We start from the raw sequence: 288,358 nt of genomic DNA, 5'->3' as shown, positions 1-288,358 counted from the left end.
ACATACTAAACTGAAATAGTTAAGTCAGGTACAAAAACTGCATGTGGACCAGGCCTAAGTCCATGTGATACAAAGGGGCATTGGTCATGGGCAAATTTTACTACTAACGCTCTAAAATATTATTACTATATCTATGAAGTAATTATTTTCACTTGTGTATGATCAGAAATGAAATCTCACCATTTCTTTAACCTGTAAGCATCAATCCTCTGTGAAGACAGCATTGTTAAGATGTGGTGGATTCACAAAGACTTGCATCACAGGAACTCCTTATTCTTTCCCTTCCTCTTTGCATCAATCGTTTTCTTCCTGTTGGTTTCTTCTCCTCTGCAGGATGTTTCCCTTCTCCCAGGTCAATCCTCTCTCATCCTTATTTTGACCTCTATTGCCCCACCTCTTTGCTCCCCTTATTCTCAAAGAGTACATCTACACTGCAATAAAAAACCTGGGGCACAGAGTATCAGAGTCTGTGTCAATTGACTCGGCCTCGTGGCCAAGTCAATTGACACAGACTTGGCCTGCAAGGCTAAAAATTTCAGTGTGGACATTCAAACTAGGGCTAGAGCCTGGGCTCTGAGACTTGCCCCTTCCCCCCCCCCCACCCCTGTGGGGTTTCAGAGCACTGGCTCCAGTCCAAGCCCGAATGTCTACGCTACAATTTTTAGCCCAATAACCTGAACCTCACAAGTTCAAGCCAGCTGACCCAGGTCAGCTGTGGCCATGCTGCGGGTCTTTTATCGCAGTGTAGACACATGCAAAGCTTATTGAGCAGGCTACCTAGTCCCCCTAACAGAAAAAATTGCAGGTCTTCACCCTTAGATTTTTCTTTTAAAAGCTTCTTTTTACAGTCTTTTTCCAGAAAAAAAACCCCACAACAATTTGAAACAATTAAAAAGTGTCACAATTGAAACCAACTAGCAAAATTCTAAAATTACTCTTTATCATGATAAAAATATACATATTGGGTTTTTTTGACATTTTCTAAACTTTGAAATGCAGATAAGCAGTAAGAGATATTTTCAAAAAGAGGCCCCAGATATGCATGCAAAAATGCACATGCAGTACTCACCTGATATACTGGATGTTCATGAATAAGTTTACTTAGGGCACATTAAGGCCAAATCCAACACTACTATAAATCAACAAAGCTCCACTGAAGACCAGTCCTGCTCCCAATGACATCAATGGGAATTTTGACATCAATTTCATCATTAGCAGCACTGAACATTTTCTCATAGGTACAAGCCAATGTGATTGTCACACACTGTATCCTTTCTGGGTATACACCTATACCTCAGTTTCCCCTTGAACTCCTTGAAGTACTCACCTCTCACACAACTGCGGTTTCAACTAAAGACAAACTTTCCAGGGTCTGATTTGTTAATAGGTCAGAAGAAACTATCATGGTCATCTAGCACTTTGCAGGCCACAGAACCTCGCCCACCCACTCCCGTAATAGACCCATAACCTCTGGCTGAGTTACTGAAGTCCTCAAATCATGGTTTAAAGACTTGATGTTACAGAGAATTCACCACTTACACTAGTTTAAAACTGAAAGCGACCACGCTGCAGAGGAAAGTGAAATCCCCCCAGAATCTTTGCCAATCTGACCTAGAGGAAAATTCCTTACCAACCCCAAATATGGCAGTCACTTAGACCCTGAGCATGTGGGCAAGACCACCAGGCAGATAGCTGGGAAAGAATTCCCCATAGTAACTCAGAGCCTTCCCCATCTAGTGTTCCATCTCTGGCCACTGGGGATTTTTGCTATGGGCCACATGCCACTGTAGGCAGTCCTATCATACCATCCCCTCCATAAATTTATCAAGCTCAATCCTTAAGCCAGTTAGGTTTTTGCCCCCACTGCTCCCCTTGGAAGGCTGTCGCAGAACTTCACTCCTCTGATGGTTAGAAACCTTCATCTAATTTTGAGCCTAAACTTGTTGATGGCAGTTTATATTCATTTGTTTTTGTGTCCACATTGGTACTTAACATAAATAGCTCCTCTCCATCCCTGGTATTTATCCCTCTGATGCATGTATAGAGAGCAATCATATCTCCCCTCAGCCTTCTTTCGGTTAGGCTAAACAAGCCAAGCTCTTTGAGTCTCCTCTCATAAGGTAGATTTTCCATTCCTCAGATCATCCTCGTAGCCCTTCTCTGCACCTGTTCCAGTTTGAATTCATCCTTCTTAAACACGGAAGACCAGAATTGCACACAGCATTTCAGATGAGGTCTCACCAGTGCCTTGTATAAGGATACTAACACTTCTGTCTCTAGTGGAAATACGTTGCCTGATGAATGCTAGGACTGCATTAGCCTTTTTCACAGCTGCATCACATTGGCTGTTCATAGTCATCCTGTGATCAACCAATACACCCAGGTCTTTCTCCTCCTCCTGTCGCTTCCAACTGATAAATCCCCAGTTTATAACAATAATTCTTGTTTGTAGTCCTTAAATGCCTGGCCTTGCACTTTGCACTATTAAATTTCATCCCATTTCTATTACTTCAGTTTACAAAGTCCTCTAGATCTTCTTGTATGATTTCCAGTCCTCCTCCGTATTGGTAATACTACTCAGCTTTGTGTCACCCATAGATTTTATTAGCAACTCTCACTTCTTGTGCCAACGTCAGTAATAAAAATGTTAAATAAGATTGGTCCCAAGACCAGTACCTGAGGAACTCCACTAATAACCTCCCTCCAGCCTGACATTTCACCTTTCAGTTTGATCTGTTGTAGTCTCCTCTTTAACCAGTTCCTTATCCGCCTTTCAATTCTCATATTAATCCCCATCTTTTCTAATTTAACAAATAATTTCCCATGTAGAACTATATCAAATGCCTTACTGAAATCCAGGTAAATTTGATCTACTGCATTTCCTTTGTCTAAAAAAATCAGTTATCTTCTCAAAGAAGGAGATCAGGTTGGTCTGGCATGATCTACCTTTTGTAAAACCATGTTGTATTGTATCCTAATTGCCTTTCACTTCCAGGTCCTTAACTGCTTTCTCTTTCAAAATGTGTTCCAAGACCCTGCATACAAGTGAGGTCAAACTAACAGGCCTGTAGATTCCTGGATCATTTTTTCCCTTTCTTAAAAATAGGAACTATATTAGCAATTCTCCAGTCATACGGTACGACCCCCAAGTTTACAAATTCATTAAAAATCTTTGCTGTTGGACTCGCAATTTCATGTGCTAGTTCCTTTAATATTCTTGAATAGAGATTATCCAGGCCCCATGATTTAGTCACTGTAAACAGTCAGCACTGTGAGTAGCAAAGAATCAGAGTTTATTACAAGAGGGTTTCTCTCCATTATGGAAATCCATATTGACTTAGCTGCAGAGCTGGAACCAAAATGAAGCCAAACACAGCTTAAGTATGACTTCCATCCATAAATAAGACAGGGGGCTACTGATACAAGTCACTTCTTACTTGCTCTGCTAACTCTGGAAGGCAAGCAACTTAAGGTCACTGTTGCAACAATATGACTAAGGTTGTGTTAACATGTTCAATATAATGTTTAAGATTGGAGAAAATATTTACAACAAACCACACAATGGTCAAAATCTGAGCTTTTTTGGTATCATATTGGATGCAAATTGGTCCCCATTTTCACACCCAGTAGGCCCATTTATCACAATTATTTTCACTAATAAAACCTGAGAGCTTTTCACATGTCCAAAACAGTTTTAAAAATTATAATGAAACTGTGACACCTTGGGGTGTGGAAAAAAGGACAAATTTGCATGGTAAAAATGTTGTTAAAAATGTAAAAAAAAATGTGTACGCTCTCACACAGCCCTTAACGTTTCATAATACCTCCCCCCGCCACAAATTGTTCCTTGTTACTCAGAGATCTGATCTTCCAAACATGCATATGAGTAACTTTGCTCCCGTGAGTAGTTCTATTGAAGCCATATTAGTGTTTGCAATATTGTGCCTAATGTTTGTTTTGTAATTGTACATACACACAGTGGTTTCCGACGAGTTCATTTAATAAATCAAATAAATCATACTAGAGCTAGAAGATCTGTCCTGGTTTGGGCATAATGCCATTAAATGTGAAGTGAGGAAGAGACTTTATGCAATATCATCCCCAAATGTCATACCTAGAGAGGCTAACACCATTATATCTTTCTGAAAATACTATTCTCAAATTAACGTTTTGCTATATAAGATCTCCAGACTGGTAACCTAACATGACTGGACAGAAGAAAGGAGCTGCACAAGAAAATCAAGGGTATATAATCCCTTCACAGAGAGAATATAATCTGATAAACATTAAATGTGTCTCATTCCATTCTCATTTACTTCTATGCAAGTCAAAATGGAGGTAATTATATCCTTATGCTCACAGTATACATAACAAATTATTACTAAAACTGAAGGCTGGAGGATACACAATAATTATCGATCAATGACTCAGTTCAATCAGTACTGTGTACTGCACTTTCCAACAATAAACCTGTAAAAAGTCTTTTACAAAAATTGGTGTAGTTAGTCTGCCTAATGGAATAGATTTTCAGTGTCCTCAAGCATTCTTATGCCCTCAACTTGAAATCAGATAAGTGCATTGATCTCAAAGTGGCACTACAAAGGCTTCAGGTCTGAGCTACCAGATCTGACTATAGCATCAAGGTCTAGTTCTGAACCAACAACTACAGCTGCCTCTATCTGCCTAGTAGCCCAAGTTGTAGCTGCAAACCTTGTTTGCTCATCCCAAATTGTGGGTATGGTGCTGGAGACTATTTTTGAAAATTTGCTCCCAAAAATCTTCAGCCCAAGAACAAACATTTTAAGCACAATGAGAAAATGATCAATTTAACTATTTTTAAATTGCGGGAACATAATAGCGTGTCACAAACTCTCAGCTAAGTATTTATAAGGCACCTTTCACATTGGTATTTGGGGTTTGTTTGTTTAATTTGAATAAATGACTTCATGAAATTTAAAATAATGCAATAAAAGCATACCTATGAATAACAATCCATTGGCAAGTGACAAAACATCAGCATTTTCCAAAATCCTGAACTGCTATGCCACTTTGTCCCATTTCTAGGGATCTCACATAACTCTCACTTGCACATCAATATTTTCCTTTGAAAAAGGAAGATATTCTTCCCAGAACACGTGAAATTCTTCATCTGTCATTCATCTTATAAACCTGATGTGCAAATGAAGCACTTTCAGTTATGTCAACATACCAAGCCCATCTCTGAAAACAAAGGAAAAATTGTCAGCTAGTGTATCTGGATAATTTTAAATTAAAAAAATAACCATTTTAATTCATTTAGAAATGTAGCTACTGTTCATGTTCATTAATTCTTTTTGACAAAATGTCATGTTTTTAGTATAGTAGTTTAAGGTGAAGTGTAGGTTATTTTGCATAGCAAGAACAAAATATGATATACTATGCAGTGTGTATGAAATGAAGCCCCAAACAAATAACAGAATACATCCACCACAAAGTTGCTATTTGATCAGAATCAGTTGGGTTTAACATTTGCAGATTCAAGATTTCAATGAGCCCTGGAACACCATAAACCATTATATAGGAGGCCTTTAATTTTAATTTAAATGGGAGGTACTAAAAGTGTCATTAATTTACATCGAATCAATATTTTCTCTTTCTCTCTGTGTGTGTATATAGATATGTATCATATATTTGAGTGTATATCCTGCCACTCCATTCTATATGCACAGAGCCCTGACTGCAGTAGAATCAATATCATTCTGCAGTGAAGTGAGGGTAGAAGGATTTGGGAAGCCCAAATGGGGAGAGGTGGGGGTGGATGTAATGTCCCTGGCAAACTCAGCATGTCATACACCACCGTTCTGTAATGTCCCTAGATTGCAGCAGGGGCCAATTGATTTGCAGTAGTGCCAGCCCAACATCTATTCCCCTCCTGGAAAAAGGGGCGTAACAGTTGCTGAGGCTGCAGTAGTGGTCCCACGAAGGCTATACTATTGCTGTTTAGCATGGTGTCAGAGGATTTCCTCCCACAGCTCCATCAGATCTCCCTAGGGCACAGTTCTTATTTGGGTGTTGGGACTGGATTTTCCCCAGAACGCATATTTATTTATATTTCAACATATGAAATATTGTATTGGCTCAAATCATGTTCGCTGTTACTTACGTCAATGAATGGGTCACCACCTCACCACCTCCCTATTTGTTTTGGAAGCCAGAACTTCAAAAGAGGAGAAATTAAATGCAAAAAGCTTGTTAAATTTAAATTGTGAGTGTGTGATAAACTGATCAAAGCACGGAAGTACTGGCTGCTGCATCATTATTGAACCCAGGTTGTGTGAGGTGCTACACTTACTATCTAACATGTTGCACGAAGACCACTGCACCTAAGCACAACAAAGAAGGCCAAGAGAAGAGCATTAATAATTATTAGAAACATGATGATTCTTACTGCAGTGAGAGACTACAAAAATGGCTTACTTAACCTTGCTAAGAGAAAGAAAAGGCCATGACTGACTAAAGTAAAATCAGGAAGGGTATAGTAGAAAACTGATCAGCTACTTCTTTTTGCTCTCTCTCACAGTGCAAGTCCACAAAGGTAATCTAAATGAAAAAGAAAGGTGGCAAATGTAAAACAAATAAAATGAAATCTTCTTTGTGCAATGTATTACAGTCAAACTGTGAAATCACAACATATTACAGTCAAACAGTGAGAGGTCATCACAAAAATAATTCAACAGGATTTTTCAAAGGACTGGATAATTTTATAATCTTTTAACATTTGCTCTTATGCAGGTGAAGAGAATGATACAAGGGAAATCAGACCAAATGTGTCAGGCAATAAGCTGATTGCCTGCAGGTGTTAGGCAGGAATTTTATCCCCATATCATTACTCAGCTGGCAAGATGCATTATGGTGGGTGTGGTACAGCATTTCTCCAAGGCATCAGGTATTATGTCCGCTGCTGGAGACAGGATACTACACTTAGCAGACCAAGAAACAATTAGCTTCATGATTTTAATGTTACTTAGTTTTGCGATATAGTCTTTCTGAAGAGATAATATGAGCATACCCCAGCTCAGAACTTAACTGGACTGCATGACATCCTCAAGCTCTTTCAGTGACATGTTTAAATACAAAGAATGGAACACACCTCTCTAAGATAGTTCTGAGCAAAGTAAAGCCATAGTACAGCTACCAACTGAAGAATACATCACAGATACCACTTTAAAACCTAATTTCATTGACTTGAGGACAACTGGGGTAAAATTAGTCAAACCCGATGAGGGAATCACTACAGAGATGTGTTTATCTTTCCAGTATGATACTGTCTGTATTTGAAATACCTCAGCTCTCAGAGCATGCCTACTGTCAGAGTCTATTGACAACACCCTTAATCACCAGGTTCCCTGCATTTCTGTGCTTCACTCCCTCTCTCTGGTATTTTTAATATATTTTGCTTCTGCTTTCAACTCACCCACAAAGCTGTCAATTTTCTGAAATGTTCCTCTCTCTCTCTGTATGTCTACATTTTGGATGATATCTAGATAACTCAAATGAAAGGTATAGCATCCTATTGTAAAATTGAGAATATTCAGCTTAGCCAGCCCATTTTTATACATTTTAAAGTAGTTTTTAAAAGTTAATTTATCTGTGTACTGTGCTACAATTAACATCTCTGGATAGTGAATGACAACACTAATGGCTTTGGGAAGCAATCAAGAGTCTTTCTGGAGCACTGGTCTTCTAGTCTGGATCCTGAATTTTTGGTATTTCATTAAACAGGATTTTTAACCTCCTTTGCACTTCGCCTACCTTTTTTTTTTTAAACATTTCCACTATCTGTAGTTCTTAACGTATTGCCAGAAATGTAACCCATGATTTTTGGGATAAGTGTATATATAGGCTGTAGATGAATGACAGTGGATTAAAACTTTACCCCTGGCAGGTTCTTTGCTGAAAGGATGTTGCAAGTCTATCCCACAGCCTGCAGCAAAGTTGAATGCCTGTAAAAGGCAGAGGGACTACCTGAGTTGTAGACAGTATGGTACAAAGACCATCAAAAAGATTAATTTTTTTTCTCCAGCCAGGCACACTATGTTTCACCTGCTTTTTCTATTAGGTGGGGTGATACCTGCTGGTAGGCCTTCTCCATGGAGATTTCCATTAGTTAAACACAAGCCCCCAAGAGAATCTGCAGGTGTCAGCTCACTTCCAGTCCCTGATGATTAGCATTCAAGCTTCAGTTTGTAAACCTCTTTGTTAAGTGAACACTGCAGTGAGCAGAGCCCCCATAGAGAGGCTGAGTAGTTCTTTCATATATGACATTGTAAACCAGGCTGGGTGCACAACACTTTCTGCAAATAAGGACCCTTCGACATGTGTCAAACTGGGCACCCAAAACTGAGACATCTTGAATCAGTAATCAGTTCTGAAAATGTAGGCCCATATGTTTTCCCCTGTTTATTTCCCCCTCCATTTAGAGACATGTACATGGAAAGATCATATCAATTTTTAAGCGTTCACCAGCACCTATTTATTATTCTCCTCTTTGTCTCAATGCCTTTGTTTGGGAGATCACAATTGGCTACTGTTGAAATTATTGTAATGTCACAAAGGGCATATTATGATTTCAGGTGGGGAATACAGAGAGTGCATACATTAACACTCGAGAATCAAAGATCAACTTTCCATACAGCTGGCTCTAGTAATTTAGAGTTGAATTCTGAAAGGTGCTGACTTCAGTTTCAAGTGGTCATTCACCACCTCTCAGAATTTAGTCCATAATGAGGAAATAAATATACCAAGTAAAGGCAGAAATATTTCTCAAAGTTACCCATGAAGCCTCATCTGTTCTTTAAAGAATTACACTGGATAATTAAGAGTATCAAGGGAAGGACAGATTTTTTTATTAAAACCATTGGAAATCTGAAGAAAATTTTGGCAAACTCTGCATCATATTGTGTAGCAATTTTTTGAATATCTGTAGGAAAATCTGCAGAATTATTTTAAAGTGAATGCATTCAGACAGCTATGAAAACACTAGCAAATTATTTAGTACAGATTTGTATCCATACTTAATAGCTTTACATAAAGTTGACGTGTCACACTTTTGTGTGTATGTGTGTATATATATATATATATATATATATATATATATATATATATATAAAATCTCCTTCCACATCTCCATGAAATCTTTCATTTCCCCCCTAGAAATCTACATTTCCCGCCCCGGCCCTTGCAAAGATCTTCCAGGCCATTTAGAATCATCTTTTTTAGTTCTTCTCCCTACTGGATTATGTGGAAGAAACAAACTCTAATCTTTCAGAGAGCATTCAGTTACATGTATCTTTTTAATGTCCAATGCTAAGTGCATGGAATGACTTTTCAAATGAACACAATGAATAAAGCATTAGGGGTTTCTATTAGGGAGAGCAGCTGTGAAATAGTTAATGTTGACATTTAAAATTGTCATTTTTTCAGCTTTCAGAGTTAGTGCCTCAGCAAGGTGACTAGCGGGAGGTTCATGCCTCGCTGAGAGATATTGTTTCATTTTGTTTGTCTCTGTAGCTGGGAACAGAGCATTGCATTCATTCACTATCAGAGGGATAAAATCTCAATTTGTATCAGTAGAAATTATTTTTCCTAACTGAACTTTAGATTATTCAAAACACACTGGAATCCACAGAGAAACTTAAATTCATGGTGAGATGGGAATTTTGGTAATATGTGTTTCCAGTGGCCCTATTTATCTGTTGCACACCGAAGAAAGAGATTGGCAGAAACTGTACCGTACCCCTTTTCAATTATACAAAATATGTGTGTACCAGTAATGTGATACTATATATAAAGTGCCTGTGAAGGGTCTCTCATATTGACATATACCTCATTTTCTTAAAGAGGGTGCCATATAAGTACTGAGATAGACAGATTAGATAGATTTATATGGCTACAAGAAGAATTGTTAATTATGTGATTTAAATGTCTCCACATTTATTCATTGCATGCCCCATCATGTCATATACTCTGTAATCATGTAAAGGCATATTAGACTACATTTTGAAAGTACTGTGGGGGTAATTACATGCACAAATCCCAGAAATAATGAAATTTATTAAAAGCTTGCCTCACGGCTTTGAAAATATACCACATTATGCCATACACATCAAGGGGCTACTGCTTTAATTTCTCAGTGACTTTATCCTCCTTCCCATGCAAAATCAGATTCCCTCTAGGGCACTTTTTCTGTGAATAAATACAATGCTGTGTGGTACTCGTGGAGTTTGCTATGTGATCAGTAGATTTCTATCCTTTATGGAGCTTGAAATCTGGGTGTTCATGAGGGAGAGAGAGTCTCTAGGTTTTGGACTGTTTATTGCTCAGTGAGGATGACTTAGTTTCACACACATGCTTACCACAGAGCTCTGCTGACCTCAGTATATGTATCTGTATTAGGGCCCAACCCTGCTGCTATTGAAGTGAATTTTGTCAAGTGAGTTTTGTCTGCACTTGAGTCTAGAATCAGGGCCTTCATAATGATCTATTAAGGGATAAGTCTCTGCTCTGTATTAGAGATGTTACCATGTTGCACTAAACAAATTACAGATTATAGCACAACTGCAAAAAACGACTCATAAAATCCTATACTGAAATAATTATAATTACCATTTGTCGAGCACTTCACATCTTCGAAGTGATGCACAAACATTAATTAATTAATTACTCATAACCCCCAGTGAGGGTCACTTCTGGTGCTGTGTAATAAACAATAAGGCGATTCCCTCCAACTGGGAAACCCATGAAAAGGTCTTTGGGTAGAGGAAATCTCAGTGAATAACCCCTCACAGAAATCCCCTTCCTTGTAAATCACCCTCACAGACTGATACATCCCATTTGGGAAACACCACTGGCTTCCCCTCAGATCTGGTGGTTCCCTAGGGATCTGCAGGACACCCACATTCATCCACATTATCCACATTATCTGAGGGTCCCCAGCAGTCCCAGCTACCTGGCAGCATGGCTTCATAGAAGCTGAACTACCATACCTCCCCCACAGCTTCAGCTGCCCCTCAGAACCTCTGTGGTAGTCTACATATGAAAGTTATATACAGCCTGAAGCTGTATGATCTTAAATTTCCATAGGACTGGAGGAAGATGATGTGCAACCCATCGTGCCACCCACTTTTCTTCCCAGTCTCCTCCCCCATCATGGGCTTCACACAATATGGGGAAGAATTTGCAGTGGCTAGGGGATAGGGAAAAGTGCTGTGAGGGCAGCTGAGCCCCTGTTCCATGGGGAATGAGGGGTAAATATTAGCACACGGAGAGCCCGCACTGTGTATGGATCTAGAAGATGCAATCTGGCCCAAATGTACGTAAGTATAATTTTCCCCATTGCACACACAAGGAAAACAGATACAAGGAGTTGAAATGACATGTCCAAAACCTCACAACTAGCTCTTGGCCAGGCCAGGAATAAAACTCTGGATTTCCTAAATTCAAATTCCTCTAGATCACAGCCTCCTAGATTTACAAAGGTATGTCAATATTTGGTCACGTGGAGAAATAAAAATATGATTCAAATAAATGTTTTAAATGCCCTGTGAAAATGAAAAGACAATTTCCCTAGTTTTTTTAAGCAGGTTATGTAAATGACCAATAATTGTATACCCTTTCTAGGTTTAAAGTGCTCTGCTGTCTCTTCTCTCTCTTTTTCCATGGCAAAAACCATGCTTATTCCACAAATGTAGCAATCTATATCTTTTGTTCTTCAGAATCATGTCAATACACACTTCAAATATATTTGAATACATCCTGCTCTCCTCCTGAGAAGAAAAGCTCCAAAAAAATGTGAGCTGTTGATATTTAGAGAAAAAGTAATTCTATAGGGCTGATCAGCCATGCAATTCTGGATATACTAACAACTCATTCATTATGTTAGAATGTTTCCCTCCATTATAGCTATTTTTCTATTGCTAATAATCTGTCATTTCATTCTATATACTGATTATCAGCAGTTTGCTGCAAAATATCTTCAAAAGTACCACGATTTTGGATGTTGTCAGAAGAAAACAGAAAATTTTGCACAAGATTAAATGGATACAAATACATTAAAGCAGGCAGTATAAAGTAACGTGTAAGTGGTTGGAAAAAATGCTTGGTAAGTGTCAGTGGGTTGAATTTGTTTTGGAACTCATAAAGAGTAAAATACACCCAAGCTGCACATATTATAAGGCTATATGTTATCTCAAGGGCTCTAGGACATGTCCAAAGTAACTACACGATATTTGCTTTTTGTCACTAGAAATGCTAGAAAAATGTAAGGGTTGATTACCCTCTCACTTTCACCAGTGTAAATCAGGAGTAATTCCACTGAGGTCAAAGGAATTAAACTGGTACAAAGTCAGTGTGAATGAGGGGAGAATCAGGCTTCTATGTTTATATTTATTGCTTTATGCTGAGCCATTATTTTCTTTTTAGGGACCAATCCTAAAATCCTCAGACAGGCACAGTTCAACTCAATGGGAGCTGTGCCTGGCCAAAGGTTATCCATGGGGTTATGCCCTTTTTTGCTTCTTTAAAATTTGTAAATAAAGCCTGAAGCTTTGTTTGTTCCCTCCCTTGCTCAATCACACCTTTTTTTTTTTACATCAGCAGTCCAAACCTTATCGACTCCTTTCCTCTTATATGATTCTATGGTCATTTGGAGAACTAGCAGGAGGAATAGGCCACCCCAGATACCAACCTAGCAAAAGCTGAGATGGGAGCAGTTTCTATTCAGACTGTTTAAAACTCTTTTCTGTTTTTGTTAATACCTGTTTAACTAAAATGCTACCTAAACAGTAGGAAGAAAACATGTTTGTTAATGAGCCAGCTCCCTGACAAATTAAGTACTGAGAGAGGTCACAGTATACACTGAAACCTTCAACCATAACTGTTAAAGACATTTCTCAAGAATTCTTTTCATGAAAAAAATATTCTGTCAGAGGCATGAGGGCTGGCATTCATTCATCTCTGTTCCCTAGTATAAAAGGACTGGGCCTAAAGAGAAAAGGCCTTATTCATGCCAGGAATACACTGTAAGTTTAGCTCTCTCTCACCCTTTTTTTCCATTTTGGAATTTTGTGATTATATTTCAAAGCACCACAGAAAACCCTTACACTGTTTGCAAGCATGTGGTAGACAGTTATATTTTAGATGATAAAATTACCCAACATGGAAGGGTAAGGGCTACCTTCTGCTGCACTGGTGTTCAAGGTGGGGGAAGAGAGGTTAAAGAGACTCTTCCTCCAGAACAAGTATGCCAAATCAAATAACTCCATAAAGTAAAGATCAATACTGGATCTCAGGGCTGGCTAACTCATCAGCCAACCAAACATGCCCCCACTGGGGTATTTGTTATTCTGCAGGAAGGGATGTGTTTATCCCCCATGCTTAGTCAGCCAGTGTAAAAGCTGCCATCAGCAGCAACCATTAAGCAGCAAAGTTTGGATGTGCACATTGGTTGTGCTCACAGATACATCAAAGTATGTCCCATAAGGCATTGCCAGACCTCCTTGTGGGCACCTCCCTCCTCTCTTTTCCAGATTATGCACCAGGTAGTGTCTTTCATTCTTTGTGCTGTGTTGAGGGCAGGGTCTGGCCCCTCTTTTGCCTCTATAAATATGAAAATCAAGGGCCCAACCCTAGAGACTTACACAGTCAAAGCTCTTATTGAGGTCTACAAGAATTTTGCCTGACTAAGGACTGAAGGAGTTCATACAATAGGATGACTCATAGGAGAGAAATACTTCAATCAAGATGTTATTGAGTTATTTTTTTTTCTTTTTTATTAATAAAGGCTGACATTTAACAGATACTTCACACAAATACAAAGTATACAAGTACATCCTGTATACAACATTTATTAATCTGGCTCTCCTTTATAGAGTTTCTTTTATCAATATTCCAGTTCTAGTACCACCATATTCTTTTATTGAAATGTACTAAACCTACAATCTCTATTTAGTGCATTAAAGATTGCTTGGTGTTTATTATAGCTGTAAACATTTAATGGTTGATGATTAAATGCACAGTGATCTTCTTAAATCCTGCAAGATTTAATTAAACATACTTGGCAAGAGATGGAAAATTAAAATTAGTTTTAATAATTCTGCATAATATGCAATATTTCTTGAATAGGTGCTTCTAATCCTAAAAAAGATTTTCTATTTGCTCCTATTTTTACATTTCAAGATTTCTCCCAAATACACCTCACTCTCACCTAACACATCATGAGCTGATTTAAGGGGAAAAGGTGGAACAAACTGACAGATCAAATAATAAATCATGCTGTTGGTATGGAGTGCTCCCCGTCATATAGCCTCAAAATATTTCTTTAAAGAAATAGCAACAGTATTTGAATTAAGAAATAACATTACCCCAAATAAGTAAGTTAATATCCAAACTACCTAAGTAATTTTTGCCTTTTTCTTTGCTCCTACAAGTTTTGTCTTGCATTGGATTCATAGGCATGGTTGCTACCAGAATTAGAAACACTGTTCTTTATTCAGTTTCAATATCAATATCATATAATTTGAGATATGAAGAAACATATCAGCTTCACGTCCTCTGCATCACATTACGTATGTTACACTGAGTCAATGTAATGTGTACGTTTTTAATTTAGTATAGTTAAAATCATTCATTTAAAATTTAGAGGTTCTGTGTATAGCTTGAAGCCACATATAATCCAGTATTTTCTCCTATCCTATATGTTACATTTCATATAGTTTAATGTGAGATACATTGATTACACATACCATTTCACATGACTTTTATATCAGCTGTTATCATGCATTATGTTTCTGTTTTATTCTTTTTTTGGATTACAGCTTTTTAAAATACTTCAATATGTTCAATTCTGCTTTAGATTCTGACCATCCCCAGGTCCATCTGTAAGGTTTCTGGATCAGAACCATTTGTAACAAGCGTTAGCTGTGATTCTCATATCCTGAAGTGACTAACAAAGGCTGTCCTAAAGGCATATAATTCACCTCAAATGAGGATAAAGAATAAGTAGAGATGCTATTTATTTGTACCAAATTAAATAAGGAAACTATCCTCTGCTCTCTAAATTCATTGTCCTGGTTAGTCCTTTATTAATTCTCTCCTGTCTCCTCTCCTTAGCGAATGAAAAGGTCTCTCCCCCGTCCTCTTTTAAATGTAATTTTAGGCAGAGTAAAAAAAATACTATAGATAACTTATTCAGTGAGTAATTCTTTTTTTTTTTCCAGATCATATCACTACTGAAAGAGAAGATCGTGATGGTGAGAGATCTACAGTACTGCAGTGGAATTGCGCAGACTTCAGGAGCACATTCCATATACATGCAATGGTTTCTTATTTACATGTTGCTTGTGTTGATGCAAGTTAAAGACAAATACAGAGACTGCTGCTTTCTCCAGGAATCACAGATACCGGTCAGGGCTACAAATGGCAGACACAATCAAGCTTGTAATTTATTTTTCATGAAAAGCTAGGCATACGAATGGGTGGGGGGGGGGGGGAATCTCTGCAATTTGTTTTGAAAAGCTAGCACACATTTTTCAAAAAACAAATACTGTATATTCAATTCAGCTTTAGTTGCTTTCATGCTATAGGAATTCTGCTGGTGATGAAAACATTGTACAGCCAATCAAGCTGCGGTATTATAGAGCCATCTGAAGTAGAAGCCTAGTGTTTAAAACAACCCTTATGAATTATTCATTAAGAGTAGATGTTTATGCAAATTACAGAAGCATGTGCCCACCTGACCACCATGGGTTAATAATAATAATAATAATAATAATAATAAAAACACACACACACGAAAACCAAAAGGAAAACTACCAAGCTTTAAGCATTCTCCAGAACCTATATAATCAAATGATAATGCTCTTTCATTAAATGCATCAAAGAATTACATCCTTACCTGGTTAGCTTTGTAGGGCCCTCAGATTTTCTGGATGAAATAACTGACTGTGCGTGCAACCAATAAAACTGAACTGAAAAGCTGATTAAGGGCACTTACTTAATGCAAAGCCACTCACTGAATATTCATATGATGCCTGTGTTTATGCAAATTAAAGCAAAAGAAAGCCCAAGAGGATTGGTTGCCATAGCCCACAAACACGGTGTACAGCAGAAAAATAGAGAATAGTGACAAATAAATCATGAAATTCATAGCTTGGAAACAGCAAAGAGGAGCATAGTAAAATATTAAAAGTCTTACGTGAATTACAGTTTTAAAAGCTTCATCTAATCATATCATTTTAGGCCTATCAGGTATTTTTCTACCATGTAGTAATCTGTAATTATCATCTTTCCAAGAGATATTGTCACTAGTGTTTGTCAGCTTTATTTATCCTGTAACTATTTATGTAAGCAGAGTCCCTCAGCATATCAAGTAGGAGAAAAAAAATAATTACAACAAAAATTATAGTGTAATACGTTAGGAACAAAACCCATAGGCTTGTGCTACACTTTATTAGGTGTTTCATGTGATTCTGTCTTCATGAGCAAAATGATGGTGAAGAGGAGAGTGAGTCAGTGAGAGTCTGCTAGAAATGGAATTTAGCTCTTTGGTTTCTTAATTTTGATACATAACTGCTTCATTTCAGATGTCTCCATGTTTTATATGACATAGCTAATCTTATTTGTTGCATAGACATATTTTATTTTCCAGATCTAAAATGGTTTTAAAAAGAATGAGCATTTATATTATTAAAAACCAAATGTATGTGAAATGTATATACAATATGCTGTCTCATAATCATGACAAAGTGTACTCATGAGGGTTCTTAATACAGTCATTAGTATTATTAATAATGTTTTTACTGAGATATATTTTAAAATCAGAATGATTCAGTATATCAGCATTGTCATTTTTCTGATAAGCAAGAAATGTATAAAGATAGAACTCATTCCCCACTCATATTTAATTTCTTAGAGTTTAGCCTTATCCATCTATTTCAATCCACAACAGATTACATTTTCAATAGTAGCTCCCTTTTGTAGATAACTAATTATTAATAATGTCATTGTTATTGAAGGTTTCAGACGTGTCTCAGAACTCAGTTTTGATTGTTTTTCATCAAGGACCTGGAACTGAGGTTCGATAAGTACACACAGCTTTTAAGTCTCATACAATTTCTATGGATATCTACTGGCTGATGCTAACACTTATCAGGTTTTTACATATTTTATTTTTTATTGATTGATTGATTCAGCAAAGATACAAATAAACACTGTTCACTGGTTTGTTTGTACCATCTGCTGGCCTTTTTTATTGTTTAGACTGGTTGTGATGAAATGCATATGTTCACGTAGAGTGAAATCCTGGCCCCACTAAAGTCAACAGGAGTTTTGCCATTGACTTCATGGGGGTCAGGATTTCACATCTTTTTTGTCTAAGAGCATAGTGCTAATTCCATGGGTTTCAACTTGTCTTAAATAAGGCATTTACACCTCTCCCCTGTTGCACTATCCCATATGAGAATATGTATACTGACAAACTCAAAAATAACTTTACACAGGAACACTTGCTGGAAATCACAAGTCAGGAATTTAACACTTTTCTCAAACTCCAGATGCCTAGAGGAAAATTCTACCTCCATCACTTGGAATTATTCTATCTGCTTTTGTTTTTTTTGTAGAAATACCGACAACTAAATAATTTTTTTTCAACAGTGAGGGTTATTAACCATTGGAACAATTTAACAAGGGTCATGGCTGAATTCTCCATCACTTGAAATTTTTAAATCAAGAGTGGGTATTTGTCTAAAAGATCTGCTCTAGGAATGATTTTGGAGAAGGTCTATGGCCTGTGTTATACAGGAGGTCAGACTAGATGATCACAATGATCCCTTCTGGCCTTAGAATCTATGAATCTATGAGTATGTTTACACTACAAAATTAGGTCGATTTTATAGAAGTCGATTTTTAGAAACTGATTTTATACAGTCGATTGTGTATGTTCACACTAAGCACATTAAGTCAGCAGAGTGCGCCCTCACTACCGTGACTAGCATTGACTTACAGAGCGGTGCACTGTGGGTAGCTATCCCACAGTTCCTGCAGTCTCCGCTACCCTTTGGGATTCTGGGTAAAGCTCCCAATGCAAAAACATTGTAGTGGGTGGTTTTGAGTACATGTCATCATGGCCCCCTCCCTTCTTCCCTCCATGAAAGCAACAGCATACAATCGTTTCATGCCTTTTTTCCTGGGTTACCTGTGCAGATGCCATACCATGGCAAGCATGGAGCCCGCTCAGCTCACCATCACTGTACGTCTCCTGGGTGCTGCTGGCAGATGCGGTACAACATTGCTACACAGCAGCAGCTCCTTGCCTTCGTGGCAGATGGTGCAGTAGGACTGATAGCCATTGTATGTCCCCTGGGTGCTCCTGGCAGACCTCAATTAGGTCGATCAGGGCGCCTGGACAGATATGGCTATCCTCCTCTTGGAGCACCGAATGGGAACCAGAAACTCCAGGTCATTCTCTTCTTTAAGTTTGTCTCATGGAGATTCAGTCCTGCCTGGAATATCATGCGAGCTGGAGGCTTCTGCCTCAAGCTGCTCTCTCAGCCGGCAGCACCGCGCGGTTCCACCTACCCTAACCTACCCCTTGCTCCCATGGCTCATGAAGCCTGGACAGTAGTAAGGAGCAGTTCAACTATAGGCTGAGCAAGGGCAGAATGGTGGTAGAATGTGCCTTTGGACGTTTAATAGCTCGCTGGTGATGTTTGCTGACTAGGTCAGACCTCAGCGCAACCAACATGCCCATTGTTATTGCTGCTTGCTGTGTACTCCATAATATCTGTGAGAGTAAGGAAGAGACATTTATTGGGGGTGGGAGGTTGAGGCAAATCGCCTGGTGTCCGATTTTGAGCAGCCAGACACCAGGGCGATTAAAAGAGCACAGCAAGGCGCGCTGCGCATTAGAGAGGCTTTGAAAACCAGTTTCATGACTGGCCAGGCTTCGGTGTGACAGTTGTGTGTGTTTCTATTTGATGCAAACCCACCCCCTTTGTTGATTTTAATTCCCTGTGAGCCATCCACCCTCCCCCGTTCGAAATAAAGTAACTATTGTTTTGAAACCATGCATTATTTCTTTATTAATTAAAAAAATGAGATATCAGACAAGGTAGCCCAGGTAGAGTCGGGGAGGAGGGAAGGACAAGGCCACATTGCTTATTGTAGCCACACAAAAAAAATTAAACTTTTTGAATGACAGCCTTCTGTTGCTTTGGCCATCCTCTGGAGTAGAGTGGCTGAGTGCCCGGAGCCTCCCCTCCCGCCTTGTGTTCTTAGGCATCTGGGTGAGGAGGGTAGGCGGGTACACAGTGGATGCAGCAGGGGGTCTGTGCTCTTGTTGGAGTTCCTGCAGCTCCAACAGATGCTTCAGCATGTCTGTTTGCTCCCCCATTAGCCTCAGCATCGTGTCCTGCCTCCGCTCTTCGCACTCACTTAATTCTTTCCTGGCCTCTGCCACTGAATGCCTCCATGCATTAAGCTGTGCCCTATCAGTGCGGGTGGACTGCATGAGCTTGGAAAACATGTCATCGCGAGTACGTTTTTCTCAACTTCTAATCTGTGATAACCTCAGGGATGGAGATGATGGGGGGAACATAGAAACATTCTATGCTCTACAATTCTGAGGGGACTGCATGGTCACCTGTGCTGCTGAGTTTGTCATGCTGACCAAACAGGAAATGAAATTCAAAAGTTCCTGGAGCTTTTCCTGTGTATCTGGTTAGTGTATCGGAGTTAAAAGTGCTGTCCAGAGCAGTAACAATGGAGCACTCTGGGATAGCTCCTGGAGGCCAATACCATCGATTTGCGTTCACACTACCCCAAATTTGACCCAGCAAGGTCGATTTTAGCACTACTTCCCTCGCCAGGAAGGAATACAGAAGTCGATTTTAAGAGCCCTTTAAGTCGACGGAATGGGGTTGTGTGGATGCATTCATATTAAAATCGACATAATACGGCTAAATTCGACCTAACCCCGTAGTGTAGACCGGCTTAACATAGTTCTTTTGCCTGTGTAGTTAAACCATTTCCCTGAACAACATAAGGACTCTTTTGCTGGTATGGGTGGGGGGAAGCGGGGTTGCTGACATAGCTATGTCAGCTATATGGTATGATTTTTTCCACACTCCTAAATGGCATAGCTATGCTGGCAAAACCTGTAGTGTAGTCCTGGCCTTAAAAGCTGGATTTTTTCCCCTTAGGGAATTTAAATTTAAATACATGTGTAGGCTGGCAAAGTCTTACCTTTTCAACCCCAGCTTTAGCAGAGATGTCTGTGCATGACCTGATTCTGTGAAATGATATTTCTGCACTGCAATCCTGTCAATCCCTCACCTTTCAAGAACACTAAACCAATAAAGTAAATTATTATAAAGAATAAAGAAACAGAGAAAATCGGATCCATAAATTGAATTCTTTGTTCTGCCAATTGACTAAATGACACTTAAGTCATCTCTAAGTGCCTGGAAAAAGTAAAAGGCATTTCTTTTGTGACGCTGATGAACAATTAGGCAATTGTAAAGCATGCAATGGCAAAGTGGAAAATGCATAGTAATAATGTTTTCCACTTTCTTCTGCCCCCATCTATTTTTATTTTTGCAACAAAATACTACAAGTGGAACAACATGGAATTTCACTCTTCCTCTAGCCTCTGGATTAATAGAATGCTAAGCATTTACTTTGGGTGGATTTGCAGCCCCCTGACAATGTACTCTCCATGGCCAATATTCCAATGCTGCTTCATCATTCCGCTGAAAAGGGATAATTATGTTGGCTTACTCAAGTAAGTAAAGTCAATACCATTTATTCATGTCTGAAAACTGTCCGCATCAAAGCAGAACTTTCAGAAGCCTTCTCAATCTATTGTTAACTTCACACATTCAGCAGCTGAACTCCCAGTGATCTGCTGCACATCATCTACCCATCTTCTTGATGGTCATCACCTACTAGAGTGATTCACCACTATTCCTTTCATAATAATTTTTGTGGCTATTTATATCTCAATGCATGATAACCAAAGTACGTAAGTTTCTCCCTGTTGATTTTCACCCACGAAAGCTCATGCTCCAAAACGTCTGTTAGTCTATAAGGTGCCACAAGACTCTTTGCTGCTTCTCTCCAATACTGTTTCTAACATAAGCATCCACCTTCTTTACCATCCGGGAGATACGCAAGAGTCTTTGCCAGCACCACCTCTCAAAGGCTTCCATTTTTCCTATTGTCAGCAGCATCAGTTTCCCAGGATTCACATCTATAAATTGCAATTGAAAAAAATTAAGATTTTCACCAAATATTTGTACACTTTTTCCACACTTTTGTAACTGAGTCCATGGCTGAGTAAGCCATCCCTAGTCTTCTTCTGATTTCTTTGGAGCAGCCTCCTTTGTTGGATATTTATAATTCCAGATAATTAAACTAATCTACTGTCTTTACAATTTGACTGTTAATTGTGAAGTCCACTTGCATCCTGTTATTATTGATCATGTCATAGTACATGAATTTTATTTTTGCCACATTCAGGGATAATCCGTATTCCTCACTAACTGTTGTTACAGACTCCAACATTGCATTGTATTGATGGTTGCAGCACGGAGTGTTGTATCATCAGTATATCTGAAGTTGGTTGCCACAAAAGGCAATCCCAGCATTTTCCACTTTATCAAAACCTTCTGGGGCTTGTCTGGCTCTGTGTTGACAGAATGCACCCTTGTTTCGCACCCTGCCCAGTGGAAAACCACTCTCTGTCAGCTGCTGCTGTTCACACCATGGTCTGTTGTTGACAATAGAGACTTGATGAGTCCAAGGAGATGCTTTGGAATCCTCAAGTCTGCCAGTAACTTCCAGAGATGGTCATGATGGACAGTATCAAACACTTTGGAGTAGTCAATGAAACACATAATCAGTGGGTGATTATACTCCCTGATTTTTTTTATTATATGACGGATATTCACAATTTGATCTTGGGTGCCTTGTATCTGTCTGAAACCAGCTTGTTGTGGGGGTAGTTCTGCATGTGTCATTTGCTTCATGTGACACTGTATTATGTAGAGCAGCATTTAATCATGGGAGATACCAGGGGGATGGTATGATAGTTACTGCACTCTGTTATAGCCCCCTTTTTTGGTAAGGAAAGAAAGAGTCCCTTCATCCAGTTATTCGGTCAATTTCTAGTCATTCATACATCACTGCAAATTTTCCACATGAGATCAATACTGCACACACCAATTGCTTTAGCAATTCTGCTGGTACATTATCTACTCGGTGGTTTCCCAGGCTTCATTTTCATAATAGCAAACACCACTTGGATGGCTCCCATTCCATACTCTCTTTTCTGTTGTGCTCTTTTGTAAGTGGCTTTCATGAGGCACACAGATTGGCAGAGTAATCTCTCCACCTATGTTTGATCATTATCTTGAGTAAAACTCTGTCATCATGATCTTTTATTATGTTCAGTCATGGGGAAAAAATTTTAGTAAGAAGTCTGACCACTGTGAACATACCTTTTATAGTATTACTTTCTTCATAATTCTTAAGTTCCTTGCATTTAGTCCTGATATATTTGTTTCTGTCTCGTCTAGTATGCCTTTGAATCTGTCTGCTCAGTTCCTTCTATTCTCACCTACATTCTTCAGTCTCCAAGCCACACTTTTTCACTCTGCTCCATTTTTCTCCAGCTCAAATACCTTCTCCATGGTGCAATCCAATGCCAACTTTTCAGAATGTGTGCTTTTGCAGCTTCGAGCATGATTATTTTCATTTTATTCCAAAGTTCATTGAGGTTGTTCTCCTCTTGCAACTCTGACAATGCCTCATACCTGTTTTGGACAGAAGTCATGTAGTTTTTGTTGATTCTGGACAAGTCCAGACTCAGGGGACCTGAACAGTGTCTTATCTTTAAAGTTTTAATTTTATGTTTGATTCTATTGTCTGTGAGATACGCTGGTATGCTGTCTCCCAGAGGGTTTATTTTTTTTCTTTCTTTTACCTTTCTTTTCTTTAATTAAAAGCCTTCTTTTTAAGAACCTGATTGATTTTTTCCCTGTTTTTTAGATCCAAGGGAATTGGATCTGGACTCACCAGGGACTGGGGGGGGAGGGAGGGGGAAGGAGTAATTCTTCCTTGTTTTTGAGATCCAAGGGAATTGGATCTGGACTCACCAGGGAATTGGTGGAGGAGTCTCTCAAGGCTACCCAGGGAGGGGAAGGTTTTGGGGGGAAAGCGAGTGATCCAGGTACTCAGAAATTCTGGATGGTGGCAGCGAGACCAGATCTAAGCTGGTAATTAAGCTTAGAAGTGTCCATGCAGGTCCCCACATCTGTACTCTAAAGTTCAGAGTGGGGTGAGACCTATGACAGCCACAGTTAGAACTTGGGAAAGTCTTTGTCCATTAGACACTCAATCTCCAGCATCCCTGTATCATTATTTAGTCAACATAGTTCTTTGTCGTCCTGTCAGCATCTAGAATGTTGGGTGAAGATCATGTTTGTAATGATCAGATGACTAGAGCAATAGAATTAGACTAAACACCTTCCTCTTGCACTTTGTAAACCCAGACCATTGTTTCTCATTACTTCTTTATGAAAACATACAGCTCCAACTTTCACATTCAGATCTCCAATTACAAGGGTGATGTCTTTGCTTGGTGTTTTAATGAGTGGCTCTTCAGACCGTTCATAGGATTCATCAATCACAGCGGCATCAGCTGCTGTTGTAGGGGCATAAACCTATATGATCATCCTGTTAGCTGGTTTCACTGAAAGGTGAATTGTAATGATTCTGTTGCTGACTGGATTATATCCAAGCACACACCTTGATGTCTACTTAGATAAGATAAATGCAACTCCATATTCTCTCACTTTATCAGACCTGATTAGTACACTGTATATCCATCCATCATCATGAAATGATCCCTATTATTCCATTGCAGCTCTGAGATTCCACATACATCTATCATACATCTATCGTACATCTTTCCAATTCTTTGATCACAATGTTGAGTTTCATACACCTCATATTCCATGATGATTCTATTATGATGCTTCAGGTCATTCTTTTCCTTGAGGCAAACATCAGAAACTTGTATGGATACAAAATTAAAGAAGTTCAGCATTTTTTCTATTACTCTTCTAATAGCAGGTAGTCTTCAGCTCTGTTGCCTAAGGATGAATGACCTAGTAGTTAGGGCCTGGGAAATTGGTAAAGAGTTTCCCAAGGATTTGTATTGTTCCTGCAGATAAGGAGCAAAAGATAGTTTCTGTTGTGATGTTCATTCTCAGAGTGCCTGACAGAATGCCAAAAAACAGTTATTGCTTAAAATTAACAACTCCTGAAGACTCTTCACCCTGTGCCCATCAAATGACTGTAAGTCTTATATAGCAATAGGGGTCAAAAACTTGCTGCCTACCTGTCTTCCACATCTGAAAAGTTAGGCTTCTGAACTCAAAATCGAATACAAAGAAATCAGTGAACACTCACAATATAAAATTGGCAGGATGTGCAGATACTGGAAAATTTCATCCATCTTTTTTTCTTTATAGGGATGCCAACAAAGTTTACAAATTCACAGAAGAGCAGGCAAGGTATGTAATAGAAGCAAGTACCAAATGGAAAGTTTGGGTTGTGGCATGAGTATTTGCACACTCTGATATGTTCATACTACAGATGATCTTTTTTTTATAAAATAGCACAGTGGTGACACATAGCATGTTCTTTCCTACTAAGACATGACATGTAAAAAACAAATGTGATATAATGTGCTTGGTAGTAGTAAGCATAAGCCATTCTTTTCAGCAGAAATAAGAGCACCTCTGGGAACAGTCAGTCTTATGCCGTCATGTTTTTCATTGCTTTGTGATAATGTGAACCCAACAATGTATCTGCTATACACCATACTCAAGGGCTTCCTTTATACTAAGTAAAAGAAAGATAGATTGGTTGGTTGTTCATCAGCTCATGGACACAAAAGTCACTTTGAAATACAGTAACAAACAACGAACCAGAGCAACTAATTCCTAATATTTCAGATTTGCTAGTTTGTGTTTTTATTCTTTAATGTATGCAAGAAATATTCTCAGAAGCTTATTTAATGTAATACATTTTAATAAGAAAAATGAAATGATATTTTAGAGTTATTTAGAATACTTTAGAATAAGGTAGGAAAAAGCAGCCAGTGGCCATAGTGGGAAGGAGGCTGTCCAAGAAGCAGAATTTAGAAGCTCAGATGGCAAAGGTCCCTGTTTGTATCCTGCAAGGGAAGAACTTTATTTGGGGACCTAGAGGAGAGCTATGGAGGTGCAGCATGTGGGCCGGCAAAAGCCCACACTGTGACACACCCTAATATTTTGATTTTGCACCATAGCACAGATAATGGTATAGTTAATGCATCACACTACACTATTTCAGTTTGAATACATTTTTATAAATATGGATAATAATGTACCATATTCAAAGGCTAGCAATTATTACTTAAAAAGGTCTTACAAAACAGAAATAGGCTGTCTAATGCTTAGCAATTAACATGCTTTTGATGACAGTACAATGGAATTTCAGGCATGTGAGACAGTAGAAAAACCATAAAAGAATTTTTTATGTCTCAAAGGGCTGAGAAAAAGTAATATCTCAAAAGAGATCTAACATGGTATTTGTAAACAGAGGTGGTCTTTTCCACACCTCACTGTGTAACAAGTGCTGTTCACTTGTAGTATGTTGTTTAAATAGACTATCCTTGACCAATGTTTGAAAATCTTGTTGCTAATAGAAACCATAACCTGACTGGGTGGCTATGAAGGTCTTTTAAACTCTGGGTCCCAGTAACCAGGCACTCGGCACCCCAGGAGGTTATAGGCAGCATTTAATAAGTATCTTGTTTTTATTGCCTTAGTGTAAAGAACAAAAGTGTGACTTTCCCATGAACACACAGTGGCAAATTTTTCAATAAGCAAACAAAGGTTCAACAGAAGAATAGGCACCAACATCCAAAGAACATGGTGGCCTGAGTTTGCGGATGTGCTAAGCAATGGCAATTCCCATTGACATCTGCAGATATATGTTCAGCATCTCTGAGAAAATTCAGGCTAAGTATAATTACCATATCTCAGAACTCAATCATAAAATTGTAAGTTCTTCAGCATCTTTCTTATTGATGAGTGAATTTATTATCCTTAATTTTGAACTTTGTGAGTTTGAAATTTGTATTTGAATGTTATTTTTTTTCTCACTTTGCTTAAGAAAAACTAAGAGAAAAGAGCAGAGAGTATTAAATACACAAAGGGTGTCTTTTAATAGAAAAAAAAGAGCATATGCCACAATTTACCAACTTGGGTCCTATTCCTTTCTAATTATTTTGCGTGGGTAGACCCCTTTGTCTTTGCAGAACTTCTGTGCTTGTCCAGAATAACTTGCAGGATCAGGCTTTAGGATGCTTAAAGCAAGACATCTAAATCCACATATAAGCATCTAATAAGAGGACAGATTTGTAGGGCTGCTGAGTACTCATAGCTCCTGTTAAAGTTTAGCCACCCAGGTTTGAAAATTTTGGCCATAGAATTCAAATGAATCTGACTTGTTGGGTGGAGTCAAAAAACATGAGCCTTATTCTGGTGTTGCACTACTGCAAATAAGAAGTAACTCCATTGTAGCAAGGACCATGTGTTTGTATAGTGTCTAGAGCCAGGGCCCCCCAGTCCTAAATAAGGCCCCTGGGTACTTCTACTATATAAATAGTAAATAGCAATATAAAAGAAAAAGATTATTAAGAAAGCAGTTTTAAACATAGTGTAGCAAGAAATTCTGTCCATGCTGATCAGCCTTTGTTATCATGCTATCTTGCTATCATGACTCAGCTTTGCTATCATGCTATCTTGCTATCATGACTCAGCTTGCAAAAATAATTTTTATCTTTTTTTTTTAAAACGCTGCTTGATAAAATGGCAAAAGTATTCTTTTTACTGGTCCAGTCTCATTCATCTCTGCAAAGACACATTTTTGCTGTGAAACTAGTGGCATTAGAGCCAGTTGAAAATTTTTTGATGGAACAGTTTGATGCCAGAAAATGCTGATTTGAAGAAATCAAAATGTTTCGTGAGATCATATCGATTTTATTGAAATTTTCAATGAAAAATTATCAAAATGTCTCATTTTGATAAGGTGGAAGCACTTCATTTTGACTTTGTCATTTTGACTATTATTATATAATAATTATAGGATAGAGTAGAATAGATAAGTCAAATAAAAGTGTTTTGACTTTACTGAAATGAAATACTTTGATATTTCTGAAATTCAATTGTTTAAAATTTTCATTTTGTGGAAAATTTTGAAATTTCAATTTTTCAGCCTGATTTGGAACTTAGGGAAATTTCAAAATGGTGGAATTTTGAAATGGAAATTCCAAATTTTAACCAGCTCTAGAAATCCTGAGATCCAGAAAAGTTCCATGGAAGGGTCAGAATGCAGCAGGGATTGAAGGGGAAAAGGGTGAGATGGGAGTGGGCAAGGTGCACGGCCAGTGGTTTCTGGAAGCTGTTGAGATCCAGTGAAGTACAAAGATATATATGGAGGGAGAAGCAGCCTATAGCCTTTCCTTCTGCCCAGACTTTGCAGTACTAGTTTTACAGCAAGAGACCCTATTGCGGCACATTGCCAGTTTTTTAGTTTGCTTTGATTTAGTCTTCTCTGAAACTGGAGTAGATTAAAGCCAACCAATGAACTGTTAATGCACAGCAGTTGGTCAAAGTGAATTAACAAACTGTTAATACATGACAACAGGATCTAGATAAATAGCAAAGTTCACAGTTCTTTGATAGTGCTGAGCTTTCACAGTTGAGCTGAAATAACTAGGAAAACTCATAGGTTTGGTAACAGTGGTGGCCATTGATGAGTAATTGTATGCTTACTCATGATTTTTGAACATTTGGGATTGGCAATACTGCTACTGCAGCCGTGATCTGGCCTCATTCTTCAGTTGAACATGCATATGACTGCTTTCACTGTTTATTTGAAATGTACACTCTTCCCGAGAATGTCATCCTTTAAGGTGGCATCACACTGCAAAGAAGAAAAAGTCAAAGGTTGAATTATACTTACAGTGACACTTGATTAACCACATGATAAGTAGCATGACTCATGTGGACATACATCACTCAGGAGAAGAGAAAAAAACTTAGTTAAAATCTTTTGAGAAGCAGCAAAAATAGAGGGCATCATATCATCTTCCTTTATTGAACTATGGAAAATCAAAAGGTTCAAAGGAGAAATGGCATTGCCAAAGGGGATCAGCAACAGCAAGAGGCACTGAAGCTCAGGCAAGGGTTTCAACTAATTTTGCAGAGGCCACAGAATTGGAGGCAGCATTAATTTTCTTCCTTTCTCTGCCTTCACTGGAAGACACAGTTCCTTAAAAAGAGCAGCAGCAGAAGCAGCCACATCAAAAATGGATTCTCTTTTATTCTGAAGAGCGGGTACTGTAGTTCTGTTTACCCGAAGGGAGTAAAGAATCATGTCCATACAGCTGAGTATTCATCTTCACCTTTATGGGCTCAGTACTGTAAGGTGCTGTGCAGCCTCAACTCCCATTCACTTCACTGGGAGCTAAGGTTGCTCAGCACTTTGCATCAGGAAATAAGAACCCAACCTTCAGAGTTAATGAGACTACTAATTTGAGTATAGCTTCACAGGAACTGATCGTAAGAGGCTGCCAGCTGGGGAGGAAGAGATCTTTGCACTAAAACATTTATCCCTGTGATCCCCTATAAACAGGGCTTTACCCTCCCCACAAAACTGATTCTGCACTAATTCCACACATACACACAAAAAGGGGATATTTTTGAATGTTCCCAAGCGGGAACAAGATTGGGTAACATATATTCTTTTTTATATGTATATGTAAACATGTCCGATATCAAACTGGAGATACTTACCTCTGTATATGCTCCATGCACAAGACTAATATGCACATAAAATTCCAGGGCCCCAAGCAAGTTCCTCAGACCAGCATGGGGCGGGATGCTGGGAGGCCCTGACTCAACCCATGTTCTCTCAGCTACAGCTGATGATGGCTGTTTTGGAGAAGATAGAGACTTCCCTCATCGACTTCACTCAATCCACCAGCCCCAAAGATGTTGCCTGGAGCCCAGCTGGAGAACAACCATAACAGCTGGGAGGAGCTTGTAGGGGTCATACTATGAAAGTTTCAAGACCTTTGGTATTTCTTCCTCAAAACAGTCAGCACCAGCTAGCTGCTACAGCTGAGGGCACAGGGGTAAATTTGGGCCTTCCAGCCTCCCTGCTCCAATAGACCCAGATTATATTATTTATTTATTTATTATTGATTTGCATTACTTCAGTGCCTAGAAGCCCCAGTCACAGATCAGGATCCCATTGTGCTAGGTGCTGTACAAACACAGAAGAAAGACAGTCCCTGGCCCAAAAAGCTTACAATCTAAGTATAAGATGAAAGACAACAGGAGAATAGAGACAGACAGACCAGGGACACAAGGAAACCTGGGCAGTGGTCACAGCACACCAGCTGCTTAACCAGTGTCAAGTTTTTTGTAGGCTCACTGCAGACCCAGAAGGATCTAGCCAGGGCACTGAGCCCAGCAGCCTCTCCTCACCACTCCTCATGGAGAACGGCAACCACATCGGGCAAGAGAAGCTTCAGATCAATCATCAGCTCTGAATCTTGGTCTTGCTGTCCTTGCTGTTTTCCCATTGGTTGTTAGTCCCCATCATCCCACCTCTCTTCTATCACCACAACCCTTCAGCTACCCAACCTTACTCTCCATGCCCATCGTGTTTTCATCATCTCTTTCCCTCTTTTCTTTCCCTTTTTTATCTCCCTCTGTGTCTTCCTCGGTTCAAGATAAGATTCTTATCACATTACCTTCAAGCAAGATAACTGACCATGGTAGAGGGGGTTGGCCTGGGCAAACCCTGAGATAAGGCCTCCCCTCCCCCCACTCCTTACTGAGGCATGCCCCAGGCACAGTGAGTGCTCTCAGCAACTGAAGTCTGAGTCTGCCTCCATGTTTCAGAGGAGCACTACTGAATTCCGCCACTGTGGGCACTGGTGTTTTCAAAAGCAACAGACAGCTTCATAGATGCCAATATGACCCAAGGCCTGGGTATTCTGGTACAACCAAAGACTGTCCCTGATGTAGTGGAAACTATAAATAGCTCACACCTATCATCGGGGGTCAGTGGGGACCACCACCAGAGTTGATTTCAGCACTGCTGCCACAGTACAGCGACTACCATTATGTCTTCACAAAGAAGAATGCTGATACCCTACCACCACCACCACAGGATTATGACTGCCTGATTGAGCTGCAACCAGAGACCAAGGTGTCATTTGGCTGCATTTACTCGATGTCAGCTGCCCTGCATGCCTATCTGTCAGAGAATCTGTCCAAAGGTTTCATACAGTCATCTCTCTCTCCTTGCTGGGGCTCCGTTTTTTGTAGTTAAAAAGAAAGGCTGCCCCTATGCATGGATTACCGAGCCCTCAGTCAGATTACCATCAGGAATCAATACACTTTCCACTTATCCTGGAATTACTGGATCAAGTGCAATCAGGCCAGGTATTCACTAAACTCAACCTGCAAGGGGCTTACAACGTGCTTCAGATCCATGCTGGGGATGATGGAAGACAGCTTTTCTAATTCAGTACAGCCACTATGAATACCTGTTTGGCCTCAGAAATGCCCTTGCAACGTTCCAGCACTTTGTGAACAAGGTCTTCCTTGACATCCTAGATCAGTACATCATGATCCACCAAGGTATCCTCTTTGGAAGGCTTCCATTACAGCTGCTATGCTTTTCATAGCAGAACAAGTCTTCTGTTCCCATCTCCTGTGGGTGACTTTGCTCAGCCTCCCCAGGTTTATGGGTAAATCTATCAAAAATTGCAATATTGAGTGAATGATTGTCTTCAATAGTGGGGAAGAATCAGCAAGTAACTATCTGGCCTGTTCATTATTTTTCCCAACACTTCTTGAAGTACCATAAAGGTAGTTAACAGTTACAGAAACTATAGACTTGTCCAGAGGATCAAGAAATCATCTCTCCCCACTGCTTTCTTTCATGGGAATTTCAAGAATTCTGAGATTTTCAGATTCATCTATGGTGTGCCCCAATAGGGAAAGAGAATATCTCTAGAATCAGCGTAGTTTGTCTCTATGGACAAGGAATCAGCTTTCACATTCTCTGTCATAAAATTAAATTGGTGGTCATCAGACTGATCATTTATTCTGATCTCACTTCTCCCAGTTTGCTCAATATCTCTGCATTTAAGGCATCTATCATCATAGATTTTAAGGTCAGAAGGGAAAACTACGATCATTTAGTCTGACCACCTCCACAGTATGTGGCATTAAACACATAAGAACCATTTGTCAGTCCTTGTACATGGGTGTCGATTGCTTAGGGGTCTCCAGCCTGCAAGAACTCTACTTTCCTTATACCAAGAATGACGACAAGCTCCATAAGAACTCTTTAGACAAAGGCAATGACACATCTAATTTTGGGGTATCTGTGTCTAGGATTTCTCAAGTGGGTAAATCTAGATAGGAGTCAGAGTGATAGCCATGTTAGTCTGTATCAATAAAAAGAATGAGGAGTACTTGTGGCACCTTAGAGACTAACAAATTTGTTTGGGCATAAGCTTTTGTGGGCTAAAACCCACTTCATCGGATGCATGCAGTAGAAAATACAGTAGGAAGATAAATATATACACAGAGAACATGAAAAAAATGGGTGTTGCCATACCAACTCTAATGAGACTAACCAATTAAGGTGGGCTATTATCAGCAGGAGAAAAAAAACCTTTTGTAGTGATAATCAGGATGGCTCATTTCAAATAGTTGACAAGAAGATGCGAGTAACAGTAGAGGAAAAATTAGCATGGGGAAATAGTTTTTACTTTGTGTAATGTCCCATCCACTCCCAGTCTTTATTCAAGCCTAATTTAATGGTGTCCAGTTTGCAAATTAATTCCAGTTCTGCATTTTCTTGTGGGAATCTGTTTTAGATAGGAGTGAGGCTGGAACAGGTGCATGTTCTGCGTCCTAAATGGGATCCTTTTCCCTTTCATCTAGCAAACATTTCTGTGTGCCTCTAACAGAGCCTGATTTAGTCTTAGTAAGTACTTCTAAATGACAGAGGGAGTTAGTGTCAGTTCCTGACATATGTGATGAACTCCTAGTTGGACCAAAGACTGTTAGAGTTAGAATCCAAGAATCCCCCCCAAATGATGGATTAGTATGGTTTATTTTCTATAAGCTTGAAAGCCTGATTCTACAGCTCTCTGTACTCATAGTCTCTTTATTCTCTCTTCCATGCGCATTGTGCACGAAGCAGCTGGAGAGTTGGCTCCTTTAGGTAGAGAGGCCTCAAACTGAAATAAATGGGAGTTAGGCACCTAACTGGCTTATGTACTTTTGAAAATCCCTATCTGTGTCTGTAGGCACCTAAAGGCCTCCGAAAATGTGGCCCTGAGTTCACCCAACTCTACTGGAGAAGTTGGAACTAGATACCTAATTCTGCTGCTGACAGGGTGAAGACTGGATTAATTATTCTCATGAAGTAATTTATTCTTTTTTAACAGGAGATTTTGCATCAGAGAGCAGTACTCCTCCCACTGTCCCTTTTTCCTCTAGTTTTGGTTTATTACCTGGTACTATAAAGTCCAGTGAGCAGGCAGGCTGTGCAGGACAAATGGTAACGTTAAACTGTAGTAGAAGTGTCAAAAGGGGGGCAAATAAAATTTCAAGGATCATTGCTTTGAATTATTTTAACCCACTTTAAAAGGTAATAAATAGGCCTATTCATCCATATCCCCTAGGGACAGTATTCTTCTATAATGATGAAAGTTAGGATATAGGCCAGAGCTGCTAATGTTGTTATGATAACCCTATGTACTTCAGTGGTTGTTTGCACTTAACTGTGGCATAGAATAAAATACTTTTTAGTGATCAAGTACCCAGAGATCACTGTGATAATATGCTTTGTCTCAAGATTTTTATTTTACAAAGAAGCTAAGCATTTTCTATAGAGCTACAGAAAAGGACCTTCAAATAACCATTTTCCCAAAAAATCTGTTTCATGCCACAAACTTAATCTACACTGTGTATCTCTTAAGCAAGTTGTCATATTAATTCAGGGTTTGTTTTTTAGAATCTATTTGCTCTTTAAATGTTCCCCATTAAAAGAAAAGGCTTTGTAGCCAAAATTACAGTTCACCTTGGTCCACTTTGCAAACGCTTAACATACGACAGCATTGTTCTCAGGCAACTAATCTACAAACAGTCTAATGGAGTACATTTATGGAGCTGTTTCTAAAGAACTGACAGTACTCTAGTACTGCCAGCTGTTAAAATGATGGATAAGATACTTTATTTTAAGGCTGCAGTATACTCATCACAGTGGGGCAATGCATGTGAATGCACTTACGTTGCTCTGGCTGTGTTCAGAGGCGGCATCACTTGATGCAGCACAGCAGCAAGACGAGGATAGATACATGGATGGATTTTAAGTGACTGGCTGCAAATTTTATTACATTTAAATACAGAAGAGGGGCACTACCTGCCCATCACCCATACTCTCCTATACAGGCATTTAATTAGTTCCAGTGTGGGGATTATAGGGTTCTTACCATATCACCTATAACTTAGAGTGGGGTCTCCTCAGTCTACCTCCCAGGACTCTGCTCATTTTCATTCCTGTTATCCAGGGTTTTCTGAACCCCAAACTGTGGTAACTAGTCTCTGTTTTCCCATCATTTCAGGGCATAAATCAATGGGGACACAGCTCCTCCATCTGATAAATGATTGGCACACACAAAAGTGCTTAAAATCAAAAATCCTTGTTTTTATTGAGTCTAAAGCACACATCTAAAATAACAATAGTTTGTAGCACCCCGGATATAGTTACCCAAAGTCTGAGATGGTGCTGAGTGGTCAGCAAGAGGTTTCTGGTGGCCAGCCTGCCGCCTAGCCAAGCTGTATATCAGATTCTAGCTTGTCAAATGCCTCTTCAAACTTCTCCAAATCTAACTAATCTCTTTTATAGGTTGCTCAAAACAAAGCACATAACTCACAGTAACCTCTAATGGGCTGACATTTTCCCTAGCAACAGCAGAAAACTCATAATTTCTACTTATCAGCAAAGGAACTCCCAGCAAAAAAAAAACCAAACTTATAATTACAGACATCCAGATCCAAGGTCAGCTCTTCACACTCTCTCCCATTCTCATGAATCTGTCATTTTATCTATCCTTATTAGCAACACTGATGCTGTGCAGCTGTTTTGTCTGCTTAAGCAAAGGCCAAATTATCCCTGACTACGTGGTGTCTTTGCTTCCAATTAATGGTGGCTTCTTCTTCTTAAATGCTTAGCTGAACGGTTGGCCATAGCGATTGCCATTTGGTCTGTTCCTGTGAGACTGCAAGGGTTTGACAGCCCGAGAGTGCAAATTTGGAACAGACTCGATGAACCCATGTGATGGGGGGGTCTGCCTCCTGGCTGCCTCCACCCCTCAGTTTGTGGAATTTTATCCTGGATGTTACAAGCCACCCGGAGAACAACGTTCACTGGAACATCTTGTGACATTCTCAAGACATGTCCGAAAAGCATAGGATGCTGTCTGCAGACAATGGCCCTGGTAGTCTGTAGACTGTACTGGCTGTAAACATCTGCATTACAAATGAAGTAATTCCACTTTATGCCAATTTATACAACATTAGCATTTTGTGGCATAGTGTCCATATTTCGCAATAGTAGAACAGTACAGGGAGAATACAGCTGAAATAGAACTTGAACTTAGTTGTCATGATGAGATGATGTTGATTCCATAGTCATTGTAAATGACCCATGGCAGATGCTGTGATGCCAATCCAATGGAGAACCTCCGTGTGAGAGTTGGAGGAATTGGTGAATATAGAACCCAAATAGCAAAAGCTGGAGTCTACTTTGACAGTTTCATTATTCATTATTTCATTATTCATAGAGATTGGAGACACTGATGGTCCTAGATTTTGCAGCATTGTCTTTGACCATGAAACGTGGAGGCCAACCTTAGCCGACTCCTCCTCCATTTGCTGGAGTGCCTCACGAAACTTGTCAGGGACTTGTAGTAGAAGAACAGCATCATCTGCATAATTAAGGTCTGAGAGCCTATGGACCTGACGGAATGCTGCATTATGAAATCCATTGCCCGACAAAAGAGTGCAGGGGCCCTGCCTGATATCAGATACTGAATAAAAAGGTGCCAACCTCTGATTCCCCAGACATACATGGGCAGTGGTTCCATTATTCAGCTCTCTAATAAAGTCCAGCAGAGTGGTAGGGACACCTGTGCCCTTTAAGGCCTCTCGTAGCCTTAATGGTGGCTGAGTACACAAAAATGGCTGCAGTTATGTCAAGATGAGTTTTCTCATAATACTCCCCTCCTTGAAGGTCTCATAACATTAAGACCTTCACTTATAACAAATTCAGTGGGTTACTAGTGAAGCCCAGCATAGGCTCAAGGCTCTCAACTGAGACTGAGCAAAGACCTTCTCACTGCCGCCCTCAGCTGTCACTCCTCATCTTGCCTCATTAACAGCCAGACTGTATATAATCTCCATCGGGAAAGGCCCATGGTCTATAAAAGCACAAGCCTTGCAATCGGTTGATTTTCTTTACTACTCAGCACATTAGGGCCAGGAATAAAACAACTAACACCACCTGGAACATCAGAATCACCACAAATTTAAGATCCCCATTGCTGTGGGGGACCATCCTAGCAAAGACTCCCACCATTTGTGTTCCAAAACTTTGTAACCTCCTTGATTAATTGTTTAATCTCATGAGTGGAGTGATGGACAGTGACCATGACTGTGTGTGCTTCTTGTTTAGCTGCATATAAATAATTCCTATGGTTATGTCAAGCCTAGTTCTCTCATAACATTGCCACTCCCCAAGCCTCCACCCCTAGTGAGGCTAGACAGTGGGTGCAGAAGTATGGCGACTTTGGCCTGGGATGGCCATAAAATCTGACCTTGGTCCATAAGAACCCACACTGTCTCACCCTATCTCATGAGCATAAGGCCCCTCAGCAAAATTCCAGGTCTCTTACCTCTGGGAACTGTTCATTTTATCCTTTTAACTGCACTGGGAACTCGCTGCAAGTTGCAACAAAGTGCATTCCTACCTAACTTACTGTGGCTCAAAGTATCAGAGGGGTAGCCGTGTTAGTCTGGATATGTAAAAGCAGCAAAGAGTCTTGGGGCACCTTATAGACTAACAGACGTTTTGGAGCATGAGCTTTCGTGGGTGAATACCCACTTCGTCGGATGCATGTAGTGGAAATTTCCAGGGGCAGGTATATGTAAGCAAGCAAGAAGCAGGCTAGAGATAACGAGGTTAGTTCAATCAGGGAGGATGAGGCCCTCTTCTAGCAGCTGAGGTGTGAAAACCAAGAGAGGAGAAACTGGTTCTGTAGTTGGCAAGCCATTCACAGTCTTTGTTTAATCTTTGTGGCTCAAAGGTACTGCAAGGAAGGCAAAAAAAACTCCCCAGTTCTCTGCCAATTGACCCCGGGGAGAAAAAAATTCCTTCCTGACTCCCAAACGGGTGATCAGCTAGACCTAGTCCTGTCAGGCCCGATTCCCCTTATTAGTTCAGGGTGGGTATGGTGGGGCTGCTGGAACAGAGCCCGAAGAGGCCCCAAATGGCTCCTGCTCCAGGTTAAGTCCTAGAAGCCAGAGAATGCTGGGCAATCTGTGCTCCTCCCTATAACTGGCCAACAGGCATCAGAGACTCCAAAGGTGAGAGACGAACGGACTGATGTCCCTCAGCAAGTGTCTTCTTCTGTTACTCCTGAGACTATACCCCTTTCACCACTGTCCCCATCAAGTTTCCCCCACCCATTGAGAAAGGTGGATGGCATTTGATGTGGACAGCAGCAAAATGAGGACAAGACACATGGATGGATTTTAAGCAGCAAGTCGCAACTTTTATTACATTTAAATACAGGGAAGGGGCACTACCTCCCAATCACCAATACTCTCATATATCAGGCATTTAATTGGTTCCAGTGCAGGGATTGCAGGGCTCCTGCCATATAACCCGTAGCTCAGGGTAGGCTCTGCTCGGCCTACCCTCTAGTACTCAGCTTGTTCTGAGACCTTTCTCCCATGAGGGGGACAGAGGGTGCAGAAGGGTGGTGACCTCTTCCCCCGAGAGCCACAAGGTCTAACCCTATCTCATGAGTTCAAGACCACTCAGCAAAATCCCAGGTTTTTTACCTATGGAAACCATTCATTTTAACCTTTTAACTATACTGGAAACCGGCCACAGGATGTGCCAATGGTTAACTTGGTCATACATCCCCAAATAGCCTCCTGGTATCACAACTCCTGCCTATTTCATTTCAACACATGCCATCACCGTAGGTCAGCACCTCCACCCAACAAATGCACTCCACCATCCCTGAAATAATTCAGGCTGGTTGCATTGGGTGGGACTAGGAAGAGAGTTCCTCTGCTCAGCTAAAATCTGTCTATAGCTTCACACTGAAAACAAGGCTAATGTTATTCATTAGCAACTTGAAATGTAAAGAGAGGGAAGGGAGACTGCTATGTATGCTGTATATCGCTATTTATTGGAGGATGAGAAATCAAAGTTTTTAGCTAGAGGAACAAAACTGGCCAAAGGCAGAGGAAGAGATGCATCTGCACTGCAGTCGAAAGCATTAATGTGCTTTGAGCTTGATCTGTGACAAATCAGCATTATTCACATTTCAAAGTCAAACCTAATATTTTTTTCTGGACTAGATCATAGTGGTCCTGAGGATAATTAAATTAGTTGTAGAGATTGTGGTCTCAACATGTAATTTCAAGTGTCTCTCTGTGAAAATTACCTGCAGGTCATGATTTTAGCTACCACTGAGGACCCTTTGGGTACAGTGGTGTTGCCTATGTTTAATGATCCTGTAGTTATGTTCATGTAATTTTTGGTTCGCCTACTCTGTGACAGAGCTGACAGGATTTTATCGTGCATCAGCACTGAAGCATGACACCATTAATCTCACAGATGTGCCAGCATCACTCAGCCCACTTTGCTAACAAATACTGTAAAAATATCTCCATGTGAGTATTTTAACCCACTCATGAGCTCCAAAAATTTTGGCCAGTTGGCTGTTTGGTTACATACTATCCATATTAAAGCATATTAGGTATGGTATGATATCATCTGCTGTGGCATGATTAGATTAAGACATCCATAGCAGCTACTGCACTACCACAGCAGGTAACAAATACACCAGCATTGAGTTATTCAAAACAGTCTAGGCAATTTTGTATGGTTAGATTCCCTAAAAGTGTTTGGAAAATTTCAGCTTACGTATTTTGGGTCTGGGACAGGAGGGAAGGGTGAGTGAGGTTGTAGAGATCATACATTCAAATAATAAACAGAAATGCATGTGCTCCCCATGTTCAAATGTCTGTGAGTCAACATATTTCAGTGGCTGGTTGGCTTGAAAGAGTGGCTAACCAAGTGCACCACAAAGAGTAAGAGCACTGGATCATGGCACAAAGGGCTGTCTATGCCCAGGGATGAAAATGGCAGAAGAAAGCCATGACAAAGTATATAAGAGGTGTATTAAATTATTGTCATAATTATACTGTTAATAATGATGTATAGAGACAATGGGCTAATGCCAGTCTAAATTTAGCCTGGGGCCAGCGATGTCCTCTCACCCCCTACACGTATGTAGACTAATTAACTGTAGAAATGTAGGACCTGTTTCTGACCTCACATATACAGATATAAATCAAGAGTTACTCCCTATAAGTAAACTGACTCACACAAATGTACACTGATGAAAGGTCAGAATCAGGACTTAGAAAATAAAAATTACTTTTTAATGTTTCTCTCTTTTTATCTCAATAATTTTAAATAAACAAGAAAGAACATGAAAATTAATTCCACCCTTCTTCCCTCCAAACACACATAAAAGCAAAATGTTTGAAATGCAAAAGCATACATTAGTCCTCTAAAGTGGTGCAAAGGGGCCAGAATTTGGCCAAAGTAGCCCTGCTGAGAACTTCCCCTGTGATAGAGAACTGTAAAAGGATATAAAGCTGGCAGAGCTGGCTCCTCCACCAACTGCCTTCCCAGTTCCAGCATAGGGGTTACATTGCATGGGAAGAGGTATGGTAGAGGAGGCAGGGGTGGGGATAACTAAAGCTTTGATCTGCAAATTCCCAGCTGCATAGGGTCCTCCTCAGGACCTCAGTGAGCTGGCATAAGTTAGAGCAGCCTAGCTGGATGCTCTGATTTATACTAGGGCCAAAATTGCTGGATTTGAGAACTGAGTCATGGTTTCCTGTTCCCTCTCTCCTGCACCCAGTAAATCTCAGCAGAGTAGAGAAGGTAGCCCATAAACTACAATCCTACTCCCAGTGAAGTCAACAGGATTTTCGCAGTTAACTTAAATGGGGTCAGGTCCATATACAATTAAAAACATAATAGGCTGTTATAACTATGAAAACATAATAATAATAAACAACTCTATACTTCAGAATATATTATAAAACAATGCACATGACTCTATGTTCATATTTTTCTTCATATATTTAAAGTGTATGCTCATCTCTACAAAAGCACCGCTAGTTTTTCCTGATTTCATAGAATTTGCCATATGAAGGTTAGAAAAGGGTCTCATATCATGTTAAAATCATACAGCTCTATGTTGGAAAGTGGGGATTTTATCATTTCACTCTGGTGTTTGCACAAGATCAGGATTTGCTAGGGATCTAATTGCAATCCTTGTCATATTGAATAAAACATGTTAAGCCAGCCACTCAAAGGGAAAATTGTATCAGTATAGAAGACATCACAAAGCTCCGTCCATTTCAGTGTATTCAAATATGACACCTAGCTGCAATGCTCAAAGTAAAACTAACCTTATACTTACAGTTACACACACTGAGGCTTGTGTCTTGTTTAGTAGCGTTATCAAGGGCTTTATTTCACAAATTTATTGTTCACAAACTTCTATCATTGGGATACCTGAGAGGGAAAGGATTAAACAATGTATTAAAATTTACTAATTGTTTCACCCATTTTTACTGTTCAATCACACAGTGTTCTGTGCTCAATTGCTGTTGTATTTATATGATCTACACTTGCTCCCTCAGATACTGAAACAAAACATTTACACTGATTTCATGTGACTGAATGGTTCCTATTGCAAGATCTCAACTCACAAAATGTAGATCATTATTCACTGTACATTCTGTAATTACAAAATGGTTCTCCTTCTATGGGCCCAGCTGTATTTCTTGAATTGCTTGATTGCTGTTGGAATGCACATGGGAGTTATATATGTATCTCACTGTCAGAAAAGACCCCCCAAAAGCCTGGAAAATAATGCTGCTTTTAATTGCTTATGACACAAAAATATCTGAACCTCTACAGTTCACTTTTTTGCCCCACTCTAGTCATAAACAACATTTACATCAAGTTGAGTACATGACATTTATTTTAAAATAATGTTGGCTTGTTAACAAGTTTCAATCTGAAGAGGACATTAACAGTCCAGTGAGATCTGTCAAAAGGGGCGTGGGGAGGGGCGGGGAGGAAATCTATAATAAAACGATGACATACCTGCAACAACAAGGCGCTGTTTTGGGCATACCAGAATAAATGTACTGTGACTGTTCCACAGAACACTGCCAGTATACACCAAGAAGTTCTCTTTACAAAAATAAGAATAGATGTATTGGAAAGAAAGAAAGAAAGAAAGAAAGAAAGAAGTCTTGAATACATCATAGTTTCAAGTCAAGCAAGCAAAAAAGCTCAAAGATTATTAAACTAGTCAGCTTCCTGGGAGTTCTTCTGATGTTTCATTTCTGATGCCTCAGGCACCCAGCTGATCCCTAAAAAGACAGACAAATGCCCACCCATACAATACCCTTTACAGTAGCAAGTCCTTTAATAAAAGAATCCTAACTAAGAAAGTATGACAAAGAAATGCAGGAAATAAGAACTACTAACTGATCGCATTTTTTGATGCTTCTGTGCTGAGAATTTTGTGAGAGACTTGTTGAGAATGGGTCAGACTTTGACTGACTCAATTGGTCATGCATGCTGCTCTTTTCCTTGTCTGGTGGCTCATGTTTCTTTGTCATTGTGTTTTTCTGCCCCTTCTGTTGCCATATCCAACACATTAAACCTCTTTTTAAAGAAACTCTGCTTTAGATTCCTTTGAAAAGAATTAGGCTTTTCCACCAGCCAACTGACTAGAGATAGAAAAAGAATTGGACAACTTCATTCTTTTTGCTTTTCAGTTGGTTGAATTTGGTGTTTCTGACAGACAGCATTGGCTAGAGCTGGGAATAGTACAGGCACTTGCTGCACAGTGTGTAAGCTTTCCCCCAACTCTGCCAAATGTGCATCAATTTTCACTTACACAAAAAACTGAAATTCCAGTCTCATACATCTCAAGCACAAATATTACCGGTCAGGTCAAATTGTTCCAGTTTACAGTTTATAGGGATATAGGGCTGGATTCTGTACTCAGTGCACTTTAGAAGGCACAGAGATGCTGGAAAAACTGGCATCAACTGGCCAGCAAAGAATTCCTCTGCAGAAGGGGAACTCCCTACTGGCACAGATGTGCTAGATCAGGACCATGAGCCTCCAAGCCCTACACATCTCTCTGCAAAGGGTGAATGCCAGAACTCTGCTCTGCCACAACCATCCTAGACTAGCTTAGGTTCTTTTAAAGTCCACAGCAGCATACAGATCCACCACAGTGGAGAGTCCCGCCAATATTTTTAGACTGTTTCTTTATTTCCTTTGAGAGCACACAAATATTCTGAGGATTTTACTACCCATTACCACCAATTGCATTCCGCTACATTGCCAGGTATTTGGTGTAAAAACCCTGAAACACCTTGGAGGGGTTTGGCTTAAGTAAGTTGGTGCCAGATTTGTTTAGGCTCACAGTGTGAGGGTTTGCGTGGTAAGAATAATTTGTATAAACCAGGACATGTAGTTGAAAAATGTCACTGAGCTCAGTATCTGATCTTTCATTTGTGTAAATCTGGAGTAACATCACTGGATTCAACAGAACTTCTTCCAATTTACCTTGGTGTCCTTGAGAGCAGAACTAGGTGCAAACCATTTAGTAATATTGGTGCCCAGTTTAAGAGACTGCAAATAAACTTCCGGCCTGTTTTATATGGATTTACCACCACAAGAAATTTAATGTTATATATTTTACACAATGAAATTTTCTTCCTGATAAGCCAAAAGTTGACATCATAGTCTCTATAACCTGACTGGAATATGGCTTGCTGCACTTCATTTGAATTTTACCAATACAGAAAGATATACATAACAAAAAAGAAGAAAAAAGGAAAGTTATAATTTTTATTATTTATTGAGATCCCCAACATGGAATAAAACAAAGGAAGAACTTTTTGCGTCTCAAAGAGTTTACAATCTAAATCAGGCTGACGCTATATTCCAGATACATGGTTCATTTGGAAAGCCATTCACAGGTGTTTTAAAAAATGTTTGTTTTAAATACACACTTCTTAAACATATTGATTATTACAGAAAGAACTTCTTGGTAGAGTGCGTTTTAAGAAGTAATCTGACTATTTTTTTCAAAGCATAAAGAGTGGGGAGGAATACCCTGCATGAGTATGGCGAGGAAGAAAGTCTAGAGTTGTGAAATGGGAGCTAAGAAAAATAGATTATTTTCTTTTTTGATGCTATGAAGCATTTATTTAATGTACTATAAATGTATATATTTTTCTGTACATGGTCCTGAAGATCTTACAATCTACTAACAGAGACAACACAGGATTTCTGCCTCTTTGGGCTTGGTTCAGAGAGGTATTTAAGCACATGACTAACTCTACACACATATGAGTAGCCTCACTGAAGTTAATCTGAACCTTCAGGAACCTCTCACCCATGAAGGATCAGCTGCAGAGAAGCCCTGTTCTACCCCATCATGTCCTCTTCCCCAACCTGATTCCTAGAATACCCTTTCCTCCCCTCCCTTTACACCAGAAGTCATGGGAGCAACTGCTGGAGAAGGTGGCTATATCAACTCTACCAGTTATATGTCAACTAAGAGTTTGTGTGGCCATCTCTAGCTACCTGCTCTGCTTACAATTCTGCAGCAAAAAGCGGACTTAGTGAATCCAGGCCATTGACTTCAGTGGGACTATGGATTTAAAGTTAGGCATGTGCTAAATCAAGGCTCTACTTATGGCAATCTCATTTTCAGATTGCCTAGCACCTCTCTTGTTCAAATTATCTCCTCATCATTTTCTGTGATGGAATCAATGTGGAAAAGGGTTTGTAGCATCATCAGCCTTGCAAACTCATTTTGCATAAGAAACGTTACCAAAGTTCTCTAGCATTTCAACAATAAGTCCTGGCAATACTAGGACAAGATCTTTCTTTATCTCATGCTTCCCCAAAAGCATAGTGCCTTCAATCATCCAGGGAATATTAGTTAGCACAGAACACAATACAGAAATACATACATTGTAAACAATTCTTTATGGGAAGACAAAGGTCAAGGTTTTCAAATATCTAATGATTTTGAGTGCTTAAAATGTGCACTGGCAAAACAAATCTCTCTCTTCATAAGATCTGTGACTAGCGTTTGCTGAGTTTCAATAATCTCCAATACTTTTTCATTGTTACATGACCTATCCATGATATTTTCAGAATTCTTCTAACACCATAAATCAAAGGATTGTTGTTTCTTTATTATCATTTGTTTGAATGTCCATGTTTCACAGCCATAGTTAACACAGACCAAAAGTTAGTTTTTAAGTCTCAGGTCCTTGAAAAAGGACTGCAATTATTTTTACTGTTTTTCAATGCCTTTCCCAAAATTAAACCAAGAAAATAGTTCCTATTGAAACACTAGCTGATAATAGTTTCTATCCAATGGGCATTATTAATTATAATTACAGTTAAAGACAGAGGATAATAAATAGTTATATAATCCATAATTTATTCATCCCCAAATGCAACTGTGCTGTAACTGGAACAGTTTGGTAAGGCGTGGATAGAAGAAACAAACTCCATAGAATGTAATTAAATAGTTTGCACACACACACACAAGTTACTAAAACTTCATTGCAAGTATACTCAGTTAAAGTGATTGATAACAAATACCCATTTTGATGAGAAAGAATGAGTATGGTCATATTTCACAGTTTACTGCATTCTTTTAAAAAATTAAATGTAAGTACCTGAATATGTAAATCCACACAATAAATGATAGTCTGTCATTGCAGTCTCCATTCTTGAAAATTCCCCCTAAGCTGTTTTGCACCTGACTAGTTGCATGAGTTTAGCCCCACTGAAATAGGGCTGACACTTCAGCACAAAACAAATTGTGCCTGAAATTGGAACTATTAAAATTCTATAGTGCCATCAGGAAATCAACAGTGATACTGCAGAAGACCCGTAAAGAACAAAAAATAAAAACACATGAAATGTGATGCTCCATTCATTGTGGCATAGCTAACATTTTTAAGCTCCAGGAATCTGGTTTGTCAGGTTATAACTTATAAGGCAAGGTTGGAGCAAACTTGTTTCACAGCACTCATAAAGATTTCTTAGGAAGTGGAATTTTCCAGTGACAAATATAACCCTATTCTTTTCAACTTTAGGGGCATTACCAAACAAGTTAGTCAGATGAAAGATAAACATTCCTTTTCTCTAAAAGATATAATCAGTTTGCTAAAAGTGATCTACAATCGATAAGTATGTTTCATCAAGCATATTTCATGTGAATCACTGATTTGAAACAGAGGGAATACTACTAGCCTTTTCCTCTGGTACCCAAAGAAAGTGAAATGTCAGGCCAATGCAGATTCTCAGAGAAAGGTAAAGAAGGTTAGAATTCTGTGCCCTTCTACACCATCCTTGTCTCACTGCAATAGTGTGTGCACTCTCATTAATAATGCTTCATAGTAGGAATAAAGCAGTCCCTAAACATTTCATATGATTCATAGTCCATTGGAAAATCAGGGCCTATTTGTGGATACTGAGCTGTTTTGAAAAATCTGACCCTTATGGGCTTCCTAGAGCAGCCAAAGAAAAAAGGTTGGTTGCATTTGATAGGTTTCCACTCCCCACATCCTGGATAGAATGTACCATATGTCAAGTGGTAATCTGAATGTAACAATATCTATATTAAGCCAATAATATTTTTGAAAGCCTTTTTCCCTATAGTGAAATTCCATCCTAAAGATTTCCATAAGGGAACCAGTGTTGCTAGTGCACTGAAGTAGGACTCAGGAGACCTGATTCCAATCCTGTCTTTGTCACTGGCCTGCCGCATGACTTTGGGCAAGCCACTTCTTAGCTCTGTGCCTCCATTTCCACGCCTGTAAAAAATAAGCAGAATGATACTGACCTCCATTGTAAAGCACTTTGATATTTATTGGTGCCACATATGAGCTAGGTAGTATTATTATTATAATTAACTGTTTAAGGACACACAAAAACCAGATCAAAGCAGAATACATGGGTAGACTACTTTTCTCTATCACAGTCATATATGTGGGTCTGGTTCCTCTGCTTATAAGATGATTCAGCTCAGTTGTGGCTCAAGCAGAATTCCATTTAATAATCAAGGGCAAAATCTGTAATAACTTTAATGGCCCAGAACTGAGCCTATAATCAATGGGTCCAGATTCCTTTTGAGTTGGAGAGTAGGAATGCAAGTGTGGCAGCATTTCAGAGCTAAGTTTTGTAGACTTGGGAATTGCTCTCCTTGGCAGAACAAAACAGTTATCCTGGGGCAATAAGACCAGATTCTATAGCAGCACATCATGCTGAGTCAGATATAAGAACTGGCAGGCAGAGTTGTTTGGGAAGCATATAATTGCTCATCCTTCTCAGCAAGTACTGCTCCATGATACCCCTGAGATCTACATTCCAGGCTGTTGGTGAAGGTAGGGGGGAAAAGTGCACAAACAGTACATATTTGAAAAGCTGCATCTTTTTGTATTACAAAACCTAGTTCTTTTACTATCATAAACTGGAAAAAGAAATACTTGTGCTCAAAAGATACTACAACAGCAGGCACCTTTTAGGCATCAGAACCCTTGGTTTTACTTAAACTGGGAAACATTTTCTGCATTCAAACAAAATCCAATTCAAGATGACATAGCTGTGCTTGCAAACTGCATTGTGATTCCTTATGTTTTACAAGTCTACTAGATTTATGTATATTATATATGCATCTCCTGTACTTTAAAGTATCTTTTGTCTACACATTATGCAGAGCTTATGCGATTGCTTATACCATGCTATAGTATCCTCAAGAGGCTATTTGTTGCAATATATTTCTGAATTAATGTTATAAAATATTCCTTTCTACTTTGCAGGGCTTATTATTGCCATGTCCAACAACTTCCACAATTCTGGAGGTCTGCAGAAATAAGCCGCCAATTAATTGAGTCATATAGACTTTCAAACCTTTCCTGTGGTAAACTTATTGCAAATACAACACACAATAGTCCAGTTAGAAGTTTTCTAAACTGCATAATTAAATGTAATTAATAGGAATGCCCATCCATTTTACAACACAGACTTCTGAATGTACATGCATCAGAAACACAAAAAACTGAGTCAAAACAATATTCTCTTCAGTGATATAAAAATAGTAAATATAAGCCACAGCAACAGCTTCAGGGTTCAGAGAAAAGAACTGTTCTGCAGATTATTTGTCATCATACTATATAGTTAATTCAACAGAAATGCCAACAAAATCAGATTACTTTCATATTTAATGTGATTTAATGTTTCTAAATTATAGTGATTGCAAAGCCCCTGCTATTCTTAATTCATCATTTCAAACAAAACAAAGCCTAAGTAGTTTCATTTTATGACATCAAAAAAACAGGGTCAACCAATTCATAGATTTTAAGCCCAGAAGGACATTGTGATAATCTAATCTGACCTCCTGCATAACACAGGCTAGACAAACTCACCTAGTAATTTCTTCATTAAGCTATAACGTCAGGTTAAGCTATAACAGATCTGTTAGAAAGATAACCAGTTTTGATTTAAAGATTTCAAGCTATGGAGAATTCACCACATCCTTAGGTTTTTCCTCTGGTTAATTATGCTCACTGTTAAATATGTGTGCCTTATTTCTAATTTGTATTTGTCTAGCTTCAGCTTCCAACCGTTGGTCTCTCATTATGGCTTTTTTTTCCTGCTAGATGAAAGATCAGAGAGCAGTTTGATGTAGCCCATGATGATGGCTCTATCTCTAGTAATTATTTATCTTTCTGTCTTTCCTGAGTTACACTGAACATAAATTTGTGATTAAATAAACAAACATCCTATATTGTAAAGTGATTAATTGGTGTACAATTAATAATTACAGCTACTTCTAGGAGTGATTGCCAAGTTGTACTTAAAAAGCTTCAATAAATAAACTGCTTTCAAGTACAGTATACAGCATTTTTTTTTCTGAATCTTGCCATCTCTATCTACCTTCCAATTACAAACACAGGGGAGTAATAAGGATTCCAGAAGGCTTCTAACTGTTGGGAAGATTAAGGAGTGACATGATGGTCTCCAAAGGGAATACCATCTAATTCTTCACAACCAAAAACCTTATAGATCTACAGGAGATGTCTGCATAGCAATTGATGGTGATTGCAGCATGGGTTGGCATACCCGCACTAGCTTTAATTTAGCTAGTTTGGCTAAAAGTAGCAGGGAAAACACAATGACATGCTTTCCTTGCCCACACTTGGGTCTGTGTCACTGTGTCTTCACTGCTGTTTTTAGCCAGGGTAGCTAGTTTAAGCATGCCTATATGAGCTGCACTCAGACTGCCTGTTGCAGCGCAGAGATACATACAGAGTGGTAAGACAGACTCAGAGCCTCAGTTTTTCAGTAGATACCTTTCTCTCCTCTGACAAGATGTTGAATCAATGTCCTGGAATGTAATTAAATGGTACTTCCACCAGCACAGTGATCATTTCAGATAAGATGTAAAACTAAGTCCTGATTACTTTGATCATTAAAGTTCTTATAGATCCTTTCACATGAACAGAAGTGTTAACCCCAGTACCTTGCCTAGGTTCAAACTTGGGTAAATTGGGTTTCCTACCTCAGAATTCCCCTTATAGTTTCAGATGGATATACAATAGTATTTTTCCCCACTTCCACTCGTAAATATGTGTAGTGTCATTGTGCACTGTTAAACAGCTGATGTATTTCACCAAACAGCTAAGTACATTTCTGTGGTAGGTGAAGCCATGCTTTTGTTTTAATCTTTCAGGGGGTTAAATAAATTTGTCAGTTCTTTGTTATTTCCAACAATAATTGACACTGCAGCAGGTGTTCTGTAACTTGCACACACATTTTTTTAGTGGAGAATTCTATAACTTACATGAACCTTTCAGTTCATCACATAGTTTATATTTAACATATCTGGAGTCACATTAAGACTTGCATCCAAAGAAGTGGGTATTCACCCACGAAAGCTCATGCTGCAAAAGTCTGTTAGTCTATAAGGTGCCACAGGATTCTTTGCTGCTTCTACAGAACCAGACTAACACGGCTACCCCTCTGATACTTAGTTATAGATATTTCCATGGCTGATTTATCTCTTTATTATATACCACTTGCAGCTGTCCAAATGCCAGGAAAACAATATTAATTCATAAAGTGTCTGAATTCCAAAATCCCTGTCTGGATCTAATCATCCTTTCTACCATCCATTTTAATCTCAGGATTAATCCACATGGACAATTTGCAGCATTTATATGCTGCACATTTAGAAGTTCAATTTGGAGACTCAAAGTTTCCTTGTGCATAGAAAAAACTGCCAGTGAGGGTATCCACTGTCATTGAAGACTGAACTGAAAGCAAAGTTGATGGGTAGTAGTTGGAGACATTTAGATCAAAAATTTCAGACTTGGGGGACTTAAGACTGGGCACATAAATAAATATGGCCAGTTTTTCAGAGCTGCTGAGTAGTACCCACAACTTCCACTGATGTCTAAAGGGAATTGCAAGTGTCAGCACTTCAGAAAAATCAGGCCACATTTATTTAGATGCCTTTAGGTCTAAATATGGCCTTTAGGTTTCTAACTTTAAGCCCCTTCTCCCATTGTAAGTGTTGGTCTGGTTCTACAGCTAGAAGTTTTACAGTTTGGTCTGACTGTGCACACTATTTAGTGCTAGGTCATAATATTATCACTCCATATTTGGATCTCTTCATCCATTGTGTTTTAAGAGTTTGCTTTTGGGATACTAAAAGGCCTAGTCTTTTCTTTTGATCTCACATAAAGTTCTGAAATGATTTATTTAATGTTGTAAAATATATTTATGACTGTTGAGAAATGAATTTAGAATATAGCAGACTTTAGCATATTAATTCCTTTTTGCAATATAAATTTTGCCTGCAATGCTGAGAGCAAGATTGTCCAATTTTCCAACTTTTTCACTTAAAATAGAATTATGAGATTTTCTGCAAAGCTAAGGTTGCAGCCAGTTTTCTTATGTTTTGTTCATTCTTTTTTCTCCCTCACTCTCTCTTAAATAATACCGCCTAGCAATATAGGTTTGGGCTGAAAGTTTTCACATTAACTCTGAGGGCTAAAGAGATAGCTATAGATATATTTGTGAAGTTTAAAGGATGTTAATCAAACTGTGTTGGGATCACAGGTCATTAAAAATTGTATTTGTATTTAAAGTTTTCGTGTCTGAGCCCACACTGTCCCCATATTCAAATAGCACATCAAACACTCCAATAGTTCACTTTTATCTATAGTAAATGTGTTCATGTTGCTGAGGTCAGAGTTAAGTATTTCTGTTACAGTAATCTCACATGCATCTTTATATGTTAGAATTGCAAGTGAGAGATCTTGTCTTCACTAGAAAACCAGGTCATGTTAGAACATGAACTTCAGAAGCATTAACTAACATGATGCTAAACACAACTTTGGCATCAATATAGACAAGGACTGCAGTGTTCAACATCAGGTCAGATCATGGGTAAACCCTACTGGAAACACTACCTACAAAGTCATGTTTAATATCATTCTAGCTAGCATGATTCTTCAAGGTCACGTTCTAACCTCGCCTAATTTTCCAGAGGAGACAAGTCCTGAACACAGTCAATGTGAAGTACTGATTAAGGAAGATAATTCTTTAGCTCAATATTTTCTTGGTTTTTAGGGTTTGCATGGGTGGATTTGGAACTTAAGCAACATTAAATGGTTTTTAACTCTAACTATCCCCCACAAAAATACATAGGACCAAACTTTAAAGTGAATGTGATCGTGATGATGTTTCATTCTTTCTGTCTTTCTTTTTCTTTTCACTTGTGATGGTGTTTAAATTCATTCTCACTATGGACCATATCACAGTATCATAAGATAAAACCCGAGGTGAACTTTGTGGAGTTTCCAGCAAGTTCTCCCTTCAAGAAGATGGGACTGGATGGGGAAAGGATTGCAGAGGAGGTAGGACAAATAGCCTTCAGACCCCATATAGCTTTGAGAGAAAGACACTCCAATGCTGATTTGCCAGCCTTTCTGCAAGGCTGCCCAACCCTGCTTCCAGGTTTCTCAGCTCCCTTTGGAGCCAGGGTGTCATTAATGTCTCTGCTCTGACCTGCCCAATATTTTCCATTCTAAAGATGATGATGGCATGCAGAAAATATTAATGATGATAGCAGTAATATACACTTCAGTATGAATATCTAGTTGGTGCTGAGGAAAGCATACCACTGAGAGTGGCTGATTTCCTGTCCTGTCTGCAACACACACCCTGAAGCTTCACGGAGCCCTGACTTTATTCCTATGAACAGGTTTCTGCTGGCTTGGGGATAGGAGGGAAGACATTCCAGTTTGGCTTTGCTTCCTCCTTTGTTTGATTTTTGGGCTTTTACACAAAATCACACTTTTATTTACTCCTCCCACATCAGAGGTATGCATAGGGCCCTACTCCTGACCTAATCTAGATACTTCTACCCTTCTAGGACCCATTTGAAAAATGGCAGTTTGTGAAATGGTCTCCAAAGCAACCTCTGGTAATAAGTAGTACCTCACTCTCACCAAATGATCACAAAATTAAAAAGTTAACCAACTGGTTAAGTCATGGAAAGAACCTTGGGAATGGTCCTATCCATGCATTCAGCTATGTGGTCCTGATTTTCCTCTCACTTCCACTTGTGTGAATTGGACTAGTTCATTTGAAGTCAATAGAGCTATGCAGGTGTAAATGAGAGGAGAATCAGGCCCAGCATATTTACTTTTAAGTCACAGGTTTATGCATGTTCCAAAGCATAGAGACTCAGTCACTCTGCATGAGAGCAATAGTTTTAGTGACTTTGGAATTAAGCCATCTAATCAGAAACTGATTGAGAATTTATATAAATTGTTTTCCCCAACTCCTTTTACCCCTCCATTCCTCGATAAACATCTTATTGTAACACACAGTTCTTAATATTATGGCGCTGACATGTGTAGGTCTCCATTTTTAATCACAGTGACTAGGTCTGTGTACTAGCTTCAAAAAGTGTGAAATGGATCAGACCAAGTATTTATATAATAACGTTAGAATCATTTTAATGGGAAATCATGCATTCCTCTGAGCAAATTAAGATATTCCCACTCTGGACTTTGAAGTTGGAGCTTCAAAAATAAGTTTTCTGTTTTACAACACAGTGGGCACTCTGTGGTATAGTAATCACTGTCAACCTGCACACAAGCAAGGTTCAAACACAGGTGCAAAACATCCCTGGGAACGTATAAAACGCAAATATACTTTTAAAAAAATGAACAGCGGTTTCACAACACTTCATACAAAACTTTTAGAACAACTTAGTAAACTGCTGTGCACAAATAAATTTGTGCGCTTGAATAAACATGCATTGCACCTCCCAAGTACCTAGTATTTTATTGTTCCACATTAATAAATTTATAAGTTTCAATCCTGGAATCCCAAATATTAGGCTACTTTACTCTGAATTTAGTTTGGAGGGTTTTAGGGCTGATCCAAAGCCTCTTGAACTACTTTAGTTAATTTAAAAAAAAAATTGGATCTGATCCTGCAAACGCACTTGGTCTATTCCCATGAATGAGTTAGGCATGTGTGTTAGCATTGTAAGATTGTAATTTTCTCTTAGAAAGTTACAAACACTTGGATATTTCATCACCAAATTTGAACACAGTTAAACATGTTTTTTCTTTGCAACTCAAAAAAACCCAACAACACAATTACAGTTAGATATACATTAACTGGAATGTTATAGACAACAAGTAATATAATTTCTGTCATAAAATATCATTTAACAAATTAATTTGGAGTAAGACCCCAGGAGCTCACCTGCATAACAGGAAGATTCAGGCATGAGTGAAAACTCTCCTCAAATTTCCCTTGGGATATCTGGTCTTAAACATGCAGTTCCCCCTTTTTCCTTCCCCAGGTAGAAACAAGCAGTTTGGATGCCTGAAATACAACCTGTTTTGGGGATAAAGATAGTAAATAGAGTTGGTTCATTTAAAAAAAAAGGGGGGGGCATTTAAAAAGTTTAAATTATATTTTGAAGTTTGACATTTCAAAATTTGAAATTAAAAAATTCAACCAGCTCTGGAAGTGGTTGAAAAAATGGGGCAAATTTTTAAAGAAAATTTTGTGACAAAATTTCCTATTTTTTCTAATTTCAAAATTCACTTTTTAAAAACTAGCTTTAGTGGTTAACATTTTTTTTGCGGGGGGGAAGGGGGTTAGCCTTACACCTTTAATAGTAAACAATTAAATCACTTTCCTAAGGGTTAGAAGTAGAGAAAACTAAGGTCTAATTTTATTCCTGATGTGACTCCATGGAGTTACACCAGAAATAAATCTGGATCATTGCATTTATTTTTCATTGCATGTCTTATATCTCATGTTATGGAACACCTCCTGAAGAAAAATACATGAAATGCAACTTAGGGACAAACCTGTTTTAGTTATTCTGAACCAACTTCAACTTTTTCAGTTTGGAATTCACATTTAGAAAGTTGAATAGTATCAGATTTGTGTTATCCATAAGAGAGTATTCAAGTTATACAGTTCTGTGAGCTGAGCAAAATATTTATCAAAAATATGAACACACAAAATGCATCCTTTGGAATTCATGATGCTTCTGAAAAAAATGCAAAGTTTTGTGGGGAAAAAAATTTCAGGCAAGCAAAGTTATTGTTGAACTTGAAAGTTATTGTTGAATTATTACCACTATCTGGATACTTGCAGAAATGTTGTGGCAGCTTTTCAGGTAATATTGAGCTTGTTTGGTTGTGACTGATCACATCATTACTGTCATGTGGCATGGCTCTGATTGTCTGAGCATGTGCTCAAGAGGGATGGCAGAAGATATTTTGACTCTCTCTGATGGAAAGATAGTAGTTGAGATGCTTATTGTGAGCTAGTCAGAAAAAAACATCATGCCAGTGCTCTTTTCCCTAGTCACACTAATACATGCTAGAAAATGTTATTAGTAGTAGTATGCCTGGGAAATTATTCAAGTTGGAGAAGCCAGAAAATTCCCACTGATATTGATTATTTACAGTTTGACAAAGGGAACACAGGCAGTCAAGCCACAGAGGAACATCAGAGACCTGCACTTCTCAAGGCTATTTTGCATTTTTAAACCCCTCCTGTCTATATACCCAGAGCATTGTTGCATTTTCCTCTACTTAATATTATTTGAGATTTTATATTTGTTTATCCTATAATAGCAGACTGTCATGTTGTACAGGCAGCCGGCCTCTGAAAATCAGTTTTGTTGTACCTGTGCCACTATAATAGACTTAGGGGCTTGATTCTCATCCCATTCCTGCTGGTATGAATCAGAAGTAACTCCTTTGCAACGAATGGAACTGGTGTAAAAAGGAGAATCAAGCCCCTAGTTTCTATGTTGCATGTAGAGTCGTGTGAAGAAGTACATAGCTTTTTAATTACTTTCTATGTAGCCATTCATACAAACAGGTGAATAAAAAGTTTTCAGCAAGAAATTTTACCAAGTTGGATATCACATTTTCTTCTCTCTGGATGACTGGCATAGCAGATATTCAAACTGAGCTGGTTTGGTTGGCTGTGGTTGGTCACATTATTCATATGGAATTGATCCTTGTTCCTTGACTGCCTCAGCTGATCTCCTTTTTAGCTAAATTCTGCCTTGTCTTTAGGTGTGTTCACAAAGGGGTGGGCTGGAGGAAGGAGAATAAGGTGCCTCCTCACTTTGATGGTCTGTGGAAAAGTCAAATTGCAGTCACTGTGTTCAAAGGGCACACGGACTGCTCCCTAGTTACTTGCCAGGAATCCAAAGGGTGAGAGGAGAACAAGTGAGTAGTTGGTGCCTTTGTCCACCACCACTTTGCCGCACACTTTCTAAACACCAACCAGCAGAGCTGGTAAGCTGCACTGAGGGAAACATGTTTAAAGAGGTATTGCAGGGAGCTATAGGAGGCACAGGCAGGGTTGTGCCTACAAAACAAAATCTAGCTCATAGTGAGCAGGATTATATAACCCATTGTAACTGGGTTTCTCTGAGGGAGATACTGTGGTTCATGGGCCCTCTGTGAAATAGACAGGAAAGTGATTTTCTGTGCTCTTTCTTTGCTCTCTTTCTGAAAGCAGAAGTAGTATCAGATTTTTATTTTGTTCCATTCTGAGGCCACATCTAGACTACGGGAACTGTAGCGACATAACTGTAGGGTAGATGCAGCCTCCAGCAATGGAAGGAATTTTTCTGTCACTGTAGGAACACCACCTCCTAAGCAACAGTAGCTTGGTTGATTGAAGCATTCTTCCATTGATCTAGCTGCGTCTACACTACGGGTTAGGTCAGCATAGCTAAAGTGCTCGTGATGAAGTTTTTTCACCACTCAACACTGTAGTTATGTCAAACTAAACATTTAATTGAAGACCAGGCTTGAGGCACAATGCCTCCTGGTTCAGTGTGTCTATGCACTGCCCTTACTATGGGCAGCATACAAATAGCATAAACTCATCTGACCCTATATCATTGGTAAGCTCATTTTGAATAGTGTCTTCATTTCTGCTCATTTCCCTCGAGAAAAGAATGGCAGAAATAGGGGGTTCAAAGATGGGCAACAGGGGTTCAAAGATGGGCAACAAAAATGATTAGTGGCAGAAGGAGAGATTGCTTAGTTTAGTGAGAAGATATGATACAGGGACATACAATAATGAATGGTATAGAGAAAGTAAATAGGAGCATTCTATGTACTCTCTCATTACACAATAACAATGAGACATTGGGTGAAGTTAAAAGACAATAAATTTAAATGTGATAAAGGGAAATATAATTTTACACATTGAATAATTAGCTGGTGAATTTATTGCCACAAGACATAATTAAAGCCAAAAACTTAGTAGGCTTCAAAGGTAGATTAAACAATTATATGGATATTGAGAATATCCATACCCATAAAGCTTTATAAGGGATATAAACCCTCAGGTTTCATGGCATAAGCAAATAACTATCTCCTGAGGTTTGGAAGAAACTTCCTATGTGGAAGTAATTACATAATTGTCCATAATGGCATTCCTTGTACATTCCCTCAAAGCATCTGTTTTATTCAAACACCACTCCATCATTCTAGGTAGCACTGTAGGAGGTCCATGTCAACCTTCTTTTAAAAGGTTCTTGGGATGTAAATCATGGGCCAGTGGTCTAACCTAAACACAAGACTACCTTGCTCTACTGTCCAAGGGCCACCTTCCCAAACAACCTTTTCCCAGGCAGTCCTTCCCTGTCTTCCTCTCTGCAAGGTGTATCAGCCTGCATGGAATTTGGAGTGAAGAGTACAGGTTGCAGGAGGGAAGAGTTTAGAAGAGGCACCAGGAAATCAGTCTGTATGCACATGGCTAGAATACTAGTTGCAGCATTTTTGTAAATGGTTCTCTTAATAAAGAGTGCAGTTAGTTTTACAAGCATGGAGCCCTTTCATCTTAATACCCAGCATGAGGTACATGAAACATGGTGGCAGTAGTCAATCTACCCACAGCAAGGAAGAAAGTGTGACTAAATGGCAAGCAAACCAACACCTTAATAAAAAAAAAAGAGCAAGCAGGAAGTATAGAGGGATATGTTCCACCAGGAATGCTGGATTTGCAGACAAAAAACCTTGTACAAACATGGAACCAATGGGGGGAAAAATTGATTCTGAATATGGAAATGGCCATGAGGGATAAAGATAAAAATATGAAGTTAAAGCTTTTATACCAGGGGTTCTCAAACTGGGGGTCGGGACCCCTCAGGGAATTGTGAGGTTATTATGTGGGGGGTCGTGAGCTGTCAGCCTCCACCCCAGCCCTGCTTTGCCTCCAGCATTTATAATGGTGTTAAATATATAAAAAAGTGTTTTTAATTTATAAGGGGGGGTCACACTCAGTGGCTTGCTATGTGAAAGGGGTCCCCAGTACAAAAGTTTGAGAATCACTGTTTTATACTATCTCATTGGGGGGTAAGGATGAGAAGCAAGTGAGACATTGTTCCAAGGAATAATGCCCAATACTTTTATCAGCTGTTCAAGTGTATTTGACGAGTAATGTGACCCCCAAACAAAATGAGACTGTAGAGAGATACTGTTTTATTTTACTTGAAACAAAAAGCAGAATAGGGAATAGATACCAACATCACAGAGCTGAGAATTCTAGCAGCCATATATAACTTTGGGATATTAAAATTCTCTAATTCAGACAGGAGTGTTTGTGGGCCATATGAATTCCATTTTATGGGGGAGATTGTTGAGAAAAACATATCTAATCCTAAGGAAATGCCTCTAAATAGCAAGGATAGCTGAATTGTCTGGGAGAAGATTAAAACAATGCTAGAGATTAGTTCAAAACAAGAGTACAGGCTCAAGCTAAAGGAACACGGGAAGCAGGACAGAGACAGACTGTAAACACAGGCATATATACCGCAGAAAGCAACACAAAGGACAGAAAGAAAGAAAAATCCAGCCAATGGGCTACACTATAAGGCTGTGAAAAACAGAACCATTTTATCTCCAGTGTCACTGATACCCAGGAAGAAAAAGGCAGCAGTACATGCAGTGACTGAGGATTTAACCTCTTCTTCATTGAAAGTCTATAGCTGCACTGTGATTTTAGCAGATCCAAAAAATCTTAATATAAACATATTGAAGAAGGCTGCCAGCCATTCGACTGCCATATTTGCAACTATACTATTAGAACAATGACCAATTCAATTCCAGTTGGATTGTAGAGCCACCTGCGATGTAATCCCAGCAACGCTGATAAATAGCTCCGTTAGACTGGAGAAAGGTGACCAAGTGCTAGTCATGTACAATGAAACCATTCTGAGGCCAGAGGACACATGCAAGCTGTTGATAAGAAACCCACAAAACAAGAGACATTACTGCTTTGAGTTTATAGCAGTTGACATAGCAGTACTATCCATTGCTAGGAAGCAGGGCAGTGCAAGCCATGGATTTGGTTGTGCAGTACACACCAGAATGCCTCAGCATGAGAGATGAGGCAGAACAGTCACTGTCCGGTATTCTACAAGAATATAAGGGCATTTTCAAGGAGATGGATATCTAGAGGGCAAACTGAAGTTAAAAATAGACCCCTATACGCACCCCATATGCTGCCCAGGAGACGACTGAAATGCAGAGTATTAGTAGCCCTGGTGGAACCACTGAAGAAGGAACTGGGAAACCCCACAAAGAAGAGATATCACTACACCTGTTGAAACTAGCAAAGAGTAGATCAGCAGCCTATTGAGGTGAGAAACTTAGGATCTGCATTGATCCAAAGCACTTAAGAGGACATTGAAAAGAAATCACTACCCATTACCAATGACTGATGACATACTGCCTGATTTATCCAGGGAAAAAGTGTTCACTGTTAACGATATCAAGGATGGGTTCCAGCATATTGTGTTAGATGAGCCATCCAGCCACCTGACCACCTTTGCAACACTTTTTGGCATGTTCCACTGGGTACCAATGCTTCTGGGCATCAGCCTGGCCCTAGAGGTGTTCACTGTAAACTGAATCAGGTACTAGAGGAACTCCTAGGCATCAAGACTGTAGATGATGACGACATTTTTATTGTAAAAGATGGAGAGGTCAGGGAAGAGGCAATCCAGGACTATGATACCAAACTATGACAACTCTTCAACAAGTGCCAGGAGTGGAATATTAGGCTGAATACAGAAAAGCTGAAGCTGAGGAGAGCTGCTGACTTCTGAAGGACTCTGGCTGGATCTGGCTGGATCCTGAGAAACTGAGAGCCATTAGAGAAATCCTCAGACCACTAGGATGTGAAGGGAATCACGTGATTTAAAGATATTGCCAACTATCTTTCCAGATTTTGTACACTATTGGAAGCCTGTTATGGTTCTGTTAGTTACCTAACAGGAGACTGTTAACAGATGATAATGCAGTCTGGTCAGAGACCCAGGAACACACATTTGAAAGAGTAAAAAAATAAAATAAATCATAAGCAATGTACCAGTCCTAAAGTACTACAATCCTGCAAAGCAGCTAGAGCTACAGTGTGATGCCTCAGAAGGAAGTCTGTGAGTAGCAGGACCAAGCAGTATTCCCAGCAGATCTAATAGTTTATATCCTGAGATGGATAAATGCTTCACACTTGTGCATATAGGCATGCCTGAGATGAGCCAGAAAGTCTACCCTACTGGCCAGCTGAGGAAGCACGTCCTTAGCTTCAAAGACTTCCCAGTTGAAATCCCGGATGAGCCCCCATTTGTAACACCAACAGACCCCCAGTCGTTGGCGGGCGAGATCGAACCTGGGGCTTAAAGCATGAGCATGTATCTTCTCCTCGAGACCCACAAAGCAGTAATGCAGAGCTCGCCATGATGTCAGCGAAGAGACAGATAAAGACAAAGACAAAATAGACTGGAAGTAATTTTCTACCTGGCAATATTGGACCATTGCAATACACTCTCCCAGAACCTAGATAGTAGCCCAGCATAGAGACTGGTGGGTCAGAGAACCAAGATTCTGCTTCCCATGAGGGCTAGTATACTGAAGCCCAACAAAGGAACAATGGACAGAGTGCAGAAGCAGTTGAGAGAACACAAACCTAAGCAGGCAGCTCGCTATAACAAAGGAACCTTAAGACTAGAGACCACTACTCCCAAGAGAACAGGTCTGGGTCCAACCATCAAATAGCCACAAAAAGAAATGGCAAAAGGCAACAGTCCAGGTTGCAGTTGGACACAGATTTATGAGGTAGCTACAGGCTCAGGACAGTGGGGGAAGATGAAACTGAAGAATTGTGGAGTAGTGACAGACAGACAGCATACATGGATAGAGAGGGCCAAGGCCAGGACTTAGAAAGACCCTCAGCCATCAGCTGGCCTGACATTAAAGGTATATGAGCAATACAGAGGACTAACAGGATGTTATCCAACAGGGTGGAAGCAAATCCCCCACCAAAAATGATAACATAACCACGGAGTGGAAAGCTGATTCAAAGACCAGTACACTTGAAGGACTATGAGGCCAACAGGCCACAATGGGCTGCTGATAAAGGCCATATCCATAGGATTATTTCACTAGGAGGGTGGTGAAGCACTGGAATGGGTTACCTAGGGAGGTGGTGGAATCGCCATCCTTAGAGGTTTTTAAGGCTCATCTTGACAAAGCCCTGGCTGGGATAATCTAGTTGGGGTTGGACTAGATGACCTCCTGAGATCTCTTCCAACCCTAATCTTCTATGATTCTATGATTCTGTGATGAGCTATGCACTTGCAACCTCCACCTAACCTCCACCCCCGTCAACAAATGCCTGCATAAAAGACACAATAGTGACTAACAATTGTTAAAAGGAAAGATATACCAACCTGCATGGCGCTTGGAAGAAGGAGCACAGGTTGCAGAAGGAAGGAGTTTGGAGGAAGCACCAGGAAGTCAGTCTGAGACGGCACATGGTTTGAATGCTATCTCTGTGAATAGCTCTTACTCAAGAGCCCAATTATTTTTACAGTCAGAATCTTTTCATGTTGTTACCCAGGTCATGAAATATGAAACAAAGGAATTCACTGCTGATCACTCAGGAACCTCCTCAGCAAGCTGCTATTCTCCACCAGCTTCTTCTCAGCAGAGAACTACCACCAGTCCTTCCTCAGTTACCAGAGAGCCTCCCAGTAGACTGCTTCTCCTTAGGGTGACCAGATATCTCAATTTTATTGGGACAGTTCCGATTTTTGGGTCTTTTTCCTATATAGGCTCCTATTACCCACCACCCCATGTCCTGATTTTTCATATTTGTTGTCTGGTCACTCTACTTCTCCTGCCAGCTCCCACTCTTACCAAGCATCAGGGCCTATCTTTTATCCTACTCCCTCCTTCCCAGCAGGCCTAGCTGTAGCCTATTGTCACCTGATCTGGGAGGAAAACCAAGCATAGGTGGGGGTTGGGCCTGAACTTCTCAATAAGGCTCAAGTCACCCCATTAAAACTCCTTTCCTGAAGACTGCTCTTGGGGAGAGAATTGGAGATTGTGCAAGATCTGAGGTGGGCAAAAGCAGGTGCACAAGGTAATGTATGAGCAAATCCTAAAAGCTTGAATCCAACCCCACATATTTGGGATCTAAGTTAGATCCAAAACCTAGAGGATGCATCTGAATCTAGAGATCTGGATCAAAACACTTTCCAAATTTGGAGTGTTCAGATTTTAAATGTAGAGCCTTTTTCTAGTGCTGATAGTAAATAGCCTTTACAATACTGGACCAAAATCTACTCTCAGAATTGGACCTCAGTGATCATACATAGGTAGGAGACAGTTTAGTTCATGGTCTACTAGTTCAAAGCTGAAAATGTGCCCCTGTCAACAGATGCTGATGACAGGGTTTTCAGTAGAAGAAAAATCAACGGACCTTTGCTGTTGTTATTTATAATTTAAGTGGTTTTCTGATTGTCTCTCAGACAACTTTAAAAATGGTGTTTGTAATTCTCTCTTATCTCACTCTTCCCCTAGATCTGTATAATTCAGGGCCTAAAGGACTGGGTTCCCGCCATTATTCATTCAAATTCTTTTAACATCTTCCCAGTCCAGCACAATGGTTAATGTTTTTCAGGCAACCATTGAAAAGTTTCTACAGAGAATTGGATACTATATTATTCACCTAACATAGTTTATTTACTTGAATGGAGACAGATGCCTATAATGCCTTCATGTTGACCCTGGCTAAATTGAGAATATTGTTCTTTGTGGCAGCTTACAACTTATGAAAATTTCAAAGGCATTATATGGCTTGATCAAAAGCCCACTGAAGTCAACAGGAAGACAATCAATCCGTGTACTCTGGATCAGGCCTATGTACAACACGACAAACGTATTGCATAGAAATAAGCACACTGGGTATATTTTATCTTAATTTTATTAAAAGGAGATTTGCTTAAAAGGATTGTCTATTTTTCCCTCTATTTCAACAGGTAATTTATTTAATCATGAGTCTTGTAATAGTAAACAGTTGTAATCTTTTGGAACATTTCCCTAGATTAACTGAACTCTTCTGGATTTTTAACAGCATGGGAACTCTCAGTTATCGAATAAAAGCAACAAGATACAAAGTAGATAAATGCTACGGGGCTAGCAAAAGCACAATAACGTGGACTGAAATAAGATTTTAATAAGCATGGGTGAAATGTACTGTAGCTTCTGGGCAGGAGGTTTTATTCTTACCCTGTTAATCAGAAATCCTGAAACCAAGAAAAGCAATTGTATTCCTTTAAAGTCCATTACACAAAGTTTGAAATGGAATTTGTTGCATTTATTGCAATTGTAAATATACAGGGCCTGATTCTCTACTGCCCTGCATCCTGTGCAATCTTTTCCAGTGTATAAAATACTAACAGATCAGAATGACAGAGTTTTACATGCACTTTGCACAGCTGGAAATAATTACATAAAGTGCAGAAGAATTAAACCTCTTTTCTTTCTTTCTCATTTCTTAAACCTCTTTTCTTTCTCCTACTTTATCTCCCACTCATTATTTTGGTGTTCATTATTATTGCAGCATGGACAGTATTATCTACCACACAGCTTGAGCTTGTAAGCTGCTGAGCACCATTAATTCCCATTGCCCTTGATGGGACTGAGGGCATGCAGTACCTCACACAGGAGTGCTCATCACTTTGAATGTCTGAGACCCTACTGAACAATACATAATGTTAGGTATCTTCAATACAGAGCTGGAAAATCATAAACTCTTAGGGTCAGATTCAAAAAATTTTACACAGTTTTTACTCAGGCAAATTCCCATTGACAAAAACTGATTAAAGACCTCAAGGCTTGGCCCATATAAATGAGAGGTGTAGCTCTCTCACAATGCAGAGATCACCAACAGTATATTTTGTAGTGTTCTGTCCAGACTTATTGAAAAGATCTTAAGTAATGTCTCAGGACTATGCCACAGCTTAATAAATCTCACTGTCAAAAATTTCTCCCCCTATATTTTCTCTTACGTACTTTCATTCCATTCAAAAATACCACCCTAAACAATTCTTCGCTGTCCTTGGTGTTTGCATCCTTCTAACTTCTGTCAACTTCTCTCTAGCCAAGCTATTCATATTTAGTTCTTTTCTTCTTTACTCAGGCCTGGTCTACACTTTAATGTTTTGTTTGTCATAGCTATGTTGGTTAGGAGTTGTTTTAAAAAAATCACATTCTAACCAATGTAGTCATGCCAACAAAAGCCATAGAGTAGATGCAGTTATGCCAGCAAAAAAAAGTTATTTTATTTTTTTCAGAAACTGATATAAGCTAAACCAGTGAAAGAACGCTTGTGCCAGTGAAAGAACGCTGCATGTCCACTAGGAGGGCTTGCCAATATAGCTATACAGGTAGAACTTTACCGGCAAGCCCTTTCTCAAGTAACCAAGGCCTCTGAAATCAATCCCACCAGCCTTCCAAGCAAGTTTGTTCTTCCTTCCTCTCTCTCTCTCTGGAATCTTGTTCTACTTTTGCCCACAACTGAAAGCAATAGCACAGGTGCACTTGTATTTCTGTGAGGGACCATGGACACTTACACAATGGAAGTAGTGTTCAGGATGGTGGAGCCAGCAACCAACCTATTTACATCTATTGGTAGAGCATCTGGTGCTCTCAGACAATAGAGCTATCTTTATCATCTAGTTACTTATGCCTGTTACAAATATACTATTGCACAAGTCTCACCTGTTCACACCCAAAATCCTAACCTTTATAGTCTCAGAGTAAATCTTCTATAATACAGAATGAGTAGAATCCACCAGTGAATCTTGGCATGTCATCCAGAAATGGAGGAGAGCTTAAAAATATATTTTTTTCACTCCAAATCTTCTTCCTTCTAATTTATCTCAACATTATTTATGGGGAGAGGTAAAAGCAAAGAAAAAAGGGACATTACCATGGAGAGAGGGGGAAAATCACCTTTCATACAGTGAAAGATGGAGGCTACATTAGTGAGCAGGATCCTGAGATTTAAGGGGAAGTAATGGCTTTTGAATAAAAGAGTTAAAAGTAAGACTCCTCTAGGACAGGCCTTAGTGAGGGGAGAGCTCATTGGTCTTGCCTGGTGAACAGGAAGAGCAGTTATTCGATGTGTAGGACACCTGCTACGAAAAGATAAAATGAAAAGAAAACACATTCCCCTTCTCATTCCTATACAAAGCGTGGGAAAATAAGATACAAATATTGGAAAGTGCAGTACAGGCCAACACAGATTTAACATATAATCTTTTGGTTTTCTGCTTGGATGATGCTATTAAAGGCCTTCATAATCAACAAATTTCACTTTTGCTGAGGAAAAAGAGGGAGCCTGAACACATCAGCAGTTTCTTTAGAAACTGCAACCGGCAAACAAATTAATGATTCATTAACTAGATGGTTCTGCCATTTTCTAGGGGCTCTTTCTAAAGTTTGCCACCTTCTGCTTAGGAAAGCAGGACTGCAGTAGTGCTCATGATGAGAGTCTATGTTTTGCATTTTTTAACAGGATCAGACGTAGTTTGTTTATATCCCAAAGTTCTGGTATTATATTGGACATAACCTGCAGCAACACAGCAGGTGACAAGCTTTGCACATCTTAATCCCACTTCATGCTCTTTGCTAATCTCTGGCTGGAAACTCTGAACTGTCAGATTTATCTGCTGAGATTTCCAGTGGCCCAGAGCAACTGTAAAACTTCATTTCAAACTCTTTTTACCTTTTGCTGCAGATTAGTTGCTGGGTTTTTTTTTTTTAAATATGTAAAATCTGCAATCACTTCTTTGTAACCAGGCTTCTTTTCCCACAGCACTTCCAGCCAACAAGGGCACTGTCTGAAAACTAATAGGCTAAATAATAACCAAAGTGGCTGCAGCTTTCAGTTTATCATATGAATAGAAGCAGCACTGGTCACAGTAGGCGGAGCCTCAAAAAGGGAGGCAATAAGAATATCAATACACACTGCATTGTGCTAGTGTGCTACAAGCCATGCAGGAACAGAATGGGAATAATTATATCTGCCTTGGCCAAAACAAGAGCTAGCAGGTAATGATGAGGATTACTCAAAGGTTCCCAGCCACGGCTGCAGGGGAAATGTAGAGGAGATACATAAACATCCATGTTTGTAAGGAAATGTTCTTTCAGAGATGCATAGATTTTAAAGCAAAAGGGCCTTTTATGATCATTTCTTCTTTGTGGTAGGCCATGTTTAGACATAGATGTAGTGGTTACATATAACTGCACAACCTCACCCTAACATACACTATCATCTTCAGAGGGGAACACTCCTATGGCTACCTGAATAAAAATCCTTAGCACTTATAACGTGCTTTGCATCTTCAGTGTGTTTTCAGAATATCAACAAAGGGCCAGATTATGGCCTCTCCTGTGCACCCACAGAGGAGAGTAAGGTGCTCAGTGAGCCAGTGAGGGGAACATTCTGCCCAGAGCTGCCATCTCCTGCGTAGGTAGGTTGGGTTGGGAAATGGTAAGAACCATGGCTCCGCCCCCAATGTGATGGACAGCGCAGCTACAGGTGTGCTGAAGGACATGTTGCACCGGTTACAGGGCTGACAAAGCGTATGTTCCCCTATAGCAGGGAGACACAAGGAGATAGATTGTGACTCTCTCGGTCACAGTCTGCTTCCTGGCCTGGTCCTGGAGCACTGCAACAACGTGCTGCTCTATGCATAGTGCTTGTGGCAACTAAGAAAGGATGCAAATAACCTGGAGGCCACTACAAACTCCATACGTACTCAGGAAAGAAGCACAATTTAATTTATAATGCAAAAGAGTTTGGAGGCTGGGGAGCTGTTTTGATTTTAAACTCTTTCAATAGTGTATTTTGTCACCCATTGCCCCCAGATAAACTACAACAACAATATTAATGTTTAGACTTATAGACTTTACGGCCAGAAGGTACCATCATGATCATCTAGTTTGACCTCCTGCATATCACAGGCCACAGAAGCTCAGCCACTCCTCCTGTAATAGGCCCACAAACTCTGAGTTACTCAAGTCCTCAAATCTTTATTTAAAATTTCAAGTTACAGAGAATCTGCCATTTACTCTAGTTCAAACCAGCAAGTAACCCATGGACCACACTGCAGAGGAAGGTGAAAAACTCCTAGGATCTCTGCCAAACTGACTGGGGAGGCAGAAATTCCTTCTCTATCCCAAATGTGGCACTCAGTTGGACCCTGAGCTATGGCATGTTTAGAGTCTGTTTTCTTCATACATATTTTTATTTGAATTAAACACAACTAGAAACATAAAGACATTTTACATTTACTGAATATAAAATCATGTTAGTATATTAAAATGTTTTAAACATTTTTTAAAAAATTAACTAAAATAAATAAACTAAGTGAAATCATAAGAGAAAAAAACAAGGAGAGAAAAAGGTCCCAGGAAGGAAATGAAAATGGATTGCCTAATGTGAGTAACCTGGATTTCTTTATATGAGATGACAGGTAGACATGTGCAAAAGTAATAGGAAGGATCTTGTTATTTTGAATCAGGTCCCTTTCGCAATGAAAATTTTGTGACCACAAATAAATACAGCCCCAGTTTTGCACCTTGTGTTATGGTTATATCCAGATGCCTGATGTACAGATGCAATTTAATACTTAGGTATCCCACATGGCCTTACCATTCCTACAAATAATTGAGAGGACAAAATTGCACTTGCAAATTGTGGGGTTCACCCCACATTGGCAAGGAAGGGGGTTAAAAGCAGCCTGGGAAGGCTGTGCAGGGGCCAGCCAATTGGAGAAAGGCTGCACAGAACAACCAATCAGAGCCCAGCGGGCTCACTTAAAAGGGAGCTGCAGGGCAGAACAGGGTCAGTTGTTGCAGGGAGCCCAAGGAGAGAAGACTGTGTTCCTAATGGGCTGCAGGGAGGTAGCACTTTGGACAGAGAAGTTGCTGACTGGGGGTGAAAGAGGGAGTTCATGTCTGGCTGCTGGGACTTGCTGGCTGGAGGCCCTAAGAGGAGGGCGAAGAAGGTGCTGGGGTTGCGGGGAAGTGACCCAGGGAACTTAAATAGCACTGGTGGAGAAGTTAAGGAGAGGCAGCAAGAGGCTGCTATCTACAGGGTCCCAGGACTGGGACCCAGAGTAGTGGGTGGGCCCAGGTTCCCCCCACTCCCATGCACTTGCCACTGGGGAAGTGGCTGTACTGTAGAATGGGAGATAGTTCCCCTTAAGGAAGGGGGAAAACACAGATGGTGGCACAGCCAAAGGGCTGAGTTATAGAGACGATGCTGCAGGACTCAGACTGAGGTCGGTCTGCAGGTAGAGATGCCAATGGGAGAGGCACCACCAGGAGAGGGTGCACTGGCTGAGAGAGCTAATGCCTGAGATGGCCAGCAGGAGGTGCTGCTCTGATGAGTGAACCCCATCACAGTACAAAAAGGCAGGTCATATTTTAAAAATTTGGCCCTATATTTCTTGAATGGCACAAGTTTTGGCCCATTTTGTGGATCTGAACACTAATCAAAAAAATGAGTTAAGAGTATTTAGGTTGCACATCCCTGACACCTTCTCCTTTGACTCTGGGACACCCCTGTATATTTCATGTCTCCTGGGAATGGGGTTCTGAAACCTTCACTCCCTTCCCATGCAATCTATTCTGCTAGGTGGCCTCCTCCTGGACCCTTTAGGGGTTTTGTTACTTTCTTCAGCGAGTGGCTTGTCAAGGCCATGCATACTCCTTAAATCTTAAGGAAAGTCTTCAGGGACATGGGGACTTCATCCACACCACCATTCCGCAGCATCTGGGGCAGGAAATAGTATAGCTTCTGGAATTACCTCACTGGTTCTTGGACTGAGAGATAACTCATGATGCATCACTAGGGCTACATATCATAGTGATGATGTAGCCAGGAAAATACGGGCCCTTTGTTGGGATGATAAAAGGATCCATGAGGTGTATCTTATTCCTAGAGCCAATGAGGTAGTATTAGCAACATAAGCAAGACTCTTATTTGCTCTCCCTGCTGCAGGCTATTGGGCAATTCCCCAGAAAGCTATCAAATGGACAATGGAGGGAGTCCCAAGGCTTATGGGAGAGGAAGCTGCTGTGGTCCAGACAGGCAGTCCCTAAGAGGACCGGGGTATAGACAAAGTAATATTTACACTTGTATTTGGATATTGAACAGACAAGCCCTTAAGAATAAAGCGTCTTCTGGAGGCAAATATAACTTTGTATGAAGTAAGAGTTTAGTCAGCTGAAACATGCCTATGTATTTCACCAGAACTATAACCTGTGCAAGCCATCATAAACCATATAAAGCCATATACAATAGTATGTTTGTCCACAGTTTCTCTAGTATGAAAAACTCAAGCACCTGTTTTCAAGACTCCTTTTCAGCCACCTATGTTCTTTGGGGAGTTCTCGTCCGATGTTAGGACTCATTTGTCTGCAGGAATCACCAAAGCAGAACTTTAAGATACCCCCTCTTTCCAAAAGAATGCTTCAGTACATCACCAGAAATGTTTTCTACCCTCCTGATAAATTTAGGGCCAAATCCTTAGCTGGTGGAAGACAGTGTAGCTCCATAGAAGTCACACGAGAAGAGGATGTGACCCAAGAGTTTGAAATGAAATAATGAAGTTCTCCAACATTTCAGTAAAATACAATACACAGAGTAATCAACAAGTATATAAAAACTGAGTCTTTCCCTATAGTGTAAGAATACAGCTATCCTACTCCATATTGAAAATTATTATGATAACCATTCCTGCACTCCCTAATCGGCAAATCACCATATGACTTCAATGAGCATTTTTAACTCACTAAGGATTGAGTAAGGACTTAGGGACTTGTCTCTGGAAAACTAGTGATAGGAATTATTTTCAAAACATGAAAGATATGCTTCACTTCTAGTAAATAAAGGAACTGATACAGATTATAATAAGCAAGAGGTCAGCACTTTCAAAGTTGCAAGAGTGGGAAAGACTCAGATGGCTAGAGTGGCTACTGCTCTGTACATAAAGCTGTGCTCCCCTTAAACCTTAATTCAGAAATAAAAAGAGTAGAAGAGGAGGTGGAGAGATAGATTAAGAGAACATCAATGTGGCCAAATAGTTTGATTTACTCAGACATCTCAGAATCTTTCATTAAGATTTACATTGTGATGCTGACCCCAGTGGCAAAGCAATTTTTTCATAGCAGAAGAAAGAAGCTAATGCTCTCCAGTTGGATCAGGTAACCTTTCTCTTGCTCACAGCAAGTAATGGAGTCTTCCTCATGTGAATAAGACTGACCAGCTGACATGTATTCTTGTGTTGCTCTGGAGTGTTTTTCCATGTAATAAATGTGTCTGCTTATTAAGGTAAATAAACATTTTCTCAATGCTCCTTAAGAGAAAAACAAGAATTAAAATACTAATAACAACAAAGTTTAAAAGCTGGGTTCATGATGAAATTAATACTTTCAGTGTGAACTTCAAAGACCCCTGGAAAAATGATAGCACAATGCCTCAGTAGCTGAGCTCCTACTTAAAATAAAATATTTATTTTAAAACTATAAATATTCAACAGTGGCTGATCCATGGCATCAAACTATGGTTTCATTACTGGCCTGAGAGAACTGGCCCATACTCATATATAGTTTGATTCTAAAGCTGTGAATGGACATATGTGTGCATGTATTATAATGTGATCAGCATCAGTACTGTTGAAACTGGAATTTTTAATGAACACTGGATGTAGCAATGACCCATATTAACTAGAGATTGGACTGAAGCAAAACCTGGATCTGAAGAACTCCAAACTTTGGGCACAGGTGTGGGTTTACAAATTTTAACCTGCATCAAAATTTCAATTATCTCATCCATCTATCTAAATTAGGGTTTTATACTGCAATCTATCACCATACTATCTTAGTGCCTTCCATGTAAAATTGATAGTAATAGCAAAGTCCCTAGTTGACTTGCTAGAGTCTCTGGCACTTCTCTCTCTTCCAGGTAAAAACTCTACTGGGGGTAGGGTTTTTGGTTTTAACCTTTTTGGATTCTGTTACCTTCCTTTTTTTGTTGTTGGTAGGGGCTTATTGGGTAGAAGGGGGTGACAGTCTAATGGTAGAAAGGCCTTTTCAAAGAGGAAGGTTTTGCAGCATTTCCTAAAGATGTTCAGACTCTGTATTTGCTTGATCCTTTGTCCCCAGCTCTAATACACTTCATCCACACCCCTGACTCCAAATACTATGGAAATTGGAGATGCTCAAAATTCAGATCTGATCCAGATCCAAGTTTTGTGACCCTGGCCCATCTTTAAAGCGAATGATGCCACAACACCTTTGACATCAGAGCAATACACCATCAATGGAAATAACTGCACAGTTGCTAAACATCTGGAGGGAAATTGGCCTCAGGAGAGAGTATTTTTTATTATTAGAAAAAAGTGTATTTTAGGTATCAAACATCAAAATGAAATATTTTCTGTTTCCATAGAGTCACTGATTTAATCTTGAATGGATGAAACACAGACACAACAGATCAGTATCGTACATCGTGTAACTGAATGTGATTGTGATGTAGTTAAGACCTGATTGTAAGAAAAGCTGTTCCATGTTTCCAAGGTGCTGAGCACCATGTAAATCAATGGGAATTGAAAGCAGTCAGCACTTATTGATGCTTTGGACCTCCCAAGATTGGGCTCTTCACAAGAAAATCTGCCTAACTAGGTTGTTTGCAGATACTATAGTGATTGGTACTTTAAAAATACCTAGACAGATTAGATAGATAAGGTGGGGAATCAATTTAAATTCAGTACTTACTATCAATGATCACTTCTCAGTAGTGACAATTCCTCTTATTGGGAACACCTTCTTTGGCATGTAGGACCTTTCTGTGTTTCAATGCCATGATGGTTCTCTCTCTTTGCTTTAATTCCTTCCCTGGTTTTGATACTTGCAGAAAAAATATGAAGTCCATTCCTGGATTTTGGTTGTTCCTTCCATGCCAGTTCACACCATAGAGAAATAAGGCAGGTGAGGTAATATATCTTTTATTGGACCAATTTATGTTGGTGAGAGAGACAAGATTTTGAGCAACACTGTGCACCCACATTTTTTTCTCTAATATCCTGGGACTGCTACAACTACACTCCATACAGCTCACACCAAAGTTTGTTATGAGGAGTGTTTCACAACTACCCTTGCTGCATTTGGTAAATAGCAAATTCAGTCAGTATCCCAGTGCAGATAATCCCTCTCCTCAAATTCATGGCTTAGCTACTCCTCTGGTGTAAATCTGTGCAACTCTACTGGCTTCAGTGCAGCTATTCCAACTTACACCAGCTGAGGAACTAGTACCATGATTCTGTCCAGTAGCATGATACCCACCATAGCTTCCTGAAGAACATTGTTAGTATTATTCAAGCAGTGTTTTAGTTGATCAAATATTCCTCTTAATGGAGATAAAAGGCCATCTGCCATGGCATCCTGATTAGGAAGTTCCACTTTATTACATTTATAATAGTTGTGTTAAGATTAAAGCTGAGCAAAACTCTGCAGATGCATTCCCACCCATAACTGAAAGCTATTAAAATTCAACCAAACTTTCCACATTTCAGCTAGTTTAATAGCAAGACCATACAAAAAAGCAGTCATCAGTTTCTCAGGAAAATTATATTTTGTTCCAGGTTCACTAGGAAGCGGGCCCAGGTTTGTGAATCTTAGAGAATATGGTCTGAATTTTGAGTTTATAATGAACCCTGCAACCTGGCATCTTCCACAGCACTTAAGGTTTCATTCCAGACCTTTGCACTGCTCTGTCAAAATGTTTCTGTTTTATGATGATCTGCAATCTGAAAAGTATTTGTATCTTGGTGCCTGGGCAAACCATATTAAACCAATTATCATGAACAGTGGTGCTTGTTTGTGAAAGAACTGTTGCTTATTTTGGACAATTTGGAGACAATGTGAGGAGGGTTAGATTTTATTATGTGGAATTCAAGTGAATGCCTCAAGGGATGAATGGCAACCTATATGAAATACTGAGGAGCTAAAAAGGAAATGGAAAAGAAGAATGTAATTAAAGGATACAATAAAAATAAAGACTGAAGTTCAAATATTGTAACCAAATACATTTTTGAACTTTAAAATAATATATTTTAAATACGGCTGTCAAGCAACTAAAAAAATTAATTGTGATTAATTGCACGATTAATCGCACCATTAAACAATAACAGAATACCATTTATTTAAATATTTTTGGATGTTTTCTACATTTATTTTTATTACAAATATTTGCACTGTAAAAAAACAAAAGAAATAGTATTTTTCAATTCCCCTATTGCAAGTACCATAGTGCAATCTCTTTATCATGAAAGTTGAATTTACAAATGTAGACTTATGTAAAAAAACCTGCACTCAAAAACAAAACAATGTAAAACTTTAGAGCCTACAAGTCCACTCAGTCCTACTTCTTGTTCAGCCAATCACTCAAACAAGTTTGTTTACATTTGCAGGAGATAATGCTGCCCGCTTCTTGTTTACAATATCACCTGAAAGTGAAACCAGAGCTTCATATGGCACTGTTGTAGCCAGCATCACAAGATATTTACATGGCAAATGCCATAAAGATTCATATGTCACTTCATACTTCAACCACCATTCTAGGGGTCATGCGTCCATGCTGATGACAGGTTCTGCTCAATAACAGTCCAAACCAGTATGGACTGACACATGTTCATTTTCATCATCAGTCAGAAGGTTGATTTTCTTTTTTGGTGGTTTGGGTTTTGTTGTTGGCAGAGGCTTATTGGGTAGAAGGGGGTGACAGTCTAATGGTGGAAAGGCCTTGTCAAAGAGGAAGGTTTTGCAGCATTTCCTAAAGATGATCAGACTCTGTGGGTGAGAAAGGCCATCTTCAACAAAGCCATCAACCAAAACTTGCTAGATTAAGTTTTAGACTCTTAGATGTGTTTTTCCCTTTTATTTGTTTGTAACCATTTCCAACTTATCTCCTATACTTTAATTCACTTAAAATCCAACCTTCTTTTGTTTTGTTTTATTTTTAATCTAAACCAATCCCATGCTGTGTTTAAACGGAATGGTTTGGCAACTCCAGTTAAATTATCAAACTGTTGAATAGTGACTCTTTACAGAGGCATCAAACCTTAATATCTCAATTGTCCAAGAGAGGGCTGAACAGTCCAGAACACATTTTTGGGAAAATCTGGGACTGGGAGCGTGTTAGGGTCACCAAGGCTGATGGAAGCCAGAGCATCACTGGTGTGTTACTGGCAAGCTTCTGGGGTCAGAACTGCTTGACCAAAGCTGCAGCTGTTCACAGATGGTCAGGGTGTTACTTGCATCCTGGTAGGCTGGTTGTGAGCAGCCCAGGTGAGGAGCTATGGCACTGTGAGGCACCTAGGGTTACAGGGCAGGTGGTGACACAACCCCTGACTGGTCTGTGTTGCACACTAGAATGTGATGCATACCCCAATGGAATGTTTCCATATTAAATGTCAAACATCCACCTGTGTACAGAAATACCTGACTTGCCTGTGCAGTAACTGCATCCTCAAATTATTCACACAATTTCTGTCAGAGGACCTGTGTGACATTCCCCAGGGTACAATCTGGACTGTTGGACCACGGTATCCCCTCAGTTCTCCAGCCTAGGATGCATTTTAGACTCTTCATTGTGAGAACAACCACTCCTGGCCTGCTCACACACAGCCTCCAGCATGTAAATTACCCCCAGCTATGCTGCAGGAGTGCTTCAGCCAGCCAGCCTGCAGAGCAACACCAGCAAATTCCCAGTCTCAGACTTTCTCCCAGAATGTGCGTCTTTTATTGCGCAGTACCTTCCTGCACAGCACAAGCTGATATAAAGTCAGTAACTTCGTTAATAGAAAATGCTGTGTACAAACCTTATTATCTCAAATGGAGTTCTGCAAACACTACAATCCAAATACACACGGGTTTAGATGAAACAATAAAACAAGTTTATTAACTACAGAAAGCTAGATTTTAAATGATTACAAGTAATGAGGCATAAAAGTCAGAATTGGTTACCAAGAAATAAAAGGTAAAACTCAAACTAATACCTAACTTAACAAGCTAAGGGAATTCAAAGCAAAATGTCTCACACCCCACATGATTTTGGAGTCTTATTGGCTGGATGCATTTCAGTCAGAACCCTGCCCCCCACATCAATGCTCCTTTCCTTGTCCTTCAGCCGGCCCAGCGCCCAGCAGGCGGCGCTTGGGGCGGCGCTCGGGCGGGCATTTTTGCCCGCTGCTCGCGCCCGGCATGCCTGGCAGTAGGTCCACCGCCGGGAGCGGAGCCGGAGCGGTGGCAGCGGCCGCGCGCGGCGGGTCCCGCTCGGCTCAGCGTTGCAGCCGCTCCGGCGGCGCCGCGGGCCGGCCGCCCTCCGTCCGGCCCGGTGGGACCTGCGCATGCATGCCGGCAGCTCAACAAGCCGCTGGAAGAGGGGGACCGACCCGGGGGGGGGGAAGGCGGGCGGCGCGCCGCCGCTGCTTGGGGCAGCCTACTTTCTAGAGCCGTCCCTGTCCTTCAGACATTGTGGATGTCATGGATAGAGAGAAAGGGAGGAGAGATGATTTGTGTCCTCTTTTCTCATTTCTTATAGTCCTCTTTAAAAATCATCTTCAGCTGAGGTTCAGGAGACAGAGTCTGTTTGCATGGGAATTGCCAGCTGTTTCATTGCCAAGATGTAAATTTCTCACTCATACTATTCTTCCCACCAAAGAATGGCCTCTTAGTCAGGTGATAGTCCATTTGATTTTGTTGACACCTGTCTGAGGCATCAGTTTGCCTTTTGTCTTTGAGGAATGGGTTTGTGCCTGCTTTTCTAAATTTGGAGCATGTCTCAGTAAAGTCACACAGTAGAATCTTACTTTACACACAATATTGCCACACATATTTTATCAGGATATTAATGACCAGCACAGTATGAGTCTTCAAATGATACCTCACAAGGCATACTTTCTACAAAATTTATCATAGTTTTGTAAAAAGGATGAGCATAAGATACAGACAGACACAACCTGGCTCACAGAAACTGCTACCACACCTTTTAAGTACAGCTTGACATAGATAGCAAATATGTAGGTGGGAAACAGCAATGGTCTCACCTCCTTCCCACTTTTCTCTATCCACTTTAGGCTGCCTTATACCCCTAGAGGAATATAGGAAAAGTAACTCCTGTGCTCCATAGAGCACTCGGCCTGAATTCTGCCTAGCCCTAATGTGGGCTGTGTAAGGTGGGGGAGGATCCCTTCTAGTCCACACCTACATAAAGCTCTCTCTCTCGCTGCAAAACCACATCTTAGTTTTTGGGGGTTGTGTGTATATGTGTTTTCCTGAGCTTGAGCTTTCTGATCATATTAGCCCTTTCTGATTATATTAACCAATCAGGTATATGAAAAATACCACATGACTCTAACCATATGACTTGTTCAAGTGACCTGTCCCAACTAATCACGCTTTTCTTGAAATACACAAAAAGTAACAGCCTGATTAAGTTGCACATATCCAACTTAAAAAAAAAAACATGCCATGTTTTAGTTCTGGGTAATGTTTTTGTGTACTTAGACATCTGGAAGGCAGCAGCTGCAGCTCAGATGTAATTCAGCCAGAGAAAGATTAAGACAAGAAGCAGATTTTTCCTGGTGATATACTCAGCTTCTAAAAAGAATTTTACCTCAGCTAACAATAAGTATTTCTACATAGTCTATTTACCTATACAGTCAGTTAAATAGAACTTGTTCAAGTGACCTATCCCAACTAACCAGGCTATTAGAACTATTTGCAATAATGACCTGCACTAATTTCCAATACTATTGTATATTGAAAAGCAGTTCACAAAAAGTTTTGTCAGATTATTCACAGGCACAAATGTTCTAACAAGTCTTTGCTTGTTTGTGAGTATGGATCAAACTTAAGCCAAGTTTGCTCTGAAGTAATTTTATAAAATGAGATCAGGGTTAGATCAGATATACTGTGCAGCTTTAAATCACAAATTTATAAACCCCATCACCACATGCTCACCATGGCTAACCAACAAAGTAAAAGAGTTGATTAGAGGCAAAAAGGCATCCTTTAAAAATTGGAAGTCAAATCCTAGTGATGAAAATAGAAAGGAGCAAAAAATCTGGTAAGTCAAATGTAAACGTATAATTAGGTAGGCCAAAAAAGACTTTAAAGAGTAACTAGCAAAAGACTCTAACAGCAATTTTTTAAAGTACATCAGAAGAAGGAATCTTGACAAACAATTAATGGGGCCACTGAATGATCAAGGTCCTAAAGGAACACTCAAGGAAGATAAGGCCATTGCGGAGACGCATAATGAATTCTTTGTATCAATCTTCACTGCAGAGGATAGAAGGAAGATTCCAACACTTGAGCTATTCTTATTAGGTAACAAATCTGAGGAACTGTCCCAGATTGAGGTGTCAGTAGAGGACGCTTTGGATCAAATTGATAAATTAAAGAGTACTAAGTCACCAGGACTAGATGATATTCACCTAAGAGGTATGAAGAAAGTCAAACACAAAATTGCAGAACTACTAACTGTGGTATGTAACCTATCACTTAAATCAGTTTCTGTACCAGATGACTGGAGGATAGCTAATCTGACACCAATTTTTTAAAAAGGCTCCAGAGATGATCCTGGCAATTACAGCCTGGTAAGCTTAATTTCAGTACCAGGCAAATTGGTTGAAACTATAGTAAAGAACAGAATTATCAGACACATAGATAAACACAATTTTTACGGGGAGGGTCAACACAGCTTTTGCAAAGGGAAATCATGCCTCACCAATCTATTAGAATTTTTTTAGGATATAAAGAAACATGTGGATGAAGGTTGCCAGGGGCTATAGAGTACTTGGACTTTCAGAAAGCCTTTGATAAGATCCCTCACCAAAGGCTGTAAGCAAACTAAACAGTGATGGGATAAGAGGGAAGATCTTCTCATGGACCAATAACTGGTTAAAAGATAGGAAACAAAGGGTAGGAATAAATGGTCAGTTTTCAGAATGGAGAGAGGTAAACAATGGTGTCCCCTTGGGATCTGTACTGGGACCAGTGCTGTTTAACATATTCATAAATTATCTGGAAAAAGTGGGACACGGTGTTGGTGGCAAAGTTTGCACATGATACAAAATTACTCAAGATAGTTAAGTCCCAGGCAGACTGCGAAGAGCCAAAAAGGGATCTCTCAAAACTGGGTCACTGGGCAACAAAATGGCAGATGAAATTCAATGTTGATAAATGCAAAGTAATGCACATTTGAAAACATAATCCTAACTATGTATACAAGATGATGGAGTCTCAATTAGCTGTTACCACTCAAGAAAGATGTGGGAGTCATAGTTCTCTGAAAACATCTGCTCAATGTGAAGCAGCAGTAAAAAAAAAAAAGCTAACAGAATGGGAAAGGGATAGATACTAAACTGAAAATATCATTATGCCATTATATAAATCCATAGTATGCCCAAACCTTGAATACTGCATGAAGTTCTGGTTGCCCCATCTCAAGAAAGATATATTAGAAATAGGGCTGTTAATTAATCACAGTTAACTCACGTGATTAACTCAAAAAAATTAATTGCAATTAATCATGCTGTTAAACAATAGAATACCAATTGAAATGTATTAAATATTTTTAGATGTTTTTCTACATTTTCAAATGTATTGATTTCTATTACAACACAGAATACAAAGTGTACAGAGCTTACTTGATTTTTTTTTTTATTACAAATATTTGGACTTTAAAAATTATAAAGAAATAGTATTTTTCAATTCACCTCATAAAAGTACTGTGGTGCAATCTCTTTATTGTGAAAGTGTAACTTACAAATGTAGATTTTTTTTGTTGCATAACTGCACTCAAATACAAAACAATGTAAAACTTTAGAGCCTACAAGTCCACACTAAGATAAACAAGTTTGTTTACATCTACTGGAGATAATGTTGCCTGGTTCTTATTTATAGTGTCAACCTGAAAGTGAGAACTGGCATTCGCATGGCACTTTTGTAACTGGCATTGCAAGGTATTTACATGCCAGATATGGTAAACATTTGTATGCCCCTTCATACTTCAGCCACCATTCCAGAGGACCTGCTTCCATGCTGATGATGCTCATTAAAAAATAATGTGTTAATTAAATTTGTGACCAAACTCCTGGGGGGAGAATTGTATTTCTCCTGTTCTGTTTTACCCACATTCTGTCATCTATTTCATGTTGTAGCAGTCTCAGATGATCACCCAGCACATGTTCATTTTAAGAACACTTTCACTGCAGATTTGACAAAACGCAAAGAAGGTACCAATGTGAGATTTTTTAGATAGCTACAGCACTCAACCTAACGTTTAAGAATCTGAAATGCCTTCCAAAATTTGAGATGGACGAAGTGTGGAGCATGCTTTCAGAAATCTTAAAAGAGCAACACTCTGATGTGGAAACTACAGAAACCGAACCACCAAAAAAGAAAATCAATTTTCTCCTGGTGGCATCTGACTGAGATGATGAAAGTAAACATGCATCGGTCCGCTTTGCTTTGGATCATTATTGAGCAGAATCTGTCATGAGCATGGACGCATGTCCTCTGGAATGGTGGTTGAAGCATGAAGGGACATATAAATCTTTAGCAGATCTAGCACGTAAATACCTTGTGATGACAACTACAACAGTGCCATGCAAACACCTGTTCTCACTTTCAAGTGACATTGTAAAGAAGAAGCGGGCAGCATTATCACCTGCAAATTGTAAGCAAACTTGTTTGTCTGAGCAATTGGCTGAAGTAGGACTGAGTGGACTTGTAGGTTTTATTTTTGAATGTAGTTATTTTTTGTACATAATTCTATATTTGTAAATTCAACTTTCATGATAAAGAGATTGCACTATATTTAAATAAATGGTATTCTATTATTAACAGCACGATTATTTTTTTTAATCACACGATTAACCACGATTAATTTTTTAATTGCTTGACAGCCCTAATTAGAAATAGAAAAGGTACAGAAAAGGGTAACAAAATTAATTAGGGGTATGGAACAGCTTCTGTATGAGGAGAGATTAAAAGACTGGAACTGTTCAGCTTGGAGAAGAGATGACTAAGGGAGGATATAATAGAGGTCTATAAAATCATGAATGGCATGGAGAAAGTGAATAAGGAAGTGTTATTTACTCCTTCACATAACAAAAGAACCCAGGGTCACCCAATGAAAGTAATAGGCAGCAGGTTTAAAACAAACAAAAAAAGTACTTCTTCATAGAACGCACAGCCACCCTGTGGAACTCATTGCCAGGAGATGTTGTGAAGGCCAAAATTATAACTAGAGGAGGTTTTAGAATTGACTGATAAACTTAACAGTAACAAGTCACCGGGACCAGATGGCATTCACCCAAGAGTTCTAAAATTGCGGAAGTCAGCTTCTGTACCTAATGACTGGAAGATAGCTAATGTAACGCGAATATTTAAAAAGGGCTCTAGAGGTGATCTCGTCAATTACAGACCGGTAAGTCTAACATCAGTACCAGGCAAATTAGTTGAAACAATAGTAAAGAATAAAATTGTCAGACACATAGAAGAACATAAATTGTCAACATGGTTTCTGTAAAGGGAAATCATGTCTTAATAATCTATTAGAGTTCTTTGAAGGGGTCAACAAACATGTGGACAAGGGTGATCCAATGGACATAGTGTACTTAGATTTCCAGAAAGCCTTTGACAAGGTCCCTCACCAAAGGCTCTTATGTAAATTAAGTTGTCATGGGATAAGAGGGAAGGTCCTTTCATGAACTGAGAACTGGTTAAAAAACAGGGAACAAAGGGTAGGAATAAATCGTAAATTTATGGAGGGGCTAACTAGTGATGTTCCCCAAGGGTCAGTCCTAGGACCAATCCTATTCAACTTATTCATGATCTGGAGAAAGGGGTAAACAGTCAGGTGGCAAAGTTTGCAGATGATACTAAACTGCTCAAGATAGTTAAGACCAAAGCAGACTGTGAAGAACTTCAAAAAGATCTCACAAAACTAAGTGATTGGGCAACAAAATGGCAAATGAAATTAATGTATATAAATGTAAAGTAATGCATATCAGGGAAAATAACCCCAGCTATATATACAATATGATGGGGGATAATTTAGATACAACTAATCAGGAAAGAGATCTTGGAGTCATCATGGATAGTTCTCTGAAGACATCCACGCAGTGTGCAGTGGCAGTCAAAAAACCAAACAGGATGCCATTCAAAAAGGGATAGAGAATAAAACGGAGAATGTCTTATTGCCCTTATATAATCCATGGAACTCCCACATCTTGAATAGTGCGTACAAATGTGGTCTCATCATCTCAAAAAAGATATACTGGCATTAGAAAAGGTTCAGGGAAGAGCAACTAAAATGATTAGGGGTTTGGAACAGGTCCCGTCTGAGGAGAGATTAAAGAGGCTAGGACTTTTCAGCTTGGAAAAGAAGAGACTAAGGGGGGATAGAGGTATATAAAATCATCAGTGGTGTGAAGAAAGTGAATAAGGAAAAGTTATGTACTTGTTCCCATAATATAAGAATTAGGGGCCACCAAATGAAATTAATGGGCAGCAGGTTTAAAACACAGCGCACAGTCAACCTGTGGAACTCCTTGCTTGAGGAGGTTGTGAAGGCTAGGACTATAACTGTGTTTAAAAGAGAACTGGATAAATTCATGGCAGTTAAGTCCATTAATGGCTATTAGCCAGGATGGGTAAGGAATGGTGTCACTAGCCTCTGTTTGTCAGAGGGTGGAGATGGATGGCAGGAGAGAGATCACTTGATCATGACCTGTTAGGTTCATTCCCTCTGGGGCACCTGGCATTGGTCACTGTCAGTAGACAGGATACTGGGCTGGATGGACCTTTAGTCTGACCCAGTATGGCTGTTCTTATGTTCTTATGTTCTTAACTGGATTTTAAAAAGAATTAGATACGTTCATGGCACATAGGTCCATCAAAGGCTATTAGCCAAAATGGTCAGGGGTGCAACCCTGTGCTCTGGGTGTCCCTAAGTGTCTGACTGCCAGATGCTGAGACTGGATGACAGGGGATGGATTGATAGTTGTTCTGTTCTGTTCATTCCCTTTGAAGCCTCTGGCATTGGTCATTATCAGAAGACAGGATGCTGGGCTAGATTGACCACTGGTCTGTCCCAGTATGGCCGTTCTTATGTTCTTGCATTCTCAAGAACTTGAAAAAAAACAAATAATATATTATTGCAAATTACTAGTCAAATCAAAACCACAAGTAGCATTTATTTAGAAGCACAACAACCTATATGGGCTGTAACATATGATGTAACATATTTTAAAAAGAAGGTGTAAAAGGGGCATATCCATCAACTGTTAAGATATAATTGCAGCAGGATATTTATAACAACCCTATTTTCCCTCAGCTTCTTTTTCTGAGTGGTGGAAAGGAGGGATAAGTATATCGTCATTGTGTTTTCAGTGTATTTTTCATAATTACAGTGACACAAATGCTACTGCTAAGATAAAGACAATACCACTGTGCATGTTTAATTAAGACACTGTTCCTTTGTTTATTATTATACATACCTGTGACATAATTACATACAAGAATACACATCTGCTGAATTAATATCAAAATGACCCAGATGCACAAGACACACGTGTATTTTATAAACTATTTGATTCTCTATGGGAAAAAATACATTAAAACTCTAAAAACTTGTTCTTTTATTTTCTGGATGTCACAATAAGTCATAATTTCTTCTGCTTTTCTCTGCAATTTCCTTGTTACTTTAAGTTTAATTGAACGACCTTAAGAAATCTGATGGTTCTTTATTTATTTATAGTTTATGCTCACGTTTATGCAAATATGGAACAAATCCAACACTATCCTTACAAAAAAAACAACAACAAAAACCCTCCACAGATCTGACTGAACCCAAAAAAGAGCAAGCATGGACCTTTTAATGCATTCTTCCCAGGGGGTGGGGCACAGAAAATGAGGAACAATCACAAGGAAAACTTTGCAACACAATTGCCTTAAAAAAGGCAACAAATATTTCTCACAAAATAAATACTGTCCATCCCTGTCAGCCTTTTCAACCTCTTTTGTGTTCCAAGAAATTGCCAGTAATGAAAACAGAGCAGAGCCAATCAAATTGTTGTGTATACTACTGCACTGTGGGAGCTGGAAGCCCTGCATTTAAAATAATTCTTATACATTATTCATGGACCATGTATATTTATGTAAATTGCCAAAAGGCGGAAGTATATACTAAGGCAGAAGCTGAGGGAAAATAGGGTTGTTATAAATATCCTGCTGCAACTGTATCTTAACAGTTGATGGATATGCCCCTTTTACACCTTCTTTTTAAAATATGATACATCATATGTTACAGCCCATATGGAAATTGAATATAGTTTCAGCTTGTAAGATAGACATATTTTCAGCTTCTCTCTCCAAGGAAGTATGTAAATATGAACCAAAGCCCTACAATACATGGGTCAGTCAGTCACAGAAGAACCAGAAAGACATAGTAATGTTACTGTTAAGGGAGTTCTACACCTGTATCTGGAAGAGGATAGATCTGCTGGAGTAACAGCCTGAAAACATAATAAAATAAGGAAGGGTGTGATGCTTTCAAAGGAGAAGGGAAGTAACTCCTCACCCCTTGGCAGGAAAACCAGGGCACTTGGAAGACTATGTGCCTCTTTCCATGCCACAAGGGACATAAACCAACTTTGGCAGGAGGAACTTTGGGAAAGGTAAAATTCACTGTGCAGACACAGACAAGGGTTAAAAAAATCTGTTCAGTCAGGCATTGTGAATGATAGTAGGAGGAGGAGAGCTCATGTATATGAGCTCTCCACCTCCTGGTTGACTCTGCAGCCCTCTGCAGCTTATTGCTGTATATAGCACAAGGACATTATTGTTTTTAAAAGGCTTCCATGTATACCACAAAAAATTAGTGATTTTATGATCCCACTGAGTTTGAAAATTGTTATATTATTTTTAATTTGTTATAAATATTATTTGGATTCATTCTTGTTTTCATTCTCCAAATTAAATACATGACCTGATTTTCAAAAAAGTCGGAAGCTCAACTGATTGCATGAAAATGGGTGCACAGTTGCACACCTAATTTACATACATAAATTCCCATGCCTGCTTTGTACTAACTGAAGATTTGTTTTAAGTTCTGTGTGCTCATATCTAGCTAAAATGAATTGCCTTAGTGCATCTTGGAGATCACAAAGCAGAGATCATGGTGGCCAAGTTATCGTCTGACAGGATAGGGTACAGTCTTCTAGCCAACCTCAGGTGGAAGAAAGTTTTTTTCTGAGCTTTTGCTATTTGAGCATCCATAGGCAGCAGGGAATCCATGCGTCTGTAGATCATGGGGTTGCTAGTGATGGTGGGGGCAGAATTCACCAGCACCGGGACTTAATTCCACTTTATATCTTCTGTTACTAAAGCTCATGCTTCAGGGTTTCTGCCAGCTACCAGCAGGGGCAGGAAGGGATTCTTCCCTCTACCTCACTCCCAATGTACTCTGGGAGGGTTTTTTTATCCCCTTCCTTTGAAGCATCAGGGATGGCCAGCGCTGGAGATGGGACACTGGGTAGGTTGAGCCAGGGTGCTGAGGTGGCACTGAGTATTCTCTCTCTGGAGTGCTTGGCTGGCTGGTTCTTGCTCATATGCTCAGGGTCTAACTGATCATCATATGTGGGATTGGGAAGGAATTTTCCCTCTGGTCAGATTGGCAGGGACTTTGGAGGGTTTTCTCCTTCCTCTGCAGCATGTGGTCTTGGGTATTGCCTGGCATTTGAGACCATAGCATCTTACAATTTCCCCCAACAGTTTCATGCAGATATTAAAAAGTCTGGGGGAGGGAATTGAGTCCTGCAAGATAAGTGTTCTGAAGGGAGCAGAACAAGAATATTTTGAGGTGAGGGGGAAGGACTGGAACCATCTCAGTGCTTTCCTGTTGACCCTTGCAGTAATTCTGAGGAGAGACAGTAGTATTCCATGGTCAGCTGCATAAAATATTAAATATAGATCTAGGAACACAAGTATGAACTTCCTCCCTCAACCTACAATGAACAAGAGTCTAGCATTCATAGAGCTACCAGCACTATCTCATTCTATAGCCTGGCCAGAAACCTGACTGGGAACGATCCAGGACATTGACTATGGTTAGCTGTGTTAGATGTCTCATAGCTAATTTCTTACTTATCTGATTCAGGAATGGATGGCTGGACATTTGAACGGTCCTGTAGGTCCAAACCTGGTTTCCTGAGAATGGACCTGACTATGGCATGCTTTGTCAAAAATGGTGTGACTGTCTCTGTCAGCAGGGACCCATGGTGATCCCAGGTATCTTTTAACAACTGCTTCATGACAGCTGAATCACAGATGGTCACACTAATATTTTTCAGCACTTCTGGAGATTCTAGTTCTGCACATGGGCCAAATTCTTTCAGCATTGGAAGTGTGTATTCTGTCTTGGGCTCAGTGTATGGTTGCTGCTGCCTGGGTGTGTGTGAGTGTTACACAATGCTAGTCCTTGGTGTGGCAGAGCTCTGACCTTGCCCTCGTGGGTCCTGCACTTCTAGGTGGTTTATGCTAGCCTCAGTGGCTCACTGCGACCCTCCGCATAGCCCTTCTCTCTCTAGGGCCAGGGTTACAGCCTACTGAGCCCTTTTCATCATAGGCCAGCAAGGAGGTTGGTGAGAGAACTCCCACAGTCTCTGTTGTCCCTAGGGCTTATTTTAGAACAGTTTAGCCTCCTGTCCTGACAGGGGCCTGACTTCCCCTCCCAGGAGATGTTCCTGTAGTGGTGGTTTGGGGGGAACCTGGGCCCACCCTCTACTCCGGGTCCAGCCCAGGGACCCTAATGGTAGCAGCTGTTGGCAACCAAACTGTCACTGCCAGAATTGCTACATTTTCCTGGGCCACTTCCCCACAGCTCTCCTACTTCTCCCTTCTTCACCCTTACCTTAGGGCTCCCTTACCGATGGTTTGAGGGTGTCTTTATTAACCAGCCCTTCAGCTGCACTTCCTCTCCCCTGGCTCTCCTCTGCCTAACTGGAGTGAGCCCTTTTTATAGTATCAGCAGGGCCTTAATTAGAGTCAGGTGGTCACATTAGCTTAATGGCCTCACCTGACTCTTTGCAGGTTAATTAGAGTCAGGTGTTCTCATTAGCCTGGAGCAGCCCCTTCTCTGGTCAGTCAGGGAACAGAAAACTGTTAATCCAGTAGTCAGTATATCTGCCTTCTGCTATTCTGCTGTACCCAACTGGCCTGGGTCTATCACATTGGGTACATTCAAACATCCAAGCAGGGGCTTCTCAAAACAATCTGCCACCCTAGGCAGAACGTCAGCATGCTGCCCTCTCCTACTACACAACACACACACTGCACACATTAAGTGTTCCTTAACATGGGTGCCAGGCTTGTAAAATGTTTGGGCGAGCTCAGGGTCAGGGGCTGCAGCACCCAACAGAGGCATAAGGGGAAGCACCCCCTATACTTAGTGGCCTGTTGGATGAATCATCCTCAGTGTAGGAGGTAGGAGAAAATTTTGAAAATAAGGGCACAAGGGAAGTCTGGTCCACACTGAGTGGAGCAAGCTGTGGTGCTAAAACTGGCTACAGCCCTGCCCTGGGTGTGTAAGTGACCCTGCCCTCCTCTGGGGTGCAGTATAAAGGTGTTTGGAACCTAAGTGACTCCTTTAAAACAGAACAGAAGATGCCTCATACAGACAGAAGCGACCTCTGGAACTTCCGGACCCCTCTTCCCCCAAGCCAGTTTCCCTTTTGGGGTGACAGAGAAACAAATACAGCAGCACCCTCCTCCATAAACAGGCTTCCCTGGAATGACACCACTGGGGTCCCTCACTCTGAAGCCTTGCCCAGCCCTGCACTAAGAGCACCATGTGCTGGGACTTGCAACATGGATCCATCTGCACTCCGCTCTGCTGGGCTCCGGCTTCCTAGCATGTAGAGGGAGCTCTGTCAGGCCAGGGGAAGGGTTCCCCAAAATGAGTCTGAGTGGACCCAGACAATACCTGGGTGAAACAATGGGGGAATAATACAGGATTGGGGCCTAGTAACAGGGTGGGGCCATAATCCAGGGGGAGACCAGGACATGGATAGGGTGGGGTTCAGGATGCAGAGGCAGACAAATGGGGTGGAGGCTACAAAAATGGGGCAGATCATGGGGCTGATAGGATGGGGGGCTGATGGGGCAGGATGCTAGAAAAGAGGTCCGATGGCATGAGGGGCAGGACACAGTGGCGCAAGACCCTGGGGGTAGGAGGACTGGGGAGGGAGAGATGAAGTTGGTGATAGATGGGGGCAGGATCCTAGGGTGGCAGATGGGCTAGGAAATGGGGGGGGAGGTGAGTGGCAGGAAGGCTAAGTTGGGGACAGAGAGGTGTAGAAGGACTAGGAGGGGTGATAGGGTTGGGGTAGAAAATAGGGGCAAAGAGGAACTGAAGAACCAGGGCAAGGCATAAATGAGGAGCAGGGGTGCCACTTACCTGGTCACACCTGCACCAGGAGGCCCCCTCATTCTCTGACTCGTTCAGTGGGAGGCCTCTGGGGGCTGGGCTGTGTTGTGAACTTCTCCAGGGATGCCCCCGCTGGGCCTTCTAGCATCACAATTCTGCCAAGGCCTCTGCACATGTGTTAATGAGGACACTCTGCTGACACACATTAACAGTTTGTTAATGTGCTTGGGGGTCCTATTTCAAGGAGGACTAGATCAAAGATAATTAAGGAACTGTTAAGAACAGTTAGTCCATGCTGTGGCAGGCTAGATCACACCCCAGCTTACTGCGTATCAGCTGCCATAGGCAGCTGTGCCACCCTAGGCATCTGGCTATGCCTAGAGTGATCTCCGCATCCCAGCGCACTGTCCAAGGTCTCAGCACTTTGCAACGGAGGGGTCAGTGAATACAACTGGTAAGAGGTGCCTGCTATAAACAAAGGCAGCCTATCCTCATGTAGAGAAAGAACTATGTTGATTTGAACATAGTGGTTTCATAGATAAATTATAGGGAGTTACATCAAGTCGCCTGGTAGGTGCCGGCAGAGATGCACACAGAAAACCCCAAAACCACAAGCATGCAGGTGTTCACTGACAGAGACAGCCAAGTGCTCAATAACAGCCCCTTACATGGCAACAATGGTCATGAGCGAGTGTAAACATAAACAGGGGTGCGGAATTTAGCAGGGAAATTAGAAGGCAAGTATTGGGCCAAGACCGAGACCAGAACTGCCCACCTGGGGAGGGGGAGGGCTGATGATTACAATAAAGGGGAAACACAAAAGGATTTTGGTGCTCACTCCTCGGGATATGGGGGAGGGAGACGCCCATCTCCATATGTTCCTGTGAGTGTGCTGGTCACGCCTGAAATACATAAATGTTAAGCAAAATTGTGTTATGGGACGTGTAATGGGATTAAGGTAAAAAAAGAACACATGCTGCTGGGTGCACAAAGACACAAAGGCTTGGACTTCTGGAGGGAAGCTCCACCCAGACAGCTAGTTTGGCTCACTGCGGGGTCTGAATTGAAGGATCATTGGTAGGCTCCTGGAGAGAAGGGAAGAAGGTTAGTCGTTTGGCTCCTGTGAGGAGAGGAAGCCCTGGTGGGCCCTTATAAGCTTATGCTGTCCCTATTAGAGTAAGAGTAGGAAGGTTACTGAACTTTATTGTTTTGTGTTATGGATACATGAGTTAAATAAAAATTTAGTGTTTCGTCAAACTGAGTAGTTGGAGGTGTAGTCAGTTGGTGGGTTTTGAAGAGATCTACTGGGCCCTCCAAACAGATTTAAGAAAAGCAGCCAAAGATCACACAATATTTACAGGCAAGTGTCCTGAGAAGAAGAGTAAAGGAGTAAAAAGGCTGTACTGGCAATCCAGTGACACCCGTGTTGAATAAGATATGTGCCCAGGAAGGGGCAAGTCAGGCACCTCAGTAGACAGAGATCCAGGGTCAGAGAAGGACCTGGGAGAGCTCTTTCTACCTCTTTCAGGTGTAGTACCTGAGAGGTAGATACCGATAGGGGAAAAGACATCTCAGATGGGGTGGCTTTACGGACTGCAAAGCTCTGGAGACATGGACTAAGACAGGATCTTGAGGGACGGTAATGGAAACTGATTTGAGTTTCTTTGTTTTGTTTTGAATCTCGGCACCTACATTAATAAAGAAAAGTCCTGAGCAAAGGAACTGGTCTGGAACTTGCAGTTAACTGAGCATGATTTCACCTTCCTCAGCTGGTGGTCTGACTCACCAGCTTACATGAACTTTTCAAACAAATAACTTGACAGGTGCTCCATCATGAAGAAATGGCTTCTGGAGTTGAGTGGAGGGAGGCTGGTGATTCACAAAGTGATTCGCAATCTGAAAAAAATTCTTAGGAGTGAGATTTAGCTTTTTGCAGCAATAAAAGAGAGAAAGATTTCTTTGCCTCTGTGATGGCCATGACACGGGATTTTAGGAAATCCTTTTGTTGGAGATTTCTTGCATCTGATCATGTTTTCCATCCCTCCTGCTTCATCCAGCACAGGTCATCAGACACCCATGGTAATCTATGACAGCAATGAGGGTAAAGGGTAAGTAGATGTATCAGTGGCAGTGGCCAGTGTGTGATCAAGATTCTTACTAGATACTTTGTCTCATCCTTCAATGTCTTGAGGTCCAAGGATTAATGGACTACTGTAGTTACATTAATTTGTTATGTTGACTCACAGATGAGGATAGATTTGAAGGATTCTGTTTTCCAGGGGAAGCTCTTCTGCATTTGAGTCTCACTGGAAGTAGAATGACTACTCAGTACCTGACTTTATACATTCAGGGAATGGTGTACAGAGTAGGCTGGTGGAGACAAGGTAAACCAGCATTAGGCCTGCAGTGTCATCTTACTAGGTTTCAGTGATAGAGTCGTCATTATTAGGACCTTGATTTTTGTCACAGAGGTCAGGTGGTCACATAAATTGTGAATTTGAATAATGTCTATGAAATCCTAGAAATCATTGTAAAAATACAGTTGACCTGCACCAGTCAGGTTTGGCCTATCCGCCCCTCTGTAGATAAACTTATTACCAATAAAATGTTTTTACACTCTCTAAAAATTGTAAAATACTCTAGTAACTCATGTGGTATCTAATGGGATACATGGTGTGATGTGCTGTAAAGGTTTAATTAGCGCTCAGCTAGGGGTCCGGGGCCCCATGGGTGGCCATGGGCAGGTTTCAGGGGGTCTGCCAAGCATGACCGGCATTAGACTAGCCAGGACCTTGGGCAGAAAACCAAAGCCCCACCGTGCAAGACTGCAACCTGGGGCCTCAACCCAGGGCTGTAGCTGAATCCTGAGCACCTTAGCTTTGCTGTGCCCCTTGTGGCATGAGGCTCCAGGCAATTGCCCTGTTTGCTGACCCTTAATGCCAGCCCTGGCTTTTATATGCAGGAAAACAGTTGTGGCAGAGCTGGACCATGAAGTTTTTATAGCATGTTCGCAGGCCTCAGAAAGAAAAAGGTTGAGAACCCCTGGCCTACACCACCTGACAGGCCAGCCAATTCAAGTTAAAAGCACCAACTTGAGTTAATGTTTTTTGTGTGTGCATGGGACTCGAGATAGGAGCAACACATATAACTTGAGTTAGCTCTATAGCAAAGATAAGCTCATAGAGAAAGGAGCCAGCCACCAAATTTGGATCTGGGGTTCCAACTCCAAACTCTTCAACAGAGATGAGATATTTGGATCCAGACCTTGGTATGTGCCCAAAGCTAGAGGATGTGGCCCAAATCACATTAAATAGTGATACAATATATAATAGAATATACTTAAGAAATAGACAATACATTTTTAAATGTACAATGTATTTCTACTATACACTGAAGGTATGATGGCCTGATTAAAATGTATTTCTAAACATGTAAAAAAAAGTTACAGAATACCTTCATTTTTCAGAGTAGCAGCCATGTTAGTCTGTATCCGCAAAAAGAACAGGAGTACTTCTGGCACCTTAGAGACTAACAAATTTATTTGAGCGTAAGGTTTCGTGGGCTACAGCCCACTTCATCGGCTGCATAGAATGGAACATATATTGAGGAGATATATATACACATACAGAGAGCATGAAAAGGTGGGAGGGCATGTTCTCTGTATGTGTATATATATCTCCTTACTATATGTTCCAGTCTATGCATCCGATGAAGTGGGCTGTAGCCCACGAAAGCTTATGCTCAAATAAATTTGTTAGTCTCTAAGGTGCCAAAGTACTCAATATCTTCATTGTGATTACAATATATTTGCAGGATTTATTGATAAAAGTTCTTCCACAAGTGTTTATTATCTAAGCTCCATGTGTAAAAATGGAATAGTTGTGAAATGTCAGCAACTATTTTGCAAACTGTGCTTTTCATTGCCATGAAGCAATAGCTGATTTACATACAGTACAGTTGAAAATGAAGCTCTGTGACACACAGGACTTCACACACATCAGGGATTCATGCAGCAAACTGTAGAAGCTCAAACAAATAAACACTGCCACTTATAGATCAAAGACAGTGTTGCAACTGTTATGTATCCACTGTACTGTTCTAAAAACACTATCAGCTTTTAAAAAATGAGGAAATTTCATGATCACCAGACTGTACTTTTTTAGATAAGCTAAAGGAAGCTCCTTTAAGTTTATTACAGAGAAAAGGCTGCATGTTTCATCACATTGCCATTTTTTTGTGAAAATGAGAGATGTACTGCAAAAAGATTAAAGTCTTTTGGGACTGATGACGTGTGTAAAACATGTATATTGAATTTATTCTATTATTTAAGCAATATTCATTAACACAGTATAACCTTTGACTGAAAAGAAAAGCTGAGAAGAAATTGTTTTTATAGTTTAATATAGGTGTGCCTGAACATATGATTTCTGGTGCTCTAAAAGTAGATGCCTTTACATGCAGTGCTGCTTATTCTAATGCATTCTCTAAGAAAGTTGGCCAAGCATAATGCTATACAGCATCACCAAATGCAAAATGAGCTAAAATTAATTCCACTCTCTAAAAGATAATACGAATGGCATAGAAGATGCAGCAGTTACTCTATGCTTTGTAGTGGAAATAATTTACAAAAATTCATACACTGGGGACATGAGTTTGAATTCCCCTAGGCACACTGACTAGGGATGTGACAAATCCACTTTTTCAATCACTAGATGCCAGATGTTAGCTATTATTTTCCACTGGATGCCAAATACAGAGCCAGATTTCCAGTGGATCTCATGTTACAATTAACTTGTACTAATGTGATGACCATAGCGATCATGAATTTTGCATCTATCAATAAACAAGGATGAAGAGAAAGCAGTAATTTAAAAGGAAAAAAAAGTGATGCCCAGTTCTTGTCAGTTGCCAAACTCTCCTACCTTCTGGGGGAGGTTTAGGTTGGATAATAGGAAAAACTTTTTCACTAGGAGGGTGGTAGAGCACTGGAATGGGTTACTTAGGGAATCTCCTTCCTTAGAGGATTTTAAGGTCAGGCTTTACAAAGCCCTGGCTGGGATGATTTAGCTGGGAATTGGTCCTGCTTTGAGCAGGGGTTTGGACTAGATGACCTCCTGAGGTCCCTTCCAACCCTGATATTCTATGATTCTATATAATAATCCCTCAGATACTAAATTATATTCCATTCAGGTTCTTATACCATGCCTATCACCATGACAAGTAAACGCTCCTCCTCCTCTAATAAGTCCACTATCCTGCCCTGGCTATAGATGCCCTCCTGCATCAACTTCGTTCAATGGCCAATCTAGAATTGTAGAACACAGAGATGGAAAAGAACAATTAGATCATCTAATCCATTATCCCATCAATGAATGGTTGTTTCCTACCCTATACAAAATTTCCTGAATCCCCAAAGTTGATCAATACACATTTGCTTTCTGAGTGGACAGTCAGTAAAACTTATGAGTTATATTTTTCCACACCCAAAAAGCAATCATGTACTTTCAGTCGGAAGAACTTTTATCTTAAAAGGATAATAAATAAAATAATTTAAAAAAACAGATATGAAGTTTCCACACAGACTGCAGTGTGTGTATGTGCATGTGTATATGGATGGCTGCTACAGCAGCAACTTTGAAAACAAAATGGCTGCTGTTTCTGAACACAAGAAGAGCTCTTAAGGATGTAGCAAAGGCATCACATTGTCATAACTATATATACTGCCTTTAGAACTGGTCAAATATTTTTGAAATTTTCTATTTCAAATTTTGACCAAAAAAGAGTTGAAATGTTCATGAAAAATATCCACAGGAATTATATCCCATTTTTCAACCCATTCTAATCCCCTTTATTAACTGGAAAGAGCAGCCATATATTGAAAGGATTATTATATTGCATATTCATATGAAATTGTGGGTGCACAAGGAGCGCACGCTGTGTGCCCTCTACAGTATGCTAAATTTTGAAATAGAAGGGGAGGAAGAAGAGGATGGACATGTTAAAAAGGCCATGAGACTGCTGGGCTTCTTCTGATACCATCTGAAAATTAGGTATGGAGGAAGATTGGAAGGTGTACAGTAGGTCTGATACCCTTTCTTTTGGGCCCTGGTGCCTGCAAATTCAAATTTTGCATACTGTGTAGCAGTGTGCATTCTGTCTATAGATTCCTAATGATCTGGTGCCATATATACAATTCAGAATAGCATAATTTCTGTCCAAAAAAGGACCAAATGCTCCACGTCTTTCTTGTTTTATGGTGATTTCTTAAATGGTGTAACAGAGATGGAACAGTCCCCAACAACTGCAGTATTGCCAACCCCAGTCCTTCAAAAGTCATGAATCAGCTGCCCACCCCACCCTCCGCCCAACCATGAAATTGGCTTAAAAATTATGATTTTTTTAAAAAATACATTTGGAGTTCTTTTTAATTGCCTTTTTGGTTAATGAGCTTTTAGGGAATGCTCTGTTCACATACTCAGGCTTTTCTCTGCAAATATGAGGGCCAGAAATTTACCTTTTTATGTAAATATTCAAGATTATATTCTTAGTTCTAGTATCTGAGGCTTTAAGAAAAATAAGTCAAGACTTGCAATAAAACTGCAAGAGTTGACAAGCTGACTGTTTTTAGGGTATTTCTCTGCAAATAAATGAGCCTTATAATGTATCCTACAGGTGACACATTTGGGATCATCCTAATCTCCAGGATAAAGAGCAAATTAATTGGCTAGGAGATTGTCACCCTGATGAACCTAGAGTGCCCTGCTGGATCTGCAGGTCTGTGTTTAAAGGTCTCTTGGCATGGAAGCTACAGCAAGGTAGAACCTTGAATTGGCAAGGACACAGAAGGATCAGGGCTTGGAATTCTCTTCCAGAGTTGGGGTTCTCTGTTTTAAGGCTTGGTGGCCCAGAATCTGCAGGCACTGTGGTGTTGCAGTAAGTCTGCATCTGCAGTTTGTGAGGGAGAAGGGAAAGAGTGTAACAATCCAAAGCATATTAAATTCAGATGCAGCAAAAGGCCCTGCTAACAGTACCTCAATAATGGACTCTCTCTATGTATGGCAGGAGATGAGTGCAGTGGGACCATTCCACGGACCAAACCAAATACTTCTGTACTAGTTGCTGGGGTAGGTCCTGGGAAGATCCCTACTGCCACCTTGCCTCTCCTTGGAGAAAGAGTGGTCCTCTGCCACCCCCCTTAAAATTGGGGACAAGACTACAGCATGAGAATGGAGGACCCAGTGTTACAGTAAGTCTAGGGTCCAGGCTGCTTCAGTCAATCGAGTACCATGAGTGTTCATGGGAAGCAAAGAAAAGGGCAAATAATGACTAAACTGAGTTCATTTAAAACTTTTAGCATATATTGAAGGAAAATGTCTTGTATATATTTTACTACCATAAAGCAGGAGCACTGATATCAGTCATTCAAAAAAACAAGTGTAGGGTAGTAGGCACTAGAGAAAAAGATTTGTCAATTTGTTACTTTTTGTTCCACATAATTTCACTTGATTACTTTCAGTTTCACATTACACAAAGCAGCATCTCCAACAAATTAAACTTTATTCTCATTGTCAACAAAATTTTCACTACAAAAACATGCCAAAAATATAGATTTCTGCATGTCTTTAATGTGAAAGCCTTCTTTACTCACAAAGCAGGCTAATTCTTTCCCATTTTTGTTCAGAGATTAGACTAAAGTTGGCATAATGTTTTTTAAAAGATTGAAAGAAATAGGTCTTTTTTTGAATCCACAATTAAATGTGAAAAATTGGAGTAGTTTTTAATTTCTTGAGTGAGAATTAACACACTTCTGATTTTAGGTATCAACATATTTTGTTACTCTCAGAGATATAACCTGTTTCTGTTGATTTTCCCCCACTACACACAGCAGTTGGAATCTCTTCTATGCCACAACAGCTCAGTTTTCTGCAGCAAGTACATTTTAGAAATTCAATTCCTCTCTTAACAAAATCTTATCTTGCTGTTCTGTGCATGCACCAAAAAGCTTTGCAGGCAGGGCAGAAGATAGTGAGAATGCCCATAAGTCCTTCATCAGTTTAGAGATAAAGTGCTTTTCGTAGCCAATAAAAAAAGGAGCACACAATTTACAAAATTCCAGTTAACGACAAACTCACTCAGGCACCAATTTACCAGTAACCCATACTCTTAACCTCAGACATCTTCTTATTAGAAGAGAAGCAAATCTCTGGGTTTTGTAAGATAATATCACTTGGACAGCTGCCAAATAATGTAAATGTATGCAATTGGTCAGAAAACATTGGTTCTGATTCTCATTTACATTAGGGCCCCTTTACACCACTCAGTTAGTGCAAACAGACCTTACAAGCTAGTGTAAATGTAGTTTATGCCCAATTTAAGGTCAGTTTACACTGCCAGAGAGGTGTAAAACAGTCTTAATGTAAATAAGAATCAGGCCCATTGTGTGCAGCATGATTTTGTAGAGAAGGGAGGACATGAAGATCTTTTTATACACTTTTTAAATTTAAAGATTACATTTGGATTAAAAATAATCTCATCTAACTCTCCCCAAAAGCCTCTGGCCCACTCTGCAGGAGGAAGACAAACTTTTTTTGCACCCCTACCCCAAAATGCTTAAAGTTGGTACATCAGGCAAAATAATATCATATACGGTATGAGGTAGAGGAGGAAACCAGAAGAATCTGACAAATCACTGTCTGAGATTTAGGTGACATTTTAATAAGTTTCATAGCTGTTAGAGAACAGCCAGATACAGTAAAGAGAAGAGTTATTTTCTCAGCAGATATTGCATGCCGTCTTGTGCTGGTTGGTTTAAGAGGAAATCACAGTTTCTAATGGAAATAGTTAAAATCAAAGTCTAGAGAAAATTGTCAAATAAGTGACTGAAGTAAAAAAAAAAAAGAAAAGAATCCAAGTGAATCCTCCCTGTGAATAGAGACAACATCTCAAATCTGACCTACATCAAAAAATTTCTTGTTTTATCATAATTAGCCCCCTTCCCTCCACCCCCGCTTTTTTAATGCCTTATATCTCAAAAATGATTTGTGAGACTTATTTCAAACTTGGCAAAACAACAACAACAAAATGCTCTGGGGTGAGACAACACATGAGACATTTCAGACAGAAATTACCTTTATATTTTCACCCCTCTGACAGCAATTAAAAACAGGCTTATAATAGAGACTATCATACAGCCTTATCTACAGAATCACTACCATGGCTCACTACCAGAATCACTAACACAGCTCTAGACTCTGACAGATACTGCAGTACTGCCCTCTACCTACCAGCCACAGATCTACCTATTACTAATTCATCCTACACCCTGAAAGTAGAGACCTCACAACAATCTCTCCTGATTCTCAAACTTTTGTACTGGTGGCCCCTTTTACATAGCAAGCCTCTCAGTGTGACCCCCCCACTTATAAATTAAAAACACTTTTTTATATATTTAACACCACTATAAATGCTGGAGGCAAAGCAGGGTTTGGGGTGAAGGCTGACACCTTGTGAACCCCAGTGTAATACCCTTGCAACCCCCCAAGGGGTTCCGACCCCCAGTTTGAGAACCCCTGTGACAGACCTTTTAACCCTTGTGAAAGTAACATTTCAAAATAGAGGGTGTGACCATGATGAAACATCATATGGCTGCAGTGCGTTTACTCAGTAGGACAGACTGCTATTCCTTTTGACAACAGCAATCTCTAATGTGCATGTGAAGGATTGGCGGGGACACCGAGACAGAGGTAAGGTTTAATGTAGGAACCTTAACTTTGAATGTCCTTTATTTTCTTGTTTAAAACTGTAACCATCTTGCTAATTTTCTTTTCTTCAGACCTTAACTCTGTCCTGAACAAAGGTTTCTGGGTTGGAATTTTAACATGCTGAGGGAAGTTACTGAGAATGAGTGGCTAGTGCCACCCATCTATATATAGTAATCACCTCTCTCTCTATTCAAAGGTAAAACCCACCAGCTGCTGTTTTTTCCCCTGCTGAGTTGCAGACTGTATAATAAAGAATAGTTGTAAGACATACAATAAAATGAAAAGGAGTGAAATACCCATGGAAGTTCCAAGGTTGCATAGAGTTTTATATTACACATTGGTATTAATCTCTGTATAGTAAAACTGTCTCATGGATTTTCAAGAGGAAAAAAATCTATATTTCAGCTGCCATAATCTGTGAGATCTGCACATAAGAAAACTGGGTTCTTTTTTCAAATATCCATGAACAGAAGAGATAACCCATCTTGGGGAGGGAGTGAGGTCAGATGCGTAGTAATAGACACTATTTCTGAAGAGAAATTAGTCAACTGTGTAAGGCTCTGATCTTGCACCACTGAAGTCAATAAAAGTGTTGCCATTGAATTCAGTGAGAACAGAATCAGGGCCAAAATACAAGCAGTGACTGAGCAGGGTGACCATATTTCCCAAAGGGAAAATGGGACACCCCCAGCCACTCGTCTCAGGGTCCCCCCTACCCCATGCTGTTGCCTGGTCACTGGAACCCCATGGGGACCCATATGCTGGAATGCTTCTCCCCCAGCCCCCACCCTACCTCCCCCCGTGGGGTGCTGTCATCTCCACTCGCCCCCTCTGCACCACGCCCCACAAAGTGGGCATGTGTCCTGTTTGCTCTTACCAACTGGTCAAGTCAGCAACAGCAAACGGGACCAATGCCTACCTTTGGGAAAAAAAGTCGGGACGGATAGGACAGAGCTTTAAAAAGGGACTGTCCTGGCCAAAATGGGACGTGTGGTCACCCTATCACTGAGCTGAGGAGTGGGAGAAACTTCATGGGTAAAATCCTGGCCCCTATGAAGTATGTACCTATGTAGCAGCAGTCATGACTTTTTTCTCTATCATACCTTTAAATTTTTAATGATTGTGACTGTCTTCAGGGGCAGCTGCCATTTTGCAAAGCAGAGGTGATACAATTGAAATTGTACGTATAAAATCTTTGTATATGGAATAAAACCAACACCTATGTGTTAAGATAGCAAAAGTACAGTTTGGATTTTCAAACAAGACTAAGGGAGTTAGATACCCAATGCCCATTTGATTTTTGTGCCTAACTCCTTTAGGCTCAATAAATATATCCATCTGACTTGGCTATAGCTACTTACGTGAATCCAAATTCAGTAAACCATTTATTCCTGGGGAAAAGGAAGGTGGGGGACTCTGACAGGTTAGAAAAGACCAGGGAGGACTTTATCAGTCAGAAAACCTCCAGCCACAAAGTTGTGCAGTAATATAATAGGTTGTACACTGTTCCACAGTATATTTCAGTTTAATGCTAGAAGATATTGCTGAAGCTACCTTTCAGGAGCGTTGGTAATGCTGCTAATACATTGTAGCGGGGTAGTCATAGTTACCTGTCTCCCCGTGGTCATGTGAGGCTTATATAATTAATCTTTATAAAGCATTTTAATATCCTTTGATGAAAAGGAGCTGAACAAAGTACTTTGATTAATAAATATACCCCACTTCTCTCCTATTTTAAAAAAGGATCTGTGTAGTGATTTCCCTACACCCCCCCCCGAATTTCCCCAACACCCCCCCCCCCAGTTTTGTGAACTAGTTACATGCCAAACCTGATGGCTGAACTTTGCGACTTTGTCCTCACCCACAAATATTTCGCATTTGGGGACAATATATACCTTCAAGTCAGTGGCACTGCTATGGGTACCCGCATGGCCCCACAGTATGCCAACATTTTTATGGCTGACTTAGAACAACGCTTCCTTAGCTCTCATCCCCTAACACCCCTACTCTACTTGTGCTACATTGATGACATCTTCATCATCTGACTCATGAAAAAGAAGCCCTTGAGGAATTCCACCATGATTTCAACAATTTCCATCCCACCATCAACCTCAGCCTAGACCAATCCACACAAGCGGTCCATTTCCTTGACATTACTGTGCTGATATACTTACCTACATGCCTCCAGCTTCCATCCAGGACACACCACACGATCCATTGTCTTGTCTATAGCCAAGCTCTAAGATACAACCGCATTTGCTCCAATCCCTCAGACAGAGACAAACACCTACAAGATCTCTATCAAGCATCCTTAAAACTACAATACCCACCTGCTGAAGTGAAAAAATAGATTGACAGAGCCAGAAGAGTACCCAGAAGTCACCTACTACAAGACAGGCCCAAAATAGAAAATAACAGAATGCCACTAGCTGTTACCTTCATCCCCCAACTAAAACCTCTCCAGCGCATCATCAAAGATCTACAACCTATCCTGAAAGATGATCCCTCACTCTCCCAGATCTTGGGAGACAGGCCTGTCCTTGCTTACAGACAGCCCCCCAACCTGAAGCAATACTCACCAGCAACCACACACCACAGAACAAAAACCCTAACCCAGGAACCTATCCTTGCAACAAAGCCCGATGCCAACTCTGTCCACATATCTATTCAAGTGACACCATAATAGGACCTAATCACATCAGCCACGCCATCAGGGGCTCGTTCACCTGCACATATATCAATGTGATATATGCCATCATGTGCCAGCAATGCCCCTCTGCCATGTACATTGGCCAAACCAGACAGTCTCTATGCAAAAGAATAAATGGACACAAATCTGACATCAGGAATCATAACATTCAAAAACAAGTAGGAGAACACTTCAACCTCTCTGGCCATTCAGTAACAGATTTAAAGGTGGCAATCTTGCAACAGAAAAGCTTCAAAAACAGACTCCAACTAGAAACTGCTGAACTTGAATTAATATGCAAACTAGATACTATCAACTTAGACTTAAATAGAGACTGGGAATGGCTGAGCCATTACACACATTGAATCTATTTCCCCATGTTAAGTATCCTCAAACCTTCTTGTCAAACTGTCTTAAATGGGCTATCTTGATTATCACTACAAAAGGTTTCTTTTTCTCCTGATGACAATAGCGCATCTTAATTAATTAGCCTCTTAGAGTTGGTTGGGCAACTCCCACCTTTTCATGTTCTCTGTATGTATATATATCTCCTCACTATAAGTTCCATTCTATGCATCCGATGAAGTGGGCCCACGAAAGCTTATGCTCAAATACATTTGTTAGTCTCTAAGGTGCCACAAGTACTCCTGTTCTTTTTAAAAAAGCAAACAGAATGTTGGGAATCATTGACTGCCGCTGCACATTCAGTGGATGTTTTCAGAGAACTATCTACAATGACTTCAAGATCTCTTTCTTGAGTGTTAACAGCTAATTCAGACTCCTTCATTTTGTATGGAAAACAATCTCAACTATACAATGTGCATCATCTGCCATTTTCGTTGCCCGGTCACCCAGTTTTGTGAGATCCCTTTGTAACTCTTCGCAGTCTGCCTGGGCCTTAACTATCTTGAATAGTTTTGTATCATCTGCAAATTTTGCCACTTCACTGTTTACCCATTTTTCCAGATCATTTATGAGTATATGTTGAACAGTAATGGTCCCAGTACCGACTCCTCAGGGATACCACTATTTATCTCTCCCCATTCTGAAAACTGATAATTTATTCTTACCCTTTGTTTCCCATCTTTTAACTAGTTACTGATCCATGAGAGGACTTCCCTCTTATCCCATGATGGCTTACTTTTCAAAAGTCAATTTTTAAAAAAAATGTACATGTTTTTAGAAATCTAGACATGTTATATGTTTTGATGAAACTTGCATTATCCTTATGTTAAATTTTCATTATCCTAACAAAACATTTACTTTATTCATATCTCATCGGTCCTGACACCCCCCCGTAAATTCGAACACCCCCCCCCATTTCAATTCCTGGGGAAACCACTGGATCTGTGATATATATGAATGTATTGAGCATAAGTGTTGAATCTGTTTCTGTGAATTTGCACGTATAGTTCTTTAAGCAGTTGCCTATGTTGAATCTGTTGTTACATAGTGGTTACTGTGTTTCTTTTCCTTCTGTAAGAGAGACTCAGCCATCATGCCTCCAGATGTTTGTGTGTGCATCTGTGTTTCCAATCAGGATTTTGTGCTGCATCCACTGTACACAGCAAATGGCTATGAGGATTTAGAGAAACTTCTACGTATCAGAGTAGCAAGCAAATCTATAACATTGCTTGCAACCCTGGAAGGAGGGAAAACGGGGAGGGGATTCTGATACAACTGTGAGTACTCTGAACTACTGACCTGACAGCAGGGAGGTAAAATGGTAGGCTATACTAGAAAAATTGAAGCCTTTGATGGTGCCATGGAGGACTGGCCCGCAAGAGGCTGAAGCAGTACGTTGAAATAAATGAGATTCCCCAGGAAAACATGTAGCAGCTTTACTGGGTGAGATGGAAGGAAAAAACATGCAGTTTAGTACACAGTCTGATCATCCCAGGGAAGCCAGAAAGCAAACCCTATAAAGAGATAGTGCAAATTGTTCAAGGATGCTTGCCACCCAAGCCTCTGATTATAGGAGAAAGATTCAGGTTTCATTAAGCGGAATCAGCTTGAAGGTGAATCCATTTCCTCCTTTGCAACAAGTTTAAAAAGACTGTCAGAACACTGTACTTTAAAGAATGGGCTTAAAAGGCCCTGAGAGACAGATCTGTGTGTGGACTGACTAACAAAAGCATACAGAAGAGGCTCTTAACTGAGGAAAATCTTACCTGTAAATGCACAGTAGAAATTGGAGTAGTGATGGAAACTAGATGCAAGGGATGCAATAGAATTGCATACCGGAAATAAAACAGAGGTAAGAATGCATAAACTATCTGATCCAACACAAGAGCCAGTCTATTCAGCAGACAAACACATGCTGCTGATGTGGAAAAGGATTCCATGCTCATTCTGACTGCCAATTTAAATATACATATCGCAGAAACTATAATAAAAAAGGACATATCCAAGCAGTTTGTTGTGCTAAGAGAAATAAGGAAGAGACCAAATGAGGTTACAGAAAAAGAAATATCTTTGTACATTCTGTAGACAGAGGCAGTAGTGACAAAGACTGTAAGAGTGGAGTAGCCCTGCTGGATAGATATCGTGTGAGCAAAAATGACACATCAGCATTCTGGGTGACAACTTGAGTGACGGAAAAAATGCTCAAAATGAAATTAGGCACAAGATCCACAGGGTCCATTATCTCGTGTTCAAAATATGCAAAAACATTTAAAAATACCAAAGTGAGGCAGACACCAAAGTTACCAAAACATATATGGGAGAAAAGATAGTGATAATTGGAGTAATACACGTGAATGTGGAATATAACAATAAGCAATGTTTATTAGATTTATTTGTTGTTGACTGGTTCTGCGGGCTCATGAATGGTTACATAAGGTTCCACTGGATTGGAAAGCTATAAAGATGCTGCAGTCACTTTCAGCACACCCCACTAAAACAGATGAACAGCAGCTGGAAGGGATACTAAGTCAGGTATTGTGAGTATTCACAGAGGTCACAGGAACTCTTAACACACATGAAGGCTAAAATAATCCTAGCTGAGAAGGCGCAGCCCTAGTTTCACAAAGTTGTATCTGTTCTTTACAGTATTCGCTCAAAAGTAGACACTGAATTGGAATGTCTGGAAAGAGACAGCATAATTTCAAAAGTGGTCTGAAGCGAGTGGGGCACTCCAGTTGTTCCAATTGTAAAAAAAAAAAATGTGGTGCAACAAGGGAGTGTGGAGATTTTAAGGTCACCATAAACCCTGTACTGAAAGTTGAAAAATACCCCCTACCTTGAATTGAAGACATTTTTGCTACACTAGAGGGGGAACAATGATTCAGCACAATTGATTTGTCACAGGCCTACCTACAGATGGAAGCTGAGGAAGAGTGTAAGGCATACCTCACAATCAACACATAAAAGTGTATGTACCAGTACAACAGACAAGTGATTGGTATTGCTTCAGCTCCTGCTATTTGGCAATGGGCAATGGACCAAGTTTTGCAAGGTATCTTGAGAGAACAGTGTTATTTGGATGACATTACTGTGACCAGTGGAAGTGAAGAACATCTGTAAACCCTGAAAACAGTATTAAAATGTCTAGAAAAATATGGGTTTCAAGCCAATCGCATAAAATGTAAATTTTTCAAGGACTTGATAGCTTATTGTTGGCACATTACTGATGTATAAGGCCTACATAAATTTAGGAGAAGATTAAAGCAGTCCTGGAAAAGCCACTGCCAAAAGATATGTCACAACTTAGATCATTTCTGGGATTTACTATATATTGCTATAGCTGATTTGTACCAAACCTAGCAACTTTTATTGCTCCGCAGAACTGTTTGCTGCAGACTGGTCAAAAGTGAGTACGGTCATGTGAGTGTCCAAAAAACAAAAAAAACCCACCTTTCCTGGAAGCAAAACAATCAGACAGTGCTTACACACTTTAACCCATCCTAGCCTATCAAGTTAGCATGCGATGCTTCTTCACGTGCAATTGGAGTGGTTATATTGCACACTATGCCAGATGGCAGTGAGAGACCCATAGCATTTGCCTCCAGAGTTCTCACAGCAGCACAACATAATGATGCACAAATAGACAAGGAGGCTTTAGGTCTGGTACAGCATGTGAAGAAATTCAACCAGTATGTGTTTGGGAAGAAATTCATCCTTGTCACAGACCAGCAATCCTTCATCTAAGGAAGGGAATTTCTGTGACAACTGCAGCATGTATGCAGTGCTAGGCTCTCTGCTTAGCTGGTTAGGTCTATGACATTGAATTCAAAAGAACAGAAGCATGCACAAATGTAGATGTACTATCCTGAATGCCCATGCTAGTTGAAGGGCAACCTGTAACAGGCACAGAATCGATCAAATTTGTTTCAGACTGAATGTTCCCCAGTGACTTGTAGTTTGAGGAAGAAACCAAGAGGCAACCTGCACTAGCTCAGGTTTATAAAGCCACTCCGAAGGGCTGGAAATACATTAAGGGCAGGTCTACACTAAGGGCGGGGATCGAACTAGGGTATGCAAGTTCAGCTACGTGAATAGCGTAGCTGAACTCGAAGTACCCTAGTTCGAACTACTTACCCGTCCAGACGCCACGGGATCGAAGTCCGCGGCTCCAAGGTCGACTCCGCCACCGCCGTTTGCAGTGGTGGAGTACCGGAGTTGACCGGAGCGCGCGGGGAGTTTGAACTATCGCGTCCAGATTAGACGCGATAGTTCGAACTCCGAGAAGTCGAACTCACCGCGTCGACCCGGCAGGTAAGTGTAGACTAGCCCTAAGAGCTCTTATCTGGCAGCCTTTTATGCATGCAAAAATGAGCTTACCATACATCAAGGATGTGTCATGGGGACTTTGGGTTGTTATACCTAGTAAATTGCGCATAAGAGTACCATGTAGATCACTAGAGGGTCAAAAATATGAAGGCATTGCCAGAAGTTTTGTATGGTCGCCAGGCATTGACCAACAAATAGAGCAATTTGCTAAGTAATATTCGGGAGGCCAACAGGTACCTGACATCCCTAAACCAGGGCCATTACACCCTTGAATAGCTATCAGCTCCCTTGCAACATCTGCATATTGATTTTTCCAGACCATTTTTGACAATGATGTATCTAGTGGTGGTGGATGGCCAAAAGTATTTTCATTTGTTTGTTTTTTGCATTAAAACCATCATAGTTGCATAGACAATAGAAAATAGAAAACAATAGAAAACCTTTGAAGTTTGTTTGCGAAAACTGGAGTGCCCTCAATTTATTCAGAAAAGTTTTGCTGGTTCATGAAGAAAAATGGTATTAGACGTATCACCTTGGCATCCTATCACCCAACCATGATCATTACAGCAATGGCCCCCTCAAGCATTGAACTCACAAGGGAGAGCTCGCTGTCATGGTTCCAATGTTGTGTAGAGGTCTGTGTGTCTAATCCTGGATTTGTATTATATCTGCTATACACAATAAGATCTTTTAAGTTATGGTTGACACTGACAGAAACAAACAGAACTCATAGGTTAAGAAGCACAGTTGCTTCAACTAAAGATACCAATGGATAATTGAGCAGGTCAATTATTCAGAGATTTTAGGTGGTCTGTATAGCAACGTGATGTAGGAACTGTATTATAGAGGGACAGATTTCTTATTTCTTTAACTCTGTAAGAGCAAGGGAAGCATACATTTAGATACTTATTAGTGGGTGTTTCAGTATGCAATGCAGATAAGCTATATTGTATTTTAGTTACTACAATAACAGCTCCTAACAGGTTGTTATGAACAGTAAATAGACATTGTTATGGATACAGAAGATGTTCCAGCACTCAACGACTAAGTATTTTTGTGGCATAGTTTTACAGTCACCCCTGGGGTGACAGGGCACTGATGTTGCTCTTCTCTTAAACATTGCATGTCTCTGGTGCCCAGGGGCGGCTCTACGTTTTTGGCCGCCCCAAGCAGTCATGCGCGGGAAGCGCCCCGGAGCCGCGGGAGCAGCGGACCTCCCGCGGGCATGACTGCAGAGGGACCACTGGTCCCGCGTGGCTCGGCTGGACCTCCCGCGGCTGCGGACGGTTCGCGGGTCCGGCAGCTCTGCTTGAGCTGCCGCAGTCATGCCTGCGGGAGGTCCAGCCGAGCCGCGGGACGAGCGCCCCCTCCGCAGTCATGCCTGCGGCAGGTCCAGTCGTCCCGGGGCTCCGGTGGACCTCCCGCAGGCATGACTGCGGCAGGTCCGCCGGCCCAGCCTGCCGCCCCCCCCGGCCGCAGGGGACGCCCCCTAGATTTTGCCACCCTAGGCACCAGCTTGTTTTGCTGGTGCCTAGAGCCGCCCCTGCTGGTGCCTATCCATCTAATCACCATAGTATCTGAGCACTTCAACTAGTCCATCTTAACTGGTTTGCATTTAAATCAGATGGGGTCTTAATTTGCAGCACTGCTCACATTCTCCTTCATTCTCTGCTAACTCTTAATGTCCTCCTGTTTTTACAAATTCCATTTGGAGGATATGAGGGTAAGGGAAAATGAAGGAAAATAGTTTGGTTGCCATTTCTCCCAGCTTCAATATTTTCATAATGTGTGATAGCGGGTGAGCACTATATCTTGGGATATGAACTTCAAAATGTATGGCTCTAAACTCACCACAAAGAGAGCCAAACCTGAATGGCCCCTTTGGAGGGATTTCTTATCATAAGATGGGCTTGCAGAGGAGGGATATCTTGCAAGGGGTCAGAGAGAGACTAAAGCAGGCCAAACTGAACACCTGCAGCTGCTGTGTGCCTGCATCTTCCATGAGAGTCAAAGGGAGCTGCAGGTGCTTGGGCCTCTTAGGATCAGACCTTGAGTATCTGGGTGGAGTAAGCTTCAGTGGTCCAGAAACTATTGCATTGGGTAACTGGATTTTGTCTGCATTGTCCGGATAATCAACATTCAGTGGCGCTCGGTACATAATAAACCTAAAGCATAGGGAAATGGATCCTTAAGATAACAGCCAAGTTCATACAAGGAGTCTCGGGGAGCCATGTCAGGTATGAATCCAGCCCTGAATCTTTTCTGTTTTCGTTTTGATGATATCCTTTCAAAAGTACTTATTTTAAAAGCAATATAGAGCAAAAATAAACTTTATAGGGGTTTTATATTTTAATTTATTGAAAATAATATGCTTGACAGCAGACCAAAAGCTGACAGAATCATATGAACATTGTGGTTTATCTTTCTTTAGAGAAAAGAACAACATTTATTATTGTGAGAATAAAAATATTTTCCACAGTGTGAGTTCTCTGTCATCATTTTCCTTTGACTGCTTTGCACTATTATCATGGTGGCCTTCCCTACTAGCATCAGGACTGCCATGCCACTGTCAATCTCTCTACAAAAGATTCCTGCCACTTCTAGCCTTTGATGCAAGAACATGCATTTTTTTGTAAACAAAAATGAGGACCGGCTCTGAATCATAATTGAGATGAAACACTACTTGAAGCAATTAAGTTCTCTCCTGTAAAGAGTGGGTCAACATCCCTACAGCTTTTGGAGTGGTTTCAATATGCTACCTATAATTTGTTTTCCCCTTAGGGCCCCTGGTATAATATCTCAAGTTATTTTCCTGCAACCTCATTGCATGGAGAGTTTGAAACTTACCATTATGTTTTTTTGATAAATGATGCTTTGTAAGCACAAAACTAAGAAACTATCTTACCAGAAGTAGCAACTCATATCTAGAACTTACTGATCAGCTATGGAGTTATTTCCTGAATGAACAGAAGTAACCTGCCTTCATTGGTCTGAATAGTTGTACATTCTTTTGTATGGAGTATGGGAAAATACTCTCATGCAGAGGTCCTATTAAAAACTTTTCCTGTCAACATGTACTCATAAATTGCATGTTTAGCAAAATCATACTGTGATCCCTTACTACAGGAAGAATTTGTCATACAATTTTTACAAGAACCAAAATATTTTGTGAAACAGAAGATCATACATACACAAGTCACAACATGTGAGTTCTGTGAACATCTTCCTAAACATTAAAAACCATCTATTGTAGTCAAGCATGTCCATTTCAGCAGCTGTATTCTTTACTGGCTCAATTAGTGGGAAAGCTAAGTATAGTACTAACTGGATATGGAAAAGTTCAACTTGTTTATCTAGAAGAAAATATACTATGACTTACATTTTCCACACTGAATTAAACTGATAAGCTTCGAAACAGGAAATCCTCTCATGCTAAGAATATGGCAGGAAAATTTTTCTTAAGATTTAACCTTCCTCTTTACAGGAATACCTACTCTAAACCTTGTATGTCTGTTGTGTGCTTAGAACCCAGAATTAATGCATGCAATGTATTTTCAATTATCAAACAAGATATGTTCAAAAAATGCAGATCTCTACACACAGCACTTCAGGACTACTTCAGAACCTTCCTCAAAGGGGCAGAAAGCAGAGTGAGAGTAGACAGAGCAATAACCATTACAATGCGCCTGAGTCTCAAAGTAATGATGCAGATATACCGGTATATTAAAAAGGATCTTGAAACATTGGCAAAAGTTCACACAAGAGCTACAAGAATTATCTGAGGTTTGGAAAACCTGCTTTGACAGACCAGCAAGTGGTCCCTAAGATGTAGTTTGGGTAATCGGCAATTCTAGGGAAAGCGGGGCAATATACTTGACTTCGACCTTTCAGAACATATGAGAACAAGTTAGAATGTTTCTCTTTAGAAAAGTATTATTGATTTCATAGTAGAGAAAATAAAATAAATTAACACCTCCAAAGTACATATCATACTATAATCATCCTGGACCCTACTTTTCCATGATAAAAAAATAATAAATAAAAAATCCACAACAAATCCATGTTTTTCCACAATTAAAATGAAATGCTGAACTTTAGTTTCCCTAGCCACAATATATAGAGATATCAGTTAAACCCAATGTTTTATTGATATATTTACAATTTTTAAGCTGACAGCCTGAGTCCTGCCACCTGAGGCTGACAGCCTAAGATCTGTTGCCCAGGGCTCACAACCCAAGCCCAGCCCATTCTCCTGATTATCTGATCTGGCTGCGGTCCCAATTAGACATCTTCTCTTTCTCCCCGTTTCCCCCCTCCCCCATTTATTCTTTACCTCTATATTCCCCTTTCCTTTCCTACTTCATAGGAGAAAAATAAAAGAAAAAAGGGTAAGAGATTGAAGGTTGAAATATGTGTTCCTTGTTTTCAGACGACAGGGTAGCAGTGAAAGACAGTTATTTTGTCTCCTTTGCTTTCTGGCAGGAGGAGCCATAATGCAATGCAGACAAAATCCTGACCTTCCATGAAGGAGCTGCTCAGAGGGGAAGGGGGAAATGGAATGGTGCCAGCTCTGCAGTTAGCACAAGAGCCATTTTCTAAGTGCTAGGGAGAATTTCTGTCCTGCTGTTTGCACTGGGGCAGGAGGAGAAAGATACTTGGGAAGGGGTCCCTATGTCCTCCTTCCCCCTAAAGCAACTGCACAGGACAGGGCAGGATTTGTCCCTTAGTAAGCAATTCTGTGTAGTATGGGATAGACAGTATCACAAACATCAAATACTTTAGTATTAGTGCATCTGAAGAAGTGGGTTTTTTACCCACGAAAGCTTATGCCCAAATAAATTTGTTAGTCTTTAAGGTGCCACTGGACTCCTCATTGTTTTTGTGGCTACAGATTAACATGGCTACCCCTCTGAGATTAGTAATGTATTGCAGTTCTGAATCTTATTTTCCTTTAATAACTGATCTTTTCAGTCACTTACAAAAATTACCTCCATTCCCAGGCTGCAAGCTGATTCCATTTGGTCAAAGGGGAACAGTTTTTTTCCAATATTATAAACTAAACAAACAGCAAGGAATCAGATTGCTGGACTGGCTGAACTTTTCCATCTAGTTTTGTGAAAAAAAATCTCATTCCAGATAGTAGAATGCCTATCAGACTTTCCCACTATCACAAGGGTGGAAAGGGTTTCCTAAACACACATGAACACTTTTTTATTGAAAGATATAAAACTTGCTATCCTTCATAATAAATTTAAAACTACTTCTGGTGATGTCTCTTTTGTGTTCTCTGTTTGGAGGAGATAATAAATGCTCAACCTTGCCTCTTGGACCGCTTTGTCTTACCCACAAAGTGAAGAAAATGACACTCTAATAGGAAAAAGAGACTTCTTTGAGAGCCCTTATTAATATATAAAAGACTGTTTTCCGTTTGTCAAATTTGTAAATGCTTTGAACTACTCTGGCTTGCTGTAATTCTACTGACAGCAAAAGATTCAGAATCAGATGTGTAGTATCCAATTCCTTTATCTGTGCTATTTAAACCAGAGGGGGGAAAGTCCACATGAGCAGTGCAGAAGTAGTTCTGTCTGCTTTAAAAGGGTTATTGTTGCTAGGGAAACCACTACCTTGGTAATCCTTGTGTGCAGTGTGTCTATCTCACTTTCCATTATCATTGGCTCTTAGAGAGACAACACCACCGCATGGCATCAGGACAGGGAAAAGGATGAAATTGGTACACTCAGCATTCAAAGATAAAGGCTTTTTAAAATGTCATAACAAGAAGCACATATAATAATTTAATTTGGTGTATTTTTATTTCTGACAGCAGGCAAGAGAGGGTTTATAGTTCTCCATAGGCTGCACCTACAGGGACAACAGAACTGTCAGAAATCAGTTCTTTAGTAACAACAATCTGCATTTGTATAGCATACTTCCAATCATGTCTCAGATCATTATATAATTATCTACAATTGGAAATTGGCCTCTATCAGAACTCTTGATCCAAAACCCATAAATCTGGGGAAGTTTGTATGCAGATCTGATCTTTGAAACAAGGTGGTTTTTTTTCTATAATTGGAACCAGAACCCCAGATCTGTACACTGCACATTTTGGGAAATCTGGACCTGAACTTTGTGGCTCAGGCTCATTTACAGCAATGATATCAGTCTGTCTTATCTAAGCATGGATAAGGTGCCAATCACTATACTTCATTTGTCTATGACAATATGCCTAAAATTGGCATCTGAAGCATTCCAAAGTCTAAATTGGAGGTGTTAAACATATAACCTACCGACTGGAAGTGACCTACTAGAAGAGTTTATTTGCCTGCAGGACATATTCAGATTTGCCATAAGCTAAGCTTTCATTTAAAAAAGTATGTTTCAAGATCTCATGGTTGCAAAGAAAACCTTCCAAAAAAGAACAGAGTAAATCGATGCAGTGATTTCTTCCTGAGCCTGAAGACAGCTTCAATCAATTTCAGAGGTGAGAACTCCTCTGACCCTTATTAATTTGCTTGGCATATCAATTCTAAAACCCAATAACAACACTTTAGTGTCAACATTGACTAATCACTTATGGATCATTTTAGTGGACAGCATAGGATAGAGGGTGGGAGAGACACCCCCAGTGAGATTAGAATTGAGAGTTGCTGCAAGGAAAGAAGTGCAAACAGATGGCAACGAAGAGTCACAGGCAAGACTGGGAAGGTGGAGAAGGAAGAGAAAGAAGGGATAGAAGTAGCTGTGGTTCCAAGGTGCGCATATTTTCTCAATGAGTGATGCTGACCTTGCAAAAATAACAAATAATACTAAGTAAATATTTAGTTACTACATAAAGGCAAAATTTACCCCTTGAGCCTTATGCAAACCTCCCAATGACATCCATGAGAGTTCTGCTGTGGTTCAAGTGGAGTATGTGGTCTTAAATATACCCTGTCCCACTTACGATAAGGAATTCACCCCTTTCTGCTGAAAGAATTTGATACCTTAATTTAAAAAAACTAACTCATTCTAAACTTACTTGACCATTCTTACAAATCAGGAAAGATAAAGTTAAGTCTTTAAAACCACATATTTAATATACTTTTCAAAGTTATATATTATTAAATGCAAAACACTGTAATGCAATACAATGGCTGAGATTTTAAATATACAACAGTCAGAACATTCAAAGTTAGGTTCTGGTCCCCTTGCACTTACATAATAGTCTGTGTTAATGTATATGCTTTTAATGATCATGTCTTTATATTGTATATGCAAACTGGCTGAATTAGAATTGTGTTCACTTATTACCTTTACAGGGTTTTCTCTGACCACAGTCAGCTACATTTACATTGAGTAGTACCTTACCATACAAGTAATCCCACTGATTTCAACTGATCAATTTGCAGAGTAGCTGTCACACAGAGGCCCATTGGTGCCAGCTAGAAAAGGGTTCATTGCTCTGTGTCAGCAACTCCTAACGGGCCTGACAAACTCACTACACTTAACACACCACCTTCATGGTATTAATTCATAAATAGTGTCTTGTAAGGTATCAAATGAAAACTGGTGACACACTGGCTATCATAAGCATTGTGAGATACATATACGGATGGTATGCAAGGAGTTAAGTGTACCTATGAAAAATGTTTTAACCTATGTAACAAGGCAGAGTTAACAAACAGTTTTTCTGCCAGACTATGCATATCTATTCATCTATCCCTATCTCTGATATAAATTAAGCTAAATAGGAGCTAGATTTGCATTCCAAATCAACATGAGGATATAATATCAACCAAAAAAGGAACCATGGGGGCTTATCCTGATTCTGGGGACAAAACAATTCATTTTGGGCAATATACAGAGAAGCAAAAAGCCATTTTGGTATCTATTTACTGAGGGCTGGTCTACACTGGGAACTTACATCAGCATAGCTATGTCGCTCAGGGGTGTGAAAAATCCACAGCTGTGCTGCTGTAGCATTTCAAGTGCAGACAAGCCTTTAGGAAACTTCTTGAAGGGCATGGGATATAATGAAAACTTGGGTCCTGGTTTTGACTGAAAACCAGCAGCTCTGTCAAAGACTGAATCTTTGGGAGAAAATCTACGTTATTAATTAGGAACAGTAATGGTTAACAAGTATAGACTTAGGATTGCATTTTATATGTTACCATTTATGTTTCCACCTATTATCTTTACTCACTATCTCTTAAATATTAACCTCTGATGATAAACTTATGATTGATTCATTATAAATATATTTCAGTGCTATATATTATTATAAAGAATCTAATCTTGAGTTGTACTAGTCAAGCTGTGTGTATACTGTTCCTTTGGGAATAGTGAACCTGGTAATTACTGAGAGCGTCCTGTGACAGAGACTGGACGCTACAGGGGGATACTTCAGAGGAGCTTAGGGACTGTGTACACCAAATGTTAACCCTGAAAGGCAAAGTAAGGGCTGTGAAAGTCCTAAGTAGATTGTTTGGGTGGCTAACTATAAGAACCTGTAGTGCAAACACATGGAACCATGAGGATTCTGGACCACTGATGCTGCCATGTCACCACAGGATGCTTAGGCTAGGCTCCCGCCAGAGGACCTGAGAACCTGGGCTCCGCAGGAAGTACTGCCCAGCAGGACTTGAGTGGCAGCTCCTTGCAGCCCACCTAGTGGCTGGCACTGGTACTTAAGCCAATAAGCCATGATAGGGAGTTGTTTGAGCAACAATACAGGCTACCTGCCTGTCTTGCTTCAGACCTTGTGTGCATGAGGTCCCAGCCTCTGGCTTCTGACCCTGTCTGTCTCCTGATGCCTGACTCTTGGTTTGCCCTCTGGCCTATCTCAGACTTTGACCCTCTGGTACCTGACTCAGCCTGACTCCCAGCTCCTGCTCTGACCACCCACGACCCAGTCAAGACAGTTTTCTCAGACCATCTTTCATGTGTCCCCCCACCCCCAAAATCCATCTAAACCCTTCACAAATGATGGAGGGGTCAGGCTACCTTTCAACCAGGCCCTGCAGGATCAAGTAACCTGCCTGCAAGCAGAGAACCTCGCATTATAGACTCATGCTATACAGTGTGTGCTGGAAGCACAGAACCTACTCAAGCAAGTAGCCCAGTTGCATACTAAGGTGGTCCAGCTCACTGCAGAAGCACAGACCCTATGCAATCAATTTGAATGCTTATAGGGAGAAGTTGCAATACTATGTGCCTGAATGGACCATGTATCACTGGAGCCACCCCCTGCAGTGCCACTACCTAAGTAATTTGATGGCAATCATTGAAAATTCTACAGTTTCCCAAACTAATGCAGGCTGCTTTTCCTGCTCCGCCACCACACATACCCCACAGACCAGACTAAGGTGGGGCTAGTAGTCAGCCTGTTCTCCAGCAAAGCTCTTGACTGGGCCTCCCTCCTGTTGGAGCAGAATGTCCTAGTACTTTCTAACTAGGATGCCTTCATGACCATCTTCAATGACCCGCATCACATCTGGTCTGCAGAGGCTCCCCTCCAGATGTTTCACCAGGGACAAGAGTTGGCCACCCTACATTGCCCACTTCAAACAGCTTGTAGTTGATGTTAAGTGGAATGAGGCAGCCCAACTTCACCTCATCATTAAGGCCTCCCAGGGGAATTGGTAAAAGATGAGTTAGCCTGCATCGAAAACCTTAGGCACCTTCATTGACCTCGCCCTGTGCACTGACTCTCAGCTTTGTGAGCAGAAGGAGGAAAGAGCAGATGGCCTGACATCTCCACACTCGGCTTCCATGCCAAGACCTGTGGGACCAAGTTCCAAACCTGTGCAGGTCAAGCAAGGCCTCCAACGGCTGACCTTGTATGAGAGAGAGCATCAACGACAGCTGAACCTCTGGTTTCTTTTACTGTGGGGGACCAGGACATGCCCTGGCCACCTGCCCAGCTTGAAAGAACTTGGGGAAACAGATAAGCCCAGGTCCAAAAGAGGGGTACAGCCTGGGCACCACTAGAGCTCCATCCTTCAGAACCACCACCACCCCCACCCTCAAGTAGAACTCGACCTGGGAACCAGGATATCTCCCTGCATTTCCAGTTGCTTCTGCAGTTGCAGGTCTTGAGGCAGGTGCAGCAGACCCTCCCTCTCAACTAGCAAAGATAGACTCTGGGGCTGCTGCCAATTTCATGGATGTTAAGGCAACCAAAACCCTGCAGATCCCCCTCTGACCAAAATCTGCACCAGACCTGGCGGATCACCCCTATCATCCAGACCAGTGATTTAGGAGACCGTCCTCTTAGAGGAAGGGCACCCAAAAACAATCTGCTTTGATGTGCTCTGTACCCTGTTCCTCCTGATAACTCTTGACATTTCTTGGTTTGAACAGTGCAATCCATGTATCTCCTGGTGGCAGAGGAACATTAGCTTCTCCTCTGAATACTGTCAGAAAGCATGCCCCAATGAAGCAACCAACCCCTAAGTGACCCAAGCCCAGGGCGGGAAGAGACCCTCAGAAGCAGAGATGGCAGGAGTTAGCCATGTGGGAGCAGCTCCGGGATGAATATCATGACTGCCTGGATGTGTTCAAGAAGGAGAATGCAGACTCACTACCCCACAAAGTCTACAACTTCCCGATAGGCCTACAGCCCAGGCAAAGTTGCCACACAGACAGCTATATTCTATGTCTGAACCAGAATTGAAAGTGCTACATGGGTATATCCAGGAATACCTTACCAAGGGCTTCATTCAGCAGTCTACCTTGCCAGACACGGCACCAGTTGTTGTTGTGAAGAAAGACGGGTCATTATGCCTCTGCGAACCAAGTGACTATACATAAATGGTACCCCTCGCCACTCGTTCTGGAACTGCTGGACCACCTGGAGCTTCACAAAAGTGCATGCCCCCCTGAAGATCTAATTTAATGTGCATAAGACCTGGTGATGAATGGAAGACTGCTTTTTGTACCCGATATTGGCACTTTAAATACTTGGTGATGCCATTTGGCTTGACGAACATCCTTGCAACTTGTCAACATTTTGCAAATGATGTGTTCTGGGATATTATGGATCATTACATGATTATCTTACTTGACAATCTACTGGTATTTTCTGAGAACCTGGAGCAGCACTACCATCATGTCTGGTCCATCCTGGAGAGACTACAGAAGCATGGGTTGTACACCAAACTGGAAAAGTGCCACTTCGACTGGGCCACCATTGAATTTTGGGGGTACATCATCTCCCTGGAGGGAATCCAGATGGATCTGCAGAAGGTGGAAACCATCTGTAACTGGACAACACCCCAGACACTCCAGGAACTTCAGCGTTTTGAAAATTTTTATAGGAGATTCATTGATGACTTCTCTCAATTAATAACCCCCATGACTTCCCTCCTGTTCAAAGCCATGCACTTTGCTTTGCCACCTGAAAACCAGCTAGCTTTTGACCAGCTAAAGGCTGCCTTCACCACAGCCCTTGTTCTTGTTCTTTTCTCGGTTCGAGTCTACGATTACCTACCACCTGAGAAGGCGAAATGAGAAAATCAATGCTCTATCTCGGAAGGGGAAATACTACTGGGGAAGTGAAAAACTGACTTCCAAGCCCCCTGCCTCAAGTCTGGTACCTTTGCCATTGCCACAATCAAGCAAGACCTGCTCTCATCCAGTCTGTCTCAAAGGAAGCTCCATTTGTTCAAGGGACATGGCCCCTGCCATTGCAGGGCTAAGATGTACTTTTACATGTGGGATGGAATAATGTACTTTGATGAGCACATATATGTGCCCCAGGGCTCCCCCAACTGGAGGTGCTATGGCTGTGCCATGATGTCCATGGCAGGTCACTTTGGCTGCTGGGAGACCTCCACATGGTTGCCCATTTTTTCTGGTGGCCCTGAATGTGGGCTGAGGTCCAAGCATATGGGGACTCCTGCCAGTGCTGTGCACATATCAAGATGCCCTGACTTGACACCTTAGCAAGTGGTCCTCCATCAGCCTAGACTTTATCATGGAGCTCCCATCGTCTGATGGCCACACAATAGTCTTGATGGTGTGGACTGCCTGACCAAAATGCCCCACTTCATCCCCTGCAACCAGCTGCCCTCTCTGAGACTACCATCCACCTCCTACTGCACAACATGGCTTGGCTCCATGGACTTCCAGACTACATAGTTTCTGACCAAGGCCCACAGTTCACCTCTTGGTTTTGGGATGAAGTGTTCAAGCTACTGGACATCCAGATACCCACCTCCACTGCATACCACTCCCAAACAGATGGAAAGACAGAATGGGTGAACCAACTACTGGAACAGTACTTGAGGTGTTTCATAAATTATCATCAGGACAACTGGTCCACATTTCTGCCATGTGCAGAGTTCTCCTACAATAATGCTGAGCATGCCTCTATGAGTCGGAGCCTCTTCTTCGCTAATTAAGGATTCCACGCCCTTTCCACCTGGTGTTACCAGCAGCCTGTCGGAATGCACCCACCAACTGGGTTCAACAGATGTATCTGATTCAGAAAGAACTCAACAACCACCTAGAAGGGGCAAAGAAGGCCTACAAGAGGCTTGCAGACCATCGGTGACAAGAAGCTCCAGTATTTACAGTAGGCTGGAAGGCATGGCTCACTATCAAACAACTCCAGAACAAGCGACCCTCCCACATATTGGACCAGCAATTCTTGGGATCCTTTCTGATTGCCAGCAAATTAACCCAGACACATTCAAACCCCAGATTCCCCCATCTCTCAAAACACACCCAGTTTTCCAGGTTTCCCTTCTGAAGCCCTACATCGAGAACCCATTCCCTGACTACTGCCTCCACCAGTTGAAATCCAGGACCAAAAGGAATATGAAGTTCATGCCATCCTCAATTCCCAGCTGCCTGTACAAGCTAGCGGACTGGGAAGGTTATGGTGCTGAAAAGTGCACTTGGGAGCCTGCCTCCCTTGTCCATGGCCCTGACCTGCTTGAAGAATTCCACAAGGGTCACCCAGACAAGCCTAGATCAGCACCACCCCAAAGTGGGGCTTGAAAGGGAGATGATGTAAGAATCTGCAGGGCTAGAACATGGGACTCTAGGAGATCTGGACCACTGATGCCTCCACATCACCACTGGAGGCTTAGGCTAGGAGGACTTTTGAGGCTGGGACCAACAGAAAGTACCACCCTGTGGGACCTGAGTGGCAGCTCCTCACAGCCCACTGATCGGCCGACACCTGTACTTAACCCAGGAAGCCATGACAGGCAGTTGTCTGAGCAACAACATACACTGCCCACCTGTCTTGCTTCAGACCCTGCATGCACGAGATCCCAGACTCCAGCTTCTGACCCTGCCTGCCTCGTGATGCCTGACTCCTGTTTTGCCCTCTGGTACCCAACTCAGTCTGACTCCTGCTCTGACCACTAGGTCTGACTGCCCACGACCTGATCATGATACTAACAGACTGGAGGTGACACACAGGAAGCTGACACACAGTTTAGCACCAGCAAGTCTCTCTCTCTCTCTCTCTGAGGCAGGGCAGTAACATGGGACTCAGTCCTGGGCAACCCAAGAAAGTGTAACCGTCAGTACTACTCAGAATAAACAAGGATGGCAGAATCTGGCTCTAACTGTTCATTCAATGTGAGGACAATTACTTTTCAAATATGCTAAAATGGAATATGTGTCCCTATGTTATATAAATTCATAGTACTTTTTTGTAAGTGGAGCAGAGTTAGGGCTATACATGCAACTTTAAAGGCAGGTTAAATTTGGGACTCAACAACTTCACAGTTTGCAATAGCATTAAATGTGTTATCAAGGCAAAAAAAATCACTTTAATGCGGAATGTTGTAATAGATGCTGTTGAAGGTCTCAAGGCTTTCTTTCCTCAGGCTCCAGATGTTCTTTCATCAGCAACTTTCATCAGCTCTTCCCTCTCCCTTCACCTTCAGACTAAACTGTTATCTGTATAAGGTACATGACAAGAGATAAAATCAGCTTTCAAGGTTTGATACTGAACCACGAATGTGACTGAGAATTAGGCCACGGACTTCAGTGGGAATAGGATCAGGCCCTTAGATACCAAGATCATAGGCACCTTCAAAGTACCTAACACAGGTAAGATAGAAGCAATGACATCTGCTTTGAGAAAGAATAAAAGGAATCTCTCCTGAGCTCACATACAGTTTTAGAATACATGTATCATTAACTTTGCTGCATATTGTCCCATCTTTGTACCCAGGACAGTCACAGGATCTCTCTCTCTCTATATATATACACATACACACATTGTCAGAGTGTACCGGTGTGGTGCTCTGCTCTCTCCAATGTTGATATCACTCGGCTACGTGCGTGAGTTCCCTCTGTGTGCTGCCCCAGCTCTGCGCAGATAGCTGACACAGCAGACCCGACGAGAACCCCCAATAACCACAGAGTCCAGTAAGATGCAAAGTCACGTCGACTAGGTTTATTGCGACCTTGGACACAATGGCAGTTCCCTGTAGGTTTCTTAGCCTAATTCAGGGCATACTACAAGAAAGTGCCTCTTGGCAATGGACCCGGCTCAGTCAGTGGCGGGAATTTCCACTGCCCCCTCGGCCGGACAAAGACACCGCCCCAGGAATGCATTCTTATACACAGATACAAACAAGTTACACATCACACCTGACGTATTGAGGGGCCACCCCTCTACGCAGCAAGGTTCAACCTTTCTACGTATTTAGGTGCCGCCTTCTACCTTGTACATGTTGGTTCGATCAAAACAACTCTATCCATCATTTTACCCTTTTGCCCCTGTCATTGGGATGGGCCAGCCTGTTCTTTGTTATCTGTGTGGAATGTGCAAGTATGTGAATGTTCTGCTATCTAGTGTTCAGTACCTTTTAGGTACGTATCTTCTTGCAGCATCAGCCCTTTCCTTGCCAGCTTCTGTGAGCAGGGCCTGCCTCTGGCTCACAGCTTAACTTTGCTTTATGTTAGCAAAGTCTTGACCATTACTTTAGTTTAGGCCTCAGGCCTCATACCAGGCCTCTGATACCAAGGTTTATATCTTAGGGCCTCCTTTTACTACAACACACACACACACACACACACACGTTATATCTTGTCTCTTTGCACCATTGTGTAACATTTTGACAGAATAAATGTGAAATAATACTAAACTATTATATAGCACTTTTCATCTACAGAGCTCACCACACCTTATAAAGGAATGTAATTATCATTCTTCCCTTTTTACAGATGGAAAAACTGGGGGGAAGTGAAGTGACCAAGGTCAAACTATTTCAGTGGCAGAGTCCAGATTTTCTGATTCTTAGTCCACTGGATCATACTTGTGGAACCACTATTTTGCCGTGCTCAAGGATAATAATAATAATAATAATAAATTATTGAGTAATTATTTAAATGCAGACAATCAGGTTTCTTGTCATGTTGCATATTTGACAGTAATTTGAACAGGGGACTGAATATTTAAGCTGAGAAATTGAAGCACTTCCTTTTATTCAATGTATTCTGCTGCCAAGAAATGGAAACCACATGCCATCTTCCTTTATACCTACCTCTTTATCCTTTACAACCTCTTGAACAAAAACAATCTTATTGTTACATACACATTACTGGGGTGGAAATTCCTGTTGAGAAATATGTTGAGGACATAACCATGGCAACAACAGCACCAGCAAGAGCGCAATTATATGAGAATCTTACTGTAATGAAGACACAAAAGTGTATAGAACTGTTTTAAAGAATGGAAGGTTCTTGAAATCTAAGAGTGGGGAAACTATCAACAGCAGTCAGAACCTCATCTGGCTCATATTGAAGGCAATGGGTATTTTATTCTGGATCTGAATAATGGGCAATTCACTCTTCCCTAGTGTCTGTTAGGGTGGCATACTAGTAGAATACCAGTTACAGTAAAGGTTTTGATTTGAGCATAGGAGCCGACTTTCCAATGTGCCTGGGGTGCTCGACCTCTGGCTCTGTCCCAGGCCCTGCCCCCACCCCCACTCCACCCCTTCCTTCAAGGCCCCTCCCCCACCCTGCCTCTTCCCATCCCTGCTCCATGCCCGCCCAGCCTCTTCCCACCCTGTTCCGCCCTCACTCCTCCCCCAGCCTCCCAAAGACTCCTGCGAGCCACGAAACAGCTGATCATGGTGGGCGGGCGGGCGGGGGAGGTGCTGATCAGTGGGGCCACCAGCAGGCAGCAAACATGGGGGAGCAGAGGGAGGCTGATAGGGGGGCCACTGCCATTTTTTCCCCATGGGTGCTCCAGCCCTGGATTTGAGAAAGAAACAAAGATGACAGTAATTGTTGAGTCCCACATTACAGGCTGTCTCTTCTACTCTGCTATGAGACACAAGGGATATGAAACTGGCACAAATTCCAGTCAGATCTGGCCAGTAAGTGTGAATGAGTACTGTTTGTGTTGGAGGAGGAGAGGCATTACTGTTTGTTTTCTCAGCAATCTCTTCCCCAGAGCAGTAGGAGCCCCTAACTCAAACACTATGCAATTCAGTTCTGTAGATTTTGGTAAGGATTAGCCAGCCCAAGGAGGAAGGAAAAAACATGCATTCTACACAGCATTACAAATCCATCAATAATAGCTCCCTCTTCACCAGGCATACTTCTCTCCAACTCCAAATCCCTCTGCTTCCCAACGCAATCCATTTCATCACTCACCTGCCCTTCTTTCCCTGCCCTCCCTCCCCCCTCTACCCCGCCCAATAGATTCTTAGTCCTTATCCAGTTCTAAGTCAAAGTCCTCTGCCACAGGAAGGTGTAGGTGAAGCTTTTCCCTTCCGGAATCATCCAACTATACATACAAGTTCTATGCTGGTGGAAATGCCATGTGCCAATAGGACCATATCCATTTCCTATTGTATTGCTTTCTGTTTCTCAGGTCCAAGTCCATGAGCAGTTCCTTGGTTCCAGGACCAGAGGAGCATTTATATGCATAAATATGTGACCATTATTTATACCTCAAGGTAACTTTCCTAGGAAATAGCTTAGCAAATCTCTCGTTCTCTGTCAGATAGTGAAATAACTCAGGTAGCACATTTTTAAAAGCCTAAGCAGTTGGATAATTTTTATTACTTCACCAGTTTGCTCTGCTGTTTCAGTACTCACATAACTCTGGACAAATATTCCAGCACATGTGATGCTTAATGGCAAAATAAAACATTTTCATAGTCTGCAAACTTTTACACTTGATTGGTTAGAGCAATTGATTAATAGCTTTTACAGCTAGCTATGAACATGAGATTATAATACTGGTAAAATTAATACTGCATTTCTAATTCTCCTGCCTCTGCACAATTCACCCAACAAGCCATTTCTGCAGTTCATAATTAAGATGTACTTTTCACTTCTAGGTTTTAGATTCAAGTTTAATTTTCAGTTGTTGTAGTGTCTTTTTGATTCAGATAATAAGCTTTATTAATACACTTTTCTGGTTGATAGAATTATTAAATAGATTGTACTGCTTTCTCTAAAAAAAAATTAGAATAAGTTATTACTACTTCTTAACAACATTTTGAATTGAAGTGATTTTGCCAATGTATTAAAATGGTGTTTCTAGATAAGCAAGACATGAGAGCATGACCCTAGAATCCCTTTATGCCAACTGGCAAAGGACACACTGTTATGTAATAATAAATCCCAGCAGGTCTGACAAACGCACTACACCCAACACATTGTTGTCAGAATGCTTATCCAAACAGTGGCTTGTAAAGTATTATTTGAAAACTGGTGACACGCTGGTCATGAATATCATTGTGTGATGTATGCATGGATTGTGTATAAAGAGTTAGCAGGGTGCTGGAAATGTGTTCTGAAAACATGTTTTGGAAGCAGTTAATAAACAAGCCTGCCCCTAGACAAAGGAATGTGGGTTTACTTGTCTGCATGGACCAAGCAGGTTTTCTGGCCTAAATGAGGGAAGAAAAGGGACTCCTTTGTTACCCACCACTGAGACGATGAAGAGGGCAACACCCTTTGATTCTGTGAACAGTGGATCCTCCTGCCTGAGGAGCTAAAGATGCTGATAGTTTGATGTAAGTGAGACAGCTGCTTAGGCAAAGACTGTAGCTTGCAAAAGTTAAGTTTTAGCATGTTGTTTTTTATTTTGTTCGTAATCACACTGTCCCTTTTCCTCTTGTTTAGTATCACTTACACCTATGTTCTTTAGTAAAACTCATTTTTAGTTTTACTATAAAACATCTCTGTGCTGTTTAAAATTGTACACTGTCTCTTTGGAGGAAACAGCTTTAGTAATTTCTATAAGTGTCCAGTGGACACTGTAGAGAGACATCTTTGGGGTACTGAGGAACTGGGGTTTAGGGTTGACACCTTTCTAATTTCTGAAAACCTGAAGCTGCCTTTTCCCATAAAGCCCCACCCCCAGGTCACTCCTCTCTACCCCTCCCTCTGTCACTTGCTGCTCTCCCGCCTTAACTCCAATGTGAGCAGCCCCAAGGGACTTGCAAACCCCAGCTCCAGCAAGCTGCCTGGGAGTGCAGGTCAGAAGAGCACTGCAGCTGCATCGGAGCAGCCAGGCAGCCCTGCTGGCGAGCTAGGACGCGGCCCTCCTGCACAGTAATCTCCCACCTCCCTCTGTGCTGCCTGCCCAGCAGCCCCCTTCCCTGCCTAGGAGCGGCCTGAGAGCGCGGCTGGGGGAAGCACTGGCTGGCAGGGCAGCTCAAATTCCTTCCCTCTTCCAGGCCTGCTAGGAACTCCTTACTCTGCTCGCCATGGGCCACCACACTCTGTCCTCTGCTGGAGACCTGCAAACCCTTCTCCTCAAAGGGGCCACCCGAGCCGGTACATGCCTGCTGCTGTGGGAACCGCCTCTTCAGGGCCAAGTGACAGGCTGTCACTTCCCCCTCTGCCAGCAGTAACTGGATTTTTGGTGTCTAATCAGTACATCTGCCAGGACACATGACAACCCTATGAATGTTACCCACAAGGCTTACACTGGCAGAGTCTCAAGGATCTTGCTGGTGAGTTAGACAAACTGGCATGGAAGGGAGCTAACACAGCTTAAGCTCCAACAAAACTTTCTCTTGCTGAGGCAGAGGAGTTAACACAGTGGCCTGTGGTTCTAGGTGCCTTGAGAGAGCATCACAGAGAGGTATTGTCATTTGAGCACATCTGGGGAAAAGGGTGTCTTGGTTCCATATCTGGCTCTGCCACAGACTTCCTCTGAGACCTTGGGCAAATCACTTATGACCAGTATCAGAGGGGTAGCTGTGTTAGTCTGGATCTGTAAAAGCAGCAAAGAATCCTGTGGCACCTTATAGACTAACTGACGTTTTGCAGCATGAGCTTTCGTGGGTGAATACCCACTTCTTTGGATGCAAGTCCGAAGAAACTTATGACCAAACTTTCAAAACTGGACTCTAAATCTGAATGCCTCCACTTCAGATACCCAAACAAAAGCACCCTGAGCTTAGAAGTGTTGACTATCCACAGCACCAGCTGAAGTCAATATGAACTGTGGTTACTCAGTATCTCTGAAAAAATCATACTCCATGTGTTTGAAGTTGGGCACTAAAAAGGTGAGGCACCCAAATTCAGTTAACACTTTTGAAAAACCTGGGTCTTATCCTCTCTTTGCCTGTTCAGCCTTTCAGAAATGGGAACATTAATACATGAAAAGAGTGTTATGAAGCGTGAAGTTCTTTGAAAACTTCAGATGGAAACAGAAATGCAAATAATTATTGTTGTATCCAGTTAGCAGAACAGTGCTGAAGTGAGATGAGGCCTTTATCTTGTGGCAACATGCTTTTTCACTCAGTGACGATATGCTCTTTCAATGATTGGCAATTTATGCATGCAATTCCCACGACTAGGTATGATATCACAGTGATTCCATGAATTAATCAGGCAAACATATGTGCTCCCATTTTGGAATCTATGCTTCTGAAAAATCAGATCATATTTTGTTATAGCAGTGGATTTCAAAATAAAGAAATGTAATGCCTTTTGGCACAGACAAGTGACAGTTTCAGTGCATGGCTACTGAAAGCTGTTCTCCATGTGGTTTAGAAAGAGTAGACACTATCCATATTTCAGGCTATCAGAAACCACCTTAAGTCCTGACCCTGAAAACATTCACACACATACTTAACCATAAGCACCCAATTATCGCATTGACTTCAAGTATTTGTGTAAGTGTTTGCAATGTATTTAGCACATATATATGCATTTACAGGATTGAGGCCTTAGTTATTAAAAGTGAAATTCACCCACGTGCAGAGGGCCCACACAATATCCTCCTCATGTATTAATCACGACACACACAACTCAATGAACTTTTGGATAGAAGAGGTGATGGGCAGGTGGTGAATTTGAACCTGAATGCTGTCTGGGTAGCTTCTTGAGTGCCACGGTTGGGATGCATATATCAGATGAGTATTACGGTTCTACAAAGCTTAGCACATGCTTACTGAAAATTTTGGTCAGTCAGAAATGTGTTTCAGGAAGATCATTTCAAATAGTTTAAAGTTTTTCATTTTAACTGCAGCTAAAGGTCATCCGTCCATAACAGGAGTTGAATATGTAAACATGCACAATAAGTATTCAACTCTTTTAGACAATAGTTAGGACTCAACTGAAATACTGTACTGAGTTTTGGGCTCCATCTTTAAAAATAATATAAAGATATTAACAGAGATAATCTGTGAGAGCAACAAAAATGCAGGGTTTGGAAAATAAGACCTATGAGGTAAAGTTCTGAGAACTAGGCATGCTTTGTCCAGAGGAAGCAGATAAAATGAAGATGTAATTGTCTGAAAATATGCAAAGATATCAATTAGCCCAGTGGTTCCCAAACTTTGGGTGGCAACCCCAAATGAGCCATGCCATCAGCAGTTGGGGTTGAAGGAATTCCTAGTGTGTGGAGGATGCCATTTTGCTCCACACAGTATGACCTCGCATATACAGTGAATGTGAAGTCACAGTGCATGGAGGACTCCATTTTGCTCTACAAAATAGCATCCTGCACACAACATGGCCTCACAAGCCACACTGTGCAGAGGACACCATTTTGTAGAGCTAAATAGCATCCTCCATGCGGTGTGACCTTGCACGTGCAGAAATAACAGACAGGCTGCATCTAGGAAAATGTTAAATATTAGGGAAAACTATAAATATATGAATGGCTGGGCAGTGGAACAAGCTTCCAAGACAAGTTGTTAAATAAGCTTGTGAGACTATACATCAATATATGGAATATGATTTAACAATAATGGAATCAATCCTGACATGATGCAGGAATACAGACTAGATGACCCACTAGAGGAGCCTTTCTTCTCAGATGATTTGGTGAAAACTCACCAAGATTGATTACATTCAGTGTAACAAATGATTCCTTGCTTTGTTCTTATTTTCTGCTAACTCTATTGCTGTTTGATGTTTATGAATTAGATGGTTTTACACGTACCATAGATAAAAACTAAACAGAAGTATTTATTTGAAGCTGTCACAGAATTTCTTTTGACATCAGCACGTTTAATGATAGTTTAAGAAGTATTAATCGGTGACTGATAGCAGAGCTGTGCCTCACTACAACAAACATAAAACTGTCAAAGCACCTGATCCAGTCATGTGCTGAATGTCTCTGACACCAATGGGAGGTGAAGTTTAACTGAAAAACCACGGACGGTGGAAGTCCACTGAAGAAAGCTGATGAGGGCACTCAGTGCCTCAAAGAATCAGTTCCCCCCCATGACATGGGATTTTTTTGAATAATAAATCTTCCTCAATGCAAACATGGATAGTTACAGGGTCAGCCACCCCTTGAGCGTCCCCTGATGTCCAAAAGTCACTCTACAGCACCCTGCCTCTGTTCTGACTTCTTCAGGGCCCCTTAAGGACTTTGCTAAAGGCTTTCTTATGGCCAATAATACTCTCCTTGGAATCTGCATTTATTAACAAATGATACCAACCATTCCCAAATAACGCACACCCCCCCCCGCCCTTAGGCTTTGGAGCCCAAGCTGCAACTTCAAAGTGCTGTGTACGCAACTATTTTTAGGGCACTAGCATAAGCCCCGCTAACCTCAGTTGGGATGCTCACTTCTGCAGGTTCCAAAATGCTGTGTAGATATACCCTTAAAGACCCAGTCCCCCCTCTGACATGGATTTAGAGAGGTTTCCTGTAACTTAATTCTATGAAATCCAGAAAAAAGAAACCCACTAACTATTTTTCAAAACACATGCCTTGCTAATCTGTCATATGCCTAAAAACAAACATTAACGTTCCATTGGTAGCAAGTATACATTAAAACACAATTCACTTATTAAAGTCTGTATTTTTTGCCTTTTCTTATCTGGGGTTTTCTTTTCTGCTCTTCTTCCATTTGCTTTCACTAGACCAGATTCTATTCCTTTACTCATATACAATAGAACTTTATTTGGTGAGAAGTCCCTCTGGACTCTAGAAGGAATTTTCCTCTGGGGCAGATTGGCAGAAGCCCTGGGGGTTTTTCGCCTGCCTCTGCAGCGTGGGGCGCGGGTCACTTGCTGGAAGATTCTCTGCACCTTGAAGTCTTTAAACCATGATTTGAGGATTTCAGTGGCTCAGACACAGGTTTGATACAGGAGTGGGTGGGTGAGATTGTGGCTTGCATTGTGCAGGCAGACTAGATGGTCATAATGGTCCCTTCTGATGGTAAAGTCTATGATTCTACTCAGGGAGTACATTGCTACCCAATTCGAATAAGGGTATCAGAATCTGGCCCTCTAATCTATTTCTCTTCTTGTATGCATCACTTTCTGTTTTTAGTCTATTCTTTCCCCACATCTCCCCTTTTCTTTAACTCTCTTTCAAAAATTTATATTTTAAATAAGCTAGAGTTGTGTTACTTTCCCATATGTATTCTATCATCCTTTTATCCTTATGTGATGACTGGGGGCATTCTGCGCCAAAAAAATTAAAAATTCTGCACACAATATTTTAAAATTCTGCAAATTGTATGTGTCAAAATGACACTACAGTTGTTACTGACTTTTAGCATGCCTTTTGGGAGATACTGCTATCAACGACTCCCTTTTGGTTTAGTTTCTGCTCCTGAAAGATAGACCAATCTTAACTACTTGACTTACGGTGGACCGCTGACACCACTCTTCAAGATCCTGACATGTGCAAGGTGATCTGTGCTGCACAAGTGGAACAAATGGACCCAGTCCTTAAGAGAACTTTGTCTACATTCCAAAAATTAATTCCAAGCTCTTGGCAAACACATGTGCTACTTTACATATCTTATGTAGAGGAACCCTGGTGATCATTTGGTGTTAAACAAATAGTCCTGGATGTGGGTCATGAAGGAGTTACGAAGCTGAAGGAACTTCTGCACAGATATGCTTAGTGGTGAAGGCTGCATTCAGACATTGAGCATCACATGAAGACATGCTGACACTGCTGTTAATCCTGCAACATTAACTATGTTGGTGAGGATGGTATAGGCCATCTATATCTTGCAGCTGATTAGCAGGATCTTGGACCCTTATCTATCACCTGGTGGTTAGAAGGGAAAGATAGTGTACCTTCCTATCCCGTGATGCAAATGGATAAAGAAGAGAGAAGAATAAAGTAAACAAATAACAGCTTTTATCTGAACAGATAACTTAATAAGAAACAACAGTGAGATGTGGTTTTACAGTTTGGGTTTAAAACCCAGGCCCAACCAAATAGGTACCCGGCAATAAACAAACAAAAATACCCCAGATACTGCACCGTTTCTAGGTGTTGATAGGCAATAGCTGGTACAACACCATTGTCACAGGTAACTGATGGACCCTGGGTCTCAACCGCTTCTTAGCAGGAGATCAACAGGATCTGCTGATGCTGAAGAGAGGCCTGGCTCTGCAATCACCCAAGGGTGAGCGATCAACAGGACCTATATACCTTTCTCCGAACATCATGTGGAATTCAGATATTGGTAAGCACAGTCATAGTTCTTAATGCTGATGTCTTCCTTTACTTTGCAGGTGATGATCTTCTGGTCCATGTTGCCGCACAAGCACAACAGTACCGTGGCTGCCCCTAGGACGGACAGCAACTAGGCAGCAGGTGCTCAGAGTTTAAATAGGCACAAGCACATCAAGGTTCTGAGGTAGAACTAGCAGCTCCCCTGCTGGAACTTGTTTGAACCAGTTCTGTGCTGACCGTTAGCTGCCTTTCTCGACAAAGTTCCAAAAGGGCATGAAAACTTCAACAAGAAGCTAAACAAAGATGGAGTCAAGCTGTTGTTTGGCAGGCACACAATTTTGAATTTCAGACTCCATAGCCAATACATGGTCATATACCATAACTAAATGTAAAGGCATAAAGTATAACTTATTTTAAAGCACAAAACACTTTTAATCTCTATTTAATATACAAAAACATGTTACACTGCCCAGTGCACAGACCTACTGCTCCTTTGGACCTTTTGAAACTGGTAGTCGTAGACAGACCATGGCAGAGAATTGCAGTGGGTATTACTGGCCCCTCAACTGCACTGCATGGCTACACACTGTTGACCGTTATAGACTATTATTTACCTTACCCCTTTGTATTCAAAATTTCACAAGGTACCTCACAGGAGCTCTTTTCTTGCCTAACCACTTCATTTGTGATGTTTGGCCTACTAAGGAGCCTTGTATCAGATCATGCGGCACCTTTTGTATTAAGAGAGTGTGAAGGCTCTCTCATGCATATTGGTGCAGTACTTTACAAACCTCCTGTGTACCATCCTCAAGGAAATGGGATAGTGGAGAGAATGCATGGGACTCTAAAGGAGCGTGTAGCTCGCATACTGGAGGAATGTCAAGATACAGTATATGTCTCCCCTTAATCCATCATTTCACATATCCGTCACTCACCAATAGGGTGTTCTGCCTTCATGTTGGTCCTGATACACATATCCATCGCTTCACCTTTTGTGTGGCTTTTCTGTGGGTGCTTCCCCCGGCATTCAGGTGGCGCTGAAAGGGAGGAGGAGGAGGAGCAGGGACGGGGTGTGCTCGGAGGAGGGGGAAGAACTGGGCAGGAAGAGGTGGGGTGGGGATGGAAGTGGATGGGAAGAGGTGGGGCAGGCCATTATTTCTTATGGGGAAAAATTCCCCGATATCCATCGTTATGATATCCACCACCCTTTTCAGGAACGCAACCCAGATGTATAGTGGGGACCCCCTGTACACCCTTCCCTATTGCACTGAGTCATGGCTAAGGCTCCATGTTTGTCACGGAGGTCACAGAAGTCACAGATTCCATGACGTTCCGTGATCTCCGTGACTTCTGCAGTGGTGGGTGTGCCTGGCCCAGGGGTCACCTCAACAGCTCGGGCAGCCCCTGGGTCAGGCACACTAGCTGCTGCTGGGGCAGTCTTGGGTCCTTTGCCCCCCAACAGCAGAAGTTGGTGGTGGGGGGGCGCTCAGGGCTGGAGGTTGGAGTGCGGAGTGGTGCTGTAATGAGGATAAGAGAAGTGGTGAAATAAAAGGAAGAAAGGTCATCTCTACTGTTCCCCCTATTTACTGTAATTGGGGTTTTTTTCACCAGCACCCAGGGGGTCTGTCGCCTGTGAAGTGTCTATCCAGTCCACTCCTCTCACCTACGTATGTTGTATGCAAGGAAAGAAGAGGAGAGAAACAAAGCTCTTAGAAAATGCAAACAGTTTATTTGGGAAGAGCAACAAAGATAGAAAAGGGGAAAACTGTTAACCATAAACAGATAAACAATTGTGGTTGCCCCTATGGGTATTAAACCTGGGCCCCAAATACCTCTCTCATGGTAACAGAGTAAAATAAAGGAAACCAAAACATCCCAATACTCTACTTTGTCAGAGGCTTCTGGGCAGATGATGTTAAAATGCTGTTTCTTTCATAGCTGGTGTTCGGAGGGCCTGGACCTTAAATCACCTGACGACATATTTCGGACTGAGGCAAGAGGAACACAGGATCGGACTGGATCCGGATCCAGGTAAGTTGGTGACTCTGGATATGCAGGATACCAGACATACAAATTCAATTAGAGGGTATACACCCTCCTTGACAACACTGGTCTCTTGCTGCACAAAGGAACCACACTCAACTGCCTCCCAGATGGACAGAGACAGCTAACAGTCGTGGAATCCTTTTTAAAAGCACCAGGATGCCAAAGTTCCACAGCGACACCAGCTGGAATTGGATTTCACATGAAAGTCTGTCAGCTTTTTCCACCCTTAGCACAAAGTGCGCGAAAACGTCCAAGAGACATAACTTTACCCCAACATTGAACAATTGTCACAACTATTAAAACAAACAGTACTAACACATCATAGAGGACACAACACACAAGTTTTCATCCAACAGTGCTTACCGGAGGGGGGTGGGAGGGTGGAAGAAGTTGCTCCCCGGAAGCGCAACAGCAATTCTCCTCCTTCAGCTCCTAGCTCCACTTGCTGCCTCTACCCCCAGGCACCGGGGGTAGAGGCATCCAAAAAGCATCCAACAGCTCCTATTGGCCATGGTTCCCAGACAAAGGCAGCTGCAGAACCGGGGCTTGGGGCAGGGCAGAGCAGAAGCAGCACGTGTTGCTAGAGTCACTGCTTCCCAGGAGCCGGGTAGGGAGCCTGCCCCAGCTCCACCAACCCTGCCCCCAAGCACCCAGGGTACCCCCCCAGGCTGCCCTCTCGAGCCTCCTCCCCCACCCCCAAAGTTTTAGTCAGGGGTGAAAAGTTTTGACACTTTGTGGCAAGCACTGGGTTGGGGAGCAGTGGTTGTAATTGAGAGAAAGAACACTACCAAAGAAGTGTCTCTAACGGTATGTCTACATGGCAGTTACACTTCCATGGCTGGTCCATGTCAGCTGACTTGGGTTCACAGGCTGCAGGGATGTAAAACTAGCATAGACGTTCAAGCTCAAGCTCTGGGACCCTCCCGCCTCGTGAGGTCCCAGAGTTCAGGCTTGACCCTGAGCCTGAATGTCTACACCACAGTTTTACAGCCAGGCCCCTGTCAAGGCTGAATCCCCACTCTGTCACTCTGAGTGCAGAAGGAGGAGGCACCGCAAGGATTCTAAAAATTAATACTTGCCACTCCAGGCTTGTATTACACTTCCAAGGTTACAGCTTTTCTCTGACCTTGGCTTGGTGCTGCTACCACCCAAATGCAAACAACAAACAAACAAACAAAAAAAACCCACACCCTTTTGAACCCAGGAAGGAGCACTTGGGGTTACCCCACAGGGAGGAATTCCCAAGCCCTTTTATTCCCCCCCCCCCCCAGAAGACCTGTAACAGAAAACAAAGGAAATTAGCTGTAGCTACCGGCTAATCAAACAACCAAAAATCCAATACTGTTATTAAAAAGGGGAAATTTTATTAAAAACAAAAAGAAAGAAAATACATCTGGAACTTAGACTTTTGCTAGTTTTTAAAAGAGCAATTCCAAAAATTAAGCATCCAAAATAGCTTTCTTGGGGGGTTCAGCTTAAAGGTTACAAGCAAACAAAACCTCCTGGGGTTAGCACAGAGAAGATTCACAAGGCTTAAAAAATAAACAGAAATAAACCTGATTGCATCTAATTTACTTCCATAATTTTTACTCACCCAGCGGCGCTTCGGGTCTTCGGCGGCACTTTGGCAGCGGGTCCTTCACTCGCTCCGGGTCTTTGGCGGCGGGTCCTTCAGTGCCGCGGAAGACCCGCAGTGAAGACCTGGAGCACCACTGGGTGAGTCATCCCTGCTGGGCCCCCAACAAAACTATTTGAATCAGGCCCTGCACTTCCTAAAGCCGGCCCTGTTTCCAGACTCCCCAGCAGCATGCCAGGTGGGCTACTGCAGAGCTGCAGCTGTGTGGGAAGAATTTTACTGGAATTTGTAATTTTCTGGAAACTGATTTTTTCTGGAACTCCCTTTATTCAAACACTTAAAAAAAAAGCCAGAAGTTATTTCTATTTTCTGCCCTGCTTGGGTAGTACCCAGAGGCTGCAATCAGAATCTTTGTGCTAGGCGCTGTACAGACAGGAAGACTGTCTAAGGGCCATTATAAGAGCAGTTTATGCAATCAGAGCTCTTAGCATGGATGCCTGCACCTGGGTGCTCTAAACTGGGAGACGGTGCCACACCCACACCAAGAGCGGTTCTGACTGCAGGGCTTGAGTTTGACCTCTAAGCTGTAAAGACTACAACTCCCAGCATGCAGTGCTCGCTCACTGCCGGCTGGGAGGGGCCGCTTGCCTCCGGTTAGAGCACGGAACGCTGGGAACTACCATTTGCTGTGTCGCTGCACCTCCCGGGAATTGTAGTTTCCCTGGGGCCGCAGTGCAAGCTGGGACTGCAGAGCTTGGTGGGAGAAGAGTACGCCGGGATCCGTAGTGCCGCGAGACATGCTGGGATATGTGGAATTTGGTTTACGCGCTGCGGGCGGGGCTTGACTTGAGATCGCTCCGAGTGTCGCTAGGGCTGGGGCTGGGCGCGCTCCGGGTGCCGGCTGGCCGCGGGCGGGATGTACCACAGCAGCACGCAGAGGCGGCACTGGACCTTCCGCAGCGAGGAGGAGCTGGCCCGCAGCCGGGCCGACGCCAACCGCAAGTTCCGCTGCAAAGCGGTGGCCTGCGGAAAGGTACCGACCGGCCCCGCCGCGTCCCTGCCCGGCCAGCGCCCGGGCTCGGGGTGGGGACGCCCTCGTCTGGGGGTGGAGGGGTCGGTCCCGGGGACACGCTAGCTGGGAGCCGGGCGCGGGGAGCAGCACCGTGACTGCAGCTGTCGGCGAGTCCCGGGTGCTCGGCGCGGCTCCCCCCGCCCCCGGCCGCGAAGGGGGCAGCGCGCTGGCCGGCAACAGCGGGTATGGGCGAGGCCCGGGAGTATCCCCGGCCTCCCGCCGCCCCTCCTGAGGCGGCCTGTGCTGCTGTGGCCGGCGCACGGAGGAGGGCAGAGGACGGGGTCCGAAGCAGCTGCCGATCCCTCGCTGCCGGATCCGGCCCCGCGGTGAAATTGCTCGTGTTCTCCCGCAGGCTCGGCAGAGCGACTCGCTGCTTCTGGAGCCCCGGGAGGAGTTGGCAATCTGTAAATATTATGAGAGGAAACTGCTGGATTTCTGCTCCGTGTTCAAACCTGTCATGCCCAGATCCGTGGTGGTGAGTTGTGTACAATTGATCGGTCTGCCGAAGAGAAAGGTAGGGACGTAGCCTTTCCTTTGCAGACTGCTCCTCTCTTGAGACACCCACATCTCCAGCACTGTGGGGGCACTTCCCCATCTTCCCACATGTTCAGTTTGTGGAGAATAAAAGGACTTGATCCTTACAGCCACCAAAGGAGCAGGAGGCAGAGTGCCCGTGGGGCCCTTGACACGTCCCTCATTGGTTTTTTTAGGTGTGTGTATTGCAAGCTGTGTGTGTGTCCTTCTGTTTCAACTGTGGGAGGGTTTTTTCCTTGTTGAGTGTCTGACTTGATTGGCATCATGGATACAGCTATTAGAAAGAATAATCCAGAATCAATAATTTTTTTATATTTATTGATTGATTGCTTTTTAATGGGAGTTGCAGCGGGCCATCAAAGTCTCTGGCAGGTTTTTAATCTGCTCTTGCTCAGGTTGACTGTGTCCTGGCGAAAAAGTGATCTGGCTAGTAGAGAGGGAAACTTACACCTCACTGAACCAGTTTTAGTGTATCTAGCTTTAGGACACCTCTTTATATTCTTAGATTATTGTATGTAAATAGTAGGTTTCATCCTACAAAACCAAAGTTTGACAATAGAAATTAATTCAAGAATGAAAGAAAACTCTAAATCTGAATTTCTTTGTAATTTTGGGCTTGACACACTTTATTATATCACACACTTGTGCTAAGTGTGACACAGGTAAACCCCTGTAGGGTTTATTCTAGAAACGTAGTTGCGGGGTTTTTTTTTGTTTTTATTTTTGTTTTTTTAAGCATAACTTCTCCAACATCCAGGGCACTGCTTCTTAAATGATAGGCTGAAGCTTTTCATGATTCATAGATGAAATATTCTGAAACTAAACAGTGGGGGATAGAGGTTTTAGGGGAAAGGAGGCTCATGAGAAAATTGTAGGCTTACACAAGGGATTCAGTGGTACGAAAGGTACTTCTTAGTTTAGAATTAATGACATGTTTTCTAGAATGATTGCTGTCCACCTGCCTAAATTTGGAGAAATCTGAACTACTTCTTCTTACAAATTAACATTTTAGCTAAGCATCTAAAGAAAAATGGGATAGCAATAGAAACGTGGAGTAAATAGGGAACAAAAATACTGGATTGCATGTCAGTGTGTTCTATCAAGATGCTGATGTGAAATGGATAGAGAGGACTAATGGTCCAATGGTTAAGGAGGTATCTTGAGCTTTGGGAGATCTGGGTTCAGTTCACTGTTCTGCCACAGACTTCCTATGTGACCCTGGGCAAGTCACTTAGGTCTAGGTCCACAAAGAGATTAAGGCACCGAAGTCCAAAATTAGATGCCTCTGACATTTACAAAACTCGTGTTCAGCTGCTGCCTGATCCTTTAGGTGTCCAGTGACCCAAGATGCCAAAGTTTCTGTCAGTATGCGTGTGCAGAACTATCGTGATGCACTGAGCAGCTTTCCACCTTAAGTTTGCTCCCAGTTCTGATGAAATTCTTAATCTAGGTGTTTCTCTGGTTTCTAGGTTTACCTGTTGGGCCCAATTTTCTCAGAGCAGGCCTAATCAGCGGAAAAGAGCAAAGGATAAGACTTTTAGGAGTGGGAGGGTGTATGTATGTCCTAGTAGCCAAGTGGTTGTGGCACTCCCCCAGGATGTTGGAGATTTGCCTGATTTGTAGCAGGAACTTGAACCTAGGCTTCCTGCATTCCAGGTGAATGTCCTAACCACTAGGCTTTTAGGTCTTCTACAGGAGAAGTTAAGAGAAGCCTATCCCAGAAGTTGTTCCATTCTGTATAAATGACACATTTTTTAGACTTGAACCCAACTCTCCCACATCATAGGGGAGTGTCCTAACCACCAGTCAAATGTTGTTGGTTTTTTTTTCTTCTCTGATCTAATATTTATTTATACAAAGTGGAACAGCTTCAACAGGAGAGCTTACTCCATTCTAGCAAATAGCCTGGTGGTTAGGGCACTTCCCTGTGAGGTGAAAGACCTGGCTTCAAATCCCTGTTCAAAACAGGCATTCCCTGAGGCTATTGACTACAGTGGTTGGGGGGCCTGCTGTATGTGACGTTGTCTTTTGTGAGAGAGCGCTGACCTGGTTTAGGAGCCTAGCTCCGGGGGAGGGTTCATGGCTGTGACTCTTAGGCACCTATCTCAGCTCATGTCCCATTGAGGGGTGGGACTTAGCTCCTGCCCTTTGCCTCAGTATTTTCCACTGACTAGCTTAGATTGCTCACCACTCAGCTTGCTGGCTTGTAAGGATTCTTTTCTTAGGTGCCTGACTCTCCCATGCATTTTATGGGGAGCCTAGGCACCTTATTCAGGGCTGAGGATTCCACTGACCACTAGATTGCTTATGTGTTAAGTATTGCCATGCCTTTAGGTCCTTTTGTGGATCTAGCTCTCTGTGCCTCAGTTCCATGTGTGTACTTGCACACCCTATTTATTTTTGTGTGGGCAGGGTGCAAGGTGTAACGATACCTTGCAGGGTTATTGACGATAAAGGTGGGGAGCTGCTGGTTTTATGGTGAATGGGGGTGGGGGCAGATAAGTACCTTAGATAGATAGTCTTTCCCCATGGAGTGTTGAAATGTCTTTTTAAATGTGTACATTGTGTGTGTTGAACATTACCTATGTGCTGTTTGTGCTATTTTGCTCAAGTGGCCCTTACTGACTCTTTATATTTAGGGAACAGCTGCTATGTACTTCAAACGTTTTTACCTCAATAACTCAGTGATGGAGTATCACCCTCGAATAATAATGTGAGTAATCGGGACACTTTGAATTTTACTTTTAATGTTTATCAATATTGTCATATCAAGTAACTTATGAAAGCTCGAGGACATTAAAGAGCCTGGACTTTTACCTGTTTTGTATAAAACCAGAATCTGAATAATGAATTTTCGTCACTTTCCCTTTGGGAATAGGTTATTGTTTTCTTCAAAACACCTCTTGCTTTCAAAAAAGGAAAATAAAGACTCTGAACCAGAATGTCTGTGTATGCTAACAGCATGATGCGTGCCACAGAACTAAATTATGTTTATTATGCTTCCTTTCCAAGGTTAACGTGTGCATTCTTGGCATGCAAAGTAGATGAATTTAATGTGTCCAGTGCACAGTTTGTTGGTAACCTTCGAGAGAACCCTCCAGGTCAGGAGAAGGCTCTTGAACAGATCTTGGAATATGAATTACTACTTATTCAGCAGCTGAACTTCCATCTTATAGTGCACAACCCTTATAGACCATTTGAGGGATTTTTAATTGATTTGAAGGTAATTACTGTTTTTCTCCTCCCTGTACCATTAAAAACTTGGTACCAAGGTAGGTATTTATTAATATTCTTTAAAATGCTAACTTCATTTTATAATACCATATTTGTTAATATTTCAAAGTATTGTGGGGATTGCCTGGGGGCCCATTTTGTAGTGGATCAAATATGTGGAGGTTATATGGCTGCTAGTATTTTGGACAAAAACTTGGTCAGGTGTGTGACTCCTGAATTGAAGGACCACAGTATTACTGACCCTAATTTTTTTTTTTTAAAAACAAGTTAGAACAGCGATTGTCAAACTGTGGGTCGTGACCCTATTTTAATGGGGTCACCAAGGCTGGCATTAGACTTGCTGGTGCCCGGAGCCGAAACCCAAGCCCCACTACCCAGTGTTGGGTCTGAAGCCCAAGGGCTTCAGCCCAGAGTGGCAGGGCTCAGGTTACAGGCCCTCCCATCTGGGGCGGTGGGGCTCAGGCTTTGGCTTTGGGCCCACTGACCAGGGCTGCGGGCTCGGGCAGACTCAGGTCTCAGTCACACTTCCTGGGGTCATGTAGTAGTTCTTGTTGTCAGAAGGGAGTGACAGTGCAGTGCAGTGAAGTTTGAAAACCTCTGAGTTAGAATATGCTAGAATGGGGCAGGAGGGAAAGCTCTTTATGACGATCTGTTAACCAGAAGCAGTCTTCATGTTGCAGTATTCAGTATACAATGTTAGCGTGTGTGTGAGAAATCTCATGAGTCATACACCGAACTTGCATTCATCTTTTGTCATTCTCTAATGTAAAATGTATCCTAGAAAGTCTTGGATTTATACTGTAATAAGTGGGAACACATCTGAATTGAAACATCTCTGCTTTATATGTGGTCACTAAACATTTCAGGATAGTTTTTAGAATAAGATACCCTCTTAAACTTTGCTTTTCAAAATGCCCTTTTGAATCATATGTCACAAACTTTCATACAGAAGAATAGGAACAATTTTATACTGAGATCGTGTATCAATAAGATTAAAAGACAACAGAAGTAATAGCTGAATATTTATTTTCTAGACTCGTTATCCATTGCTGGAGAATCCTGAAGTCTTGAGGAAAACAGCTGATGACTTTCTCACCCGAGTAGCTCTGACAGATGCCTACCTTCTGTTTACACCTTCACAAATAGCTCTCACTGCCATCTTATCTAGTGCTTCCAGGGCAGGAATTAATATGGAAAGGTAGACTTTAATTTTTGTTGTTTTTGTTGCACAGGTATGGCTTAAATGACTGATTTTGCCGCAGGAATTAATTTGTTCCAGGTGCTAGATATCTTTATACAGATGTATACCTATGTGTTTGACTCATGGGGAATAGATAGTCTCTGAAACGAGGCATTTAAACTGTCTGCTTCAAATGGTGAAGTATCACTATTTATTTATTTTTTCTTTTGTTGTTGGAAACAGAATGTTGCACTAGATAAGAAATAGGTGTCTGGTCTTTAATATTCCTCTGAGTTTTTGCTTCCTCCAGTCGTATCTCATGTGGCCCCATTAAAGCATTACAGACTTTCAGCCTGATCCTGAAGGGGCTGAGCATTCTTGATTCTCATTGGCTTCGGTGAGAACCGAAGGTTCTCTTAGGCGGCAGCAGCAGCAGCAGCTAAAACTTACAAGAGCTCTAACCATTGCCTCTGGCTAGTATTTCTGCTCCATATACTTGGAAACAGACTAGAGAAAAGTGGTTACGGGTATGTCTACACTGCAGTAAAACAGCTGCAGCTGGCTGTTTCAGTTGCATGGCTGCAAAATTGCTGTCTAGATGGTCGATCTAGAGCCTGGGCTCTGGGACTTAAATTTTAGAGTCCTGTGACTGTGAGCTAGAGTCAGTTGATATGGGCTAGCTACGCAGGGCCGGCTTTAGCCCGATTCCCCTGAATTGGGCCCCGTGCCTAAGAGGGCCGTGCGCCCTAAAGAAGAGTGCCTAACTTAGGCACCTTTTTAATTTTTACTCACCCGGCGGCATGCTGGGTCTTCAGCGGCGGGTCCTTCACTCGCTCCGGGTCTTCGGCGGTGGGTCCTTTAGTGCCACAGAAGACCTGGAGCGCCGCCGGGTGAGTCGTCCCTGCCGGGGCTCCGTCAAAACTATTCATATCGTGCCCCGCACTTCCTAAAGCCGGCCCTGGAGCTACTGGCATTTCATTGCAGTGTAGACATACTTTAAGAGCTTTAAAGTAGTGGCATTGTTTTGCTGATCAATTTCCAATTAAACTGACAGTGGTGCTCTAGTTGGCAGAAGCTCCCTTGTTGATTTCCATGATATGTGTCAACTGAGAGTTAAAAGAGGGAGTTTCCAAACATTACATATAAACTTAAAGATTTGGCAAGTTTTGAAACGTCAGGTGGTAAACTTTAATGGAGGGGGAGGGAGGATATTTTTGTAAAACATCTATTAAATGGGCACTTATTTATAGATCTTCTAATAAATTTGGCTACACTGGCAATTTTCTTTGTCTTATGCCTTCAGAGCGCCCCTGAGTATGGGGTTATGTCATAACTTCATACCTGGATTGTGACTACATTACTGTAATAGCTGCAGGTCGGGACCACTGAAGCTCAGAATGCAGAATGGCTTTCACTATACCCCATCTTTGATCACGCATAATTTCCAAAAGTTTCATTCTTTGGACTGTCCATGTTTGAATTCTGTCTTAAAGTGAATCTCTTGTTTTAAGTTTGAACAAAAAGCAGTTTGAGGAAGAGGAGAATGATGTGGGAGGGGAAAAGTAACGTCCCCTCCCAACCAATGTATAGGTATGGTTTTCATATACAAACTGATGTGTTTTCCCAGGAACCACAAAAATGTTCAAATGTTTCCATTTGATAAGCATGATGTATCCCAGTTTCATGTCCTACAGTAATATTGCGCAGGGCTAGGAGGTCCTGAATTCTATTGCAATGTCTCTTCCATTGCCTGGCCTTGATTCTCTGCATGTCACCAGATCACTGTTGTGGTAGAGCTATAACTTATTCTCTTTTAGAAGATTGCTTCAAATCTCAATTTAGTTATACCACCTCTAGAATGGGGTTATAATGCCTACCCACCATTTCTGTAGGTGCGGTCTTATGTAATTGCAAAATATTATTGTAGTCCAATCGCACTGGAACTGCTGTAAGTCTTTCCTCTCTACACTAGATTGCTTCCTGCTTCATTGGTAAATAACTAACTATATTTTGGGTTTTACCTGAATTTTAAGCTAATTGAAACTCTGTTTAAATTCACCTTGTGAGCCCTGTGTTTTACATAATATTTATTTACAAGTGCTCTAACTTCTGTCCAGAGATAGTTTTAAGAGAAACAAATTGTAGGTTAGAAACTAAATTCCAAAGAGTAACGTCTAGCGAATTGGTAGTATGAATGGTACTCACGTGGATTTCATTGTCAGTACAACTGATCTATGCTTTTACTTTCATATATTCCAGAGCCTGTCTCTATTTTTGAATTGTTTTGTTGGACGTTCGAGCATAAACTGTCATTTGATCTGGGACAAAAATGTTATTTTAAAGTGAAAAAAGTTCATGGGTTGTTCATTCTGAGCTATTTTACAACTTGCCAAACAGAAGCAGATTAAGTTTCAGACTCCTACGTTATTGCAATGGTTCCCAAACTTTAATAGCCTGTGAACCCCTTTGACTAACATGTCAAGTCTCGCGAACCTCCTCCTAAAAATGAATATTTCCAGGGTTTTTCTCCTTTACCTAAGTATAAATTATAAAAGCAGTGATCTTGGAAATATAAAATTTGTTTTCATGACATGCTTATTACACACTATTTAGTGTTGTTTATTTATCATTACAGTATTTTTATTACATTATGAAAACGGCAACACTCTTCAAAGATCTCACTTTCGTAGCTTCTATCACTTTGAATAAGCCTGTTTATAAGACAAGGCTCCTATGTTTCATCAAGGAGTATCAGATATGAAACAGCAGGAAGGGATTTAAGAAGCCAACTCAGAGTTCCTCCTACGCAAGCATTCAAGTTTTTGAGCAGTCCAGGCAAACAGTGCGTGTTACAACAAAGCTTACACTTGTTCTTCATAATTTTAAAAACAATACTAGCTGCCTATTTAATTTTAAAAACAGCACAAAAATATTCACCTCCCTTTCCATTTCTTATGAGGAGTCTTGAAGTTTAAATCTCCTCAGTGTGATAGATATGCTTGCTTTGATCCTCTTAGCTCTTGGAAGTCCAGGGGCTGCTGGCCTGTGCTGCCCGGGGTCCCTAGGGACAGCTCTGTCCACCATTAGGGAATTTTTTTCTGAGAACCCCCTGTAATATTTCACGAACCCCCAGGGGTTCACAAACCCCAGTTTGGGAACCACTGCATTTTTGGAACAATAGTATTCGCTATTGCCAATAATACCATTGTGATTGTCACAGTACAAATGCATATATAAACACTACACTTCAAGAATGGATAAGTAGATAAGCTGAATGTTTCTCTTTAAGTGATTAGCAATGAAATAGTGACTTTAAAAAACAAACAAACTATCAAAATAGACTTGTGTCAATACCCCAGTGAGATAAAAGGACACACTTCAGCCGCTTGTCTACAGATTTGAGAAAATGATTTAGTTTACTTATGAGAGTTTATTTTGCAACATTAAAGGTGGTGATGATTATTTTTTAGTAACAGTTCAATTTTTAAACCCATCTGCCTCTCTTAATGGTGTTAGATTTAGCTATTTATGCAAGGGAAAAATATTTTACTATAGAAAACAAGTTTGTTCAATCATGTTGCTAACATCAAAAAGCTCTAACGGTCAGAACTTGACACTGTCATTTACGTTAATAACAATAGTGCAGCTATGAAGAATATGTTGAATTAATCATTTACTGTAGTAACTCTAGAATTCCACATTTTTCTTACTTTTTTGTAGCTATTTATCTGAGTGTCTTGCACTGAAAGAAAACAGAACATCTCTGTCCCAGTTACTAGATGGAATGAAATGTAAGTAAACGTGCTGAGAAGTGTGCATTTTTTCCCAAACTAAATATTTAAGAGGTGGCTTTGAAGCTTGTACATAGTAAACACAAAACTGCTTATGTAGCTGTGTTTCTTCAGACACAGCCTACACCAGACACACAGTATATCACTCTTTCTCACTTCAAAATTGTTGCAAGCTTAATAGAAAAAAAGGGTCACAAAATGAACTAGTTAGCAGCTTAAAAAATAAAATTTGAAACCTAGTTTTCTATACAAAAAATAAAATTAAAATAAGCCTAGTAATGATGCACTGAGCCTCAATATATTTATCTGTAACAAGGTCTTGGGGATTGACCACGCTCTTGAAAAGTGAGAGCATTACTTTTGATATCTGCTGCTGTTGCTACTTGTGAATTTGGGTGAAATATTTTCTTGGTTGCTGTTAACTTAGAAGAAATGGAAGCAATTTGCTTTTACTCATATTTCAAGTTTGCAGAAACCTGCGGATTACTACTTGTACCACTAGAGGGTACATTTTCTAAGCTAAATAACTTTTAAAAGTTTAATGGTAACCTGTAAAGGTTTCATCTTTTAAGACTCCTCTTGCTTCCTTTTATTATCTGCTTTGTGATATATAAAGAAGGCTTGAAAGGGATTTTAAGCATTTTTTTTCTGTTTCTTTGTCTTAGAAACATCAAAAATGTCAAATTCAGTTTTGCTACAGAATGCATTGCATGCTTTGATGCATATTGTTAGCTGTCACACCTTAATAGAAAGGGGGTGGGGGGTGTATGTTGAATCCTTAATAAAGACTTTTTTCTCCAAAATGTTAGTCATTGAAGTTAAGTATTAAAAACAGTCAAAAGATTTCAGTTGCTGAACTTTCAATTTTGTGGCCCTTTTGAGACTGTTATTTCACAAGTGTTTTCCAGGCTAGATATTTCTAATGTAAAAAAATGATGTGAATGAACCTCTTTTCCCTCTCCTTTATTTTTATTATTTATAAATAAAAATAAAGGAACGGGAAAAGAGGTTCATTCACATCATTTTTTATATAAAATCACACTCTCTCCCTCCAGCCGTCATATATTTTCATGGGAAACTTGCCTTTAGACTAGGACACAAGAAAAAAATATATTTAAAAAAGCAAACATACCAGTGGTACAGAAAACTGGTAATGGTAAAAAATAACTCTTATGCTTGCTGAAAAATGATGAATTTAGTGTATTTTAACAAGATTGAGACTAATCTTTCTTTTTAAGGCTTGATATACAGTGCGGAAAGTAAAAAATATCAACCTTTCCTGACACTTTCTAGTACAGTAATGCTAGCTCTGCGTTATAACGTGGCCTTGAGGAAATCCAGAATCATGATGAATACTAGTTTCAGTGTAGTTCTTTGCTCTGAGCTTACACTGTATCTTGACACTACTTAGAATAAATCTTCTGACGTAAAGTGACAGTTAAGACTCTTACACATGTAATCTTGGGTTCTCTAAAATTTAAGAGTATTTTCTGGTTTTCTAAGATGAGATTTTGTTCACGAAGCCATTTGAAAGAAGTCTTCATTTTTTTTCTTCAAATACCTAATATTTGCTTTGACAAATAAAAGAATTTTATCTGGTAAACTTTCGATCTAATTAAAATGATCTATAGTGCAGTGCATGTACTATTGCAGCTTCTAGATATCTGTTGAAAAGCTAGCTTTGATCCCTTCGTTAGATTACAAAAGCAAGAGGCGATGACCCTATTGAAGGGGCTGTCAAATTGTGCCACCAAATTCTTTATAAACTGTTTTGATTTGACTAGATCTTTCCAAAATAGAAATGTGGTTTGAATCATATCTTGTGCTTAGTACACTGAAGAGAGTCTAGTCTATTGGACTAAGTCAGGGCTGTGAGGCAGGGGCTCTTGAGTTCTAATCATGGCTATGCCACTGAGTCTTGGAATAATTTACAAGAATGTTGTGAGAATTAATTTATTGCAACTAATTCATTACTTTGAAAACTTGTGGTCTTACCTCTATAGGCATGAAAAATCTCATAAAGAAGTATGAACCACCTCGGCCTGAGGAGGTTGCCTCTCTAAAGCAGAAGTTAGAGAAATGTCACAGCTCACAACTTGCTCTTAATGCAAATGTGTAAGTAGAGATTTGGAGCATTAAGGAGTTTTGACTCTTTCCGCTTTCCTACACGCCCAGTTGGAATTATCACTTTCTGCAGTGATATGCTAGTTTTTATAAAATGTTAATTTTTCTTGCACTGTACAATATATTCAGATAAAAATGAAAATTGGTTTAATTTATTAGACTGAATATATTACTTGTTTGTAAAATAAAATGTTTAATGTACAAAACAGTATCACTAAGATATGATTCATTCCCCTTTCTGGCCACTGACTTACCACGGGGCCTGAAGCAAATTACCTCTATGTGCCATTTAACCTATCTAAAAATGGTTATTAACAGTTGCCTAAAAGGGTGTAGTTAACATTCTGTTTATCAAGGGCTTAGAGATCCTTTTCATCAAATTTCTGTAAAATATACCATATAAGGTCTATCGTAAGCCGGTTCGTTTATAAGCCGACACCCCCCGCCTCCCCAAGATGAATAAGTAAAAATGGAAATTTTTTATGACCCATTCAGAAGCTGACTCTGTAATTCAGGGGTGAGCAAACTTTCACTCCCACGCCATCAGGATAAGCCGCTGGCGGGCCGAGATGGTTTGTTTACCTCCAGCAGGCCGGGTCAGACGGCAGCTGCTTCGGAGGCTAGGGGGAGAGCAGCATGGCCAGAAGCGGGGAGATTCTGGCCCTGCCTCTTCCCTTATGGCTCTGCTGCCTCTCCTTGCTGCCTCTGTTGCGGGAAGGGGCTGTGTCCCACTTCTCCCTCTCTATACCTGTTCATAAGCCGACCTCCTTCTCTGGTGCTTCCCTTTTTTACTGAAAAAATTCGGCTTATGAACAAGTATATACGGTATGCCTTTTTCTTGCAAATGTCTTTTTGTGCAGATTGTAAAACTACACTATTCCACGAAAGATCTAAGACTTTGCTTTTAGGTAGCAAAGTGAAGTGGCAAGAAACTTCCAGCATTAGTGAAACTCTGAGTGCATTTTTGTTTTCAAGAAATGTACAACAGAGATTGAACTTAAAAATGCTAAGGGTAAGGAAGAAAAAGAGGCTAATATTAGAGTTGAACTTTCTCTCAAATGTCTAAATATCTTGTCTTTTTCTTTGTGGGGGGTTAGAAAGAAGAGGAAGGGCTATGAAGATGATGAATGTATTACAAAGAAATCTAAAATGGATGAGGTTAGTAGACATGTTGCAGAAGCACTGTTCATATTTTCTCTAACAAATTTTATCATTCTTGTTAGTGAATACTGTTAAAATATGTTCTGGAAATTGTTTCAGGTAGTGAACATTTCACAAGCCAAGCAGTTCAAAAATGGCTATTTAGTATCTGGATGTTTTTACAGTAACAGTAAAAACATGCCTCTTAATTTCTTATACATTCTAGCTTATTTCCATCACAACTTCTTATAGAAAGGGTTTGTGGCTATGAGGAATCTCTGTGATCTAAGTTAAAGTGGTCAGTCTGAGAAGGGCTTGACATGGCTTTGTTGGCCACAGGGAGTTGGTGTACTGCTCTTCAACATCTCGCTCCTTTCAGTGTATTATGTTACCCCTTGTTTTTTGCTAGCCTGTACCCTGAGGAGTTAGACCAAACTCTGGCAAGAATTCTGGTTTGGTAAAATTTTAATTTTATTTCTTCTTTGGATTTCTGTCTCATAAATTTAACTGAACAATGCAATAGGAAGAACTACTTTATTCATATATACAGTTTCAACCCAATAGGATGGAGTAGTTTAATAAACAGCTTTACTGTTGGTTCTAATTGCAGTAATTTGTGAGAAGCCAAGTACTGTTTTTCACTCTTAGGAAATCAGCTAATTTTCAGATTAGATGGTATCTGGAAACTAGCTTCTGAAAATTAGGATGAAGCAGTGGGGAAGCAGACTGAAACTGGACTGGCTTCACCTAGAAGCTGTACCAATTTTTTTTTTTTCCTGGTCAGTATTGCTGACATTTTCTGTCCCCAAGATGGGAGCCAACACAAAGTAGTTAAGTTACTTAGGAATTCAGTCAAGAAAGTGGGTAGAAAAGAGTGTTGAATGAATGAAGTTCTAGTGGCTTGGAGTGCAGAAGGAAAGCAAGGACATATTAAAGGCTAGCTTGTACTACCCTCATTCTTGCCATTTTTTTGTAAATTAGGAGTGAGGTAGGGATTTGGGTTTGTTATGGTAGCACTAAGGAACTACCATATGGGAAAGTAATAGCAGAATGGAGGTAATTGGTCATTACAAATGGGAGTTGTAGAATATATTCAGGGTAGGACCTTAGGAGGGTGTAAACCCTATGGGATAATGCTGCCCCATGCTAACAGATGGGGAAATCACTGCTCTTACTGGATTCTTGTAAGATATAAAGGTCAGAAGGTGGAGTGTACTCTGCTTTCACAGCAGTGAAAGGCTTAATTGGCTAGATTAAGTGGAATTGAAGTCTGTCATGGTTGCAAATTTAAAGCCTGTTGGGTGAGGTTGACAGTCAAAGTTGTATCCTATAACTAAAATACAGGGCTCTCTGGTGATATCTGCACATAAACTGCTACAGCAGCACATCTACAGTGCTGCAGCTGCACTGCTGTAGCAGTTCAAATGTAGACACTTGCTACAGTGATGGGGAAAGGTTCTCCCATTGCTGTAGTTAATCCCCCTCCCTGAAAGGTAGGAGGGGAGGGATAGCTCAGTGGTTTGAGCATTGGCCTGCTAAACCCAGGGTTGTGAGTTCAATCCCTGAGGGGGCCATTTAGGGATTTGGGGATTGGTCCTGCTTTGAGCAGGGGGTTGGACTAGATGATCTCCTGAGGTCCCTTCCAACCCTAATAATCTATGATTCTGTGAAAGGTGGTAGCTAGGTCAACAGAAAAATTCTTCCATTGACCTAGTGCTGTCTGTCAGGAGTTATGTGGTCTTAAGGGATGTAATGTTTTTGTTTTTTTACACTTCTGAGTGATATAACTGGGTCTACCTACATTTTTAGTGTAGACCTGGCCTCTGTTTCATATAGTTATTGACTCATAATGGAAGTTAAGGTGTCTTACCATATTTCATAAACTTGAGCTGTCACTAGTTGTGTATTAATTTGAGAATTGCTGAAATTAGCCCATGATTTAAAAAAGTGAATGATTTTTAGCGTCCTAGCAAGACCCCTTAGAGGGGCCTGGCTCTTGCTGAGCACCCACCTGTTGAAGGCAAGATGTCTCTAGTGGGGCTTCCAAAATTGCCAAACACTCCTGATGATCTTGGCCTTAATTTTCTAACAATGTTCCTATACTAAAAACTGCAGAAATGTGTATATTTTTAAAAAGGATCTATTCCATAATGTTACTTGTTCAAAACTTGTTTTATGGAACAATGGCTCTTGGTAAAATTAAGCTTTGGTGTCTTGTCTGTTTTTCACATGTGAAATTTTCTTGAACAAAAGATGAGACAAATAGGCAAAACAAAATATGAATTAACCAGATAACTAAAAACCACACTTTCTCTGTACCTCAGTTTAAAACCACGTCTTCAAGAAAACAGAGGAAATTACTACCAGAAATCACATTGATTCTTTTTTCAGAACCATATAAGCTTATTGCTATGCTGTAACCACAAACTGATGGTAGATCTTTAAAGTGGGTCAAGTTTACTTTTTTGTTTAAATCATAATGTACCCTAGAATACTGATAGCCACCAAGCCTTCAGGTCTAGGGAGGTGGTGCTTTGAGTGATTGTCCACATGTATTCCATTACTGGTGTGCATGTGCCTCATGCACGTGGACAGATTTTATTTTATTTATTTATTTATTTGGCCAGCAGTGTCCGTTGGGGCCATGCCTCTGTGCTGGATGACCCACTTCTAAAAAGACAGAGGTGCTAGCAAGTTCTTTCAGATGGATTTGAATATCTTTACGTGTACTAGTTCCAGAATCACTGGTAGCGGTCGCAGTGCATGAAAGATCCAGGCAGCAAGGACCCCAAAAATAACTTTCAAGAGACGTTTTAAAAAAAAATTAAGAGTAATTTTTCTTCTCAAATCAAGTATGCACTTGTGCATTGTAAATTACCAGGTGCTCTTGTCAGAGTAATTGGGACGAAGTGTTGTAATTTATTGGAAAACCCCCTCAACACAAGGATGAAGTGAAGTCCATTGTATCTGAGGGGAAATTGGTAACTTGTACATTGTTGCAGGTGCCATTATGTATGTTGGACACTGCAGGCCATTCAGTGGCCTCGTCCATTGCTGTGAACAGGGCTTCATGGTTACAGTCTTTAGAAATCCTTAAGGAAGTCCAGGCAATTGAGGACCTCCTATTTGAAAGTTGTGACCTCTTTAATGCAAGAACTAATGAAGCCCTGCACTCTTTGAAAGATTCAAGAGCCACTCTCCATTCCTTAGTTTACATGCCAGTGTTCAGGAGAAAGCAGGCTAGGTCACAATACTACTCCAGACAAAAGACATGTTGTTAGTCCACAAAGATCATAGGAGCTGCAGAGAAAGAAGCAGAGGTTCAAATGCAGAAAACCCTCTGCTGCCTTCTCATCTATTGCACTGCCTGCATCAACCTCATGGCATCAAATTTGACTTGCTGATTGCCATACAGAGTTTCTGGAGAATCAGTACCCTTCCTTCATTTTTTGAGCCCTAGAATCTATTACATTTAGTGCTGGGTCTTGGAGGTCATAAGCGTGGGGTGGTATTCCATCTAATTTTCCAGTTCCTTCCAATCCTCCACTTTTTCGCATCCCTCTTCAGGGACCCCTCATGAGATTCTGCTAAGGCGAGACGTGTACTCTCTTCTAAATCACAGAGCAGTAGAAGAAGTGTCCTTGGAGTTCAGAAGGAAGATGTCTTACTCCCATTTTTTCCCTAATTCTGAAGAAGTAGGGCTAGTATCTAATTAATTCTAGGTTTGAGCTGCCTCAACAAGTTCATCCATTGTTTCAAAGTCAGGATGGCAAACCCATGTCTCTCTATTCCATTCATTAGATCCAAGACAGGTTTGTAGCTCTTGACTTACAAGATGTATATTTTCATGTATCAATTCACTTGCCACACAAAGATCTCATAGTCCAAGTGGGAGCATCTCACTACCAGTAGCGTCCTTCCCTTTGGTCTCTCAGCAGCACAAAGGGTATTCAAATGCTTGGCAGTCATGGCAGCTCACCTGAGGCAGCAAGGGATCCAGGTATAGCCTTACCCTGATGACTAGCTAATTCTAGGATGATCACTGCAACAGGTGAACAATTCTGTCTTTTTATCACACTGGGATTCAGGATCAACAAAGTCCCAGTCATGGTTGCCAACCCAAAGAATAGATTGCACAGGGCCTGTGTTAGATTACAGATCATCAAGAGCTTACAGCGAGAGAGGATCCAGACCATAGTGGACCTCACCCAACATTTGTAGGCTCACCTACAGCCATCTTTGAGTGTGCCACAGACTCTTGGGTCATGTGGCTTCCTGCACTTGTTATACAGAATGCCAGACTCCATTTATGTTCCTTGCAAGCCTGTTTGAAATCTGTATCTACCCAACAGACATTGCCAAGGCATGAGGATGCAGGTTCTCTGGTAAGAACTCTCCATTATTAAGTTGGGGAAGGACCCTTTCCAGGTATGCAAAGGAATACTGTTTTCTCCACTTCTGCCTAGGAAAGTGCTGTTAACAGATGCCTCTTTTAGGATGCAGAGCTCACCTAGAGCACCTACAAAACTAAGCCTTCTGAAATCCCAAAGAGACTCCCCTTCATGAGCATTCTAGAGCTCATAGCTATTCATCTATGTTCAGAATTTCTTCTTGTGTTACATAAACTAACAGACCAGGTGATGATGGACACGCATCAGTGTTTTGTCAACAGACAGAGTGAGAAGCTATTCAGGGCTAGAGCTGTTGTATTGATCATCAAAGCAGTAGCTCTCTAACCAGGCTTGCAGAATGTCTGACCTAACAGACCACCACCTCAGCAAGTAATTAGCATACTAGCATGAATGGACTAATTTTATTCTGTAGAATCTTCTGTAGGTAGTGGATACCAGTCAGTAGACCTGTTTACTATAAACCAGAACAAATGCCAAACATTTGGCTCAATGTGGGGATGTAAGGGGGTTTGAGCCCAAACTCCCGGTCAGATGCTTTTCTTATCTCATGGACTCTAGGGATAATGGAATCTGTGGATAGTCCCCCTCTAACACTGAGTCTAAACAGAACAGTAATGATCATGTGTAACCCCAGTTTGGCCCAGGCAGTTCTGATATGTGCACCTAATAAATGCATCATCTGGGCCTCCGATAACATTACCTGTCTCACCTGATATGATCCTAGGATGGAGGTTGCATCCTCCATCTGATAATGTGCATGCTGGCTTAACTGCCCTGAAGCTAGCTGTTCAGCTGAAGTTTAGAATATATTGATGCAGAGCTGAAAAGACTATGCAGCCCAATGGAGGAGGAAATTGGGCAGGCCAGCACTACCGGTCTCTCAAAATAGAAGATACTGGGGCTTCTATCCCTAAAGCAGTCATGGCATACCGCTGAACATAGCTTTATGGAGCTGATACTCTCTGCATGTCTTCCTATTCAGGGTTACACCATTCTCCTCTGTCCCCTACTAGATCCGGTCAGACTAGATGATCAGTGATCTCTTCTGGCATTACTAAGGAATCTAGATTTTTCAGAGTTCTCATTCATGGTTTTCCACCCAGTGTGAGTTCTCCCTTCTTCCTAGCATGTTAATCTAATTTTAGCTGGGTTAATAGCAGCTCCTTTTGAGCACTCAGCAACTTGCCCTATACTGTCTGAAAATAGCCTTTTTAGAAGCTATAACATCAGCTCACTGGGCTCGTCCACCATATGTGGTGCTCTACAAAGACACTGATCCTCAGGCCTTAGCAAAAATCTCAATTTCATTTAAATTTGATGCTTCATCTGCCACTTTTTTCCACACTGCTCCAACCACAGGAAAGCTAAACTGCACATCCTTGACAGTAGTGAGGTCTCTTTCATATTACCTTGACAGAACAAAATCTTTAGGGCAGAGGTGGGCAGACTTTTTGGCCTGAGGGCCACGTTGGAGTTGCAAAACTGTATGGAAGGCTGGGTAGGGAAGGCTGTGCCTCCCCAACGAGTCTGGCCCCCACCCCCATCCAACCTCTCCCACTTCCCACCCCTTGATTGCCCTCCCTCAGAACTCCTGACCCATCTGACCCCCCCCACTCCCTGTCCCCTAACTGCCCCCTCCTGGGACCCCAACCCCCCCCCCTGCTCCCAGTCCCCTGACTGCTTTGACCCCCTATCCACACCCCTGCCTCTTGACAGGCCCCCTGGGACTCCACACCTATCCAACCCTGTCCCCTGACTGCCCCCCAGAACCTCCGCCCCATCCAACTGCTCCCTGTCCCCTGACTGCCCCCCAGGACTCCCCGCCCCTTATCCAACACCCTGGCCTCCTTACCATGCCACTCGGAGCAGCACATCTGGCAGCCGTGCCACCTGGTCAGCCAGACACGCTGCCGCGCTGCTCGGCAGGAACACGCAACCCCACCACCGAGAGCGCTGGTGGCATGGCAGCGGGGGAGAGGCTGGGGGCTAGCCTCCCCGGCCCACAGGCCGTAGTTTGCACACATCCTTGATACAGATAGGGTGATAGTCAGTCTTTTGGGTGGATATTGCCTGACCTAATGGGCATTTAATTATATTGTATCGTGCTCTGAGTTAGCTAGATTAGGTCCATCAATGCAGCTTAGAGTCTATTCCACCTGGGCTCAGGAATCATCTTCTGCAGCTTTTCTTGGAGAGCATAACAATTTCAAAACTTGCAGAGCAGCTACGTTTTGATCAGTATATGTTTTCACCCAGTGTTACTTGAGAACTCAGTATCTGATGCCTGTTTTACCAGAGCCATCCTGCAATCGTTATTTAATTAGGATTTCTAGCACTCACCTCTGACTGAGGTTGCTGCTTGCTAGTCACTATAAGTGGAATACATGTGGACAATAACTCACAGAAAGGTTACATACATTTACAGTAATTCTTAAAGGTGTTGTCCACAAGGATTCTACAGCCTGCCTTCCTTCCCTGATTCTACAGTCCTAGATGGAGTCCTGGTCAAGTTGGATTCTGAATTGGCAAAGGAACAGGGAAAGTTTGAGTCCACTCTGCCTTTTATGTCCTTAGTGTGAGAGAGAGAGAGGATATCCAGGGTACAGGGACAGTCCCAATGGACACTGTTGGCCAAAATAATCTGATCTCAGGAGTATGCATACCACATGTGGACACCACCACCAAAACAACCAGAATTACTGTTGGGGTAAGTATCCATTCTTCCTTTGCTGTACTTCTAGATATAGTACTATTCACATACCGTGTTGTACAGAATATGAATACTAACAAAAGTAGCCGCTGTTGAGTGTGTAAAACTGTAGTCTCGACAATGTAGTTCTACACAGTGACAAGACTGAGTTACACCTTTTTCTGATGTTGTGGAGATGGTTCAGTATCTTAAAAGGATATATATTGTCTTAAAAAAACCCTTTGTGTTAAAAGTACATTTTCACTTCGTTCTTGTGATGCAACAGTTAATGTAGGCCATCTAGTCATTGCTTTGTTTATATTTAAACATCAAATTACTATTCCATGTGCTTTGAGAGGTATCATACAACTACTCCTGTAGTATTTGGAGTCTTTATAGTAGAGCATATACAGTAAAAGCTTTGGCATTTACCATGTTGGGGGATTGGGAGATGCCAGGAAGTAAAATTCCAGTTAAGAGGGAGGGAGTTTAAGTGCAGGAGGGGACTTGGGGCAGGATCTGGGCGGTGAGATGTCCCCACTGCTCCTAGGCAGAGCTGGCTCCGCAGCTCCCATTGTCCAGGAACCTCACCTTGTGGGGGCGATGCCTGCGGGCAGAGGCAGCGCACAGAACAGTCTAGCCATGCATCTGCCTAGGAACAGAAGGGGCATCTTCTGGGACCCGCCCAAGGCAAGTACTGCCCTGATCCAGCACCCCACACTCCCTTCTGCACCCAAACTCCCTCCCAGAGCCTGTGCCCCAAGCCCCTTGTGGCCATTCCTCTACCTAGGAGTAGCAGGAACATGTTGCCACTTGTGGGCAGTCATGGGGAGCCAGGTATGGAGCCTGCCGGCCTTGTGTCAACTGGCCTATAAATTGGACTTTCAATGATCAGAAATACTAGTTTAGAGAGCTTTCCAGTTGATAAAGTGATAACACTGCTTTTACTGTACTGTGTATGCTTGTAATAAAGATATTCAACTTGATTCTTTCTTCTCAATTATTTTTAGGAAGAATGGACTGATGATGATCTTGTAGATTCACTGTAATTTTAAGAAGATGGCACCTGGCAGAACTTTGAGAACTACTTGTTATTCACCTCCTGCATCATGTTGGATTCTCATTTGTAAAAACTTTCTCTAGCTAACAACCTATGGCAGGTTCCCAGTTTGTCATGGGATACAGAAGAACTGCCTCTATATAAAAATTTGATTTGTATTTTATTTAAATATGATTAGTCACAAACATGATTTTCTATATATTTGTTTTGGAAAGAGAGCATTCTAGAATCAGACATGCACTTTCCTGAAGAGAGATTTTCATGTCTGACTCTTAATCTTGCTTGACCTGTTAATGCATTAACACTTGATGGCAAGTGGGTGATGAAGTATATACTATGTCATCTCTGATTGGCAGCATTACCTGTCAGTTTTTCAGGATCACTAGAAAATCAAAAGTGTACCTCAGTGATGTGCAAGAAACACTTGTAAAGAGAGGGGAGCTGGGCCAATGTCATAAGCTGCCTACAGGTGCACATAGAAGCCAAGCTGTAGTGCTTTGAAATATGGGGGGGGGGAGGCTAAAGTGTAGCTGACATATGTACCGGGACTAGCCTAGTTTTGTGAAGTCAAATTAGCACAGCTACAGGGCACACTATACTTTAGACCTCCTCTCAAGTGCACTGTTCAGATGAGAGGTTTAGCTTCCTTCACCTTGTGGAAGAGGAAGGAGGTGAAAGTCATGCCATTCAACAGCTCTGGGTACCTGTAGCCTAAATGTATCTGGCACCTGTAAGACCTTTTCCTCCTATGACCAGCAGCTGAAATATCCTTGTACAGGGGGAGAAAATACCAAAGAAAACCCAGCACAGTAGCCTTTAACTTCAAAAAGGGGAACTACACAAAAATGAGGCAGCTAGTTAAACAGAAATTAAAAGAAACAGTCACAAGAGTGAAATGACTTCAAGCTTCATGGGAAATTTTTAAAAACACCATCATGAAGGCTCAACCTATCTGTATACCCAAATAATAATAATACAGGCCAGAGAACCAAAAAACCACCACCATAGCTAAACAGAAAAAGAGGCAATAAGAGATAAAGGATTATTTTTTTTTTTAAAAAACTCAGTCAAATCATACTAAGGAAAATAGAAAGGAGCATAAACTCTGACAAGTTAAGTGTAAAGCTATAATTATGCCAAAAAAGAACTTGAAGAGCAACTAGTGAGACACACAAAGATTAACAGCTAATTTTTTTAAAAAGTACAACAGAATCAGGAAAAACTGCTTAACAATCCTTGCGTCCACTGGATGATTGAGGCACTAAAGGAGCACTTAAGGCAGACATAGGCTTTTGTGGAGAATCTAAATGAATTCTTTGTATTGGTCTACACTGCACTAAATGTGAGGGAGAGTCCCACACCTAAGCTATTCTTATTAGGTGACAAATCTGAGGAACTATCACAGACTGAGGTTTCAATAGCTGAGGGTATTGGAACAAACTGATATATTAATAAGTAATAAGTCACCAGGACCAGACTGTATTTACCTAAGAATTCACCAGGAGCTTCAACATCAAAATGAAGACTTACTCACTGGTATGTAACCTATCCCTTAAATTAGCCTCTGTATCATCTGACTGGAAGATAGCAATGTGATGCCTATTTTTAAAAAGGGCTCCAGAGGTGATCTTGGCAATTATAGGCCAGTAATCCTAACTTCAGTACTAGGCAAACTGGTTGAAACTATAAGAACAGAGTAATCAGAGACATAGATGAACACAATATGTTGGGGAGAGTCAATATGGCTTTTGTAAAGGGAAATCATGCCTCACTAATCTATTAGAATTCTTTGAGGGGTCCAATAAGCATGTGGACAAGTGTGAAACAGTGAATATAGTATACTTGGACTTCTAGAAAGCCTTTAATGAGGTCCCAAACCAAAGGCTCTTCAGCAAAGTAGGTAGACATGGGATAAGAGGGAAGATCCTCTCATAGATTACTAACTGGTTAGGATAGGAAACACAGGATGAGAATAAATGGCCAGGTTTCACAGTGAGAGGTAAATAGCAGGGCCCTCAAGGATCTGTACTGGGACCAGTACTGTTCCAACATATTCATCAATGATCTGGAAAAAGCAGTAAACAGTGAGGAGGCAAAGTCTTCAGATGATTCAAAATCACTCAAGATTGCAGTCAGCTTTGGTCTTAACTAACAGCTACAGAGGAATCTCACAACTGGGGAGCAAAATGGCAGACAAAATTCAGTGTTGATAAATGCAAGGTAATGAACATTAGAAAACAATCCCAACTATCAATACAAAATGACAAGGTCTAAATTAGCTGTTACTACTCAAGAAAGATCTTGAAGTCACTGTGGATAGTACTCTGAAAACATCTGCTCAGTGCTAATGAGACAAAATATAATGCCTCTATATCAGGGATGGGCAATAATTTTCAGGGAGGGGGGAGGCACTCCATGAATTTGGCATCATTGGCCATACATTTCTACTATATTAATGGAGAAGGTGCAGGGTCTAGGAGGGAGCTCTGGGCTCGGGCAGGGATTGGGGTGCAGTGCAGGAGGGGGTTCTGACCTGGGGCAGGGGGTTGGAGAGGGTGCAGGCTCTGCCTAGCAGGTGCTTACCACAGGTGGCTACCGGTTGGCAGTGCAGTGGGGCGCTCAGGCAAGCTGCATGCATGCCATGGCCCCACACCACTCCTGGAAGTGGCCAGCTGCGAGCACCATGGCACATCTCTGCGTGCCCCTAGGACGGAAGGGGGGCAGCGGGTTTCCATGCGCTGCCCACGCCTGCAAGCACCGCTCCTGTGAGGACAGTGCTGGAGGCAGTGCGCAGAGCTGCCTCCCTGCCCGGGGCGCACAGAGATTTGCCAGCAGCAGGAGGCCACAGCAGGCAAGCAGCCTGCCTGAGCACCACGCTGTGGTGTGGGACTTTTAGCAGCCTAGAGATTGCAAGGGGGCAGCCGGAGAGCCAAGCAGGCTGGACAGAAATGTTAGATGGGCTGGATCTGGCCCGCTGGCTGTATTTTGCCCATTCTTGCTCTATATGAATCCGTGGTACACCCACACCTTGAATACTCTGTGCAGTTCTGGCTGCCCCATGTCAAAAAGGATACATTGGAATTGGAAAAAGTACAAAGAAGGGCAATAAAAAAAGATTGGGGTATGGAATAGCTTCTGTATGAGGAGAGATTAAAAAGACTGGGATTGTTCATTTTAGAAAAGAAATGAGTGAGGGGAGATATGATAGAAGTCTATAAAATCATGAATGGTGTGAAGAAAGTGAATAAAGAAGTGTTGTTTACTCCTTCACATAACACAAGAACCACCCAAAGCAGTTAATAGGCAGCAGGTTTAAAACAAATATAAGGAAGTTCTTCACACAACACATGGTCAACCTGTGGAACTCATTGCAGAGATGTTGTGAAGGACAAAAGTATAACTGGGTTCAAAAAGAATTAGATAAGTTCATGGAGGATAGGTCCATCAATGACTATTAGCCAAGACTATCAGGGACACAACCCCATGTTCTTGGTGTCCCTAAAGCTCTGACTGCCAGATGTGACTAGGTGACAGGGATGGATCACTTGATAAACTGCCTTGTTGTGTTCATTTCCTCTGAAGCATTTGGCACTGGACAGTCAGAAGACAGGGTACTGGGCTAGATGGACCATCAGTCTGACTCAGTATGGCCATTCTTATGTTCAAACAGGTAAACTGTGGTGCACCTGATTAATAACACCACAACTCCCTCATTCTCTGCACAAGTAAAACGCACTGCAACACACTGCAATCTTTTTGAAGTTGGAGTTGTAGGTTCTTATGGCAGATGACTTCCAAAATAGGCCACTAGCTACCTGTAAAGACACCAAATCCATGTCTATGGATTTGCACCCTGTCAGAATCTAGACTGTTACCCAGCTCTTTCCCCTTTACATCCTTCACTAACTCCTCCCTCAACTACCCATCTCTGTCTCCCTTTCCTGTTACCTCAAAAATCTGTAACAGATACATAAGACTAAGGTTCAGACCCAGATTAATATCTCTATCACTTTTTAAAACCCATAAGGCAAGTAAAAACAACACAGTGTAAAGACAGGTTTACTAAGATTTATTAAAATTAAACAAATTAACGAAGGCAACAGCATAATAGCTCAGAGGTTTGACCCAAAAGGGCATAAAGCCTGGCTCCCTTATACCCTTGGCAAGCTATGGGAACTCCTTTACTTGCAGGAGATAACTCACTACCAACTCAGATGGAAAGGCAGTCAGCTGGTTGTGACTGCAGACTACTGCAGCGGTTGCTGGATTCTGGACCTGTAACTGCCTTAGATGGGATGACAGGAGGGACACGGACTGAAGGTGGATCAGGATACCCCGCAATGGTCTTCAGATAAGTATGTCGTGAAGACTCTTGCCTCTCGATATGCGCACAGTAGAACTAGGCATTGTCTGCCTCTGTGGTGGACAGCCCCTGATGCTGAACTTAAATAAACTTGGGCATGTGACCTTTTCCCGCACTTTTCTTCCTGCCGTTGGGAGAAAAGGCATCAAAGACCCAACCAAAAGGACCCACAAAATGGAGTCCAAACAACACCTTGACCATGGACCCCTAAGCTTCAGAAAACAGTACATAAACAGCACAGTATATAAATCAGAACAATACATAAATTTTAACAAACCCCACACTGTCACCTACCGAAAACTGACATCTTATTTGGCAAAAGAAATGAGCTTCAGACAGCTCTAGCTCTTTCAACTATCAACTTCCAGTTCATTCAGACATGGCCTGCATCCTACCATTATCACATTAACATGAACGACTACTTCACGTTTAACTTCACACCTTGCTTACTGAAAGTCCATACTCACAAAAAAGTTCTCCAATTTTACCTACTCAGATATTGGTACAAGCTTTCTTACTTGTACATGCAGATTAAGCTAATTTTAAACTAGAATATTATTTTAAGGCCACACATCCCTATTTACCTTCCTGATTTATTCTCTGAAGCTGTCCAACTTGCTCCTGTCCTATAAGAAGAGCTTCTGCTGTAGGTACTCCAGTTATCTGGCTTAATTTGCTGAGTCCCTCCTACCACACTGATGTCCTCTACCCCTCCAAAATGAAAGGGGAAATGGCAGCATCCAGTAGCTCTACCAGTTTTTCATAACACTGCTACCATCCCTCTACCCACCTGTTTCCTCTTCTCTCCCACTCCCTCGCCCGTCTTCCCCCTCCCTCATTCTGGAATAACGGTGTTATAACTAGACTTGGAAGGATTAGATTTTTAGCGATAAATGTCAGTTAACATAAATTTCACCATACACAGACTGAAAAAAATTTCCAATGATGATAATCAAAATTTAAGAAAGAAAAACACTGCTTGAGAAGGTAACGTTTGATTTAAGGATATTTACTTTATATAGTTTGCCATGTGAGGTTGACATTTATGTTTTAATAGTTAAGGCTTTAAATTTTTGAATATCACTGTCATTACTTAATTATTATCTGACATTCCCATAACTTCCCTCAATTGTGAACAATTACATAGATAAATACATAAAATATGCTTAAAATAAAGTCAAAATTATAAAAAATATAAAATGTTGCCAAGTCCAGTGATGTTTGACCATCTTTCCGATGAATTGGGTCTGTCAATGCATCTCAAGACACAGCATAGAGGACTATTTAATTTTTACAAAAACAGAATAGTCTTGAATACAAATACTGGAAATATCAATTTTTGTTGCATTATAGGGAGATATTTCGTACTTTTAGTTTCAACATGAAGAATTCTCAAAAGTATAAAAAATTAATCACATGATTGATCATGCTGTTAAACAATAATAGAATACCATTTATTTAAATATTTTGGATGTTTTCCATATTTTCAAATATATTGATTTCAATTTCAACACAGAATGGAAAGTGCACAGTGCTCACTTTATATTTATTTTTTATTATAAATATTTGTAGTGTAAAAATAAAAATAGTATTTTTCAATTCACGTAATACAAGTGCTGTAGTGCAATCTCTATCATAAAGTTGAACTTACAAATGTATAATTATGTACAAAAAATAACTGCTTCAAAAATAAAATGTCTAACTTTGAAGTCTAAAAGTCCATTCAGACCTACTTCTTGTTCAGCCAGTCAATCAGAGAAAATTTTGTTTACATGTGCAGGAAATAATGCTGCCCGCTTCTTGTTTACAATGTCACCTGAAAGTGAGAATAAGTGTTCACATGGCACTGTTGTAGCTGACATTGCAAGGTATTTATGTGCCAGATGCACTAACAGATTCATATGTCCCTTCGTGCTTCAACCATCATTCCAGAAGAGACATGTCCTTGCTGATGATGGGTTCTGCTTGACAATGATCCAAAGCAGTGCAGACCGATATATGTTCATTTTCATTATTTGAGTCAGATGCCACCAGCAAGGTTGATTTTCTTTTTTGGTGGTTTGGGTTCTATAATTTCTGTATTGGAATGTTGCTCTTTTAAGACTTCTGAAAGCATGCTCCACACCTTGTCCCGCTCAGATTTTGGAAGGCACTTCAGATTCTTAAACCTTGGGACAAGTGCAGTAGCTATTTTTAGAAACCTCACATTGGTAACTTCTTTGCCGTTTGTAAAATCTGCAGTGAAAGTGTTTTTAATGAACAACATGTGTTATAGAAGACTCAGATGATGACCTAACATGAAATATATGGCAGAATGCAGGTAAAACACAGAGCAGAGACATACAACTCTCCCCCAAGGAGTTCAGTCACAAATGTAATTAACATCTTTTAGCAAGTGTCATCAGCATGGAAACATGTCCTCTGGAATGGTAGCTGAAGCATGAAGGGGCATGCGAATCATAGAAGCCGACTCCGGGGGTGCTCTGGGGCTGGAGCACCCAGGGGAAAAATTAGCGGGTGCTCCGCTCCCACTGGCAGCCAAGCTCCCTCCTCCTCTTTCACCCCTCCAGCTCGCCCCGTCCCCACTCCTCCCCCTCCCTCCCAGCGCTTCCTGCCCCCCCGCCACCTAACAGCTGTTTGGCAGCGCTTAGGACTTTCTGAGAGGGAGGGGGAGGAGCGGGGAGGCGGCACACTCAGGGGTGGAGCTGGAGAAGAGGCAGGGTGGGGACTTCAGGGAAGGGGGTGGAATGGGAGCGGGGCTGGGAAAAGGCAGGCTGGGGCATGGACTTTGGGGAAGGGGTGGAATGGGACAGGGGCGGGGCCAGGGTCAAGCACCCACCAGGCAGAGGAGAAGTCGGCACCTATGATGCGAATGTTCAGCATATCTGGAATGTAAATACCTTGCAATGCTGGCTACAAAAGTGCCATGGGAATGCCTGTTCTCACTTTCAGGTGATATTGTAAATAAGAAGCAGGCAGCATTCTCCCCCATAAATGTAAACATACTTTTTTGTCTTAGCGATTGGCTGAACAAGAAGTAGGACTGAGTGGACTTGTAAGCTCTAAAATTTTACATTGTTTTGTTTTTGAGTGCAGTTATGTAACAAAAAAAATCTATATTTATAAGTTGCACTTTCACAATAAAGAAATTGTACTACAGTGATTCTATGAGGTGAACTGCAAAATACTATTTCTTTTATCATTTTTACAGTGCAAGTATTTGTAATAAAGAATAATAATATAAAGTGAGCACTGTACACTTTATATTCTGTCTTGTAATTGAAATCAATATATTTGAAAATGTAGAACATCCAAAAGTATTTAATACATTTCAATTGGTATTCTATTGCTTAACAGTATGATTAAAACTGCTTTTAATCGTGATTGATTTTTTTTAATCAAGATTAATTTGAGTTAATCACGTGAGTTAACTGAGATTAATCGAAAGCCCTAATTAAAAAAAACTGTAAGCAAAAACACTGAAAATGAGTTGTACATCGAAACTCCCACTTATCCTTTTGTGTCTGTATATCAGAGGAGAGTATGCAACAACAGCTGCTATTTTGAGGTCTCCTGCTAAAAAATAGGCAAGATGATTTTGAAATGTTCACTCTGAAAGTTTGATCTGCATGTGAGTAGACTACAAAGAATAAGTTCACAAAACAAACTTCAAAAATTCAACAAATTTATCCAGTTTTCATAGAGATTCGAACTGCAAATTTATTTTATTTTAAAAACTGATTTTTGAAACACAGAAGTATTTTCCAACAGTTATAGAAATCATGTCTGACTTACATTACACAACACTCCAACCACACTATACTTTATAAAATGGTTTAATGAATGCATGCATGTCTGATACAATGATCAATAAATTTATTGAGTTCAAATTTTTTACTGTTGTAAACATTTTACAAAAGCATTGTGATTTATCTGGATAGACAATCCTTGATGGAAGAATTATTCAAACAGACAGAATCAGTGGCACATTAAAAAATAAAGCTGACAAGACCCATTCTGCATATTCTCTTTCAACATAATTCCAGCAAGAGAAACAGTATGGTATAAAAAGTGTACAGCAAAAGATTGTTCCTACGATAATGTCAAATTCTTGAAACTGTAAATACAAATTAAAGTGGTTGAACAGTCAAAGTCATAATTGTAACCAAATTACAGTAAGAAACGTTTTCAATCCAGTTATACTTAGCTGTCAAAATAATGTGTTTCGTTCCTTGTCAGTTGACTATAAATTCTTTTCCAACAGACAGCAAAACTTTGGCAAGGTGTTGAAAATAACTTTTAAAGTTCAAGACACAGTCACAGCATTTTCTTTGTGGAAGGTGATCTGTACACCAAGGCTCAGAGGTTGTGAAAATTGGTTCCATGTGGAAAAAAGTGCAAACATCCTGCACAGATAGCTTAAAAAGCTGCTGGTAGAAATATTCACCAACAGAATCTTTGTTTTCTTTTTGCATAGTTCACACATCACTGGGAATGTGAAAAAGGTGTGCTATTTTTGGCAAGAGCAAGAAGGAAGTGATATTGATGTGAGTTGCCATGTTGGGCATGCTGGATCCATGCAGAAGTCTAGGTAGAAGGCTGCTACCTGATGTTATTAGACACTGAATACTGATTTTGTTTTTGCTGAAGCAGTTCTGTAATAGCTAGAAGCTTCTTTAGGACATGCTGTAGAAAGAAAGTCAGTAATAGTAATATTATGCACAAATAATAAGGAAAATATCACATCAGGAAACAAAATTTTCTAGATACATTTCTATGTAAACTTCTTCATGAGACTAGCTTTTATACATTAGTGTGCACAGCTATTACACCGTTTAAAGTAAAATGAAAGAACTGATCCGACTCCTTGTTCTTTAAAGCAATGCTCTGATCTGAAAAGTGACTGTAAAAATAACATTTGATGTAGAGAGAGAAATACACCAAAGATCTAAATTTAATTTTTTTTTTTAATCTACAAACTTAAGCTAGGATATAAAAGTCAAGCTGAGTTCTCTCCTTCTCAAACATCAGTGAAAAGGATTCTTTACGCCAATATGAGTTCTTAGTTACCTCACAGGTAAGAACAGAATTTGGACAGACAACTGAAACAAGTCTATTGACAATGCACATAAAGGATAGAATACAGTTTACTCTTTTGGGGGTTGGCTCCACAGGGTTAACAGAAGTAAAAACTGAATTTAGTTACTAAAATAACCAGATGCAACTGGAGCAGTTATGCAGAAAAGGTGCAATTTTTATATATTCACTTTTCAGGGTAGAATTGTAGGTTACTATGGCAGAAAGTGGTCTGTAGCACTTAACTGAAAGGTTCTCAACTGCCTCATGCTGTGGTTCTCAACTGCCAGGTCTTTTCCTTCCCCACCAGAAATAGGGGTTTAGAAAATTTTCCTTAAAGGAACTAAATTTCACTTCCAGGAATACACACATAAAAGAAGCTATGATAGCACATCCACAACTCTCAAACACTTCATATTCTCTCCAAAAAGGTGTTTTAGTTTATTTTATGCTGCTTAAAGTAGTGTTCTAGAACAGGTGTCAAACTGACAACCTTGTCCATAGCCCCACACACACACACCCCAACACCATTTTAATGAAAGCTTCCCCTATCCCGCCTTACTAGTTTGCCCCTTGTCTTTTCCTTCTTTGTCAAGACTGTCACTGATGATTATCATTGTAATAATTGTTAGCACCTTAATATAATTTCAGCTGGGTTAATAGGAGCTGGTTAATAGGAGGCTCCTTTGGAGCCTGATGCTTCATGCAGGGGAGGCTTAAGTCATAAGACTGAGACCTCCAGTCCTATTTGGATCACCCTGAATATGGCCATTGGACTATAACCTATGGACTAATTCTGAAACAACTCTTTGCAACTACAAAGCTCACCATCTCTACTATGAATCTGATCTCAGAACTGTACTCATGTCTGTATGTATATTGATCTTTTAACCAATATTCTCTCTTTTCTTTATTAATAAATTTTAGTTTAGTTAATAAGAATTGGCTGTAAGCATGTATTTGGGTAAGATCTGAAATATTCATTAATCTGGGAGATAATGTGTCCAATCCTTTGGGATTGGTAAACTTTCTTATATGATTAATAAGATTTTCAGTAATCCTCATCATATTTGACTTGGGTGTCTGGGTGGAGGCCTAAGGCTGGGTTGCTTTAAGGGAACTGTGTTGTTGGCTTCTGGGTACCAGTAAGGTATTATAGAAGCTGTTTTTAGCTGTTCAAATCTAAGATTTGAAATATTCACTAGCTTTGGGGATTGTCTGCCCCATTGCAACTTCAGCGTCACTCCCTGGGACCCTGGTCACAGCTGGCTATACACGTTAGTCAATATAGTGGATTGAATGAGTGACTTTTCTCATAGGCCACTGAAATTTGGTTTTAACCTGGACTGGATTTGAACTGGTGACATGGAAGAGAAGTATTTTCCAGTTGTCTTTCACAAACAGCTTATATAGGGCATGAGAAGGCAGTACTTGGACTAATTAAATTACACTTTTCTGTACACTCCACTATAGCTGCCAGCAATACTTGTTTCATACAGTGTAGTAACTAGAATTGCCTAGTGAGGGAACTCTAACAATAAAAAGACTGCTCTTTGACGTTCGTAGTCCAAAGACGAATACTGCTTGTTATCTGTGGAAATTTGAGATGGCTCAGGGCAGTGAAAGTTAAAATGAATATTATAATTATATTATATTAGGGCTGTCAAGCGATAAAAAAAATTAATCGCAATTAATCATACGTTAAACAATAATAGAATACCATTTAAATATTTTTGGATGTTTTCTACATTTTCAAATATACTGATTTCAATTACAACACAGAATACAAAGTGTACAGTGCTCACTTTATATTTATTTTTTATTACAAGTATTTGCACTGTAAAAAAACAAAAAATTGTATTTTTCAATTCACCTAATACAAGTACTGTAGTGCAATCTCGATCACAAAAGTTGAATTTACAAATGTAGAATTATGTACAAAAAAACTTGCATTCAAAAACAAAACAAAATGTAAAATTTTAGAGCCTTCAAGTCCACTCAGTCCTACTTCTTATTCAACCAGTCACTCAGACAAACAAGTTTGTTTACATTTGCAGGAGATAATGCTGCCCACTTCTTGTTTACAATGTCACCTGAAAGTGAGAACAGGCACTCTCGTGGCAAGATATTCACATGGCAGATGCGCTAAAGATTCATACGTCCCTTCATGCTTCAGCCACCATTCCAAGGGACATGAGTCCATGCTATTGAAGGGTTCTGCTCGATAACAATTCAAAGCAGTGCACACAAAGCAGTGTTCATTTTCTTTATCTGAGGCAGATGCCACCAGCAGAAGGTTGATTTTATTTTTTGGAGGTTTGGGTTCTGTAGTTTCCGCATTGGAGTGTTGCTCTTTTAAGAATTCTGAAAGCATGCTCCACACCTCATCCCTCAGATTTTGGAAGGCACTTCAGATTCTTAAACCTTGGCTGTAGCTATCTCTAGAAATCTCACATTAGTACCTTTTTTTGCTTTTTGTGAAATCTGCAGTGAAAGAGTTCTTAAAATGAACAACATGTGTTGGGTCATCATCCAAGACTGCTATAACATGAAATATATGGCAGAATGCGTCTAAAATAGAGCAGGGGACATTCTCCTGCCTAGGAATTCAGTCACAAATTTAATTAACACATAATTTCTTTAATGAACGTCATCAGCATGGAAGCATGGCCTCTGGAATAGTGGCTGAAGCATGAAGAAGCATACAAATGTTTAGCGTATCTGGCACGTAAATACCTACAAAAGTGCCATGCAAATGGCTGTTCTCACTTTCTGGTGACGTAAATAATAAGAGGGCAGCATTATCACCTGAAAATGTAAACAAACTTGTTTGTCTTAGTGATTGGCTGAACAAGAAGTAGGACTGAGTGGACTTGTAGGCTCTGAAGTTTTACACTGTTTTGTTTTTGAGTGCAGTTATGTAACAAAAAAAATCTACATTTGTAAATTGCACTTTCACGACAAAGATTACACTACAGTATTTGTATGAGGTGAATTTAAAATACTATTTGTTTTATCATTTTTACAGTGCAAATATTTGTAATAAAAATATATACTTTGATTTTAATTACAACACAGAATACAATATATTTGAAAATGTAGAAAAACATCCAAAATATTTAATAAATTCCAATTGGTATTCTATTGTTTAACAGTGTGATTAAAACTGCGATTAATTTTTTTAATCGTAATTAATTTTTTTTGAGTTAATCGCATGAGTTAACTGGGATTAATCAACAGCCCTAATTATTATAATTTATATTATATTAAAGTTTACACAGAACAATTATTGAAGGTCCACAGAGTTTTCTTACTGGAAAAGAAAAGCTTTCAAAGTTAATACAAACCAAGAAACTGAAATGACATAGCGGTTGAAAAGATAACAAACAACATTCACTTTTCTAAATAGGAAAAAGCATATACCATACTAGTAGCCCACAGAACCTAGCAGAGAGGGAAAACTGGTTTCTGGTAAGCAAGCCTCCTCCAGGGACTTAAAAAGCTTTTTGGTTTTGCTACAGAGCACTGCTAGCCATTTTGAGTGAGAAACTTATGAACAGAATAATATTTACCGTTAGAACTATCTCATCCTCATAACATTATACTGATGAAGTAACCTATCTGAAGCTATTTATCTTAACTCCTTAGTACAGAAGTATCAAATAAGTATTATGAAATTTGCATCAGTGCTTAGTGTAAAAAATGTCAACTGAGATGGGGGTTTTCTGCTATAACAACTCTTACCTGCATTACGCCTCGCTCATTACTGAGCGTCCGAAGCTCATCTGAATGTGCCACACAAATCTCATGTAAGGCTGCTAGATCACGAGACAAGTCAGTTCTAGAATGCTCTGTAGTGTCTGGAAGTTCAGGTACATTCTTTAACAAGAATTATAAAAGTGTGTTTAGAGTTCAAAACTTCATAAAATAGCAAAGGAAGTTCCATTACACTTCTCTCCACTAATCAACTGTATTGTGCAACACATTACTTGCAATACTGCAGGCAGTTACATCATAACATTCATCACATTATTCTCAGTCAGCAAAGCGTTCTACTCATGCTCTGATACCAATTATTTGCCCCCACTCCACCAATATTATTATTTAGCTCTTAAAAAGATACTTGAATGTAGTTAGAGCCTACTCCTATATTGCATCCCCTGTACTTAATTGGAATGGCCACTCCAGTGTTGCTGATCACTAATGCACCAATTTCTCTTTCAGTTGAAAGGAAAATGATCTGGTGTTGCCATCTATGCTACCTCTTTGAATTGGCTAGCAATGGATTCTCTGGGTGGCATTTTCATGCTCTCTACCTCTTCCCCTGAAGCTAGAGATGATGCATCCATTTATTTAATTTTCTATATTCGAAGATAGCAACAGCAAAAATGGGAGAGCAGAAATTAACTGGCAAGTTAATGAATGCAGTGGTGGACCAGGTATACAGTAATTAAATACCATTAAAATAATAAATCAGTGACTGAGTATCCCTTGTAAACAGCAATTTTGATTATGTATCAAAAAATAGTAAAAAGTATCTTCCAAAGTTACTTATTTAGGCTCCAATTCATGACAGCATCCCTATTCAGCAAAGCACTTAGGCACAAATTTTCATGCTTTTCTGAATCAATCAAAACTGAGATTTCTGAAAAGTAATGTCTTATACGCATTGCTACTCTTGTTATAGCATTTGCATGGTATTGCGTTACATTGTTTGATTTAAAGTGATCTGTAAATCTCAATTCTCTTTAAACCTTGACAATTTAGAATAATGCACAGATCGTCTTAAGTAGCCAGGTTAAGACAAGCATTCAGCACCTTACTAACTTAAAATTCATTTTTTTTTCTTTTATTAGGGTCAAATTTGCTAATCTCCACAATGGATCCATATTGCCAGCCTACGAGTAAGAGTAAGCCCACAGGTAACAGTAAGCGGTTTTTTGTTTTTTTTTAAATACTGTTTTGCAAGATGATGTTTTTGGTTAATTTTTGCACATTAAGTTAAGATCAGTGATCTGCCTGGTCTCTGAATATTGAGACCTTAAAAATAAGTTTTAAGTTAAACAATATACCCTTTAACTGGGGCATTTGAGACAATACTCAGAAGTTGCTGGATTTTAGAGGTATTTAATGAGAACCTTTAAGATTTGTTACTACATTAGTCTTTGATATGTATAAATCTATATAACTTCTAGCTTAGATTGTAAAATGTATAACAGTCTTACCCCAAGTTCATCTAAAAACATGATCATGCGATGTTTGTTACTCTTGATAAATGGATTTACCCCCTCCATGTAAGGCTCCTAAAATTTAAAAAGTATGATTAGAACAAATAGATACCAATTTAATCATATATACCTACTTACAATAAACATTCAATAGTTTGTGGACCTTATGACTTTTCATATAATTTCAGAATGGGTTGGGTTCACTTCCTATTTGTGCCTTCAATTCTCTAGTTGCTACTCAGGTCTGAACAACATTAAATAACTTTAATTTGCTGTTGCAGTTTTTGCACTCCAGATGTATTCACAGAGTTTGCCTGTAGATATATGCTGGCTGTGCTATATGTTTGGAATTATTCAGTTTTGAAACATGTTTCAGACAATACCTACAAAACACAACAGCAATAAGAAATGTTTTGTATCTGGGGACTAAATATATTGTTTTTGTCCTTTTAATAATGGTTAAATTTCAAATTACTTTTCTGTGTTAAAACAAGGGTGTATTAAAAAGATAAAAACTGCTTGAAATCATCCTTCAACGTGTTAAGGTCCACAGATCCATTATAATAGTATTTCAGACCATTTGCAGTTTGGGAATTGAATCAGAATGGTCAGTTGCTGGCAACAGGAGACTGTCCCATCCCTTGAATATTCCTCCATTGTTTCTGATGCCCCAGCAACTCAGCCAGACCTCTCTGCTGCAGAGCTTTCCTGAGAGAAATTCCAAACTTTATTGAAAGCGACTAATGATTTAGCTCAATAATATGTCTAATTCTCAGCTGCCTTCCAGGGTTGCATTTGCCTTTGGAGAGACTGTTCCCTCAGTGGCTTTTGCAGTGGCTACTGCCTCTAGGGCAGGGGTCGGCAACCTTTTAGAAGTGGTGTGCCGAGTCTTCATTTATTCACTCTGATTTAAGGTTTCACGTGCCAGTAATACATTTAAACATTTTTAGAAGGTCTCTTTCCTTAAGTCTATAATATATAACTAAACTATTGTTGTATGTAAAGTAAATAAGGTTTTAAAAACTTTTAAGAAGCTTCATTTAAATTAAATTAAAATGCAGAGCCCCCCTGGTGGCCAGGACCTGGGCAGTGTGAGTGCCACTGAAAATCAGCTAACATGCTGCCTTTGGCACACGAAAGCCAAAGGCAAAAAAGAAAGGTTTGTATTTCCTGCTTCATCCCCTTCTCGAGTGTCTCACTGAGGAGCTCAGATGGCTCTGGCCAATTTACTCCAATCTTCAGCCCAGTCTAGACAGGGTCACTTAGTCTCATGCCCTGGCAGAAAAGGAGCTAGGTATATTAGTGAGGCTGACTCTGCTGAGTAAGATGCAGGAGCAGCCTCAGCAAGCCAGTCCTCATGCTCCCTGGAAAGATACAATAGAGGGATTGGGATTTTCTGCCACACCTAAAAGATAAGTAAACTATTCCGCTGTTGCTACCACTGCAAGTTGCCATACCCTAACTACTGGGCTCATAGGTGTGCACAGCACATTTCACTGGGGTGTGCACCCAGGGAATTATTATTATTATTTTTTTTTTAAAGGCGAACACAATAAAGGTTGGGGTGTGGGAGGGAGTGTGGTGTGCAGGAAGGGGCTCGGGGTGCAGGAAGGGGCGCGGAGTCCAGGAAGGGGCTCAGGGCAGGGGGTTGGGGTGCAGGAGGGGTGCGGGGTACAGGCAGGGGGTTCAGGGCAGGGAGTTGGGATGCAGGAGGGGTGCGGTGGGGGCTCAGGACAGGAATTTGGGGTGCAGGAGATGTGCGAGGTGCAGGCAGGGGGTTTAGGGCAGGGAGTTGGGGTGCAGGAGGGGTGTGGCAGGGGCTCAGGACAGGGAGTTGGGGTTCAGGAGGGGGCTCAGGACAGGTAGTTGGGGTGCAGGGTGCAGGAGGGGTGTGGCAGGGGGCTCAGGACAGGGGGTTGGAGTGTGACGTGCAGGCAGGGGGCTTAGGGCAGGGAGTTGGGGTGCAGGAGGGATGCGGGATGCAGGCAGGGGGCTTAGGGCAGGGAGTTGGGGTGCAGGAGGGATGCGGGGTGCAGGCAGGGGGTTAGGGGGCGGGGTGCAGGAGGGGTTCGGGCTCTGGCCCAGCACCGCTTACCTGCAGCAGCGCACTCCCTGCCTGCCTGCCCTGGCGCCGCTCACCACGTCGCTGCACGGCCCCGGGGGAGGTGGGGGGGGGAGAGCTCTGCATGCTGCCCTTGACACGCCTCCAGGTATCTCCCCCGAAGCTCCCATTGGCCGCAGTTCCCAGCCAATGGGAGCTTCGGGGGGCGGTGCTTGGAGCAACGCACAGAGCCCTCTGCCCCCACATCCCCTAGGCCCCAGAGACTTGGTGCCATGCTGGCGGCTTCTGAGAGCGGTGCGGGGGCTGTGGCACCACGGGGGGGCAAATCCCATGGGCTAGATCCAAAGCTCTGAGGGGCCGGATCTGGTCTGTGAGCATTAGGGTGTGCCTGGGCACACCCGGCACACCCCGTGTGCATGCCTATGATTGGGCTATTGTTCCCAGCTGCTGCTGTGGGTCACCATGCCCTTAGGTCAATGATATTTTTCCCAGGTTCTACGGCAGGTTACTATGACTCAACTAGCTTTACCTTCTCCTCCAGCAGCTACCTGTGCAATGACAAGAGAGACAGCAACCCATATGCAGAAAAACAATCAATTAGGAGCCTTTTGGCTGACCTTCGCCCCCCACCCCTTTCTATACCCCGGCCTCCATTTTATAAGGCCAGAAGGTTCCTCAGTGCATACCTGTCCACATTCAATCTGGTGTCACTATTAAAGGTGAAAGTGACTATCTTCCCTGTATTCAGAGACTCAGTGTTTCTCAGAGGGGAGGTTTTTACATGAGAGAGTGGCTCCTTCACAGGCAGGCATCACTTCAGCCCCTTCTTTGGGCATGAAAATAAGTGGCCTCAAAACCAAACAGAAAACAAACAAACAAAAGAACCATCATCTGATACACTAAGTTCCTCCCAAGCTTTCAGGAACAACAACAACATGGATGGACAATACTGTAAGCATGGTCCCACTCAGCCTTAAAAATTTCATAGACTAACAGCTTCAACCTGAAAAAGAGAGTGGGATAACCAATCTACCTCATGTAGGTATGTGGGGTTCTGGTCCCTGAAGTCAGACCATAATGTAAATCAGTTCCTAGCTCTCTTAGTGATACGATGGAAACTTCATGGAAAGCTGAATGTATTCAGCATCACTGGAAAAGTTGATTTACAATCCTGGCTCTTGCCAATGCTATAGAAATGAATACTGGTCATATAACAAGTTGAAGCAGTCCTGAAGTAAAACAAGAGTCAATATCACTCCACAAGCGGTAGCTAGAGTAAGTGTACTGAGAAGAAGACAGTAGCTGCTCTCAGTTGCTAGGCCCCCAGCTGGGCTTTCAATTTGGGAGCAAAATGGTTACCTATAACTTTGGTCAAAATGAGGTCACTGGACATTGTTGAGAAGTGGGTACACTATGGAGTTCTGCAAGAATCACAAGATGATTTTTGTCCCATTCCCAATCTCAAGCAACCCAGGGAAATGCCACAACATTTCTATCCATCATCCATGTCAGATCAAAGCTAAGCAACTGGTTCCACATTCTATTCCTGGCCTCAGACAAACAGCAGGGCTCTTTCTGAAACATCTGAATAAGTTCCCACAGGAGGCCAATTCTCATTATATATTCTCCACTCCCTCTCAACTGAGGCAGAGAATCGAATTTAGTTGAACTCAGACAACTATTAGAGAACCACACAAAGCGATCCTCAGATGCCAACTGGAGATAATGAAGGGGGCTCATTCAAATCCCAATTAAGAATAGGTACCAGAGAGTGTGCACAGCATCCATCAGTTGGAACACGATTCACTGAGGTCTTGGAGCACTGCTCCTTTCATGCATAACAGATTTGTTCTGACTGTGACAGTCAACATGTCATAAACAAACTAGGAAGAACAGGATCACAGGCCTACCCCAGAAATGAAAATAAATTATCTTGTCCTGGCCAGAAGAAAGTTGCCTATCTATATGTGCACTGCCCATCAAGGGGGAGATGAACCTAAGGTTTATATGGCAGAAGTTGGATTGAGCAGAGTGGAACCTGTATCCAGAAGTACCCTCACTCATAAATCAATTTGGTGGGCTGGCAATTGACCCTCTTTGCACCTGAAAACACCTGTAAAGTAAACTGTGCCCTCTCCACGTATCAGGACCTTGGATGCGAGATGGTGAATGACCTCTTTCGTAAAGCTAGGCAAGGTACCTGCCATACGATTTCCCACATTTTCTACTGCTCTACAGTATCATACCAAAGATAGGAAGGAGAGAACAGAAGTAATGTTCTTTATGCCTTTCTAGCTGAAGAGGCTATGACGCTCAGACATCAGAAGGTCCAGTGCTAGGTTAATCAGGTCTATCTCAAAAGGGTCTGTAATGGATGCTGGGTGGATGACTGGTTTTGCAGATAGATTCAAAATGGATACCTGGATGAAGCACACATCACTCCCATTGACCGTAAGAAAAAAAAAAGCAGAACGTCATCTATTCTACTGGCTGATGCAAAGTCCACAGTTTAGCTACTGTGTTAAACAAGTGAAACATGCCCTTTAATTCCTCCAGAAGGGCCTTGAGGTGGGTACAGTAACTCCTCACTTAAAGACATCCCAATTAACGTTGTTTTGTTGTTACATTGCTGATCAATTAGAGAACATGCTCGTTTAAAGTTGTGCAATGCTCCCTTATAACGTTATTTGGCTGCCACCTGCTTTGTCCACTGCTTGCAGAAAAAGCAGCCCATTGAAGCTAGCTGGTGGGGGCTTGTAACAAGGATGGACCGGAAACCCCAGTAGCAGCTCCCCACTCCCCCAAGTTCCCTGTGCAGCAGCAGCACAGCAGGCTATCAATTGCCGGCAGTTCAGCTGTCCCTCCTCCCACAGCCATGTGCTTCTCCTGTCCTGTGCCTTGGAGCTGCTCCTGGGAGCCTCCTGCTTGCTGTGGGAGGAGGGAAGGGGTGTTAATATCAGGATGTCCCCCTGCCCTCTGCTTATCCCATCTCCATAGAGCGGGGGACACACGGGAGGAGGCTTTCTGGCAGCAGCAGCTGTCTCAACTTGCTGATCTACTTAAAAAAGCATACTTAAAGGGGCAATGCGTATCTCTCTCACACAGAGGGTGTCTCTCTCTGTCTGCTATGCTGTCTCCCCTCCCTCCATTTGTGCTGCCTTGTAGAGTGTGAGGCTACATTATCAACGTATTAACCCTTGAGGGCTCAGCCGAATGCTAGTTCATCATTTAGCCAGTAAAGCATTCCCTGGGAAATATCCCACCCTCTGACTTCAGCACCTCAACCAAGCCTCACAATCATCATTGCTGTGTACAGTATTAAATTGCTTGTTTAAAACTTACATATTTTGTGTGTGTGTGTGTGTGTGTGTATATATGTGTGTGTGTATATATATATATACAAATAAAAAATATAGTCTTGTCTGGTGAAAAAAACTTCCCTTGAACCTACCCCCCTTCACCTCCCCCATTTATATTAATTCTTATGGGGAAATTGGATTCACTTAACATTGTTTTGCTTAAAGTCACATTTTTCAGGAACATAACTACAACATTAAGCGAGGAATTACTGTATATGAAAGTATCCAAGAAAAAAGGTCAAGTCACTGTATTATAATGCACGCTCAAGAAAAGGAAGGGGTTTGTGTGTGTGTGTAACAAATCCCAACATTAAATGCTTCCTTAGGACAACAGTCCTACAAGGCCACAGAGCATGATGTTAGAACCTCATTCTCATTACAGAACTGTCCAGACTGAAACTCTGCAGGAGGTATCAAACTTCCTATCCATTAACATTAAACCTCCAATAGCTACTATCTCCAATCAGATGAGTTTTGAAGTCGGGCGCTTTCTTGGAGGCAATTCAGTATTGTGCTTTTAATTCAGAGAAATAGTCCTCACAACTGTCATTACATTCATTTACAAAGTAAATTCAAGAAATATTTTCCCTTCTGTCAAGTATAAAAAGCCAGTCTTTCTCAGCACTGAATCTCTGGACAGAGAAGGCATGTCTCCTGTGTTAAGATCTGCTAGGCAGCTACGTGGCCATCAATAAATAAATTCACCAATGTTCTACTTATTGGTCAAGCCAACCTTTTAGCCAATGGCATTTATTAGCAGAAGGCTTCTCGGACCTAGTATCCAGGGGAGATGGACAATATAACCTATTTTGGATGTCCATATTCAAAAGATGATCCCACTTCCCAACCCTGAAGCACACTACTGAGAAAATCCCATTGTAATGGATCTGTAGACTTTAGCACAATAAAGTATAGGAAAATTTCTGTTCTCACCTGAAAAATTCCTTTCTTTGAGTAATAAAGTCCAAAGATCCAGTCTGCCCTGGAGACAATTTGACATCCAGAGCAAACATAGAAATTTCCATACGAAGACGTGGGTTTGTTTTCAGTAGGGAAAATCTCACATTCTGTAGTAGAAGCTGTCATGCCTTTTCCTCAAACTATAGTTAACACAATCTGTAATTTACGAAAGTAGAGCTAAATTATCCTAGTTGTGGAAATGGTCTCCATTGAAGGGAACTTCAGCGGGCAGAGTACTCCTCTGCTGCCAGTGATTGACAAGATTGCTCCTGCCCGCCAGCCAGAAGCAGAAGGAAGGACAATTGTAATGTATCTGTAGATCTCAGCACAATTAAGAAAGGAAATGTTCATGGAACAGAAACCAAAAGAACCAACCAAAAGATGAATATAAGAGGCTTACATGAAACACTCCACTGCTCATGGGACTTACGATCGGAACATTCAAGAGGGAGACTTGCAGTCTCTTCCCCCTAAATTTAGTTATGATTTGTAGTGAGCACTTCTGGCATACACTATGCAAGCAAAGCTTTTTGAAAAAATCAGCACCTCCAGAAAGAGGGAAATTGATTTGCTTCTGAAATCATCTCAATGGAAGCATTTGCTTGCTTTAGGGAACAAAGATTTTGTACATCTGAAATATTTTATAACTGGGGTTAATTGGATAATCATTGATTTTAGGATTTGGTTTACCTATGCTATATATTGCAAAGATTTCACATTCTTTAATTATAGTTTAACTATACATAGTCACCTTAGCTCCAAACTCAACCAGATTTGCTAAGTTCTGCACAGACTTGGCGACCAGCGTCAGTGTTCTTGCAGCAGTGGAAGAAGGAGAATCTGAGAGAAACACATGTCACAGCTGATTTCAATTGAAACTACAATTAAAATCTTGTATGATTAGTCACGTCAAAATATTAATTTTCTATCCAATACTCAAAGAGCGATCCTGGTATTACAACCAAAATAAAGATGCAGTTTTATTACTAACAGAATTGCATGGGAACAGGGGCAAGAAAGGAAATCAATGTGGCATTTTCACACCAGACTTCCTACAACAGTGGATAGTTTTTTCTACCTGTGGGGGGGAAATCCCGCCATCCTTGGATACACCCCTCACATACTCAAATGAAAAAGTAGTGGTTTCTAAAAAGGCTGCTAGAGATGGACATTAAGGTTTGTGTGTTAAGTAAAAAACAAAAATCTTCCATAAAAATTGGAAATTTTCTTTATAGCAGGATGATGCTTCATCATCAGATTAATGAATGTTTTTCAATTCAAGAATATACCTAAAGAGAATGACGACACTGGAACTCTTTAGTTTATATCCACATGCAAGTGATCCTGCAGTGTCATGTGACTCTGGCTACTAATATATATTTTAAATTAAAAATTACTAACCATGCCCATTTCCTTTCAATGGAAAAAGGAACACAAGCTAGACATCATATACCAACTTAAGTTTTATCTGTAAATCTGTACAGTAAACATATAGAGGTTAATCAAAAGGCAAGAATTAATGTGCTGAAGATACATCTCAAGCAGCTAGGATTTCTTTGTGCCTATCCCATTGCCAGAAATGGGACACGGTGAAAATGTTAGTACCAGGAGATGATTATTAGTAGAGAGCCAGCTCTGCTACAATTAAAGTTGACTATCACTTTGTTTATATGGGACTATTCTAAAGGTTATTCTACATGACAATACTTATACAGATTGTCATGTAATTTGCAGTACATCCTGGGGGTGCTGTGAAGTGTTAGTGGTCCAAATTTGGGGTCTCCTGAGCAAAGGATTCCTGATATACTGTTCCCTATAAAAACCTGTATTTTAAAATGAAATTCTTGTAGCTTTCTACACACACCTGGGGCTCAAATATGGCTCTAATTGTCCCACAGTCAATTTCAGTCAGTTGGCCTTTTTTCTCAGCTAGTGCACACAGGGCCGGCTCCAGACCCCAGCGCGCCAAGCGCGCGCTTAGGGCGGCATTTTGCCGGGAGGGCGGCAGGCGGCTCCGGTGGACCTCCCGCAGAAATGCCTGCGGAGGGTCCGCTGGTCCCGTGGCTCCGGTGGAGCATCCGCAGGCATGTCTGCAAGAGGTCCCCCAGAACCGCGGGACCGGCGACTGCCAGAGCGCGTCCCACGGCGCGCCGTCCTGCTTGGGGCGGCGGCGGAACTCCTAGAGCCGCCCCTGAGTGCACAGTACTACTTACTCTCTGCCTGCATTCTGTTTTTTGTAAGTTTTGCCCCAAGACTAAAATTTCTAGTTTTTAAATTGCTCTAAAATCCATATGCAGAGTCTCATTTTACTTCAGAAATACTATCAAAAATTAGCATTGATTAAATACGGGAAGATGAAAGACAGTTAGCATAACAATCATATTTCATGAACAGTGTGATCAAAAGAAAGCAAGTCACTAGATCATTTGGTTAAGAGTTCCTGATATTCAATCATCCTAACATGAACTGTTCATAACATTAATTCTTTTGTTGTTGCTTCAGAGTGAAGGATGGAGTGGGAGGAGAGTTTAGAGTAGAGAAGGGGAAGAGGGGTGTATGTCAGTGCAGGGCACATGGAGGTTGAAAGGAGGGATTAGGTATGGATAGAATACAGGAAGAGGGGTTTGGGGCTGCAGTAAGGGGAAAGGGGATTGAGATAAATAGCGGGGTGATAGGAGAGGGAGGATGGGAGGGAAGGCATGTGGTGGGAGTGGTTTAGGTGTGTAAGATAATGAGTCATAGAATAGAATATCAGGGTTGGGAAGGGACCTCAAGAGGTCATCTAGTCCAACCCCCTGCTCAAAGACAAGGGTAAAGATCTGTCTAGTTCCCTAAATGGCCCCCTCAAGGATTGAACTCACAACCCTGGGTTTAGCAAGCCAATGCTCAAACCACTGAGCTATCCCTCCCCTGACCCCCATGTCTGAACTAGGATCAGGGGATTCCCTGACTCACTGGCAGGAATGAACACCTCTCCCTGCACCCTCTTCCTATGGGTGAGCCAGGAACGGGGGCCCTTGCCAACTCACATGTTCTGTTCTAAAGTGTTCTGTAGCATTTTTAAGAGTGTAGAGTTGTAGTATGTGTGTTGTTGGTGGACTGAGGCATCACTCAAATAGGGCAGAATTAAGGTTGCATCTTGGGGGTGGCATGTATCTCAACCCCCAAAAGCCAGAAAATACAAAGTGTAAGTTTACTCACTCTCCACATTTTGGAAGGGAATGAGGTACTCCTGGACAACTTTATGTTTCTGGGCATTTAATTATGAAACAAAATTCAAACACTATTTGAAGGCAAAACAAAAGTTTAAGTAATTTGTGATTGTTACTAGAACAGGGGTTCTCAAACTGTGGGTCAGGACCCCAAAGTGGGTCGTGACCCAATTTTAATGGGGTCACCAGGGCTGTCTTAGACTTGCTGGGCCCTGGGCCCTGGGCGCGAGCGCCACCACCCACAGCCTAAGCCTAAGCCCAAGCCCCACCGCCTGGCGCCAAAGCCGAAGGCCGAGAGCTTCAGCCTTCAGCGGTGGGGCTCAGCTTCTATGGTGCTGAAGCCTTAGGTTTTGCCCCCCCGCCCACCCACCTGGGGCAACAGGGCTCAGGCTTTGGTCCCCCTTCCTTGGGTCATGCAGTAATTTTTGTTGTCAGAAGGGAGTTGCGGTGCAATAAAGTTTGAGGACCCCCTGTACTAGACCAATCATGTTCAGATTGAACAATATATCATTAAGACAGCAGGGCATATTTTACAGGCTCTTAAAATGAGACAGTGGTTAAGCCAGAAACACAGACTTTATCATCTACTTCTACTGTATACTAGAAATTTAACCATGAAAATGATAACAAAAAGATCAATCTAGCCAATTAAAATAGTTTTTTGGCCAAACAGTGTTCAAAGCCATGTAGCAACATTAAACATAAAATATGTAATTCAGCAAGAATGGCCAATAGTCTGGCCTGGAAGATATAGTGAGCACAGTGACATATTAAGGTAACCCATTTCAAGTATTGTACCATTACCACATATTCAAAGTCTGAAGTGCATAGTCACCTGAGATGATATTGAACATCCTTGGGTTCAGGATGGCAGGACAAATCAGTCGGAGAAAAACGAAGCCACTGAAAGGGGAGAAAAGTGTTTTATTCAATAATTAAGTTTTTGTATTTAGCGTAAAATTTATATTCATTTAAGGTGGTGTGGAAAGAGTAATCTCTTTAAAACAGTTTAACTAGTCATCTTAGATGCTGTGAATATGTTTGTTAATTAAGAATATCTTGCTATTATCACACCTGCAGTGAAGACTGGTCTCGCTCCTATGCTGGGCCAGGTCTATGCCCTTGTGCATGGGTTTTTGAGCTCCCAATGCTTGTTTGGGGAAAGCACATGACTAAGGCAGACAGCACCTTCCAAAGCACAAAAGGGCCTTTAGCCATGAAAGCCTGGCTTTCCAGTCCAAAGCTGAGTATTTCAGCTCCGTATTGGTCAGTTCAGCACCCAAGTAAATCAGTAATGGCATTGAGTGTTCTGGAACATTGTTATCGGTGCACCCGGTCTTTCTTGTGGCCATCACTGCTTCAACCACCAAACTTTCGTTTGGAGGATGGAAGAAATGCAGTGTTGCCTCCTCTATCTTGTCAGATGATGCTGTACATTAAGTTGATTCTCCCTCGTCCACTTTTGAGCCCAAGATTTTAGGTCCAAGGTCAAACAACTGAGGAAAAATAGCGTCAAAACCACTAAGTCCTTAGACATTCCTCCTAAGGCATTCCTTAGTCCCTCTACTATCGGGTCCCTAATGATGCAGCCTATCTAAACAACATTTATTTTTTTCCAGTTTTGATTCTAGTTTTTCAACCACTCTGAATGTTTCTGCTATTATCCATACCAATTTGTTTTTCTAAATTACAAGCAAGCAACTGAGCTTCTCTGAAACATAATGAACTGGCAAATCTGACAAGAACAAATGCTGCATTTCCTAGGACAGTTCTCTTTGCAGCAATGTGGAAAAGGAATCCTTTTCCTAATGTCTCCCTTCAGCCCTACATTTCTCTGCCTTAAATCCCAGAGTTTCAAAAAGAACGCAGCAGTAAAAAAGAGGTCTCAGTCAAAAATATTAAAATGGATCTGAAAATACAGAAATTCCTTTAGATTTGAGTCAGCACTTAAAACATGCAAATGGTTGAGATTTGTGACCTTTGCACCCAGACTGAGATTTACACTTCTGCAGCCATCTGTCTAGCAAAGGACAGAGTACTGCAAACAGCTGCTTTCATATATTTTTTAATCAGAAGATGATCAGTAATCATTTTTCTTTCACATTCTAAACCACAGAGCTTTCCCCTTAAGTTTGGCATCTTGATCAGTTACCTCAAAGCACATTAAAGATGATAATGTGTTAGTGCACAGGCAGTGAAATTAAACATCTGTGCAAAACTATTGTTGTGCCTGATTTAACCCTTGGAGACAGTGGATTTTATACATCCTGATAAACAATCATTTGCCTGGCAGTTTAGAAAATGCCTTGTAAAATTTAAGCAATAACAAGACTATAATGAATCTGTGTGTTTGATTAAGAAACTATCTTTTGTATTTTACAATCATAAGCGGACCAGTCTTAGACTGCACTGCATTACTACACAGCCTACTGAGAGGTAGTAAGTTAATTTTCTGATATCCACAAACATTAACACAATAGAATGATATTGTTTCAAAGGCATATCAATCTCATGTCTCTTTTCATATCCAGCTATAGGATATTTTCCTCTTTAAATACATGAAAAGGAAAGTAACACAACAATCTGAATGTACTTGCATTTTGTTGCATTATTTGGAAGCTTTAAAATCCAATATTCAAGGCTGTATTTTTTGCCTCTTGCTTACACCATTTTACAACAGCATCGCTACAGTGACTTCATCTCAAACCAGGCCCTCAATCCTTAGCTTAAGCATTGTGTTTAGATATTACAATGGTCTTACATGATGTCATGCATTACAGATGCTGACATTGCTTGGCATTGCAAGCCAAACTAACTAGTGTGCTAACAGTGCATGTCACTTCCTCAATATCAGAACTTTTATAACATGCAAACAAATGAACTGACAAGCAGCTTACCTAACAACTCTGGTTCTCATTGTGGTATTGGTTGGCCACTTGTGCTGGACAGACTTCTGCAAACACCCATAAATATATCTCAATGTCCTGTCAAAATAGTAGAGTTAATAGCCTTGACACATTAAGCAATTTTAAATATTTATTGCCATAATATATGGTAGGAGCTGTGCACTTACAAATACCGTAGAAAGCCTTTCACCAACATAAGGTTACATCTGTGTATACTTTCTATAGGTACTTCATCAAGATTTGTATCATTGCTTTCAAGTAGGGCTTCATTTTGTCAAAGAACAAATGGGATTGATTAAAGACTCAGTTTTTTAATTCTTATTTGTTTGTGTTTCCTGTCCATTAAAAAAAATTATATGAAAGGTTTAATTTGGTGAATGGAACTTCCATTTAAATTCAAGGGGACATACAGATGTGCTTAAAAGTGATCACATCAGGATGTTAGCCTTCTCCTAAGAAGAACAGCTGAGAACAAAGTGGGGTGTTCCAGGCAAATACTTCCAGTTTGTTACATACATATTGGAGAATTAGAGTTCCTTGGAGGAGAGACAACACAAGATGGCAGCTGAAACTATCACTAACACAAAATAAAAATGTCAGTGGTATTTGACCATGGATAAATACAGGACCCTGCTTATGATTTATTAATTGTTAGTGACGCAGTAAACTAATAAACTGATTAAAGAAGATAAAAAGCACATAATGCTGACAACTTTAGATAAGTTGATTTACAATTAAGCCATGGAGTAAGTGCAGGGTTTTAAATTTCAAGTAGAACTTGTGTTATGACTGACTATCTTGATTCTAAGTTAGTGGTGTCAAAAGGCCAAAACTACACCTCTTATTTAAGCTTGCAGCACCGGTGATCAGTACAGATGTTTTCATAGTTAAAGTGTCATCTCACCACAGCCACATAGTTTTTTAGTCATGCCATAATGTCCCTTTTTTCATCAGGAAGAGGTGGGGAAAAGGTTGTGTTCAATTCAGCCACTTTATAATTGGTCCCTAATTTCTAGTCCCACCACAGCAGCCTGAGAATCCCTGTCTCCATGATGAGAACACCGAATCTTGCCACTTTTATCCCTCCTCACCCGTAACCATTTTTTTCCTTAACAGTTATGATGGTACTCTTCCTCAATAAGGAAGGAAGAAAAAAGTTACCACTGTTTAATAGCTAATTCGTGCACGAGCTGGCAGAAAGCACAAACAGAATTCAACCCTTAGAATATACTGTTTTTCTTTTTTCTATCACGCAGAGGAAATTTGGTATGTGCTCAGACACAGCCCCAAAAACTGCGGAAATTAATCTTACAATAATAGATGCGCATAGGGCATGCTGCTACACCAATTTTTGCAAGAAACAATGCTAGTTATGCAAAATGAAATTTCTGATTGAATTTGAACAGCTATTTATACAAAGCACTAACTTACGGAGGCAATATTTCTGCAGCCATGAATATTTTCTCCACCAATTCAGAAAGTATGCTTAGCAGATGAGTTAAGTTAGTGTTCACATCTTCATTTTTTTCTAACTTTGAAGGATTTAGCTACAAAAAAGAAAAATCAGCAGGTTAAATGAAGTTTATTTTCCAAAATACCAACAAACAGATGTAGGCACCTACAAGATTAATTAAACCTTAAGATTTGAGGCATAGTGGTAAAAGGCTGTGCTGCTGTACATAAGCCTCAGGGCTGTGGAGCCTCTTGGGACTAATGCTTCAATGCTGGCAGGCAAACAAAAATGTGGAGGGGCAACACTCGAATTCTAACAGTCTGTGCACAACGCTAAGTGTAAAAACATTCAATATTATCCATTTTTTAAACTCAAAATGTATTTAAATTCATTGGGGATGGGTTCACTCATCCCTTTATATTTAAGTCACTGGGTGAAAAGAGGAAATTAGTAGGGTAGGTTTAAATAAACTTGCATGGATAAGCAAAAAATCAGTAATTAATTCAATGACATTTTAAATAAAAACGTATTTAAAAATTGACTAATCACTCCTTGAATTGACTGGAAATTCTCAAAATTAGGAGGGAGATGAGCTATCGCTTTAGAATGAAAGAATTGCTCCAATTTTTAAAAAAGTACTTAAAATGTACATTAAAAAGCAGCTGTGCACATTTTTCAAATCCATTTTTAGGAAGAGTACCAAATACAGAAAACATTTTCATGAGAAGTTCTATTTCTAATGTAACAGAATTTAGTTTCAGAAAGGTTAACATTCCCTTAAAGCTAGTAATTTAGACAAAATATGGAACTGAACAACCACTACACAATAATCTTTTCTTCAATTAAACCAAGTATTTCAGAACATAAGATATATCCAAGTTCTCACCTCACAAGACTGCTTGCTTTCCATTATCTTTAAAATAGAGTCTTTCAGCGCATGATGAACAAAACTTGTTGCTGTAGCTTTCATATACTGTTCCATAAGGGTGCTTGCCAGCGTGGTAGCACGAAATAAGGTTGTAGCTTCATCTGAAGAAATAATATTTTACCATTATGAAATAAATATGTAACTTCAATTCATTTTAAAGGATGAATGGAAGAGGAAGAAAAAAAATTCCACATGCAAGTGTTATGCACACCTAACAGCTGGATTTATTCACAAAGTGGGAAAAACAGGTGCTGGACTATAATTTTCTCTTCAACATTTTAGTAAATGAAATTCAGAATTAACATATTTGTACTGTACCTTCCATGCTTATTTCTCTGTCATTTAGTGTTCGTAAGAGCAATGACTCAAGCTTTTCATGAAGAAAAATCTTCAGTAAAATGCCAGCCAATAGTGTTCGGTCCTGTCCACATACATGTGATAAGGCATAGACTACATGCAGCTCCTTCTGTAGTATCAGCTAAACAGAAAAATTAAACCTTGTAACGTTAAGAATTCTAGTATACCACAGCTTCAGACAAGAGGAGCCTATTCTTGCGAAGATACCACTATATATTGCTTGGTGAGTAGTGCATTAGCAGTTTCATAAGGAGTGTATAATTAAGATCAGCCTTGAAATACCAAACACATTAGCCTTCATACGGTGTTAAACTGCCAGGCTGGACAATTACTTTAATTGAATGGGTTATATTTGAAATGTTTTAATTTTGCATGTTAAATAACTTTCAAGGAAAATTAAACTGTCAAAGTAACTTAATACCTCTTTAAACTCACTGTACTCGTCTTCTGGCATGATTTTCTCCATGGAATATCGTGCTCGGACACGCAAAGATCCGGGTTCAATACCCTTTAATGGTATGTGGGAACTCAGCTGAAACCATTCATCTGTTGCATGTCCTTTCTGTAACCGGTTTAACTGACAACGCATAAACACTTAAAGAAAAACATTGTTCCGAGTAAGTTACTTGCAGCAAGGATGGCACTAGTATTAAATATAAATTTACTTCAAGTGTACTTATCTCATTCACTGCATTTTACTATAAGTTTATGAATAAAACAAAAGTCAGAATTCCATACTTCTATTCTGGCAAATTACACCTTTAATAAACCCCTGTAGATTGGTGTAATACTTAGAATGTGTTACCAGTTCAAAGCACTATATAGACATTAACAAATACATGCTTATCATCCATATAAAAGGGGGAGACAGGAAGGAGAAGTGAATTGCTCAAGGTTACACAGTGAATCAGTGAGAGTTAGAATTCAAATTCAGGACCTCCTGATTCTCAGCCCTGTGCTCATTCTTCCACACTGTTCATTCTCACATTACCTTACTGAGCTGTTAAGTAAGACAAACTTTCTCCTTTCTCTCTAAAACAAAATCAACGTAACACCATGGATGTCACAAATCTAATTTTTATTATTTTTAGGATTAAATTAAAAATTAATTTAAAACCAGGCTGAGGTGCTAAAGTTAGAAAATTATCTTTTTTAATAAAAGAAATAAGACACTTCACACTAAGTGTTTCTCTTCAGGTAACCATTGTGCCCCCCAGTTTCTATGATTTCACCCAGATTATTTATATCTGTATCATAGTAATATCTGGTAACCCTAATCAAGGATCAGAGTCCCACCATGCTAAGCACTATAATCAGTGAAAACAAAGAGGTCCCTTTCCACATCTGACAGCCTAGGTGAATGTCAAAAGTCAGTTCAAGAATGGTAAAATCATTAAAAGGTGAAAGAATGAGTCTCTGTACAGTACCTAGCACAATGGCCTTGGTCCATGACTGGGGCTTTTAGGCACTATCTTAATATGAATAATAAATTATACCACTACCTAAGAAGTCATGCAAGGAACACAGTTAATCAATAGAACTAAAACAGAACAATGACCTTTACCAGTCCATCCACTGCCAGTCACAACCCACAGCAACTAACTCCTTGACCTGGCAGCTTGGTAGAAAGATGCAGCACCTTTCCTACTGGCTAATTACTTCAAGAATGAGTGTTTGCTGTCCTGAAAAGGCAATTCCTCACTGACAGGCCTCAAGAGACACTAGGTGGAGGTAACATCCTACATAAATACTCCTGTGATGTTTTAAGAGGCATAGCCCAAGTTTCTGTCAGAGTGCCTGGACCTGCCATGCAGGTGTCTGTTTCTTTTTCTCTCTCATTATGAGATGTCTATTTTTCCACTGTAAGCACCTCAGGGAACAAACTTGTCATCTTACTTCTCTGCCAAACATCATGTATACAGATGGTGCTATGAAATGTAAGTAATAATAATAATCACAAGCCGTTACCTTGCCCCATTTTTGCAGCACTATGTCTTTTACATATCAAGGTAACAGGACAGAATACTATCACCTCCACTGTGCATCCTTTGGGAGCTTCCAGTTGCAATGCTAGTACTCACTGGCCTTGATATGGGCTGATATGGAATAATCCATTTATCCAACTCAGGCAGGTAATGGGTGAGATGTTTCATCTTCTAGTTGGCTAGTTGCCTATTGCGAGCGTGAATGGGTTGATCTCTTTGAGCTAGGTAAGCATAATCCTCTATTTACATGAATCTTGGATTTTCAAGAATATTTTCTCCCCAAGTGCAGAGTCGAAATTTTAATGTCTTCACAAGTCATTAATGCACACTTTGGTTCAATATTCATTTTTTTGTTTTGCTGATTCACAAATACTGTTATTATCAGGTGAAGTGTACAGGCACATTACGTTACTTGATGGGAACAGTGAGGTAATAAGGCTTTATTCTGAAGTTTCTCATTTTTCTTTTGATTGTGGTAGCATTTCCAAGCTAGAACATCTCCCCAGCTCAAACTTTAAATACTACAGCCCTGATGCTTAGACTTAAAATCCAAGTGAACGACACGACCAGAGGGACTCCAGAGCAGTTGCTCTCTATCACACAATATGTGTTAATTAGCTTTAAAGGAAAATAAATGTATCCTACCTAGCAACAATTGCTAAGAATGGTGCGATTTGTAGAGACCCTACTGGATCACTGTACTGGACAACAGGCTTCTTTTAGTTAAAAGGAAATGTATTCCTTTCCAATCTATCCTTTTATGATGAAACCCTAACAGTTGATTTTTCTACACAAAAAAATAGTGTATGCCATCTTCTTCCAAGTGAAAACACAAGATGACAGTTATTTTAACTGATTTGTTTATCTAGCTCTCTAAATAGTTCATCTGCTACTGAGCTTATTCCTGACCTAAAGTTATCTTTCCATGATAATCCTTACCAAAAGCAATTATGACAGAGCATTGTAGCTTTCAGTGGGGAACAAGCAGAAGCAGATAAAAGTTTAGCAACACATTTTATTTGTTTAGATTTTTCAAGCATCAATATGGAACTCTTTACTTTTTTTTTTTTAAGCCAGACACATGATGTTTACACACATACATATAGATTTTAAACACAAATTGGTGTCAGAAAAATACAGAAAATATGTATTGAATAAACAGAACTGTTTCCTAATCGAATGTTTTGCAAAATGATTTATGAATACACTACAGGCTCTTTAAAAGAGAACATAACTATGAAATTGTGTGTAATGAATATTCATAATGTGCAAACTCCAAAAACAAACACTAAAATAAATATGAAAATGCTATTCTGAAACAACTGTTGTGTTTACACTCACCTTTTGACACATACTGTTGTGCCTTATGGCAAGAGAATTAAAACACTGAAAAAACTGCATCAGTTTCTTAGCCTTGTAACTTCTAATAGTTCAAGGTAAGAGGCCAGATCTTGGCTCCTCAGTCTGATTTCACTGCTGGAAAAACAGTCTTAACTAGTTGACTGGGGAAAAACACAAATGGAATAGAACCAGCAGTACATAACTCACACTCTAGCATAGGGAGCATTTTAGTGGAATGACTGAGGGAAAGTGAGGTGATAAGAGCACCGTTGCCCTCCAGTGATTCCTAGACTCCAGAATGGCTGCCTGGCAGCTTGGCACAAAGCGTGAGAGAGACACTGAAAGCTTCTTTGGGAAAATACATTTATATTGCACATAGTAAGTGCTTAATAAGGGGGAATTACTTAGTGGTAATGTGAGGTAAGATAGCCTCCTAGTCTCCATCCTAAATAAAAGCACAAGTATGCTATAAGAGTCCACCTACTAGGAAGCAAAAAAGACTGTCAATCATCCTGTCCTACATAAGGAGAGGTTCTACTCACCTCTCTGAGGTTAGATACTTCCTCCTTGTCCTAAAAAGAGGGAAGAGAAGACTACAGAAAACCAAATTACTTTTAAATAAGTTTCACATGTCGAGAGTCATCCCTTCAGCAGTTTGCCTAGCAGTCAGGGATATGGGTAAAAGAATACCCTGTCAGTTACCTACAGGACTATCATCCTTCTCTGTGAGAGGAGATATATACATGAAAAGGGCAATATAGAAAATGATCTCTACTAGAGGAGAGAAAGGGGAAAGTGGCTTACAGGTGATTTGAGTTACGGGACAGAATTCACTGGAGTCAACTTTTTTGCCTCAATTTTTTTTTGTTTGTTTTTATTTCTCACAAATAGCTGTTTCTTATCATGGAGGACAGGAGCCTGTTACTTTTCTCACTGTTCCAACACCATTTCCATGCTTTAAAAGACAGCCTGGAAATGCCACCTTACCTGTTGGGTGGGCCTCAAAGGAGACATCCAAAGATTCCTCCAGAAGGTGAATTATAGCATTTGCAACTCAGGTAATCTATTATTGCCTGAGCAACATTGCTCAGGTCCAAAGAAGGACCTTGGACATCAATTCAAAGTGGGTACCTGTGATTTTCTGAGACTCTCAGAGAAGCATTCACCTAGTTGTCACAAAATTCAGGAGCAAAGCCACAGACTCAGGGGAAGTGAAGACTTAACTAAGGGTCACCCCCTGGGAATCTACCATAGACATATCTGCCTCTGGAACAAAACAAGGATACCACCTAAAGAATAGGGTGATATTTAATATCCATCATGGATTTGACAAGAACAAATCACGCCAAACCAACTTAATTTCCTTCTTTGACGGGCCTAGTGGATGGGGGAAGCAGAAAAATTATATATCTTGAATTTAATAAGGCTTTTGACACAGTCCCACATGACATCTTATAAGCAAATTCGGGAAATGTGGTTTAGATGAAATTAGCATAAGGTGAGTGCACAACTGGTTGAAAGACCATATTCAAAAAGTAGTTATCAATGGTTCACTGTCAAACTTGGAGGACATAATTAGTGGAGTCTAACAGGAATCTGTCCTAGGTCCAATAATAAACAATATTTTCATTAATTACTTGGATAATGGAATGAAGAATATGCTTATGAAATTTGTGGATAACACCTAGGTAGGAAGGGTTGCAAGCACTCTAGAGGATAGGATTAGAATTCAAAATGACCTTGATAAATTGGACTATCGGTCTAAAAACAACAAGACTCAATAGAAGAAATTCAATAAAGACAAATGCAAAATACACTAAGGAAGAAAATGTTAAATGCACAAATAGAAAATGGGAATAACTGGCTAGGCAGTAGTAACTGCTGAAAAAGGCCTGGGGGTTACAGTGGATCACAAACTGCCAACAATATGATATAGCTGTGAAAAAGGCTAATATTCTGGGGTATATTAACAGGTGTGTTGTGAGACACAGGAAATAACTGTTCCATTCTACTCAGCACTGGTTAGGCCTCAGCTGGAGTACAATGTCCAGTTTGGGGCCCATACTTTAAGATAAAGACAAACTGAAGAGAGTCCAGAGGAGAACAACAAAAATAATAAAAGGTTTAGATAACCTAACCAATGAGGAAAGGTTAATACAATTGGGCAAGTTTAGTCTTGAGAAAAGAAGATGAAGGGGGGACCTGATGTCAGCCTTCAAATACATTAAGGGCTAGTATAAAGAGGATGGAGATCTATTGTCCTCCATGCTCTCTGAAGGTAGGACAAAAAGTAACAGGCTTAATCTGCAGCAAGGGAGAGTTAGGTTAGGTATTAGGAAAAAACTTTCTAACTATAGGGCAATTTTGCACTGGAATAGGTAGGTTACCAAAGGAGGTTGTGAAATTGAAGGTTTTTAAGAATGGATTAGACAAACATCTGTCCAGGATGGTCTACGTTTACTCGGTCCTGTCTCAGCACAGTAGGATGGACTAGATGACCTCTCAAGGTCCCTTCCAGAACTACATTTCTATAAGCCTATTTATCTTAGCTTCTAACTACCTTGTCAGACGCCTCTCCTGGTTAACTACCTCCAAAACAGCTTCATTTAAGAGGAACAGCCTTCCAGGAAGAGTCTGTTTTAAGCTGATGGAAAAGGGAGATAGTAAGCTTCCAGACCAAAGAAGCTAGGAGTTCTATAGAGCCTCAGTGGGTCAGTTGGTGGCTCATCTGATACAAATTCAGTTTCATTCTACAGTGATACTTTGAGTGAACACATGTGCTGTTGATGCATCTATCAAGAAAAAAATTAAAAAAAAAAGAAGGTTGTGAAAGAGAAAAGTGATGGTGACATGTGATTCATTCTATATCTTCATGAAGTGTCCAAATGGCAGCAATGTAAGCAGTTTATTCAAGCAGCAAATCAAAACATCTTCAAAAAAAGGTGAGAAAAAGAAGAGTTGAAAAAGATAAAAAAAGGGGAAGAGGGAGGGAAAGAGGAGATACTGGAGATACTACTGTTTGCTGCTGCTTGCTGTGCAAAAAGGAAACTGCAGAGAGAGTGCGCCAGCTGTGCTGGGAGAGGCTGGTGTTCAGGCTGGGGGAGAGTGCTGACAGGAACAGGGACTGGAGGAGGTTGCAAGCTAACTTCAAGGGATAAGCTAACCCAGCAGCAAAGGCACAGGCAGCACAACAGATGGACACAGCAGCAGAAGCAGAGCAGAAGCAGATAGCAGGGAGAGGAGGGAGGGAGGAGGGAGGGGATGGAGTGGGTGTTATATACAGGCCAACACTGTGGCAGCAAGAACAGCAGCTGAGAAGCAAACAAACACTCCAAGCACTGTGAGCCTAGCAGCCTGAAACCTGGGCAACTGAAAATTGAAAAGAAAAAAAAAACAAAAAAACAAATTTTGTTTTGTTTTGTTTATTTTTTTTCATTTTTTTTTGTTTCACTTTTCTTTCTCAGGTGCATGCAGCATGCATGCAGTCAAGTGCCTGAGTGGGGGGGGGGGGTCTGCCCTCTGGCTGGGAGCATCAGCACACATCATCATCAGCACAAAGGAGAAGGACCTGCCTGGCCTGCCTTGCCCTGCCCTGGGCTGCCCCCCCCCCCCCCCCCCAGTACCAGCTGGCGCAGCCTGGGGGGGGGGGCTCTGGGGCTGCTGGAGCAGCCTCTCCTCAGCCCCCCCCCCCCCCTTCACACCCTAGGTTCTTTATCTCAGTCCCTGCAGCTCCTCCCTTCTCAGAGAGAGAATGCAGAGAGACTCTGGCTTCTCCCTGGCCTTTTAGACCTTAAGACCTGTGGCTTGGGGCGGGGCCCCCCCTGCTGCAGCTCCGCCTCAATCAGCACAGCCAGCAGCAGCAGCTCTCAAGCCCCTGCCTGGCTGGCCCCCCCCCTCCCAGCACAGGCAGGGTTTCACCCTGCTACAGGGGGCACATATGTCCTCCGTGTTCTCATGCTGCTAGCAAAAGGTACAAAGGGATGGAGCTACCTCAACCCCCTTCACTTGATTACAGCAAGAAGGTATTGAAGAAAGGAAGGAGGGAGGGTCATGGAATGGATATGTGCAACACCAGGTAAGTATCCATTTTTTTTTTCTTCAAATGACTGAACATGTCCATTCCACTTCAGGCGACTTGCAAGCAGTTCAAGATGGAGGAAGGTTTCAGAATCTAACTGAACAAGGACTGCAATTCAACTCTCCCAAATCTAGCATTATCTCTTGAAGCTTGGGAGAAAGCATAATAAGCTATGATAGTATGAACAGACGACCAAATTGCAGACCTGCAAATGTCACTGATGAGTGCCTGACCCAAGAAAGTAGCTGGCGCAGCTTGTGCTCTTGTAAAATATGCTAAAACTCTTTCTGGTGTAGAAGCCTTAGCCATTTCATAACAGCAGAATACAGGAAGAGATCCAGGAGAGGAGACAGGTTGCTCCTTCATTCTGTCAGAAAAGGAGATGAAAAATTGAGGGGACACACAAAGCTGTTTAGTCATGTCCAGATAAAAAGCTAATGACCAGCAGATCTCTAAAGTATGAAGTCTCTTTATGAGAATGAGGCTTTGGGGGAAAAGTTGGAAGTATATAGTCTGATTTAGGTGAAAACCAGTCACCTCCTTAGTGAGAAATTTAGGCTAAGGATGTAAACAGACTATCTTTATAGAATATGGGGAGTCAGCCTGCAGCTCTGTCACTCTCCTGGAGGAGGTAATAGTCACCAGAAACTCTACTTACATTGAGAGATGAGAAAGCAAACAACTAGTCAGAGGTTCAAAAAGAGGTCTGTTAGAGCTGACAAAGCCAAATTTAGATCCCTAAAAGTTGTGGGGTCTCTTAAATGTGGGATGAGTCTGTCTAACACCTTTAAAAAGAAAGAAGTTATTTGGGGTTGGGGGGGGAAAAATCTTCCTCTCCACAGGAGGATGGAATGCAGAAACAGCTGCCAAGGGAACTTTCAGAGACCTTTCACTTTTAGATGGATCATCCAAAATATATATATTGTTTGGAAGTCTGCAAAGGAGGAGTATCTTTCTGCTGGGACCATACAGAGAATCTTCTCCACTTCATCAAGTAAGTATAGCTGGTAGATGGCTTTCTGCTATTTAAAAGAATGTTTTGAACCTCTAGGGAATACACTGTTTCCTGAGGTGTTAACGATTAGGCATCCAAGCTGTGACATGGAGGTTAAGAGGATTGGGACGCATCATCTTCCTGTAGTTCTGTGATATTATGTCCAGGACTTAAGGCAGGGGTACGGAATTCAGAATGGAGGGATTCTAAAGGTCTGAAAACCAATACTTCCATGGCCAGGCTGGTGCTATCAGAATTAGAATGGCATGATCCTGCCTGAGCTTGCACAAAACACTTATGACTAGAGGAATGGGGTTGGGAGAGAGAGAAGCATATGCCCTTCCAGGACAGAAGAAAGGCATCCAATAGGTACCCTGGCCTGTGAACTGCCATGGATCAGATCGCACTTCCTGTTCCTTTTTAGTGAAGGGGTCTAGTTCTGGCATTCCCTAAGTCTGAAAAATGGACTTTGCTATGTACATTCTGAAGGACCATTTGTGATCTTTACTGAATGTCCTGCTGACATGGTCTGTCAGACAGTTCTGAACTTCTCAGAGGTGAGATGTTTTGAGTGTGATCACATTCTTGATGCAGAAACTCCAAAGGTCCACTGTATCTAGACAAATAGGGTTTGATCTGGCACCTCTCTACCTGTTCAAGTAGGACATAGCAGCAGTGTTGTTCATGAGTACTTGCACAGCACATCCTTTGATGTGCAGAAGGAATACTTGACACACTAGGTGGATTGCTCAAAGATCCCCAAACACTGATGTGAAGAGAGTTTCTGATCCAACCAAAGCCCTTGAATCCGGAAGTCTCCCAGGTAAGCTCCCCATCCAAAAGGAAACACCTGTCACCAAAGACATGAGAGGGAAGGGCTGGGGTGAAAGAAACCCCCTTGGCACACAATCACAGGATCCATCCGACAATCTAGGGAGGACAAGACACCTGAAGGCTTGTGAACTGGCATGTCAAGCAGGTGATGTGAGAGACAGTAAACAGACTTCAACAACCTCTGCATGATTAAGGTTAAGTCTGGAATGCTGAGTCACATACGTGCAAACTGCCATGTGTCTCAGAAGTCTCAGGGTTTGTCGACACAGTGAAGCAATGCACACTAGGGAGGTGAAATTTCTAAAGTGTATTAACATGTTGCACATGAACTGGTTCAGGAAGACCCCCCACCCTCTCGATGCATTAAAAGTTCCATTATACACTTTAAACAGCACTGTGTTAAAGCACAATAGGGAACTTTTAGTGAGTATCAGCAGGATCTAGAAATCACCCCCCCCCACACACACACACATATTGTGCTTGGCCATACCATATAGACAAGCCTGCAGAAAATTCCTTACCGTTGTATGAGCATGTACCTTGAGATATTTGTACAAGTCCAAAGTTTCCTGAAACTTAGCTTGAGCTAAATATGTCCTCGCTGTGATGGAGCTGAGAATCATGCCTATGAATTCGAGCTCTGCACACGGAGAAGAGCTGACTTGTCCTTATTGATCAACAGGCCAAACAAAAGTGAACAAAAGAGGGACTGGATCTCTTGATGGTTATCTCCACTTAATGTATGGATCACCCTGAAACTACACGTCATTCAGATGAGATGCCTGCCTCCCTGAAATGGGCTGTAATCACTTCCATGCACTTTGTGAAGACTTGAGGAGCTGCAGACAAGCTGAAGGGAAGGAGTGTAAATTGATAATGAACATTTGCCATAACAAACCTTACAGATGTCCTGTGATCTTGGTGAATGGCCACATGGAAGTAAGCATCCTTTAAGTTGAGGGCAGCATACCAGTCATTCGAATCTAGGGCCGGAATGACAGATGCTAGGGTAACCATCCTTACCTTACTTCCTCCTGTGCCACTGGGCAGCCCAGTTCTTCCACTGATTATAGTCTTCGCTAGGAAGAAGTACAACTAGGTGATGCCAGCACATTCGATACCCTCTGTCAGTGTCTTCTCCAGTTCTTCCTTGGCCTTCCTCACTCTCTCTTTCCACCCTCAGGTACCTAATTCAATGCTTGCTTTGCATGTCTCCTGTCTTCCATATGCTGTACATGTCCCAACTATCCGAGCCTTCTTTCTGTGATAATATTTTCTAACATGTTCTGCTCTGTCAGCTCCCTTATTCTTATTTATTTTGTCTTTCCATGAAACGTGTAGTATCTTCTTCAGCAATCTGTGAAGGGCAGCCTCCAATCACCTTTTGTTGTCCAGTGTCATAAGCCAAGTCTCCGGTCCATACAGTGTTCAAAGCTAAGCTTTAGTTTGGCGTGGAGACCTCTGCTTGACCAGATGTCTAACAGGGATGTCCAACCCTTCCAACAGGGTTTTTGCTGCTTCCTGTTCTACCTCTGATGTAAAGGCAATCATTCCATTCCACATGATACTTAGTAAAGCAATGTCACTGGCAAAGTCAGTCATGTGACTTATCTCTGCTAACCCATTTCACAATGTCCACAATGCCTTTTTTTGCCCACTTCATCATTCATAGAATATCAGGGTTGGAAGGGACCTCAGGAGGTCAGCTAGTCCAACCCCCTGTTCAAAGCAGGACCAATCCCCAACTAAATCATCCCAGCCAGGGCTTTGTCAAGCCTGACTTAAAAACCTCTAAAGAAGGAGATTCCAACACCTCCCTAGATAACCCATTCCAGTGCTTCACCACCACCTTGATTGATAACATACACCCTGGTATAACTCCAGTCACAATACTGAACCACTCATCCAAGCCTGTATCTGATCTTACTGTGCATCTACTTTCATCATATAAATACCTTACTATGTCGATTAGCTTGTCTGGTATCCTATAGCTTCTAGCAATATTCCATCAAGTCTCTTTGTGGATGCTATAAAATGCTTTCTTAGTTGATAAAGTTGATTAAGACAGGCTTTTGCCAAGCAGTAGCTTTTTCAATGATCTGCAGATGAGTGAATTGTTCACAACATGATATGCATGGACAGAACCCAGCCTGTTGTTCCTGTAATTTTTCATCCACTATCTCTTCATTCTATTCAGCATGAGGGTAGCCAATACATTTGCCCAGGACAGATGCAGTTTGTGCACTAAGATCACCTTTTTTTGGCAATGTCATGATGTTACCATCCTCCCATTCTTGTAGTACTCATTCTTTCACAGATATTTTGTTAGGGTTTATTTGGTTGGCTTTTTTTTTTTAGCTGCTCAGTAAAACTTGCATATCCTGCCTTTAGTGCCTCTGCTTGAATTACCAACCCCAGGAGCTTTCCCGGTTTGAGGCCTGTGATGACTGCTTTAATTTCATTGGGTGTTATTGGTCCCTTTTCTATTGGTTATCCATTCAAAGTTATCTTTTTTATGTAGTTGTTGAAGTCTCACAGGTCCAGAATAAGTCTCACCTCCCTCTGTTACCTCCTGGAGTTTGGAATGAGAAAAGATCAGGATCAGGAACAGAATCTCTTTCCCCAATGTTGGGGAAGTATTTTCTTTATGGCCTCTAACTGTAAAAGAGACTCAACTTCTTGAATGAGAACACTCTTGTCAGAATGGTCCCTGAAAAAGGATGGGGAGAGGAGGTGGGAACAACAGCTAGATGTATACTCCAGTTCCACGGTGCTTAGTGCCCACTGATCTGTTGTTAAGTGGGCCCAAATACCTAAAAAATGGAGGAGAAATCACAGTGAACAGTATGTTGGCCTTGACTAAACAGTTAAATGGACTTCTTAGATGCAGCTGGTTTAAAGGTAGCCAAAACTGAAGGGAGGAGGAGAAGATGGTCTCATCCTTTGAGATTTGTGGCACCTTTTACATTGCTCTGGTGCCTTATGGTTAGAATGGATACTTCTGCTGGAACTGAGGCCAGAACTGCTTTCTCTTAGGGACTGGGGTATAAATACCCACGGTCCCTAGGGATAACCCAGAGTCTTTAAGAGAATGCAGAGCATCATCTGTATTCCCTGAAATAAGTTCGGCCCTTTGACAGGTACATCCTCAATAGTTTGTTGAACTTCTGTCGGTATACTGGAATATTCCAGCCAAGAAGCATGTTGCCCAGTGACCGTAGTCACCATCACACATTATGTCCCAATTAAATCAAACACTGTAACGAGCCAAGATAGCTTCTAAACTGTAAGCAGGAGGATGAATAACCCCTTTTTTCAAATAAATAGAGGAGTTTTTGCATCTTTATCTTTGGGACCAGATTTAGATCAGCCTTGCCTTGCCTCCTCAGTCACAACCACCACTAGCAAAGATCCCAGGGTTGATTGTGAATAAAAATATTCATGTCCTTGTGAAGGTACTTGGTATCTTTTGTCCATTCCTTTGGCTTTGGGTGGCAAGAAGGAAGGTGTTTACCAAGGCATCCAAAAGGGCTTAATCTGTGGGATTTTATCTGGATTATTTTGCAGCAGTTCCACTTGTATAGCCAGAGAGCTCACTACTCTTTCCATAAGCCCCTGGTATGTTTTGTAATCATCAGGAAACAGGGATGATAATTCAGAGACTGTGGCCTCACCTGAGAAGAAGAGGAAGTGTTTAAAGGTCGCATCATAGTGTCTGCCCAATCTGAAGTTTGTTGGACCTCTCTATCAGATGGACCAACTATTGTAGGTAAAAGTTCCCCAACCTGCACGGTACCAGGATTGGTACCAAATAAAATCTGCCATCTCAGTGGAAACTTAACGATATGGGGTTTAGGAGATGATCTAGAGTCTGGAGGGATACCCCAAAAAAACATTCCAAAAAGGCCATTGCTGGACCTGATATGGACTCAATTCCAAGGCAGCCTCTGTCTCTGGACCTGCTCCTGAGCGAGCACTGGTACCATGACCTCAATTACACAAGGAAGAATGTGGAGCAACTGGAGACATTTTGTAATGAGACCTTGATGTATAAAACCCCACCTCAGACTTGGAGGAAGAAAAACTGTACTTTGAAGATCAAGGTGGTGCACTACCAGGCAGAGGACTTGGTTCTGGATCAGTAGGAAGTAGACAGTACTGAAGAAAGTATCGGAGGCCTTCCTACATGATACCATACACCAGCCAACCTTTTGGTCACAGCTGGTACCAAGAATTATGGAACATGAGACAGTGCTGAGTGTGTTGGTGCTGAGAAGGCTATAGACACCAGGGCTTCTGAAGGAGGAACTAGTGTCAAAACCTCAAGATCTTGCAGAAGCGGTGAGTCTGGGACTGAGACACAAAAGAGGTCCCTGGCCATAGCGTACATAAGAACAACCATATTGGGTAGACCAATGGTCATCTTGCCTAGTATCCTGTCTTCTGACAGTGGCCAATGCCAGGTGCTTCAGAGAGAATGAACAGAACAAGCAATAATTGAGTGATCTAACCCGTTGTCCATTCCCAGCATCTGGCAATCAGAGGCTAGGGTAACCCAGAGCATGAGGTTGCACTCCTGACCATCTTGGCTAGTAGCCATTGGTGGATGTATCCTCCATGAACTTAATACTTTTTTGAACCCCAATATAGTTTTGGCCTTCACAACATCACCTCAGCATTGTCGGTACCAAGAAAGTAGGAGGCACAGATGTATGCATCAAAGACAAAGTCAATGCTGCACATGATCCCGGCAAGGCAGTCAGTCTCAACAGCACTAAAGATGGTGCCAGAGTCAATGTCTTTACATTGCTAGTTGAAGTATGAATTATGAGGGAGCACCTAGCCGGAGCCTGTACTCAAACCATGGTACCTGCCTACCTACTGCAAGATACCACTGGAGACTTAGATCTAGTGGACGAAGAGGGCTTCTTGTGGCTAGAAGAACAGGAAGCATCTGACTTCTTCTGCCATTTATGTGGTACCTGAGAAGGAGAATGGTGCATCATCTCCAATTTCCTCTAATGAGGAAATACTTCTAAGTCTGGCAGCTTGCTCCTGGACAGAAGTAGAGTCTGAAACCCCCACATATTGAGAGACTGGGTTCCAAGGAGCAGTGCAGTGTAGCTTCTGTAAGGAGATGCCAAAGTCATACCTCTCTAAACTTTTTAGTCCTGGATTTAAATGTCCATGTCCCAAACACTTTGGACAGAGGGAGTGGGGATTGCTGATTGGCGTAGCGTTATTACAGCCAGAACAGTGGGACTTAGGCATGCCCCATTACTGAACTTTGAAACAAAAACAAGTATTTTTTTTAAAAACAAGTACTACTAACAATAACTATACAAAAATGAACTATGTACAACAACAAATAAAGGAAACACTTTTCTTTTAGAGACACTGGGAAGAAAATGTGATAAGCCACACAAGCTCCAATGACTGACCACAGGAGGTGAGAAGGAACTGAGAAAGGGTTGGGTGGCCCATCTCCTTTATTCCTTGAGCTAGCAACACAAGTGTCCAGAGGGCGCACACACCGCCTCAAAAGATAAGTTATCTGGCTTCAGTGCACTAGACATACACACATGAAGTGGAATGGACATGTGTAATAATTCGAAGAAGAACTAACCATTAGATTATAAACTCCTTGGGGCAAGACCTTTAGGACGATACAATCTGATGCATTCTATATTGCTATTAACTTGCTGGAAAAGAAACAAAAAGGCAACTGATGAGCAGGCTGTGTGGACACCAAGGGGAAAGGAATGTGCTAGGATAGAGAGAGCTGCTATAGCATATGAAGAGGGTGCTGGGCCTTAAGGTACCGCTCCCAACTCTCAAAGTGGCAACTGAGATTGCTGTAGCATGTGAGCCCAAGAGTGGGACAAAGAGGGGCCCTGAATAGGGAAACACAGGAGAGAAGGCAGGCTCATTGGTTTCTAACAAAGCCTCAGTACCCTCTGTCTCTTCATTCTCCAAAGAATTTTTACTTTTAACTTTTCCTGTTCCCTTTTCCTTCATCCTATTCCCTCATAATCCCACAAGAAACAGCAAAGAACTGGAGAGACCGAAGCAAACTTCATACTGCTAGTCGTGGAGAGATCCGAAAATTCAAGAAAGTTAGCCTAGGTGGAGTCTCACCTTTTATAGAACAGGGTAAGATTGACAGCCTATTTCCTCTTGCTTGATGAGAGGTAATATCATAATATAGTGTAATAGCTAGTCTAGGATACATCTGATGAGATACATTGCACGAAAGATAATTTTGAACTAAGTTATTGTCCATTTTCTTTCAGTTATGGAGAACATATACTATTTCTAAAGCTTTAATATGTCAATAAGGTACTTCAAAGGAATGAATACACTAACAATGTAGATTAATTGCAAAAATGCAATGCAGAAATTTATCTTATATTGTGCAACTGTTTAAAATTATATTTTAAATTCACAATCTCTGTGTTAAGGCCTAAGATATTATAATCTATTAAAATCATTTAAATTAAATATAAAAAATAATATTAAGCAGCATGTATTTGTTGCCAGGTTTTAAATAAAGTCAAACCACTGAACTGGTTAAGTCACCGGCTAAGCTCCTGGAATCAGAGTTTGTTGAAAGGTTAAACCAACTTTTGACAACAGTGGCCTCTTCTGCAGGCGCAGAGAGATTTTATTTTATTTATTTATTTTGCATTTCATATTCAACTTGTTCAGTTGAATGTCTAGTTAAATCAAAGTTAAGAAACCAATTTGGAGTTGAAAAAAGCAAGAAAGCTTATTTTCCTCTTCCAACATATGAATAGATGTGAGAAGACGAGAGCTACTAGCTCTAAAATCTTGAACACGGTGACCACACAATCAGTTCAAGTCACTTACTACAGATATTTCCTTTGCTTAATAAATCACTTTTAAATGCAAAATTTTATGATAAACATTTTTTCTTCTGTATCCAGTACTTTTTAAGGGAGTTTTAATTTTTAAAAATTAAATCGTTTTTGATCATTTTTAATCAAATCTGAATTTCCATCCCACTAGAGCTTGACACAAATCACAAACAAAAAGATAATCATCTAGTAAATAAGAAATGTACATTTCACCATTTTCTATCATCATAAAAATGTAAAAGTAACTTACATTTATTCAGATTCTTAAAATTGCTTAAATAAGAGTGTGTACATATGGCGTATCTACCCAGTTGGTAAAAAAAAGCATCAAACAGTGTATTATATTTAGTTGCAATTCAACATATTTTGATAGCTAACAACCAATGAGAATCAATCTTTCTTGAGGAAAATACAAATTACCAATGCAAAACATGATTAAAATCAATTATTTAAATTGAGGTTTCCTGCTTGCTGATTTAAATCATTATTCAAATTGATGATTTAAACCAAAATATAAATCAAACCACCCTGGACAAGAGCGATAAAAGTTGTGCAAAGGGAAAACAACTTTGTTCTCCATTCCTATAATATATATCTCTCTCCTTTTACAGCAATAAGACTTACATATATCTGGATCTTTACTTTTCTTTGTTTTGTTACTAAGACTTATCTCAAATCTGTTGATATCAGGTGAAAGATCACTAGAGAAAAAATTAGAAAATCTTGATTAATATTGTACTCCTTTGGCATTTAAATTAAACTAAGAAGCTCAATTATACATTTTCTATTCTTTTCCATTCTTTAGTTGCACCATCCAGAGAAAACTTTAGCAGCCATATAATTGCCATTATATTACATTAAACATATCTAGGATGCACGTGTGGCTGAAAGATTATGTATATGCAACTATCTAGCCAATTTTTAATTAGAAATCAAAATTCAATGAATCATCATCAACACACTATCTATAAAGTGTTAAGAAATATCAAGTTTTTAAATGCTATTATAATGCAAAAAGAGCAAGACTTACTCAAAGACAAATTCCTCTGACCATACAGGGTTCTGCCCTTCCCTGACATGCGTTTTTGCTACCTGGACACTGTTCAGGTAGATGTTACAATACGGATTAGTAAAGTGTTTTACTGGGAGAGTATGAGCTTCTTCAACATGTAAAATAAGGCTGCTGACCTGAAGAAAATATACAAGATTTAATCTCAACATACAATAGTGTGAATTTTTTCAGCTGTAAAAAACTTTTGTTTTAACATATAAGTGCCAGACACAAACTAAAATTTGTTGATCAAACCAAGACAATTACTTAAATAAAGGAAAAACAAAGACTAGGAAATAGTCCAGGAATAATAGCAAAATATTGTCAAAAGGCATAACACAGAGGCGTAAGTGCGGATAAATTTAAAAAAGATCACTCTCGACCATTTAGATCGCTGATTTTTTTTCTTTTTCTCCTAATACACCATCTATGTTTTATCCTCTAAGACCATAATATTTATTAGGCATTAGACTTGCTTGTGCTGACTGCTACACCTGCATAGAGTCCTACTGAAGTCAACAGGATTCCAGATAGGCGCTGGAGTTTGCACTAGCAAATCCAAACGCAGAATCAGGATCTCAGACCCCTGTAGCATTGGGTGCTATCTGTGGCCCCTGCTCCAAGGGATTTATAATCTAAGATCCTGATTGCCATCAGGATACAAACAATAACTTGTAATTTCTTTCTTGAAACAAGTTTTATTTAAATACAAACTTTCTCCATTTTCCAAAGGGAAAACAGTTCTATCTGCACTACAGATGCTCAAATTATAGCACCATTTGATGGTCATGCAATCTTTAAATTGTGCTCTCATGGGACATTAGAAAATTTACTAAAATGTGTGAAGTTTGAACTCCTCTCATAGAATTTAGTTTGCATTTAGAACTATTTAGAGTACTACTAAGCACTCTTTGTTTTAACCTTCATACTCCTATGGCCCAGTCCAACTCCCATTGGTATCAATGGGAATCAGATCAGATATTTATAGAGTAAACATAGCAAACACCATAGTAGACCAGGACTGTGATCTATCTAAGTGCAGTATCCCATCACCAACAATAGCAGCTTCAGAAGGAGGTACAATAAACCTGGAAACTAACAATTATGGAATAACAGGCCTATAGTAAAATTTCTTCTTAATTTCAGAGGATGGCTTAAGTCAAGGAACAAGTATTCAGTGAATGCTACTATGCTCTTGACTTCATTGATATTTTGTATCAGTGAATTCTACATATTCATTATATGTGGTGTAAGCTGTATTTCTTTTTCAGTTCTAAATTAACTGTCTTTCAATTTAATCAATCTTTTCTTAGAGAAATGGTAAATGGAAGTACCTGATTTATGATTTCTATACTTTTTATTATTTTGTATACCTTTATCATGTCCACCTCCACCTACTTGTCTCCTCTCTAAACAGTCCCATTTCTTCCCACATACTTTATATGGAAGTTTTTTTCTCTAAACATTCCTGTCACCTCTCTTGGACTCTCCCTCCCCCCTTTATTTCTGATATACTATTTATCTTTTTTTGAAATACGGTGACCAGAACTAAACACAGTATTCTAGGTAAGTACCACTCATGTACAAAATAGCATACTATTTTTAGGGAGGTTTTTGTCTATTCCTTATGCATCCTAATGTTTTCATTGCTTTTTTTGTTGCTACTGAATAATGTTGGCCGTGCCTTTTTCTGGCGTTGTTACAGTTAATTTAGAGCTCACGACAAGTAGTTCAAATTATTCCTTCTAATGTGCATTACTTTGCATTTGACAGCACTGAATTTTATTTGCTATCTTGTTGTCTATTTACCTAGCTTAATTAGGTCCTGCAAAAGTACCTCAATCTTCTCGGGGCTTAACAAATACAACATTTTGTGTTGCCTGAAAATTGTTGCCACCTCACTGTTCACCACTTTTTTTTTTCCAGATAATTATAATATTCAACACCACCATTCCTAATATGGAACCTTGTGGCACCTGACTACCAACTTTCAGTTGTCAAGAAAATTAACACACTTAGTGTTTGTTTTCCATCTTTGAGCCAATTTCTTGCCCATGACAGTACTCTCATCCAATGAATTAAATTAATTAAGATGAAAAAAATGCTATTATGACTTATTATGTACTTGTCTCAAAGCTCAAGAGAACAGAAGTATTAGTAGCACATGGCAGATGGCTACATGCTAGACTTAACATTTAAAAACAAACAGCAAACACAAGGAGTAAAATTTTCAGAAGCACCTACAAGTCATTTTTGAAAATGGGATTTATGCACTTCTGAATATTTTACCCGACTTTATCTGGTGATCAGACCTTAGCGCTGAGCAACAAATCTGAAGCCCGCCCATAAAGTGTTTTATTCTATCATATATGGAAGCTGAAACCAATTCTTGAAGTGTAATTACGGCAGGTTTAACAAAATATTGCATCATGTACACACACACACACACACACACAATTCACAGTTTACAAAGGTCTCAAAGTAAAACACTAAGATTGACCAATATAGTTTTAGAAAAACTACAATATCTATGCCATTTCACCTGACGTAGACGTTTATTAGATGTCCCAGGACTGGTTTTTCGTAAATTGCAAAATGTCTGCAGAGCTTTCATCCAGTCCTACAAAAGACGCATAAGATTTCAAACCAAATGAAGTCTGATCATTCTTCTCAAAGAATGGTAGATACAAGTCTGACAAAATGTCTAACTATTCAAATATTTCATTTAGTCAATTTCTTGTTTCACATATTATATTTTAAGTTATATGTAGTATTCCAAAATTGCTTATTTTGGAATGAAAGCTACGTTTATATCCATCATCTAAACTGCATAAAGCATTTGCAAATCAGGAGGATTTTCTCTTTTAGATAGCATTAATAATAGATATATAGTGTGACCTTTACCAATTTTCCACTCTGATACTGTATTAAATTACACATAGTATTTAGAATGAAGCAAAACACAGTTGCTTCTGAGTAAATAAAACTCACATGCGAAGTACAGTGCTCTAATTCTGACCCTCCCCCCAGTGTTTCAGTTTTGCAGACTCATTTCTAGCTGTAAATACTGCAAAGACAAAAATAAGTTGATTGAAGAAAAAGAGCGAAGGTGACATCCACAGCCTCCTGTCCATCTGCTTCTGGCTGCTCAACCTAAAAGTTGCCCTAAAGAGGAAAACAGGGATTCCCTTTGCAGAGGGATATCTATGGGAGGTATAAAGCCATCACAGCTGGCTCTAAACCACGTGTTCCTGGTCTCAGTCAGAGTGGGGTGCTAGAGAGGGCAGTCATCACCAGCCTAATGGCCCTTTAGGATATACATACACAGGGATAAGTGCCATGGCTAGTTTGGGTCAGATAGCTCAGGCTGTGGGGCTAAAAATTGCTGTATAGATATTTGTGCTTGGGCTGGAGCCTAGACTCTGGGACCTTAATTTTTCAGCTCCTGAACATGAGCCTCGTGAGCCTGGGCCAGCCATGGGCTTTTTATCCCTGTGTAGACATACCTTGCAAGAGTTGGAGAAGCCCTCAGACTGCTCTAACTTGTGCTGGGGACCAGTTTGGTTCCCCGACAGTCCAAGGATTGCAAGTGAAAAGTGTACAGGCCTTTGTGTTCCATCTCCTCAAGCTGTGCTGAACTCTGTTCCAATGGAGCTAGGGATTTAACCTAAAACTAACAATCATCTGCATAATTAGATATCACAAGTAGATATTTGTTAGCTACATCTCAGTGCAATACAATGCTGCCATTAAAAAGGTTGGTTCAATTTTTTACCCTTCAATTATTTTTCATATGTTTAAAATATTGACACATAATATGGCCAGAAGTAATTGTCATAATACTCAGTTTAAAGTACAGTGCAGCTGGTCTCAAGTAAACAAGTTTGCTAATCAATTTATTTTCACGTAAAAACGTTCCATAATGCAAAAGACTTTCAGACTACAGTTCCATGGGAAGATTTAACAACTTTCTTATTGTAGGTAGGGCCAACCACAGCTGCTGAAATACCTTAACAATTATACACAATATTTCTGTGGGGGTAAAGAGGACATATAGTTTACCTTTACTTTTCTAGATCTACTAAATACAGTCTTTCAGCCCTTTCCCAGTCATAGGAGAACCTCTCCAACTTCAATGCCACAACATACATTCTACTCCTCATGGCAGTGTCCATTGTGATCAAGCTTGGAGATGGAAATTTGCATGTGGCTAGAGTTCATTTTATTCACAAAGCATCTTTCTAAAGATTAATATTCTTAATTTTAGATCATATCCACTTATATAAATAAGAGAACTTTGGAAACTGCTGAAAAGGAAAATTAATTTCTTAGTCCTACAAGTAAACTCTCTTTTCCAGGGTAAATTACAGATGTTAAATTTACAAACACTGCAGCTGAATAAAGTGGGATGGGAAGGAGGTAGTGGAGTACCACCATACTTTGTCAAAATTTAGGGTTAGGGGTTTTTTTTGCCTTTTTAGATTTGTTAGCATTATCGTAGGATAAGGAATATGGAAAAATATTTTTAAATGGTGCAAGAACAATAATAAATAAAAACAAAGTTAACTGCCACAGCACTATAAGCAAGAGTACACACAAGGTTTTGAGTCACATTAAATTAAAGAAAGTAAACAGAAGAACTGTATAAAGTACATCACTGCTGGCAGCAATAATTAATTCTGTTGCAGGGTTGATTTCCCTTTTTGATAGGTGACAAGGGAGTGAGGAGTGAAAGACCCAGATTTTGGAGACTGAGATAAGAGTCCCCTTTGCCTTCCATAAGCCTCACTTGTCACCTCTTCTCTCTCCCTTTGGTGCATTAATTCCTGGCTCCCAGGCATTATCCCTGAAAGGCCAAGAGAGGAGACAATGGCTCTGGCCTACTGCTACTACCTCTTTCTGTTATCTCTGAGACAACCTGCAGCACTGGAGATCCAGAGAAAAAACACACCTGGCATTACAGGGATAACAGTACTCCATAAGATACAGTCACCCACACACAAGAGGGGTGGGGAGAAGAGGGCCAGCACTCAAGTCCTTTCCCACCAAGCAGAGTTGCTTTTCTAAAAGGATGCGAGTATGAAGTTGCTAACCCCAAGGCAGAGAGGGGGTGATCCTGCAATAACAACCATACTCCTGTGCCCACAAAATTCTCAACGTAGAATCTAGGCCTAAGTCTGTAGGGAAACTATTGACCCATGGGTTTGAAAAGTTATTACAATGGACAGGGCTTTAAAAAAGCTTTATATACTGGTCACTGTCTACATGTAGCATACTTGTTTCCTACTAAAATCCTTAATTCCATTAAGTATCAAAACACTCATCGCTTATTTAAAAATTTGCATTATTTTATATGCCAAAGCCTCTTACCTGTGCTTGTTCTGGAGTTTCTCCTGCAAAGTAAAAGATGTAATGTTCTTCACTAAAGTGCTGAACTACTATCTGAAAACAGTTTGGCCTTTAAAAAAAAAAATCAAACAAACAAGCGTTTTAGTAACAGAGTAACATCTTCACACTACTGACCAATTGCTTTGCTTGCTGATCTCTGGCAAAGTACAAATATTTTTGGAAAATCTGAGCCAACACAGTTCAGATGTTTGAATACAAACAGCATTAAAAACACAATCATTTTTTCTTCAAAAATATTCATCTTTTTTGGACAGCTGTAGCACTGAAGTATGTGGGAATAGGAAGCTGCATTTTCACAGAGATAGAAGAAAAATACTTTTTGAGCATTCAAGTGAAAACATGTTTTGATTTCACTGAGTTATGAGCCTTTAAAACAAAATTGTACTTCACCTGTGTGCAGTACAACTAATATGCTTTAGAATATTTAAGGAACCTTTAGGACAAAGATAGACTACACTGCACATGCAGGTGGGGATGACTTTGCCATATAGCACAAAATGTGGTGATGTCATCTTGTAAGGTAAAAGAAGCACGTTAAGGTTCACTCATGTGGAACTGTCCCCTATGGACATTTTAATGCTGCATGAGATATGGTGCAATGTTGGTATCTAGCCAAGTAGTTCCACATTATGGAGTTTCTTTCCACTTTCAAAAATCTTAGGAAGTTATGTTAAGTAAGAAAAAGCTAGGTTGCATGTTCAGCCTTTACTCTTATGCTATAGTACATACACATCAATTCAGTACAATGTATGTATATGACTACTCACACATACGTCTGTTAGTCTATAAGGTGCCACAGGACTTTCTGCTGCTTTTACAGATCCAGACTAACACAGCTACCCCTCTGATACTCACACATTGACAATTATAGTATCATACAACCTTTTTGACAGCTTTAAATACACCTGAACAAACTTTATTCTTGTATACTTGCACTATTTTCTTTGTCACAATGGTCCAGTTTTTCTCAGACAGAAAATAAACTTGCTATTAAAAGTCTATTTAAAGAAAGTGTTTAATAATTTAGGCAAAATAGTACCCTGACCCTACACAACCCTACAGGGGGATATACTCTACCCTCTACCCCACCGCATGCGTGGTCACATAGCTGCTACTCCATTTGTGGCTGAAGTGCAAGGATTCCAGGAGAGAAGGGGCTGCACACCAAATACTCGCCAGGTGATCAAGTGGTCAGGGAAGGGACAAAGCTATGTCTCTTGCACGCCAATCATTAGCCAGTGGAGCTGGCTTGGTAAAGGAGGAGTAAGTTGCATCCCACCACCACCCAGAACAAGAGAACAGCAGAGGAGGAATCATGACTGAGTCTGAATCTCTTCTTTGTGACCGCCTGGTGTGGCTCAGCTGTGTGTTGTTCCTTACTCAGAGCCAAGCTGTAAGGCACAATCTAGACCATACACAGCAGCCATGCACTATCCAATTTAATTTCAACCAGCAGCAGTGTTTCCTAAGAGCAGTTCAGGAGGCAGCTTCAGTTAACTATGCAACTAGTTTAGTTACAAATGTAGGTGGGCTATACATGACAGCAAGTTTTCACTATCACTATGCAATACTTCTATTTATATGGCCCTCATTCCAGTGTTATCTGCTTCCTAATTACTTAAAAATAGAATTAACAACCAGATGGAGCAAAGGCATCAGAGCTTTATTATTTAAGGAGGACTTGAACTAAATGTCAGCGATTCTTTCAACAGATATCTTCTCACTGAGTCTCTGTTATTCTCTTACTTAGGGATATTAATGTGGAGGTTTTCCAGAAGGCTCTTCTCTGTTTTTTGGTCATGGAAATGCCATTAATGTCAGCAGACTTGCATCTAGCAATTTTTCAAAAATGTGAAAAAAAGTCCATTTGATTTAAGTGGATTTTTACATCCAAGTTGCAAAAACTCTGATTTTAATGGATTATGTTATGGTTATGTATTTACTCTTATTTATAACATAGAATGGTTTTGAAAAGATTTGTAATAACTGATTAACAAAAAAGGTGCTGAGAATCATTTCTTGCTATTTACAAATTTAATTTAAGAATTCCACCCACAATTCTTAATCTTTTTACTACTGACCACCACTATGATCTCCACAACCTCCTGTGAGTAGCAGCCTTTGAAAACAAATAGTTCACTAGGTCTTTAGTATGTATGTGACTCAATACTGCATGTGTTCTTTGCATCATGTACCTGGTATGTTAAAACAAAAACAAAGCTGATTGTTATTTATAATCTCTTCCTACTGATTATCATCTTTCCCAAAAAATGGTTTATATCAATTAGCTTCCATTCTGCTTTAATATTGGTTTAACATCAAAAGAGCTTTTCTACCTGAACATTAAAACTCAATGGAATAGTTTTTAACTATCTTAACTTTCAGCTGATGTCTGAACAAAAAAAGGGCTCATTTTGTTGCAATTTCAACAACGTTTGGTCTCTATCCAAAATTTTATAATATGACATACGTTATTCAATTACCATTGGAGGAGCCAGATATTTTGTGTTTGCGTCTGTCTTTGGGGTGCTTGTGTCTCTCTCTGTCGGGGCAGACTGCTGAGCCCTGATTAGGGGGCGGAGCTAGGCGGAGGAGGGGGCCTATAAAAGCGGCCGCCCAGCCAGGCAGCGGCACAGCTGATCGCAGCGGCCCAGGAGCCGGCCAACAGGGCTGCTAACAGGGGAGTTTGAGTGGTAGTTTACAGGGGGAGGCGGAAGGGGGCGGCGCCGTTCCCCCGAGTTCCCCAGGTAGGAACGCCGAGCGAGGCTGAGACAGCAGCAGCCATGAGCCAAGCAGCAGAGGATACACCGAGGATGAGAGCATGCAGCAGCTGCGGTATGTACATGGTTCTAGCGGGGGACCCAGAACAGTACTATGTATGCATGAAGTGCCGCCTAATAGAGCTGCTGGAGGAAAAGATCCAAGGCCTAGAGCTGCAGGTAGAAACCCTGGTAGAGCATAGAAGGGGGTTCGAGCAGCTGATGGAGCAATGGCAAGCAGTGACCGAAGGGGAATGCCCAGGGGTAGAGGGGGAAGCAGGGGCTAAGGCCAGTGAGGGGGGACCGCCGGATGAGGAAGATGGGCGGTGGAAGCATGTGACCGTGAGAAGCAGGCCGAGAAAAAGGAGAGCCAGTGAGGGAGAAATAGAGCTAAGGAACAGGTTCGAAGGTCTGGAGAATGAGGAAGGGGTAAAGCAAGTGGTAGCTGACGGTGGGAGGCCAAGGAAAAAAGAGAAGAGCGGCTAGTCCGATAGAAAGAGGGGAGGAATCTATGGAGGCAGCACCAAGTGTGGGCCAAGGGAGGATACAGGATGGCTTAACGGGAACCACAAGGAATGATAGGAATGGAAGGAGCTTGCAACCAGGGGGGACGGAGGATAGGTTAGAGGACCGCACTGTCCCCAAGCAAAGGCAGGCCTACGTGATTGGGGATTCCATACTGAGAAGGTTGGACAGGCCTGTCACCAGGGCCGATCCGGAGAACAGAAGGGTGTGCTGTCTACCGGGCGCTAAAATACGGGATGTGGACCTGTGGTTGAAAAGGATCCTAAGAGGAGCAGGTAAGAACCCTTTGATCATCCTTCATGTAGGAACGAATGACACGGCTAGATTCTCGCTAGAGAGGATCAAGGGAGACTATGCCAGGTTGGGTAAGACGCTCAAGGAAATTGAGGCTCAGGTGATCTTCAGTGGGATCCTACCTGTCCCTAGGGAAGGGCGCCAAAGGGGTGACAGGATCGTGACGATTAATAGTTGGCTGAGGGAGTGGTGTTACAAGGAGGGCTTTGGGATGTATTGGCACTGGGAGGCTTTTGGGGACAGACAACTGTTCTCACGGGATGGGCTCCACCTAAGTAGGGAAGGAAGTAGACTTCTAGGACGGAGGTTGGCTCATCTGATTAAAAGAGCTTTAAACTAGACGCTGGGGGGAGACGGTTGGAGAGGTCCAGGTGCTCTCCACGCCAAATTTATACATTGGGAGTGAGAACAACAGGATAACAACAGATATAGCCAGAGGGGGACAGTTAGGTGTAAGGAAGAGCGGGGGGGGGGACGGATACTAGATCGACAGGTCATACTGGTAGTACTGTGTCCCTACCAAGTTGGGTGAAAAGGATGAGAGGAGCCAAACAGCAAAAATTAGGATGTTTGTTCACCAATGCGAGAAGCTTAGGTAACAAAATGGAGGAACTGGAGCTCCTGGTTCAGGAATTGAAACTGGATATCATAGGAATAACCGAAACATGGTGGAACGGTAGCCATGACTGGAGTACAGGTATGGAAGGGTATGTGCTGTTTAGGAAAGACTGATGCAAAGGTAAAGGTGGGGGAGTAGCATTGTATATCAATAATGAGGTGAAATGTAACGAAATAACTAGCAATGCAATGGATAATACGGAGTCTGTTTGGGCAATGGTCACATTGGGGAAGAAAACTACTAGAGCCTCCCCTGGGATAGTGATAGTGGTATACAATTTCAAGAGGGCTAACTTTACTAAATTAAGGCGACTAGTTAGGGAAGTGGATTGGACTAACATATTTAGGGATCTAAAGGCAGATCACGCCTGGGGTTACTTCAGGTTGAAGTTGCAGGAGTTGTCAGAGGCATGTATCCCGAGAAAGGGAAAACGGCTCGTAGGTAGCAGTTTTAGACCGAGCTGGATGAGCAAGCGTCTTAGAGGAGTGATTAAGAAAAAACAGAAAGCGTACAAGGAGTGGAAAATGGGAGGGATCAGCAAAGAAACCTACCTTATTGAAGTCAGAGGGTGTAGGGAAGCAGTGAGAAAGGCAAAGAGCCGGGTGGAGATGGACCTAGCGAAGGGGATTAAAACCAATAGCAAAAGGTTTTTTAGCCATATAAATAGGAAGAAAACCAAGAAGGAAGAGGTGGGACCGCTTAAAACTTTAAACGGAGTGGAGATTAAGGATAATCTTGGAATGGCACAATATCTGAACGAATATTTTGCCTCGGTCTTTAATGAGGCTAATGAAGAGCTAAGGAACAGTGATAGAGGGACTGATGGGAATGAAGATATGGGGGTAGACATTACGGTATCTGAGGTAGAAGCCAAACTTGAACAGCTAAACGGAAGTAAATCGGGGGGCCTGGATAATCTTCATCCTAGAATATTAAGGGAATTGGCGAGTGAAATTGCAAGCCCGTTAGCGATGATTTTTAATAAATCTCTAAACTCGGGGGTTGTACCGTTTGACTGGAGATTAGCTAATATAGTTCCTATATTCAAGAAGGGGAAAAAAAGTGACCTGGGTAACTACAGGCCTGTTAGTTTAACATCTGTAGTATGCAAAGTCATGGAAAAATTTTTAAAGGAGAGAGTGGTTACGGAGCATGAGGCCGATGGCAACTGGGACAAATTACAGCATGGTTTTACGAAAGGTAGATCGTGCCAAACCAACCTGATCTCCTTCTTTGAGAAAGTAACAGATTTTTTAGACAAGGGAAATGCGGTGGATCTAATATATCTTGATTTCAGTAAGGCGTTTGATACGGTACCGCATGAGGAATTACTGGTTAAATTGGAAAAGATGGGGATCGAAATGAAAATCCAGGGGTGGATAAGGAGCTGGTTAAAGGGGAGACTGCAGAGGGTCGTATTGAAGGGGGAACTGTCGGGTTGGATGGGGGTTACCAGCGGAGTTCCTCAAGGTTCGGTTTTGGGTCCGATTTTATTCAATCTATTTATCGCTGACCTGGGAACCAAGAGTAGGAGTGGGCTGATAAAGTTTGCGGATGACACCAAGTTGGGAGGTATTGCAAATTCGGAAAAGGATCGGGATATCCTCCAGGGAGATTTGGATGACCTTGTAAACTGGAGTATTAGTAACAGGATGAAATTCAATAGTGAGAAGTGTAAGGTTATGCATTTAGGGATGACTAACAAGAACTTTAGTTATAAGCTGGGGACGCACCAGTTGGAAGTAACGGAGGAGGAGAAGGACCTAGGAGTCCTGGTTGATCGTAGGATGACTATGAGTAGGCAATGTGATGTGGCCGCTAAAAAAGCTAATGCAGTCTTGGGATGCATTAGGCGAGGTATTTCTAGTAGGGATAAGGAGGTGCTAGTCCCGTTATATAAGGCGTTGGTAAGACCTCATTTGGAGTAGTGTGTGCAGTTTTGGTCTCCCATGTTTAAGAAGGATGAATTCAAACAGGAACGGGTACAAAGAAGGGCCACTAGAATGATCCGAGGAATGGAAAGCCTGTCGTATGAAAGGAGACTTGAGGAGCTTGGTTTGTTTTCCTTAACCAAAAGAAGGATAAGAGGAGATATGATTGCACTCTTTAAATATATCAGAGGGATAAATACCAGGGAAGGAGAGGAATTATTTCAGCTCAGTGCTAATGTGGACACGAGGACAAACGGATATAAATTGTCAGTCAGGAAATTTAGGCTTGAAATTAGACGAAGGTTTCTAACCATCAGAGGAGTGCAATTCTGGAACAGCCTTCCGAAGGAAACAGTGGAAGTAAGGACCTCCATGACTTTAAGATTAAGCTAGATAAGTTTATGGAGGAGATGGTATGATAGGATAACGGGCTTAGTCAATAGGTCAATTAAGTGCCACACTGGTAATTAGTACAATGGGTCAATGATAGGATATTGTTAGCCTTTTTCCAGAGGGTATGGCTGGAGAGTCTTGCCCGCATGCTCGGGGTTCAGCTGACCGCCATATTTGGGGTCAGGAAGGAATTTTCCTCCAGGGTAGATTGGCAGTGGCCCTGGGGGTTTTTCGCCTTCCTCCGAAGCATGGGGCAGGGGTCGCTTGCTTAAGGAGTGGGTGGATTGGTTTATGTGGCCTGCATCTTGCAGGAGGTCAGACTAGATGATCATAATGGTCCCTTCTGATCTTGAATTCTATGATTCTATGAATGCAGTGTGCTCCATTTTTGATGGGTGGAACACACAGTGTGCTCAATGTTGAGTTAATATATTAATCTAAAAGCCTGAGTGGTTATCCTGCCTATTACTTCACACTAGAAACTTCTGATACTTTAAGAGTTCTAAAATTTCCAACATGTTTAATTTATTGCCCTGTTGAAAGAGAAGTATATGGAAATAAATGAAGTTATGCGCCTATAAAATTGTAATATTTAAACAGTGTACAACTGCAGACATGGGAACTGAAAGCTACTATCTTACCTGCCAAACAAACTGTCATGAACTCCATAGACAGAACACACACTGAGATCTATTAAACCTTTGGGCTTTGTGGCTCGCTTTTCACTTTCAAAATAAATAAGCTGGGCGTCATTCCCCTCTAAAATAAAGTACAAATTCTTCCATCGCTTTCCTTTGCCTGGATAAAAACAAACAAAGGCAGTTAAAAGTCCTGTTAACATATTGTAATCTTTTGCAGAATTTTTCCTAGGTCTTAATTAACACTACAGGTAAAAACTGAAGAGGACAATTTCAAATTACCAGATTTCAAAACAGAACAATAAACGGTTTAAACATTTAGTACAATCTTTTCTTGGAAATTAAGTTAGTGTATCTTAGTACAGGAAAAGCTCTGTTATCTGGCATGTTGGGGGAATGGAGAGTGTCAGTTAGTCAAAAATTCCGGTTAACTACGCATGAGTTATACTTACCAATGGAGGGAGGGAGTTTGGGTGCGGGAGGGGGCTCAGGGCTGGGGCCCGGGAAAGGGTGCAAGGCACAGGTTCTAGAAGGGAGTTTTGGTGTGGGAAGGGCTTCGGGGTGCTGGATCCAAGTGGTGCTCACCTCGGGTGGCTCCCCACAAGCGGCGACGACATGTGTCTGCTGCTGCTCCTAGGTGAAGGTGCAGCCAGACGGCTCTGTGCGCTGCTTCCGCCCGCAGGCACTGTCCCCGCAGCTCCCATTGGCTACGGTTCCCAGCCAATGGGAGCTGCGGAGCCAGCGCTCAGGGCAGGGCGGGGGCAATGCACAGAGCCCCTGTGGCCGTTCCTCCACCTAGGAGCAGCAGGGACATGTCACTTCCGGGGAGCCACGCAGAGCTAGGCAGGGAGCCTGCAGGACCCACACCAACCAGACTTTTAATGGCCCGGTCAGCAGTGCTGACCGAAGCCGCCGGGTCCCTTTTTGACGGGGTGTTCCAGTCAAAAAATGGACACCTGGTAACTCTATTGAAGATTTGTATTGGGAGATAGCAGAAATGTCAATTTCTAGAGCTTTCTGATTGGTAAAGTACCAGATAACACCGCTTTTACTGTATACAGACTGTATCTAAAAGGGCTCAAATTTGCACAAGAGTAAATCCAAACCTCCACTTTTGGTCTCAATCATGTAATCAGATATGGTCAAATTGACCCCTATGCAGTTTCAGAGACTTCAATAGGACTCAGCAAAGCCATAAAGGCCGCCTGCATAAAGTCCCATACATGTCAATGGACAAAGAGGCCTGTCTTTCAAGATACGATTAGAGCTGAACAGTTTGCAAACTAAGGCACTGTCCCTGCAAACAACTGATCACCTTCCCAAGTCGATCCCGGCACCACTCCTGCAGACGTTCGTTGTCATGATCCAGGTCTGGATCCCGGTACCGGGTCGGTCATCGATGTCGATCTCAATCCCGGTACTGCTCCCCGACGCCTTGCCAGTACCGCTCTCCAGCGACCCAGTACCGGTCCGCACTGTGCCCCAGAGCGTCAACACAGACGTGCTCTGCACTGCCTTGGCCCTCGCGCTCCGCCTCATGGTCATCGCAGTCTGAGGGTTCCTCACGCTTGGCCTACCCAGCTTCAGGCCAGGGCGAGGGTAATGTGGGTCAATGGTATGACAAAGGCCAAGACCCTAATTAGGATCCTGCACAATGGTCCTTCTGGACACCGTGGGCGAACCACCAATCCCAAGAGGTTCCATCAGGGGCCTCCCGCTCAGCCCATTCAGAACCCCGGGTTCCAGAAGCCACCATAAGTCGTCCCCCTCCAGGTGGTATGGAAGCGGCTGCACCTACCCCAACACAGGCCCCAGTGTAGAGGATACTGGGCAACAGGGCTCCTCGCTTCACGATCCGCCACAGGACCCCCTGGACCCTGTGGCATCTTTGTCATCTTCTCCAGACGAGACAGTGGCGGGGACAACAGCCTCGGATCCTCCCCCGATAGACTTTCATGCCCACCAAGACCTTTTACATAGGGTGGCATGTAATATGGACCTCCGAGCAGAGGAGGTAGTAGAGTTGGAAGACCCAGTGGTGGACATCCTTTCAGCGAGGGCCCCGCCCCAAGTAGCATTACCCATCATCCGCACCATCCAGACCAACGTCAAGACAATATGGCAGGCCCCCGCCTCTATCCCACCAACATCCAGACGAGTGGAGAGGAAATCCTTTGTCCCCTCTAAGGAGTATGAGTACCTTTACACTCACCCTCAGCCATGTTCACTAACGGTGTCCTCTGTGAACGCAAGGGAACGGCATGGTCAGCAGGCCCCAGAGCCCAAATCAAAAGACGCCAGGCGTCTAGATCTGTTTGGGCGCAAGTTTTATTCAGCAGGAGGTCTTCAGCTCAGGGTCGCAAACCAACAAGCACTCCTGAGCTGGTATTGCTATAACTCATGGAACTCCATGGGGAAATTTCAGGAATTAATTCCGCAGGCGTCCAGGGGCCTTAGTGGAGGAGCGCAAAAAGGTGGCTAGGACCTCCTTACAGGCCTCCTTAGATGAAACAGACTCTGCAGCTAGGACCCTGGCATCGGGCATAGCCATGCGACGCATCTCCTGGTTGCAGGTATCTGCCCTGCCACCAGAGCTGCAACAGACCCTGCAGGACCTGCCATTTGACAGGCAGGGCCTGTTCTTAGACAAGACAGACTCTAGATTACAGAGTCTGAAAAATTCCAGGGCTATCATGCGCTCCCTTTGTATGAACACCCCGGTGACCCGGTGCAAGCCTTTTAGGCAGGACTTCTACAGAAGACGTGGACCAGGTGGTAGAAAGAAATCCAACGGCCACCAACCTGGTCAGAACCAAGGCCCCCCCAAACCATCGGTGGGGCCTAAGCACAACTTTTGAAGGTGCGCCCGAGGACAGCGTATCAGTCACCAACCAGGACCCTTCCCCTCCATTTCGAGATCGTCTCTCCCATTTCCACCGTGCGTGGTCCTGTATAACTTCAGACTGGTGGATTCTTCGCGCAGTGGAAAAAGAAAACTGGAGAGAATATCCTCTCTCCCCTCCCTCCCCGTGCCTCTTCAGGGACCCCTCTCATGAGCAACTTCTTATACAGGAGGTCCAAACGCTCCTGTCCACGGGAATGACTGAGGAGGTTCCAAGGGAGTTAAGGGGCAGGGGTTTTTAACTCCCGCTACTTCCCAATCCCCAAGGCCAAGGGTGGGCTTTGACCCATCCTAGATCTGCGCGGACTCAAGAAATTCGTGGTAAAGTTTAAGTTCCCCATGGTGTCACTGGGGACCATTATTCCTTCCCTAGATCCTGGGGACTGATACGCCGCCCTCAACACGAAGGATGCATACTTCCACATACCAATTCACTGTCCTTCCCTTCAGCCTGTCCACAGCTCCCAGGGTGTTCACCAAGTGTATGGCCATAGTGGCAGCCTACCTTTGTCATCAACAGATCCAGGTGTCTCCGTATCTCGATGACTGGTTCATTCGAGGCCAAACCAGGGAACAAGTTCAATCCCATGTTTGATTCGCTCTAAGTACGTTCCACTTAGGTCTCCTGCTGGGTCTACTGCTCAACAACGGAAAGTCGACTCTGGAACCAACCCAGAGAATAGAGTTTATCAGGGCAGTCCTGGACTCCCGACTCGCCCGCGCTCTCCTGCCGGACATATGCTTTCAGTCGATGGTGAGCATCATCGGCAGCCTCCTAAACTTTCCGACTTCCATGGTGAAGATATGCCTCAGCCTTCTGGGGCACATGGCCTCATGCATTTACGTAATAAGGCATGCCAGACTTCGGCTTTGCACACTTCAGGCCTGGTTATCAACAGCATATTGACCAGGTCGAGACAGCCTGAGCATGGTGGTCACCGTCCTGGAATCGGTTTTGACTTCCCTCCATTGGTGGCTGGACCCCACGTTGGTGTGCGACGGGGTACCATTTCACAACCCACAACCTTCCTTGTACCTGGTCACAGACGCATCATCTCTGGGATGGGGTGCCCACCTCGGGGAGTTCCAAAAACAGAGCCTGTGGTCCACATCCGATCTGACTCTGCATATCAATGTACGAGAACTGATGGCAGTACACCTAGTGTGTCAAGCATTTCGCGAGCACCTACATGGCCGTGTGGCAGTCCTCACAGACAACACCTTGGCCATGTTCTACATCAACAAGCAAGGGGGAGCCCAGTCGTCCCCGTATGCCAGGAGACCATTCGCCTGTGGGAATTCTGCATAGCCCACTCAATACATCTGATGGCGTCATTTCTCCCAGGGGTCCAGAACACACCAGCAGACCGCCTCAGCAGGTCCTTCCAGCCTCACGAGTGGTCGATTCATCCAGATATCATCCACTCCATCTTCCTGAGGTGGGGGTTTCCCCAGGTCGACCTATTCACCTCACGCATCAATCAGAAGTGCCACGTGTTCCGTTCTCTCCAGGGGCACTCAAGGTTCTCTATCAGACGTTTTTCTACTTCCATGGAAAGACCAGCTGTTCTACATCTTCCCTCCATTCCCGCTGGTCCACAGGGTCCTACTCAAGCTGCGCAAGGACACCTGCTCACTCCTTTACTTATCTTGGAAGACAGCCTTCCTTGTAGCCATCACTTCAGCGAGACGCATATCTGAAATCAGAGCCCTCACATCGGAGCTGCCGTATACAGTTTTCCATAAAGACAAGGTGCAGCTTCGCCCCCACCCTGCCTCTCCCTCCAAGGTGGTATCAGCTTTTCATGTGAACCAGGACATTTTCCTCCTGGTCTTTCATCTGAAGCCGCACGCTACGTGGCAGGATCAACGCATGCACACTCTGGACATTCGTAGGGCCCTCGTATTCTATATTGAGCGTACGAAGCCGTATAGGAAAAACGACCCAGCTCTTCGTTGCAGTGGCCAACCGGATGAAAGACCTACCGGTCTCCTCGCAACGCATCTCTTCTTGGATCATGGCCTGTATCTGTGCTTGCTACAACTTGGCCGGTGTCGCAACCCCACGCCTCACCACCCTCTCTATGAGGGCTCAAGCCTCGTCGGCCGCTTTTCTGGCCCAGGTTCCAATTCACGAGATCTGTAGAGCTGCGGTTTGGTCATCAGTACACACGTTTGCCGCTCACTACGCGTTAGTTCAGCAGTCTAGAGACAATGCCGCATTTGGTTCAGCGGTTCTGCACTCAGCAATGTCTCACTCCAACCCCACCACCTAGTTAAAGCTTGGGAGTCACCTAATTGGAATCAATATGAGCAAGCACTCGAAGAAGAAAAAACGGTTACTCACCTTTGTAACTGTTGTTCTTCGAGATGTGTTGCTCCTATCCATTCCAAACCCGCCCTCCTTCCCCTCTGTCGGAGTAGCTGGCAAGAAGGAACTGAGGGGGCGTTGGGTCAGCAGGGGTATATATCCAGCGCCATTAAGGCGCCACTACAGGGGGCTCTACAGCTGACCCACCGGGTGTTACTAGGGTAAAAATTCTCCGACGATCGTGCACGCGGCGCACGCACACACCTAACTGGAATCGATATGAGCAAGTACTCAAAGAAGAACAAAGGGTTAACAAGCAGCTCTGGGCTCACAAGGCCCCACGCAGCCACACCTTCTGTGCATGCTCACAACGGAGGCAGAGTTCAAAAGGGAAGGGTTCAGCTCAGTCAGAGCAAGGGAACAGTCCTACACTGATAGCTCCTGCAGGATCCCCACGTCACCTGGACCAGACCCTGCTGCAGAGCTATCAAAGGCCCCATGAAGAACAGGAATGGAGAGTTGCAACTGAAGAAGAGCCTCTGGACTACTATCAGTGAGAACCATCCCGGGAGTTCATAAGCCGACCCTGTTTGTGATTTTGGATGGGGCTGAGAACATAGTAGCCAATGACCAGGGATTGGTGGTGTCTGCCTTCTAAGCCGCATATCCAACTGGCCAGTCATAGGACACTGGGTTGGAACCCGGTGGAGCAGGGAGGGTTCAGATTCCCCTACCACAGACCAGCACAGGCTGGGCACAATGGCCATGGATTCTCGCCACTTGGCGGTACTGCTGGGCTCAGATATTGAACCCCACAACAGGAACAGACACCCCATATGACCCACAGCACTTAAAGTCTGGATATCACTGGTATCTAGCACAGGACTAACTAACATTTGAAACAGCAGCCAAAAAAAAAAAGTATCCAATAAATAGGGTTTCTAACAAAGAATTGACTATTTACAAGGCAGGAAGAGAGATAACTAGCTAACTATGCACAAGAAACTGTGAAAAAACACTACATTCCTATTTATCGATCCTTGGATCACAACAGCCCTTCTGGCCACAGCATTAAACTCAGAGCTCATGTTCAACTGATTATCCACTGTGACCCCCAAATCTCTTTTCAGATTCCCTGCCTTCCCAGTTTAGAGTCCCCTATGCTGTACATGCAGTCTGCTTTCTTCGAGTAATCTTGAACAAGTTATCAAAATATAAGAATGTAATTTAATTTTCAGGAGACTACTTTATACTTAGAAGTAAAATGTTCTTACTTTTTTTCAGAAGGTACCCTTTTTTGACAATATTTTTATAAAAAGCATCCTTTGTTTTTCGACGAATTGTATTATAGATTTCTTTTCCATCCACTGCATCATTAAGCACTTGTTCTTGATGCTGGTAAAGAAAAATAATAGCCATCAGTATTTTTCAGTTCAGAAATATCAGATTGATTATAATGCTGAAAATGGAAATATTCTTACCGATGTTCTTTATTTTCAAATATCACTTGTAATCTTATGCTACTTAATAAAAGGACTGATCAGTTTTCATGATGTCATTTTTAATAACATACCCTCTGTATATTTTCCTACATTTATATCACATCACACTTGGTTAGTGTGGAACAGTTTATGTGGTCAGACAATTATTCTGAGAGATGGAAAATAAAAATTGACCTGCTCCTACTTGCTAAGAAGTGTGTCCCTCTCATTATGTATGCATAGAGAAATAGAAAGAAGGATACACAGTTTAGTTATTTCCCATACAGATAGTGTTTTCTCAAAGTTTACATTAGATAACCTTTTAAAACTTTTTACTACTGCATGTCTTTTATTAAGGACATTGTGCTTTGATACTTCAGGGAGAAATCTAATGAAGCCTAGCAGTGAAAACACAGGGTGGACAGGTCAAAATTAAAAAGCTTTAACAGGTCTGGGTGAGGAAGGTTGCACAATTCTTCTCTACAATGCATCTGCTTCAAAATACGGTTATTTTGACCTTCATTTCACAGAAAATAAAGAAACAAAGTCAGGGGTAAATGAAAGCAGATGTGAGACTAGAATAGTGGAGAAAAAAGCCAGAACAGCTAAGCTAGAAAGCATGTTAAATATATTGGACAGTACATAACCTAAGAGAAAATATTAGTTTTTGTCTTTACTCTGATATTATTATTGTCTCTGCCATTTGTAACAGACTGTTCTAACTAAATTATAAATTAGTTGATATCAGTTAGGACAAGTACTGTCTTCACTTTAAAAACCCCACACTCTTTAGAAATATTATGTGGCATTACATGTCTCACCTGCATTGGGACAGGGTCTTTTAGGTAATATCCTTCAACAATTTGTTCTTTTCTGTAGTGCTCAATGATGTCAGCAATACTGTTCAAATAAAAAATTATAAACTTTGAATATGTTTTTTTCCTCCTGCTATAACTTTTTTCCAACATAAAATTCAACATTAAATTTCTCACATAAATCTTTAATAAAATCACATGCCAAGAAAGGTGATCTCACTCATATCAGCCAGAATACAGGAGTCAGTAATAACATATTTGAGTTCTGCTAATAAAAAACATATATGAATCCTAAACTAATCTTACAGAGTTTAAAACTGTTGCTCAAAGGGCTAGATGATGAGGACACAGAAAACTCAATGATCAAGTAAGGGCAAATACATTCCTAGCTATTCAGCCAGGCTGAAAATTGTTATTTTATCAACAATAATTTTCCAAGTCTCATCATCACTAGGGAAAGTGAAGGGGAGACACTTCACTGTGCAAAGCAATTTCTTTCTAGGGGGTGGGAATGGCAAATAGAAAAGGTCTGTAACACAGATTACAGAGCTCATACTTAGAAGTCCCTGAGCAATCATGTTAAATTAAATTCTCATCAGCAGAACTCCTCTACAGGGAAGCTTGCATTCTAATTACCAGAGGGAATCAGGTTGAAATTGTATTTTGAAGAATCTAGGATTGGGAGGTGGCGATAGATGAAAACTAAAATTCAACATATTTCTTTGGCTTTCTTTTACTTATTTATGCATCATTCTTATTGAAATATCCTTGATTTAAGTTAGAGTGCAATGACAACAATATGTAGGGATTCTTAGCACATCCTATTACACAGAATATCAACCTGAAAATAAAAACAGTTAAATAATTAAATACAAAATACATGAGCAAACATATTTTAATATATATTATTAGTTGGACGTATGGGAAAATACATTCATCAGGGAATATGTGATGGAATCTTTGGCCAGAGTTACATTTGCCAATGTAAATTGTGTGCAAGGCTCTCAGATGAATGGATTAGGCAGAAGAATCTAAACAGAATATGTGTAAGGTTTCATGAGCTGGTTTGTACATTCCTTATTTCAGAGTCATTAAGTGTCTTCATTTGGTATTGTGTGTTTGATATTTCAAGAGTTGATGGAATGCATGGTGTGTACTTGATGCTTAAGGGTATTTCCCACCAAATTGCTTAGTGTCGATTAAGTTTTTATTCTAAAGGTCAACTCAAGAGACCTTTCTGGCACTATTACTAACCCCTGTAGCCCTCTAGGTGCAAACTGGCAGAGGTCCCTGTGTCACAGCTGACTTATTAAAAATGTCATTGTTCACTTTTTATTAAGATGAAATATATCAAACATATTTTCTGCACTCCAGAAATGACATTTTACCATCATCTCACTGACTATGATAAGATCATTATGCACTACTCTGTGTTGAGCTGCAGTAATCAGCATCCCTTATCATGAAAGCAACAATGAATAAAGCAGCCTGGCAAAATTCTACTCGCCCACTCACCCAGATTCAGTAACTGACAGGCCACTAATTTTTTTCTCTCACGGTTGTAAAAGTTGGCAAGTAGATTTTGTGCTAAGGCTGATAAATTCTCATTAGAATTTTGCAAGCTGAAGTGTTATGTGAAAAGAAACTGACACTTACTGTAACTGTGGTTCTTCAAGATGTGATGCAGACATGTATTCCACGTAGGTGTGTGTGGGCCCAGCGCACGAGAGCTGGAAACTGTTGCCTAGCAGTACCCGTAGAGGGACAGCGACTCACGCCTCATGGCTGTGGCACCTCCACTTGCTATATGAGGCACTCCAACCCACCTCAGTTCCTTCTCATTGAAAGCCCAGGAGGAGACTCCGATGCAGAGGGGACAGGGTGGGTCATGGAAAAAGATGTCTGCATCACATTTAGAAGAACCACAATTACAGTAAGTGTTTCTTCTTCAAGTAGATACAGACATGTATTCAACTTAGGTAACTCACAAGCAGTACCCGATCCAGGACAGGGGGCTTGGAGTCTACTGAAATAGGGATTGCAGGACTGCCCTTCCAAGATGCGGAATAGCATAGTGGTCCATAAACGTATCTATGGTCAACCATGTTGCCTCCCTGCAAATGTCTAGTATGGAAATGTCACTGGGGAACGCTATCAACATTGCTTGCACTCTTGCAGAGTGAGCCTGTATCCACTGAGGTGGTGTAGCTGAAGCTATCTCATGTGCTGTCTTGATACAGGATGTCTGTGAAGAGACTGCTTGCCTCTTCATGCAGTCCACATATGTCATGAACAGGCTAGGTGAAGCACAAAATGATTTAGTTCCGTCTAGATAAAAGGCTAGACATCGCCTGACATCCAGAATATGTAAAAAAAACAAGAGTACTTGTGGCACCTTAAAGACTAACAAATTCTTCAATTGATTAGACTCTGCCTGTTGGTATGCATACTTCCACCTTTTCATGTTCTCTGTATGTATAAATATCCCCTGTCTGTGTGTTCCATTCTATGCATCCGAAGAAGTGAGCTGCAGCTCACGAAAGCTCATGCTAAAATAAATTTGTTAGTCTTTAAGGTGCCACAAGTACTCTTGTTTTTTTTTTTTACAGATACAGACTAACACGGCTGCTACTCTGAAATCCAGAATATGGAGGCACTGTTCTTCCAGTGAAGAGTGCGGCTTTGAGGAAAAACACAGGTGAAACGCCTCTTTCAGATGAAACTGAGAGATCACCTTGGATAAAAACTTTAGGTGTGGTTGCAGCATTACCTTGTCCTTGGAGGACTGTGTGTAAGGCAGGTCAGCCATCACAGCATGCTACTCAGATACCTTTCTCGCAGATGTGATAGATACCAGGAATGCAATTTTCTGAGACAGGTCGCAAGGGGCTTGAATGGAGGGCCATTAAAGCAGTCAAAACCATGTTTAGGTTCCACAGGGGAACTGGTTTTTGGACTGGCGAATGTAAATGGAGAAGCCCTTTCAGAAATCTCATCACCATAACATTGGAAAAACTGATTTCCTTTAAACAAGGGGAAGAAATGTTGATATTGCTGCCAAATGCACTCAGAGAACTGAGTGCAAGGCCTGCTTTCTGAAGATGTAACAGGTATTCCAAGATAACCTGGATGGAAGCCCCTGTTGGCCAAGGACCACACTGAGAACCTATTCCATTTTGCTAAGTAGGCTGTCCTAGTGGAGGACTTCTTACTGTTGAGTAAGACTTGTTGGACAGCCCCCAAGCACAGCTCTTCCTCTTCATGCAGCAGCCATGCCATAAGGTGCAGGGAGCTGATCACAGAATGGAGGGTGTGGCCATGGTTCTGAAGGAGCAGGTCAGGATGGAGAGAAAGTGGTATGGGAGGTTGAACCGACAGAGCAAGGGGATCTGAGAATGAGCACTGCCTCAGCCATGCTGGAGGAATGAGAATGAACTTGGCCCGATCCACCTTGATCTTGAGGATGACCTGAGGAATGACCGGAATAGGAGGAAAGATGTACAGAAGAATCAACTGCCAGCTGCAGTGGAAGGTGTTGGAGAGGGAGCCCAAGTTGAGGCCCCCTCAAGAGAAGAATAGGTGACACTTTCTGTTTTCCCTCATCGCAAACAGGTCAATCGCGGGGATACCCCGTGTTGCAAAGACAACCTGGAGGACGCTTGCCTTCAGGGTCCACTGGTGGCTCAGGAAGAAAACCCTGCTGAGACAGTCTGCAAGATGATTTTGTGCCTCTGGAAAATCAATTGTACCAGAGTGATGTCTTCTTCAATGCAGAACTGCCACAGGTTGATCGCCTCTAGGCAGAGTAACCTGGAATGCTCTCCCTCTTATTGGGACACACAGTATATATGTGGTGGTATTGTCAGTGAGTACATGAACCACTAAGTGTCTGATACAATCCTGGAAGGCATAACATGCATTGTGGATGCCTCGAAGTTCCAGCACACTGATATGGAGTGAAGCTTCCTGGTCCAACCACAGGTCCTGGACCCTCAACTAATCCAATAGGACAGCCACTAGAGTGGCCATGTGGAATCTTATGTACTTGATGAATTTGTTGAGGGTCTGTGATGGGATGTTAGATGGGTTGGGATCTGAGTTACTACAGAGAATTCTTTCCTGGGTGCTGGCTGATGAGTCTTGCCCACATGCTCAGGGTTTAACTGATTGCCATATTTGGGGTCGGGAAGGAATTTTCCTCCAGGGCAGATTGGCAGAGGCCCTGGAGGTTTTTCGCCTTCCTCTGCAGCATGGGGCACGGGTCACTTTCTGGAGGATTCTCAGAGGTCTTCAAACCGCAATTTGGGGACTTCGATAACTCAGGCATAGGCTAGGGGTTTGTTATAGAAGTGGATGGGTGGGATTCTGTGGCCTGCATTGTGCAGGAGGTCAGACTAGATGATCATAATGGTCCCTTCTGACCTTAAAGTCTATGAGTCTATGAGGTCAAACGCTTTTTAAGGAGGGCCTCACCAAGACAAAGCAAGTACCACGTGCGGGGGTCACTGTTAGGGATCGCCCCTCCACAGGAAGGACAATGTTTAAACCCCAGTGAGGGCATCACTGGGGAACACTGTCAAGCAACACTATCTACTAACTATATACAATAAACTAGGCTAAAACTAAATGCAAGATTGTGAGACTACAACCACATAGAGCTCCGACTCCAGCCAGGGCAGTGAGCAGGAACTGAGGGGGGGTGGGATCAGGGTGGCACCACCTCATAACTAGGGGAGGGGGCACAGCCACAAGGCCCACGTGCCACCCCTCTACAGGTACTTCTAGGCAAAAGGCTCTGGAGTGCCAGTGTACTGGGTGCGCACACATCTATGTGGAATGCATATCTGCATCTACTCAAAGAAGAACTTGTTTTATTTCCTAGTGCTACTTGAAGATAGTCTCTTAACTACAGTGTTGAGTAGCATTATCATACAAAGAATCTATTTTATTTATCTACACAGATGTAGAGAGTCTTTTACAGGTAACACAAACTTGATTCACTCAGACCAGCATATATTTACCATATCATTAAAGCAGACAAATCCAATGGAATGAGCAACCAAGACACTGACAATTTATAAATGCTCATGTCTGAAGAGATCAGGATACAGGAATCTGAGTTTACAGGTGGTCTAAGTTATTTAATGAGTAAACATAAACTAAATGCGACTGGGAAATGGATTATGAACCATCACACACTACAAGACATTGATCAGGTCTGGGGGACAAAATGAACACTAATATCTCTCCAACAGCAGTTAGTAAAGCAAACATACTGCTGAAACTGAAATATACCAGAAAAAGTACAAATCAGGAGATAATAAAATTAAATTAGTAAGTGACTGGTGAAACCTTACCAGGTGAGGAGTACTATACAAAAATTTGAAGACTGTACTATAAAAAACTGAAGAATTAGAAAAGGTTTATAAGAGAGTTTATAAAGGATTCTGGGGTCACAGCTGCATGGAGAGGTAAAGAAGGCTTTTATTCATTACAAAAATATTAAAAAATTATTACCAAGATACATAAAATATTAAGTGACACAGAAAGGGATTTCCAAAAGCTTGTTGACAGAGGGTTATTTGGGAGGGTGAAGGTGCATAAGAACTCCTTCCCTCTTCCCACACATTTTAAAAAAACAGAACAAACGTTAAGAAAAATTATGCTGTCTTTTTTGAGACAAGAAATGTGAAAAGTAATTGAGAGATATTACAAAGAAATTTTGAATGCTGAACACATTCCCTCTCCAGTAATCCCAGAATTTCTATTCTACAAGACATTTTATGATGCATTGATATGACTGGAACAATTCATCTACGGCGGCAAGAAAAGTACTTCTGCAACAGTCAATATTTTATACTTGTGGGATACAAAGTAAGATTACAAAGAAAGACATATATGCTTTCCTTAACTCCATAGACAGATTCTGCTCCTATGTTGTTATGCAGCAGGAGTAACTTTGTTACCACAGTACATATTCAGATACCTGAGACTGGAGAGCTGAAGGAAGCATAGCAGGCTATTTTAGTGGACCTGAAGTGAAAATTAATGTCTAATGAAAGTAGAACGTTCTCGATGTGCTCCACTACTTTACTGTAAGTTCTACTGCTCAAAAGATGACGAATATTCACGTAGAGATTGCTGTACTCTCACCAACCTCACTATCAGTTCAATTTTTATTAAAATGAATTTAGGCAGTTTTGATTTTTATCACCAAGTTTCCCTTTTTCTTTCCTTTTATAGCTCCAGTAGTTTCATACATTATACTCTGAGCACAGAGTAGAGCCAGAAGCATGTAGCACCTTGGGAAGCAGCACCTGAATTGAAACAACCAAAGAGAGATAAGGATGGAGGAAAAAGAGCACCAGTGTCCTCCCCACCTTACTAGTCAGCTGCTATCCTGAGTGAAGGGGGGAAAAGCATATTTTCCCACTCCATCCACTCATAAGTGAAAGATGGGTGCTCATCAGAAGATAGAAAAGCTTCTCTGCTGCTATGTCTTCATCTCACCTACAAAAGCTGCAGAAGTTGTTGGGGCTGCATGTGCTCTCCTCCTGGTGGCACTTTGAGCTACGTCTAGAAAAGAAACCAAGCCATTCTCTCCTCAAGATCCTAACAAGAAGGTGAATTTGATCTCTCCTCCAGTGGGTGAAAAATTGGGCTGAGGAAGATACAATTGAGGTTATTGAATAGCAGCAGGTCAAACATTTGCTGAAAGAAGAGAGAAAATCCCAACCCTGGCAGATGCTACAAATTCTGCAGCGTAACAGAAGAGAGTCCAGCAGACAGTCAGCTCCTTACCCACTCTCAGCCTGGCTGCTTCTGCAATATGCAACACACATATCTGGCTTTATTTTTGGAGAGGGGAAGAGGTGAAGATATATAGAGACTTTTTTTCCCCCTGCCTCAGAGTACTACATTCCTGAGACGCACAAATATCCTTTTTCCATCCACCACCCACATCACCTTTGGGTTGCTGCTGGAGTTTGAAACAGCACCAGACTGTTGCTTAGGCAAGTTCTGATGCTTTCAGTCCCACCTCTTGATGTCAAAGTGCCAAAATAATAAGTGAGGAAAAATGAAAATCTCATTTTGGTTTTCCTGGCTAAATTACAACTAATTTTTTTAAATGACCAAGTTTAGTCATTAACTCACCATGACCCTTTGCAATGCACTAAGGCATAATACAGTTCACCTTTAAAATGGATTTTTTTGCATACACTTGACAGACACTGCAAACCAACAAATATGAAACGTTAAAGATCAAACTGCCTTACAGTTGTAGAACTGAGGGCTATTTTTGAAAGATATATTAAAGTACTACTAACAAAACAAATAGTGAAAAGACGAGCCCCTAGATGACCTTTAACAAATCCCAACAGTAAATGAATTCAAAAACATGAGATCTCTTAAAAATATTTGCATTTAAGGGAAAGTAGTGATTGTGAAAGGGTTCTCAGATCTGGGAGAGATGTATCCAGGATTTGCACAAATCTTTCAATTTCTTCCTATACAACATATCTAAAATGCAACCCTTCCTCTCTGTCTTAAGAGCTAAAAACAATCATTCACACATTGATTATCTCATATTACACCATGCCCCGACTGTTCCACCAACTATGCCAGGCTCAATGCTCCATTTGTTGCCTTTTCATTCATCTGAAAGTATTTACATTCACATAATGGAGCGTAAGGTGGATCCAGTAGTGGAAGTTCAGAGCTTTCTGATTTAGTGATGAAGTATTGCCAAAAAAGCAACTATGTAAGTTATCTGAAATTGCATAAACCCACTGTGAGTAATTATGTTTTTAATTAGTTAATTAATTACTTCTGCACCTCCTTTGGCAGAGAGTTTAGCTGGAAGGTTCAAGTGTCATACCCTTAGTAAACCAGAAAACTACAGAATGGGCAAAAGAGACTTTACCTTCACAAAAGGCTGAAATTGCAGCTAGCTGAATTTTCAATGAGGATGTCTGGAGGCCAGACTGATTAATGTAGAAGGTACTCAAGCATCTTGTGTATGGGATTTGCATAAGGATCCAATTGTTTAGCCTCACACCATCTTCCACTTGAAGTCATATGATCATCCATTGAACTTCTCAGCTAGGAGAACTTGATACTTTCTCAGATACACCAGCTACTGGATCTCTACCCACTCAGAAGACAAGCTGGAAGCGAGAGAAATGCTAGGTTGGGATGGAGAAGAATGCCCTGGTTCTGGGTGATCAGATCTGACAAATTCCCAAAATGTATGGGATAAGCAGTGACTATCTCCACTGGAAGAGGGAGCTAAACTTGTTGCTGCTATAGAGGCGTTGAAACTCAAAACCACTACATTCTTGAGTTTAATAGGACCTTGGAAATAAGATGCATTGAGAATAGATCTATATCAGCAGCTTCCCACTGTGAAGGATGAATGCATCTAATTTTGTCATTTTGTCATTTCCATTCTTTTAGTTCAGATTACTATCACTTTCCTGTTCATGCCACTGACAAAACAGATCCATCCTGAGTTTCTTCACTCCAGGGAGAGCTGATCAGTACTTTCTGACCCAGACATCAATCATGTGTCCAATATAAAAAATCCAGTGATTTTTAAAATGTTTTAATCACGAGGCTATTTTCTCCCTCATGTAAAGATTCCCCCCACTTTTAACCATTCTCACATTGCCTTTATATATCATTGTTAGTTTTATTGTCCTTTGTTTCATCTTATATGTCAACACAGCATCAACTTATAAGTAGTCACCGAATCATAGAAATGTAGGGCCGGAAGGGTCTCCAAGAGGTCATCTAGTCCAGCTCACCTGCACTGAGGCAGGACGAAGCAAGTATACCTAAACCATCCCTGAAAGGTGTTTGTCCAGGCTGTTCTTAAAAACCTCCAATGACCAGGATTCCACAATTTCCCTGGGACGCCTATTCCAATACTTAACTACCCTTATAGTTAAACAATTTTTCCTAACATCTAACCTAAATCTCCTTTGATGCGGATTAAATCAACTACTTCTTGCTATATCTTCAGTGGACATACAGTCCAATTGATCACCATCCTCGATACAACAGCCCTTAACATATTTCAAGACTTATCAGGTCCCCCACTCAGTTGTCTTTTCTCAAGACTAAACATGCCCAGTTTCGTTTTTTTCCTCATAGATCAGGTTTTATAAAACCTTTTAGCTCCCCCTTGAACTCTCTCCAGTTTATCCACAGCTTTCTTAAAGTGTGGCACCCAAAACTAGAACAATATGCAGCTGAGGCCTCTCCAGCACCGAATAAAGTGAAAAAATTACCACCTGTGTCTTACATACAACACCCCTGTTAATGTATCCCAGAATGATATTAGCCTTTTTTTTTTTTTGCAACTGCATCACACTGTTGTCTCATATTCAATTTGTGATCCACTATAACCCCCAAATTACTTTCTGCAGAACTACTGCCTAGCTAATTATTCCCCATTTTGTATTTGTGGATTTGATTTTCTCTTCTTAAGTGCAGTATTTTGCATTTGTCTTTATTGAATTCCATCTTGTTGATTTCAGATGAATTCTCCATTTTGTCACAATCATTTTGAAGTCATATAATCCACAATTTCTAATCAAGAGAAACTAGTTTATGGAAGAAAGTGTCAGATGCTTTACAAATAAACACCAACTAATTATGCTTTGTTTAGGATTAAGAAAGTGTTTAAAACTTTTCAGTCTTTTTATGTAGCCACTAACCAGGTTACATAAATTCTTAATATTAACGTAAGCATATTTTTTTAAAAAAATCATATTTATATATACACACCAATAAATAATAAACATTGACAGATTACACTTAGTTTTTCTAGATATGTTTTTAAAAAGTATAACTGTTTGTAGTTTACCTGTTATAGTATCTTCCTCCCATCATAAACTGATTGTTTGGAGTAGGGCATATTTTGAAACGTTGAATATTTTCACTGGTCCGAAAATAGAGTGAATAATCACCAGGAGTATTATCAGAGGGCCTCACAAGAAAACTGCATACTTGACCAACTGAAACAATATTAGGATTATTAATATAATGCCCATCACTATTATTTTTCCTTCACAGTACAATCAAAGGGCATTTTCCAAATTTCACTGGATACAAATATGAATTGGAATTTGGAACAAATATGTGAATATTTAGTTTGGAATCCAGACATTTGCTAATTTATTTTGCCCCCTTTAAGCCCCCAAGGTAGCCAGTAGCCAACTTCACATATAGATTCATAGATTCCAAGGCTAGAAGGGATCACTGTGATCATCTACTAGTCTGCCCTCCTGTTTAAGCACAGGCCATGCAACTTCCCCAAAATAATTCCTAGACCATATCTTTTAGAAAAATAGCTAATCTCGATTTAAAAATTGTCAATGATGAAGACTCTCCACTCAGAAGAGAAAAACCATTCTGACAACATGCTGATATAGATTCCAACAATTAAAAATAGTTTTGAACTAATAAAATATTCAGATGTAAATACTACTTTGGAGTTTATTTCACCATTTTTAACTTTCTCCTTTACCTAGGTTCGAAAGCCTGATATTTTAAGTCCTCCAGTAGAAAACATTGATGTACTAGAAACATTGTCCTCCAATAGAAAAAACAAAATTTACACTATTTATGATACAACAGTACCTTCCATATACTCTTATTCAGATTACTAAATTATAGATTTTATTAATAGCAAATATTTAAAGTATTTATTACTCAACAAGTACAGTGATTAGCTGTTACAATGAAAGTTATTTGACCCGCTGTCTTTGACTGTCTAATACTTTTTTTAAAAAAAATTATATTAATTATAATGTTTAAGTCTTGTAACATATTATTTGCATTATGGTGATGAAAGTCAGGATCTGGAGCTCATTGTGCTAGGTCCTATTCACACAAAGACAGAGCCCTGCTCCAAAGGTTTTACAATCTAATTTATACAGAATATTATTCTGTGTGCTCGTTCCCTTATGCCTTAACCCCAGCAATAAAAGACAAATACCTGTCATCAGCAAATTGTAAGCCTCTTGTTTGGAGATCTTCCCATGGAACCATCTTAACAAAGATGAAGAGAACAAATAAGAAAGCAAGATTATCAGCAGTCTCTTTTTGGTTCTGTTGGCCCTCAAGGCTCTGGCTTCTATGAATTAATCTTTAATTAAAGACCTAGTAGGTGGAGTAATTCAACGGAACATAACTCAAAATTATGTTACACAAAGATCCAGTTATTTGACAGAATATTTAAACATCTAAAATTAACTGTGAATAAAATTAAATATTTGAAGTAGAGGTCAAAGTACAGAAGTTTTAGCTATATAAGCTGTCATGTATAAAGTGTATATACTAGATAATTTTTCTAGCAATTATTTGAATCTATCTATTGTGATCTATAGTAATTTAAACATATTCTGAATGTAAATGCCCTGACATTACTCTTCAATAAGGGGCAAAATACCCAGACAAAGTAGCTGAAGTTGTGCTGTGAATTTCCACAGGAGCTGGGGAAAGGAATTCTCAACCCAAGCTGCAGAAGGGAAGAAAGGCAGTGGAGCAGCGCCACAGTCACTACTCCAATCTCATAGCTAAAGTAGCCTGTTCAGCCCTGTGTGTGGTGGAGCCATGCCATGCCAAATCCCGAGGCTTCAGTCCAGCCTCAAATAACTAATACACGTAGCTCTGCAGGTGTCCTTATCTAACAAATGTAAAGTCCATTTATTCATGTCTGAATACTGATGATGTCATAGCAGAATTTTTGGAAGAATTCTCGATCCATCTCTAACTTCACACACTCAGCAGATGATCTCTCAATGATCTGCCACACACCATCTGCCCGTCTTCTTGATGGTCACCCCTACTACAATGACCACCCTTACATGATAACTTTCAGGCAGTGTAGTATACCCCACCTTTCCTATCCTTTCCATACACATGGCATTTCCAGTACCCATATTGGTGGGAAACAGGATTTGTCTTCTTGCCTGGATAAAGACCTACATTTCTAATGTACAAATAAACAAGTGATTTTCTTTTTTAAGCACCTCAACAGACCTTATCCATCAAAAGAAAGTAAGCTCAATTTTTATTGTCCTTTCCAGGTCACGTTTAAAGGACAGTCTCCTGATGCTTGAACACTTGAAGGACTGTCCAGAGGACCCCTTGAGCAGCAAGCTCATTAGACATGTGGTCTGCAAGTGGTGAGGCTTGAAGCAACTTCCAGGAATGGTGCAGGGGATAATCTCAATAAATGAAGATGATGCAATTAATGAGGCTGTGTTACACCGAACTGGGTGGAAGAACTGCCAGTACAGTTCAGTGGGCTGCAACCCCACAGCAGCAATTCTCTTTCCCCACCCAACATACCTGGAAGTGCCTTCAATCATCAGCATTTCAGAGATTGTGAATCTGGTGATACTGGAGGCAAGAGACAGCAACAATATTGACAAAAGATCCTAAAGCCAATCAAGTGAATAAGTACCAGGAAATTCAACTGAAATACTTAGTTGCCACTCATCATTTTTCATTGCAAGTGGTTCTACAGATGACAGATGCTACTTTCTGGTCACCAAATCATGTATGTCATGATTCCATGATTTTCATGCTTCTTAATAAAAATACATATTGATGACTTAACATTTTGGGATTTTCGGATATAACTGTTAATAGATGAAGCAATTTCAATGAGAAACTTGAGTGCTACAATATTAAAATCTCATCATTATGAGAGGCTAATAGAGGAGATCACCAACACCAATATATTGGTGATTAAAGTACCAGATCAGTGAATTCAGAACTTTAATTCTTCAAGTGATGGTAATATTCTCTCTCCAAAACTAAAAGATTTTGGAGTTAGATTGGTTTTACAAGAGGTCAGCTCTAGTACATCAATTTCTATAATCAAACAGTAACCCATGTTGCATAATCTGGGTGAAATTCACCGCTATCCACAGGGCTCAGACAAGATTTATCTATCACGAAAACCTATTGACACTATCCATAAGTAGCACAAAAGACCAATGTAGAAGCCCGCTAGACAGAGGAGAGTATCATCCTTAGCAATTAGTAAAGGGAAAACATGAGGCCAGAAAGAACAGTTAGATTCACCTTTTCAAAAGGCAGATAACTTCATAGCTGAAATTTACAAATAGTTTATTCCAAATATTTGTTTTTCTTTAAGAACAAACAAAAACCCTTACATTTTGCCTTCATGTGGATCTTCTTCACGTCCCTAATGAGAAAATTAACACAGTAAGTGCATGATGCAACAGTCCACGTAATCAATTATATGAAGTCTATTTTCTAAGTTTTTAGCTTTTCTGTAGAGGTCAATAATGCTACAAAATAATTCATTTATATTCAAGAAATCATATATTTTTGAATTAAAGGGCTTATTACATAATTCTATGAAAGAGGCTTACTATTTGGTGCATCCCTACCCTATCTGGGTAGAGAAAGCATATGCCAAAAGCACATTTAAAAAAAAAATTGAGGGCAACATTTCTTACAATGATCAAAGGATTTATTTATTTTTGTGCTTCGCTGTAACTACACTCATCAAGTTACACTGGCACAAACCCCTTATGATGAGCTATATTAGAATTAAGTGGGGTTTACACCAGTGCAGCTTACATAGGTATGTATTAAGCTACACTGATATAAACCCCACTATGTGCCAATGTGGTGCATCAGTATTAATGGTTTGCAGAACTCAAAATTAGTAGTAGCTTCAGTCGAAACAAGCAAACATGACTTGATCACTTTTGTTATGTGCAAAGTATAAATCAGCAATATATATTTGGCCACATTTGGGAATAGAAATTGTATGGCGGGCCATGAATGCTCAGAAAATTGAGGCTGGGGTGCAAGAGGGGGTGAGGGCTTTGGTTGGGGGTGCAGGCTCCGGGGTGGGGCCAAAAATGAGGAGTTCAGGGTGCAGGAGGGGACTGCAGGCTGGGGCGGGGGAGTGAGTGCTCCAGCTGGGGGTGCGGGCTCTGGAGTGGAGCTGGGGATGAGGAGTTTGGGGTGTAGGAGGGTGATCTGGGCTGGGACCAAGTGGTTTGGAGGGCGGGAGGGAGATCAGGGCTGGGGCAGGGGGTTGGGGTATGGGGAGAGAGTCAGGGGTGCAGGCTCCGGGCGGCGCTTACCTCAAGCAGCTCCCGGAAGCAGCAGCATGTCCCTTCTCCGGCTCCTACATGGAGGTGCGTCCAGGCAGCTCTGCATGCTGCCCCGTCCGCAGACACCACCCCTGCAGCTCCCATTGGAGCACTGTAGGGGGGCCATGTTGTGGCTTCCAGGAGCCGCATGGAGCAGCCTTGGACCCTGCACCCCGGCTGGAGCACCAGAGCAGGGCTGTGTGGCTGCTTCCAGGAGCCACATGGAAAGGCCCGCAACCCTGCTCCCTGACTAGAGAGCCTGAGTGGGGCAAGCCCCAGAGCCCACTTCCCAGTGGGAGCTTGGGGGCCATCTTAAAACAGCTGGCAGTCTGTAGTTTAGCCACACCTGCTTTAGAAGGACCAGTTTCATAAATTGAAAAAAAATTATGAGCCAAATCAGCTCGGAAAGAGAATATAAAACAGAAAATGTGATTTATAATTAGGAATCATTTAGAAATATTTTACTAGCTGCCCAAAAAGCCACAATTGAGACAGAAGGCAGCAAATGGGTTAAAAACAACCTGGCTTAGAGGGAAAAGTGCTATGAAAAACAATATATAACAGATGGAAGCATGGGGAAGTTGACTATAATAAAGAAAAAATCAGAAGCTAGCGTTTGTAGAAAATTGATAAAGGAAGCAAATGGACATAAGGAGAAATGTATGGCCAGCAGAGTTAGGGACAATATAGAGGTGTTTTTAGTATATTGGGAACAAAAAGAATCCTAACAATGGTATTGGTCCATCACTAGGTGAAATGGTAGAACTGTAAATGAAAATGCAAAAAATGCTGAAGTGTTCAATACTTATTTTTGTCCCTTACTTGGGGAAAAAGAGATGATATAGTCATGAGAGGAAATGATGATGAAGAAGAAACAATTCCAATGGTAACTCAGGAGGCTGTTAAACATAAGCTACTAAAGTTAAACATTTTATAATCAGCAAGTCCAGATAACTTGCATCCAAGAGTTTCGGAAGAGCTGCTCAAGGAGCTCTCTGGATTGCTAATGTTGATTTTCGATAAGCCTTAGAACACGAGGGAAGTTCTAGAAGACTGGAATAAAGCTAATGTTGTGCCAATATTTAAAAATGATAAACTCAGGCAATTATAGGCCTGTCAGCCTAACTTTAATTACAGGACAGATTACTGAGCAGCTGATAATAAGTATCAAAGAAAAGTAATATAATAAATGCCAATCAACATGGGTGTACGGAAAATAAATCCTGTGAAGTTAACTTGATATCTTCTTTTGATGAGATTTCAATTTTGGTTGATAAAGCTAATACTATTGATTTATATAATATATTTAGATTTCTGTAAGACATCTGAGTTGGAACTGCACAGCATTCTGATTAAGAAACTAGACCACCACAAAAAACAAACATGGCATACATTGAATGGATTAAAAACTGTCTGACTGGTCTCAAAATGTAATTTTAAATGGAGAATCATCAAGCAGGTACATTTCTAGCTGGGCTCCATAGTGATTAGTTCTTGGTCCTATGCTATTTAACTTTTTTATATCAATCAATAACCTGAACAAGAAAAAAAAATACTGATTCATTACTGATAAAGTTTGCAGACTGGTAAACAATGAAGAGTACAGTTCACTGATACTAAGTGATCTGTAAGCAGGGCACAAGCAAACAATATTGATTTTAATATATCTAAATGTAAAATCTACATCTGCATAGAATGTAGGCCATACATACAGCATGGGAGACTATCCTGGGAAGCAGTATCTCTGAAAAAAACTTGGAGATCATGCTGACTAATTAGCTGAACATGAGTTCCCAGTGTGATCCTGTGATCAAAATGGCTAATGTGATCTTTGGATGAGTACTATTGAGTAGAGACATTCTATTACCTCTGGTGTTGGCATGGTGAGAGCCCTAGTGGAACACTGTCCAGTTCTGATATCCACCATTCAAGAAAGATATTGAAAAACTGGAGAGGGTTCAGTAAAGAGCCACAAAACTGATTAGAGGATTGGAAAACATGCCTTATAGTCAAAGACTCAAGGAGCACAACCTATTTAGTTTATCAGAGATAAGGTTAAGGGGTAATTTGATCAGTCTAAGTATCTTCCAGGAGGACAGAAATTTGATAGTAGAAGGCTCTTCAATCTAGCCGACGTTTCTTTGATAAGATTCAATGGCTAGAAGTTGGAGCTAGCCAAATTCAGGCTGGAAATGAGATGCATATTTTTAATAGTGATGGTAATAGTGAAAGAGTTTACCAAGGACTATGGTGCATTCACAATCACTGACAATTTTTAAATCAAGACTTGATTTTTTTCTAAAAGATATGCTCTAGTTCAAACAGGAATTAATTCAGAGAAATTCTATGGCCTGTGTTACACAGGAGGTGAGACTAGATGATCACAGTCATTCCTTCTGGTTTTAATCCATGACTCTTAATGCAGACTGGGCATAGGATTTGAAACAGACAGCTAAAAACTACATATATTAATATACTAGGTACAGTAGATAATAGTAATGTGCATAGTGCATTCACCCTGGGAGAGTAAGAGATATTGCAGGATGGGCTAACATATTGCAAACTGTCAGACTCCTCAAATCAGATTATGTGCTCCATCAGTTATCTACACAGTATCATTAAGCTGCTACAAGTTGTCCGATCTTTTACACTATGTTATAAATAGCTTCTCCTCTGACAATGTTGTACAAGGGAATTCAATTTTCCGTCTCAATTAGACTGTGTATGTGCTGATTTAATGCTTGTGAATGATGTGGATTGACAGTTCTGAGGACTGAATTAGTCTACTGTAGTTATTCAGGAAAAAGTACAGCAGCAGGAGCAGCACACAGTTCTTCACACCACACTGATAATATGCATCAAACATGACCTGTTTATATTTCCTCTAAAAGTGAGCGATTGGTTCAGTGCCCATGCTTATTTATTCTTTACACACTACAGTGGGCTAGGTGGCACCAATTCTTGGATGATGGCTGTTTTGGTGAAGAAGAGACTTGTCCACTCAAAAATGAACTGGAGTAACAAATTCCCTTCATTAGGGACCAAAAAGAAAATTGAAATGGTAATTCTCAATTATTACTGACATGAGGTGGATTGACCTTGTACCCTACAAACCAAAGGCCGGAGCCCAGATTCTCCAGTACTGTCCATTCACTTTGCATTCTCAGATAGCAAGCAGCTACCTGCTAGTGTACAGTTGGCAGAGGAAGTGACGTTTCCCTCAGTCCCAGTGAAGAGACATGCAGAGTAGGGGTGGCTTGGTAGAACCAAACCAAGGGTGGTCCACAGCAGAGCTCCATTAAACCCATTCTCTCCCGACATAAGGTGTCTCAGGGTCACTTGACTGCCCTTATGGCTGAGGGGTGAAATCATCATCTGCAAACTTTGCCACTTCACTTTTTATCCCTTTCTCCAGATCATTTATGAATAAGTTGAATAGGATTGGTCCTAGGACTGACCCTTGGGGAACACCACTAGTTACTCCTCTTCATTCTGAGAATTTACCATTTATTCCTACCCTTTGTTCCCTGTCTTTCAACAGTTCTCAATCTATGAAAGGACCTTCCCTCTTATCCCCATGACAACTTAATTTACATAAAAGAGTCTTTGGTGAGGGACCTTGTCAAAGGTTTTCTAGAAATCTAAGTACACTATGTCCACTGGATCCCCCTTGTCTACATGTTTGTTGACCCCTTTAAAGAACTCTAATAGATTAGTAAGACACGATTTCCCTTTACTGAAACCATGTTGACTTTTGCCCTACAATTTCTGTTCTTCTACGTGTCTGACAATGTTATTCTTTGCTATTGTTTCAACTAATTTGCATGGTACTGACATTAGACTTACCGGTCTGTAATTGCTGGGGTCACCTCTAGAGCCCTTTTTAAATATTGGCGTTACGTTAGCTATCTTCCAGTCATTGGGTACAGAAGCCGATTTAAAGGACAGGTTACATACCACAGTTAATAGTTTCGCAACTTCACATGTGAGTTCTTTCAGAACTCTTGGGTGAATGCCATCTGTTAACATTAATTTAATTCCAAAATCTCCTCTAGTGACACCTCAATCTGTGACAGTTCCTCAGATTTGTCAATGTTAATGGGCAGCAGGTTTAAAACAAATAAAAGGAAGTTCTTCACACAGCGCACAGTCAACTTGTGGAACTCCTTGCCTGAAGAGGTTGTGAAGGCTAGGACTATAACAGCATTTAAAAGAGAACTGGATAAATTCATGGAGGTTAAGTCTGTTAATGGCTATTAGCCAGGATGGGTAAGGAATGGTGTCCCTAGCCTCTGTTTGTCAGAGGGTGGAGATGGATGGCAGGAGAGAGATCACTTGATCATTACCTGTTAGGTTCACTTCTTCTGGGGCACCTGGCATTGGCAACGGTCAGTAGACAGGATACTGCGCTAGATGGACCTTTGGTCTGACTCAGTACAGCCATTCTTATGTCCCACACCCCAAACCCCTCATCCCCAGCTCCGTTGGGTCACGGGCATGAACAATTTTCTTCAGCTGGGTCGTTAGAAAAAAAAGTTTGAAAACCACTGGTTTACAGAACTGCCTATGAACAAAGTCACAATGCCATTCATCTGTACAAAATTAGAATAAATTTATTTGCCAAGAACTGGTTTGGCCTTCATTATTTTCCATTTCAGACATTAGGCTTGAGGAGTGACTATATATGTTGATAAATCGGAGATCTGATTATTACATTTTAAAAGAAAACTGAAAATACACCACAGTAGGAAGCTTGGCAGTTACACTAGATATCGTGGCTCTTGTATATTAATACTTAGAGAATCTTAAGTTTTAGAACTGATTTAAGTAGACAACACTTACCACTTCTTCTACCAGGTCTTCTACAATAAGGCCTTGTTCATCTGTCCGTAGATTTGTAACCCACATCCAACCGTCTTCCAATTCATTATGGACAATAAACATGTCTCCTTTAAGGAAACTGAAGAAAGCTACAGTAAGACTATTAAACTAGGACTGCAATCAAGGTGCAATAGTTTTGGTGAGGATAATAAATTGAACATAACTCAAAGTTGTATTTTCAAAACTTTAAAAGATGAAAGCATAAAAAACACTATTTGCTATCCCAAGAGCACATCACAAGTCAATCTGTTTACACATCATGAAATAAGCACCTGTTAGATACTGACACATTAGGTTTATTTGGATTTCTAATACTTGTTAATTTCTAGAGACGCCTTTAATGTTCTACTGAATTATGCAACACTAGCACCATATTATAATCAATGTTAAAGAGACAATATCCAGTCAAATCAAATCTCAAATAAAAATAAGAAAAATTAAAGACAGACATAAGTGTATATACCCATATCGTATTTATAAAAGAAAAGTGATTTTACCTAATTTCACAACATTATAAACCCTACGTATGAAGGGAGAGGTTTCTGGGACCCTGTATATGAAAGCAGGCCTTTTAGTCACTATAAATGCAGGTGCTAAAGTCTTACAAAATGGTGCAGAGTACGGTAATTACCACTGGATCATGATGGTAGATGGACCTTGTCAGAAATATAATACGGGTTAGAGCGTGCTTGAAAGATTGTCTTTACTACAGTTAATTGAAGTTATAACACAAGGTGAGTTAGGACAGTACTTGAATCTCTAATATCCTGGGAACCAAATGGCTACAACACTGCAAACAACAATGGAAGCTAATTAATTTTGCCATCTGAAATTGAAACTCCACAACATGAAACAAAAGAAAACAAACCCTAAAGCAACATTTACTTCCTGAGAAAATGCCAAGAAACAAAACATTATCCCCAAAGGGCTCACCCTCTCACCACTACATACAATTCCAAGTATGACGAAGGGCTCTGCAGGAGGACTTAAAAAAAAACCTGAGGAATCATATCCTGCAAATCTCATACTCCAGAAGGGATCACCTCAAACACAAAATCATCACATACTCTTACATACTGGAAAGAAAAAAAAAGCAGGAAACCTACCTGGAGGATCATGCAAGAAATCACCAAAAAAATGTATCAAAGAAACATGAAGACAGCTTCCAAAACAAAAACAAAAAGTGGAACCAACAACAACTACTCCTCTACAATCCACTGAACACCACTTTTGGAAGAAGGTACAGCACCAGAACCCACCGTGTGAACTTCTACCCCACTACACGGTGATACTAACAAGTACAAAACTAGAAGAATTATTTTGTCAACTCCACTTCAAAAAATTCTTTCACACCACCACTCATAGCTACCGCATTCCCACCAACAGTCATAAGATAAAATAATTATCTGACTGGACACCCCACCACACACTTGATCATTGCATTGATTACTTCAGGGGAAAAAAATAACTATAAGAGCCTTAAACATCATATCCACCACCATCTCTCCACTGACAAGAGGATAGCTATACAATTCCTGAAATCCAATCACAAAAAGCTAGTGATCAAACCAGAAGACAAAGGGGGTGCCATCATAGTTCTCAACTGAAATGACTACATTAACAAGGCCAACTGACAACTCTCCAACACCACCTACTATAAAGAACTCAAAAAAGACCTCACAACACATTTCACCTAGGAATTAAAAGATATCAACAAATCATTCTCCGAACAACTACAAGGGAAACTGTACAACTTTATCTTAAACCCATCCCGGGGACCTTCTACATGCTTTCCAAGGTGCACAAACAAGGGAACCCAGGCAGACCCATCATATCTGGCCACAGCACTCTTACTGAAGAAATATCAGGAGTCAGAAACCAGAATCAAATCACTCACCACAGAAAGGGCCAGCTTCCTCCAGGATACAATTCACTTTCTCCAGAAATTCAGCAATATTAACAACTTCCCTCAGACTAGCATCCTTGCCACCTCCCTGTACACCAATAACCCTCACAATGACTGCATGACTGCCTGCCTCAAACATCTACAAGACAATGGACATCACACAGCTATCCACCCCAAACACATCACTAAACTCATCCATTTCCTCCTCATTCATAACAATTTTATATTAAAAAATAAACAGTTTGTCCAAGTCATGGAAACAGCCAGGGGTACAAGGATGGCTCCCCAACATGCCAACCTCTTCATGGGCCACCTCAAAGAAGAATTTCTGGACAAATGAACCATGAAACCAATGATATACCTGAGATATGTTGGGTGATATTTACATCCTCTGGACAAATGACCTACACACCCTCACAGACTTCTGCCACAACTTCAACAACCACCATCCATCCACTAAACTCTCTCTAGAACACTCCCACACCAGCATCAACTTTCTGCCCACCACAGTCAGCTTCAACAATGGAATCATACAGACAACTATATACCAAAAACCCATGGATCACCACACCTACCTTCACGGATCGAATAATCACCCAAACATACCAAGAAATCTGTTATCTACAGCCAGACACACATATACCACAGAATAGGCTCCAAAGAGAAAGTCTAGGATACACACCTTAACACACTTAAAACATCTTTCACCAAAATAGGACACTCCCATCAGGGAAGTGAATTGCATCTCAAATATCTGCTTCAATATGGGGGAAAAAAAAAACCCACACCTCAGATCACATACTCCTACTTGTTGCCCACTACCCCACAGGGAGTATCACCAAACAATTACAACCTGTACTCAATTGGAACACCCTGAAAGAAATCTTACCTGAACCCCCTTTTCTGGCCTTCAAACAACCCCCCACAACCTTGCCAAGTTCCTCATCAGATCAAGGCTACCCACAGACCAGGACCCGCCTAACCCAAAGCAGCACCAGACCTTGCCAGAACAAAAGATGCAAAACCTGCAGGCATATCTTCATTGTTAGGATGATCAATACCCCTCGCAACACACCTTTTAAGATCCAGGTATCCTACACATGCCTAAGCAGCAAACAGTCCTGTGGCACCTTATAGACTAACCGACGTATTGGAGCATGAGCTTTCGTGGGTGAATATCCACTTCGTTGGATGCTCCAATACGTCGGTTAGTCTATAAGGTGCCACAGGACTCTCTGCTGCTTTTACAGATCCAGACTAACACGGCTACCCCTCTGATACTGTACACATGCCTAGCACAACATGTGATGCACCTCATCCAGTGCACCAAACGACCCAATAAAAATTAGCTGGCTGAAACAGGACAATCACTATTCTCTCTAATGAACTCACACAGAAAAATTATAGAAGAAACACATCATATCACCCACGGGCAAACCCTTTTCACAAAACAATCACTTGCTATCTGAACTCTCAGTCCTCATCCTCAAAGGAAACCTGCAAAACACCTTCTAAAAGACAAGCTTGCAAGCTTAAATTTATAACTTTCCTAGGCTCTAAAAATCAGGGTCTTAAAAAAGACACTGGATTTACGGCTTACTCCAACAATCTGTAACCCAGTGATACCCTCTTTTATGTCATATGCAGAGGTGTTAACAAGTCACTTCACTTTGAATGGCCTCTTACAATATGTTAACTACTTATAAACAATCTGCTTTAACATGGCTTGTGTGGTCGAGGCAGAGCGCTGGGAGAGAGCTCTCCCAGCACTCTAAAAAACCCTACCTCCACGAGGGGCGTAGCTACCAGCACTGGTGCACTGTCTACACTGGCACTTTACAGCGCTGAAACTTGCTGTGCTCAGAGGGGTATTTTTTCAGAGAAAGTTGTAGCGCTGTAAAGTGCAAGTATAGACAAGCCCTCGGTAAATGAGTCTCATCTCTGCAGTGAAGTCATAGCCAAGGCAATGTCGCCTATGCTGAGTCCTGGAGCACAGGCTATTGCCTCTGGAGTTTCTCCTCAGCATGCCTTTCAAAAAGGAAGAGTCTTAGTATTTCTATAGCTCTTATCACCCAAGTGCTTCCCATGTAAATTGGATATGCATGGCAAGGTCACTAGTGGATTTAATGAAATTTCCTTACCTGGTGGAGGAAGTCCTACTTGCTATATACAATTATAGGTTTCCTCCTCTGTCTATCAATCTGGTTGTGATAAAAAAAAAAGCTCTCTCAAAAAGACAGCTCTCATAACATGCTCTAAGGTGGTCAGACTGGATTAGTATGATCTGCACTGGAAACCCAACTCAAATAAGGATATTTTAACTCCAGCTCTCACACACTTTATTCTCTGATATTTATTCTCTGATATTCATGAAATCTTTCTCCAGATATCAGAAGCAGATAGCAACAGCAAGAGTCTCAATGCAGTTAGCATGGTAAGTCACACTCTCAAAAGACAACCCAAGAGTGTCCCTAACAGTGATTACTACCAAACATCAGGGTCCATTTAGTGGCTACTTCAGCCTTACAATGTCCTGTTCAAAATCAGGCTATGTCTACACTAGAGACCTTACAGTGGCACAGCTGTACCGATGCAGCTGTGCCAATGTAAGGTTTTCTGTGTAGCTGTTCTATGCTGACGGGAGAGAGCTCTCCAATCGGCATAATTAAACCATCCCCAATGAGCAGTGATAGCTATGTCAGCGGGAGAGCATCTCCCACGAACATAGCACTGTCCACACAGGCGCTTCTGTCTGCCAGGGGGGTGTTTTTTCACACCCTGACTGACAACAGTGCTAGTGTAGACGTAGCCTTATTCGTCATTAATTTCCACTACCACCACCACCCTCCTCCCCCCAAACAGATTAATTGTTCTTGCTCAATTTTATATTTTAAAAAAAAAAATGCACCCCCTCCACCCAGTCTTTGGATGAAGACCAAGCATAGAGAAATTAAACGTACAAGTTGAAAGTTTCAGAAAGTTACAGTGAGACTGACAACAGAGACCTAAAACAAACTAATCACTCCCCTTATAATTAACATGTTTATTTGGTAAACATTAATACCGTATTTTCCGGCGTATAAGACGACCCCCTAATTTTCCAGTTAAAACATAGGTTTTGGCCTATACTCGCCGTATAAGACTACCCCCCCTTCCGAGGCTGAAGGACCCACCACCGAAGACCCAGTAGGGAACCGCCCAGTGAGTACACCCCCCACCCACATCCTGCCCCTCCTCAGAAACCACAACCCATAACCCCCCCTGCCCTGCTCCTTGTCCCCTGACCACTCCTTCCCAAGACCCCCAACCCTAACTCCCCCCCAGGACCCCACCCCCTGCCAAACTTGCCCCGCTCCCTGTCCCCTGACTGCCCCAACTCCATCCACCACCATCCCAACAGACCCCAGGACCTCCCACGTGGCGCCTACCCAACCCCCTTCCCATCCCCTGTCTGCCCCCCCAGAACCTCTGCCGGATCCAACCCCTCCTCCCCCGCCCCAGTCCCAGCCCTGGCCCTGGCCTCTTACCCCTGCCGGGGACCAGGGTCGGAGCCGCAGCTGCGGGGCCCGGCTCCCCGGGCCGACACCGGGACCGGCACCGGAGCCACAGCCACGGGGCCCGGCTCCCCGGGCCCAGCCGACACCAGAGCCGGAGCCGCAGCCGCGGGGCCCGACTCCCCGGGCCGACACCGGGACCGGCGCCGCAGCCGCGGGGCCCGACTCCCCGGGCCCGGCCGACACCGGAGCCGGAGCCGCAGCCGCAGCCGCGGGGCCTGAGCTGGGCCAGGTCCGAGCCGCGCAGGCGGGACCAGCCCGAGCCGGGGGTGCTTGGCTGGGACCGGGCTGGGGCGCTCGGCCAGGGCCAGGAGGAGCCGTCCCGCCCCCTCCCCCACACGCCCGGCTTACCTGCCCGCTCCTTTTTTCACGCTTCCCGCGAACATTTGATTCGCGCGAAGCCAGGGAAGGGGAGGAGAAGGAGGGCGGAGCGTTCACGGGAGCGGTGTCATCTATTAAGCCTGCTCAGATTGGCTGAGTCAGAGAGGCGGGCTATTACAACCTTTGCCAATCCGAGCAGGCTTTGTATGCATTAATAGAATACACCAGTGAGACCCCTCCCAGGATTGGCTCAGCCGAAGCTGTTTATACCCGGCATATAAGACGACCCCCGATTTTTGGGGGTTGTTTTTTAGTTTAAAAAGTCATCTTATACGCCGGAAAATACGGTACATATGCACTCAAAACAGAAAGCTGCTACTTCTACAACTGATAAATAAGCCCTTAAGAAATCTGATTTTGACATTTAGGAGTGGGAAGACAGATGTAAACAAAAATGATTTGTACTCATTAGTACTGAAAAATGCTCCAGAATATCTTAACTGCTTCTGATCCTTTAATAAGACATACCTTATTTCATCTGTGTCTGGCACTTTAGTGTATGGCAGAATGGCTCGAACTCTCCTTCTGTCTTCCACTGGCTACAATTTAGGAGGGGAAAAAAGTTTAATTCTTGCTCTCCCCTAAGTAGAATTTCCCCACAACATTATTGCTAGTTTGAGGTGCAGAACTCACAATACTCAGCAAATACCCCTAACATTTAAGTTATAATAGCTCAAGACTGACCAGGGTTAGACATAGGTGATGTACACCATTAATTCAGGAGATTTCCAATTTGATTCTCGCCTTGGAATGTCCAAAATACTGTATGTTAGAATTGTGACATTTTAATTAGTACAAATTGCCATTTATGTTTTTTATTGTATAAAATTTACCAATAAGGGCAAACTCCAGAAAATAAATAAGTTTGGATTATATCCTCTGCTTACAGCACTGGGCTCTCCACCTAAGTTGTGCTTTTAGAGAGGTTTTTATTCAGGCCAAGATTATCAAAAGTGACCAGTGATTTTGAGTACCCTACTTCTGAGATACTGCAAAGGTGCTCAATTTTCAGAGAGCTCAATTCTTTAGCTGCAGACTGGATACTCTAAAATGTTGCCATTCTATTTTATCCAATATTTCATATTAATATAGTTACATTCTAATGGTGCCTCTTTCTACCTCTTTAACCGTCTTACCTCCATAAACTGTATGTTTTCTTATAATTTCTTCTTAGACTATATTGGGTTTCATACCATACTCATCACTATAGTGTTTGGATATCTCCATAATACATGAATACCTAAAGGTTTTTGTTGTATTTTTTAATTACAATATAAGATATGTAATATTTGGCATTTTCACCAGCAAAAATGCATCTATATAATGTATAAATCCTTATATTTTCACTGTGAAGGGGAAAAGTGATTATAAAACTAGAAGAAACTTGCTACATTTTTCCTTTCACACTCTAAAATGGCAAATATCAGACCAAACAGTGTTTTATTAAAAAGAAAATAATAAAGAAAAAACATGTTACTGTGAGGAAGTTATTACTTGCCTCAGGAGGTGCTACAGGGAAAAGCAATTTTTCCCCCTTAAGCAAACAAGACACGTGACTGTAATAACCTATTAGGTCTGAAAGTGAAGAAAATCGTCGTCCACCAATGTAATAATCTCCACACATGGCAATAATCCTGTTAGGAAAGAAACACTAAAGTTAATAAAGGATATTTCTCTATAAATGTGCATAGATAACTTACAGAAATGTAGGGAAGCTACAGTATTGATTTTTCAGAGTATTTGCTTTTGAAAGCAAACTATTTTCAAAGCATACGCCTAACAAAATACATTCTCTCTCTCTCTCTCTCACACACACACACACACACACACACACTTGACAAAGTAACTTCTAAGCAAGAGTGACAGAGCAGGGGCATAATAGTTTACAAACACTTGAAGCTTGAAAAAAAAATGATGACTTGTTTAGGGTCAAAACAAGGAGATAATAAGCTAGGAGTAAAGGGATGAAACAGGAAAATGTAAGATGAACGTCAAGAAGGTTTTTCTGACTATGAAAAATATTATGTTACTAAGCAAAGCGGAAAGCTCCATTACTCTGAACATTTAAAACTAAAAGAGACAAAATACTGTCCTAGAATGTGTGTTTTAAAGAGCAAGTCTAAATCATACAGCTAGATCAGATGATGATCTAATAGGTGCTTTTCCTAGAAAATGAAAACTTAGAATTGCAACTAGGTTTACAACAAAGTCTAATTTTGACAAACGTATCAAAATATTTCATTAACATGGAAGAGCTTTAACTGTTGATCATACACCTGCAGAGCACTGAATACCTCATTTTTAATTATTTACGCCTGGTCTACACTTGAAAGTTTTTGTGCTAAAAGTCAGCTTTTTGTGCTGACGTCTACACAGACAAGCCACTTTTTGCGCCAAAACTCCTCAGATGCAGCGTTGTAACAGAACCACCCCAATCAGAATCATAAGGCTTTTTGCACGGAGGCTTTAACGCTGTAGTGCCAGTGTAAACGCTTTGATTGCTTTTATCGCTGTAATTGATCTCCGGAGGTGTCCCACAATGCCTCAAGTGACCGCTCTGCTCATTGTTTTGAACTCGGCAGCCCTACAGGCATGCACCCTTCCCCTTTCAAAGCTCTGTTCTAACAGCCAGGGTGTGCTGTGCTGCTCTGCTCCGGGACACACAGCAAATCATTAATGTGGAATGGTCTGTCTCCCACAATATGAATACTCGCAGGCAGGCAGGGATGGATATGTGCTGTGCAGAACCAAGGAAGTTAGGGTCTCCCCGTCTCAGGACTGGCTGCTTCCTGCGGCTGTCTGAATTTATGAGATAGCATGCCAACACACTTACTCTCCACCAACACACACTGTCTGTCTCCTTCCACACACTCGCTGTCTCACACTCGCCCCACACACAGTTGAGCTGAAAAGCAGCTGACAATGGGATTGAGAAACCTGCATCATGTGATGCTGTACCTGTCCAATGAGGCATTACAAACCCTTCCTAAAGCACTCTGCAGCCAGCTACATAGAGCTACCACAGTGCTCTGGTCTCTCGTCATTGCAAGAGCTGCTAGTGTGGATGTGTTCCAACAACACAAGGAGCTACAATGGACACACAACAGTGCTTTTAATTAAAGCACTTTAATAAAAGTGGTATAACTTTTGGCACAAAAACTTGCAAGTGTAGAAATACCCTTAAATTAGATTTACTGTGAATGTCAAGTATGCTTTAAAACTGTCAAAATATGAACAATTTTTCCCTCCTGCTTGACTTTTGATTTATTTGGAAACATGCTAACAGATGTGATGACAAAAATAAATGTACAGAAATGAATAGAAATGTTTTAAGTTGAGAAAAATAAAATAAAATATAGGAAACAGTAAAATTCTGATACGGTTGTTTATTTTAATATTTAAAACAATAAGCACAATTAATGAACTCACATTACCTAAAAGTTAATTAAATTAAAAATGTGCTATGCCAAAGTTTTCACTTAATAACGTGACAGACTTAGAGTGGAGGAAAAAGCCTTCTTTTCCTGTGCTGTGTTTATCTACTTAAATTTGTGTAATATTTTAAGTACCATGCACACTTAGATTGCTATACCAGAGAAAGTTAAGAGTGACAACCTTAACTCTGAATTCTGAATTTCCTGTATCTGTGGGTTTAAATAAAACAATGATATTTTAAAACATTTTCCCTATACTTAATTTAATGGTCAATTGCACACAGAAAGATTTAATCAAAGCCAAGCAAGCGCAATATCAATAAAATCAGACATCCCAAACAATTGACTATGATTGCATAATTGCTGGTATCAATTACAGTTGAAGTTTCCAGCTATACAAAAGTCAGATATCAGTACTGAGAAACAGATTGATTATTCTTAGTCAGTACTATTTGTATGATAATGTGATTGTAAGAATCAGACTGGTCAAATCTTTTTGTTTGTTTTAAGTTATCAACATGATGACTGAACAATTCCTCTGGTTACAACACCCTAACAAGAAAGGGTAAGTTACCAATTACACACTGGATATTACAGTAAGTAACAGGATCCAAAGTTTTTTATAAAAAAGTAACTGACTTTTTGGGGCTACCTGCTCCTATTTTAAAAGTTTATTGTAACTATAGGAGTATTCAAAGTTGACACCAACTGGGGACACAAATAAATGGAGAGAAAGTTTATTGCAACTCACTGAAGAATGTCTGTGGAACAGGGATACAAGAAAGGTCTAGAATATTTCTTCTGATCTTACTTTATAAAACACTTATAATACAAGAATATTATTGCCCAATCAAATTGTGCAACCAGGCTGCTTAGTCAATACAGAAAAAACATGAGTAATTAAATTTAACAAAAAAAGGGGCCAATACGAAGCAATATTGACAAGCTAGGAAGTAGAGTGATTTAACATCTAAAAAGTCAATTTAAATTTTTACTTTCTCCTTTCCAGTTGAAACGGAAATTAAAAGAATGGAAATACCTTAAAGATCTATTTACAAAATTAGATATTGGAATCTGAGAAGATAATATTTCAACACTTGAAGACTAAGAACGACTTGCCATGCTCACTCTTTTTTTCAAAGCTAATGATCATTCCAGATATCAAGTGAACAATTTTGGGGATATTTGTTTCTATTTTTAGGTTAAACCTCCTCTCCCTCACAATCGCACACTGATTCTTGACTCTGCTGCTTTTCTGTTTCTTAACTTCTACCATTTTCTTTGCTTGTGGCCTTGCACTTCAGATATGGGTTTATTGGGAAATTTTCCTGCTTAAGGATTTTTTATATTAGTCTATATACATACCTATTAAACTGTTCCTCGAACAACAGATCAAAACAAGTCTTCTGACAACATCTATGTCTATCAGACTTTGGCTTTTGATAGAGTTGACCTTTTAACAAATATAAAATTTTAAACTCCAAGTAAAGAAGGATAGTCCAGTCTCTGCAAGGCTGCAACAGCCAAAGATTGAACTTTGTGATGATGGTGGGCCTCAATCCATCACTACACTGGCTTGAAGAAATTACCAGAATAGAGGACTGTAGAATTATGATCTCAGTCTTACACAACAGGAAGAGAAAGTTCTCCAAATCCCCAAAATACACTCATGACGCGGACAGACTTCTGGGGTTTAGCGTTGCCAATAATGTCTTGACTGATAGACTTTGCTTCAGTTCTCCTGGTCAATGACAGGACCAAAAGTTTGTTAAATTTAATTAGTTAAATGTCCGATCTTAGTAGAACAGCGGGCCATGCCTCAGGAAGTCCTCTACCACCAAGAGCTTACTCACACTGGCAACAGACAAATTCATTAATTCTGGAAACCACAGCTTCCTCACGTACTCAGAGGCTATAAGGATGAAGGGTCCTCGACACAGAGAAATCTTCTGGAGAACTCTGTCACCATGGCCCAGGGCGTGGATTAGGGGAGTGATGAACGGGAAAGATGTATTACAGATTACAGATCCCATGGACTGCTTGTTCATCTGTTCTGCCTAACCTAGATTCCATGAACCTGAAGAACATCTGAAACCTGTCCTTCCTGAATACCATTAGATCCATCTGTGGTCTGTTTCAGGTTTGACAGATTAGAATACTCCCAATCAGTTACTACTTTCTAGAGTTCAGCTGTGTCCTGTTCCAGTAGTCTGCTGGGGAACTGCTTTCCCATTAGCTGTTATAGCCTGAAGAGATTCCAAGATACCAGCAATTCTATTTTGTGGCATCTGAACAATGTTATTCCATTGGCACACTATACATTGGCCAACATTCAAGTTTACACACAGCAAGTCTCATTCATACTAACAAGAACAAATACATTCCTTAAAACTGTAATCCTAGTCATAACCTGGGACAGTGGTCAAAGAACTATTAATATCAAGTGCAATCCTTTCCAACATGCATTGAATGTTGTTTCCATCAAACCCAGAAACCATTAGACACAACGGATTCCTTACTTTTTTCCCTCTTCATTTTTCTCTTAAAACAAAAGAAAATTAATTTGTGTTGGTACACTAAGAATATTAAATAATATGTAATATTAACTGCAATGACTGTCAGGGAACACATTCAGAACAATTCATTTTCAGTGACTCTGATTAACAAATAAGACCTCCCTAACACTGCCTATAAGCCTATTCGCTACAATTCAAGATGTAAATTGTTTGATAGTACGTTTTTCCATTTTGCAGCTCCATTTATTTCCTGATGCTTCTGTGTTCTGCGCTGGGTGCTGAAAAAGTTGATCAATGTAAAAAGTATTTTAAAGTAGCATACTTATTTTAAAACAATTAATGGAATGCAAGCAAATGAACACCAAAATATACTCATGATAGGTATATATATTCAGAACCACCTTAACTGCTAGTTAAGATCGATTGTAATGCAAACATTTAAGCTTGTTTGTATGTGCTATAAGGACTTCTACATCTATATATACAGTAGCTATCACATTTTCAAATATAACAATAGGTACTCACCTAAAATGATTGACAACATTTGTTTTGCTAAGAAATGAAAGCACAAATGACCCTGGCCTCCGATCACTCTCTCGAATAAGGTAACTACCAGGTTTTCCGGCTTGCCGAAGACGTTCTTCTGCAATTGTTCTGTCAAGTTTTCCATGATACCACCTGAAAAAGAGTGTGAAATAAATAGGTGACTATAAAATAAAACTATCGGTTCCAAAGTATGGTCACAAGAAGAACATCTGGGGTATTGCAAGAGCTTTACTATAACACATAAAACAACTGAACTCTGACATATCCAACTCTGATGGAAGTTTTCTGTTAAAATCATTGTTTATGAAGGCCCTTAGTTCTGTCTATCACTACAGAAATTTAACATTGGTTACTAGCTTAGCTCTTTCTAAAATGGTGATTTAATGCATCAATCTGCGTTTAAGTGGATTGTTGTATTTCAGAACTCTCTTTTCAGCGTGGTTTAATTCATTGATTTCCCAAATCCACGCAATCTCAGACCTCATTGAAAGTTCCCTCATAAAAACTCTTCAATGTAGTTCAAAATTAGAAAGAGGCATAAGATGCAAAGCAGGAGGGAGAAAGGAAAAGAAGGTAGCAAGAATCTGACATTTTGATTCAGGTCCCTCTCTTTTGTAATGCTTGAAATCCAAGGAAGGTGTAACAATGAGGACACCTCTTCCTTAGGGCTGTGATTTTGGTGTTTTGCCACTAAGAGGAGCAGTACAGAATGTAATCCTCAGTGTATCCTATTTCTGAAAATGTGAGTCAACTAACTTCTTCCTTCCTTCCGGATAAAGGTTATCTGGCAAAGGAAATAAAGGGATTGTGCCCCTTCTGGACTTTATTATGTTAAAAAAAAAATCAGGCCTTTTTAAAAAAAAATCTGACATATTAACATTAATCAGAACTGTAGGTGTCTCAGAAGACTATGATGGCTGAAAAATTAGTGAAGTGATCATATCACAAGGGTGAAAACTGAACAACTGAAATGGGAAGGGATTTATAATTGGAGTGCTTAAGACTATTTTGGTTAATTCCTATTTAATATCAATGGCAATCATTTTGGAAAATGGAAGCTTTTTTTCCAAATATTCCTGCTCATTCAAATAATATACATACTATGACACACCTAGAAAGGTCTGCCAGCAAAACCAGGGAAGAAAAAATTCCTAATACTCCTAAAGTAAGTGACAAAACAGGCATACAAAATTAAAATAAATTAAATAAATCACTTCAGGCCTTGTCACAATGTAAGCTGGCGCTGTAAAATCGTTGGGGCACAGATGTACTCATGCCAGACCTAGCGCACCTCTCCAGACAGAAGAAATAAGTAGGGTCATATGACAAAGACTGGGTGACTAAGAGCCTGGTATGCTGGGAGATAGAAAGGCATAGTACGGTTTAGTAACTGGGGGGGCCAAGCGGAAAAGAACTCCAGACTGGGGTGGAGAGTGTAAAAGCAAAGAGGGACTTCAGTGAAAGGGGTTTGGGAGATAGTGCTCCATAAAAATACAGAAAGGCAACCAGGAAGGCTGGTAGTATAGGAAGAGGCACTGAGAAGAAGCAGGGCAGGTTGTTGTTACAGGGAGCAGACACCCCAACTAGGGTTCCCAGGGCCATAGAAAAAAATGGGAAAGGTCTCTCTCCACAGTGCCACCCTATGCAGTATATAGTGGGAAGACAGATCTGATTAGAGCTCAGGAGGACTGGCAGCTAAGCCCAAAAGGAAGGGCTGGAAATGAGATGAAGATAAGGGAAGAGAAGTGAGATCTGAGGCTATGTCTACACTATGCAGCTTTTAGTGACACGGCTGTGTCGCCACAGCCATGCTGCTAAAAGGCGCGCAGTGTAGCCACCTATACCTCCAACGAGCAGCATTTGCTTTGCCAGCAGAAGAGCACTCCTGCTGACAAAAGCACAGTTCACACCAGTGCTTGTTGTCGGCAAAACTTTTGTCTTTCGGGGGGTGTTGTTCTACCCCTTGCCCCAGCCCTGATCCCCCTCCTGCACCTCAAACCCCTCATCCCCAGCCCCACCCCACAGCCCTCACCCCTTCCCACACCCAACCCCAATTTTGTGAGCATTCATGGCCCGCCATACAATTTTCATACCCAGATGTGACCCTCAGGCCAAAAAAGTTTGCCCACCCCTGATATAAAGTGACTGAAATGAACAAAAGGGTTGTTGGTGCTGTCACTGTGGAGAAGAAGGAAATGCACTAAGTGAGAAGACTGGATGAGCAGTGAGGGGCAGAGCTGTACATTACAATGGAAGTTTTAAATTATAAAAGGAGGTTTCCCCTAACAATCCTTTATAAAAGAGACTTGCTGACTTATGAAAAAATGAAATCCTTTAACAACAATGTTGTTTCTATAACATTTCTGTTTCAGAAAATTTTCAGAAACTGCACTAAAGGACTCAGTTAGGAATCATGGGCTCTGCTGACAATTGTGAATGAAAGACTTACCTAGGGCAAGCTATTTCACACCTGTATCTCAGTTTATTAGTCTGTAGAATGCATATGATTGCTATTGAGATAGATATTTGTAAAACACTGATATCTTTAAATTAAATGTGCTGTACAAGTGCAAAGTTTTATTTCTCTTTCCTCATTTAGTAGTTGAATTTGGCAGAGAGCAGAATAATTAAGAGTTTATCTACTGCAGTTTATTCCCCAATTGAAATAATACACCTGACATAATTAACTCTTCTAATAAATGGCTCTACTAATAAAGAAGAAAACAAAACAATAGCAGCTTCTCCATAAGAGATCAGGTTTTTCATAATTATAAATATGTAACATCAACCTTCTATTTTACAGTTCTATAAAACATACTCAAGTATCTCAAATTTTGAACAAAATGGAAAGATTTTGTCCTCCATAGGAGGGATACCACTACTTTTGGTATATTCTAGATTATTTCCTCTAACTCTGAACAGGATATATTTGTTCTCTCCCCCACGTAACTATATTTTATTACATTTATTACCAGGTGAGTGTAAGCGACTTAAATAAATACTTTATCACAATTTACCTCAGAACTAAAAATATGGTGCATTTAATTTCATTTCTTATGCCAGCAGTTAAATTCAATCCAAGCTACAATAACATCTCTTTTCTGTATTTGAGTTACTATCAGCTAACAAATAAGCTTGTGTTTTTCAGGTTAATATGTATTCTTGCATTAAATTGTTGTTCCTGAATAGCTATGAAAATATGCTCTGACATCTGTTTTATTTAACTAAAAACTGATAGTATAACAACAGAATCCATGGCAATAGTATATCATCAGTATTCAGTAGTGATGGCAGAAAACAGTTCAAATGAATATCCTCAGGAAACCGCTGCAGATAGCATACATCTTCAGAAAACAGGATACACACTGAAGATATCATTACAGTAAGCAAAATGCTTTTCAGGAAATAGCTGCATTCTTTTTCCAGAGAAAGTACAATTTTAACACTAGATAGCACTGCCCCATTAAGAAAGGACATGCAGAAGAATTATATTCAAAGTTTTTCATAAATCAGTCTTAAATTTTAAATATCAACCTCCTCTTGTCTTTCAATGTGCGTCTTTGGTGAAGAAATATACTAGTATATGGTGCACTGTATTGTCTCTCCAAACCAGTATTATAAAACAGTAAGAGATAATTGAGTTACAAGTGTTACATATGTTCAGAATCTTTTTTAAGCACATCAAATAAACAGTTAAAGGTACATCAAGCATTCCCCTAACAAAGACAATGGCAATTTTCATTATTATAGACTTTTTTTCCATTGAAAAAGGTACGCGCAAGAATCAGCTTAGTCTTGCCTATTCAAAATGATGACCAGTCTAAAACCACGTCACTTGTAAAAGTAAAGACAAAAACTCACATCTCTGATAAGAACTATAAAATGGATACAGATTCTGTGGCAGGAGTATCAAAACGCAAAAAATAATTTTATTTGGATTTTTACAAACTATTAAACCACCCATCTGATTCTCTAGGCACCCTTGGCAAGCTTTCAAAAATACACTAAAAAAACCTGTCAGTTCTCCAAAATCAAGCACAGTGAATAAAAATATAATAGAAATTAATGAGTATTCCCATAAAATTCCCAGAATCCCACACTGACACAATCCAACATCATTTACTCATAGGCAACGTAGAAAAGGCTTACAACATACCCTGCAGATTAACACGGTCAGACTGTTCTGGAGCAAGCAAATTCCAAAGGCCCAAGAGCCTTAACCAAGAACATCCAGCGAGCCATCCCAGAGAGACTTGAACACAGGCACCGCTGCTAACCTCAGCTATGATAGTATGTCACAAAGAGAGGTCTCTTAGCTGGGTAGATCCCAGCCATTTAAAACCCTATAGAACAAAATCAACATCTTTAAAACCACTAGGCAGCCAAAGCTGATTATACAGTATGGGTTTAATACATTTATAAAAAGAAACACTGCTTAACAATTGGTCCCCTGACTGCATCACCTGCAGTTTCTGAATAAATTTAAGACGTAGCCCTACATAGAGTGCATTGCAGAAATCTAATCTTACTGAGACACACAGATGGAGAACCATTGCAAGGTTCGCTTCTAAAAGAAACAGGTTCTGTAGGTAAAAAAAGGCTTATCTGATTGTAGCTATAACCCAATTTCTGTGCTTATTAAAAAACAGGTCATTTCAATTCTACTCTGTTTTATATCAATTTCCACTGACTTTCATAATGGCAGAGGAGATGCTGCTGCTCCTATGATTAATTTATTTCATGTAGTACTATAGGTGTTAGTCTACTTATGGTACTACAGTTGGATGTGCAATTCTCCACTCCTTCCATGTCATGTTTTAATTCAAGGGAACATACTAACATAAGAATTGCCATACTGAATCACAACAATGGTCTATCTGGCCAGTATCCTGTCTCTGACAGTGGCCATTATCAGATGCTTCGCAGACAGGTAAAAGAAACCCTGCAACAGAAAGTTATGGAATAACATGCCTAAAGGGATAAAATTTCTTACTAACTCCCATTGAGACAATTCCTTAAACTCTCAAGCCTGAAGATTTACAGAACTTTTTTTTAAAAGTACTTATTATTGTAACTTACTATCCATATTTTATCAATCTATTTTTTAATTCTGACAACCTTTTAGTCTCACATTAATCAGAGTTTCCCAGGCTAATTATGTGCCAGGCTAATTATGTGTTGTGTGAGAAAATATTTCCATTTATCAGTTTTAAATTTGCTCCCTATTAATCTGACTTCATTTAATCTCCCTCACAATAACACAAAAGCTGAATACGGCTTCAGCAAATATTCAGTCAATGTATGTGCAAGTTAAGCATATGCCTGCCATTTTATATATTTACGGGAGAAATATGAGGTTGTGGTTAAGGTTGTGTGTATTGTACTATACAGGAGATAAATGCCCTACATACAACTAGAAGGAAGTTCTTTGTGACCATGTGAAGTTTGTCACTGTCTGTGGAAGCTTGGTGTGTGGTTATTAGGGTACAGTTGAGCAGTGTCCTATACTTCATATTTCTTTTCTTTTTAGCATTTCCATTGAGGGTGTAAAGCTTAACCAACCTTAATCCTTTTTATACAACCCATAAACGAACAAAGTAAGGGTTTTAATGCAGCAAGTATATGAGGGCTTCAGGGGGTATAGAAAGGGTTTTATGGGGATATGGTGGAAATGGAGATGTTTGAGGTATATGGAAGTGGAGACAGTGGAGGGAAAGCAGAAAGGCCCAATGGGTCCATCTCTACGTACCTACTCTAGCACAACAGATCTGGTGCGGGGGAAGCTTGTTGTCAACTTGTTATCTACTGGACCAGTCAGCAATCCTCAGAGAAGAGGAGCCTCTGTTGAAGCTGCAAAACTTCAAAGGAGAGTGGAGAGACCACAGCACTAGCGCTTGTAACTTCTATACCAAGGAACCCTGGACATTGCTCCCTAGCTGTCAGAGGTTTACAACATAGTGCGTCTCCTCTCAGTTTCGAACCCATAATTTCTCGGGGCATCCCATAACCTCAGTTCCATTAGAAGCAAAACGGAGCCATATGACAAACAAGGATCTCAAGTATACCAAGTTTCAGCTGAATCATGATCCCTGTTTAAGGGAGAGCGAGACACCCCCCCACCAAAATATTCTTTAGGCTTACTTGTTCCCGTTAGTCTTGGTGTTCCACTGATTCTCTCAAACTTCCTGTTTCTGATAGCCAAAGATGTAAACTTATTTATTTGCTTTTCAAATTTCATTTTAGCCCTTTTAATTTCTCTCTTACATATTGCCTGACATTTTATACTTATTTAAATTGGATTTAAGGACTGGGATATTTGTTTGGATAAAAGGCAAGTTTTCTGAGGTTATTTGATACATTCTGTTTACGTCTTGCTTTTCAGCTTCTATTGTTTAGAGACATGCATCCAATCTGAAAATTATTATTGTCTCCTTAGGTAGTCTCCATGCTAAATCTAAGGAATGTAATTTCTTTATTTCTTACTTAAACAACTTTTTACTAGCGCTCTTTTCAAAATTTAGATCAAAACATTTTAAAAATTCTTTTCAGTCAACATCTTAAACTATTTTGCTATTTATGATCTATTAGCTTGGACAATTAAAATTGAGTTATTCTCATGCTCTATCACAATATAGTAGTGTTTATATTTAAACTTCCCGCTAGGGTATTTCTATCCCATGAAAAGCTGTCTCACTGAAAAAAATATGAACTCTTCTGTGCAAATCAAGTTTTAAAAAGTTTATTTTTAATCAAACCTGATTTCTCAACCTAAACTGTGCCTTTAAACATTTGTGCTCACCTTATGTTTCTAATATGTATTACAAGCTATCACGTAGTACACCTCTACCCTGATATAACGCAACCCGATATAACACGAATTCAGATATAATGTGGTAATGCAGTGCTCCGGGGGGGCGGAGCTGCGCACTCCCATGGATCAAAGCAAGTTCGATATAACGCGGTTTCACCTATAACACGGTAAGATTTTTTGGCTCCCGAGGACAGCGTTATATTGGGGTAGAGGTGTATAACCAAATACGATTTCCTAAAAGTTCTACACTATACTTATGTGCAAACATGGACTCTCAAAGTAAATTTCAAACCAGTCTATCTTTGTTTGACAAATTCACTGACTTGCTCTGGCACGTTCAGCTCACTTGAAATAGTCAGTCACATGACTATTAGTTCTTGGCCTACTCCCGGATATTTTCATTCTTCCTAAGCATATAGCATCTCCTTCCAGGAGAAATCATGAAAACTTATTCCAATTTATAGACACAAAATATAGAGGATAATGAAGCAAGAGAGATTAAACTAACATGCAAACAAGAACAAAAACAATACAACCTAACTTTTCTCTCTTATCCCGGAGTATGTCAAATAAAAGATTTTAATAATCTGTGTGGGTAAAAAAAAAAAAAAAAAAAAACTTCAGATGCATCTGGTGGTTTTTTACCCACGAAAGCTTATGCCCAAATAAATCTGTTAGTCTTTAAGGTGGCACTGGACTCCTTGTTGTTTTTGTGGATATAGACTAACACGGCTATCCCTCTGATACTTAAAATTTGTATTTCATATCTTTAGGACAGCAGGATCCAGTAGTTTAAAAATGGATGAACACTCTCCATTTACTGGCCATCCTCCAATATATTAGCTTTCCCAATCCACAACGTAACAACTGAGTGAGCCATTGTACTATTTAAAGCATTTGAGGGTGTGCGTATACGAACTATGAATCTGAACCATTCAAACCAGATTAATAAAAATCTTCACCCTTCTTACCATCCTCAACAAAAGACTCAGAAGGATGGGGAGGAGAGGTTCAAAAGCCAACATATTTGACGAACTTGTTACTGCAGGGGGAAAGAACCTACATTTCTCCCTCGCTGATTTATTGTTGAAGAAGACTAACAAGCAGTAATAATCCCCAAGGAGGTGGCTATAGAGCGCTAAAGAGGAACACACTAAAGAGGAACTTAAGGACTCTCCCCCTCCTGAAAGAGCTTGGGGTCAGCAGCTGAGAGAGTGTGGCATTTAGAATATAGTTGGTGTTGTCTAACTTTAATCTCAGACGCCTAAACAGGAGACCTGGAAACCCTATTCAGAGGTTTGAGCTCCTACATATACTAATTATCAGTGAAGATGGTAGCTGCCTATTCTTACGGATGCCCAACACTTTTCATTATAAGACTCTTTTTTCAGTCACTTATAATTTTGCCAAACTTTACCAATTCAGGCTGAAATTTTCCAGGCTGGTTGTCTGCCTCAGGTTGATTTTTAATATATAAATTTTATTGTATTTTAGAGTTCCAGCAAAAATAGTTTGGCCATTTTCAAGAATGAGATTAGGAAAAATATTTTCTGCCTATTACTCCTGGGGGAATTCTGCACCAAAAAAATTAAAAATTCTGTACACAGTATTTTAAAATTCTTCATACTTTGTCAAAATAACACAATGTAATCATGCCAGTTTCCATTTTAGTAATTTATTTCAAAATAGCTGTCAACAAGTATATTTAACAATACAGACAACAAAAAAAGATTCAGGAAATGTTTTTTGATAAATAGAGCTTTTACTAGGCATATTAATTCAGAACTTTGAGTAATAATTCCTTCAAACTACAAAGAATAAACATATTTCCCACACCACTCAGAAGCAGTGCAAAGGCTTGGAGGAGTAAGGGGTAACAGAGGAGCTGAGGGAGAGGGAAATAGTTGCTGGGAAGAAGCCTGGGAGTGAACCTGGAAGGTTGTTGGGTGTGGATGGGAGAAGTACAAAACAGGGGTTTTTACTTGTTTGTTTTTTTTTGGGGGGGGGGGGAGGAGAATTGTGTGTGTGGGGATTGTTATGGAGTTGGGGAGCATCCCCCATGCAGACTCTGGCTGAACCCTAGCCTCTCCCATTTTGTCAGGCACATCTGTCCCTTCTGTTGCTGCATCCCCACTCTGCCACTCCCACTCCCCCCCATCCCCATGTGTGCCTGCACCCCACTCCCATTCAGCCCCAGCTCAATGTTGTCAACCCCATTAGTTCCTGTGACTCAGTCTGTCCCCTCACTAGTCCTTCTGAACCCCAGTCTGACTCCCCCAGCAACCCCATGTTACCAGCTCTATCCGCCACCACCCCCATATCCTATGCCTCACCTGGCCCCATGGGCAGGGCAGGGCACTGTGAGGAAAGCAGCCTCTGCTCCTTTCCTCTCCACATCTGGTTGCTCCAACCTATGACCCAGCTGCTCTTCTGGTGCCACATCAGCCCCTGGTGGGCAAAAGGTGTAATTGCAGTGTGACCCCTCTCACTGCTGCCCTTTGCCTGCCTGTCAGAATCAATTACTCTGCGGGGTAATACCCTTGGAAGACTTTATTGTATTAATTTTATATATTATTGTAGGCCAGAATCGTATGTGTGTCATACAACTACGGACTTTGGGGATAATACGGGTATGTTTACACTGCAATGTAAGCCCAGAGTTTGTGGGACTCAAGCTCACAGATTTAGTGTTTGTAAACCTATGCTTGAATGGTCACACTGAATATTAACCCTAGGTTTAGAATTTCTGGACCAGGATCTTACACCGGCACTCAGGCATCTACACCGCACTACAAAAACCCAAGTCAAACCAGCCTATCCCAAGCTTTCTTACACCCTTCCCAGGTGTAACTTTTCTGGCCATTTGTTCGTGGTGAACTGTGGGAAAACTTGTCCGTCCTACAGCACTTTACAGGAAGTTGTCATAGCCCGCCAATACATCCTTCTGAGCTATCTTTTGGGTCTGCATACTCCTGGCAACCGAGCCAGCAACATAGAGGAGTCACCATTTGAAGAACGTCCTGCTTGGGCTTTTACTTCTGTTTCAGGAAACAGACAGAGCATCCATGAGACACAGGAGGGATATTTGGCAGCATTTTAAGATCTAATAAAGGCATCTGTTGGAAGATGACAACAACATAGATGTGGCAGGGCAGACTTGAACTGGCTGATGCTGCTCCTAACTCTCAGTATAGCTGCTAATTCTCCCATGTAGACCAGCACTTCTGGAGGAGGAGGGCCATAAGCACAAATGGTGGGATCACATCATCATGCAGACCTGGGATGACCAGCAGTGGCTCCAGAACGTTCTCATGAAGAAAGCTACATTTCTGGAGCTCTGTGGACAGCTTAATCTGACCTTCCAGCATCATGACACAAACATGAGGGCAGCTGTGCTGGTCCAGAAGCAGGTTGCTACAATCATCTGGAAGCTGGCAACCTCAGACTGCTACAGGTCCATTGCTAACCAGTTTGGTGTTGGAAAGTCAACTGTGAGTAAAGTGGTTTCTGGGGTAATCAGGTATGTGATTTACCCAAAGGTGGAGTGCATAAACAATATCCTCGAAGTAATTACTGGGTTTAAGAGAATGGGGTTTCCAAACTGTGGCAGGGCCATTGATGGGACTCATCTGCCCAGAGTTTGCCCTCTTCAAGGAGCATGAATACATAAACCACAAAGGATACTACTCCATAGTTATGCAGGCCTTTGTGGACCACAAATGCAGATTTATGGACACCAACACGGACAGCACTTGAAAAGTTCACAATGCCATTGTTTTCCACCTACTCTCATAGACAACCTAGGACACTATTCCGAACAAATGACATTGTCCTAGAGTAACTGTCCCCACTATTATTCTAGGGAACCACATATAATCTCTTTTGCCTTGTCTTCTGAAACCATATTCTAACCTCAGAGGCCCTGGCAAAAGAAGATTTAATTACATTCAGGAGGTGGAGAATGGTGGTTAAAAGCACATTCGGCAGACTGAAATCCTGCTGGCACTGTTTACCGAACAGTTTGGATTCCAATGCCATCAATGCTGTCCACATTATTGTAGTCTGCTGTGCTTTTCACAATCTTTGTGAATCCAAAGGTGAGTCATTTGCCCGCGAATGCACCTATAACAGTAAGGGACCACTGAACTGGTACACTCAGCCAGAAAGTGCACCTCTCACAGCTGGAACAGGATGCACACGGGCAACAGAAATCAGCGATGCTTTGTACACCACATGATGATCTTGTATGAACCAATGGAAGGAGAATAGTACATTTGCAGATGGGTTTGCACCGCACTTTTTATAGTAAATGAAGGACTCTCGCAGTAAGCTATGAATGGGGGTGGGTTGGAGACTAGCAAATTGTAATTGTGGATGAGATGACTGCTTACACAATGGGGGGGATGGTGTTTCATATGACATGAATTGTGAATTTTCATTATGGACTGATCTGAACAGATGCACTGAGAAAATGTGTTTGGCTACAACTTCCAAGTTGTGCTTTATTATTTCTTTATCTTTACTCTTTGAAATACACATTATATGATGCAATGCAGTGATGGCAGTAAACTTTTTAAATAAAATAAAAGCCTTTATTTGTGAACATGGCCTTATTATGAAAAACAATATTCAAGCATTGTTTAGCAGGCCAGCTGCCATCATGATGTCAAAACTGCAGTAATAAACCAACACCAAAACCAGTAATAAAGCGCATAACAAACACTGAACAGTGCAAAACAGAGAAACCAATGCAAGTGAATAAATTCTCTACTTTTGCATGTCCCCTGACCCCCATTCTTTCCCTTTCTAGCACGTTTAGCACACACTTGGTGGTGCTGCTGCAGAGAGTACATTTGCCCTGTCCAGTTAGCATTCAGTCCTGGTTGCACAGGCCACCCAACTGTGGTATTGTCCAATGCATTCTTGGTCTGCAGGACATGGTACCTTGGAGGGGACTCAAGACACAGTATCAGTGGAGAAGGAGCCTGAAATCCCATGGCCATTAGCGTAAGCAGTCTCTCGAACAGCTCTTTCTGCTGTCCTCCATCTTTGTCCCTTAGGCGGCATTCCTGCTCCAGAAACTGCATTGCAAGTCTCTTCTTGTACTCTGCTGCCTGTCAATGCCTTTCCACTTGCCATGAATCTTTTTCCCTTTGGTACTGCACCTGTTTGTTGCCTCTGTCCAGGACGTCCATCATAAGCTCACCATTGAACACTTGGTCTGTGACAGTTCAAAATCCCATGCTCCTGGTGCAGTGTGGCTGGGCTACTGAGGTGAAGAGGCCTGAAAGCAGACAAAAAGTATATACTGTCTCATTACTTCAAAAAAGGTTCAATGCATCCTCAGAGAAAAATGCCTGTGCAATCTCAAGACAGTTTTACTTTGAAAAACTCAGCCTGAATACAGTCTTAGAGGAATGCTTCAGTTCCTCCCAGAAGCTCCATAGACACAACTGAGGACTTTTCTACACTTAAAATGCTACAGCGGCACAGGTGTGCCGCTGCAGCTGTGCCACTGTAGTGCTTCAGAATAGACACTACCTACACCGACAGGAGAGATTCTCCCATCAGCATAGGTAATCCACCTCCCCAAGAGGCATTAGGGGTAGGTGACACCAAAGTACTAGCATGCATTCTACAATTAGTAGATACACACTGCTACAACAAAAATGGGATTTGGTCATAAACCAGAAATCTCTCCCTTTCATATATTAACAACATGGACTCAGAATACTTACCAGCTTTTTCTGACTCTTGTTTCTTCTGCCAGTTCCACGGCAGGCTGCTCCTCCAGGGGTCAAACAGCTCCTCCAAGAATATGCTGCAGCTGCTCCGGCAGAAAAGCCTCCTCAGGATTGGTGTGAGCAACAGAGTCACTTTGCTAGTGTGATCTGGTGCCTGTTGACTCCCCTCCAATCCTATACTAAATTTGGGGGTCTGAAGGTAGCCATCCCAGCTGACTAAGCTATTGGGAACCACTGGGGGCTCACTGCTTGTCACAGTACCCAGCTCCAAACCAAAGTATTTGTAAAAGAGGCAGGATGACAGGGAGTTCCCAGAGGTGTGGATCTCAAGCATGGCTTTCCAGTAGTCGCTCTTCAGATGCTTATGTTCCCTGCACTGGTCACCAGTCCATTGAATCCCCAACACTACCAACTTGTCTGCTATTTCTTGGAACACGTGATTATTTCTGATACTCTTACTGAATTCAAACTTCTTGTCACACCAGAGACTTACCAGAATGGACTGTGGTCCCATGACTTGGTAGCAGCGATCTTGGTAAAGGACTACTTGTTGGTGGCCATAGCTAATACAGAAGAGTAAAATTTTACCCTTGAGCTTGTAGCTCAGAGTAAAATGGAAGGGTTGAATGCCAAGCAGCTGCACTTGAACCAGGAAGTTGCTTCTGTTTCCTGGGAGTCAATTGGCTAGTCTTGGGATGGAAAGGATGGATACACTGGCCCCTGGGATTGTGGGATAGCATTGGCAGACTGTCAGGACACTGGTCTGGGGACCTGGGCCCCAGCTGTGTCCACACTGCAAAATGATGCACAGTGGACCTGAGTGCTTAGAGCCCCATAGGGACTTGGGATCAGATCCACTCCCCTTGCCAGGTCCTATGACCCGAGTCCAGCAGGCTTACTGACTCAAGTAAGATAGATTTCTGCATAGATGGAAGCAGGGTTTGGGCTTGAGACTGAGTTTCAGTCCAAGCTCACACTGCAGTCTAGACACATCCTAAGTGTTAGGAATTCCCCAGGAAATCCACTTAGGGAGCTATTAATGCAAATTCCCCAACTCTCGTTAAGCAAAAACCCAGTCTTTTGAAGCTATGCCCTGAGGAGAGAGTTATTGTCTGATCTTGGCATTGGCGTAATAAGAAATCAGCAAAGGCCTGAGTTGTATAGAGAAACTTCTCATCTGCCCAGGTTCTGTTCCGGTTCTGGATTTAATATGGATGAACTTGCAACCTTGAAATCCCTGGTCAGGAGGCAGTGAGCCACTGGTTAGGAAGAAGAAAGCAAAAGTGGGTGCCCTTGGTGGACCACCCCTGGCAAATACATGACACCTCTATGCTATGGAGCAAGGGCCTGACATTTGTTGGGTGGGAGGGGAGGGGTGTTACTTTATGCCAGGGATGTCCTTTTTCTGTTCTGTGCAAAAACCACCCAAATTTGGCTGTAAAAAAACCCCTGCAGTTTGCATGTGCTTAGTAGAGACTTAATAAAGCTCAGCAGGGAAGAGTCTGACTGCATTGGGAATGCTCCATCCCAGGGATGCAGGGGCTGAGTGGGACTTTCCCTACAATTATTGCTGGGGGCCACTGTACTAGCAGAGCTGAGAGAAGGAAGAATGAAAGCACAGGATAGACAATTCTCCCCTAGCTAGTGTCTAAGTAGTGTAGAGGAAGCCATCTGACTTGAATGCACAGGAAGTAACAGCCAGTTGGGGGGGGGGGGGGGGGAGGAGGGAGAGATAAAGGAACAGATGAACAGATTAGGTGATGGAGCAGTAAAGAGAATGCTACTGGGATTCGGAGCTGGGCAGGGGGGGTGGAGGGGACTTGGTGGAGTTGTGAAAATAATCCATTAATGTTTGCGCAGCACTCAGATACAATTATGACGACCTCCATAGAAAAGCTTATGAGGAAATTAATTTTGTTTTCAGAGCAAGTTTCCAATGGTGTGCATAAAGCAAGCATGGGTCCCACACATTGAACAGTGAGAATAAAACAAAATATTGAACAGTTGCTCATTCAATGAACACTATCCATCCCATGAGTGAGGGAGTGGTCTTGTGGGGAAAAAAAAAAAGAGTATGTGATCATGTAATTCAAGAATGTATCACAATTAAGGTCAGGGAGGTCACGGATTCCATGACTTTCCATGACATCCATGACTTCTGCAGTGGCCGGTACACCTGGCCCAGGGGCCACCTGAGCAGCCCCTGGGTCAGGTGCACCGGTCACAGCTGGGGCAGTCTTGGGTCTTCTCCTGAGGACATAATGTGCAAAAAAAAAATCTGCACACAATATTTTAAAATTCTGCATATTTTATTTGTAAAATATATGTGGAGGCTCCAGCATAGCATTGTGGAGCACAGGCCACTGGCTGCACAGAGGTGGGAGATCACTCTGCGGCTCCCCCCCGGGACACAGAATCAGCAGTGAGGCTGCATCCAACCCTGATACAGCACAAGGACAAGGCCTGCCTCAGAAATACCCCAGGGCCCTGCCCCTCCATACCAGGTGCAGGCAGGCAGGCAGGATCTAAGTGTGGAGAGGCTTAGTGTGGGGGGATCCAGGGGTGGGTTCAGAGGATTCTGTGTGGGGGCAATCTGGGTGCAGGTGCCTCAGTAGGGGATCTAAAAGGTAATGGTAATAATAGGAGATATACCAATCTCCTAGAACTGGAAGGGACCTTGAAAGGTCATCAAGTCCAGCCCCCTGCCTTCACTAGCAGGACCAATTTTTGCCCCAGATCCCTAAGTGGCCCCCTCAAGGATTGAACTCACAACCCTGGGTTTAGCAGGCCAATGCTCAAACCACTGAGCTATCCCTCCCCCCTGGATGCCCAGGGACTTGTTGGGAGTTTTTGGGTGCAATAGCAATGGGACTCTGCAGTGGGTTTCAGGTGAAGGTGGTTGGGGTTCAGCGGGGGGGGGGGGGAGAATAGCACTCAGCATGGGGGTCTGGGTGTGGGGGACTCACTGGGGGCCAAGATGCTGGAGGCGTGGGGATCAGGTGGAACTGGATGGAGCTTGGTGGGGTGGGAATCCAGGTGAGGGTGGCTCGTTGGTGTAGTCCAGGTCCAGGGACTCATGGGGGGTTCTCAGTGCGGGGAGGTAAGGCTCGTCAGGAGAGTCTGGGTATTGGGGAGGCTTAGGGCTGGGGTGCAGGGTGGTGTTTACTTTAGGAGGGGGCTCCACAAAAGGGCGACAGCAACTCCCCTCCCTCAGCTCCTACCTCCACATGCTGCCTCTGCCTGCAGGCACCGCCCCCGCAGCTCCCACTGGCTGCGGTTCTCAGCCAATGGGAGTGGCAGAACTGGGGCTTGGGGTGGAACAGAGGCAGCATGTGGAGCTAGGAGTTGGGGTCGCCACTTCCCAAGAGACGGGTAGGAGATTGGTCCTGCTTTGAGCAGGGGGTTGGACTAGATGACCTCCTGAGGTCCCTTCCAACCCTGATATTCTATGATTCTATGACCCTGCCCCAGCACCCCCACCCCACCGCAGCACCGGCGACGCCCCGAGGGCCACGCTCATCTCCCTAGCACCGTTGCGGGCCCCACCCCACCGAGCCACCCTCCTCCGACCCCAAGTTTAGTCAGGGGTATATAGTAAATATCATGGACAGGTCACAGGCTGTGAATTTTTGTTTACTACCCGTGACTTGTCCATGACTTTTACTAAAAATACCCATGACTAAATCATAGCCTTAACCATAATGCATACAGAGTGCTTGACTTTGCAACCTTTAACACGGTTTTTGTACTTGTAATCTTCTAGACAGGTTATCTAAATGGTTACTTTGTAAATGATGACAAAGATGAGTAGTCATTACATGAACATACTGGACCTGGCAATAACTGCTGCCCAGCTTGAACCTGAGTAACTGCCTGTGTCCCCATCCTGAAAGGCTGAAGTAGGCATATCAAAAGAAGAAGAAAGTTCCAAATGAGTCCAGGATATGTGATTATATTTCCTAAGAATATCATGCAAACATTCCTTTTGTTCAGTAATTTGAACCTTCTAAGTAGAGAATTAGGACCTATCCACACAGACTTTCTGTATGGCAACTCATGGTGTGACTCTACAGCATATTAACTGGCGGTGTTGACTGTGCTACTGCAAATTAAAAGTTTCATAGTGTGCTGGTTGAGTACATCAATGTGCACTTCAGAACTTTTAATGCATGGTAGCAGGATCCACATGGCCAGTTAGTTTGCAGCAAGCTAGTGAGCTGTAGATTCACACCCTGGGGCTTGCCACACACTAAGTCTCCGTATGGAGAAGTCTTTCAATTAAGATCCTCTTTTTTTGGAAGCAGAAAGTATCAGACATAAAAACCTCTAGTCACAGAAAGTCTCCAGTTCAATTGCCACCCCAGAATTAGAAGGGATGCACTTTCTCCACACACCCCCCCCACCCTAACAGCTTCTTGGGAAGGGGAGATCTCTGAAAGAGAAATGGGGAAGGGTCAGAAGTAGAAATTTAACTAAGATTTGAGGTGAACACCACATAGCCCTTTTCCATAATCTCTAGGACTCAATAGGTGTAGTGAAGAATTTTCAAGCTTGAAAGTTGGGGATGGTTTATCACACTAATAAGTTGGACACAGGAAGGGAATTAATTTGCCCCCCTGGCTCACTTATCTGGACGTGAGTATTTAAATGTTAATCACTTCTCTTGCCATAGAAAAAAGAAGCTCCCCTTAACAATATCAAACCCTGTATCAAGGATGCTATAGATGAATTCCACCTATAAAATGGCTGTGCAAAACCCAGGGAATGAGCTGCAGACCTAGCAACCTTTAGTTTTCGAATATTTTTTAAAAACAGGTTGGGGCCTAGAAGAATAAATTTAAGATCACTGATTGAACTTTTCGGGACAAAAACAGCTTCTTAGCCAAGAATTCCTAGAGTCAAGGCCAATACCATAGAAGAAAAGGAAACTTGCCCTCATCGATTCAGCTGCTAACAGAGGCAATTAACACCTGACCCACATCAGGAAAAGTACAACTTTCTGCCAGCTGATCTAGCTGTGCAATTCCTTATTCCCCAAAACTGACCTGAAGGTATTAGAATATCTAATGTTCTCGGGGCCTAACCACACAAAGAAGTTTACCACTTTAACTATATCAATATAGTTAAAGTTGCACAACCTCCCCTAGTGTAGATGCAGTTATACAGCTCTGATGGTACTTTATACACCTCTACCCCGATATAACACAAATTTGGATACAACGGGGTAAAGCAGCGCTCCGGGGATGTGGGGCTGCACACTCCGGTGGATCAAAGCAAGTTCGATATAACACGGTTTCACCTATAACGCAGTAAGATTTTTTGTCCTGAGGACAGCATTATATCGAGGTAGAGGTACCAATATTGCTATCCCATACACAACAGTATAGCTTATTCCTCTTCCTGTAAGGGCATAGCTACACTAGAGAGTTTACAACGGCACAACTGCATTTCTAACGTAGCTGCTCTAAGCTGCGAGGAGAGATTTATTCACCCCCTGAATGACATCAGCTGTAGTGTAAGCAAGTTCTAAGTCACCTTTAGATGGATATAAAACTGCATCCACACTAGGGGGTTGTACCACAACAACTTTTTTTTTTTTTAAACTGAAAAAAGATACAGTAGAACTTCAGATTTACAAACACCTCAGGAATGGAGGTTGTTCATAATTCTGAACAAAACATTATGGTGGTTCTTTCAAAAGTTTACAACTGAATTTTGACTAAATACAGCATTGAAACTTTACTATGCAGAAGAAAAATGGTGCTTTTAACGATCTTAATTAAAATGGAACAAGCACAGAAAGTTTCCTTACCTTGTCGAAAATTTTTTTTCATTTGTTTAGTAGTTTACTTTTAACACAGTACTGAACTGCATTTATGGTTTTTTGGGGGGCTTTTTTTGGGGGGGGAGGTCTCTGCTGCTGCCTGATTACATATTTCCAGTTCCAAATGAGGTGTGTGGTTGACACACACCAGTTAATAACTCTGGTGTTTGCAACTCTGAGGTTCTATTGTAGATTATAAAACAAAACAAAAACCACACATATCCCTAACTGTCTGTAGACTAGGTCTCAAAAGCTGCTGAAACTACCAAGGAGGAAAAGGGAAGATAAGAGTAACAACTCTAAGCCCCTCTTTGTAATCTGGTGAAAGGAATTTGACTTCTTAGCCACTGATGGACCTGTGGCTGGATGCATTTTCTACAGGAAGTGTAACCATACCCTAAGGGGGAAACTACACTATAAGAGTTTAAGAAACTTCCTAAATTGGAAGCAGCAATTGAAGTTATCCTTTAGGAATGTATCTTTCTGTAGAATTGTTTCCCTAAATATCCTACAATGCAAGGGATTCAAAATGTATATAGAAAATATGAGATTGTATAAACAATGAGACAAATGCTCACGCTTTGGAGTATAAAGCCAATTACTAACTTATAGGTCCAAGAAAGAGTACCTGGTGGAATAATGGGTGTCCTTTTCCCCCCCAAAGGATGGGAAAAGGTGAGGGAAAGAGAAAAGGCATGATACACTGGGCTTCTCACCGATATAGCCAACAGATTCCATTCTCTGGCAAATTTATTCAGCTGTGGCTTATGCATTATATATGAATTATCTTCACAATTATATATTTAAAATAACTACAGAGCACATAATCAAATTATCTATTTACTATTTAGATCAAGTAAATGTTTGTTCTTTCACCAAAAACCTGCACATAGTTCTTTGAACTTTTCCCATCCTCAAATGCCGCTCTATTTTTGTTTTTAGATTTGAAGATTTTACATTTTGTACCGCATCCTTTTAAAAAATTGTAGTTTTACATATTATTTAACTTCCTATCTTGCTTTCACTTTTAAAAAAAACAGCAAGACAAGATAGTCTTGAACATGAAGAATATATTAATATTACATTTCTGTTGTAGTAAGCTAATGAGGACTAAATGGCTCTGTGGATATAGGAAAAGCAGTGGACATGATATATCTTGACTTTAGCAAAGCTTTTGATAAGGTCTCCCAGCAAGTTAAAAAAGAATGGATTGGATGAATGGACTATAAGGTGGATAGGAAGCTGGCTAGATTGTCTGGCTCAAGGAGTAGTGATCAACGGCTTGATGTCTAGTTGGCAGCTGGTATCAAGCTGAGTACCCCAGGGGTCGGTCTTGGGGCTGGTTTTATTCAACATCTTTATTAATGATCTAGATGATGGGATGGATTGCACCCTCAGCAAGTTCACAGATGACACTAAGCTGTGGGGAGACGTAGATACACTGGAGGATAGTGATAGGGTCCACAGTGACCTAGACAAATTGGAGGACTGGGCCAAAAGAAAGCTGATGAGGTTCAACAAGGACAAGTGCAGAGTCCTGCACTTAGGACAGAAGAATCCCAGGCACCGCAACAGGACGGGGACAGTCTGGCTAAGCTGCAGTTCTGCAGAAAAGGACCTGGGGATTACAGTGGATGAGAAGCTTGATATGAGTCAGCAGTGTGCCCTTTTTGCCAAGAAGGCTAACGGTATATTGGGCTGAATTAGTAGGAGTATTGCGAGCAGATCAAGGGAAGTGATTATTCCCCTCTTTGGCACTGGTGAGGCCTCATCTGGAGTACTGCTTTCAGTTTTGGGCCCCTCACTACGGAAAGGAAGTGGACAAATTAGAAAGAGTCCAGCAGAGGGCAATGAAAATTATCAGGGGGCTGGGGCACATGACTTACAAGGAGAGGCTGAGGGAACTGGGCTTGTTTTAGTCTGCAGAAGAGTGATGTGAGATTTGATAGCAGCCTTTAACTACCTGAAAGGGGGTTCCAAAGAAGATGGAGCTAGGCTGTTCTCAGTGATGGCAGATGACAGAACAAGGAGCAGTGGTCTCAAGTTGCAGTGAGGGAGGTCTAGGTTGGATATTAGGAAACACTATTTCACTAGGAGGGTGGTGAAGCACTGGAATGGGTTACCTAGGGAGGTGGTGGAATCTCCATCCTTAGAAATTTTTAAGGCCTGGCTTGACAAAGCCCTGTCTGGCTTGATTTAGTTGGTGTTGGTCCTGCTTTGAGGAGGGGGTTGGACTAGATGAACTCCTGAGGTCGCTTCCAACCCTAATCTTCTATGATTCTAAAGAACATCTTCACAAACAAACATTCTACTTTATAATTAGTTATAAATCATGAAATCTGGTCATATTCATGATGCCCCAGTTAATCTGGCCAAAAAACTACCCAGATTGACAATTTTAGAAAATTATGGATAACTAAATTACTATACAAAAGCATGTTCTTCACACACATGCAATTTTAAAAAACTTGAGCACACAGATGTACAATTTTACAAAAATGAACAAAGTTTTCTTCTCTTTCCATTATACCCCATGATCAGGTTTTGATATGACAAAATACATTACTTAAGAAGAACAGAAAGGTACAATGAAAAACTTTATTTGTAGATATTTTTTCATCTGTATACCACATCAATTTGAGAAAGACAGGGAAAATAAACTTCACACACTAAAAAGAGAAATTATATAATTTATTGTTTCTATACAGAAAAACCAATGTATGACATTAAGACTATTTCCTGGGACTTGCAATGAATTCTCCAGCATAGATAAATGTAATTACCAGAAAGGTGATTTTATGCTCTAGAATTTTTAAATGTATGGACACCAGCAATTCTTCTACTGTAGAACTGCGCACACATTCTCTCTCCAGTGCAGTATTTTTTCCTCACCCTTGCTGCTGAAACAGACGAAAGTGCTATAGAATTTTGTAGATGTTACTTATTACAGTCATTTGATGAAACCTACATTTCACATTAAAATCAGATATAATAATGTTTCACTTCCACGTACACATTTGTTTAACGTTCTCCCACACACTACATTCTCATGTTTTAGCTGTTTTCTTCACCATCTTTTATTATTTAATATTTTGTCTCAACGGGTAACAAAAAAAAGTCAGTAAAGATATCAGTTTGGGATATGTTTTGAACACAATTTTATGACAAGCAATTTCACTCTATAAAGTTACTGGCACTCTGTTCAAATAAAACACAAACATCTTCTGATAATCACTATTCAAAAAATGTACCATATAAAAGTGAAAATTTCTTTGGCGAATACTGGAACTTCTGCTACTGACACATTTAAATCAACACTGTAAAACTTAGAACCTTGTCAGCTTTATGACTGCTGCGCCAGTGTGAAATCGACCAAATTCTTGTAAATTCAATAGTACTGCTACAGAAACGAACAGACTAGAAAGCATTCCTTCAAAACTTTTGGAAATGCTTCTTTTCAAGGGAGATGGGGGGCAGAAGGAGATGGAGGCAACAGCTACAGAAGCAGTTTCAACAGGGCCAGGGAAGTGAGGAAAGCATTCTCCTTTTTTCAAACACCTCATCCCCATTACCCAGCAATAAAGAACAGAGTATGTATTTGCTATTGCCAGTTCTGCAGCAGAACAGGGAAAGATACAACACTCAGGTCAGTTTCACACTTGCTGTTCAAAGGGTTTATGAAGACATGAAATTGACCCAATTCCTAGGAATTTCACTTAGACTACAGTACAGCTACACTACAGCAGCACTGATTTCCCTTTAGCACTTGTGGTGGAGATGAATGAGAGGCAGTAGCTTGTTGGCGGGAGAAGGTTTCCTGACATAGCATTGTCTACACCTGCGCTTAGGTTGGTATAATTTATGTCCTGCAGGGTTGTGGATTATTCATACCCCAAGCAATGTAAGTTACATCAAAGTAACCTGTAGCATAGACAAGGTCTTAACTTTTTGGAGCAAGAGAATTTGGGGGTAAAAATAAACAGAAAATCCCTCTCTTCCGCTCCCTCCTTTTCCAACATCCAGGAAAGTAGAGATAGGAAAGAGAAACTTACCCCATTTCTCTCAATAGCTGGTATAGGGTAAAGGAAGCTCCAACCTATCCAAGAGCAACACACCTTCTCTCAGAAGAGAACATTTAAGGCATCCTAGTAAGAAGTGCAGAGCTTGTCCATGCTTCACTTCCCTACCCCTGTCTTCCTTTGCATTGGCTTCCATGTAACTAGTACACTTATAAAGACCTCAAAGTATGTCTACAGTACTGCTGGGAGCAAGCCTCTGAGCACAGGCAGACAGACTTGTGCCAACCGAGCTCAAGCTAGCATGCTAAAAATAGCAATGTGGCTGTTGCAGCTGGGCTGGCAACTCAGGATTTCAAGCCCACCTAGCCCCCTTGGACTGAACTTGGGTGGAGAGCCTGAGTCTCCATCAGAGCTGCAATGTCCACACTGAAATTTTTAGTGCTCTAACTCCAGGTTTGCTAGCATGAGTCTGTCTACCTTATTATAAATATATGAAATTATAAATATATGAAGCCAAACAGTGTTCTGCATAGAAAGATATTTTTCAAAGTAGAATCTCACTGTAAGGTTCAATAACCCTCAAGGCCAGCAAAGAAGGTTCCCCAAACAAGGTCTGTAGCATCTTTTCCAGTAATGCTTGGATACCAGGTTGCTAACTCCACCAGTTTAATTCAGCCCTCAACCAGGATGCCTGCAGAAGGAAACCACTGCTAGTGGCAGTATATTTTATGTAACAATAGCTTTCTCCTCCAGACCCAAGAGTGACCATCACCAATAGTAACAAGAAGCACCCCCAACCTTTGATACATATGTAAAATATTTTATTAAAATAATGAAAAGGTTACATTTACAGAACATGAGCAAACCACAACACACTCCACCTATAAAAGGGATGAATTAGCTAGTGGGAAGTGGGAAAGGGTGGAGTTTGCAGTTGCAGTCGTCTTTAAACTAGTGGAACATTAGAATAACTTTGCTTTTAAAATTTAAATTGTGATCATGTTTTAAGAAGTTAACGTTTAACTTAGCCCTAAAGGAACAGTAATTAAACCTGTAATTTAGACCTGCTTTATTGTTATAAACTGATATAGAATATTGATCCTTATTTTGTTTCTTATGAGTTACACTTTGAGAGATCAACTAATATTAAAGACATTATTTACTCAGAGCCTTACAATATACTGTTAAAGAAGAAATGACCCTTAGGAGCACATATTAAATCCTAGTCTCATAAGTGGACAAGTCATAATTTATTGATTATCAGCAATAAAAGGCACTTTTGTTTGCACTCTACAAAAAAGGGTGGTGAGGGTGCTGGGAAGGACACAAGGTACTGTCAACTTCAGCGACATCTAAAATTATTATAACAAAGATTGGAAATGGGTAAATTTTCCTTAGTCTGTTTACTTTGTGTAAATTCAGTGTCACTGGTGTTTCCTGTGATTTTTAATGTGATTTCCCATTTGTCTGGGTCTTTCACATGACCAGGAGAAAAAAAATTAAAATACAGAAAAGGGATTCTAAAGTAACAAAAAACAAGTAGACAGAGACAGGTGTAGTTCCCTGAAACAACTTCTTCTGAAATTAACTAAATTTCCAACTGGTGGTCTAATTTCATGCTTATAAGGAATATAAAAATGAGATTATGCAATATTTGAAGAGTACATTAAAGAATTTCCAGACATTAGAAGGAAAACACCCAGCTACACAATCGAGCCTTGATCCAGCATGGACTTATGCACCAATGTGATATGGCTGTGAAAAAAGCTAACGCGGTCTTTGGATGCATCAGACGAGGTATTTCCAGTAGAGATAAGGAGGTGTTAGTACCATTATACAAGGCACTGGTGAGACCTCATCTGGAATAGTGTGTGCAGTTCTGGGCTCCCATGTTTAAGAAGGATGAATTCAAACTGTAACAGGTTCAGAGAAGGGCTACTAGGATGATCCATGAATGGAAAAGCTGTCATATGAAAGGAGACTCAAAGAGCTTGGCTTGTTTAGCCTAACCAAAAGAAGGCTGAGGGGAGATATGATTGCTCTCTATAAATATATCAGAGGAATAAATACCAGGGAGGAAGAGGAATTATTTAAGCTCAATACCACTGTGGACACAAAAACAAATGGATATAAACTGGCTATCAGGAAGTTTAGACTTGAAATTAGACGAAGGTTTCTAACCATCAGAGGAGTGAAGTTCTGGAACAGCCTTCCAACTGAAGTAGTGGGGGCAAAAGACATATCTGGCTTCAAGACTAAGCTTGATAAGTTTATGGAGGGGATGGTATAATGGGATAGCCTAATTTTGGCAATTAATTGATCTTGGATTATTAACAGGTAAATATGTCCAATGGTCTGTGATGGGGTGGGATCTGAGTTACTATAGAGAATTCTTTCCTGGGTGTCTGGCTGGTGAATCTTGCCCACATGCTCAGGGTTTAGCTGATGGCCATATTTGGGGTCGGGAAGGAATTTTCCTCCAGGGCAGATTGGCAGAAGCCCTGGGGTTTTTCACCTTCCTCTGCAGCCTTGGGCACAGGTCACTTGCTGGAAGGTTCTCTGCACCTTGAAGTCTTTAAACCATGATTTGAGGACTTCAATGGCTCAGACACAGGTTTGATACAGGAGTTGGTGGGTGAGATTCTGTGGCCTGCATTGTGCAGGAGGTCAGACTAGATGATCATAATGGTCCCTTCTGACCTTAAAATCTATGATTCTATGTGCTTAACTTTAATCATGTGAATAGTCCCACTTACTAATGCAAGTAAAGTTCAGTATGTACTTAGGTGTTTGCAACATTGGAACCTTCTTAGTCTTTGAAAAGGATACATCTATAAAGTTACTGTTTTGCAGTACTAGAGAAGGTTAGAATTAGTACATTGCTGTCATGCCCACAAATTTATCTTGTTCTGCAACAGAATTGCAGAAATTGGTTACATTTAATAAAGTGTTGGCAGTCACAATGAGATTTATTTTAGATTAGTGATTATTCAGAGCTCTAAATAGCCACCCAATCCCCTAACACAATAATTCCAAAAACAATAGGCACTTTCAAGGTATGTGCCTCTACTGCCATTTGAGAAATACGTTTACAGTCGAAGAGAGGCAGTATTGTCTAGCAGACAGGGCAATGAACTGGGAGTCAGAAGTCTGGGTTCTCCTTCTACCAGTGACTAACTGTGTGACCTTGGACAAGTCACTTCACCTCTCTGTGCCTTCATTTCCCTTCTCACCCTTTGTTCAATTTAGATTAAAAAAAAAATCTCTTTGTGGCCTGTGTGTTTTTACAGTTTAGAATAATGAGGCCCTGATCTTCAGGAACTGTTACAATCAATCAATAAATAAATCATTGGAAAGCCTGATAAGGTTAAAAAACATGTTTTATATTAAACTCTATGCCCTCATTCTTCTTGTACAATGGCTATGCTTTGTATACTTATGCCACTATCATCCTGAACCCTGGAAAAAGACTAGAATTCATGTGGATTTTTAACTGTCTCTAATATCTGAGCTATTACAGGATGCAAAAGATTTTTTCCTCCTTACTGATATTAAACAAGAACCTCCACAGAAGTATATGCTAGTCTATTTTATTTACTTTATTTAAAAACTCATTCAGTTCCTGTCAGGCAGAAGTACAGCAGGCTAGGATAGGGTATATTTTATAGTTATGCAAATTTCATTTTAACTTTATACACACAAAACAAGAGACAGCGTTTGCATCTTTTCAGCATGAAATGGGTAAATGATTGTGGGGGAGAGGGGGAGTAGGAAACAGAGGAAGCTTCTGAAAGCCCTAAATTCATATGCACAGAACAAGACAAGAAGAATTTTAAGTTAAACTCAAGAATGATAAATATTGTAGAAAGAGCAAATGAACACAACACTTTCATCTGACAAACTGTCAAGACTACATTAGCACATTCTTGGATAAACATTACCAGCACCAATCTGAATGATATTTTCCATTGTAAAATATGCCATTCTGCCTTATAGTTCTAATTTATCCAAAATATAAAAATTCTCCTTACCTTAATTAATGCTTTATTCCTAAATACCAACTTAAAAAACATCAAACAATTTTGTTTCTGGGACAATAAACAGACACTTCAGTGTAACTGTCTGTCCTAATATAAACCTTGAAATTGCTTTATGTAAACCTTTAGACACCTTACAAGTGGGTTATTAGTACCTCCCGATTTCTTCCATTTTGAGTTATCACCAATTGTACACACAAATGCTGCACACCAATGATGTGTGTGCAAGTATCAGATAACATAATATACATAAAACACAACCATTGTCCTGAATAACAGGTAAGATTTCCCTTAATACTATCAACACTACAGGAATCCTTACTGAAATAATGGAAAGACAAGCACAGTGAAATCTTACTGTAAAACACCTACTATTGCTGTTACTCAATTCCCAATACTTTTCAAACAATCCAATTAAACACAAACACCTTTAAAGTCAGCTGAACACCATGCTATTAAATTCATTGCTTATGAAAAATAAATACCAATACTTTAAAATGTGAAGACATTTAATCACATCAACTTTAAAAAGATACAATATATAACATTTTCTGTGTATAGTTCTACGCAGTATGCATATGAAAGGTTCTCTTATGGTCTCACAATGACTATACACTACTACATTTTGGAAGAGTCTGAAAATGGATAATATGCTCCCAAAAAACTGACAAAGCTTCCTAAGATCCAGTTTAATAATCATTTGAGCTTCTCATTCCTTTTGTGGTACTATTTACCACTTGTGACAATTCACAGTACTGCAATCAGTACTGAAAACCCAGAAGACTAAATCAAATATCTAGCTGAGTGTTTGCCATACTGTTTTTTATAGTTCCCTAGAGGATTTCTTTGTTCATTTTAAACATGAGAATCTGAAAACATCCAACTCTACTTGGGCAGCACAGGAACGTTTCAGACTTTCCAACGCTCTAGGTGTCTCTAAGTTTTAGACTGTCAGATGCTGGGACTGCAGGACAGGAGATGGATCACCACAATTGCCCTGTTCCGTTCATTCTCTCTGAACCACCTGGCATTGGCCACTGTCAGAAGACAGGGCACTGGGCTAGATGGACCATTGGTCTGACCCAGTATGGCCGTTCTTATGTGCTTTAGTCCATTTAAGTCAGCCGCTGTCCAGGCTGAGGATCCACCCCCGATGAAAACACAGATTCCAGCAGCCCTCAGTGCCAGTATTTCAGCACTTTCCATGCAAGCAACTTACTGGGTCTATTTAAACGGGATCCCCGGGCGAGTGCAAAACTTTCAGGGCCTGGCCGGAGTCTGACACACACTTTCCACTGGGAAAGGGGGGAGGCGGGAGGGGGAAGCTAGAGTCGCCGCAGAGCCGGCTCCCGTCCCCCTCGGAGGGGCAGCAAGCGGAGGGGGCAGCTACTCACTGGTTAGTCGGGGGCGCGGTGAGCGGGATGGCCACCTCCTCCTCTTCGTACTCCGGCCCGTCCAGCGAGTCTCCTTCATCCACGGTGCCCAGCCCCCCTACCAGCGGCAGCGGCGGGGGCGGCAGCGGCGGGAAGCCCCCAGCGGCCGGACCTCCAGCTGGGCCGGGTTCCTGCGGGGCAAGCGCCCCCCTGGGCATCTCCTGCTCCAGCCCGGCGGCCACCGCGCCGCCTGCCGCCGCCGGAGGGGCAGGCCCGAGCCCCGGGCCAGGAGTCCCAGCGCCGGGCACAAAGGGGGCTGGCGCCCGGGCTACCCGCGCCGGAGCCCTGCGGCCCCTTGCCCCGGCACAGGGCAGGGCAGTGCCCCGGCTCCCCGGCGGCGCTCGCCGAGCCGCCCTCCTCGCCTGGAGCCTCGGCCGCCATCATGGTGAGCCTCGCCCCCTCCGCACGCCGGGGAGGAGGCGCCCGAGGGGCCGAGACCCCCCGCCCCGCCCCAGCGGGGAGCGGAGCCGGGGCTGGGACGAGCGAACTTCCCCGGCGGCGGCTGCGAACAATGCCCGGCTGGGCGGGGGCTGGATTCAGGGCAGCGCGGCAGGGCCACGGCGCGGCTGCCTCATCCCCCTGCGGCCGGGACGGGACGGGTCGGGCCGGGAGCGGCTCCCGCGGAGACTCACCCCGCCCGCAGCGAGCGAGCGAGCGAGCGCAGCTTCGGAACAGGCACGGGCCAGGCTGGGCGGGGTGGGGGGGGAGGCAGGGAGACTGGCGAGCGGCTCCTCTCGCATTGCGCATGCGCGCCAGGGCCGCCCGCGATTGGCTGGCTGAGCGCGTGCACGAGGGGCGCGCTGCTGCGTCCTGTGGTTCCTGCCGGCTCTGAGTCAGGGAGCAAGGTAAGCGCTGGAGTCACCTGGAGCCTTGCAGGCACCGCGCACGGGGAAAAAGGAAGAGCTGGAGCTAACTGGAGCATGATGAGTTTTGGCCTCCAGGTTACAAGGTCAAAGGAGACGAGAAACCTAGCTGAGTCTACTGCACCCCAAATTCTGCACCCGACACATCCTGACCGTTTTGCTCCCCTCCCAGACCACCAAGTTCTGCTGCTTAAATAAAGAACATATGGAGCCATGCCTGTTGAATCTCACCAGTGCGGCTCTGATGCACTCCAGTGCAACAGCACCTCTAAAAAACAATGCCAGGGCTTGGATCTTATTGGATTCACTTGCCAGATGTGTGCTTTTGCAGCGCTGTTGCACCAGCATACTGGGATCCGGATTAGTCTAGTGAACTAAAAAAAGCTGCAGATGCACCATGTAAAACTGGGCGGCCAAACCTACCCAGATATAACAGGATCCTGGAATCCAGTCAGAGTTTTCTTCTACAGCTTTCTTGCATTAGGATGTGTTGGGGTACAGATTTTGTTTGGTTTTGGTTTGGTTTAGTTTTTGTTTTCTTTGTGGAATAGGAGAACCAACACACTTGTTTTCTATTTGATGGTACTTTTTCTGAGTTTGTGGTCTACATTTGGCTGGATCTGACAGAATCAGATCCAGGTTCTTGCAGTGGTGTTACTTTGGTATCCAGCTTTTTTTGTGCACTAGAACCTGCTAGACCTTAGTCCTTATTCAGTTTTTTTCTAATATCTCTCTAGTATGGGAGTAGCACTGCACTTTCCATTTCTATGCTGTCATGTCCATTCCTGTGCCTCAGAACCATGCTCAGCAGAGCAGGGATTGGAGTGCTGATCGGAAGCACTTCTTAAAGACTAAAGAACCGGTGTAGAACCTACTATATAAAACTGTTGTTGCTTATGTAGGATGGTGGATGGGGATTCAGAATCATATACCCAAGCTAAAGAAGTATTTGGTTGGAATTGCAGGCCTACACAACAATAACAGTCTATGTTGAGAAATATACCCTTGCCAATTCACCTATCTTTTTTTCTTCAAAATTTCATAAAAGTATGCAGATGATAGTCCCACAGTAACAATAAAACACAACATACAGAAACCAGATACTGTATATTTGCTTGACTATTATGACATAAACAGTACAATGTTTTAAGAGTTGCATGAACAACTCATTTTATTAACAACAATAATTTATTCCTGTGTACATTTATGAAAATGTATCCTTTTCTATTTTGGTCCTGACCCTCAAGCATTTATGCCTACTCTTAATGTCATGCCTATTAGTTGTTCCATTGACTTCAGGCGGACTAGTCACATGCATTAAGTTAAACACATATGTAAGTACTTGCATGAACAGGACCTATGTGGCTAATATTGCCAGACGGAGTAACCTTTTGACTTGCAAAATTAAAATAGCTGGCAAATAACACTTTTGCCTCTTTGTCTCTACTTTTTTCTCTAGGCTGTTATGACTTTGTACATTCTCTTATTTGTTTATTCTTGTATGTCTCAAATGTTCTCATAAGACATTTAAATATTCGGGTTTTCAGAGCTTTGCCAGAAGTATTACGTGAATTTTTCCTGAGGCCAGCAAAACAAATATCTGTTCATACTCCTACAGTTTTCCAGCCCACATCTTTTTATCTGCTGAACTGAAGCTTCATACCTTGCTTTCTCTATACAAAATTCTGCTCATAGTTACACTACTAAAATCAATGTAGTTACTCTGGATTCGTGCCAGCATCAATGAAAACAGAATTTGTCCTGAGTTTAAAGGATTATAACACCTGTATACACTGCTGTGGTTCTGTTTCAAAAATTGCAGCCTCGGTGGCAATATTTGACTCATCTGATTTCCACAGACACGTTTCATTAATAAACATGCAATTTCAAATACTCTTGAGTTGACTGTCTCTGTGAGCTTCTGTTTACTATTGTTTATTTTTCCTCACAGATTTTCAAATAAAATGATATTTAACACACTGTTGTTCCCTTTGTAGGAGTGATAAACACATTAATGCAACATAAATATTTATAGGATTCCTTTCTTTGAGACAATGGTTTCTAATACTACATAAGGCCAGAGTTGCACATACAGGGTCTGCAATGGCAGCTGAGCTGAGGATTCACCTCAGGGGAGAACAGAGGGCAGCTACAGCACTCCTTCATAGGTTTTGTCAGGGGAAGGCAGTTATTTATTAGGCCAGGGCTCAACAAGAGATGAGACACTGTCTATGAGATTTGTTAAATAGGTGCATCTCAGGCTACGTCTTCACTACCCGCCGTATCGGCGGGTAGCAATCGATTTCTCAGGGATTTATATATCCCGTCTCATCTAGACGCGATATATCGATCCCCGAATGAGCTCCTGTCGACTCCGGAACTCCATCAACCCGAACAGCGGTAGCGGAGTCGACATGGGGAGCCGCGGACATCGATCCTGCACCGTGAGGACGGTAGGTAATTCGATATAAGATACTTCGACTTCAGCTACGTTATTCACGTAGCTGAAGTTGCGTATCTTAGATCGATTTCCCCCTGTAGTGTAGGCCAGCCTTCAGAATCTGCCCATTCTGCCCTCTCCAGGCCAGACCTATATGTCTGATAGGTTGTGTTAGATGTCCCAGCTCCTTTGGCAAAGCAAGGATTGAAGTTGGCTTGCACCACTGTGCTACTGTTCCAGGTGGACTTTCCACCAATTGTATCTTGAGTTCTATTACACAAACTTTCACAGGGACAGACAGAGGCACTATTTGTAATAATGTATTTGGACCAAAAAAGAGGTGGAACCATATATGCTTGATGCCTGCCCAATGTTTACAAAAAATGCTTTTTTACTCAATATCCTGGACAAAATTATGTTAGGGCCATTCAGCTCCCCCTCCTAATGGTGTTATGGATGAAGAAAATTAGTTGATGAGTAAGTTAGACCTGCCCTTGGGTTAGTTTCCTGTAACGTGTGTACTATTTTTCGGGGGGGCTGTGGAATAACACATATAGGAGTTTTTTCAGTAATGGCTAGTGGGTCCAATGTACTCTAAACTTGGTCATACTGAAATTTCACATCACAGATAAAGTGGAAATTTTCTATTATTCCAGGTTCAGTATGTTTTAGTTGTATTTTGTCAGTCTGTGGGGAAGAGCAAGACATTTTTTATATTGAGCATGAATGTGTATCCAATATAAAACATATTTGGGCACACTTATTAATGCTCCCATTACTGGCCTCCATTATGAATCTTTTTAAATTATGTAAACATGATTAAAAAGTAAACATTCCCATTCGGTAACCGGCAGGTTCTTGTCCTCCTTTTAACAGACTCAGAACTCCTGTTGCAGAGTTCGGAACACCCCTACATTCCCAATGATATTATTCACTCTCAGGCTTCTCTCAGACCCTAGAGTTTCAACACTCAGAAAGAGCAGGAACAAGAGAATTTTCAGTGCTGTAGGGCTGTGATGTCCATGCATTAGGAAAGTGAGTATTCCTTTGGTATTCATACTGTAGCCAAGTGAGGAAAGAGAAAACCACTTTCCTAATGCATGGACTTCACAATTTTGCTAGTCCAAACAAGGAATGTGGGACTCTAAACCTCTTTTTAATGGACTTGCATTGTACATAGCAAATCCTTCTCCCCCAGGGACATATTGAAATCACATTTTGACACACAATCTTTCTCTGAGACTGAAATCTCTAGGCTAATTATTCAAGATGGAGGGTTCAAAACTCTCCTCTTCTTACAAATCTTTACTTGACTTCAGAGGGGTTAGGATTTAACCCAATGTATCTATTTTTTTCCATTTACATGGATCTATCATTTGTGACTTTTCTGAAACATCCCATTCTTGCCTTTGGTTGACATTCCTTCTGCTACACCCACTATTTGTTCATCTTGACAGATTTTTGTTCAAAGCTTTTTTGGCTAAAGTTTCCTTGGGAACAGTCTTTGCTAGATATAGAATTTCTGTGACTTATCAATTAAACCATGTTCATATCTTAACAATATAATCAAACCTGACTTAGAAAGAGGAATTATTTGCCTCTAAGCTTATTTGTATCTTCATTTTAATGTAAAATATTTATAGTAATGTACATGTCATTACATTTAATCACTCCCCCACATTACCATTAAAATTTTAAAACACTGAATATTTGTAGGAGGTTTTTTGTTCTGTTACAGTTCTACTTTTAATCCATTTACTGTCCTCCAGAGACTCAAAATGATTGTTCGCACATGACTGTCAATGCATAATGTAGAGTGTTTGAATAGTCAGGTAATGTAAAAATACAGTATATCAGAAAATGAATTCTTCATGGGAAGCTATTTTAAGCTACAATATTTCATTCTCTAAGGTCTTTTAAATCTGAAATATAAATACAACAAAGCAGGCCGTCATTCTTACCATACCCAGGCTAAGTGCCTTAGCAATTTATCTGTAAAGGACTACACATTTGAAAATGTATGCAGCATAACAGAGTGCAAAAAGATATAGCCATACTGTGTTACAATGCCACAATGTCTGAATAAAGTAAGTGCAATAAGTGACTTTCTGTGTATTCTAGTTACTTGGCCACATCAATGAGCTAAGCAGCTTTCAATACCACCAGTAGAAAAGTACTCCATATCTTCTGTATGTTACTTAGAAAACAAACAACCAATTAATGACCACACTACAGCTTTTTCCACTTCAGATGATTGCAGTTTGCAAAAGCCTCAATGGTAGGTTTAGACACCTACCTTGTGTAATTTTAAGTGTGATGTAGATGAAAGGAGCTAAAAGACAGAGGGGAGAGAAGTTTCATTATCAGTCACAAAGGTGATATTCTATTATCTCAGTGCACAGGAGGCGACAGGAGAATGCTTCTTTTCAAATAATACTGCATGGCAGCTGTGACTGTCCCTAATGAGTGTTTTACTTGAAATAGAGCAGAAACTGGAAAGGCTTAAATGGGCAAGATACCAAGAAAACGACTAACCAGGCAGATGGTGTATTTTTCCCAGAGAAAAATCTTTATGAAAGAGTCATAGTAGCAAACTGAAAACAAAGGCACATTTATGAACATTTATTTTACTTACTTTTAAAAAGAACATTTGCTCTTTCTTTTCATCATCATACAATTGTTCAAATACCTATATTTTTACTCATGATCTATCTGACAGATTGATTAAGGATCTTTGGTACATATGAGGTCCATTTTTCATTATGCACCACACGTGTTTTTCTCTCGTTACAAACCTGCTCATGCTTCCATTAAAGTCAATGTCAAAACTCCCATTGATTTCAGTGGTGCATGATCAAACCTTAGAGGAATACCCAGTGAGACTTATTCCAAAGTCATTTAATTTGCCTTCTTTTTCATCCCATTCTAGAGAGTTTGGGCTAGGATAGGATAGGCGTAGGATATGTCTGGCTGGCAGACTTCATCATAGAATCATTACATCTGTTTAGAGATAAAAGAAGACCTCTCTGTTCAGAAAGTTCATCCCTTGCAAGAGCAGAATAGATACACCAGATATGGAGACCACAATAGGTCCACTTGCACTGAAATATTCAATTTATGGACATTTTGCACATTTTTGTTATTCATTTTGAGCCAAACTGTTTTTGCATTCATGAATTATTTTTCATCAGATGAAAAACATGATGATGAATGGGCCACTGTCATCTACTTCTATCTGAAAACATTAATTGTAAGAGAAACATTTTTTTTAAACTTTCTTCATTTGACAGCACTTGATCTATAATCACTTTCCCTGTATAGTAAAGTGTGGACTTGCACTTGTTAATGACATTAGATTAGTGGTTCTCAACCTGTGGCTCGTGGGCCACTTGCAGCCCGCTCAGCACACAGCTGCTGCCCATGTGACATCCTTGGGGCCATACAGGTAGTATTGGATGCAGCCCACAATGGTAAATAGGTTGAGATCCAGAGCATTAGACCTATGCATAGTCCCATTGATTTGAGTGGTACTACTCATGGACATAGATATACATGGTGTCATAAACAGATAGTTAAGGGTTAATGTCTCTTTTACCTGTAAAGGGTTAAGAAGCTCAGTAAACCTGGCTGACACCTGACCAGAGGACCAATAGGGGGACAAGATACTTTCAAATCTTGGTGGAGGGAATTCTTTGTTTGTGTTCTTTGTTTTGGGTTCGTTCGCTCTCGGGACTGAGAGGGACGGGACATCAATCCAGGCTCTCCAAATCTTTCTGAATCAGTCTCTCATGTTTCAAACTTGTAAGTAACTAGCCAGGCAAGGCGTGTTAGTCTAATTTTTGTTTTCTCAACCTGTAAATGTTTCTTTTTGCTGGAAGGATTTTTACCTCTGTTTGCTGTAACTTTGAACCTGAGGCTAGAGGGGGTTTCCTCTGGGCTATATGAATCTAAGTACCCTGTAAAGCATTTTCCATCCTGATTTTACAGAGATAATTTTTACCTTTTCTTCCTTTAATTAAAAGCTTTCTTTTTTAAGAACCTGATTGATTTTTTTCCTTTCTTGTTTTAAGATCCCAGGGAATTGGGTCTGGACTCACCAGGAGTTGGTGGGGGAAAGGAGGGGGAATGGTTAATTTCTCCTTGTGTTAAGATCCAAGGGGTTTGGATCTGTGTTCCCCAGGGAAGGTTTTGGGGGGACAGAAAGTGTGCCAGACATTGATTTCTGCCTGGTGGCAGCGTTACCAGATCTAAGCTAGGAATTAAGCTTAGAAGGGTCCATGCAGGTCCCCACATCTGTACCCTAAAATTCAGAGTGGGGGAGGAAACCTTGACACGTGGGCATAAATCTGTGCAGTATTAGGCCCTTAACTGGTCAGTTTGGCTGAAGTTTTTAAAGGTAATTAAGTGTTGCAATGTTGAGTGCAGCCTAAAGGCCTTTAAAAACCTGGGCCTTTTCATTTAGGTTTGCATGGTGCTTCTACAGCAGGAAGGAGAGAAACAAATAAACCCCAAACCCAAGAAAATATTATTTTACTTACACAACATCCCTTGGGGTAAATAGAGACTTGTAGTTAGAATCACAAAGGATCATTTTATTCTTAGTTTGAAAGACTAGCTTTCAATTATTTCAATGTATATCAATTTTTCATAATATTTAATCTGAAGCTGTTAACCGAATAGTTTTAGTTAATCTATTAAAATTAAAGAAAATATATCAATTTTAAGATGTTTTGTTCATGGGAAAATAGAATAGTAGTTGTTAGGTCTAATAACTCTTGAATATCTTGGTTCTTCTAAAGCAGTGGTGGGCAATCTGCTGGCGGGCTGCGAGACAGTTTGTTTACATTGACCGTCCGCAGGCACAGCCGCCCGCAACTCCCAGTGGGCGGGAACAGTGAACTGCGGCCACTGGAGCTGCGGGCAGCCATGCCTGCAGACGGTCAGTGTCTGCAAAATGTCTTGCGGCCCGCCTGCAGATTGCCCAGACGGGCTGCGTGCGGTTCACGGGCTTCAGGTTGCCCACCACGGTTCTAAAGGGATCAAGTAAATCTTTTGATTAAATTTCTGGCAGACACAACTGTCAAGTGTGCATGTAGGTAAAACTATACATAGAACCTCTAAAAATCAGTGTCATAATAACTCATATTCAGGTGGAGTTATATTCGAAATTGATCATGGCAACTGGTATTCACAGCCAATGGAACAACACAAGAGTTTATAACAAAGAATAATATCTATATGTTGATTTTTCTGAGGAATATTTGTTTAGTGGAGCTAGTTTAAAAAAAAAAAAGTAAATTTTGTTGTGGGAATTATGACCTGCTTGAAAAGTTGGACATTTTTTTATGAAAATCTTCATTAAAAGTTCTTGTTTTTTTTCCTAAGAAAATTAATTTTTTGATGAAAATTTTCATTGAAAACTCAAAATTAAGAAAAAAATTTCTAGTTCTCTTGTTCAAATATTGGAAGTTAAGTATAATTTCATGCAACAGATCTCATGAACCAAATTTAGCTCTGGTGTAAATGGGCCTAACTTTGTTGATGTCAGGGCTGAATTTAGCCCTTTAAGTAATTTTTAAATATGACCAGCCAGGATATGACAGCAACATTTTCATGGGTACCCAATGAATGCACAAAAACTGTATGTGCATGTTGTCAGGATTCAGGGCTGCAGCATAGCCAGTCAGGGTGCTGGAACAATGTTATAGTGGGGGTGCTGCTGATGGAAACTATGTATTTAGCATTTGTTATTACTACTTCAAGCCGGGGGGCTGGCAGCACTCCCAGCAGCTCTAGTTCTAGCACCACTGGGGCCAATCTCCAGGCCATCTAATGAGCACAGCCAGCCTGTAGTAGGCTGCCTGATTGGCTTTGCTGCCTGTTTGGTTGGAAGAGTTAGCAGACCAGCTGTTAAGCCTAGCAGCAGCAGTAGCTGCTTCATGGCTGTTCAAAGCATGTACCTGTGACTGTGACAGTTCCCAGTTGTGCTCCTGCCTTTAACCCAGCTTTGCCTCACTTCAGGTAGTCTGGTTCTTACCCTTGTCTCTTATTTCTGACCTCTGACTTTGACTCTGACGCTCATCTCTAGCATGTGGCCTCCAACTCCTGATGCCAACTCTGTCCCTTGGCTCTTGGCTACTGACTCCTGTTCTGACCATTAGGCATGACTGCCCACATCCTGGTAATGTGACATTAGCAACTGGGTATTTGGGTTTGGAAAATGGGTACCTGGGTCTAAATTCACATTTGCATATCCAGTTAACCATTTAGCATGGCTAACTGTTTCCATATAGGTATACATTTTTTTTGTACATGCAACTGGTTTCTTTGACTATTACATTGGCATAGGTTAGGTGGCAAGTTTGGTGCCTCAGGATCAGTTTCATGTATCTGCCTCAACCCGAGATCAATTTGTCAGCCACAAAGTGACTCCGAATGAAAAAGGGTAGAAAAGTATTATTCAGATAGCACGATGAGATTAACTTATAACAATGTTGGTGTGCAGAAGGCAGGAATCTAGATATGCATTAATTAAAGCACAACACATTGGGCTTAATGCAGGAATTGCTGGGTGAAATTTATGGCCAGGGTTATGCAGGAGGTCAGACTAGATGATCACAATGGTCTCTTATGGCTTTAAAATCTATGGATATAAATTTCATTATTCCTGTTATATTTTCTATTTATAACTAT

General features: G+C 41.1%; 2 protein-coding genes and 1 long non-coding RNA gene across 7 annotated transcripts; 1 reads left to right on the top strand and 2 right to left on the bottom strand.

The window, feature by feature from the left end:
• Nucleotides 1-116,907: 116,907 nt before the first annotated feature.
• Nucleotides 116,908-129,306, bottom strand: LOC120408579. Of its 2 annotated transcripts, none has more exons than XR_005600797.1 (4): nucleotides 129,011-129,306; nucleotides 128,059-128,217; nucleotides 127,100-127,416; nucleotides 116,908-117,156 (listed from the first exon to the last, which is right to left on the bottom strand). It is a non-coding gene; the product is annotated as an uncharacterized LOC120408579 (long non-coding RNA). The 2 variants fall into 2 exon arrangements; XR_005600798.1 differs by having other exon boundaries at nucleotides 128,059-128,160.
• CCNH (cyclin H) lies at nucleotides 127,222-152,388 on the top strand. Of its 4 annotated transcripts, none has more exons than XM_039545669.1 (10): nucleotides 127,222-127,264; nucleotides 129,062-129,154; nucleotides 132,170-132,331; nucleotides 134,991-135,064; nucleotides 135,364-135,574; nucleotides 136,620-136,783; nucleotides 140,486-140,556; nucleotides 142,560-142,671; nucleotides 143,778-143,838; nucleotides 151,932-152,388. In XM_039545669.1, exons 3-10 carry the CDS (start codon nucleotides 132,275-132,277, stop codon nucleotides 151,968-151,970), a joined length of 789 nt encoding a protein of 262 aa, XP_039401603.1. In that variant the 5' UTR covers nucleotides 127,222-127,264; nucleotides 129,062-129,154; nucleotides 132,170-132,274; the 3' UTR covers nucleotides 151,971-152,388. The 4 variants fall into 4 exon arrangements, with proteins under 4 accessions (XP_039401603.1, XP_039401602.1, XP_039401600.1 ...); XM_039545668.1 differs by lacking the exon at nucleotides 127,222-127,264 and adding an exon at nucleotides 128,553-128,683; XM_039545666.1 differs by lacking the exons at nucleotides 127,222-127,264; nucleotides 129,062-129,154 and adding an exon at nucleotides 131,398-131,778.
• Nucleotides 152,389-160,053: 7,665 nt separating this feature from the next.
• Nucleotides 160,054-279,292, bottom strand: RASA1 (RAS p21 protein activator 1). Its single transcript, XM_039543856.1, has 25 exons — nucleotides 278,324-279,292; nucleotides 250,474-250,626; nucleotides 245,497-245,632; nucleotides 244,467-244,537; nucleotides 238,119-238,236; nucleotides 232,320-232,351; nucleotides 230,129-230,181; nucleotides 228,995-229,145; nucleotides 219,130-219,208; nucleotides 218,102-218,222; nucleotides 211,618-211,774; nucleotides 204,417-204,504; nucleotides 201,589-201,666; nucleotides 199,026-199,183; nucleotides 198,620-198,696; nucleotides 182,307-182,479; nucleotides 181,847-182,006; nucleotides 181,487-181,629; nucleotides 180,579-180,694; nucleotides 179,139-179,225; nucleotides 177,077-177,144; nucleotides 173,781-173,869; nucleotides 166,646-166,723; nucleotides 165,165-165,299; nucleotides 160,054-161,030 (listed from the first exon to the last, which is right to left on the bottom strand). The coding sequence occupies exons 1-25, from the start codon at nucleotides 278,518-278,520 to the stop codon at nucleotides 160,947-160,949; spliced, it is 2,802 nt and encodes a 933-aa protein (XP_039399790.1). The 5' UTR covers nucleotides 278,521-279,292; the 3' UTR covers nucleotides 160,054-160,946.
• Nucleotides 279,293-288,358: the final 9,066 nt, after the last annotated feature.

Source organism: Mauremys reevesii, linkage group 6 (genome assembly GCF_016161935.1).
Source record: "Mauremys reevesii isolate NIE-2019 linkage group 6, ASM1616193v1, whole genome shotgun sequence".
NCBI lineage: Eukaryota > Metazoa > Chordata > Testudines > Geoemydidae > Mauremys > Mauremys reevesii.
This window is presented reverse-complemented; position numbering and strand designations above follow the sequence as displayed.

Coding starts and splice junctions, on each gene's coding strand:
- RASA1 (XM_039543856.1), bottom strand. CDS start 278,520: ATGCCCAGGGGGGCGCTTGCCCCGCAGGAACCCGGCCCAGCTGGAGGT. Junction 199,184..201,588: donor CTAATAAACGTCTACGTCAG/GTGAAATGGCAT, acceptor TATTTTCTTCAG/GTCAGCAGCCTTATTTTACA. Junction 173,870..177,076: donor GATGTTCAATATCATCTCAG/GTGACTATGCAC, acceptor TGTTTCTCTCAG/ATTCTCCTTCTTCCACTGCT.
- CCNH (XM_039545666.1), top strand. CDS start 131,662: ATGTACCACAGCAGCACGCAGAGGCGGCACTGGACCTTCCGCAGCGAG. Junction 135,065..135,363: donor TATCACCCTCGAATAATAAT/GTGAGTAATCGG, acceptor TTCCTTTCCAAG/GTTAACGTGTGCATTCTTGG. Junction 143,839..151,931: donor AGAAATCTAAAATGGATGAG/GTTAGTAGACAT, acceptor AATTATTTTTAG/GAAGAATGGACTGATGATGA.